Consider the following 229329-nt stretch of genomic DNA (forward strand, 5'->3'; position numbering starts at 1 on the left):
CTCTGGGTCTCAGCTCCATTGGCTTGGCTAAGCCAAGCCACCATCTGGGCCACTCCATCCACACTGCTACTTTTATGGCACTAGCTTGAGCTGAGCTAGTATGAGTCTGCCTAAGAACATAAGAATGGCCACATCAGTGGTCCATCCAGCCCTGTATCCAGTCTTCCAACAGCGCTCAATGCCAAAGGCTTCAGAGGGAATGAACAGAACAGGGCAATTATCAAGAAATTGATCCCCTGTCATCCAGTCCCAGCATCTGGCAGTCAGAGGCTTAGGGACACCCAGAGCATGGGTTGTGTACCAAACATCTTAGGTAACAGCCATTGCCTGGCCTCTATGAACTTATCCAATTCTTTTTGAAGACTTTTAGCCTTCACAACCCCTCCTTGGCAATGTGTTCCACAGGTTAACCAGGTCAACATGGACTGGGAATCACACCTTGCACCTGCAGTGTAGATAGGATTCTATTTTTATTGGTGAATATTGGTACATGTCAATTTCACCATACACACCCACCCACTCACCCCAAAGAAGAACGGTTTCCTTCACTAACCAGCTAAATGTACAGCAAGGCAAGGTAAAAAAAGGCTGCTTGCGAACTGATTTGAGTTGGTATATTCTGATACATTGTTAAATCACAAATTGTCAACCGTTACAAAGCTTTATGGTTTTGAATCTCAGCATCTACTGCCATTAAGTGATTGCCTGGCCCTCTCCCCCACTATGTGACACATAGATCTGAGGATTTCCTGCAACTGTGAAAGTTTAAACCTATACAAATCAGGGGGCAAAATGCTAAAATATCAACATCAATATTATCCACTGAAATTATAAAAATCCAAAGATTGAAATCTGCTACATCGGAGTCCAGATAGAGTGAGCATGTGTGCCTGTGTGTGTCACTATTTACTCTCTCTTGTGCCAACCTGTTCCCTTGGCTTTAGTCACATTCCTGGCCACACCTGCCCCCACTCTCCGCACCCTACGGGAGGCCATGTGCAGGGTGTGGACCCCTCTGGCTCCTGGCTGCACCCTCCTGCCAGAGCTGGGTGTAGGGCAGAAGCCAGCGTCACCTGCAGTCTCAGAGCCAAGAGTAACTCAGAGGAGTTACTCTTGGGGAGGAGGCGGCCTGGAGAGCGGAGGTCATCGAATCCCCATACAGAAGGCAGGCTCAGGCGTGATCTGAGGGGGAAAGGAATCCTGCCCTATCCAGGTCTCAGGCTCTGGGATGGTGCCTGCTGGCAGGTGGCAGTTCAGGGCAGCTGAGTAATGGAGACTGGCAGAGCCCCCCTGGATGGGCTGTTAGGCACAGGGCGCTGGAGATGCAGCGAGGAGACAGGACACAGTGCCGGACACCAGGGGGCATGGAGACTGAGCTCACTGAGATCAAAGCTGTGATTGTGGGGGACAGTGGCTGCGGAAAGACTTCCCTGCTCATGGTCTTCGCCAAGGGGGATTTCCCCAGGGTAAGAACCCCCCCTCAGCCAGAATGACCTGGGGAGCAATACCCCTGCCCTCACACTGCTCCACCTAGGGGACCCTGCCCCAGAGAAACCCCTCTCACTGCTTCCTTATGGGACCCTGTCCCTGCCTCAACCCCAGAGACATCCCCCTCCTCCCCTCACACTGCTTCTCCACGGGACGCTGCCCTAGACCCCCCCCCCTCCCCTCACATGGTTCCTCCCCCTGCATGGGACACAGACAGTGTCCCAGTCCAGATACACACAGCTTCCCCTGGGGGACCCCAACCCAGAGAGAACCCCCCTCACACTGCTCCCCACATGGAACCCTGAACCAGCCATGCTTGGCCCACCTGTTCATTTCCAAGGTAACCTCTGCCCTCACTGGGTCAAACCCCTGGTCCATAGAGCAGCCCCTCCTTGACACAAGCTCTCTGCCCCACACCCCCCTGCCAGGTGCTCTGAGTAAGCCCTCTGTGGACCAAAGCCAGGCAGGAACCTCTGGGAGTGGAAGGAAACTCCCCCCATCAGCGAACTATGGGAGCCCAGCTGGCCAAGGGAAGTGAAAGCGATTGCTCTGGGGAGAGTCCTGGCCTCATCACATTCTCCCTGCCCAGGGAACCTGCTCTGCTAAGGCCACCAGCAAACACCCTCCCCAAGGAGCCGGCAGGAGCTCACCCAGACAGGATCGTCCTGGCAGCCAGCAGTGGCTAGAGAGACCCAGCTCTGGGTCACCTCCAGCAATGAACTGGGGCATTTCCAGACTTCCCAGCTACATGCTGAGGTGCTGTAAGGCACTGGCTGCACACACAAGTTGTAGCTGTGCCATTCTGGCTGTACACATACAGACCATGCTGTATAACCCCCTAGTGGTGACAGAGTTACACTAACAAATTTATTTCGGCATGCTGTACTAGTCTAAGGTGCTCCTCGTTCTTTTTACTAGTACACCGATTCTCAAACTTCATTGCACTGCAAACCCCCCCCCCCCGACAACAAAAATTACTACAACATGACCCCAGGAGGGGGGACAGAAGCCTGAGCCCACCCAAGCCCCACCACCTGGCACAGCAAGCCTAACACCAGCCCTGGCGACCCCATTAAAACAGGGTCCTGACCCACAGTTTGAGAACTGCTGCACTAGTATAAACTCAGTAACCCCTTGGGGAAATGACCCCAAATTTTGCACATTAACTGTACCCACACCTCCATGCGCCACACAAAATGTCAAAGGAACTCAAGTAATGGGGAGGCTTTTCTAGCATTTCTAGAAGAGTTGAGCTTGAAACAGAAAGTTGGTCTAGTCTAGACCTTAACTAGCCCAGGCAGTTTGCTGAAGCATGCATACACCAGTACGGCCATCGGATCGATCACAGTGGTTTCGTAAATGGAGCCCAGTCAGGAGGACACAGAGCTACTTCAGGTTTCTTGGGTGAAAAATCAAAGGTGGTCTTAATCTTTCAGGGCAAATCCTATGGAATTTAGTGGGGCAGGAAACAAGGGGGCTCTGTAGGAATTCCTCTACAAACTTACTACAGAAAGCAATGGCGAATGAAACATTTTCTAAAGGCTTTTGTGACCTGTTTTATATAATTCTCTAGCAGGGGTATCATGCCCTATTCAATGCTATAAGGTGGTTCAAAAAGACGATATGAAAGGTTGTTGTAGCTGTATTGGTCCCAGGGTATTAGACACACAAGGCGGGTGAGGGAATCTCTTTTAAAGAGAAAATCTTCCAAGCTCACACAGAGCTCTTCTTTGGAGAATGCATTGGGGCACTCTATATTGGCTGAACTTCCACCTGAACAACTGCCCGCTGCTCACATCTCCCCACTAGCACCTTGGTGCTTGCTCTCAGGTTGCACTTCTCGCATGGTGGAGGGGCAGCTTGGAAGAAGCACAAAAAGCCAACACGTTCTCCTTCAAACCCACCTCTGCTGCATGGCCTGCAAATGATGCCAACCTCCAAGCAACTGGGGAGCTCTGGTCACTGTGGGTTCCACTCACCATGGCCATCTTACTGTGTTTGTGGCAGCCACCTGTCCTCTTTGACTTCATGCTTGGCATGTAAACCCTCTGGGGCTGGAACCACTGCCTTCTTCTACACATACAGGGCCAAGCACAATGGGGTGGCGTCTCTGGTAAGCAAATAGGTCTGGGAAACCATTTTTTCAGTGAATACTAAATTTGCCCACAAAATGTATTTTTTAGAGCACCAAAAATATTCACAAACTTGGGTCAAATTCAGTGACTAGTTTGACCCCCTCCAAAAAATTGGGGGCAAAAAGGTTTTTAATAAAAGAAAATGTCGCATTTCACTGTTTCGAAATGAAACATTTCATTTCAAATCAGTGTTTCATTTAGAAGTGTAGTCAGGTTTTTTAAAAATGAAAAAGGGTGAAACACACCCAAAAACAATCCAACATGAAACAATACACTAGGAGGGAAATGTCTCTGCTCAAATGAAACATTCATTTGATCCAAAATGAATTTTTTTTCTGGGGTGGGAGGGGGTCAGGGTTGGGGGTGGTTTTGTTTGTTTTTGGTTTGTGTTTCAGCGAGAAAAACCCCCCAAAAAATCCATTTTGGTTCAAACTGATTTTTTTTCCTTTCAGTTCAGCCCTGAACTGAACAATATTGGTTCAGCTCCACATGTAAATAAAACAATAAACCACAGGGAGACACACAGCACAAGCACCCTAGAAAATCACATGGGTGGGGAGGGGAGAAGAAAACACACTGTTGCAGTGAATGGATGGTACAGTCAGTGGTTAAGGGCCATCCTTGGGAGACCTCCATTCAAGTCCCTGCTCTTCCAAAGAGCTTCCTGTGTGACCTTGCTCTGCTCAGTGCCTCAATTTCCCCATCTCTACAACGGAGGTACTACTTCCTTACCTCACAGGGGTGTTGTGAGGATAAACACATTACAGATTGTGAGACACTCAGTTATTACGGTGTTGGAGGTCATGTGAGTACTTTAGATAGACTGATAGAGAAGCGTTTAAAGAGGAATGAACGCTAGCTCCCCGTGGGCCAGCCTGCTGAGCAGTAGTGATGGCTGTCTTTCTTTCCAGCACAGTGACTCTCCCCTCCTTTCTCCTCCTAGGTCTATGTCCCCACAGTGTTTGAGAAGTACTCTGCCTCTTTCCAGATTGGCGGCAAGCTGGTGCAAATCAATGTGTGGGACACAGTGGGTATGTATAGGTAGAGGATGGGGTGTACCAGGGGTACACAGGTCTTCCGGGGGGGTACATCAACTCATCTAGATATTTGTCTCATTTTACAACAGGCTACATAAAAAGCACTCTCTCAAGAAAGATCTTGGAGTCATTGTGGATAGTTGTCTGAAAACAACCACTCAATGTGCAGTGGCAGTCAAAAGTGCAAACAATGTTGGGAATCATTAAGAAAGGGATAGATAAGAGAAGATATCCTATTGCTTTTATACAAATCCATGGTATGCCCACATCTGCATATATTCATGCAGATGTGGTCACCCCATCTCAAAAAAAAAAAGATATATTGGACTTGGAAAAGGTTCAGAAAAGGGAAACAATGATTATGGGTATGGAACAGCTGCTGTGTGAGGAGAGGTTAATAAGACTGGGACTTTTCAGCTTGGAAAAGAGACAAATAAGGGGGGAGGGAGAGACACATGATAGAGGTCTATAATAGCATGACTGGTGTGGAGAAAGTAAATAAGGAAGTGTTATTCACTCCTTCTCATAGCATAAGAACTAGGGGTCACCAAATCATAGAATATCACGGTGGGAAGGGACCTCAGGAGGTGAATCCATGCTGACTGTTCCTATCACTTTCCTTTCCTCTAAGAGGTTCAGAATGGATTCCTTGAGGACCTGCTCCATGATTTTTCCAGGGACTGAGGTGAGGCTGACTGGCCTGTAGTTCCCAGGATCCTCCTTCTTCCCTTTTTTAAAGATGGGCACTACATTAGCCTTTTTCCAGTCGTCCAGGACTTCCCCCAATTGCCATGAGTTTTCAAAGATAATGGCCAATGGCTCTGCAATCACATCTGCCAACTCCTTTAGCACTCTCTGATGCAGTACAATCCGGCCCCATGGACTTGTGGTTGTCCAGCTTTCCTAAATAGTCCCGAACCTCTTCTTTCTCCACAGAGGGCTGGTCACCTCTTCCCCATGCTGTGCTGCCCAGTGCAGTAGTCTGGGAGCTGACATTGTTTGCGAAGACAGAGGCAAAAAAAGCATTGAGTACATTAGCTTTTTCCACATCCTCTGCCACTAGGTTGCCTCCCTCATTCAGTAAGGGGCCTACACTTTCCTTGACTTTCTTCTTTTTGCTAACATACCTGTAGAAACCCTTCTTGTTACTCTTAACATCCCTTGCCAGCTGCAACTCCAAGTGTTATTTGGCCTTCCTGATTTCACTCCTGCATGCCTGAGCACTATTTTTATATACTCCTCCCTGGTCATTTGTCCAATCTTCCACTTCTTGTAAGCTTCTTTTTTGTATTTAAGATCAGCAAGGATTTCACTGTTAAGCCAAGCTGGTCGCCTGCCATATTTACTATTCTTTCTACACATCGGGATGGTTTGTTCCTGTAACCTCAATAAGGATTCTTTAAAATACAGCCAGCTCTCCTGGACTCCTTTCCAATTATTCTCTCAGGGGATCCTGCCCATCAGTTCCTTGAGGGAGTCAAAGTCTGCTCTTTTGAAGTCCAGGGTCTGTATTCTGCTGCTCTCCTTTCTTCCTTGTGTCAGGATCCTGACCTTGCAGTGAACTGAAATTAATAAGCAGCAGGTTTAAAACAAAAGGAGCTATTTCTTCATACAACACAGAGTCAACCTGTGGAACTCTTTGCCAGAAGATGTTGTGAAGGCCAAGACTATAACAGCATTCAAAGAAGAACTAAATAAATTCAAGGAGGATAGGTCCATCAATGGCTATTAGCCAGGATGGGCAGGGATGGGGTCTCTAGCCTCTGTTTGCCAGAAGCTAGGAATGAGCGACAGGGAATGGCTCAATTGATGATTACCTGTTCTGTTCATTCCCTCTTGGGAACCTGGTACTGGCCACTGTTGGAAGACAGGATACTGGGCTAGATGGACCTTTGATCTGACCCACTATGGCCATTATGTTCACTAGCAAAGTCGGTACAAACTAAAATTTCATACAGACCATGACTTGTTTATACTGCTCTGTATACTATACACTAACATGTTCAGAATACAAATATAGTACTATTTATTTTATAATCTTATGGTAAAAATGAGAAAGTAAGCAATTTTCCACTAACAGTGTGTTGTGACACTTGTAGGTTTATGTTGGATTTTGTAAGCAAGTAATTTTAAGTGAGGTAAAACTTGGGATATGCAAGACAAATCAGACTCCTAAAAGGGGTACAGTAGTCAGGAAAGGTCACAGGGATAAGGCTTGGGGCATGGCTTGCTATGCAAATCGTAGTTGGAGCGTGATTGTGTACACTATACATGTGTGTTGGGGTGTGGCATATTATGCAAATCAGTGGGTGGCTTTTATTAGCATGCAAATTTGGGGTAGAAAAAGAGACACTTTCAAACAAGCCAATTTTTACCACAATGGTTTTTGAAAGAAAGTGACGTTTCTTACAAGTTTTTTTTTTTTAAAAAGCAGATTTTCCTCATGTTCAGGAAAAAAAATATATTTTTAGCCTTCCTTTTCTTAAAACATTTCCCTGGAAACAGAAGGGCCCCTTTCCCACAGGCCCACATCAGCACCCTGGGATCAAAGTTCTTTCTGGGTTCTGCTGTTGGCATCCTGAGCTCTATCCCCTACCTTGAACTTAAAGTGACACAGCCCAGGACTGCTGGCCCCCCATCCCTTCCAACAACAGGAGCCAGGCCTCAAATTCATAGAATCATAGAATATCAGGGTTGGAAGGGACCTCAGGAGGTCATCTAGTCCAACCCCCTGCTCAAAAGCAGGGCCCATCCCCAATTAAATCATCCCATCAGGGCTTTGTCAAGCCTGACCTTAAAAACTTCTAAGGAAGGAGATTCCACCACCTCCCTAGGCAACGCATTCCAGTGTTTCACCACCCTCCTAGTGAAAAAGTTTTTCCTAATATCCAACCTAAACCTCCCCCACTGCAACTTGAGACCATTACTCCTTGTCCTGTCCTCTTCTGCCACCGAGAATAGTCTAGAACCATCCTCTCTGGAACCACCTCTCAGGTAGTTGAAAGCAGCTATCAAATCCCCCCTCATTCTTCTCTTCCGCAGACTAAACAATCCCAGTTCCCTCAGCCTCTCCTCATAAGTCATGTGTTCCAGACCCCTAATCATTTTTGTTGCCCTTCGCTGGACTCTTTCCAATTTATCCACATCCTTCTTGTAGTGTGAGGCCCAAAACTGGACACAGTACTCCAGATGAGGCCTCACCAATGTCGAATAGAGGGGGACGATCACGTCCCTCGATCTGCTCGCTATGCCCCTACTTATACATCCCAAAATGCCATTGGCCTTCTTGGCAACAAGGGCACACTGCTGACTCATATCCAGCTTCTCATCCACTGTCACCCCTCGGTCCTTTTCTGCAGAACTGCTGCCTAGCCATTCAGTCCCTAGTCTGTAGCTGTGCATTGGGTTCTTCCATCCTAAGTGGAGGACCCTGCACTTATCCTTATTGAACCTCATCAGATTTCTTTTGGCCCAATCCTCCAATTTGTCTAGGTCCCTCTGTATCCTATCCCTGCCCTCCAGCGTATCTACCACTCCTCCCAGTTTAGTATCATCCGCAAATTTGCGGAGAGTGCAATCCACACCATCCTCCAGATCATTTATGAAGATATTGAACAAAACCGGCCCCAAGACTGACCCCTGTGGCACTCCACTTGACACCGGCTGCCAACTAGATATGGAGCCATTGATCACTACCCGTTGAGCCCGACAATCTAGCCAACTTTCTACCCACCTTATAGTGCATTCATCCAGCCCGTACTTCTTTAACTTGCTGACAAGAATACTGTGGGAGACAGTGTCAAAAGGTTTGCTAAAGTCAAGAAACAATACATCCACTGCTTTCCCTTCATCCACAGAACCAGTAATCTCATCATAGAAGGTGATTAGATTAGTCAGGCATGATCTTCCCTTGCTGAATCCACGCTGACTGTTCCTGATCACTTTCCTCTCATGTAAGTGCTTCAGGATTGATTCTTTGAGGACCTGCTCCATGATTTTTCTGGGGACTGAAGTGAGGCTGACTGGCCTGTAGTTCCCAGGATCCTCCTTCTTCCCTTTTTTAAAGATTGGCACTACATTAGCCTTTTTCCAGTCATCCGGGACTTCCCCCGTTCGCCACGAGTTTTCAAAGATAATGGCCAGTGGCTCTGCAATCACAGCCGCCAATTCCTTCAGCACTCTCGGATGCAACTCGTCCGGCCCCATGGACTTGTGCACGTCCAGCTTTTCTAAATAGTCCCTAACCACCTCTTTCTCCACAGAGGGCTGGCCATCTCTTCCCCATTTTGTGATGCCCAGTGCAGCAGTCTGGGAGCTGACCTTGTTAGTGAAGACAGAGGCAAAAAAAGCATTGAGTACATTAACTTTTTCCACATCCTCTGTCACTAGGTTGCCTCCCTCATTCAGTAAGGGGCCCACAATTTCCTTGGCTTTCTTCTTGTTGCCAACATACCTGAAGAAACCCTTCTTGTTACTCTTGACATCTCTGGCTAGCTGCAGCTCCAGGTGCTATTTGGCCCTCCTGATTTCATTCCTACATGCCCGAGCAATATTTTTATACTCTTCCCTGGTCATATGTCCAACCTTCCACTTCTTGTAAGCTTTTTTATGTTTAAGATCCGCTAGGATTTCACCGTTAAGCCAAGCTGGTCGCCTGCCATATTTACTATTCTTTCGACACATCGGGATGGTTTGTCCCTGTAACCTCAACAGGGATTCCTTGAAATACAGCCAGCTCTCCTGGACTCCTTTCCCCTTCATGTTAGTCCCCCAGGGGATCCTACCCATCCGTTCCCTGAGGGAGTCGAAGTTTGCTTTCCGGAAGTCCAGGGTCCGTATCCTGCTGCTTACCTTTCTTCCCTGTGTCAGGATCCTGAACTCAACCAACTCATGGTCACTGCCTCCCAGATTCCCATCCACTTTTGCTTCCCCCACTAATTCTTCCCGGTTTGTGAGCAGCAGGTCAAGAAAAGCTCCCCCACCAGTTGGCTCCTCTAGCACTTGCACCAGGAAATTGTCCCCTACGCTTTCCAAAAACTTCCTGGATTGTCTATGCACCGCTGTATTGCTCTCCCAGCAGATATCAGGAAAATTAAAGTCACCCATAAGAACCAGGGCGTGCGATCTAGTAGCTTCTGCGAGTTGCCAGAAGAAAGCCTCATCCACCTCATCCCCCTGGTCCGGTGGTCTACAGCAGACTCCCACCACTACATCACTCTTGTTGCTCACACTTCTAAACTTAATCCAGAGACACTCAGGTTTTTCTGCAGTTTCATACCGGAGCTCTGAGCAGTCATACTGCTCCCTTACATACAGTGCTACTCCCCCATCTTTTCTGCGCTGCCTGTCCTTCCTGAACAGTTTATATCCACCCACGACAGTACTCCAGTCATGTGAGTTATCCCACCAAGTCTCTGTTATTCCAATCACATCATAATTCCTTGACATCACCAGGACCTCCAGTTCTCCCTGCTTGTTTCCAAGGCTTTGTGCATTCGTATATAAGCACTTGAGATAACCTGCTGATTGCCCCTCATTCTCAGTATGAGGCAGGAGCCCTCCCCTCACAGACATTCCTGCCTGTGCTTCCTCCCGGTATCCCGCTTTCCCACTTACCTCAGGGCTTTGGTCTCCTTCCCCCGGTGAGCCTAGTTTAAAGCCCTCCTCACCAGGTTAGCCAGCCTGCTCGCAAAGATGCTCTTCCCTCTCTTCGTAAGATGGAGCCCGTCTCTGCCCAGCACTCCTCCTTCTTGGAAGACCATCCCATGGTCAAAGAATCCAAAGCCTTCTCTCCGACACCACCTGCGTAGCCATTCGTTGACTTCCACGATTCAATGGTCCCTACCCAGGCCTTTTCCTTCCACGGGGAGGATGGATGAGAACACCACTTGTGCCTCAAACTCCTTTATCCTTCTTCCCAGAGCCACGTAGTCCGCAGTGATCCGCTCAAGGTCATTCTTGGCAGTATCATTGGTGCCCACGTGGAGAAGCAGGAAGGGGTAGCGATCCGAGGGCTTGATGAGTCTCGGCAGTCTCTCCGTCACATCGCGAATCTTAGCCCCCGGCAAGCAGCAGACTTCTCGGTTTTCCCGGTCAGGGCGGCAGATAGATGACTCAGTCCCCTGAAGTAGAGAGTCCCCGACCACCACCACCCCCCTCCTTCTCTTGGGAGTGGTGGTCGTGGAACCCCCCATCTCAGGACAGTGCATCTCATGCCTTCCAACCAGCGGAGTCTCCTTCACATATGTGAGTGTGAGTGTGCATGCACATATGTATCAGCACACGTTAGTGTGTCAATATGTATGTGTGAGTGCACCAGTGGGTGGCTGAATACACACACATGGTTGGCTGTCCTTGGGGGCTGGATCCCCTCTCACATACAGAGGGTGGGGAGGGGTTGGGGACCCTGCACTTGAAGGGGAGGGGTACTTAGTGACCTCCATCTCCTCCTCACAGGGCAGGAAGATTACAACAGGCTCTGCCCCCTCTCCTACACAGGAGCCCATGTGATTCTCATGTGCTTCGACGTCACCAGTCCCAACAGCTTCAACAACATTCTCACAAAGGTAACAAAACTTCTATAGATCAAATGGAAGAGGCTGGGACTGGAGTAGCTGGAAGCTCCTGCCACAGCCAGTGCTGCTTCCCTGCTCCCTGCAGCACCCCCTTCTGGAGAGGCTGGGGCAGCCGGGAGCTCCCCCCACACAGCCACTGCTCCCACCCCGCTCCCTGCAGTGCCAGCCTGGGACTGGAGTAGTCGGGAGCTCCTGCACAGCCAACCCCAATTTCATGAGCATTCATGGCCTGCCATACAATTTCCATACCCAGATGTGGCCCTCAGGCCAAAAAGTTTGCCCACCACTGCTCTAGCTCTGTTCTGCTGGCCTCTATTGTGTTCCTTAGGGGTATGTCCCATTCTCTGATTTAATGGGGATGAACATGGGGCTCAGACCCTCCCCCAAAGCCTCTGAGGGCATGTGGGGTCTCCCACCCCAGTGCTCAGCCCCTGTCTCCATCTCTCTCCCTGCATAGTGGTACCCGGAGGTGAATCACTTCTGCAAGGGCATCCCCATCGTGCTGGTGGGCTGCAAGACTGACCTGAGGAAGGACAAGGTCCTTCTGAGGCAGCTCCACGAGGACCAGCTGGAGCCCATCACCTACCATAAGGTGACAAAGCCTCTCCCCACCTTGGCCAACACACGCCATCCTGAATCATCATTCTGGGATGAGGTTGTGGCAAGGCAGCGATTCAGTCAGCCGAAGCAGGGCATGTCCTGGGCCCTGCCAGAGACTCGAGGAAGCCCAGGAATGGTAGCTGGGGAGGTGATGCCCAATGGGAATGGATCCTGGAGGCCCCAGGCTGTACAATGGGCACAACATGCCTTCAGCAGGGACCCCAGGCCCTGCCCAGCCCTATGCCTTCTGTGGGTCTCACACCACTCCCCTGTTGCAGGCAGAGGCCATGGCCTGGGAGGTGCACGCTGTCACCTACCTTGAGTGCTCGGCCAAGTACCAAGAGAACATCACCGACAACTTCATGGAGGCCTTCCAGCGCTGCCTTGAGCACCATGCGGAAGGGCCAGCGCAAACGAAAATCCAAGAGAAGCTGCCTGCTCTCCTAGCCACCTCCATACTTCTCCTGGGGACACCCCAGTGTCCTGCACCCATCCCAGAGCCATCTCTGCCCTCCAGCATCTCCATGGGCATCGGGTCCCACGCAGCAGGGACTGACAGGGCAGATCTTGCCCTCCTCGCAGCATGCATCACCGGGGATGAATGATGCCACAGGAAGGGCAAATACCTCCCCCATAATCTGGCACAGAATGAGACCAGAGTGGAGAAGGAGCCATATTCCAGCTCACATGATTCACTCCCTCAGCTCTGTAACAGATCACAAGTTCATGTTCAATAGCCCTAATTCCTCCCAGATTTGCCTGGCACCATCTAGCAACTACCAGCCCACACAGCTCCTAATAGCATAGCCCGGCTCCTGCACGACTCCCACCACTGTGACCCACGGTGGCCCCATCCATGTCCACTGACCAATTCCCTGAACCCATCCACAAGACTCCACAGCCACAAGTCTCTGCAGGGCATAAGCCCGAGGAGGGACTGTGGTGTTGTCTTTGTTCTGTGTTTGTACAGCACCTCACAAAGTAAGGTCCTGGACCATGGCTGGGGCTCCTGGATGCTGCGATAATACTCCTAGTTAGTATTTATTATGTGTAACAGATGAGGCTGAGCAAAGGGCTGAGGGTGAGGCTCCCTCTCCTGTCTGGAAGATCTGAGTAAGGGAACACCCATCAAAGACCCCTTGGTGTGAGAACCCCTTGGGAAGAACCAACTAGACCACCCAGCATATTACCACAAAGCCAGGGCAGCATTGTTCCCTACAGGACCATTTCCCATTGTCTTGGCCAGTCACGTTCAATGCCATTGGGGCTCCCATCACCTCCCCCGGTGGCCAATCCCATGGCCTAAGTCATCCCACCTCCTGGACTATCTCCTCGCTCCCCTTGTCCCTCACTCAGGTTCCATCCTAGGACTCCAGTTATTCTCCTGTTTGAGAGACTAAGCTCCTTCCTCCTTGGGGGGTGGGTGGGTTAACCCATCAGAGATCCTGTGTCACCACTACCCTTCATTGCTCCATCCCTAAGTTAGCTAGATCCTCCTAAATCAGACACCTGAGCTTTTGTCTGAGCAGCTCCCAGTGTGCTGATCTCACTTTGGTGATGTGGTACCCAGAGCTCAGCACAACGGGACAGAACCCCAACTGGAGTAAATTGGCATCACTCCATTGACTCCAGTAGTGCTGCACCCATTTACACCAGCTGGGGATCTATGGACTCCAATGGAGTAATGCCAAATTTACACCAGCTAGGAATTTAGCAGCTCCAGCTGATTTGGACCAGCTAGGGATCTGGCCCATTGATTCCAATGGAGTTGGGTTGATTTACACCATTTGAGGATCTGGTTCTACTGACTCCAACAGAGCTACAACCAGTTTACACCCACTGGTTACCTGGCCTCCTTGATTCCAATGGAGTGATGCTGATCAGCCCCATGGGGCAGGGGGAGGCTGGCATACATACTAGTTGTAGGGAAAGGGATGAACCATCCCATTGGGGATTAACTGAGTTAACCACAAGAGTGACACAAAGGTCCCTTAGCAAAAGGTCCCCTGTTCTTTGCAAGTAACTCTTGCCTCAGACGTGGTAAACTCACTACATCAAACATATCTTGCCAGGCATTTATCCATAAACTGTAACATGGAAGGTAGCTACAGAAAGCTCGTGATTTATCAAGACGCCTAATCATTGCAAGTAGTTGTTACATGTAATAATTTAAGAAACATAACTATGTTGAAAGTATGCTTTATGGACTCAGAGTAGAAGATAGTCTCCCAGGGATAGTATGTCTGCTTGAATGGGTTATCACCAGGAGCTGTCATGCCTCCCTCATTAGCTGGTGATGTAATGCAAGGCTCAATTGTCTAGCCTTGCTCCAGCCCCAGATTATCAATAGAAAACTATCAGAGACCACTGCAAATATCTGAAAACACAGAGATAAAAGAGACAGTACAACGGACAAGGAGTCCCCTAGCTATGAAGGGACAAACGATTGTTTTGATATGTGACAAAGTGGGAATTTTCTGTAATATTTTATGAGCCCCTCTATGAGCCTCAGTTTCCCCTGTGTTGCATTGTTAGCCATTGGAGGGGTGGGAAGGACTGTTTGCTCTCAGGGCAGGCCACAACACACAAGTATGAATGTCACCCAACTGTCTGAGGCTGGATGGGTTTGCGAGTTGGTGTCAGTGCAATGGTGCCCCCTCTGGGCAGATTAGGGCATAACAGCTGAACTCAGCCTCGCAGGCAATGGCACTGGAACCCTTTTAACAGTGCAGGGGGGCTGAAAGCCAGCCCCCTTATTCCTGTCCACACCTCTCCCCCAGCTGGGACCAGGAGCAGTGCCATGTCTCTGGGACGGAGGGACCCACACAGGGATAAGGGGGCAAAGGCTGGGGTGGGCATAGTGCCAGTAGCAGAGACCCAGCCATGGGGCCAGCAGTTGGAACCCAAAGAGCAGAGCCCTGGGAGCAGGGGACCACATGCAGGGCCCCAGACATGGGGCCAACAGCTGGGACACAAGCCCCAGGCACAGAGCCAGAGAGTGGAGTCCCAGGCAGAGGGCCATGAGTGGGGCCTCGGGGCGGTAGCCCTAGGCACAGGCCAGCAGCCAGGAGCCAAGCTGGAGAGTGGAGGCCTGGGTGCAGGGCCAGTAGCCCTGCATAAAACCTAGGGGTGCTGCAGCACCCCACACCCCTATGATTAGGGGGTTAGCCACTCAAGTAGGTTCCAACTCAGGCCCCTCAAGCTAAGTAAGCTGGATCAGGATTCATCATCTCCAGCTGTATCCTCCACTCCTGCTTACCTCCCCCAGGTTCTGCAGGCTGTCTCCTTCTAAGGTGGTGTCCCTGAGCAGTTCTTCAGCAGCTTGCTGGGAAGAGTTCCCTCCTCCAGGCCTGCTTACTCCTCTAGGAACCACACCACCCCCTCCCAGTCCTTTTATCCTCCCAGCTGCGCTGAGGCAGCCAATCAACGAGGGCAGGCAGTGCCTGTGTTAACCGTTTAGTTGCTGGGCTAGAGTGGGGTACATATACTCCATTACAGGGTCCTTTTAAAAAAGAGTGGCCGAGACCAGCCCCATATAAATGGAAAGTCCAAAAAGACAATGGTAAACCCAGTCACCAGCACACTGATACCTAGCAACCAAGGACCCAGAGAGAGAAGGGTTTCCCCACCTCTCAGCAGGGAAGCTAAGCAAAAACACAGGCTGAAGAACAAAAGACTAAGAACTGAGGAGGTGGGGTGTTAAAGGTTGGCTTCTGGAGAAAGTCAGGGGCTGTCACCTGGGAATTGACCAAGAGGTCAGATGGACAGAGACAAAAACTAAACAATGGGGTTGTGATGTTCCCCAGGGTACAATCTGGCCTGTTGAACAGCTGTATCCCCCCAATTCTCCAACCTGGGGTGCCTTTTACACTGCTTTGCTGTGAGAGCAGCCACTCCCAGACTGCTCACTCACAACTCCAGGATGTAAATTACTCCCAGTTGAGTTATATGAGTGCTGTAAGCCAGCTGCTCCTGAATTATATTGCAGAGTGACACCAGAAAATTCTTAGTCCCAGACTTGTTCCCACAAATGTGCATCTTGTACTGCCCAACACCCTCCTGGACAATACAAGCTCATAGAAAGTTTGTCATTTCATTAATGGAAAATGATATGCACAAACTCCATTATCTCAAGTGGAGATTCCCAAACACTTCAATCCAAACACACACTGGTTCAGTGAAAATAAATTTATTAACTACAGAAAGATAGATTTTAAGTGATTACAAGTGATGAGGCATAAAAGTCAGAACTGGTTACAAAGAAATAAAAGGTAAAATGCAAACTAATACTTAACTTAATAAGCTAAGTGAATTTAAAGCAAAAAGGTTTCTCTCACCATATGCTTACAGCAGTCTGGGTGGATTTTTCAGCCAGGACCCTTCCCCTAGTTCAATGATGCTTCTTTTGTCTTTCAAACATTGTTGATGCCATGAGTACAGATGAGGGGAGAGGTGATTTGCGGCCTCTGTTCCTCATTTTTATATCTTTTCCTCCTCTCTGAGACTCCTCTCCAGCTGGGGTTCAGGAGACAGCCAGTCTGTTAACTAGGAGACAGCCAGGCTGTTCCACTGCCAAGATGTAAATTTCTCATTCACACTCTTCTTCCTGCCAAAGAATGGCCGTTTAACTCGGTGGTAGTCCATTTGATTTGTTGATACCTGGCTGAGGCATCAGTTTGCCTTTTGTCTATGAGGAACTGGTTTGAGCTGCTTCCCCAGCCTTGGAACATATCTTATATAGAAGAATTTTATAACTTACTTTAACAACGTTACATGTTTTACCATAACAATAATGTTCAGCGGATTATGAGTTTTCAAGCGATACCTCACAAGGCATACTTTGTACAAGATTTATCATAGTTTTGTAAAAGTGGTGGACATAAGAGTACAGTCTGTCACAGAGATTCACTACAGCTTGGCTGGGGCCATGGGTTAGCCAGAATGGACTTGGGTTGGGATTTAACCTTTCTTTCTCTGTGCTCACCTAAGACTTCCTATGCTGTATTGCAGCTGACTAATAAATCCAACTGTTTTCACAATGCTATGTGAATGTCACTGCAAATACTTGCAAAGGTGCATTAATGCCTGAAGAGTGGCCAAGTCCTACCAGGAGTCTGTCTCAGTTGGACCCACTGGACAGAGCTCACAGTGTGAAGCAGGAGAGCTGAAGCCTCAGAGATTCAGTCTCAGGAGGTCGTGAGGCTGTATGGCCTGCCCTGAAGGAAGAGTGAGACCCCTTGGCATATCAAAGGGCTTCCTCCAGGAGACTACCCCAAAGCTGAGGTTGTAGCACCGATCCTGTGGCTCCATGACACAGTATAACACAGAGTGGGGAGAGGCCCCTTGGATCCCTTCCTTGAGAATACATGTGGTGGAGCAGACTCTGTTCATGAATGTTGGGATCCTGGTTCCTGTGAAGCCAGCCAGCTCTGCAACAGACTAAACTTTGGGGCAGAAACCTACTTTATTAGCTAGGAAAGGGAACTATTAATTGTATCCCTAGTTTGCTTTTTTGATTTTTGTTTGGCCTTGTAACGAGTTGTTTCCAACACTCTCTCTTGTTTCTAGTTGAATCTTTATTAGTTCTGAAATAAACTTTCTTTGGTTTTATTGTAAGTGCTTACAAGTACTGTCTGTTATACACCAGGGGTGATTTAAGGTTACACTGGGGGTACCCTGCTACTTTGGGGGCAGAGGATCTGGGATTTCTGCGAGTAGCCAGTGTCAGGGGATGGATATTGCAGGGGAATGCTTCAAAGGGCTTCAGTGATTGAGGTGCACCTATTACTAACCTGCAGGGCAAAGACAGGGTTGGCATAGCCCAGAGGAGAGTGCTTGATTGGCTAACAGGCCAGTGGTGGTAGGCAGCTAACACCCAGCCACCATGGGCAGAGCTTCCTCTTGCAGAGGCAGGAAGTAACCAGATGACTCACAGTCCTGGGTACCCCAAGAACAGTCACAGAGGCAGCATCTGACCTTCACTGCCCCACCCCTCAAATCCCAAAGGGGCGGCATTTCACCATCACTGCCCACCCCCAACAGCTCACAGGGAGTGGAGTCTCACTGTATGTCCGGGCACATTGTGGCACCGCTGCATGGTGTGTCCCATGAGCCATCAGCTGCCACTACATGGAGAAGCCAGACATGTGGGAATGCTTTTTCCCTGGTAGTAGGGGACCGAGGCTTCACCCTCCTCTTCACTGGTGATGAGACAGGAAGCTCCCTGAGGAGCTTTCCCTGGGTCTCCCCCTGTTGCTCCCTCTGGTTCAGCTCCACCAATAGTGGCAAAAGTGGGAGCTCTGGTGTGGTGCAAGAACTGGCCTCTGCTGGCACTTTTAAGATCTGTACCTCATAGAGTGTGTCTACACTGCATAAAGAGGTGTATTGCTAATTCAGTTAGCTAACCCAGGTTACAATAGCACTGAAGACGTGGCAGTCATTGGAACCAAGGGGTACAGTGGATTCTCCGTCACTGGCAATTGTTAAATCAAGAATGGATCTTTTCCTGAAAGATCGATTCTAGTGCAGACAGGAATGATTACTAGGAAGTCCTATGACCTGTGTTACACAGGGGATCGGCCTGCATGATCACAAAGGGCCCTTCTGGCCTTGGAATCTATGAACTGAGCTTTTAACTTGGGTTAACGGTGCAAGTTAAAGCCTGCAGGGGAGCCTGAGGCTAAGCCAAGTTAAAAGCCAAGTTGCCGCATCTTCACTGCTATTTTCACCCAGGTTAAGATCAAACCTTTTTTAGCAGTACAGACATACCCATACTCTGAGCCAGGATAGATGATAATAAATGCTGCTGATTTGTCTCCCCAGCCTGAGCAGGATTGATACCATGTCCGAATCTGGATCAGATTTGCTTTCTTAGGGCTTCCTTTATTACTCAGATGCAAAACAAAGCTATTCCCTGCTCAGAGCAGGTTGCAGGAACTCAGAGACCTTTTGCTTGTGTCTCTTCTCCAGCCCCAGTTCCAGAAAGCCATTGGTTTCCCATAGTGCCCCTTCCCAATGTTGTATGATGAACCTGCTAAGCAGCAAACTACAGTTCCCATCCAACCCTGACCCCACTGCACATCCCCTTCCCCCGTCTAGACTGAGTATAATAATGACACTGGCTTTTAGAATCACTTCATCACTCTCACCTGGGAGATAGCTGATGGGTAACAGGTGAGGCTGGGCCCAGCTCCCCTTAATGGGCCAATCACCCTGTGAGAGGTCATTATTCCATCAGTGACCACCTGAGGACCTGTCCACATTGGGGGCTGCCATTGTTGCTGCCAGTCATAGAGCAGGACCAGTGGGAGGAGTTACAGGAAAACCTAGCCCCACAACCACCCTCCCCACAAAGCTAGGAGGTCCCGTACTCAGGAGCCATTTTATGCTCCCTGTGGCAATCCAAGCTCACTCACTCACTAGCTCAGCATTGGGGGCCCCGTGCCCCAAGGGGAGTCCCACCACCTAGCTCTGCCTCCCCCACACCCTGTGTGATCCCTGCCCCCAGTGACGATAGCACTAGAGCTCAGGGGCTGGGATGAGGTGACTTTGTGCTGCCCATATCCCTGATGCATAGGCTGCCTCACCCTCTGCCATTCCCACACAGAGCCTGGGTCCTGGGCATCCTGGATGTGCAGGATGTGCCCTGGGTCTGGCCCCCCTCAGAACTCCTCTGTGGCTCGCAGGGAGCTCTTTCCTGATGCCTCACAGAGCTCATGGTGGCTGGATCAATCTTGCGCTTAGCAGATGATCCAACCACTGGCCATAGAGATTCTCCCCACAGAGTAGGAGCAGGAGATATGCTGCACGTTCAGCAGGGTGATGGATGTTCTACCCCTCACAGCTGCTGCTCCCATGGGCAGCAGGATGCTGTGGGGAGTCAATCACCCTGGGCAATGGAACAACGGCCCCAGAGAACATTCCGGGGCAGCTGGCAGGAAGAGCTTCATGTGGCTGGGAGTTGGCTCTCAGGGCTCTTGCCACCCACCCTCCCGCCCCCGAGATCTAGCCTTAAAGTGCTGTTCTGCTCTATAGCCCTATTCTCTGTTGTGATCCAGCCCCTGTACGGCCAGGGACGTGGTGAAAGTGGGTGGAGACAGCCCCCAGGGAATAACCCACTGGCAGAGGGCCTCCCTGAGCAGCACAGAGCCAGCACAAGGTCTTGATACTGATCCCCCTGTTCACCTCTAGCATCTCAGCCCAGGGGGAGCTCCTATATTCCAGCTATTCTCTGCTTCCCATGGCCCGAACTGCCCCTTCCCTCCCATTTTAGTGCTCAGAGGAGAATTGGGGACATCGTGGCTTCGTGGGCTTCATTTATCGCAGCTCACTAGCTCAGAGACAAACTACATGCCAAATTTAGAAGCAAAATGAAGCTGCTTTCCCTAACCACCTACCAGCCCTACAGTCACTACCTGAGGTCCAGGAGGCTCCTTCCCTCTCAAGCAGCAGCCAGAATGAAGAGTTTGCAGTGGGCAGCAAGCAGGTTCATGGTTCTGCTAGCAGTGCTCAAGGCAGACAGCAATCCAGCTCTCTCTCCTGTCGCTGTGCTGGCTCTGCAGGGACAGCAGCAGGAAAGCAGTCAAACCTGGCTGTAACTAGCCCTGACTCCAATACCCATAGGGAACAGGTTGAGGGAGGAACAAGGGATCATTGCTACCTACACGCTGTGACTGTACTTGCTTCCTTCTTCTAGAGCAGTGTTATTATATGTAACTACAGTAGTGCCTAAAGGCTCCTGACCAAGATCTGGGCCCATTGTGCCAGGCACTGCACAGACCCCTGACTGACATCTGGGCCCATTGTTCCAGGCACTGCACAGAGCCCTGACTGACATCTAGGCCCCACTGCTCTGACCACTAAACTCCCCTTCCCTCCCAGAGCCAGGGCTAGAACCCAGAAGACCAGTCTCCAGCCCCTCGTGCTCTAACCCAACTAGATCTTACGCCCCACCCAGAGCTTGTAAAAATAAAACAACAAACCCAGGAGTCCTGACTTCCAGTCGCACAGTTTGAAGATTAAACAGACATTGCTCATTAATTAATAATAACTTGGTGCATCATAGTGGATAGCCCTGTCCTCCCCAATCAGAATGGAAACCAGTTGTTCCCAAACAGACTGATAGAGAAAACTGCATCTAAAGAGGAGAAAACTCACTATCAGGAGGAGCTACAAGATACAGTGAAAGGGCAACAGCTGCAGACTGGAAGGAAGATTTAGGGACTTGTGTTTTGCCGATAACCTAATGGTCCCTTCTGGCACTAAACTCCATGACTGTATGAATGCAGGTAGATACAATGCTATGGTTTGGCAGGATGGAGCTCAGAACAAGTTTGCAGTTTGGAAGTGGGAAATATTTCACTGTTATCAGTGTGTTCGGACAGGAAGTTGTCATTGCTGCCAGACCCCAGGTACCCCCATTCTTGCCATTCATAAAGGCAGCAGAGGGGGATTCACTATCCTTGCAGGCCAGGGGAGAAGTAGAGCAGAAATATCCAGCAATGCAGTTCCCACAATCCATAGATAGGAAGAACCACTCCTATTACTTTTCATATGGGTTTGTTTTCACTGGATTTTTGTACCTTAATTGCCAATTAACTAAAGGTACTGAGCCCATTTGTAGCTGCTAGTGTGAACACTCTCCACCCTTTTGTTCCAGGCTAAAAATGGTCAGGCCCAGATCATCAAAGGCATTTAGGGTCCTACCTTCTGTTGAAATTAATGTAAGTTGGGAGCATAGGCCCAGATTCACAAAGGGACTCAGGTCATGTCTACACTATGGGTGCTGTAGCGCCACAGTGTAGACACTTTCTACATCGACAGAAGGGGTTTTTCCAACCCTGTAGGAATTCCACCTCCCTAGGAGACAGGAGCTAGGAGGCTGGAAACATTCTTCTGTCCAGTAGTTGTGTATACATTGGGGATGAGGTTGGCATAGCGACAGTACTTAGGGGTGCAGATTTTTCACACCCCTGAGCACTGTAGTTATGTCAACCTAACTTTTAAGTGTGGACAGACACTTAGAAAATCACAGGAACAACGCTGTGATCCACAAAGCCCAAGTGGGGTGCCTAGGCTCTCCGTACGATGAATGGGGAGAAAAAAGTGCCTTAGAAAACAATCTACAAAAGCCACCATGCCAGGCCGGGAGCCACACTGGCAATAAGAAATACACATTCTCGCCTTCTAATCTCCAACACTGAAGCCTGTGGAGCGCCCCAGGATCTGTCCACCTCTTGATGCAGATTTACACCCTTCCACACAGAAGGGGGCTCTGACATTTGGTTCCACATCCCTAGCAGACTCCTTGGCTTGGGGTCTGCATAGCCATCAGGGAATCCAGGGGGCTTGGGGACTCAACCACCTGCTTCTTCCTTCCAAGTCAGTTCCCTGATACAGCTTGACCTAGGTGCAAACAAAATGTTACAAGGGCTGGAAAATATCAATGGCACAAAATTTAGGGGCTTTGAATTTCAGGGGCACTGTATCTTTGTATAACAACCCCAAATTTGGCTCACTTAGCCTACCCTGGAGCCCTATGAGGCTCGGGCATTTTCAAGACAATCTGAGCAAGCATGTGGATTTTAGGACACTTCGAAAAATCATATGTTAAACAGCGAGTTTAGCTAAAGCAGAGCAGTTGCTCTGTTATCTTAAAGACATCTTCAGGATACCTGCTCTTTTATAGCACTTTTCATCCATAGATCTCAAAGCACTTTACAAAGGAGGTCAACATCATCCCCCTTTCACAGATGGGGAAACTGAGGCCCAGAGAAACAGCACAATTTGCCCAAGGTCATCCAGCAGGCCAGTGACAGAGCTGGGAATAAAACTCAAGCCCCAGATCAATGCTCTGCTCATGGCCTCTCTGCACCAGTTACACATGATCATGTTTTCAAGGTTTATTTGCAACAGCTAGAAACTCTAGTTCTGTTATTTTTTCATGAGAGGTGAGATTCTGATGAACAAGAAAGCAGACTGGGAGACGTACTGGTTTCCTGTCCCAGCTCCAACCAGCCCTAGGCAAGGAGTGGGATGGAGAAACTATTCCTACATTGGTGCCTTCAGGGTGTGGGGTTGGAGACACCTGAGAGGGCAGAGGGGATGATACAGCATGACCTCCATGCCAGCATCTGGTGGAGAGATACTGTGTTTATCCCCAGAGCTCTAGGGAGAAAGGTCTCAGAGGCATTCTACTGTGTGTGCCTCCACAACTGTACAGGGAGCGGGTATCTGCACAGATTGTACTGTGAGCACCCCAGGTCTGTGTGGGGAGGGGTCTTGGAGGTGATATGCTGTATGTCCCCAGGCCTTTGTAGGGAGGGGTCTCAGAGCCACTTACGGTTCTGTGGGAATGGGTCTTTGGGATGGGTATACCCCATTTACCCTCAGAGATCTGTACAAATAGGTGACTGAAGGGTTATAGAGTAGCAGCAATGTTAGTCTGTACTTGCAAAAAGGAGGACTTGTGGCACCTTAGAGACACAAATTTATTTGAGCATAAGCTTTCGTGAGCTACAGCTCATTTCATCTGATGTCCCCAGGGCTGTGTAGGTCACACTGGGGAGCACCCAAGTTGTGTGGGGAGGTGTTTCGGGGGTCACATGGCTATGTGGGGAGCAATGGAGCCACACTGGGGGAGTCCCATAGCTATGTGGGGAGGGGTGGGGTTACACTGGGGAAGCCCCATGACTGTGGGGGGTCAGTCTGGGGTGCCCCAGAACTGTGGGAAGGCGTGGAGAGTAACACTAGGGAAGCCCCATGGCTGCGTAGGGCGTCACACTGGAGGTGCCCCTGGTCTGTGTGCAGAGGAGTGGGGAGCACACTGGGGGAGCCCCTAGCTCTAGTCCACACTCCCTCTGCTAAAAGAACAGGAGGACTTGTGGCACCTCAGAGACTAACCAATTTATCTGAGCATGAGCTTTCCTGAGCTACAGCTCACTTCATCCGATGTCACCCGCTGTGCATTTTCTGAGCCTTTTGGAGTTTGCTACTACGCATGCGAACGGGTTCCAGGGTGGATTAAGCTGATAGGCCGAAGACCGGTTTCAGAGTACCAGCCGTCTCAGTCTGTATTCGCGAAAAGAAAAGGAGGACTTGCGGCACCTTAGCGACTAACCAATTTATTTGAGCAGACCGCAGTTGGACTCGTGGCGCGGCTTTTGCGCATGCGCCAAAGGATGGTTGGGAGGTTGAGCCAAAGCGCCTGCGCCGGCGTTCTCGACAAGAGGACGTGAGGTTCGTGCGCGTGCGCCACATGGGAATGCCCGTCGCTCTCTGGGTGGCGGGGTAGGGAGGTCGCTGCGCGTGCGCGGCCAGTGGAGCCTGCTTGGAACGGGAGGGAGGAAGCCGCTTGGGAGGAGGTCGCGGCCGCGCAGGCGCAGTGTGGCGGCCGGGCCGATCCTGTGTGTGTGTGTATGTGAGAGTCTGACGGGTTCAAAATGGCGGCGGCTGCTCCTGTGTGAGGAGGGGAAGCGAGTCCGGGCGGGGGGTGGGGATGGCAGCGGGTTGCGAGCCCGCTGGCGCTGAGACAGAGCCGGGCAGGGCAGTGGGGCGCTGGGGTGAGAGCGGGGGGCTGGAGACTCTTGGCCTTGGGGTGCCGGGTCGGGGGGGGGAGGCGGCGGCTGGGGGGCGAGTTAGGGGTAAGGAGATGGGATTGGGGGCGAGTTAGGGGAGGGACACCCCCCGGAGTGACTCCCTCATAGCCCTAGGGCACCCCAAGTGCGAACTCCCTTGGGGTGAGTTTAGAGGGGGAGATTTGAGGTGGAGTGATTGAGGGGGTGGGGCAGGAGATTTGAGATGGGTGTGGGGTGAGTTAGAGGGTGGCGTGGGTGGAGATTGGAGGTGGGGTGACTGGGGGTGGGGCAGGGGGTTTGGGGTCGTGGGCTGGGGTGAGTTAGGGGGTGGGTGGAGATTTGCGGTGGGGTGATTTTGGAGGTGGGGGGGCTGGGGTGAGTTGATTTGGGGGTGGAGTGACTTTCCCCTTAGGGGCATTGCCTGTAACTGGCAGAGAGTCTGTTCACTGGGTGTGTGAGGGTTTATTTACGGGGGGATGTCTGTGTGGCTGCTCCCAGCCATGCTGAGAAGGGTGAGTGTTGCAGGCACCCTGAGACCGTCCTGACCCCCTTCTACGAGCAGAGCTGTTTTCCTGGGACTTGCCATCCCTTCTGGATACTAGGAGCCTCTGAGCACCCAAGATGAAGACAGCCATGCGTGGGATTTAATTTCTCCTCTCTTTATTTTTCTGAATCTTTTTTCATCACTAGAAAAGGACAAAGGAGAAGAAGAGACCTGGTGAGAGACTTGATTTTCTTCATATCCCCCTGTTTTTGCCAACAGTGATGAGTCTAGTGACCTCTCCAGTGCCCAGGGTCTCCCTCCTCCTCGACCCCTCTAACTTTATGTAACTCAGTGAACCATGCATTTTATTCTGGCTTCTTAGGAGCAGCCAGTCACTGGCATTATCTCTTCTTTGCCTTTCTCCTCAGAGATGAGCTGGGATTTGTATGTGGGGATTGTTTAATCTCTTTATTATATTGCACTGTTCATATTTGTTTCATGGTTTTAAAAAACATTTTTGAAGAAAGAGAGCAGGGCACTGGGTGGGGGTGGGGAAGAGGTTGGTTTTATCCCTGAGGCAGGGAGAAAGAGTTGATGGGATTTCTTTCCGTCTTGTCTTTTACTACTCTTAAATACAAAACTTTGTAAGGAGTTTTTCCCTGACTCCTGAAGAGGGAGAGTAGGTTAAGACTTCTTGTTATTGACAAGTTATCTGGTATCTGTGAAACTTTTGTTTTAATAAGATGTGCAATTTAAAGTGAGTTCTGTGTTACTGAAGGATGCTGGATTGACAGTTCCACAGAGATTGACATCCTGAATGTGTTCCCAGCACAGCCAAACCAAGGCAGTAGCCATGCTATCTCCTTGCACTGTCCCAACCAGCTGCCTCTCTGCCCAGGCCTAAGATCACTTCTAAGGATGAGGGGTGGAGAGTTAATTCTGTAGGCCAATATCTGAATCGGCCTTCTCTGATGAGACTGCTAGGGTTGGGGGCCTGTTATACCACAACTACGCTATGTAATTTACCATGTGTTGTGGCACTGTTATGATTTACTAATGCCCTCGTTATTATACCATAGCTTGTCTGTGCACATAAGAAAAAACTGTTTGACTGTTGCTCAAGCCATGTAAACTGTCCATAACAGCGGTTCTCAAACTGTGGGTTGGGACCCCAAAGTGGGTTGCAACCCCATTTTAATGGGGTCGCCAATGCTGCCTTAGACTTGTTGGGCCGAAGCCAGAGTTTGAGCCCCGTTGCTCAGGGCTGAAGTGAAGGTCCGAGGGCTTCTGCCCTGGGTAGCAGGGCTCAGGTTACAGGCCCCCTGGGCTTCAGCTTTGGCCCCCCTGCCCGGGCTGGTAGAGCTCGGGCTTTGGCCCATCCTGGGTGGTGGGGCTTGGGCGGGCTTAGGCTTCGGTCCTCTCTTCTGGTGTCATGCAGTAATCTTTGTCAGAAGGGGGTCGTGGTGCAAGGAAGTGTGAGAACTCCTGGTCTATAATAAACTTTAAGTCACTGGTGGTAGCAGTGGCAGAAGTGTTAATATAAACAGGGCACTGGCACTTTAACCATCGTGTTGTCTGATCTTGCTCATAATGGGTAGATATGACTTGATGGTGAAAACACGAGTTGCTGCTTGAGTTCTTTTTATGCTATCACTCCTATTGCTACCAACCATGGGAGATTTCCCCAAACAGCCTAGGAAAGACAAGGCCATAAAGTTTGGGCTCTTTAATTTAGTTATAATACAGCATTATCTTGTCCCCATAGAAAAGATCAAACAATATTATATCAGAGCACCTCCATGTGATAATAGCGCTACAGTGGGGCAAATTCTGAGCTGTCGAATCTGTCCACACTGGTCACACTTAGGGTGACTAGATAGCAAGTGTAAAAAATCAGGACAGTGGGTAGGGGGTAATAGGTGCCTATATAAGAGAGAGCCTCCAAAATTGGGACTCTCCCTATAAAATCAGGACATCTGGTCACTCTAGTCATGCTACCTGCAAGTATGTTGAACTACTGTTAGAAGAGTTTCTGCGGATTTTCCCTGACAAACATCCATGTGGATTTGTTGTTGTTGAAGGGTAGTGGGGGAGCTGCAGAGAACCACATTACAAACTATCAAGAGGAGGAGTCTACAGCATGATTTAGGAGACATGCTTCTCGGAGAGAGACATCTGAGTCTCTAAGAAAACCGTGCTACAACCCTGCTGCCACTGTATGTTTAAGTATACATTTGAAGCCAGCATGGTTCTGATCCCAAAGTGGAATGGCTTACTGATGACTCTAATGTGGAGGCATCTCCCTGAACTGAGAATACAAACTCACTTCACGTAGACCAGAAAATGGTAATGACTCCAGATTACTAGTCACCTGGAGCCAAGCTAGAACCCCAAGGAAGTAATGGAGAAAGGAGTACATAAGAATGGCCACGCTGGGTCAGACCAATGGTCCATTTATCCTTCTAAATGACAGTGGCCAGTGCCAGCTGCTTCAGAAGGAATGAACAGAGCAGAGCAAATTTCAAGTGATCCATTCTCTGTCATCCAGTTCCAGCTTCTGGAAGCTGGAGGTTTACGGATACTCGGAGTATGGGGTTGCGTCCCTGGCCATCTTGACTAATAGCCATCGATGGACCTAGCCTCCATGAACTTTTCTAATTCTTTTCTGAGCCCAGTTATACTACTTTCCTTCACAACATCCCCTTGCAATGAGTTCCACAGGTTGACCGTGTGTTGTGAGAAGAAATACTTCCTTTTGTTTTGAACCTGCTGCCTATTTCATCAGGTGACCCCTAGTTTTTGTTTTATGAAGGAGTAAATATTAGCTTTCTCCACACCATGATTTTATAGACCATGAATATATCCCCACTTTGTCGTCTCTTTTCTAAGATGAGCTGTGCTAGTCTTTTAATGTCTCCTTTTATGGAAGCTGTTCCATGCACCTAATAATTGTTGTTGCCCTTCTTTGTACTTTTTTTCCAGTTCTAATACAGTTTTTTGAGATGCAGTGACCAGAACTGCGTGCAGTATTTAAAGTGTGGGCATACCATGGAATTATATAGTGGCATGATATCATCTGTTTTATTATATATCCCTTTCGTAATAGTTCCTAATATATTAACTTTTTTTATTGCTGCTGCATATTGAGTGGGTGTTTTCAGAGAACTATCCATGATGACTCCAAGATCTTTCTAAAGTAGTAACAGCTAATTTATACCCCGTCATTTTGTATGTATAGTTGGGATTGTTTTCCAACGTTCATTAGTTTGCACTTATCAGCATTGAATTTCACTTCCCATTTTGTTGCCCAGTCACCCAGTTCAGTGAGATCCCTTTGTAACTCTTTTCAGGAGCTAGCCCATTGCTGTTCTGTGGCCTCTGTACATTGTATTGCGCAATGTTACAGTCACGAATGAAGAAATGAAGGCTTAAAGGAGAGTTTCTAATAACTGTGTGCAATCTTTCACTATTTCATTTTGGTTACTAAGGAGGAAGAGGAGGAAGACAGTAGCCCCGGAGTGTCCTTCTCACTCTCTTCAGAAGAGTCAGAGATGGAGCCTGAGGAAGAGAGGATCCGTTACAGCCAAAGATTGGTCAGTATTCACTTTTTACCCATCAAACTCTCACTGTTATTCTCTTTATTTGCCTTTCAACCCACAAAAAACACCCTGGCTTTATAGTGGGAGCAGGCTCATTACCACCCCATGTAGCAATGAGACTAGCATCTCCAGCTTATCCACTGAAACATATAACCACTTAGGTGGGCAGTCAATCAGATCATTTAATGCCTCCAATTCACATCATACAAGTGTGTCTTATTGTGGGGGAACGTTATAACCATGGTTGTTACCAGCCTAATACATGGCCCGGACGATTGGAAAAAGGCAAATATAGTGCCCATATTTTAAAAAGGGAAGAAAGAGAACCCGGGGAACAACAGCCCAGTTAGCCTCACTTCAGTCCCCAGCAAAATCATGGAGCAGGTCCTCAAGGAATCCATTTTGAAGCACTGGGAGGAGAGGAATGTGATCAGGAACAGTCAACATGGATTCACCAAGGGCAAGTCATGCCTGACCAACCTCATTGCCTTCTATGATGAGATAACTGGCTCTGTGGATATGGGGAAAGTGGTGGATATATCCTGACTTTAGCAAAGCTTTTGATACGGTCTCCCACAGTATTCTTGCCAGCAAGTTAAAAAAATATGGATTGGATGAATGGACTGTTAGAAAGCTGGCTAGATTGTCGGGCTCAACGGGTAGTGATCAATGGCTGTCTAGTTGGCAGCCAGTATCAGTTCCCCAGGGGTCAGTCCTGGGGCTGGTTTTGTTCAGCATCTTTATTAATGATCTGGATGATGGGATGAATTGTACCCTCAGCAAGTTCGCAGATGACACTAAGCTGCGGGAGAGGTAGATATGCTGGAGGGTAGGGATAGGGTCCAGAGTGACCTAGACAAATTGGAGGATTGGGCCACAGGAGATCTGATGAAGTTCAATAAGGACAAGTGCAGAGTTCTGCACTTAGGAAGGAAGAATCCCCTGCACCGCTACAGGCTGGGGACTGACTGGCTAAGCAGCAGTTCTTCAGAAAAGGACCTGGGGATAACAGTGGACGAGAAGCTGGATATGAGTCAGCAGTGTGCCCATGTTGCCAAGAAGGCCAACAGCATATTGGGCTGTATAAGTAGGAGCATTGCCAGCAGATCGAGGCAAGTGATCATTCCCCTCTATTCAGCACTCGTGAGGCCGCACCTGGAGTACTGTGTCCAGTTTTGGTCTCTTCACTACAGAAGGGATGTGGACAAATTGGAGAGAGTCCAGTGGAGGGCAACGAAAATGATTAGGGGGCTGGGGCACATGACTTCTGCAGAGAGGCTGAGGGAACTGGGGTTATTTAGTCTGCAGAAGAAAAGAGTGAATGAGGATTTGATAGCGGCCTTCAACTACCTGAAGGGGGGGTTTCAAAGAGGATGGAGCTCGGCTGTTCTCAGTGGTAGCAGATGACAGAACAAGGAGCAATGGTCTCAGGTTGCAGATATTAGGTCTAGGTTGGATATTTCCAATCACTATTTCACTAGGAGCATGGTGAAGCACTGGAATGGGTTCCCTAGGGAGGTGGTGGAATCTCCATCCTTAGAGGTTTTTAAGGCCTGGCTTGACAAAGCCCTGGCTGGGATGGTGCTGGTCCTGCTTTGAGCAGCGGGTTGGACTAGATGACCTCCTGAGGTTCCAACCCTAATATTCTATGATTCTATGACTATTTAAGCTTCAAAAATGGAAAAGTCACAGGTCAAAGAATATGCTTTCAGACATAAGAAACTGGTATAGTTGTTACTTGTGACAAAACAGGCATCTCTTAGTATTTGGGGCAGATGGGGAGAGGAGGAGTTGGGATACTGTGTAGCTTAAACTGGGGTGGCTTTCTGTTGGCATTACATTGGCCCAGATCTGACTTGAGTATACTTTTTAACCTGAGACTGTCAACATTTAAAACACTACAGTAGCACCACTATAGAGCTTCATTGTAGACACTGTACAACAACAGGAGGTGCTTCTCCTGTCACTTAGTTATCCACCTCCGTGAGTCGACAGAAGAATTCTTCTGTCAATTTAGCACTGTCTACACTGGGCTTAGGTTGGCATAGCTACAGCCCTGAAGACATAGCTATGCCGATGTACTTTTTCAGTGTAGACCAGCCCGAAGGAAATCGGCTTTTCGCTGAAGTTAGTTTGAACTGGTTGTGTGTGTCTGTCTTATTTTAGTATTCGCACTCCAGAGGCCAGATCTACACTAGGAAAGTAGGTCACTATAACTACATAGCTCAGAGGTGTGAAAACCCTTCACCCCTGAGCGACAGATAAATTGACCTAACTCCCAAGATAGAGAATGCTAAATTCATGGGAGAATTCTCCCATCAGCATAGCTCCCACCTCCTGTACGGGTGGAGTACCTACACTGACAGGAGAATCCCTTCCTTTGGTGTCGGTAGCATCTTCTCTGTAGTGCCACGGCAGCACAGCTGCAGCAATGCGTCTGCACTACTGCAGCATTTTAAGTTTAGACCTTCCCTTAGAGAGTCTGAGATTTTATTAATGGTGTCTGTGTCTGGAACAGAGTTCCCATTAAGAGAAAAGAAGAAAAGCTGGTGTTCTTTCATTCCCATTTCTTGGAGAAGTTGTGCTAAGCTGCATGGTCAGCTTGGTCTCTTTGCCCTAACCCTCAGGCTTTTGACTGCTGCAATTAAATCTTTATCCTTTAACTCTTCAAAATAAAATCAGTTGGCATGAAGTCTAGTGAAGTGGTGCACTGATCTCTAGGATTAGGTTTCCCAGAGAGGTCACTTTCCTTGTCATCTAGTCAGTTGCTACTTCTGTGCCTTAAGAGCCTGCGGAGAGCAAGCTGGAGAGTTGTAACTAGTGCTCACCTTGTAAGGGTGAGGTAGTAATTGTAATCTGTAGGGTAATTGGTTTCACTCCCACTATCCCACAGGGGATAGTGTTGGTTGCATCTTAAATTTTGTGGATATAATCTTCAGGCTAAACATCTGGTGCAGAAAACATCTTAGTGAAAGACAAATTCTTCATACTTCCAGCCCCTTATGGCTTCTGTGGGAAACTCTGAAGTAACTCCTACAGGTTTTATAGTTAAGTCATTGTTTGCCAGCCATGCCTGTTAAAAATGGCTGTAGTCATCAAACTTAAAATTACCAAGAACTTGGGGTTCTTTTACCTATAGTTGTAGTGTTGATGGTTTAGCGCCGATATGAGCTGAATAAACAGCAGTGTTGAAGTAAGTTCAGACCACAGGAGAAGGAGCATGGCTGGGGATTAGAGCAGAGGACAGAGTCATAGCTTGGTTCTCTATCTGGTTTTGTAGGTCTTCCTGTGGCCTTGGGTAAGTAAGTGTGGCAGAAACCTCAGTGAAAGTTTTGCCAGAAAAATCACACCCACAACCAACATAGCTAGGTGAGTAAAAACCCTAGAGTAGATGCAGCTATACCATCAAAATGGCTTATTCTGATAGCGTTAACTGATGTAAACAAAGAGTTATTTTGCCAGCATGAGCTTTCTCCACTGGAGGGGGTGGCTTGTATAGCTCTACTGGTATATCTGCACTGGCAAACCCTTTGTCTCATAGGGAGATCTGTCACATGGGGGTTATGACGTTTAATTTATTAACGTTTTGTAAATGTCTGCTGCTTTCTTTTCTGTAGTGACTTCGAATTTACCATGCAACCACTTTATTTGGACTTCACTGCCACCCCCTTCCTAATCTCCTCTGCTAAAAGTGATCAGTGGTTGAAGATCTGTTGGGGTTAACTCTGAAGTACCAGCATTAACTATTTAACATCTCGTTGAGATGAATGGGCTGGAAAAGTAATTCTCCTAGCCCAGGGGTTCTCAAACTGGGGGTTGCGACCCTTCAGGGGCTCATGAGGTGTCAGCCCCCTGCATGCCAGGGCTTTGGCTGTGAGCCATGTGTGGAGCTGACCGTCCGAGCCCTTCAGAGCTGGGTGGCCGGAGAGCAGCAGCTGCTGACCATGCACCCAGCTCTAAGGGCAGCACTGCTCAGCAGTAAAGGTAGCGTGGTATGGAGGGGAGGGGGAGTCACTTTTTTGGGCCAGTCATCACAGCCTGATATATTTTCAAAGGGGGTCCGAGCAAAAAAAAAAGTTTGAGAGCCCATGTACTAGGTAATGCATTGGGCTGTAGCAGAGTCAAGAAGGCTGCACTTCATCAGTTTACATTCTGTTTTTTTCTGTAAAGTTATCATGGCTGCAAAGAAGGCTAGAAACTCTTCTAAATGCAAGCTTTGATTCTGAGGAGTCCAAGAGCGTGTCTGCTACAGGGACACAGTTACAGTGCTGGAGCACCATAGTGTAAATGCTTCCTACATTGATGAAAGGGGTTTTTCCGTTGCTGTAGTTAATCCACATCTCCGGGATTCAGTACCTAGGTCGATGGAAGAACGCTTCTTTAATCTAGCTGTGTCTATAGTGTGAGTAGGTTGACCTAACTACATCACAGGGCAAACAATTTTTCACAGCCCTGAGTGGTGGGGGTAGGTCAAGATAACTACAGCGCACAGGACGCACAATTTTTCACAACCCTGAGCGGTGTAGGTAAGTCCCTCTAGTTTTTAGGTGTAGACCAGGCCTGAATGTATTTGAGTGAGCAGCATGACACCAATTGGATGTCAAGTCTATGGGTCAGGCATTTGACCACCGTGGAGACTGAACTTCCCGCTTAGCGCCTGCAAGGCTATGCTGGCAGGAATGGTAGTGTGAGTAGGAAGCATGAACTGCAGATGTTTAGGCTCTACCTATGCAGAATGAACTGAGAAATTCATTCTCCTGGGGCTGTCAATCCAATACTTTTCACACTCAGACACCACTTAATTCTGTTTTCATGCAGACATGTACAGATGGACATTGTAGTGAATACAAGAGTTAAGGCTTTCCGGTTAGTCATCTGGCCATTTTGAAGAGTCTGATTTGTCATACTGCATCAGAATACTGGTCCAACTAGTCGAGGATCATGTCTTCAGCAGCAACCAGTATCTGATGCTTCAGACGGAAATTAAAACCCTTTCCATATTGCACTTGGCCACTTGTAGAGTGCTGTACAAGAGGAAGATTCCTCTGACCATCTTACTGGCTGAAACATGATACTTTATCATCCTTGTATCACTATCTGAGTTCACAGAACCACAAAGGTGTTTAGTTATCATGTTGTGCCCACCCAGTGTTGTATTTGTCTCTGTGGTCCCTTCTGATAGTGAGTTCTACAGTCTATCCTGGAGAGAAATGGCTCTGTAGTTTGAAAAGTTACTGCCCCTTACTCTTGTGTTATGGAGCCAAGGTATTGTTAGTTCTGGAGATTCTTTTCCTGTCAGTGGAGCATCATTGGTTTCAGTGCACAAGAGCAAAATAATCCCAGCTTCCCAGATCTGTTTGGGTGGATTCAACCAGACTTTTAAATAGTATTGGTATAAAAAAGAATTTCTGTTCTGGCTAATGATTTATGGCAGTGAAAGGGGAATTCAGTCTTCAAGGCCTACTCAAACCTTGTCTTCTCTGATGTTAGTAAGAGCATGGAATGGTAATTGTGGGTAGTTTTAATAGCGTAAAAATGTTCCACTGGAAACATAAACATTGCCTTTCATATACTGTCAGTTGCCAAATAGTCATTGGTGGGAGCTATATGCAGTTGGCACTAGAGGGGTGGATTAGAACCAATGTGTGAAAGACTCCATATTTTAATCCCTTCAGCAATCCTTCAGGGACACCATGGGGGTGAGTGGTGGTGGTGAATATTTGAATCACAGGAATAAGAAATCTCAGCCTCTCGTTACTCAATGGAACTTAAAGCCTTATCCATATACACACGAATTAAGACTTGCAAGACCCTTGGGAGAGAAATTAGGGATTGTTTCACTCACCACTGAAATTGTTCCACAACTGTTCAGTAATGAAGTTTAAATTAGGAAATAAAGAGCAATAACATTGTATCTAGTCAAAGCAGTTTGACTAGAATGTAGAGCAATAAAGTGTCATTACCTTAGCTGGAAATTCTGCCCGCCACTGTGTCTTTTATGTTGTCAAGTCATCAGGGCAAAGGGTCTTTGTCTCAGACTATCTCTTTGTGTTTGTACATAATCAAACACGATGGGTGCCTTGATTGCTGATTGGGGCCTCTGGACCCTACTGCAATACTTATAATCTGAAAGGCTGCATCTCCCATGATGGCTGTTTTGTCATAGAAGAAAATGCCTCCTATAGAATGGCCGATACTGCTTTCCACCAACTCTCCTCCCACTGACCCTAGGTGTTCTTGGAGATCTCCCATTTAAGTACTGGCTTGGCCTGACCTCTGACTAGATCCACATATGAAATCTGCAGATGCTTTGTATGAGAGAAACTCTGTCCCCACCAGCACAAAGTGAGAGCTCTTCCATACGAAATGTGATCCTGCTTAGACATGTTTGATGTCCGCAGTATGAAAGCTTATGCTCAAATAAATTGGTTAGTCTCTAAGGTGCCACAAGTACTCCTTTTCTTTTTGCGAATACAGACTAACACGGCTGCTACTCTGAAATCAGTATCCCCCCCCCCAGGCACTAGTTCAGATATGCTTTACAGTGTGTGGAGTCATAGAATAAGGGAAGGTGCTCAACCACAGTTTCTGCCACTGACCTCCATTATGCTGTAGGAGGGATCATAGTCTGTGTTTTGGGGAAGCACTCAAGGCAGGGATGAGAGACGGACTTTTCTCTAGGAAAATGTCCTTTGCAGTAGAGTAAAACATACAAGTATAGTATGTTTTATACTTCCTGTTTTTTAGTAGCAGTGAAACTGGCCAGACCATTGTAACTCAGAATGCTATGCTGGGAGTTAGGAGCAGGGGAAAGGGCAAAATCAGTGCACCCCAAAGCACTGCAGCGGGGGTGGGGATGGGGGGGGGAGCAACAGAAATGGAAGAGTGGACACATCCCCATCCTCTACAGCAGGGGTTCTCAATCTTTTTCTTTCTGAGGCCTCTCAAACAAAAACTCCACAGCCCACCTGTGCCACAATAACTGGTTTTCTGCATATAAAAGCCAGAGCTGGTGTTAGGGGGTAGCAAGCAGGGCAACTGCCCAGGGCCACATGCCACAGGGGGCACTGCAAAGCTAAGCTGCTCAGGCTTCCGCTTCAGATGGCGGGGATCAGGGCCCCAGGCTTCAGTCCCTTTCTGCCCTGGGCCCAGAAAATCTTACACTGGTCCTGCTTGGCGGAGGCCCCTGAAACCTGCTTGTTGCCCCCCCAATAGGTCCCAGACCCCTTGTTGAGAACCACTGTTCTACAGCAATCATAGATATAGGGAATTAAGAGTGGGCAGGGTCTTCCACTCTAAGCCATCTGCAGCTTCTAAATTGATCATACCTAGGCTAGCATCAAAATATAAGCCCCAGTGGAAGGAAGCCAAGTAGCCCTTGGCTTCCTAGCAGTGGGGATGTTGGGGTGGTCATCAGAATGATTTCTCTGGCTTCTGTTGGCCTTAGGATCTCTTGTATTGGCCTGTACCAAGTAGTAATAGCTAACAATTGACTTTAGATCTCAAAGTGCTTTACAAAAGAGATCAGTGTCATGTGTGGTAGCACATTCTCTGCTCCTTGAAGTCTTTAAACCATGATTTGAGGACTTCAATAGCTCAGACATAGGTGGGAGGTTTTTTGCAGGAGTGGTGGGTGAAATTCTGTGGTCTGCGCTGTGCAGGAGGTCAGACTAGATGATCATAATGGTCCCTTCTGACCTAAATATCTATGAATCTAGTCCTGATCCCAGTTATTCAAGTGCTTGCAACTATGGCTGTGTGAGGTGGCAGGGTGGGGGTGGGAAGTGGCTTGGATTGCCAAATGCATGCAGCTGTGGATGCTTGGGCAGGTGAGAGGTGCCAAATATACTTGCATGTGAATCTGGATGGGTTACATTCACCCCATATTCGTATTCTAGGACTGCCTCCCAGTTTGGGAACAGATGCTCTGTGAGCACCTACTTTGACAGGCTATACTTTGTTAAATCACCTAAGAGGACCAACTAAAGTGGTTCTCCAGCACACTACGTGAACCTCGTGTGACTGAATGCTCTTCAGCTGTAACGTGATCATAGCTGCTAAACACACCTTACTTTCCTAGTCTAGACAGGACTTGTGAGACTAATCACTTCAACCAACTCACTCCTCCCCTTGGCCTCAAAAAATGGGTTTCAGGCTCACTTCACTAACAATGTGTGGGCAGCAAACTATCTTGTCTTGTAAAGACTCTGCTCATATTTAGCCCCAAACTTAGTTTTTGGACGTATTTTTAATGGAACCTAATTTCAGTAGAAATGATTACTTGGAATGCCCTGAAATGTCAGTGGAACAGTTACAGTATGTTAAAGCATTTCCCTGCAGTATTTGCATCCTAAACATTGCAGCCTTGTGCTAGCCCATGACAGAATCTGAAGGAAAAAAAAAGACTAAAATGTGACTCAGTTGTGTTCATTTTCTCTCAGCTAAGACGTGCAGAAAATAATGCTTTAAACAAACATTTAAAAGGCTGATTTGCTCTTTACTATTTAACAGAGCTGTTTTTAAAAACTGACTGTCCCTTTAACATGATTTGTAAGCTGCAGTGCTGACTGAGCTGAAGAGACGTAGATGAGCACTTTCAGTTGCCTGTCAGATACTAAACAAAGTTTGCAAGTAGCATCAGTGTTTCCTTTTAATGAGCATGAACAGGTTTTATGGGGTTATCCCTGCTGGAGGTGGTACTAACTCCTTAGGATACCTGTTCCTCCCCACTGGCTTTTTATTGTTCACTAATCCTTATTTGTTAGTCCCAACTCTGGGTATGCAGTTAAGCAGGTGGTCCTTTGGGACAGACACTTCATGTGATGGGGCAGTGGCACTGTGTTTAGAGGAAAAACAAAAGCTCTTACCTCAGTTTGAATTAGGTCATTGTCTGTGCAAACATTTGGGGGCAATTGCTCCCTACCATTGGGGAAAGCTGTTAACACTCCTGATGCACAGACCAGATTTGCTGATTCCAGGGAAGGAGAGGACAAGGATGAGCTTAGTGGAGGGCTCTAAATGGCTAGTATGAACTCTGAAAGTTAATTTAGTGGCCATTGTTGACCTTTCGGTTCATTGGCTTTCAGAATTATACAGTCATTGTTTTGTTAGGATTTAACTACAAATCCAATGATCATATGAAAATGCCCAGAGATATTCATCACTGTGAAAGAGAAGGAAGTTAAGGATCTGAGAGACCTGCCATAATCAGTGTTGTATATGCGCAATACTGAGCTCTGCTCTTATTTGTGGTCTCTAGTATATTAATACAGCACTATTAACCAGTTCTCCCTTCTAGCAGTATAAGAAATTCCATAGTAGGTCAGATCTTTGGTCTAGCTAATGTATTTAATATGTTTATTATGGAAGTGCCTATGGGCAACTCAGTGTAGGGACCCATTGTGCTAGGTATTGTGCATAGAAAGTAGCAGATGGCCCCTGCACTGAAGAGCTTACAATCTAAATGATGATGGGAGAAGGGGTATAACGCGCAAGCAGAGCGTGCAATGTAATGTCAGCAAATGGCAGGGTTTTTCCATGATTATTTTGGGGGTGGGTTTAACTAGAAGGGGGATCATTTCTGTTGATATGAGGCTCGGTTAAAGATATCCCAAAAAACTAACTCTGGGGCTAAAGAAAACAAAAGGCAGAAGGGGACAGGGCAGGAGAGAAGAGGATAAGAGGACACTGTGGAGGTGAAGCTGAGGGGAAGAGACTGTGAGGGAGCAGGAGTGGAAACGTTGGAGCAAACAGCCAATCAGCACAGGACAGAGAAAGTCCAGTCAAAACTGTAGACAGTTCTCTGAAAGTCCAAAGGTCACTGCTTTGGCTGCTTCTGCCCCTGCTGGCTGGAGTCTCTCCAGCCTCTGATATTTGCCCATTCTCAATACTTTAGAGAAGGAAGATGGGAATAGGAAACAGGCACCCTAATGCTAAATAGGTTTGAGGGAGAATGAGTTTGAATGGATCAAGAGAATCAGCTGGAGTCAAAAGGTGATGCACATAATGAACAAATGTGGACTTTTGTCGGCCTTTGGGGGGAGCATTCAGAGAATGGCACAAGTATTTGGAAATGGGATATGGAACTTTTTTCTCATGTCTTTCAGTTCCAACTTGGTAGTGTCTGAAAGTGGTTACCTCCCACAACTGTTCAATGGTCTGAGACATGAGTCAGTCTTAGTCCAGTTCCTTGTGAAGCAGTAGTTATATTGAGAGGAAAGATGGCTGGTTAAGGTACTGGTCTGCAACACCGGAGATCTAGTTCTGTTGATAACTTCTGCCAGCGACCTCTTGTTTGACTATAGGCAAGTTACTGAATTTCTTTGTACCTCAATCTTACCATCTGGAAAATGGGAATACTAATGGATTTGTCCTAAACACCTCTATATGAGGTACTCGCACAATGAGTGTGTCTATAAATGAAACCTAAAACTACCACCACAGTGGGGTTCCATCTCAGCAGAGATGCCAAGATCTAGATTGTCCTTAGGAACTGAGAGCTCCCTTCACCCTAGACATGCTCTGTCTGATTCATGGTAGAGGTGTAGTTGCAGGGTGGCATGTGTTCACTCATAAGCATGCTTTGATGCTTCCAAGTTTGTATCTGCTCTGTTGATGGAGGTTCCTAGTCTCCTACCTTGCTGTGGTGGGAAACCTAAACTCTCTGCTCAGGCTGACACCTCTTGTGGAAGCCAATGGGGGAAACACTTAAGCCATGTCTACATTAAGGCAATTCACATACTGTAATCAAATGAGGGTTTACTCTGGTGTGGCTTAATCCAGGGCATACAGAAAGCATAAAGGTAGGCTCATAGAAATTCCTTTAGGTTGGTGTCTACTCCAGATCTACCTTTTAGCTCTACCCCTGCAACTGTGAACAAGGAGACCTTTGAAAACAGTGGTGGAAAAGGGAGAGGTTCCATAGCAGCCCACAGGCTACCAGCACACATTGCTCATAGCACTTTTGTCAATACTTCAGTTGGCTCTGAGAAACTTGGATGAAACCTAGCATGTGACTTGATCATCAAGGAGAGAGGGAGTAATGTGTATAGGCAGCAGGAAAAGATTCTGAGTACACTTGATTGGATTTCTCTCACCTTCAGCTCTGAAGGCCTCTCTTAGAGAGGACTATACCTGTTCAAATTTTGTGCAGGTGTTCCCTAAAAGAGAACTGAATAAGCGCAGTGTTGGTACCTTTATGCTCTGCTTATCTCTGTTGCTGTAGAAACAGTACTTGCAGTAAACAGCGTGAGCTCTCTGTGTGGGGACTCTGAATCTTGGTGGAGACACCAGGAGCTTAACTAAAACAAACTGGATTGAAGTATGGAGTTGTGAAATGTGCTACAGGTTACAGTATGGTAGTAAATAACTGGTGTTGATCCTCCTTCACTCAGTTCTGTCAGACACAGGTTCTTTAAACTGAATAGAAGTTTTACGGAGAGGTGTCTTTCTTTGTTACACATCTGCACAAGTTGTGCACCGGGGAGGATGCAGAATTCAGGCTGTCTCTTCACTGCCAAAATAGGTAGTTATCAAGCTGTTAAAAAACAAACGTGTGTTAGCTATCCCACTATAAAATACTAATGGAGACGAGATGCAGGCAGTTTTTACTGTGACATAGTTAAGCAAGGTCAGTACTAACACTTCACCCAGCTGTATCACAATAAAAACTATCTGTGTCTTATCCCCACTAGGATTTTGCAGCAGGGTAGCTTACGCCCTTTTTTGGTGGTAAAGAGACAGCCAAAAGGGGTATGTCTACACTGCAATTAAACACCTGCAGCTGGCCCAGATCAGCTGACTTGGGCTCTTGAGGCTGTAAAATTTCAGTGTAGATGTCTAGGCTTGGGCTTGAGCCCTGGCTCTGGGGCCCTGGGAGAGGGGAGGGGGATCCCAGGGCTTGGGCTCAAGCCTAAGCATCTACACGGCAGTTTTACAGCCCCATAGCCCAAGTTCCATGAGCCTGAGTCAGCCGACATGGGCCAGTCATAGGTGTTTAATTGCTGTGTAGACATGCACAGTGTAATAAGTGCCTGTGGTTTTTACTGCTGCTGATCCTAAAGATTGGGTACAGACTGGAGAAATTGTACTGTTTTTACTCAACAGCCAGTCTCCTGAGGGTTTGGGAGAAGAGGAGGCAAGGTACAAGGTCCTAGGCATCAGATCAGGAAGCTGCTGAATTTAACTGTTGATTAGAATAAATCACAATATGCCCCACCTTCCTCTATTCTCATGCAATCCTACCTCCCTGCAGCTAGCTTCTGATGGATGTGCTTCTGGGTGTCAGGTACAGGAGCTAGCACTGGAAGGTTTTAGCAGCTATAAGTGGAGAGGAGAGGGCTGAGAAGTGTGTAGCTTGAGTATTTAACTACCATAACTTCTCTAGCATGTTTCACCTGAGTGTTTCCAAGTGCTTTATAAATGCTCACTAATCTGCTTAATACCTTGTGAAGTAACAAAGTGATGTATAGTGAATGCTTCACCTAAAGATAAAATGCAGCTACTTCTGGGATAGAACATGACAGCTACATGGTAACACAATGCATAAGGCAATGAGAGTGAGATTCTCATTCCACGTGGGGGGAATCTGAAGGGCTCCAACTGGCCATATTCATGTAATTTGAATTTGAAAAGGACACTGAGGTTAGTTCCCCTACTTAAGTTAAAAAGCACCATGGATGGGCCCTTGAAGCAGAAGTGGTAAGGGCCTTGGGATGTCTTGTCTAATAGATGGCATTGATTTGGAGGGAACGGCAACCTAAATTTTCCCATGCTGTTGACATCTTTCAGCAAATACTGTCCTGGTCCAGCCTTGTCTAGCTTGTGAGATTTGAGAGCATTGCAACTTAAAATTATCAAGGTGTCATGAGAGAGGACAGGCAGAGTAATTTAAGCTTACATATTTTTACTTCCCTTCTGGTTTATTTGGAGAGGTCTGTCTGTCCACTCTTAAGGTGCTTTGTCACCAGTATAGAATAAGAGCCAACATGCTATTGGTTGGGTCTAGTGGGTAGTGTGTATACTGGGGATACTCTGGGAGAGGGGAAGAGTACTGATGCTATAGCTTACTTGGACTCTTTCTGGTTGGGGTGTGATGGCGTGAAATGGATTGTGTTCCATCTACTACAGAAGAATGAAGAAGATTGAATCAAAGCGATGCCTTTAACATACACTGAGCAGTCAGAAGGATACTATATCCAAAACTTACACCACAGAGACTGAGGCTTTATCTACACTAGCATTGTTGTCGGCAAAACTTTTGTCAGTCAGGGGGTGTTGTTTTTCTGTAGTATAGACGTAGGGGAGGGATAGCTCAGTGGTTTGAGTATTGGCCTGCTAAACCCAGGGTTATGAGTTCAGTCTTGAGGGGACCATTTAGGGATCTGGGGATCTGCTTTGAGCAGGGGGTTGGACTAGAGGACTTTCTGAGGTCCCTTCCAACCCTGGTATTCTATGATTCTTAGGCTTTGTCTACACTACGCACCTTGTAGCGGCATGACTGTACCACTACAGCGGCGGTAGCTTTGTCAGTAGGTGAGCACGCCTGCCAACAAAGCACTGTTCACATTGGCACTTTTTGTTGGCAAAACTTTTGTTGCTTGGGGGTGTGTGTGTGTTTTTTTTCACACCACTGAATGCCAAAACTTTTGTTTCAGAGTAGCGGCCATGTTAGTCTGTATTGTTGTTCAGCTTCCATTGTAGACAAAGCCTCAGTGAGTCCTCGTCTAGCTCTGATAGCATCCATGCTGAATTTCTGTCTCAACTCCAGTATGCTGTCACTCGTTTTTTGGCAGTCTGGTTTCTCAGCCCTTGTTTGGTAGCACTGCCAATTAATATTTAACTACTGTGGTAGGCTGAGGCATATTGGTGGGGTATTATGGAATAAGCTTGTGTTACCTGTCCTGCTACTAGAGGACATCATCTCCAGGGCAGTCTTTCATGGTTCACTTAAACTTAAGCTGTCAAATGTAAGCAAAAGCAAAAAAACCTCACAGTAAAGGGAGCAGGTTCTAGTGAGTGAGTGACCTTATTTTCTTAGGCAGAATATTGTTTCTGAAGTGATAAGCCAATCAGGAACTGGGCGACATTATGGAAGAGGGTGTAAAGTACAATGTAACCAGCAGCTTGTGCAGAGGATGGCACTGCCACGTTCCTTGTTGGGAACAGCATTCCTGTGTCCGGGGCAGCTGCCAAGAACCTGTCTTTGACTTGGCCAAACTCATCATGGGTCCTAGAGTTAAACAGTGTTGCCCATCAGTACACATTGTGTAAACAGCTGCTGAAGTCTTCTTCAGCCTGTGGGTGTTGAAGAGCCTGACTGTATGCCCCTCTCACTGAATTGTCTAGCTACTCCTTGGCACTATCAACTATAAATCCCCCAGAAAACATACAAACCACACGCTCTCCTCCCCACTTACTCTGAACCTGTGCCAGCCCTGCTTGTGATAGGAATCCCTCCTGAAACTTTAAACCCTGGAAGGTCTCCAGGTTCTGACTAGATTCCTGCTAAATCATGAGCCTGGTACTTGAGGCTATCCTATTCTGGATAAACACCTAATATATGAAATGCTAGTTAGCTTGTATAGGGGCTTTGAAAGCATAAAGCAATAAGTAGTAATATTAGACCTTGGGGAAAAAATCTGCTGGATTAGTTCAAGGATTCTTCATGTGAAACCCACCAGTGTCAGGGTTAGTTTAATATGGCTTTCTCTCCAGAAACCCTTCTTTGGAGGATGGGTTGTGCTACTAAAATTAGCCACCTCTCTCTCCCAGTTTCAGGCTGCACTCCAGATTAAGGTCGGCATTCAGATCTATGCAGTAGTTGGCAGAGTGTATCTAGGGTCACTTGTATGGAGGGTTGCATGATTTTTTATGCTAAGGTTTGAAACCTTCAAGTTGGACAGTAGGTAACACAACACTGCTGTATTAATAAATTCCCTCAAGGTTCCAGCAGTTTTGGTTGAGCCAAATTGCCACGGGGAATCAGGATATTATTAACCTTACAACGCACAATTCAGCTGTGTAAGGTCCTTCACACACCCTTTTGCAGCAAGAGACGTAGTAGCACATGTCTTGCAGAATTGGGTGCAACTATTCCTACAGCTAAGGAAGGAGAAGATGAACAGAAATGGAGTTTAGGAAAAGCAGAGCTGAAATTATGAAAGCACTAATGCTGGAAAGAATAAAGAGTGTTTGGACCACTATACTGTCCTCCACCAAAGCTGGCAACACGATGTAGTGTTGGTTAGGCTCTAGCATGCAGGTGATTGTGATCAAGGAATAGTGGGTGGAGGTAAATTGTGGAGGAGCTGAGGGAAGGGTTAGAGATGGAGTAAAAATGGTCTTGTGGTTAAGGTTAACTAAGACTTGGGAGATCTGGGTTTAATTTTTGCACAAAAATTCTGTGGCATTTCAATCTTGAGCAAGTTGCTTAATCTCTGCCTCAGTTTCCTATTTTTATAGATAATACTACTTTGCCTCATCAGAGGGCTTGAGTTTAAATCTACAAATATTTAGGGGATGTATGGATGCCAAAGTACATTAGAAAGATCCAAATTTAGTTAGAGAGGTGAAAATGAAAAGAGGTGAACAGGGGTGTGCATGGCTAATGAGGATGTTTTTGAACAAAGAAACAGCTACTAGTTTTCATGCATGTTTACCTGTAAATATCATGTGAAGGTAGAGGTGTGATGTAGAGGTGTGGTGGGGTGTGTGTGTGTATGTGTAAAATAAATATATATATGTGTGTGTGTATGTGTGTGTGTGTAGTTTAGTTTTGATGGAGAGAGTTCAGAAAAGTATGCACACATGAATGAAAAATTCCTTTTGTGGAAAGGAGATATGAAGATTAGAGAAATGCAGATTGTGAGGGTGTATGGGGAAGGGAGAGAGTAGGGAAGTTCATGGAACAAGTTTGTGTAGAGTTTCAAACCAGGAGAGCAGTTCTCAGCTGAAAGCAGAAGATAAGCTAGGGAAGTGGGGGAGAGAGATGCATGTTGTGCTGCTGCTTCCTATGATGGAGAGAACTTGGGGGCAGCATTCTGGGCCCCCTGAAGTTTCAAAAGCAGAGATTTAGGAAGGTCATGGAGGAAATTGCAACAAATAAGGCAGGAAGCAACTAAAGCATTGTCGTGTTCACTGGCTTCATTCCTAAAACATGAGGTGGGTTGGGCAAGCTTGATCTGTTTTTAAATGTGACCTTGTATTTAAAAGAACACAATTCATAATTTGTTTCAAAATCTAGATTTTCAATTCTCTTCCATATTAGAGATGGGTCTGACTCTTGGAAGGCAGAAGTAGCCTGCAGAGGAGTGATGTGGGTATCAAAGGAAGTAGAGTCTGGAGAATTCCATTGTGCAGACAGGTATAAGCCTCAGCCATGCCATCCTTAAGGAGATTAGATGGGAGGTGGAAGGATCAGCGTGAGTAGGGAGAGCTGCAGAGTTGTATTATCTGTGTAGAAGTACGATCCATGCTTTTAATTTCTTTAGAGTATGTTACCTCTAGGAATAAATGGGGAAGGGACATGTAGAAGGTATCTAAGAGGTGATCACTGGCTTCTGAGTGTTGGGATGAATGGAAAATAATGTGTAATTGCCATTATTTATCCTCCTCTAACTGGTTCAGGCTTGGGCTCTTCTGCAGTGAGAGCTGCTTTGTTGGGCTTCAGTCCAGCCCCTCATTACATGAGTGCTCATTAGTATGAAGAACACTCAGATACTATTGTGCTAACATTACTGAAATACTTTTACAGCTATCCTCACTTGGTGCTGAGATCTGTTAAATGTCAAGGTAATGTGGCAGCCATAGGCAACATGCCTAACCAGTGAAGTTCTCTTGCTCCCTAGTCATTGAGAGCTCTTTGGTGTGTGGTTTCTACAATCTATACGTGTAGAATGTCTTAGATTTGGGGGCACCTTATGCAAAAATATGCACATGGGATCCTAAGCTGCCTGTTGTGAGTAATATTGTGGGATGGGAAGTGGAATAACTGACAACTTGGTGGGTGATGAGAGCAGGAATCTTGCCATTGCTGGAGAGGTGTGTGGTGTGAAGAAGTGAGTCATCTATGTAAGGCAGGGGGCTGGAGAGAGTTCAGTAGACATGGAGGGGAAGTGACAATAGGACATAATTTTATTGGCTGGGTGGATTTAGCTGGGTTGCTCAGTGTAAAAAGGTGATTAGAAGATTGGATTGAGGGGGTATGTCATGAGGGGTTCCTGAATTCCCTAGCTTTGCCCTTCTTATGCAATGGCTTCTAGCGTGCCTGTCCGCCATTGTACCATAAACATGCATCTTTGTCCCATTAAAAAATTGGCCTCCCTAGTAAATTGTGAGGATTCTGACCGCCAATGGAGTCAAATACTCCAAACAGCAGAGCACCGAATGCGTAGGAAAGTTTTATCTGATTCAAGATTTGGAGCATCCAGTCTCTGCTGTGCTCTGTTGTGCTCAAGCAAAGAAGTGGGCTGGCCAGGGTGGATTTGATTTAAATCACTAGTCAGGAAGACTCAATTTAATCATGGATTTCTACATAAAAGTGCATTCTTGTTGGTTATTCTAACCTTAATACATATTCTTCACAACTCAGAGATGTAGGTTTCATTTTTAGAACGTACACACTACATTTTTAAAGTGATTTATTTTGAAAACTTTTCAGATTAATTTTACAGCTATATCAGAAAAAGAGTAATTGGTTATTTCATTTATGAAAGGTAATTGAAGCGGATATTTATGAAGTCACTGGGAGGTGAACTATCTCCAATTCAACAGGTTAATCATTAATATTTGGAGGATTTTCTTGCCATGCTGTTTTAGGAGGAGAACATCACCAGACAGACATTTAATTTGTTTTAGTTAACTAAAACAACATTATGTATTCTGGATTTTTTTTTCTTCAACAGCAAACATATAATATTTTAACAAAATAAGCATATGAATTTTTGAATTTAAACCAAGTGTTTTTAAAATCACGTTTTTTTTTTAAATTAACTAAAATAGTTAAATATTTTTTTAAAAAATCAACATGAGAAACTTAAAATATTGGCTTCTGCAGCTAACTCAGTCGTCTTCACCTTTATTTTCCTGTTTGTTCATAATCTGGAAAAGGAAAAACAAGCTTTCCTGCTTTTTCAGGTCCCAAACAGTTTCTCAATTTGGAATGAATTAGTCCAAAAGAAGAAAATACTCTTTCTACACCGGCAGAAGAAGCTATTGCTGTTAAAAGTGAGATTATCACGTCAACAGTCTCTGAATCCAAGTGCTTAAGTGACTTCTACCAGTTCACTGGTGTGACTTTCTTTAAAGCATCAGTAAACATCCATTTCTTGAATGGTTCACCCTTTGCTCTGAAGTTTATTATAGTTAGCATTATGGAGGGATGATTGCTGGATGTCCATGTTATAGCCAACTCCTCTTCTTAGAATCATAGAATATCAGGGTTGGAAGGGACCTCAGGAGGTCATCTAGTCCAACCCCCTGCTCAAAGCAGGACCAATCCCCAATTAAATCATCCCAGCCAAGACCTTAAAAACTTCTAAGGAAGGAGATTCTACCACCTCCCTTCAGCAGTTAAGTTTGACTCTGGTACTGAGTATTGAGAATATCTGCAAGAAAATGATCTGGAGATAGTGCTTGTCCTATTCATTTTTTAATGCTTGTAATTTAACTCTGTCATTGCATATTTCTCTTTTTATGATCTCACTCAGTTCCTTCCAAATTTCAAGAGTGTCAGCAATAAAACCGCTGTTTCCCTGCATTTTGTTCAAGGCTACAGAAATAGGCTTCAAGGTACTCAGCATGTGTTCAACATTTCTCTTAAGCCCAATGGTGAGAACTTCGGTTGTGACAGTGCCCTCTATTTTTTTCATGATTTTGTTCACAAACTGTCATCAGATTAGGCCAGTTCTTGATATAGTGCTCAGAACATTTCACTACTTAGTTCCATCGCATGTATTATGGGTTCCTCAGACTTTTTTCAGAGCAGCTGCTGCAAAGTGGTTGTTATGGAAGTATTTTGCAATTTCAACATTAGCCTTTATTTCTGGAACACTGAAGTCTTTGACTTGGGGGTGCATCAAATGAGCACTGCAACCGTACGTTATTAGCTTGGGACTCTCGTCACACTCTTCTAAATTTCTTCTCATTTTGGATACATATGCAGCATTGTGTCTGACCAAGCTGCATACTAGACATTTTGAAATTGTTTTTAGTTTGTTATAGCTTTTACTGCTACTTCTTGTAAGTATTCTGCTGTGTGCGTTTCCTGATGTATCAATTGTTTCTGTAAGGAAGAGATTCCCTTCTTCTGTTGTCACACAAGCACATACAACAGGATCATTGTGGACATTGCTCCACCCATCAAGACTCAGGTTAACAATTTCACCCTCTAGACCTTTTGCACACTGCTCAATTTCTCTTTCGTACACTTTATCCAGCAATTTGTCTGTGACATCTGTTCTATTGGGTGGACTGTATCCTGGTCTTAATGACTGTACCATGTTAATGAAGTGTGGGTTCTCAATCATACGGAAAGGAGAGTTTGTTGCATAAACAAACTGGGCAATTTTTTCATCAATTACCTCTTTTTGTAATCTGCTGGTTTTTATCACAAACTCCCATCTTTTTTTTTTTTCTGGATGACAGATTTTTTTTTCTTTTTGCTCCAGGTTATAAACTGTGGCTATGTGACATACATGATGTGATTGAAATACTATCATTGGCAGGTAACTCTGAAACTATAGAAAACGATGGTGATCTTGAAGGTGGATAGTCTTCAGAATCCTGTATGTTGAGGATGGAGTCTCCTAAACAAAATAAGTCAATGCAGTTATTTAACTATTACCACCATATTGCTCATTTAGTATTACTCATTGCATTCACTGACACTAAGTACTACTTTAAAGGTGAAATTATAAAAGGAAGATCTGCCTATTTCAGCTATTTATTTTTTATCACAACTGCATCTAAAATGGTAGTACCATAGAGTAACAACTATATTTTTTGCTCAAACATGAGAATTCAAGAATAGTCCAGAAGGAAGGAAGACAGTCCTTAAGAAAGAAGTATGAAATAAAAAAGTTTACCAACCTGAAGATCTTGCATGTTCTGACATGTTCCTTTCATCATCTTCAATGCATCTTCCTCCTGAGAAGGAACACTTCTCAAGATGTTTCATTCAGGCAACCAGGCCTTGCATTTCTTTGTTGCACTGTTTGTATTTTGCACGCATGCATTTTGCACAGGTTGAGGAACTTCATTAAAATATTCCCAAACTGGGTCTCTTTTACCGCCTGCTGCCATTATAGGTTTTCCCTTCTGGTGAGAGATAGTATGGTAGATCTCAAATCAGTGAAGGCTACACTCAAAAGACCTCAAGGCTTCTGAAATATGCTGCGCAAACAGTTTCACTTTTGTTTCTACTGTCTGTCCCTCCCTTCTCACATTTATCTGCAGACTTCTTCTTCTCCTTGTCCAGATCTATTCTGCCCCCAACAATCTTCTATTCATTGAACTTTTTGAAACTTTGCACTTTCAGAGAGAGGTAAGGGATTGACTCTGTGTGCACAAATTTGCAGAGGGACAATAGGGCTTAGGTCTGTTGTTTCTCACCTCTCTCTATATTTATTTTAAAACACTTTTGCTGTTAACAAGCGTGTTATCTCCGGAGATCCAAATCCACAGTTTGAGAACTGCAAAACTAAGCATCTCTGATGGTATCTTCTAGACTGACCATTGAGTCCCATTGGGTAGATAGACAGATTAGCCTAAATAATCTATACAGAAACCCCTGGAACCTCAGAAGATTGGGTCCCTAATCCATGAACTACTGGAACACATTTACAAAACTTTTTTAAACATTAAATGAATATATTGTCTCATACTATAGAATTAGAATTTATAATCCCTATTCCATGATGAGATATCTTTGAGCTATAATGATCTTTATCTTTTTTTCTCAAAAAGCATTTTATCAAAAAAAAATCCAATTTAAATCCTTTTTTTTTTTTTTTTTTGGTTTTTAAAAAATCATTGATTTTTATCCACCCTGGGGCTGGCAAGCAATACACAGATGCCCACAGCAAAGGCAGCTGGGCCAAGAACTTCAGTTTAAAATGGAGAAATCTGCTGAGGTATATTCAAAAACAGATCAGGTCACAGCCTGATGTCTCCTTATTCACTGCCTGCCATATCTTGGTTTGGGGTGCAGGGTGTACAGTGCAGGCTGGTCCTGCAAATAAACAACATCTGGGCAGCCTCCTTCCCCTTGAAAAAGGGTCTGTTCAACTAATACTAAGTACATGCTAGAGCAGAGGTTTAACTATGGTGTTGGTCTGTCAGTATCTTGTGTACCTGCCTTTTCTTGCCCCTCCCACTTTTAAAATTGCCTTGCAATTATTAACTGTTGTCCAGTTATGTAAGTGTATAGTAATTATCTGGTTAGGCAGGCGAGGATCAGAATAGTATCAGGGTGAAAATAGTTTTTGCATAAAGGTCACTGCACAGAGTCTTCCAAGCTTACCAGGAACAAGTTGGAAGCTGACTAAGCAACAATTCCATTCTGCAGACCTGATCCAGGGGAGGGGGATCAATAAATATCCCAGATTGTCATCAGCTGAAAAAAATCCCAGAGGGAGAAGAGAAGACAATAACAAACTGTTTAGTTGCACGGAGGAATACTGCAAACTCTAGGAGAGAAGTCTGCTGTAAATAATTCAGTGCATCCAGTAAATATTACTGTGATAGATGCCTAAAAATAACTAAGATTCAGGTTGTATTTGAGGTAGTTCTGATTATCGCTGCAATTAATGACCATAGTTGTCTTAGCAGTCGGATTCTTTCCTTGCTCCCCCTCCACAAATGCACCTAAGTGTCTTCCTCTTCCTTACTCATGAGATGACAATGAAGTGAAAGTGCTGTGGTGTTGTCCTACTGTGTGCATGAGAGGCTTCTTGTAACTTGACAGTGAATAGCTGTTTGTATTGTGGTAGTGATTAGGAGTTCCAGTCATGGGTGAGGACCCCATTGTGCTAGATGTTGTACAAACCCGTAACAAACACTGTTCCTGCCTCAAAGAATTTACAGGCAAAGTAAATCTCAGGGTTTGTAAGATAATTTATGTTAACAAAATAGTAGAATTGGACTATGTACAATTCCAGTCTGTCAAAGAAAAACAATTATTTCCCTCAAACCATTTTGAAACAACTAGATCCCTTACTAGTTAAGTAAAAACAGGAGGGCTTTTCTGTGATCTACCTGGGAAGTGGCTGTGCCAGTGGTGAGGAGCTCCTGAAGAGTCTATATTGGTGTGAAAACAGGAGTGGGGGAAATTGCCTACTTGAAGAAAAATACTTTGTTCTGCTTCATTATCCTGGTAAATGGAGTCTGAGCCCTTTGTAGTTGACCCTGTTTGATAAGGTATAAACACTTAGACCTTGTCTAGATTAAGATTTAAAGGTGTGGTGGAGTTACTCAACTCAGTGTAATTAACACCTAAAACTCTAGTCAACACAAAGCAATTGTATTCTAGAATATACAAAACTGGTTGAGTTTAGGCTTTTTAATATCTTTAGCATAGTATGTAGCATGGTCTAAATACAGTTCTTGTAGCAGCATGACTACTTTAGTTGAGTGTGACTTTTTTATCAAAACAGTTATACAGGTCCAGCACCCTGGTGTGGATGCAGTTACATTAGTCTAAGGTACCTTTCTGTCAATATAACTTATTCCACTTTCTTCATGGGAATAAGCTGTACCAACATAAGCACCTTTGTAGTTGTACAACTGCATCTGCACTAGGGGTTATATCAGTTGAACTACACCAGTATAAAGTGTATAACTTGAGTGTGTTGACAACCTGTAAAATTTTATTATTTGACTATAGTTTTAGATCAAAGTAGGTAACTCGATCTAACATCACACCTTTTAAATCCTAGTCTGGACTAGACTTTAGTTCACACTATCTAAATCACGTTGGGTCAGCCAATATGCAGAAACACTAACTCAGGAATCTGTCCTTGCAACAAAGCCCGATGCCAACTCTGTCCACGTATTTATTCAAGTGACACCTTAGGACCTAATCACATTAGCCACGCCATCAGGGGCTCCTTCACCTTTACATCTACCAATGTGATATATGCCATCATGTGCCAGCAATGCCCCTCTGTCATGTACATTGGCCAAACCGGACAGTCTCTACGCAAAAGAATAAATGGACACAAATCTGACATCAGGAATCATAACATTCAGAAACCAGTAGGAGAACACTTCAACCTCTCTGGCCACTCAGTAACAGACTTAAAGGTGGCAATTTTGCAACAGAAAAGCTTCAAAAAACGGACTCCACTGAGAAACTGCTGAGCTTGAATTAATATGCAAACGAGATAACCTGGGTTTGAATAGAGACTGGGAGTGGCTGGGTCATTACACATATTGAATCTGTTTCCCCATGTTAAGTATTCTCACACCTTCTTATCAACTGTCTAAATGGGCCATCTTGATTATCACTACAAAAGTTTCTCCTGCTGATAATAGCTCATTTTAATTAATTAGCCTCTTACAGTTGGTATGGCTGCTTCCACCTTTTCATGTTCTCTGTGTGTGTATGTATATATATATACATACACAATCTTCTTACATAGATGTTCCATTCTATGCATCCGATGAAGTGGGCTGTAGCCCACAAAAGCTTATGCTCAGATAAATTTTTTAGTCTCTAAGGTGCCACAAGTACTCCTGTTCTTTTTGCGGATACAGACTATCTCAGCTGCTACTCTGAAACCTGATAAACTAAAGTCACTCACAACCCTGGATAACAGTCTGGGTCTGTCTTCCTTGGCTATGCCACATGGCCACCTGAACCTACATAAAGCCATTCACCCGGCTACATCTCCTTTGTCTGGAGCCTTGTCTCCTGTCGGTGTATATGCCAGACACAACATGAACTTCATTGTGACAAGAAAAGGAGTACTTGTGGCACCTTAGAGACTAACCAATTTATTTGAGCATTAGCTTTCGTGAAGCATCCGATGAAGTGAGCTGTAGCTCACGAAACTAATGCTCAAATAAATTGGTTAGTCTCTAAGGTGCCACAAGTACTCCTTTTCTTTTTGTGAATACAGACTAACACAGCTGTTACTCTGAAACCGTTCATCGTAACAATCCTTGTCCAGTGTCAAGGCTTCACTCACCAGGTGGACAACCCAGAACACTTGGGCATTGGAGTCCCTGTCCTAGTTCCCACACCTAATATGACAATAATCACGGATGCATCCTTCACAGACTGGGGAACCTGCATGGGCAGTCACACAGCACAAAGTACTTGGATACCTTTGGAGGCCATGATGTACATCAATCTCCTGAAACTAAGAGCAGTCAGACAGGCCTACAATGCATTCCTCCCATTCACATGATCCTGTCATGTCCGGATAATATCCGGCTACGTGACAGTCATCTTCTGTGTAAACAAAGGGGGAAAATCCCTCCCACTGTACATAGAGATCAGCAATTGATGGCACTGGTGTATCCAGAGCCACCTCAATTTCTTTGACATACCTCCCAGGCACTCAGAACTTGTTGGCAGACAACCTCATCAGGCATTTTGCCATGGATCATGAGTGGGAGTTGCAGAATTCATTATTGAACAATATATTCACTCAGTGTAGTACGCCATCTTGGACCTGTTCATGAACAAGAAGTTCACTTTGTATTATTTCAGAGCAGCATGGGGTCAGGACTCCAGGGGCAATGCTCTTCTACTGTACTGGACTAGCCACTTGAAGTATGCTTTTCCTTCCATCCCACTACAACCCCAGGTTCTATGGATGATTCGTCACCATGAAGAATGAGTCATTCTCCGTGCACCCTGTTGGCACAGACCATGCTGATTTCCAGACCTTCTACAAATGTCAACCTGTCAACCCACCCACATTCTGTCCTTATCAGACCTGCTAACTCAAGAGCTGTGGAATCAGACATCCCAACCCAAACTCTCTTCGCTCACAGCTAGGTCTGACTCCCATCCTAATATCAAGAGTGTTTTGTGTTCAATGGCCATTCAGACTCTTCTTAATTACAGCAGGGAAAACTACCAGAAAATTTTGTTTGCAATGTTGTAGCTGTGTTGGTCCTAGGGTGTTAGGGAGACAAGGTGGGTGAGATAATATCTTCTGTTGGACCAACTTCTGTTGCTTTTGAAGCTTTCTGAAAGCTTTTGAGCTACACGGAGCTATTCTTTAGGTCTGAGAAATGTACTCAGGTTTCCCAGATCTGAAGAAGAGCTCTATGTAGTTCAAAAACCTTCCTCTTTCACCAACAGAAATAGGTCCAATAGAAGATATTACTTCACCTACCTTTTCTCTCTGCCAGAAAATGTTTAGTCAAATTGAGGTGTTTCTTTACCTGTTGCAACAGAACCAGTTATCAAGGGCAGCAGGTATTCCTGCTATTTTAGACTACCTCCTCGCTCTCAAGATGTTGCGTCTTTTTATTAGGTCACTGCAGCTTCACCTAGCAACAATTAGTGTATTCCCTCCTTCAGTAGATGGTTATTCTACTTTTACTCATCCAGTAATAACCAGATTCATAGAATCATAGAATATCAGGGTTGGAAGGGACCCCAGAAGGTCATCTAGTCCAACCCCCTGCTCAAAGCAGGACCAATTCCCAGTTAAATCATCCCAGCCAGGGCTTTGTCAAGCCTGACCTTAAAAACCTCTAAGGAAGGAGATTCTGCCACCTCCCTAGGTAACGCATTCCAGTGTTTCACCACCCTCTTAGTGAAAAAGTTTTTCCTAATATCCAATCTAAACCTCCCCCACTGCAACTTGAGACCATTACTCCTCGTTCTGTCATCTGCTACCATTGAGAACAGTCTAGAGCCATCCTCTTTGGAACCCCCTTTCAGGTAGTTGAAAGCAGCTATCAAATCCCCCCTCATTCTTCTCTTCTGCAGGCTAAACAATCCCAGCTCCCTCAGCCTCTCCTCATAAGTCATGTGTTCCAGTCCCCTAATCATTTTTGTTGCCCTTCGCTGGACTCTCTCCAATTTATCCACATCCTTCTTGAAGTGTGGGGCCCAAAACTGGACACAGTACTCCAGATGAGGCCTCACCAATGTCGAATAGAGGGGAACGATCACGTCCCTCGATCTGCTCGCTATGCCCCTACTTATACATCCCAAAATGCCATTGGCCTTCTTGGCAACAAGGGCACACTGCTGACTCATATCCAGCTTCTTGTCCACTGTCACCCCTAGGTCCTTTTCCGCAGAACTGCTGCCTAGCCATTCGGTCCCTAGTCTGTAGCTGTGCATTGGGTTCTTCCGTCCCAAGTGCAGGACCCTGCACTTATCCTTATTGAACCTCATCAGATTTCTTTTGGCCCAATCCTCCAATTTGTCTGTCTTTCTGTATCCTATCCCTCCCCTCCAGCGTATCTACCACTCCTCCCAGTTTAGTATCATCCGCAAATTTGCTGAGAGTGCAATCCACACCATCCTCCAGATCATTTATGAAGATATTGAACAAAACTGGCCCCAGGACCGACCCTTCCTGAAGAGTGTAACTGCCTTCCACAAGTAGTGAAACCACTGCTATAGTGGAACCTCGATCTCGTACTTTCAAACCATTGCCCATGTGCTCCATGTCCCACCTGTCTCTGAAGGTCCACTTCTTGGTCACCATTTACATCAGCCAGGAGGGTGGGTGAGCTGGATCCCCTCGTGGCTGACCCGACATACACTGCATTACATAAAGAGAAGGAATCCATTTGCCTCCAACTGAAATTCATCTTGAAGGTAACTTCCGAGTTCCACATAAACAGTCAACTCACTGGTATCTTCCCTGAAGCCTCATGCCTCAAGTAAGGAGAAGAGATTTCATTCTCTCGGCGTCAGGTGAGCATTCGCATTCTACCTGCAGAGAACAAAACTGTTTAGAAAATCATCTGGCTTTTTTGTTGCTATGGGAGAGCGAGCAGTGGGACAAGTGATATCTGCTCAGAGACTAAGTTGGTTTCTGACTGTTCCTTTGCTATCAGTTGGGTCATCTCCCTCCCTTGGACCAAGTGATGGACCTTTCCACTAGAGCAGTAGTTTTCAACCTCTTTTCATTTGTGACCCCTAAAAAAAATTTTGAATGGAGGTGTGGACCACTTCGGAAATCTTAGACGTAGTCTGCAGAATCCCACTAGAGCACAGGCGACCTCAGTAGCAACTCTTCAGGAAGTGTCTATGCTGGACATTTGTACAGCAGCAACCTTGAATTTCATCCATGCTTTCACTAAGCATTGCACTTTGGTTCAAGCCTCTTCTCCTGACGCAGCCTTTGGAATGGCAGTGTTACAAACATCTATATGGCTGGCATCCTTGCACTCCCCTCCTCCTATTTTGAGTACTGCTTGCCAGCCACCCACACATGGAATAACTAGAGGGACCAGCACTCAAAGAAGAAATGGAGGTTATGTGCCTGTACCTGGAAGTTCTTTGAGGTGTGGTGTATTCTGCTACCCATCCTCCTTCCCCTCTGCTTCAGATCATCACTGGATTCACCATAGAGAAGGACCTGGAGAGGTGGTCAGTCTGCACCTTCCATTGTGCTCTCAGTGCTGAGCACGAGGAGATCCAGGGCACAGGTGTGAACCAACAGACGCTATTTGCTAGTTTTTTTCGGTCTCAGGTACGTGATGCGCGTGCATACCCACGTATAGAGTACAGATGGGGCCACAAATCTCAAAGAACTTGGTTACAAGTAACTTCCATTTATTTACTCACATGCAGCTCTTCTGTTGTACTGCAACGCTCCCTGCTATTCCAATCCTTTGCCGTCCTTGAGCAGAGGTTGCTAGTTATCTTGAATAGCTGTGCTTGTTGCTGCAGACTGCTTCAGAAACTAAACTTATGTAGCCAATCATGTCACTTGCAACCAAAGTTGAATTTCAGTCTCTGCCTCTTGAGGCAAAATACTCATGATCTGACTTGATATGCCTCAGGTCAAGTCCATTTTATTACCTACCTTTTGTATAGCTTCATCTTGGAAGCCCTGAAACGCCCTTCTTGTTTCTGGCATGGCAACCAGATTTTCCTTCTGTTGGGACTAGTTTGCAGGAATCCTGTTTCTCCCAACACAGATGCCCCTGTGCCTTTTTAATGTTTGTCAGTTTGTACCAGAAACTGCATCGGAAAAGTGGGATCTCTTTCCAAAGCATTTGAAGTGAGCATTTCAGTAATCTGGGACTAGTGATGTATCTGGAGTTGGGCAGAGTGCAAGCCCAATGCAGCCCACAGTCTGACACTGCAGTTTGCCTCCACCCTCCTGTTCTATATGTGGCTGTTGCCCATAAACTATCGAGCCTAGCATGCTGTTATGCTTCGACATGCTCATCTTCTGTTCAGATAGAGGATTGCACGCTGGGACTGGTAGTCTCTTCAGTCTTTGTATTTAAAGAGATACGGTTACTATAAAAATAGTGGACAGTATGTGTTACATGTAGGTAAAAAGTAATGCTGGGGGGAAGGCTGTTTTCTGAAAGGACATTTGACAGTACTTTTTGTGTAGTCCGCTTCCCTGTAGTCTATTAAGGGAGAAACCACAAACACAAAAATACCCTTAGTTAAACCTTCTCACACGCAGGTTCATTCCAACACAGTGGTAAAATCACCAGAAGCCGCTGAAGCATTGTTTGCTCCGTTTCCACTAGTGCAGCTGAACTGTTGTGACTGCCACAGGGAGCTATTTCTAGAATTCCCTACTATAGATAGGATCTCAATTTCTAATGTAACAACCAGAAGAGAACCTTTGGGTTTTCTTTAATATCATAAAGAAGGGGAAAACATCAAGCCTAACTGACTTGCTTGTTGGCACAAAGAACCTTTAAACATAACTGAAAGGCTTCCTTAACACCCTCACACTTTCTCTTCAACCTAGGGATTATTTTAAAATAGCACTACAGATCTCCAGTGTGGTCGCCCGACAAATAAAGCTGTCTCAATTTTTTCACTTTGTTTTGGGCTGGGTGTGCCCCAGTCAGTATCCTTAAAATCTACAGCTATGCAGCTTTCCTAGAAAGTGAGCAGAAATGAAACTTCCAGTGTCTGGACTGAGTTTTGGTTCTGTGGGGCTGCCAGACTATAGATACTTCCCTTGGCCTGCTTCACCCCTGCTATGTAGAGTGACTAACATTCTGGTTTTTCAGGAAAGTCCCAATTTTGTAAGAATCCTGGCAAATCATTCTCTCCCTTAGCTTATGCAAAGGCCGGGGGTAGGGGCAGAACTGTAAAAGAAATCCTTGGGGAGCAGGGAAAATGAGATGCTGTGCCAGTCCTGATTCAGTGGCAGGATCCAGACTTCCATTGTAGAGATGTATCATATGTGCATTGGAGGTGGGGAGGGTGTATGGTCTCAGAACTTGTTTCCAGTGATACGGTTACAGACTAGGATAATGCTTCACTTCTTGATCTGGGGCTTTCCTCTTTTTGACCCTCCCAGGGGACAAGAGCCAGATCCCAAGGGGTTAAAAGGAGCTGGTCTCTTTCACTCCCATCTTGCAGGAGGTGGCACGCTGCAAGTGTGCATCTTGCAATGAACACAATGTGGTAAGCCAGTCACTATTGCTTCTTCTGACTACTGTCAAATCCTAGCATTCCCTCCTGATGGGAGGCTTACTGCAGCTGGGAGGTGGGATCACAGGGCTTCTCACTTACAGGGGAGTTGCATTTCTAAACATTTTAAGACTTACGCAAAAAGCACAGCACTTTGCTGTGCAGTAGTGTAGCTCTGGCCTTATCTTCACTAAGGAGCTTTGTACCTGTTTTTTCAGCTGTGGTACAGCTGCACTGGTGCACAACTTCCTAAAGTACATTAGCTGCTAGTGTGGTCAAAAGATTTAGGCTTGAAGCAAACCTTTCCTGAATCAGCATACGGGCACTAATGTTTCTTGCCTCCTGAAATGCTACTGGTTACCAAGCCTTGAACTTAAGACCACAGATGTCATACCACTACAGCTCAAAATCCTGGACCAAAGTTGCATAGAATAGGACTCTTAATTGCTGTGTTTAACTGTTAGGCATGTGTGGATGACCAAAAAAAAAACCTTTAAGGCCGGAAGGGGCAATTATGATCGTCTAGTCTGATCTGTATAACATAGGCCTTAGATGCTCACCCAGTAACATCTGCATTAAGCTCATAGCTTCTGTTTGAAGTATAGCATATCTCTTAGAAAGATACCCGGCCTTTTAAAGATTTCAGGTGATCAAGAATCCAACAATGAGTTTGGGAATTTAGCCTATTGGTCTTGTCCTACAAATACATCTAGGTGTATTATTATTAAAAACAATAGCAGAACTACTGAGAGTATTCTTACTGGGGCTAATAATAAGTGCTATTCCCAGTGGCTAGTGTGCAAAATATGGCTCTGAAACTGCCACATTAAGATTATTCAATATGAAATCTTCATTTATAACTGTTAGTATTGAGACCCTAATTTGGCCATGTTTGTACACCGCTAACTATATAATAAAAATAGACTTCCTAAAGTCTTAATTTGTCCTAAGATGGCCTTAAATGTAAACTGGCTTTATCTTACTGTATTTTATTAAAATAAAAACAAACTTTTGTTGAATTAAGAATACTATTCATATTTGCAATCTGTTCTTGAAATGTGGCTTCTAAGACTGATGTTACCTTTCACTGGAGTTGAACGCTTAACCATCTACAAACTATGTAAACAAGTTTGAGAACAAAAAAAAGTTGTTGTAGAATATTTAGCTAGGTAATTTTTAAAACCATCATTCATAATTTGCATGTTGTTGCATGTCTTGCTGATAAGGTGGCTACAACCTTATTGTTCAAACTAATGTGTTGGCTTTCATGAAAGCGAAGCTCAGTTAATGAGGTGTTATCAGTGGGTAAATTTCTCTGGCCGGATGGTAGAAAATACTTTATACATTAATCCAGTGATTTTTGAAGATGTTGTTAGATCAAACTTGTAAATTACTTGCAAGTTGAGGTAGTCAAAATACAGTAAAAATGTTATCTGGCAGTTCATTTCTGATCTTCAGTAGGGTTGCCAGGTGTCCAGTTTGTGACCAGAATGACTGGTCGAAAAGGGACCCTGGCAGCTTTGGTCAGCACTGCCGACCGGGCCATTAAAAATCTGCATGGCTGTGTGGAAGTGACATGTCCCTGCCGCTCCTAGGCAGAGGAGCGGCCACAGGGACTCTTCGTGCTGCTCCTGCCCTGCCCTGAGCACTGGCTCCACAGCTCCCATTGGCAGGGAACCGCGACCAATGGGAGTTGTGGGGGTGACGCTTGTGGGTGGAGGCAGTGTGCAGAGCTGCCTGGCTGCGCCTCCCCTTAGGAGCAGCAGAGATAAGTCACTGCTTTCAGGGAGCTGCCTGAGGGGAGTGCCACTTGGATCTGGCACCCTGAAACCCCTCCCGCACCCAAACTCCCTCCCAGAGCCCGTGTCCCACACCCCCTCCTGCGCCCCAGCCCTGAGTCTCCTCCCGCACCCAAACTCACTCCCTTTTAGTTAACTGGAATTTTTGAGTTATTGCACCACCCATTCCCCCAACATGCTGGATAACAAAGCTTTTACTGTAATCCACTCTTAAACCACATCCTTTTGCATCATTTTAGCTAAATTGGTTTAAGAAGTGCACCTTAAGCTAAACCAGTGCAACTTTCTCCTGTGGATATGGCCTTAAGATTCCCCTTGTACCAAAGAGAATTGTCTAAATAGACAAGACTGAAGGGCGACAAGGATGAAAGATACAACCTACAGTGATCAGGGTGATGGTTGGCAAGTTAGTTGTAGCTTCTTTAAATGTTCTGGTTTTGTGTTTATGATCTGGCTTTATAATGCATCATGGGATCTGGGGAGAGTGAAGCTGGCAGCAGAGAGAGTGTGAAGGATGGGGAAAGAGGTCAAATCAAATGGCAAATTGAGTCCAGGATCTAAGCTAGTTATTCTGATTATCATCTCTATGTCCAGAGGTGGTAGTGCCTCCTGCTGGGGTATTTGTGTCTCTGGGATTTGCTCTTCCCATGCAAGTTACTGCTTTTACTCCCTCATTTCCCAGCTCACTTGGCTGGGGTGGAGAGTCAGATCTGAACCTGTAGAGAGGGCCCGTGGATGAGCCTCAACACCTGCCACCTATCCCACTTCCTTTGCTCCAAGTGCTGTAAACCTGCTTGCAGAGCACTGTGGTCTCAGAAGCATCTTTATACTGGTCTCCCCTATTCCCTGTCTGTTACTACTTTTTTGTGCCAACAAGGCCGAAGATTACACTAGGCATACAGAATGCAGGCACGTTTTAATCAATAACGTGGTAGGCGTGCTGGAATCTAAATGTACAAAAGACAAAATTCTGTTTCCCATCTCAAGACAAAATATTGATGAGTTGTAAAGCCCAGCTAATGTTCTTGGTGAAAATTGGGGGGCACTAGCCTCACTGCACATGAACCACTGTCCCATCCCTTCCTTGTGAGTTGAGGTGTGGTCAACACTTGAGGCCAGTGAAGATTCTAATCCCATCTGTCCCCCATCTTGCCTAAAGTGCGGGAGTTTATAGGCAGCGGGGGGAACAAATATGGAGTTACAGCTGCATGCTTTCTGGTAGTAGGGGCAGAGGTTGCTTAGCTGTTCTTGCTGTTGCATGGCCTGCATCCAGGGAACTGACCACAATAGCTGATTATTTTCCCTGAGCAAAAGGAACTGGGTAATAAATGTGTGCACCAGTTAGCCAGTGGTAGATATCCCAGAATAATACCGGAATGACATGTTGACATGCTAACATAGCTGTTCCCCCTTTCTGGGAGGGTGGGGTGCTCATTTCCAGTGTAATACCAGTCTGGTGACGTGAGGCCCTCTGAAAACACAGGCTAGATTTTTTTTTTATGAATCTGGAAAGTATCTTCAAGGTGTCTAATTTGGGGGTATTGTGACAGTTGGAAACGGAAGTCAGCTGGGTGCTTGGCACTGTCTACAGCTATTCTCATCCTCCTATTCGTTCTCTCCACAGCGTGGCACAATGAGGCGGCGCTATGAAGATGATGGCATCTCGGATGATGAAATTGAAGGAAAGAGGACATTTGACCTGGAGGAGAAACTCTCCACCAACAAATTCAATGCCAACTTCGTCCTCTTTATGGAAGGCAAAGGTCTGTGCCCCCTCTGCTGCCCACACCCATACTACTGCAAAGTTCCTAGAGAGAAACACTGGGGAAAAGTGTCCCTGTGAACAAACTGTCATTGTGTGTCCTCCACAGTCCTCACTCCTGTGCGAGGGAGAACCTCTTCTCTAGTAGGGCATATATATAATCTCTGGAAGGAGAGGAGCTCTTCCTCCCTCCCACCCCCTTCCCCCCGGTGTGCTCAAGGCCTTAGAGGACAAAACTCACTGCTGAGTTCTTTAGCTGCCAGTTGGATCAGTGGTGACCCAACTACTGGTATTTAAATCCAGAGATTTGCCTCTATTTTTATTTTCCAGTTGCTCCCTTCACCCCTTTTCCCCTTGCTGTTTTGATTCTTTCTCCTCTCTGAGCTGCTCTGCTTTCCTAGCACATGCATCAGAGTAAATATGGCTTTTTGGCCCTACCTCCACAAAAAAGTCCTCCTGTAGCTACTGTTAAGTGGCATGGAGTGGAACATGCTAAGTGAAGTCTCAGCTCTACCCCACACAGCTCTCTGGCTAATGAGCCAGCAGATGGGAGTCCAGTCCTAAGAATGGCTTTTTGAAGCTGCTCCCTAGCAAACCTCCACCTGAAACATACTGAGTAAGAGTAGAGCCAGGTCCCTAATTTTGCATACCCGGGTGGGGTGGGGTAAAGGGAGAGTTAGAGGGGCAAATATAAGCTTGCAAGTGACACCAATAATTAAGGCTACGTTATTGTCACAGAGGTCACGAAGTTGCAAACCATGACTTCCAGAGACCTCTGTGACATTTTCTGCTTCAGCCCTGGGAGCTGGCAGCCAGTGGGGCCCTGGTAGGGATCTGGCAACAGCCTCTTCAGGGTCCCCCTGCAGGGTTCCAGTGACGGGTGACAGCCTCCTCAGGATTCCAGTGACTGGGGACAGTCTTGCGGGGAGGTAGGGAGAGAACCCCACAGCTCCCAGCCACCCAGTGGCAGGGGAAACCATGGAGCTGCAGCAGCAAAAGTCACAGACAGGTCATGGCTTCCACAAATTTTTGTTTATTGCCCCTGACCTGTCCGTGAATTTTACTAAAAATCACCGAGACAAAATCTTAGCCTTAGGATCACCGGGGATCCTAGAAATCGGTTTGCCGTGGGAAAATGTTGGATTTGCATTTTTACAGAGAATCTTTAGTTTTTACATTTTGTGAAAAAATAAAAACATATATAGTGGAACTCCAATTATCCGGTCTAACTGGGACCGGGGCCAGATCGGATAATCAAATTCAGATAATCAGGAGAATGGGCGGGACTTGGGCTGTCAGCTTAAAAATTTTAAATATATCACTAAAAGCTTGTGTTCAACTGATACCTAAATATATTGTGGTTAAGGAAACTAAGTTCAGCATTTCATTTTAATCATGGAAGAACGTGGACTTTTGTGTGTTTTTTATCAGAGTTTTGGTGGGTTGTTAATCATGGAAAACTAGGATCCCTGATGCTCACTCAGCTCATGTGAGCTAGGCTCTAGATGCAGAGCCCTCAGGGGGAAGAAGTCTAACTGGTTTCTTTAAGGCCTCTTTTGCTTGACTGAGTTTGTTTGGAAAACGATAAACTCTATTTTCCTGTTTGTCTGACTCAGCTATAGGACCCCACATGCCCTGCCCTGCTTGTGCCTGTCTGGCTTGTGCTTATGGCAGGCTGCCTACAGCTGATTAGGATAGTGCCTGGAGATTAAATTCTGTAGGAGAGGGTGGCTAAACCCAGTTCTTCTTTCCACTCCTCATGCTACCTGCCCCTTCTGTGGTTAATATCCCCAGTATCTCTGTGGCTGGCAACCTCCCCTTAATACATCCCCTCTTCTCTCTCACCTCATGACAGACTTCAATGTTGAGTACATCCAGCGGGGTGGCCTGAGAGACCCTCTGATTTTCAAGAACTCCGATGGGCTTGGAATAAAGTAAGTGTTGAGGATAGGGAAGGATGGGTGACTCTAGCCTAGCTGGCTACTGACTGTACTAGAGAAATAACCTAGCAGTCTGACAGGGCCTTTCCATCTGAGGGTGGTCTTTCTATCCTAAGTTGTGTCTGTGGATGCTCTCCTAAAAGTGCCCAGTTCAGAATCTAGTCCCACTGTCCCCCACATGTCCAACTGTGGGAAAGCAGATTCTGGTAGCTGCCCCAGTGCGGTGTCCAACTTGTTTTTACCGTGCTTTTGACATACGTGCCCATTTTAACTGGGTGCCCATCTGGGGTGGTGGTTTTATTTGTATCATGCAGCGTCTAGGATCCCCAGTCGTGGGCCAGACTACGTTGTGCGAGGCACTGTATCAGCACAGAATGAAGACAGTTGCTTGGCTTATGAGCCCTGTCTGAGAGAGTATGAGTTGGGCGAGAGTTACAAGAATGGCTTAATCAGTGGAGTGAAGATGCTCTTGCCTGCCTGGCTTGCTAAAGGGAGAGGCCAGTCAATAGCTTAGGACCATTCAGGATATGATAACAAGCACACTATAGGTCTTGGGTTTCGCTCTCCCTTAGTGGGGCTCAAATGCCCTGCTCCGAGGTCTGGTAGGTTCCTTGGGCATGGCTCTTTCCTGACTTGGGTGGAGGGAATTACCCAGAGGTGAAAGTAAGCCGGTACGCCATACCAGACTGGCTTCCCCAGGCTGGCGCTTTAAAAGGCCTGGGGCTCCCTGCAGCGGCTGGAGCTCCTGGCCCTTTAAATCACTGCTGGAGCCCTGCTGCCGCTACCCCAGGGGCTCTGCCCTGGGCCCTTTAAAGCGCTGCCCAAGTCCCTCTGCCGGAGCCCCTGGGGTAGTGGCGGCAGGGCTCTGGCGATGCTTTAAAGGGCCCAGGGTTCCGGCTGCTGCAGTTTGACCTAGTTACGTTGCTCAGGGGTGTGAAAAAAATCACACCTCTAAGCACTGTAGTTAAGCCAACCTAACCCCTAGGTTAATGGCAAAATTCTTCTGTCAATCTAGCTGCTGCCTCTCTGGGAGACAGATTACGTACATTGCCTGGAAAACCCCTTGGGTTGCTATAGGAAGCATCTATGTGATGGTGGCATAGGTGGAGCTGTGCGGCTATAGTGTCCATAGTGTAGACATGCCCAGTGATTCTCAAGGATAGGCTGACCGTTTCCTAGAGCCGCTATACAAAGCATGTACTTGCTGGTGACAATTTCTCCTATTCCTAAGCTACCACTACTCCCCTTGTGACAGTTGTGCCCAGCATTTGCCTGTTGAGGCACCTGAGTGGATTTGTTTGCAGAAGAGTCTGTTTGCACACATTGGTTTGTGTGCTGCTATCATGTCTCTCTTGGCTGCCCTCAAAGAGGGAGGGGGAAGCATGTAGCGTTCTTTCGGGGAGCGGAGGGCAGTTGTGGAGGGATGGAGCCTTTGAGATGCCTATATGAAGCCAAGGGCTACAGGAGGGGGAGGGGCCTGTGGCAGAGACCCTAGTTTGTTTTAGTTAAGTGTCTGTCTTGCAGGATGCCAGATCCTGACTTCAGTGTGAATGACGTGCGACTGTATGTAGGTAAGTGTCTCTCCTGCTGCCTTGTGTCATGGTCGTAACTGTCCGTGGTGACTTTCAGAAGGGGTGGGGGGAGTAGTTCAGGCTGTTGAATCCATGAGCTACAACTTTATGGCTCCCTTAGCACATTGGTAGCTGAGCTCTAACAGCCCCTCCAGTCCAAATAATCAAGGATTTTTACTGCCTGAGAAGGAATCTAGTCTGTGACCAGAGTAGCTGAGCCATGGGCTTTGTTCAGAAAACTCTAAACAGCTTCTGGTTGTCCTGGCGTGGATGAGGACAAGGGCCTAGGTACACTCCTGCAGGAGAGGGATTGGCCTTACACATAGATGGGTGGGGCTAACAAGTTCATCCCTCAGAAAGGGGTTGTCCTCTTGTGCCCTGGCTTGTCTGTCCTTAGTGGGACCTTGTGCACAGCAGTGATGTCTGTTTTGCTCTGGCAGGGAGCCGGCGGATGGTGGATGTCATGGATGTGAACACGCAAAGGGACATTGAGATGTCCATGGCACAGTGGGCACGCTACTATGAGACCCCAGAGGAGGAGCGGGAGAAATTGTATAATGTCATCAGCTTGGAGTTCAGTCACACAAGGCTGGAGAACCTGGTGCAGAGACCTGCTACGGTCAGTAAAGTTATCGTCTTCTCCCCCTTTTCCTTTCATCTTGGTAAAGGTAGAGCACTGAGCCTGGCCCCTCCGTACTGAAGAAGAGAGCAGCCAGAGGCCTCCCTATAATACTTATGGGGTCAGACAGGGTTGCTGCTGCTTCTCCAACCCCAAAGAGCAGCTAGAGCAATATATAAGTTTTGAGTGCCTGCGCCATTGCAGACCTTGCTAAACTGGTGAGAAGTGCAGAAAGGAATGGGTAGGCTGGTCTGTCAGAGGAGGCCACAGTAATCCTATTTAAATCCTCAAGACAGTCATTGTGGAGGCAGAATTATTTAATGAGGCAGGTCGGGGACAAAGCCACAGTGAGGAGTGATGGCCTGCAGGTGAGAGAAATGTAAGCTGTTCCTAATGAGGACAAAAAGAAAAGGAGTACTTGTGGCCCCTTAGAGACTAACAAATTTATTTGAACAAAACCTTTTGTGAGCTATAGTTCTCTTCATCGGCTGCATTCTGATGAATGAGGACAGTTAACTAGACAGCGGAGTAACCTGCTCTGCTGGAAGGGGTTCAAGTACAGATACACGATAGAACACATCCAAGTCTGAATAAAGGGTAAATTTGGGCTAGTCCAAGTTTTAGTCCATGGACTGGGTCACTGACTCCCAACCTCATCCTGTTAAGCTGGTTCCACTGCCTGACAAGACTGTGGCTGTTTTCCAACCAGTGCCTGCTTCCGCGTTCAGTTGTGTGCACTGAATTGCTATGAAGTTTGGTAGAACCCCTTCCTGCATCTTGGGGGAAGCCTCAATCCCATTGTTAGTGAAAGCACAAGCAGCCAAATGGAAGGTGGGAATACCAGCAAAGCTGCAAAGTAATACTTTTGTTGCATGACATATGAAAATAACCCAGACAGGGCAGCATCCCCCGTGTTCAGATTATTTATGCTGTTCTTAAACCTTCCATGTGCTTCAGAATCTTGTGTTACAAATGCACATTGCTATGTAGAGGTTGCAGTGGGGAGCAGGGGAGCTGGAGATTTCTGCAGCTTGGGTAAAGGTGTTGGGGGGTGGGGGTGTCTTGAGAAGGTGTGGAAAAACAGTTGGGAATGTGAGAGAAGCACACAAGCAGGATGTTATTAATATGATGGAGTAGTGAATTTTGACAACTAAATTAACTCTTAAACCTAAGAACAAGGTCCCATTGAGATAAATGCGGAGTGGTTCATACCTCAGCTATTGTCAGGTTCTCTGCAGACTCGGACACTGCTGTATTATGTACCCTTCATTCACATTTGGAAGGTTTCCTACGCAACCATAAGAATTACTGCAGTTTGTTTAAATAAGTTAGATTTCAGAGCACAGTTCTGTGGCAAGGGTGATCTACACACTGGATTCTGCAGAGTTGTGAAATGCATGAAATCCTGGGTTCCAGTCCCAAGCCTGAAGTAGCAGTGCAGCAAAGTGGCTAGGAACTGTGACACCTGTTCATCCTTGTGACTGTGATCATACCTGGGAGGCAGTCTCGCTACAGCCATAGATAGTATTTCTACTTCAGTAGCCCTGTGTTTGTTACCTGGCCATTGCAGATGTCAGATTGGCCACAGGACCTCCTAGAAATACTCAAGCATGTGAAGATAGCCAGGGACCGTCTTACCGAGGCTTGGGCCTAATTCCTCTCTGGTTGCAGGTGGATTTGATCGACTGGGTCGACAACATGTGGCCAAGACACCTGAAGGAGAGTCAAACAGAGTCTACAAATGCCATTCTGGAGATGCAGTATCCCAAGGTGCAAAAGTAAGAGACCTCAGAAGCACATGTACCTAGCTCCTTCTCCTTCTGGTGAATCTAGGGGGTGAGGCAATCATTCAAGGAAAACTGAATGTGGCAGGCAGCCTGGTATTGAGGAGAGATGCGGGAGTCTGTGTCCCCAGGTACTGTTTGCATATACCATTAGAATAGCAGAGCTGTTAACTCCTCCAGCCTTTGGGCAGTTGCACAAGTTCCTCTTTTTGTTGCATTTGGTAAAACTTGCATGGCTTGTCATTCTAATACAGCATGTTGAATTGGACAAGTTGCCAAGTATTTACTGTCCTGCCATAGCAAGCAAGACTAGGCAATGACAGACTTCAGTGATCTTTTAGAATCCCAGAGCTTTTAGGAAGATGAGGAGGGAAGCTCTTCCTTCTCCTGCCTGGGCTAAAGCTCCTCCTGTGTATTTCATTTCTTGATGTAAATTAAGTCAACAGATTGCTGGCAATGGTAGGAATCACTGTAGGATTTATCCCAGAGGTGGGCAAACTCCGGCCCATGGGCCCGTCCTGCCTGGCCCTTGAGCTCCCAGTTGTGGAGGCTAGACCCTGGCCCCTCCCCTGCTGTGTCCCCCCACCGCAGCCTCAGCTCGCTGTGCTGCCAGCATTCTGGCCCACCGCTCCTGCTGAGCACTGTTCCTGCCGCTCTGAGCGGCATGGTAAGGGGGGGTTGGATAAGGGGCAGGGGGTTCCAGGCGGCAGTCGGGGGACAAGGAGTGGTTGGATGAGGTGGGGTGGTCAAAGGACGGGGAGCAGGGTGGGTTGGACAGGGGGTGGGGTCCCAGGGGGCAGTTAGGGGCAGGGGTCCCGGGAGGGGGTAGTCAGGGGACAAGGAGCTGTGGGGGCGGGTGGATGGATTAGGGGTTCTGGGGAGGGGGCAGGTAGGGGGCAGGCTGTTTGGGGGGCCCAGCCTTCCCTACCCAGCCCCCCATACAGTTTCGCAACCCCGATGTGACCCTTCAGCCAAAAAGTTTGCCGACCCCTGATTTAGCCTCAACTGCTGCTCTGTCTGCATTTCCCTGGAGCCTAACGCTACTATTTGTCCCTGTGTCCACCCACCCGTATCTTGTCCCTTGAGTATGCTACAGCTGTTGGGGTTTCACAAGTGGCCGCTTTAAAACAGAGGTATGTGCTACTCACTTCCATCCTGCTCATCTCTTCTTCCTGTCTCCGGCTAGGTACTGTCTGATGAGTGTTAAGGGCTGCTACACAGATTTCCACGTGGACTTTGGCGGCACCTCTGTTTGGTACCACATCCACCGAGGGGGAAAGGTATGAGAGCAGCCCCTGTGGGGACTGCTAAAGATGTTTTATGTTGGTCTTTAAAAAGCAACCAGGGTAGAGCTAAACTTACAAAGCCATGTGCTTCAGGGGAGATCTGATCTCTAAACTGGGATGCTGTTCCAGGCTGGGTGTGACATAATGATCGACGTTCGGGGACCAGCAGAAGAGACTATCTGGGGTTCCTAAAGACTAGCTGGAGTGCTTTCAAACCTGCAGCTGACTAAAGATCTTAAATTGCAAACAGGTACCCTTAAAGTAACACATGGGTTAAAAGTGTAAGGATCAGAGCTCAGGATGGGTGGTGATGGGTTTGAATATGAAACCCTTGAACTAGTATCCAACTCTGAGCTTCTCAGCTTTAGTTCATTTCTTATAACTGAACCCAACTCTGTCAAACTTCATCAAGCCTTGGATGGATTTGGATGCAAATTTCTGTGGCTCATCTCTGATTGGTTAGCATTAAGTCGCTCAACTTCGTATAATAGACTTCTCATGATTTACAGTTAAGGTTGTGGGATGTCTTTGAAAGCCTAATGTGACTTTCCACTGGTTTAGACTTCTGTGTAGTTCATATTTGTTGATTCTGTATTACAGTAGAACCTCAGAAGTTACAAACACCTTGGGAATGAAGGTTATCGTAACTCTGAAATGTTTGCAACTCTGTACAAAACGTTATGATCGTTTCTTCAAAAGTTTACAACTGAACATTGACTTAATACAGCTTTGAAACTTTACTATGCAAAAGAAGAATGTTGCTTTTAACCATCTTAATTTAAATAAAACAAGCACAGTTTCCTTACCTTGTCAAAAAAATGTTTTACTTTCCCTTTATTTTTTTAGTAGTTTACATTTAACACAATGCTATATTTGCTTTTTCTTGTCTCTGCTGCTGCCTGATTGCATACTTTCGATTCCAAATGAGATGTATGGCTGACTCGTCAGTTCGTAACTATGGCGTTCGTAACTCTGAGGTTCTATTGTACTGTCTTTATTAACGAGAATGTTACCTTTTTGTAACACTTAAAGGTACAAGGCAACACAATAATAATGAAACTACCCAAGCATAATCTTCAAGGTATACTGTAAAGCATAAACAAACTTCAGTGCATAACATTTTATATGCATAAACTCAATGTTGAAAAGCCTTCCTGGGCTATTGATATCTGAAAGACCATATAGGCATCACATGGACTCCTGCATATAAAACCACCTGGATTATTCAGGGGATTCTTCCATGTACAAACATCATTGTGTCTCATCCGATCCTCTGTGATGGAGTATAGACCAGGGGTCTTTGGTAAAATGCACAGAGCTCTGACCACATAAACACCAGTGTCTAGAGGAATTGTAGGTCTGAAACCCGAAACTTAAGATATCTTCTGATGAAATCAGATACACCTGAAAGAGAGCTGGATCCCCCCAGCTCCTGGAGTCTCTTGCATAATGTGTTGTAAGCAGCCACAGATTTGCTACATCTTCCTAGCATGATAGATCTCCTTGCCTACTCATCTTGCATAAAAAAGTGTTTTTAAATGTGTGGGGGTTTTTTTGTTTTTGTTTTTTTTTTGTCCTGAAACTGTACTTTGTCTTTGGCTTGATTCAGGCCTGGCCTTAACCCTTAACATGTGTTAGCTTCTTGTGCTGAATCCTTGTGGGTTCATGTAGGAATTGTCACACTGGGGCAGACCCAGGATCCATCTGGCCCAGTACCCTGCCTGATACGTTAAATACCATGTTGTCCTGTCTACACTAGGACTTAAAACATGAAATAACAAAAGTGTAAGGACTGGAAGGGACCTTGATAGGTCATCTAGTCAATGATTCTGCACTCAAGGCAGGACTAAATAATAACTAGACAGCTGTTTGTCAAACCTGTTCTTAAAAACCTCCAGTGACGGAGCTTCCAGAAGATTCCTAGGCAATTTTGTCCAGTGCTTAACTATCCTGACAGGAAGTATTTCCTAATGTGAAACCTAAACCTCCCTTGCTGCAATTTAAGCCCATTCTCTGAGGTTAATGAGAACAATTTTTCACCCTCCTCCTTGTAACAAAGTTTTATATACTTGAAAACTGTTATGATGGTCCCTCCTTCATCTTCTCTTCACCAGACTGACTAAACCCAGGTTTTTCAATCTTTCCTCATGATTACTAGATCTTTAATAGTTTTTGTTGCTCTCTTTGGGAATTACTCTAATTTATCCATCTTTCCTGAAATGTGGCACCCAGAACTGGACGTTCTGTTCCAGTTGAGGCCTTACCAGTGCAGAGTAGAGTAGAAGAATTGTTCCTTGTGTCTTGCTTACAACAGTCCCGCAAGAATGATGTTCTTTTGCCAGTATAGCTTACTACATTCAGGGAATTTGGCATAGGCCAAGGGTGGGCGAACTTCTTGGCCTGAGGGCCACATCAGGGAATAGAAATTGTATGGCGGGCCATGAATGTTCACAAAATTGGGGTTGGGGTGCAGGAGGGGGTGAGGGCTCTGGGGTGGGGCTGGGGATGAGTTTGGGGTGTAGGAGGGTGCTCTGGGCTGGGATTGAGGGGTTCGGATGGCGGGAGGGGGATCAGGGCTGGGGCAGGGGTGCAGGAAGGGGTACAGGTTCCGGCTGGTGGTGTGGGCTCTGGGGTGGGGCTGGGGATGAGAGGTTTTGGGTGCAGGAGGGTGCTCTGGAGTGGGATTGAGGGGTTTGGAGTATGAGAGGGGGGTCAGGGCTGGGGCGGGGGTTGTGGCGTGGGGAGAGTCTCAGGGGTGCAGGCTCAGAGCAGCGCTTACCTCAAGCGGCTCTCAGAAGCAGTGGCATGTCCCTTCTACAGCTCCTATGCAAAGGCATGCTGCTCCATCTGCAGCACCGCCCCTGCAGCTCCCATTGGAGCACTGGAGGGGGCCATTGGAGCACTTAGGAGCCAGAGTGGGACCATTCTGTGGCTTCCAGGAGCCTCATGGTGCAGCCCCCGACTCTGCACCCCAGCCGGAGCACCGGAGCAGGGCTAAGCCATGTGGTGCGGCTTGCGGGCCAGCTTAAAACCGCTCCAGGCCGTGGGCTGTAGTTTGCTCACCTTTTTTTTGCTGGTATAAGCGGTCTCTTCTGGGAATTTTTAATCCTTTCTAGTGTAGGCTAGGCCTCGGTGTCATGGATGCCAAAGATTTGTGATAGCTTTTTGTAAACACTATTTTAATTATGCACAACACTTTATGGAGTTTGACATGTACAGGAAGGGGAAGATCTTCTAACACCCAAGGCAGCTAAGGCATCCGTCTGCCACTGAAAGGTACACAACTTTCAGCTTGCTCTGTGTTAGAGGTGCACAAAAATCGGAGCCATTTTGGAAAAATTTCCCTGGAACCTAACGACTCCCCCCCATTTACATTAATTCTTAGGGGGAAATTGGATTCGCTTAACATAGTTTCGCATAAAGTAGCATTTTTCAGGAATATAACTACAATGTTAAGTGAGGAGTTACTGTATTTCCATACTGTAGGGTACACAGAGGCTAATAAGAGAATAATCTTAGACATTTTCAATAGTAGAACTGCACGTCTGAAAACGTTGCTATATATCGTGTGTGTTTAAGGATCTAGAATTTCCAGTGGGTTTTGTATTTCTTGTCTCTTTGGTTTGCCTGTAAGGTGATAAATTTCCACATACCCTGGATGATTGCAGTACTCAGTATGTCATTCTGACATTAAGTCTCTCTTGTTAGTTGCTGGTATTTCTAACAGAATATCTATTGATGGTTCTGTTAGAGCCATCCTTTATGGATCCTATTGTGGGTGGAAAGAGCTGGATGTATGATGCTTGAAAGGAATAATAGAAAAGGAGTGAAGAGGGTTTTGTCGACAACTGTTGAAGGATCTCTACCCAATGAACCTTGCAGATCTTCTGGCTGATCCCACCAACGCCCCAGAACCTGGAGCTCTACGAGAATTGGCTGCTGTCAGGGAAACAGGGGGACATCTTTCTTGGTGACAAAGTGTCAGACTGTCAACGAATTGAGCTCAAGCAGGGCTACACGTTCGTCATCCCCTCAGGTATAAGGGGCTGGGGGGGGAGAACCCTGGAAGTGTGCGTTTGTCCTTGTCTTTGAAAGGAATATGTTCTGTGCTAGGAGTCAGGAAGTCTGAGGCAGTGGGGGAAAGAATCTCTGGGGGACACGCCCATAAAATTCGGGCAGTTCAGAGCAGGATGATTTCTCCCTGAATTTCCTGGATAGCAAGCCTCTGTGAGAGAGGAAAATATGATACGCTTCTGTTCTCTCTAGCATCTTTCATACAAACTCCCATAATGGATCACCAAGTTAAATAGATACTAAATCTAAATAACAAAGCAGGGGTCAGTAATTAAGAGGCAGAGGAGAAAGATGTGTTCAGCTGAATATTTGAAATGAGCTGGACAAAGAGGCTCTTTCAGACGGCAGAAGTTGAAGAGAAGGTGCTTGGTGGGAACTATTGGAGGTGCAAAATGGAAGCTTGTCCTGATCGAGGAAGCAAGGTAGGGTAGTAGAGGAGAGGGTGTGTGGTTGGTTATAATAACTCCGTGGACATTCCTAAAATAAGGACAGTTTTGACCTGTGTCCTGTAACAAAAGGTGGGGGGAGGAGAGTGCATGTATTTAGGAAATGAGTAATGTGACTGCACTGCTTTGTGTGTGAGAAGGTGGCAGCAGCATCTGGCAGATGCTGGAATCTGGAGAGCTGGAAGCATCAAGATGGGAGTTGCAGGAGTGAAGGTCAGAGAATCTTGAGACTTTGAGGGCTAACTGTATAGTGACTTGTAGAACAAACATGTGGCAAAAGGGAGTTCATAGCCAAGGATGGTTCAAGGGCAAGGAACTGTGGAAGCATTTGGGAGCTCCAAACAGATGAGAAGGTAAATGAGAAGTGGCTTTTGAGGTTGGTCCATCTGTCCAAGAGAAACCCTTCTGTCCTTTGAGACGTTGGGACCTTCAGCTAAAGGGAGCTGAATCAAAGCTTCAGGCTGACTTTGCCAAGGCATGCAGAGGGTAAATAGAAAGGTGTCAAGAGTTCTTAAACATACTGCTGAGTACGATCCAAGTAAGTGTTAGAGAAGGTGAAGATGAGAACTCAGAGAGAAAAGGTAGACAAAGCAGAAAGATGAGTTGATCCTTGTGGAAATCTATAGATCTGAACACTTCTCTTTAAGACTCTTAATGATTTGAGTCGGGTATGCCTTGAAAATTAACAGTCAACTGGGCTGTGCTGGCAAATGGAATGGTCTACTGGAAATCAAAGCTTGTTTGAGCAAGAGAGCTTTCTCGAGCTGGTCCAAGGCTATGGAACTGCTACAGGATCTGCAGGCCACTATTCTGTCCCAAATGCTACGCACACACTAGCCTGCCTTCACTAATAAAAGCATATAAATTACCATATGCAGCTTCTTCCTTGGGCAAGGAATGGAGAATACCATGTCAGGATTTTTCAACTGTGCTCATAATGCCTAGCATCTAAGTTGCCTCAGAGGGCTCTTGTTGCAGTGAAATTTGTTGCTGAAATTTGCCACAGGCATGGTTTGTAAGAGGTGGTTGGAGAGATGAGGAAAGCTAACATCTCTTCAGTGAAAGCAAAGATTACAAATAAGTAGCAAGTGAGAGAGGTTTTTAAAGCAGAGAACAGATCGGAAAGATACCTGAATAAAAGAGCTGAATAAAAGTGTGGTAGGAGTATGGGGTGTTAGGGACAAATGTTGCAGAGGTGGCTTTTCTAAGAGATTGGATGATAGGAAGGTAGGGGGAAAGAAGGAGATGGTATCAGTGGGGCTGGAGGTAGATACTTCCCTGAACCATGGCTGCTGTAGCTTTGAAGGAAGTAAATTCCTCCCTGCTGGTTGTGGGAAGGCTTCAGCAAGGAGAGAGAGCTGTGAGAGTGAAGAGTACTAATGGTATGAAAGAGAGAGAATTACATGCACCTTTGGAAAGAATGGGAGGATCAGGAATTAGACCACTGTTTGGAAGGTGTCGCTACCGAGCATATCTGTGCATTCTAGACCTTCTGGTTTAGTAAACAGTGCATACTCCATCTCTTCTTTTTCTCAAGGCACTGACCTGTTTGACTTAGGGTCTATTATAGCTGGCTTGCATACAAAACAGAGAATTGCAAACTTTCACTGGAACAAATTGGTTAAAGGCAGCTATTGAGCTATCCAAGCCGAGGGAACCCATGACCAAGATCACATCCTACTGGAGAATCTAGTGTGATCAGAAACACTTCAATTTCTGGATGGGTGAGGTAGATTGCCTGCTATTTCTTTGAGACCACAAGTGTGCTAGGTTCCACGCAGATACAGACAGGCTCTGCCCCAAAGAGTTTAATGTGACTAACATACAAAGGAAGAAGTAGAAAAGGGAGAGAAGGTGCTGCTGGAGGTAAGGGAGTGAGTGACAGATGAGAATTTTCAGACATACATGAGTGGGAGTGGCTGGAGCAGCTAAGATTGGGATTAGCACTGCAAGGCACACACTGTCCACATCCTTCCAGGGGCTGGGATCAGCCAGCTGGATTCAGAGTTGGAGGGGTATTTTAAATTAATGTGGTCTGTGAGGATGCTTCAACCATGCATTTGTTAGACAGAGCTAGTCTATGAACTCTCCAGTTCATAGAATCATAGAAGATTAGGATTGGAAGAGACCATGGGAGGTCATCTAATCCAACCCCCTGCTCAAAGCAGGAACAACCCCAACTAAATCATCCCAGCCAGGGCTTTGTCAAGATGGGCCTTAAAAACTTCACCACTCCCCTTGGTAATCCATTCCAGTGCTTCACCACCCTCCTAGTGAAATAGTTTTTCCTAATATCCAAGTTAGACCTCCCCCACTGCAACTTGGGATCATCGCTTACTGTCTTACTCTGACAGGTTGGATCCATGCTGTGTATACTCCCACTGACACTTTGGTTTTCGGGGGCAATTTCCTGCACAGCTTCAACATCCCCATGCAGCTACGGATCTACAACATTGAAGACCGCACAAGGGTAAGGAACATAGGAGGGCCTGAAGGCGACCTCTGAATCAGAGACCCTCCCTCAGCACAAGGGAACAAATACAGGCTACCGAGCTTCCAAAAGGATCTGTCTCCAGCTTACTGTGTCTAAGAAAATGGGAAGACTGGCTGGTTTGGGGCTGGGGGAGGATGGGATATGGGGTATTAACTTCTAGGGCACTGGTTCTAATCCAGCTCCAGGTTGGGGAGAACCAGGGGGAGAAGGGAATTGGGTACAGTGAATCTGAGTGGGGCTCTCCAAGCCCTCCTTTGTAGGAAAAGGAAGATTACTTGTCACTGGAGTCGCCCAAATGTGGTGCTTCTGCATTTTCATTTTCCTTCCTCTGCTGCTTTGGAGTCTTATGCTAAGTTTTGACCAGCAGAGAGGGTTATTGTGGCCAAAGGCCTCTTGTGACCTTGAGTGAGAGTGCTTGGATCTGCAGGCTGATGCATCCCCACCAGTTAACTGCTGTGAACTGAGTTCAGGACTTGCCAAGTGTAGCACACAGCTCCTAACATGAAGCTGCAAAAGCACTACGCAGACTCTTATTGGCAATAGCCTTCCCTTCTCTTAAGCATCCTTCAGAACACGTTAGATTTTAGCTTGAGGTCAAAGTGTGGTACTCGCAGCTAAGGTGTTGTGTAGCGTGCTTGTCTTGCTACTATCTCTGCAACAATGGGGGAGGATTTGTTTGATGTTAAATGTAGCACAGATCTGTGACCCTAAACAAGAATAAAATGTTAATGGCCTGGGAGTGAGGTATGCCTGCACTGCCTGTGGGCAGTTTCCTGCAGTGAGATAAAATGTCAGGATGCTGAAAGCACTCCCTGTATATGCTGTTCCATGTACCTGCAATTCCCAACCCTCACAAGAGGCTCACTCTGGGACCAAGATAGCTATGCTTGGAGTGTTGTCACTGTGCTTTCCTTTTGAGTGTAGCTGATCTCTTCCCTTGGCTCTGTCTTGCCTCTTTCACCCCATGACAGGTCCCAAATAAGTTTCGCTACCCCTTCTACTATGAGATGTGTTGGTATGTGCTGGAACGCTATGTTTACTGCATCACCAGTCACTCCCACCTGACCAAGGACTTCCAGAAGGAATCGCTCAGCATGGGTAAGAGCAACTGCTTGGCCCCCATCTCCTCCTTGTCATACTGAAGGAGTTTCTTCCAGTTCCCTCACTGCCAATACAGCAGGGCAGGGGGGCATTCAGGAGGTTCACTTCCTTAAATTTCACACTTCCTGTCTTTCCTGTTAGTCATGTTTAAGGGAATCCGCAGGGAGAGGGCAAACAGGATCAATGAGTCAAAAGCTGCAGTTTGTCCTGGAGCTTTCCTTTACCCCCATGAAGTGCTAGGCTAGCCATCTCTGCTCGAAAGGGCTGCAGATAATCTAGCCCAAGTTGTCCCCCTGTACATGCCCAGTTAGTGATGTGCAGCCTCTAGTGAATGGCGAAGGGGCGATGCAGTCCCTGCTGCTATGTTCATGGGCCGGCTCCAGCTGATGATGGGGAAAATGTTTCCTGTGGCCTAGAACCTCGTGTGCTAGATTAAGTTGCTGTGTCTGTGGGTTTTTATATTGAGGGTTGCAGGGGCCTCTTGCAACATAGCAGGAGCCAGGAATCCAATAGAGGGTGATGTATGAGACCTTGCTCTCAAAAGGGATCCGAAAATCATTTGCAGGATGCCCTCTCATCACACCTGTAGCATTTCCAGGGCTAGAACTTCTACCCAAAGGGCTCCAGCAAAGGCAAAGCCCTGTGACTCCTCTTTCCCCTGCAAATTTCAGAACATTTTCTTTAGTAGCTTAAGATGGTCAGTTCAGGGCAGCCTGCTGCTCTCAAACTCCTGTTCTTCTACAGTGTGGCTCCATATCCATTTGATCAGCTTCCCCCAGCAGTGGAGTGTGGTGAAATAATGAACAGAGGTGGTGTTAATGGGACAGCTATAGGAGCAGCAGCATCCACAGCCCTTCTCCTCTCTCAGCCTTGGTGGGGAGGGGTGCTTTACATTTGGCACTCATTGGAAATCAGGCTACTCTTCTGTCACTCCCGCACAGTGGTCACTCTAGATCAGCCCCACTGGTGTATCCATTCAGTGTCTTGCTCTGTCCAGCTGCTTGTTTTCCTGGCTTTACATGCCGTTCTCTCTGGTGGTTGAGGGAGATGCCTTCCTGTCTCCTTCAGATGATTAGCCTGAAAACCCTCAATCTCCTGTAAGCAGTCCGCTTGGCAGGCCTGCTATTCTGCTCCTCTCATTCTCTCTCTCTCTCTCTCTAATCTTTCCCCTCACCCTCGTGGCAGATATGGAGTTGAGCTGCTTGGAGCCGGGGAACATGGATGAAGAGGACGATGCAGCAGGGAGGGACCCCAGGCGCCCAGTCACCAGACGATCAATTCTCACAAGCCCTGTAGCTAACGGTGCCAACCTAGACTATGATGATCTAAGCAGAGGCTGCAGGAGCCTGCCAGGCCTCAAGAGAACTCTGTCTATGGACTCCTCTGACTCCAGCCGGGGCTCCCACAATGGTCAGGCCTGGGATCCCCATGGCAGCAGTCCTTTCAAGTACAGGAAGGTGCATCTGACCCAGTTTGAACTGGAAGGTCTACGCTGCCTGGTGGACAAGCTGGAGTCGCTGCCTCTGCACAAGAAATGTGTCCCCACGGGCATAGAGGATGAGGACGCCCTCATTGCTGACGTTAAGGTATGTAGAAGCTGAGAACCTCTGCTTCACAGAGTCCCATATCCCTGCCTGCCATTGTCCGTATACAAAAGCAAGGAATGCCAGGATGCTCCTGGCTTGCTGGGGGCAGTGCAAGAGAGGCTCAGGGAGGAATTCCTCCTGCAGCTGATGAGCTTGTGCCTGAAACCATGAGGTCTGGCTACGTGATCTAAGCTGGCACATAGTTATCAATGGTTATAAAACTACATCTTCCATTACTGAGTCCACTCCGTCTTGGTGACTTTCTGGGAGAGGTGCCCCAAAAGTGTGCTATATCCCCCAAAGGCTCATTTAGTTCTAAATGTGCTACCTCTAACTTGGTGCCCCCCTTTTCCAATGGGGACTGATGGTTTTTACTCATATTTCAAAGATAAAATGCAGGTATTCAATCTACCAAATGATGTTTAGAGGGGATCTAGGCCCAAAGGGGAAAACTGAACCCAACCTAATTTTGATTCCTTTAGGGGTGTAGAGATGCCAGTGTGACTAACTATCTCTACCAAGGCAGTATTTTCTGGTGCCGTCATGGACACGAGTTCTGAAAATCATCTTAGGACCCATTTGGTTCATTTTCAGGTGACACTGCAAGATTGTTCATGGCACAATGTATTCTCCATACTAGCCTTAATCCTCCTTAGTGGTCATCAGAACAATCTCCTCCGTTCCTCACTGCCCATTACAGATGGACTTGGTTGTATTTTTGTTTGGTTGTTTGCCCAGGATATATGATCTCTTGCAGGTTTCGCTAGGTGGGTTATTATATGCATGTTTCTCCTTTTCACCCTGTATCCCACCATGCTGTGCAATAGGTAGGCCTATGAAGATGGTCACCATGAGCCAGGTCTCTTACCCTTGCATTACTGAAAGAAGAAGGGAATTCCAGCCCACCCTTTTCTGAAAATATCAGCTTTGAATCCTAAAACGAAGGTTAGAAGGCTGGGTTTCTGTCCCACCCTTCCTCATTGTCCACTCCTATGTTATGCTCTCTGTCCCTTCTGAAGCAGATAGAGACACAAACTTAGCCTTACCTCTCCACAGGTAGCACTGTCAGCCTTCTAGCCAAGCTTTGCCCATACTCCCACCATCAGCACAAGTATGATTCCCACCCATTCCTTCTGTACTAAATTTAGAAAAAACATGGTCCTTCCAGTTTGGGGAGATGAGCCAAGGCTGTGGTTTATGGTAGTTAGCTAGTGGAGAGGTGTCTGCATAGAAGAGTGTACCGTTGGATGGTTTAACTTTATTTTGCTTTTGTGGCTTTGTCATTTATGTTGTAGCAACCTTAACCGATACATAGTATAGTGTTGTGTGATATAAGAATTGTGAAAGCAGTGTGTCTGCACTCTTGACCTGAATAAGGGATTTGCTGTGTATCCTTACCATCTGAATATCAGGAGTGCTGCCTTTAGATCCTATCACAGATTGCACCAGTTGATGTTGCATCTTGTGAATTACATGGCATACCAGGCACATTCTAAATGTCAGTTAATGGACGCTCCAGAAGGAGTATAGGAACTTCTTGGCCACTTTTCTAGGTTTTTAAATCCACAAAACAACCTGGTCGATCATGCCTTGCAGATCAACAGAAAGGACTGCAGGTGAAAAGGAGTATTGACTGGCCAGAACATTCAATAGAACTCCTGAACCAATTGTGAAGTTCCACAGAGTTCCTACCTCTTGTGAAAGAACCTCTTTGAAATGCGCATATAAACTCACTCCATCATTTCAAGACTTTTTCTCCACAGCCACGAGGGTTAGAAACTTGTTCAAATGAAAGCTTTGATTCTGGAGCAACTACTTGTCATCAAAAATATTAATCAACAAACATCATGCTTTTTTTGCCTCTGTCTTTACTAACAAGGTCAGCTCCCAGACTGCTGTGCTGGGCATCACAACATGGGGAATAGATGGCCAGCCCTCTGTGGAGAAAGAGGTGGTTAGGGACTATTTAGAAAAGCTGGACGTGCACAAGTCCATGGGGCCGGACGAGTTGCATCCGAGAGTGCTAAAGGAATTGGCGGCTGTGATTGCAGAGCCATTGGCCATTATCTTTGAAAACTTGTGGCGAACGGGGGAAGTCCCGGATGACTGGAAAAAGGCTAATGTAGTGCCAATCTTTAAAAAAGGGAAGAAGGAGGATCCTGGGAACTACAGGCCAGTCAGCCTCACCTCAGTCCCCGGAAAAATCATGGAGCAGGTCCTCAAAGAATCAATCCTGAAGCACTTACATGAGAGGAAAGTGATCAGGAACAGTCAGCATGGATTCACCAAGGGAAGGTCATGCCTGACTAATCTAATCGCCTTCTATGATGAGATTACTGGTTCTGTGGATGAAGGGAAAGCAGTGGATGTATTGTATCTTGACTTTAGCAAAGCTTTTGACACGGTCTCCCACAGTATTCTTGTCAGCAAGTTAAAGTAGTATGGGCTGGATGAATGCACTATAAGGTGGGTAGAAAGTTGGCTAGATTGTCGGGCTCAACAGGTAGTGATCAATGGCTCCATGTCTAGTTGGCAGCCGGTGTCAAGTGGAGTGCCCCAGGGGTTGGTCCTGGGGCCGGTTTTGTTCAATATCTTCATAAATGATCTGGAGGATGGTGTGGATTGCACTCTCAGCAAATTTGCGGATGATACTAAACTGGGAGGAGTGGTAGATACTCTGGAGGGCAGGGATAGGATACAGAGGGACCTAGACAAATTGGAGGATTGGGCCAAAAGAAATCTGATGAGGTTCAATAAGGATAAGTGCAGGGTCCTCCACTTAGGATGGAAGAACCCAATGCACAGCTACAGACTAGGGACCGAATGGCTAGGCAGCAGTTCTGCGGAAAAGGACCTAGGGGTGATAGTGGACGAGAAGCTGGATATGAGTCAGCAGTGTGCCCTTGTTGCCAAGAAGGCCAATGGCATTTTGGGATGTATAAGTAGGGGCATAGCGAGCAGATCGAGGGACGTGATCGTTCCCCTCTGCTCAACATTGGTGAGGCCTCATCTGGAGTACTGTGTCCAGTTTTGGGCCCCACACTACAAGAAGGATGTGGATAAATTGGAAAGAGTCCAGCGAAGGGCAACAAAAATGATTAGGGGTCTGGAACACATGACTTATGAGGAGAGGCTGAGGGAACTGGGATTGTTTAATCTGCGGAAGAGAAGAATGAGGGGGGATTTGATAGCTGCTTTCAACTACCTGAGAGGTGGTTCCAGAGAGGATGGTTCTAGACTATTCTCAGTGGCAGAAGAGGACAGGACAAGGAGTAATGGTCTCAAGTTGCAGTGGGGGAGGTTTAGGTTGGATATTAGGAAAAACTTTTTCACTAGGAGGGTGGTGAAACACTGGAATGCGTTGCCTAGGGAGGTGGTGGAATCTCCTTCCCTAGAAGTTTTTAAGGTCAGGCTTGACAAAGCCCTGGCTGGGATGATTTAATTGGGGATGGGCCCTGCTTTTGAGCAGGGGGTTGGACTAGATGACCTCCTGAGGTCCCTTCCAACCCTGATATTCTATGATTCTATGATTCCAATATTTGCATATTAAACAGAGTTATCCAAGTCTCATTCATCCTTTATGCCATGTATTGAATTATGGAAGCATTGACAGCAGCTCCAAAGTTAAGGTTTGGTTCAATTTTGCTACATAAGGTAAAACCGCTTTGTTTTCCATAAAGAATGGAGCGTATCTCGTCCAAGTTCTCAGCACATAATCTGAGAGTGAAGATTTAATGTTGAGGATTCTACCAAATTGATCAAAAGATTTAATTATAATTTGTTAAAAATGGTCCCTTTAACTTTATTCAAGTCTCAAGCTTTTGGTAAAAATTTACTCGTTTAAGATTAAAAGATGATTTACCTTGTAGATTTTAAGTGCATCTAAGGGAAAGCTGACTTTAAAGTTTATTAGTTTGTTATTTTGATTTAACAATATTCATCTGAGCTGTTTTTTCCTCCATGATAGAATCATAGAATATCAGGGTTGGAAGGGACCTCAGGAGGTCATCTAGTCCAACCCCTTGCTCAAAAGCAGGACCCATCCCCAATTAAATCATCCCAGCCAGGGCTTTGTCAAGCCTGACCTTAAAAACTTAAAAAAATCCTCCAATTTGTCTAGGTCCCTCTGTATCCTATCCCTGCCCTCCAGCGTATCTACCACTCCTCCCAGTTTAGTATCATCCGCAAATTTGCTGAGAGTGCAATCCACACCATCCTCCAGATCATTTATGAAGATATTGAACAAAACCGGCCCCAGGACCAACCCCTGGGGAACTCCACTTGACACCGGCTGCCAACTAGACATGGAGCCATTGATCACTACCCATTGAGCCTGACAATCTAGCCAACTTTCTACCCACCTTATAGTGCATTCATCCAGCCCATACTACTTTAACTTGCTGACAAGAATACTGTGGGAGACCGTGTCAAAAGCTTTGCTAAAGTCAAGATACAATACATCCACTGCTTTCCCTTCATCCACAGAACCAGTAATCTCATCATAGAAGGCGATTAGATTAGTCAGGCATGACCTTCCCTTGGTGAATCCATGCTGACTGTTCCTGATCACTTTCCTCTCATGTAAGTGCTTCAGGATTGATTCTTTGAGGACCTGCTCCATGATTTTTCTGGGGACTGAGGTGAGGCTGACTGGCCTGTAGTTCCCAGGATCCTCCTTCCCTTTTTTAAAGATTGGCACTACATTAGCCTTTTTCCAGTCATCCGGGACTTCCCCCGTTCGCCACGAGTTTTCAAAGATAATGGCCAATAGCTCTGCAATCACAGCCGCCATTTCCTTTAGCACTCTCAGATGCAACTCGTCCGGCCCCATGGACTTGTGCACGTCCAGCTTTTCTAAATAGTCCCTAACCACCTCTTTCTCCACAGAGGGCTGACCATCTATTCCCCATGTTGTGATGCCCAGCGCAGCAGTCTGGGAGCTGACCTTGTTAGTGAAGACAGAGGCAAAAAAAGCATTGAGTACATTAGCTTTTTCCACATCCTCTGTCACTAGGTTGCCTCCCTCATTCATTAAGGGGCCTGAATACCCCTGAATACCTTCCCATTTCTCTGGTACCAGTACTGTGAGTCTTACCTGTTCGCTATTGGTTGGTTCAGTAACTCCCATATTCAGCATGGTTTGTATTTCTTCCTGCAGAACTGCAGCCATCTTTTCAGAAATACAGTGATACTATTGCTTTATCTGAGTGGAGTCTTACAGTGGTGATATGTTGTTCTGACTGGTCTTTCTGCTAGTAGTGCTTAGTCTTCCCTTGCAGTTCTTTGTTCTATGAGATGTGTTTCAAATGAGGTTCTTCCTGGTGTAACCCTAGCCTGTCTAGATCTTACATCTTCTCCATCCTCCACCCTTGTCTGGCTCATTGCTCTGCTCACAAAAAGTTAAGATCTGTTCTCACCACACTTGGCATTTGCCTGGGATAGCTGCCTGATAACAGCCTTGCTTTCTTCAAACTTGCATATTGTTCTTCCCACCCTGCAAGTAACTTACTCTGTTGCAACTAGGGGCAGCCCACAACATTTTGGCACCTGAGGCGGGGAGCTCAAATGATGCCCCCATGTCCCATCGCTTGGGCCAAAACTTTGAAAGGTCTCAATTCTGCCTTCTTCCTGTTCTTCTCCTCTCATGGTACTGCTCTGCTACCTACCCCAATAAAGGAGAACTAATAACTTAAAATGCCTTGTTCAAAAATTTTAAGTAATGCTTACATTTGCTTTCAGGCGTTTGAAAGTTAACTTTTCTTGTCTGCATAGTAAACACTGGCATTTTTATCTGTTTGAATAATCAAAGTGGTGCTTTCCGTGCCGCCTTGGTTGTAAAGATTGAACTGCTTCCTGAAGGTCCATAGTCTGGGCCAGCTCATGCTCTATTGAGATGGTTGCAAGGCCGACCAGCCTCTCCTGTGTCATTGTGGAGCGTAGATGTGTTTTTATTAACTTCAGCTTGGAGAAGCTGTGTTCTCCACTGGCAATTGTTACAGGAAGTGTTAGAAGTATGCGCAGAGCAACAAAAGCATTTAGAAAGAGGGTGTTCATCTTATTTGTGCACATATATTTCAGAATATTCTTTGGAGTTGATCCTGCTGAAATGTATCTTGAAAGGGCTTTCAGTTCATCACCCAAATCACTCGCATCAATATCGCACATGTCCTCATGTGTCAACACGGTCTCTAGTGCCCTGCATTGCTGGTGTAGGTCGTCTTCAGGTATAGTGAGGAGTTTTGAAATATCATACAACATCCCAAATATACTGCTGTGTTCCTTGAGCTACATGAAACGTTCTTCAACTGACTGTATTGCACAATCTAGCACCTGGTTAAAGAATTCAACTTTGAATTGTTGTTTGGGGTCTCTTATAGGATTATCCCATACCTCATAATCAAAATGTAGTCTTCTTCGGTGACTCCTGTATTCTTGAATGGGTGGGGAAAATAGCTTCAGTGTGAAGTTCCTCTGCCAACTTCTGTGCACTCTTCAGAATGTTTTGAAATCCCTCATCTGACCGGTAAGACTGTAGATATGACTTTGCTTTGTCCAGTTGTTCCATTGCTCCAGATATATCAAGGTCAACACCTTGGAGTCTCTTGCTTATGACATTTATTTCAAACAGTATGTCGTGCCACAACACAAAGCCACACAGAAATTTGAAGTTATGTATGTTTCTGGTGATTCCATTTCCCTCTGCCACTGTTCTCCCACAAACAGTTCCTGTCATAGCATTAGCCTCCATAATGGCAACTATGGCATCATCTACCTTCCCAATTTGGTGTTTGATAGGCTTTATTGCCTCCACTCGACTTTCCTGTTAGGGGCTTATTCCTTCACCCACTTACTTCCCTGGTCCTTCTCACATGAAGAGAGAGCAACAATACCCAAAGTCCAAAGGTGCAAACAATTCGATGTTCTTTGGGGTGAACTTCCAGCAAGCATGATTCTAGTTTCCTTCCTTAGTGTCCACCTTCCTAGCTCTGACACCACAGAGCCTTAGCTGTGTCCCTGTTCCCATTTCCCCCCCCCTTAGCAAAACATGATTCCAATTTCCCTAACCCCATTCCCTGTTCCCATTCCCCCCCCCCACACACACTCTTCCTGATTGACTGCAGACTGTATAGTAAAACTTGAGTTCTGCTTAGCTATACCTTAACCAATCATTTTACTGAAATTTAACTAACCAATCCTCACATATTGTAACATGATTATTTAGCCAATTATATCCCCATCACCTTAATTAGTTTACACCCAGCAAAATTAATTATACAGCAGATAGAAACAATCACAGAACCAGACAGAGACCATGCAAATAAGCAATAGGAAAGTGGGAACTATAATGACAAAACAATACAGAAGTGAGGATTTCACATCCCAGCTATTGATTAGTGAGTTCTTGTGAGACAGGATGCTATCAAACTAAGTTTCCTTTTACATTTTCTAGGCGCTTCCCTTTCTCTGGAGTTGATAGATCAGATCACCTTTCTAACAGCTCCAGATTGCCTTATTTCAGTGTGACTAGTTGGGAAAGTAAGGATGTGACCGCTTGCTTCCCAGCTTATGGCTGCCTCTGCTGCTTAGCCAAAGGCCTTAGCCTAAGAAAAGGGCCTCAGACTGTCACAGTGAGAAAAGGCCTTATACAGTCAGTGATTTTGATTCTCTCGTACCTCTATAACTATCTAAGTGATAAGAATACACCTAAATTCTTAGAATATAGGCCTTTACAGACAGGTCTGAATATCTATATCCTAACATTTCCCATCATGTGGCACTCAGTGGTTTCAGTATCAGAGAGGATGTTCCCAGATGTTGCTTCAAAATTTGCCATCGATGAGTTGATTCAGAGGAAAATACATATATGCTTTGAATTACATTTAAAAAATTCAGCAGCCTCAATAGAAGCCCCACTGACCACCAAGTTCAATGAATGAGAACTGCATGGGACAAAAAATGCTCAAGGGTTTAACTCTTGGATCTGCGTCTGCACTCCTATGTTCTTTCCTCTCATGTTGGCACCATTATCGTAGCCATGACTTCTCATGTCAGCTATCGCAATTCCCGTATCTTCCAGCTTTTTAAGAAGCACATTTGTCATACCAGCTCCTGTAGTATCAATGTCTATAAATTCTAGAGAATGCTCTCTGACAGTCACCACTGCAGGGACATTTTCACTGGGTTCTGTTACAAAACGCACCATTAAAGTAATTTGTTCCGTATGGCTGATGTCAGGTATGCAGTCCAGAATAACAGTAATATTTTGCCATCTTCAGATCTGCCACAATCTTCTGTTTGATTTTTGTTGCCAGTAACTGTATGGTCTCATTTTGAATTGTTTTTCCAAGGTAGTGGTGTGTGTACATTTCTTGGGTGGTGACTCTTCTTAGATGCTCCGGGAGTACAGCATCAAACTCGGCCATCAGCTCCACAATTTTAAGGAAGTTTCCATTGTTTGACACATACAGCTGAACTGAAGTGCCACACAGTGTTAGGTTTTTGATAGCAAGCATTCTCACAATGGCAATGAGCCTTTTCAGAGCATTTTGCCAGTAAAGAGACGCTGATGCAATCTTCTCTTGATGCTGATCATCTGTGGTGGCCTTTAACCTTAGTCTCATCTCAAGCTCTTTCCACCTATGGAATGCTCTCTGGTGATTTGCTGCCTTCTCATGGCATGCCAGATTTCTAGCCAGATTTTTCCAATCCTGTGTTCCTGTAGAACCCAATGTGGCTGGAACATTAGACTGGAAGAGTTTGTAACAATAACAGTATGCAGCATTCTGGGGTTTTGAGTACATAAGCCATGGCCCCTCCACTTTGTCACCATTGGGGATTTCATGCCAGTAATATGTTGGGATAAAAACTTCTATTTTCATTGTCTTTGGGGAACATGAAGTTTCTCACTTGCTGTGGCCCATGCAGTACAAGGAAGTCCCTCAGGCTACTGCTCAAGTGGGTCCACGGTCCTGGATCATCTAGGCTTAAGGAGCTAAACTCAGCAGCAGCTGTTTCTTGCGCCTCCACCACACTCTTCTCTGATCTGTGCTTTTCTTCAGGAATGTGAATGGTTGCATCCACTTGAGATGGAGATATGGATGCTGCAATAGCTGCCAGGTCACCTGCACTCTATCTGGAAGATCAGGCATCTCCTCACTACTCACATCCTCACTGGGGCCGGAAGGCTCACCGTGAACATTTGTGTTTATGTATCTCAGGAGAGCTCCTTCCTGCTTAGATAGAAAAGCTTCCTTTTGCTTTTTTTTCGAATGCTGTCCCAGAGGGATGTTTTCTTCTTTCACTCATGACTGCTGTTCTGTGCCAGCTATAGTGGCTCTCAACACTCAATTGAAGGGAACAAATAAAGCAAGCTGGTAGCAGGGCCTGAGTGAGGAAAGATATCAGTGTTTTAAGGGCCTACCTGGCTCGTACTACTTCAGTTGACTGCCTGTTCTCCTTAAGTGGGTTCAGGGAAGCAGCGTGAAACCGGAAGGTCCTTGAGAAGGTGGTGTTAATCAGTCCAGGCTCCTTGGGGTGCTAGAGAGGTACATAAGAGGCTCCTCCTCCTCCTCTCTCTCCCTGCAGCTCCTGCTACTTTCTGTTCCCTCTCACCTTTTCGCCTGCCTGCCTGTTATGTCTCTTGTGCCCTCCTTCCTCCAGCACAGCAGTGCTCCATCTCTGTGCATCTAGAGCAGAAAGAATACACATGCACCAGCAGCAGACACAATTTTCTACGCTCTGGGTCCTAGTGGAGCCGCCCCCCGTCCCCTACCCCCGCCCAGTCTGGCACCTGAGGCAGCCACCTGAGTTCGCTTCATGGTAAGGCCAGCCCTGGTTGCAACACTAATAAATAAAACCTTTTGTCCTGGTATTAGTAGGTTTTGCTTCCTCATTACGCTGGAAGTGGGGGCTTCCTTAAAATGTTCTTGTGCCAGCTTGCTCATTTGGAAGAGTCCGTCTCTCACCTGAAGGTCTTGACTTGCTTTATTTTCCAGGCTTAGCTACAGTTCCCAGGTTTCTTTAAGAATGTGTAGCAGTCCTCACATCTGTCAGACAGAATAGAACAAAGTAAAAGCTGTAGATACCTGAGGTATTTGCACATGAGCAGTCACCTATCCCAAACTGCCTATGTAGCATTTACAGGTTCCCACTGCATCTTTTTAAACCTTTCTCTAGGGCTGTCAACCAATGAACGCATTTCATAGAATCATAGAATATCAGGGTTGGAAGGGACCTCAGGAGGTCATCTAGTCCAACCCGCTGCTCAAAGCAGGACCAGCACCAACTAAACCATCCCAGCCAAGGCTTTGTCAAGCTGGGCCTTAAAAACCTCTAAGGATGGAGATTCCATCACCTCCCTAGGGAACTCATTCCAGTGCTTCACCACCCTCCTTGTGAAAGTTTTTTTCCTAATATCCAACCTAAACCTCCCCCACTGCAACTTGAGACAATTACTCCTTGTTCTGTCATCTGGTACCACTGAGAACAGTCTAGATCCATCCTCTTTGGAACCCCCTTTCAGGTTGTCAAGGTTCCTTCCCCACTCTGAACTCTAGGGTACAGATGTGGGGACCTGCATGAAAAACCCCCAAGCTTATTTTTACCAGCTTAGGTTAAAACTTCCCCGAGGTACAAACTATTTTACCTTTTGCCCTTGGACTTTATTGCTGCCACCACCTAGCGTCTAACAAATATATAACAGGGAAAGAGCCCACTTGGAAACTTCTTTCCCCCAAAAATCCTCCCCAAACCCTACACCCCCTTTCCTAGGGAAGGCTTGATAAAAATCCTCACCAATTTGCATAGATGAACACAGACCCAAATCCTTGGATCTTAAGAACAATGAAAAAACAATCAGGTTCTTAGAAGAAGAATTTTAATTGAAGAAAAAGTAAAACAATCACCTCTGTAAAATCAGGATGGTAAATACCTTACAGAATAATCAGATTCAAAACACAGAGAAATCCCTCTATGCAAAACCTTAAGTTACAAAAAGACACACAAACAGGAATATACATTCCATTCAGCACAGCTTATCAGCCATTTAAACAAAACCGAATCTAACACATATCTAGCTAGATTACTTACTAAGTTCTAAGACTCCATTCCTGTTCTGTCCCTGGCAAAAACATCACACAGACAGGGAGAACCTTTGTTTCTCCCCCCTGTCCAGCTTTGAAAGTACCTTGTGTCCTCATTGGTCATTTTGGTCAGCTGCCAGTGAGGTTATCCTAGCTTCTTAACCTTTTACAGGTGAAAGGGTTTTTCCTCTGGCCAGGAGGGATTTTAAAGGTGTTTACCCTTCCCTTTATATTTGACACAGGTAGTTGAAAGCAGCTATCAAATCCCCCCTCATTCTTCTCTTCTGCAGACTAAACAATCCCAGTTCCCTCAGCCTCTCCTCATAAGTCATGTGTTCCAGTCCCCTAATAATTTTTGTTGCCTTCTGCTGGACTCTCCAATTTTTCCCACATCCCTTCTGTAGTGAGGGGACCAAAACTGGACACACTACTCCAGGTGTGGCCTCACCAATGCCAAATAGATGGGAATAATCACTTCCCTCGATCTGTTGGCAATGCTCCTACTTATACAGCACAATATGCCATATGGCTTCTTGACAACAAGGGCACACTGCTGACTCATATCCAGATTCTAGTCCACTGTAATCTCCAGGTCCTTTTCTGAAGACCTGCTGCTTAGCCAGTCAGTCATCACCCTTGTTGCTCACACTTCTAAACTTTAATCCAGAGACTCTCAGGTTTTTCTGCAGTTTCATACCGGAGCTCTGAGCAGTCATACTGCACTCTTACTTACGGTGGAACTCCCCCACCTTTTCTGCCCTGCCTGTTCTTCCTGAACAATTTATATCCATCCATGACAGTACTCCAATCATGTGAGTTATCCCACCAAGTCTCTGTTATTCCAACCACATCATAATTCCTTGACTGTGCCAGGACTTCCAGTTCTCCCTGCTTGTTTCCCAGGCTTCTTGCATTTGTGTATAGGCACTTGCTGATCATCCTGCTTTCTCAGGATGAGGTACAAACTATGAGGCAGGAACCCTCTCCTCTTGCGCTCTCATGCTTCCTCCCTGTATCCTACTTCCCCACTTACCTCAGGGCTTTGGTCTCCTTCCCCCAGTGAACCTAGTTTAAAGCCCTCCTCACTAGGTTAGCCAGCCTGCTTGCGAAGATGCTCTTCCCTTTCTTCGTTAGATGGAGGCCGTCTCTGCCTAGCACTCCTCCTCTTTGGAACATCATCCCATGGTCAAAGAATCCAAAGCCTTCTCTCCGACACCACCTGTGTAGCCATTTGTTGACTTCCACGATTCGACAGTCTCTACCCCGGCCTTTTCCTTCCACAGGGAGGATGGATGAGAACACCACTTGTGCCGCAAACTCCTTTATCCTTCTTCCCAGGGCCACGTGGTCTGCAATGATCCACTCAAGGTCATTCTTGGCAGTATCATTGTTGTCCACGTGGAGAAGCAGGAAGGGGTAGCGATGCGAGGGTTGATGAGTTTCAGCAGTCTCTCCTTCACATCGTGAATCCTAGCTCCTGGCAAGCAGCAGACTTCTTGGTTTTCCCGGTCAGGGCGGCAGATAGATGATTCAATCCCCCCGAGGAGGGAGTCCCTGACTACCACCACCCGCCGCCGCCTCTTGGAAGCGGCAGTCATGGAACCTCCATCCCTAGGACAGTGCATCTCATGCCTTCCAATCGGTGGAGTCTCCTTCTGTTCCCTTCCCTCAGAGGTATCATCTAGTCAACTCTCCGCATTAGTACCTGTGGAGAGAACATGAAAACGGTTGTTTACCTGTATCTGCGTTGCTGGTATATGGACGCTCCCCTTTCTTCTTCTGGAGGTCACATGCTGCCAAATTTCTTCACCGTCCTTCTGTCCCTGCTGCGCAGCCTGCTCTGAATCTTCAGAATGTTGTGCCCATAGAAGCATATCCTGACATCTGTAAAGGAAATCTTCAGTTTCCCTTGTGCAACGCAGGGTTGATACTTGTTTCTCCAGACCTTGAACCTTCTCTTCCAATATGGAGACCAGCTTGTACTTTATACAGACAGTCGCTTCTGTCCTATGGAAGAAAGACAAACATGGCACATCCTGTGCAGATAACAGCTGAATGCTCACCATCCATATTACCTTCCTTCTAGGAGCTTCCACAGGTGCTGTAGTAACTACTCAGAGAAGCCTGCAAGATGAAAGCCTCAGTGGGCTCTCCCCAGGCAAACTCCCACTGTTCGCCGCTCTGCTGGTTCGTGACTGACTGGCTTTTTATAACGGTCAGGCCCACTCAGGGCTCACCTGGAACAAAGCACTCCCAATTCACACTTTTAACATTTTTATTTCCAATTGTCTGTAAAGTGGCTGCATAACCCTGGACATGACATTTCTGGTGTTTGCGGTGTGTCCTGGATAACAATTGAACGAATGTACTCACCACCTGCCGGCTTTTTAATATCTTCTTTGGGAAAGGCTTCTGGGTACGTAGTCATTAACAGCCACTAGATACTGGTTATCCAAATAACTGCATTCTAGGGGTCTTGCAGCATCCATCATTTTGTGAGGAAAGTGGCACCTCCTACAAGTGGAAATGTCACAAGATGTGTAATCACCTTTTTTTCTTAGTGAAGGCAACTTTCTGGAATTTCAGGCCAGGTTTGAATCCATTCCTCTACTTGTTGATACAAATCAGGCCAATAAAATCTCAGTGCTGTCCTGTCCTAGGTTTCTTTTTGTTGGTGCAGGGGGTCCTGCCTATGGAATTGTGTCAAACCATTAGGACCGTTCCTCTACAAGCTTTAGGGATTACTGGCATCTTCCTTTTATGGGCCACTCTGATACATACTTGTCTGTGGTCCCATCCTGAGACATAGTTTATACCTTCACTGATATCCCCCTGACTTCTGCACCACTTGGGAGTATAGAGGCTGAAGAGTGAGGTCTGACTGTAGAACATCAATACTGAGAGGGTTGTACCACATCCAGCTTCATCTTTCTCTTAACCTCGCCTCATTGTGCTCTACCCTTTTCTCCAAGGCTTTGTTTATTAGCTTTTCCTGGCTCCTCAGCAAACCTCTTGGTGTGATTCCAGGTCTTTCCTGGTGTGATTCCAGGTCTTTCCTTTCTTGTCCTGTGATTGAATCACTATGCAAGCTGTAATGGTTTCACTAAGAAGGCCTATGAGAACTGGAAAACCTTGTCCTCATACCCTATTGGAAGGGAGTGTTCCTACTTTAACTTGCATCATAAAACAGTGATGTGTACTTCAGGAGCTGCATAGATCCCTCAGTCCTCATACATACAACCTGAGCATGGTAGCTTGGTCCAGATCTCTTGCAAAGAACAAACTTCTCAGAACTCCCTTTATCCAGCAGCTCTCTTACCTCCTGACCATCATGCAAAGCCTTGGGCATCTTACTGGTGCATAGCTAATATCTGGTTCCTCTTGAGGTACATAACCTAAGCTGGCAATTGAGAGATTTTAACAGGGCAGCCATTAGTTTATGCCTCATCTGGTCTCAATAATAAATGAGGTTCCCTCCCCTCCCTCCACCTGCTTTATGATCTTAAAACCTACTTCACACACACCCATTTTTTCCAATCACCCTTGTCCCTCCGTCTTCCCACATATAATGCTCCCCAAAGTCTTAGTGGGGACCTGGTTTCTTAGTAGCGTAGCTGTTCAGTGGGCCATCAGAGAAATTGTTAGATCTACTACCTGCTCATTGGACTTAGATGGTTCATAAGCCCAAGTCTGGACCTCTTAGTAATTGCAGTAGTAAATGTTTATATTTTGGTAGTGCCCGGAGGCCCAACTGGGATTGGAACCCCATTAAGCTCGGTGCAGTACAAACACAGAGAGACTCCCTACCCTGAAGGGTGAACAATCTGAAGTTCCCATATCCAGGATCTCCTCTCTGGTCTGGCTGCCGCTAGTGTGTAGCTGAGCTAATCGTTCATTGCAGAGTCTGACTGCTGCCCAGAACTGCTCTGTCTCTTCACCAATCTATTTTCTGTTACCTCTGCAGTCACTAATTAAATCCTCCTTCATTGCATGATGGGCTGCTACTGCCTCCCCTTGCCTGCGGGGCCTGTAGTCCACTCCATCTGTCAGCCATCTGTCAGCCATGCAAGGGTGGTCACCATTCATTCAAAGCAGGATAGTTCTCCTGTACCCCAGTCTTCTCCCCCCTGCAATAAATCAGGATCATTTAGGTTCCTGCCTCACTATTCTCCCTCTAGGTTCTGAGTGTCTAGAGCTGCTCTCTCCTGTCTCTGTTCAAGAAGTGGCGAGGACTTCAGTTGCTGAAGCCCACATCTTTCAAAATTGCTAAACTAGACTTCTGGTCATTACATCCTCCCTTTTTCATACTGGAGCAAGGATAGCCATGGTTGGAGAAAAATTTAGGACATAGAGGATCCATGGCTGGAGGGAGCTGGCCATTGCTCGGTCCTGGAGACTGCCCAGAAGCATAAAATAGGCACCCTCTGCAGCAGAGGGGAGGTCACTGGCTACATGGAAAGTTGTTCCCATGCCACAGAGCAGAGTGAAACCTACAATGAAATCTGCAAAGGTTGTAGCTTGAAAGAGGTGTTTGGTCTGAAAAAGCAGCCACTCCTCATCTCTCCTGCTGTGAAAGGGAGGGTTAAACCTTCCCTATTAACCTGTAAAGTGCAGTAGACAACCACCCAAACTCTCAACCTTGATATATCAGGGTGTGATGAGAGGCGGTAGCTTCCTGCAGCACAAGATGAGTAAGAAGGCATATGTATTGAATATGTCAGAATCGTTTCTTCATACAGTCTCATTAGGTAACCTTTCCCATTGAGGGACAGGAATGCAGGGCATGTTTCACAGGAGGTGCATGTGATTGGTTGGTGAAACACCCAATGTACTCCATGATTTGCAGCCTTCTGGAGAATTGTGATCTAGCATCTCAGCTTTTTATTATACGAAGCTTCTAACCTTTATCCGTGCAGAGATGTCTTCCTGAGTCTGTGGACAGCCTGCAACAGTAGACCTGAGAGGGTCAGTTCACCATGGTGTTAATGCTGATGCCCCATATGGATGGCAGTTCAAACCACAGCCTTGTTAGCTACTGGATTATTTTAGCAGAAACATCCAGCTAATCTGTGCATCCCTGCCACATCCTTCTCAAACTGCTCCTCATGCCTCTTGGGTGCAAAAAAAAATTCAGCTGTCCCCTGCTCACCTGCCAGACTTTAAGCTTTCCCTGCTAGCTTCTACAAGAGTGAAGGTTCTGTGGTATATAATATATGAAACTGGGGGCAGCATAACACAATTTAATAGACCTTAATTAGTACCATTTTCCTTGTATATTTCATACTTTAATAACATCCTCCATTTTTAACTGAAGCTGTCCCACAATATATTATGTTGAGATTCACCAGTGATGGGAACGGGATGGGTGCACTGGGATATCTTGGGCATGGCTACACTGGAAACTTCGAAGCGCTGTCGCGGGAGTGCTCCCACAGCAGCACTTCGAAGTGCGAGTGTGACCACACACGAGCGCTGGGAGAGAGCTCTCCCAGTGCTCCTGGTAATCCACCTCCAGGAGGGGATGAGCTCAGAGCCTGTCTACACTTGTGCTTTAAAACACTCAGACTTGCTGCGCTCGGGGGGGGATTTTTCACACCCCTGAGCCAGCAACTTAGAGCGCTATAAAATGTACGTGTAGCCAAGCCCCTTGTGTAACTCAGGTAAACCCAGTATGGCTTTTTGAGGTAGCCACTAGAGGGGGACATATAAATTGGTTCGAGGCTGCAACTGCCTCTAAAAGTTAGCGGATGAGGTATGCATCTGAGGAAGTGAGCTGTAGCTCACGAAAGCTTATGCTCTAATAAATTGGTTAGTCTCTAAGGTGCCACAAGTCCTCCTTTTCTTTTAGCTGAAGTAGTGGAGGTTCATGGTTTTAGATCCCCAGGTTCCCAGGTTCAATGCCTGCAGACTCAGTTTGTGTTCAGTAGTCTGCAATGGACTCTGACCACCTCCTTTCTCATAGGAATATAATCGTCCCCCCATGCCCCTCAATGAGATGCTGTGTAGGGCCTGGGTGTCCGTTCAGAGGAAGCCCGTAAAACAGCCTGATTAAGAAAATGGGAAGGGGCTAGCCAGGGCGTGTAAGACAAGGACAAATGCAAGCCAGCCGCAGCGCACACAAGGGGTTAACGCTTTTCTGTTGCTCTTTAAAGTCAGCCACACTGCCGAAGCCCTCGGGGGTCTGGCCCTGGGTTCTCCGATTGCAGTGGTGAGGGGAGGGGACAGGGGAGGGGGGCTCTTCGGGCAGCCCTGTCTGCCAATCAGCGAGCCGCCAGCCGCTTGTCCCAGCCTCCTCTGACTCTGCAGCAGAACGGAGCTGTCCTCTGCGCGCTGTCTCGCTCGCTGGCTCTTTCTCTTCTGCCATCTTCCGCTGCAAAGCATTGCTGGGAGCCGCATGTGGGTGACGCAGCAGCATTGTCTGCAGGCACAGGAAGCTGCGGACGGGGTCTGGAAAGGAGCGAGTTTCTGCTGGGGCAGCTGCCTGGGTTCGGGGGGCGGCTCTTGGGAACATGTCTCCCGAAGAGCGGGGGGTTTGCTGATTTACACACTGTAAATCGGAAGGAGTGGAGCCAGGGAGAGCCCCGCAGCTCGTAGTGCACGGAACGAAACAAAGGGGCTCGGAAACTTCATTCCGCACAGCCTCGGCAGCTCCAGAGGGACGTGGCACGCAAGGTCAGGCAGCGAGGAGAGCTTTCTTGGGGGGATTAGATGGGAACCTCCGGGGGGGGGCACTTGGTTGCCGTCCACGTTTCCGCAGAACAATGCTATTGGCGTCCTTCTATGAGATCTGCCCTCTCGAAACAGCTCCCCGCTGGGGCTTGGGCTTTCCCCTCTTCTCTGACTGGGGTTGGCTTGTTTACGTGGGGTCCCTGCACCTTTTTGGGGGGAGGGCGTCCTGGGGTGGAAATCCCGTCGCCCGTTCCCTCTCTGGGAGTATTTTCCGCTTGTGCTAGCGATCCTCGAGGCGGGGTGTTTCAAGGCTGGAAGTTGGCGTTCTCCGTCCTGAGATGAGCACAGAGGGGACACGTTTAGGGTTCCCTGCCCCATACTGCCTTGTTTGGTTAGATGTTGGATCACGGTGTGCCCCCTCCCACTCAGAGCAGGGTGTTCTTGCCTGAACAGCCAGCCAGCCCACCCACCTCCTGGAGTACCTGGGGCAGGGGGGGGGTGCATTTTCCCCTCCCTGCTCTGATAGGCATTGAGGTGTGTGTGTCTAAGTGCCCCTGACCTTTCCTTTCAGTGTGTGCTCATGTAAAGGCTGGCTGAGGGAGGAAAGTCTGGTTGTGGACAGTATGCTATGCTGCTCTGGGAGTGGAGGCAGCCACTTCCGCCCGCGCCCACAGCCGCCTTAGAAGGGCGGGGAGTAACTGGAAAGCAGCCTTCCCCAGCAGAGGCTCCCTTTGGGGGACGTGCATCCCCTGGGGTGGATGTGAGCCCAGCCCATGCCCTGTTTCCTCCTGGCAGCAGGAAGCACTGCACTTGCTTGGCACATGGGAGTGCCAGCAGGAGGCTCCTGAAAACGTAGCCATAGCAACAGCCAAGTAAATAAAGCACATCTGCAACGGCAATGTGGGTGGGTGGGGTAGAGAGCAGAGGCCAGGCTTGGCACTGGTAGCCCAAGAGCCTTCCAGGGGATGCAGGTGCTTGTCGCTAACACCTGGCTGTAGGATGTCCTTGAGTTAAAGGCAGGAGGGCCAGCCCTGGGAACGTTCCCAGAAGCCTCGAAGCCGTGCCGCCTTTTGGAACTGTTCATTACTGTGAAATCCAAACTGGAAGGCAGAATGAGAAGACGCTTCTAGCTACCTGGCACCCAGCACAGGGCTGTGTGGTTTCCTTGTGAGAATGACTGCCTCCTACACCAGAGCAGGGGCTGGCTGTCCTGCACTCTGTTTGCTGCTTAGAGCGTTCAAATTACAGGGAAGCAACTCGGCTCCTCTGGAAAAGGGGCTGGGCTTCTGCTCCTCTACAAAAGAACTAGTCCCCACACAAGTGCACACTCCTCTCAGCATGGTCTGCCAGGGACTGCTGGGCTGAAACGGCTAGATAACTATCACTTGTGTAGCTCAGCTCAGCTAATGATGAACAGGTGTCTCTGCTGGGGGTGGAGTGGAGGACAACTCTTCCCCAGCCACTGCAGCAGTATGTGAAAGGAATGCTCTCTCCCTGGCATCTGGACAGATCCAGGCTGGCAGCAGTTTCTTGTTCCCTTGCTTATGTATCTGTGCTGCTGTTTGTCTCCTTCCTTTTCTCTTCCTGACTCTCCAATAGCTGCTGCTGGAAGAGCACGCGAACAGCGACCCAAAACTGGCACTTACAGGAGTCCCTATCATCCAGTGGCCCAAGAGAGACAAGGTAAGAGACGGGGCTGTACCATGGCCCAGCCAACTGCTGGCGGTTTTGGTTTCATCTGGCTTCTCACCTCCCTATTGCTTCTTCTGAGGAGAGATTCCAGTGGTGGAAGTGGAGAGCAGAGCCCTGGAACCTAACTGCCTAGTGACCCTCCATAGGGGAGGGGAGTCATGTTTCCAGCAGCCCTTCCCAGAGCTGCTTAAATGCAGGAATGTGGATGGGAGAAGGCAGCGAGATGCAGGATTCAAGAAAGTGGTGCTGTTATGTTCCCCACTTCAGGTGAAATGCAAAGTGCAGAAGTGAAAGATAAACACAAGCCCAAGTGCACTTCTGTGCACAAGAGTTGGCACCCACCGACAAGCACCTCTAAGCCAGTGAACTTTTCATAAGTGGCTATCTTGGAGCAGAGTGTGGTCCTCCCACAGATACGGCCTTTATCTAATGTCTGCTCTCTTAACAAGCCCACAGCAGGGCGAAGCAGGCAGCTTCCCCGCTCTCATGGAGATCAGTCCCTGCTATGCTCCTGCCTTCCTGCAAAGGAATGCTTCCCAGAGGTGGCAACTGGCTAGCGATCCAGAGTGACTGCCTCAGACTCTGCCCTCACATCCTATCCATGAATCTAAGTGTGTTGGTCTGAATACCAGTCATTCACATGCAAACGGGAGTCACCACTCTCCACCAGTTCCATCCATAGTTTGCCATCCAGTCGTGGAGCCGAAGTGATGCCATGTGATTTATTTGTCCAAACACTTGCCACTAGTGGTGAATAGTCACAGGAAAAACTTAGTGAAAGGTCCCATAGGCTGAAATGTCTGCCTAACCTATTCGGCGAATATATAGGAATAAGCAGTAAGGCCTAGATTTTAAAAGGTACATGGGAGTTAGGTACCTAAATACTTTAAAAAAAAAAAAATTGCCTGTGCATCCATAAGTCAGAATTTGTTCCCCAAAAGGGAGTGAGCATGCTGGATAATGGGCTCCCTCTGATAGAAATTACTGTGGTGGCAGTTGGCCAAGTAGTTTTTCTGCCTTCCTACCTCTCGACTTGGAGAAAGGGAGATACAATAAGCCCCCCACCGAGGCCTTTTGGCCAGGTGGGTCTGCAGCTTACCCCAAAACTGAGGATTAATTTATGCCCTATAGCTCTGTGAGGGTTGACAGTCTGTTCCTCTTGTTCTGGCTGCTCTCGCCATGAGCAGGAGAATTTGGGACTTGTACTGCTCCAAGAGGCAGCGTGTCAGTATTCAGGCGTGGACCAAAAAGTCTTGCTAAATCAAAAGACTGCTGACCAGCCCTAACAGGCTGAGCTTGGATCCCAGCTTCCCAGTGGTATAAAGCCCTGGCAGTTTGAGAATTTTCTGCAATTGTGTGAGAAGACTGTTGCAAAGGTGCTTAGCAGCTGGGCTGGTTATAAACAGTTTCAGATTTGGTGTACTTTCCCAGCCACTGGCCCTGGGTCAGAGGAAGCAAGTCTCACCAGGGGAAGACTGGAAGGAAGCGAGCCACTGTCTAAGGTCATAGTGAGATGTAGGGGCCCATTTGCAGCTCTAACTCGACTGGAAGAAGAGGTTGGGGCATGGGTTGGGAAAGAAGATAAGCACTGCAAACAGTCATTTCCCTTCCTTGGCTCATGGTATGCACCCGACTCTGGGGTGTAGCAGTCTAGTGGCTAGGGATCTAATCCTGCCTTCCCTTGGATACATTCGTTCTCAGCTCTGTAAAATGGGGAAAATGCTGACTGGGCTGAGTCTGTGCCGTCCTTTGAGATCCAAATGAAAGGTGCGAGACATGGGCTTGCTGAGATGCTCCTGCTGCTTGAATATGACAGAAAGCTGTGAGCCATGAACCTCCCAATCTTTGACCTCTCCTTTGTGCGTCTATTGCCAGCTAAAGCTCCAGGCCCGGCCGAAGGTGCGCCTGCCCACCATCCCCATCACCAAGCCTCACACCATGAAGCCAGCCCCACGCCCGGCACCTGTAAGGCCCACAGTGTCTCCGATAGTGTCAGGAGCACGACGGAGGCGGGTGCGGTGCCGTAAATGCAAGGCCTGCATGCAGGGCGAGTGCGGCATGTGCCACTACTGCAGGGACATGAAGAAGTTTGGGGGGCCTGGTCGCATGAAGCAGTCCTGCGTCCTCCGGCAATGCTTAGCGGTGAGTTCTGTGGCAAGTTACGTTGGGGGGAGAGCCGTGGCTGGCCACTTGTGGGCAAGGATGGCAGGGAATTTTGCTTGAGCCTTCCACTCTAAATCTGAATTTGACAGAGCAGAATTTGGGTCAACACAAGGGAGCTCCTGGAACTAACTAGCCATCCCCCAAGCTTGAGGGCACTTCCTCTGGTGTGTCTGTCTCCCTGGTTTCACTCTTGGCTTCCTTTGTAGCCCAGGCTGCCTCACTCGGTTACGTGCGCGCTTTGCGGGGAGGTGGATCAGAATGAGGATTCGCAGGACTTTGAGAAAAAGCTCATGGAATGCTGCATCTGCAACGAGATAGTTCACCCTGGCTGCCTGCAGGTGAGGTGGGCTCAGGGACATGGGTTCTGGGCCCACACTCGTGTTTGGGGAAGGAGGGGAGTGGCTGAAGGATGGTGCTTAACCACTTGATATCTCCCATCTACAGATGGATGGGGAAGGGCTGCTGAATGATGAATTGCCCAATTGCTGGGAGTGTCCAAAGTGCTACCAGGGTGACGAGTTGGAGAAGGGCCAGGTAAGAGGAGACCCACTCGCCTGGACAGCACCAGTGTGGGGAGAATGGGAGCACTTGGATTGCTCTCTAAACGTACACCTCACTCGGTTCTTCTCAGGTGGGGAGGTATGTGGGGAAAGGGGGAGCCCAGCTGGTTGTGGGGTGCTACTCACTCTGGACGCTGAGTTGCAGAAAGAATTGAGAAGGTTCTGTTGAGGTCGTCATGCCATGGAGCCAGGCATGTGTGCACGTATATGCATGGGCACATTGGGTCAACAGGAACTGATGCTCTTGAGGGCAGTGAATGCCACATCAGGCAGGTGGGCACTGGTGGAGCTGTGGCACCTCGGTGGGGCCAGGTGGCTTGTGGGCACTGGTGAAGCTGCATGTTGCTAACTTCCAGTGGAGCTGTTTCATAGCTCTTCCATGTCCACCCCCCACGACGTTCACAGAGAGCCTGTCAACAAGCAAACTCCAGCATCCTGCAGAAGAAACAACTCCTCAAAGGGCACTGGCGCCCAGACCCTGCCACCAAGCAGCGAGCAGACTATGTGCGGCGCCGGCTGGCCAAGTGGAGGCTGGCAGCGCTGCCTAGGCAGCAGAACTACAGTTACCAGCTCATACGTAGGACTGTGCCTGTTGCCTCAGAGAGCAGTGTCCCAGAAGAGGCAAGCAAGGTGGGGGACCCTCCTGCAGGGAGTGGGCCTGCAACTTGGGAGGAGATGAATGTGGCCAGCCTGGGTGCAGGGCTCAGCAGTGGGAAGGGCGCAGTTTCCCATTGGCCTCAAGGACATTGCAAAGCCTTGTGGCTTCATCCTTCCACCACCACTCCCTTAGGAAAAGGATCTCAGTGGGTACTTAGCCATCCTGAAAGTCAGGATGCTTGTTCAGATGGCCAGGTGTGGATTTAGGAGCTGATCATGTAACTCCTAAAAGCTGGTGCTGTTCCCAGACAGCCTCCAAATCTCTGCCCCTCCTGTCAGTGTGACTCCCAACAGTTTGAGTCCCCTGTGCCAGGTGGGTTTGCAAATGGTGAAGGGGCCACTGGCCTCACCCTGGAAACCAGTTGTGTGTGAGGCCTGGTGAACTTGCCATGGCCTGGATGCGAGGTTACTGGAAAGAAGATGACCGCAGCCTGGACAGTTGGCTTGAGCCCCTCTGCCCTTTATGTTATAACACCCTGCACTACCTACCCTGGTTACTACAGCTCAGTATTGGGAGAGCAGACCTGCCATATGGACAGTGTTGGGCAAGCTCTCCTTAGTCCCTCCTCCACATACTGGGCACTGCTGGCACGGACCCCACTATTCAAAGTGCCCAGAGAAAGGTGGTCTTGCCCAGGTGAGTGGGGCCCTGTATCAGCACAGTGATGGTGTGTTCCCGTAGGGTTTTGCCTGCTGTGCCATCAGGGGGTGCTGTCTGGGCCTGTACTGTTGATAGGTGAGGTGTTAACTCCCCTCTCTGGCCGCTTTGCAGAAGCGGAAGATGGAGGAGAGCGACGAGGACACAGTGCAGGCCAAAGTCTTGCGACCCCTGCGGAGCTGCGAGGAGCCCCTGACACCCCCACCGCACTCGCCCACCTCCATGCTGCAGCTGATCCATGACCCGGCATCACCGCGGGGTGTGGTGACGCGCTCATCCCCGGGGGCTGGTCCCAGTGACCACCACAGCGCGAGCCGGGATGAGCGCTTCAAGCGGCGGCAACTGCTGCGGCTCCAGGTCACGGAGCGCACTATGGTGCGGGAGAAGGAGAACAACCCTAGTGGCAAGAAGGAGCTGTCAGAGGTGGAGAAGGCCAAGCTGCATGGCTCCTACCTCACGGTCACACTGCAGAGGCCCGCCAAAGATCTGCACGGCACTTCCATTGTGCCCAAGCTGCAGGCCATCACCGCCTCCTCCACTAATCTGCGGCACTCTCCCCGCGTGGTAGTGCGCCACTGCCCGGCCAGGACGCCCCAGCGGGCTGGGGAGGAGGAGGCAGCAGACGAGGAGGAGGCAGCAGATGAGGAGGAGGAAGAGGAAAGCATGGAGGAGGGCGGGGCGGCCCGGCTGAATGGCAGAGGTGGCCGAGCGCAGGACGGCGAGGAGAGCTGGATGCAGCGCGAGGTGTGGATGTCCGTCTTCCGCTACCTCAGCCGCAGAGAGCTCTGCGAGTGTATGCGGGTGTGCAAGACTTGGTACAAATGGTAAGTGGGGCATGGTGCCACCCCCGCCCTCATCAAAGTCAGTGGACCCCCGCCAGCTGATTAGTACCAAATAGGAGATGACTAGAGCTGGGAGGGTTGTTTCAGGGTTAGTTGCAGCCCCATCACAGCTGGTGCGTATTGGGCCCCTGGCAGAGGTGCCGTGTCCCTCTGGCTCTTGGGTGAGGTATGTTGGTGCTGGAAGTTTGCCATGCTGCTATTTGTGCCATACCTGTTCTCCCTTCAAGAAATACACTTCTCTGAATGGCTCTATTGGGCCGTGGTCAGTCCCTCCATCAGAGAGCATTTCCTGAGTTCCAGTCCCCCACATCCTTGCTAGTGCCCACAGTGACCAGTCCTGCACTCTCCTTACCTTTCCTGTGGTTGACAGTGTCCTGTGTCCACCAGCCCTCTCCTGGTGGCTTTGCAGAACTGTCTCCAGGCTGTACAAACTGACTGTCTGTGGAAGGCGCTGGGGACTGTCTCTGAGCTCTGCACTGTTGCAGTGATCTCCCATGGGGTCCTGAGTATTTCTTACCCCCTCCAGTCCCCAGTCATGATGGGCACATCATGGATACCTGTTCCACCCAGGGGCCTTTTTCTCTCACCTCAGGCTACATGATGGTTCTCATCAAGACAATGGAGTTACCTGTAGCTTGTGTGAGGAGAGCTGGCCACTCAGGCAGAACATGCAGCCTCCTAGCTAGTGAGGTGGGAAGCAGGGACCCGTATTTCCCTAACCCCTCAGCGACTTCAGTGCCCATGAAGGCACAAGCACACTAGATCCTACAGGCCTGCAAGACCCTGTTAGCTGCTAGCCCAGCATGGTCTCTCTTCCAGGCATTCCCCGGTTCTTATTGTAACTAGCAGTGCTGAGATAACCAACTGCCCTGCTGCTGGTTCCCGGGGCAGCCTAACCCCTGTTCTGAGTGTGAGCTGCATGACTGGCATCTGAAATGTCTCCTCCAGCACAAGCTGGAGTGTGTCCAGAGACAGACTGGAGCTGAAGAGCCTGCAGAAGTCTGATTAGCACAGCAAGCCCCTGGGTCCTTTGGAGCATGTTACCACTGGAGTTCCTTCATTCCCTTGGCATCCAGCAGTCTGTATCAGGTGGGGCTATGGGCTCTTCCTGTCCAACCGGCATGTCTCTCTGCATCAGGTGCTGTGACAAGAGATTGTGGACAAAGATTGACTTGAGCAGGTGCAAGTCCATCACTCCCCAGGCCCTGAGTGGCATCATCAAGAGGCAGCCGGTCAGCCTCGACCTTAGCTGGACCAATATCTCCAAAAAACAGCTCACCTGGCTTGTCAACAGGCTGCCAGGTCAGTGGGCCTTGTGCTTGGGGTAGGGTGAGGGGGCTTTTCTCTTTTGCTTTGCCCTTGGCATTACAACCCACACGCTGAACTGCCCCTTGTCTGGTAGCCCCACCACCACTCTGAATAGCCAGCCAGCCTGTGGGTGCCATAGCCCTGTGCCCCTTGTGGATGTCAGAGGTAATCTAGGATTGTTGCCATGTTCATGTATCTTCAGGGTATCTCATGGTACCACCCACTCCCAGGAGTCCTTGTGGATCTTCCTGAGTCACACAGGGAAGCTGGCTCTAGCAGTAAGTTCCCTGTGTCCCCCAGTCCCCGGCATTGAAGAGGAGACCTCCCCATCCCTATTCTGCCAGAATGAAGTAGGAATTCGGTGTCTGTGTACATCCCATCCTGGCCTTCTCTCTCCCAGGGGTGGGCAAGAGGTGAAGTCATTGGAATGTGTTGGCGCGGGTGTGGACAAAGTGTCCTGTTGGTCTCCAATCAGAAAGGAAGCTACAGGGGTATCTTGGAGTTGGGGGCTCTCTTGACTCACTGGTTCCCCCTCTTCCCGGCAGGCCTGAAAGACCTCATCTTAGCAGGCTGTTCCTGGTCTGCAGTGTGTGCGCTCAGTACCTCCAGCTGCCCCCTTCTCAGGACCCTCGATCTTCGGTGGGCAGTAGGAATCAAGGACCCTCAGATCCGGGACTTGCTCACACCTCCCACAGACAAACCCAGTATGTTGGTTCCTGGGTCATACAAGGGTGGGCAATGTGGTTGCGCAAGGAAGGCCTGTGTTCAGGTGGGCAGGGGTTGTAGTTACCAAGAAGAATCTCCAGGGGGCAGTGTTCAGGGAATGGGGTGGGAGCTGTGGTTGCCATGGGATGGGGGTATTTCCTCAGGGATCTGTATTTCTGGGAGCGAGATGAGGGCTGTGGTCTCCAGGTAGTGTTGCAGGGTGATTGGGCTGCACTTATTTATTAGAAGTTCACATCTTGGTGCAGGTGATGAAGTGGGAGGTGCTGGCATGTAGCAGATGGCAATGCATCTAGGGGTGGCCGTGACATGATTGTTTCCCACGCACCTCGGCAGGTCAAGACAATCGCAGCAAACTCCGTAACATGACAGACTTCCGGCTAGCTGGTCTGGACATCACCGATGCCACCCTCCGGCTCATCATCCGCCATATGCCCCTGCTCTCACGACTCGACCTTAGTCACTGCAGCCACCTTACGGACCAGTCGGCCAACCTCCTAACGGCCGTGGGGTCTTCCACACGCAACTCGCTCACTGAGATCAACATGGCAGGTGCCTGCAACCTCTGCACCCTTCCACTGGCACCTTGTGTGGTGCCAGACAGTGCCACTGCTCTGCCTTCATTTACCCTCGCTTTGGATGGGTTCCATGCTGCTGGGGTACAGTGGCGGGATGGGGGTTAGTTTCCATGTTGGCTCAGTTGTGGCCTTTAGCACAGCCCTTCTCCAGAGGGATGAGTGAGCTGTGGGTCTTGGACAATACCTGGCAGCTAGGAATCTGCTCCCAAGGCCGAATGAAGGGGGTGAGCTTGTGTCTTCAGTGCCCCAGATGTTCCTCAGCATCTGCTGCAGGGTTGTCCTCTGAAATCAACACACTTTCCTTTTAAACACATTCAGTCGATAGCCCTTATGGCGAGTGGGGAAACGCGCAGACGGATGAAAATCTTCATTCCACGTGAGAGCAAGATCAAAACTGTTTCATAACTGAGACTCTCCGAGCTGCCCAGATGCCAGTCAGCCCTGCTTCCAGGCTCCCTGGCATATAGCCAGGACCCCCAGCTTGAGCTGGGGCTACAAGGGCTGTGCCAGGCTCCCAGTTCTGTGGCAGCTGACCCAGCAGGTGGGGGGGAAGCAGGCGAGATGGCTGGGAATCAGGCAGGCTTCCACTGTAAGAGTGGATGAAGTGAACACATCCCCATGGAACATTTTGATTTTGTGAAATCAGCCTTTTCTGACACACATTGTCTGACAATTTCCAGCCAGCTCTACATTCCAGACCCAAGGGTTCCCTTAGCTACTAGAACTCACCATCTTCCTCTTGAAAGTTGCAGGGTGAATGATAGAGACCCAGTCCATGGCAGGTGGAAAAGATTAAAATTTAGGGGATGCTTAGATGGAGTTTGTCATCAGATTAAATTCCCGTGGGGGTGCTGCTTTGGATATTCATGGGGCTATGGGGCAGGGGCAGATGTTAGCTGGGGGGGCGGGGGGGGGCTTGCTGTGCTGACTGGGATATTTGGGGGATATTGCTCTGGCTGGGATGTTAGTATAAACCTCAATGTATTTTTCCATTCCTCTAAACTACCCCATGTTCCCAGCTACCTGCCCTAGCCTTCTGCCAAACTTGTCCCAGCTTCCTATGGGGTGTGCAGGGCTATGCGTGGCATGGTGGGGTACTGCGTGCTCTGCTGTAACCCCTTCCTCCTCTTCTGCTCAGGTTGCAATAAGCTGACAGACCAGTCACTGCTGTACCTGCGGCGCATCTCCAACCTCACCCTGATCGACCTCCGAGGCTGCAAGCAGATTACCCGCAAGGCCTGCGAGCATTTCATCTCAGACCTGTCCATCAGCAGCCTCTACTGCCTGTCTGACGAGAAGCTGATCCAGAAAATCAGCTAGAGACCAACCCCAGGCAGACTGAGGAGAAGGAAAGATCCCACCCCATCCCTCTCGGAGAGGCGCTCCTCCTCCCCAGCCCTGTCCTGCTGTGAGGCCAACATCATGCACTCCTCCATCACCCACCTCCACAGGCAGGGCAGTGGCCAACCCCACTCCACTGGGTCTCCTCCTCCTCCTCTTCCTGGGACTTCAGCAGGGGAAGGGGGTCCTGCCAGGCTGACCCATAGCTGAGGAGGAATGGGCTGTGGCCAGGGGAGCTCGTTCTGGAGCCTGGCTGCTGTTAGTCTGAGGTTGTGCAGAGGTATCCACGCAGGGAAACGTGCCCCTCTTTTCTCCCTGCCTTGGCACCCCAAAACAGATTTCACTTCCTACTCAGCATGGGCAAGGGGAGTGTCCTCCCCCTGGAAAAGAGATTGGAGCTGGATGGTATGAAATGAGCGTGCCTGGTCTCTCCAGTAGCACCGTCACGTGTGGCTGTTGAACCTATGGCTTGTCATACTTGGCACACATGCCACAGCTCTGCCCCCTGAGCTTTTCCTCCTCTTGGCCTTGCCTCACTAAGGTGACTGGGGTTTGCCTCCTGCAGCTTGTATGTAGAGGGCAAGAGCCCCATGGCAATGGGTTCTCAAGGCTAGGTGTCTCCCATGGCTAGCCAAGCTTCCACTCCAGAGCAGCGCTAGCCTGCTCAGAGCACCATCTATCCACACCCCCATGAGGATGAGTGTCCAGCCCTTCTGGAAGGGCTGGGGGTGGGTGTCTGCAGAGGCCAGGTCCATCAGAGCTCAGGGAGGACTCAAAAGGTTTCCAGAGGGGTTTCTAGATTCTGCACAGGGTGGGCTACATGCTCTCCCCACCCCCTGGGACAGGCTAGTATCATTGAGAACTCTTGGGATGCTGCGACCAAGAGGAGAGGATCCTTCTCCATCTTGTCACCCAGCGTGTAGCTGTCGGCTCTTGACCTGGGAGATGTGGAGGGGGGCATGAAAGTCCCTGTCCCCCTACCCCTTTAGCTGCCACTTTTCCTTTGCAATGAATGGTCGGTCCAAAGAACCCTCTCTCTTGGGCAGCAGAGAGCTTTTTGCACTTTAAAAAGAAAGGTTGGAATCTTATTTTGGGTCATTTATTTCCCCTCCTCCCCAAAAGTGACTGGACGCTCCCCTGACTGACTGAGCTTGTCGATGTTTAATGCACAGTTTGCACTCTGCTCTCTTCCTGCCTCCCAAATCCTCTCCTTCTAAGCATACTGATAGCACAAAACCAGCCTGCCACGTGTTCCCCCAGCCCCTCTCCAGCCTTACAGGGGAAAAAGGAACTCTAAGCAGCAGGGAAAAGGGGGAGGGACGAGCGGTTGTGAAACCTCAAAGGAGAATCGACCAGATGCACCCTCACTGCTTCAAAAGCAATAAGGGAGGCAGAAGCAGCTGTCACCCCTCCAGCTCTCCCCACAGCCTGCCGGCTCCAAATTCTCTGGCACCAATGACTTCTGCTGCTGCAGTGTTGGCTGGGGGTGGGGGGTGTCTTTTTTGTTTAGATCCACTGAATCCACAGTGGAGGGCTCAGGTCCTGTGCTTCCCCTTCCCTTCCCCTCCCCTCCACTCCCCTCCGCCTCCATATCGTGAGCCTGCTTGCTTGCTGACTGGAACGTGCAAGTGTGATGAATTCCGCAGTGCCTCGGTACATGGGAGTTTTGCTACAATGGATTAAGAGTTTTGGGTGGGGGAGCCCACTTTATCACTGACCAAGGAGTGGAAGCTTTCTGCCATTTTGTTTTTGGTTACTCCTGTGGAAAACAGAAGAATCAAACTACTTTTTTTTTTTTTTTTTTTTTTTTTTTTAAGAAAAGCAGGGGAAGCTATACACAGGAGATATACGTGCATCTGACCTGGGGGACGCTCTGGGCCCGAGGATTTTTGGGCCGGCTTTTCATTTTCAGTTTGAAAAACAAAAGCATCTTAGCTACTGTCACATATGCATTCAGCGCTGAGCAACAGCGGACCAATGAGCCGGGGTGTCCATGGTAGGCAGGAGGAGGAGTCGAGCTGATTGGGTGGAGGGAAGTGGTCAGTCTTTTAACTTCGCTGTCCCACAGCCTTCTGAGACACAGCCTTCCACTAAGTCTGTGGCTTCAGAGACTTAAAAAATTAAAATAAAGGTGTGATACTCGTTCCTGTAGCTGGCCACCACCTTGGAGGGCAAGGGATGAAAATCCACAAAGGAAAGAAGAAAGAAAAATATATATATGAAATCACTTAGTGATTTAAAAAAAAACAACCCTGCTCCCTAAATAAAACTCCCTGAAGAAAGTCACTATTGGTTTAAAGGGTTTTGGTTGTGTTTTCGTGTTTTGTTTTTTTTCCCCCAGAGAAATATTGTAAATATATATTTTTTGTTGGCAATTTAGAGTCCATCTCCAACATTCGTGCTTTAAAATTAAATGTAAGCATTAAGGGTAAAAGAAAACAAGTCTTATGCTGTTTGGGTTGGGGGTTATTATTTGGGGGCAAAGGGAGGGGGAGCTAGTTGGAATTTTTTTGTTTTTATTTTCTCTTCTAAGCATTCTCCAATACTGGTTTTAGAGAGAATCTTTGCTCATAACCTATTACCACATGAACAGGAGAGACATTTGTGGGGGAGGGAGGGGAAGATACCAGCCTCTGAAGGGAAATATTTTGTTTCTTGGGGGTGGATTTTTGGAATAAAAGTTTAAAGAAAACACTGTCAGGTCTGCATGTTTTTTGTGTGGGAGTTGGACATCCCGAGAGAGGGAGGTGAACTCAAGTTGATGGTACCACTCAGTTTCCTAGTTTCACTTCCATCATCGTGTGACCCCTCCAGTGAGCAGAAGAGTATAACAATCCTACCAGGCAATTTATTGTGCATATTTAGCTCTTCCTATTTCAGTTAATGATGTTTCCCTTGTCAAACTCTTGCTAGTTCTCTGATTAGACAGTCTTCAGACCAATATTTTCTGTTGGAAAAAACGATGGTATAGAGATCCTGCAACTCTTCAGGCTCTTGTAAAGTAAAAGATGAAGCACCCGCTATGCATGTTCTGTTGGATGTCATCTTTTGACTCATGTAGGCCCCTCTAATGCCGTAAGTCCGTTGGGAGGCTCAGTACACTGTGTCCTTTCCCAGGCTCCTTCGTAGCTTTGGGTTTTACTGAAGAAAAGCCTTTCTGAAACTTGCTTGATGGGGTTTTTAGCAGGAGGTCAGACTAGATGACAACAGTGGTCCCTTCTGCCCTTAGATCTGTGACTGGACTTAAACCAGACCTAACTGTGTGGCCATACAATCATGTTAATACCTAAGTATTTGGAATGACTTTCAAATGACCTTGGAACAAAAAGTTGGGGTATACTGATGAGACACAGTTGGGAGGCATTGTCAATACAACAGAAGACTGCAATGTTGTACAGGAAGAAGTGGATGACCTTGAGGACTGGAGCAATAGAAATGGGATGAAATTTAATAGTACAAAGTTCAGGATCATGCACTTAGACACTAATGAAATTGCTATAAACTCAGGGCTTCTCCGTTGGAAATGGCTGAAGGAGAAAGGCCTAGGTGTATAGCTGATCGTGGAATGACTGAGCCAACTGTATGATGTGGCTGTGAAAAAGGAAAATGTGATTGTAGGATGAATCTGGAGAGGTATTTCCAGTAGAAAGAGGGAAGTATTAATACCACTTTAGGAGGCAGGGGTAAGCCTCTGGAATACTGCACCCAGATGTGGTCATGCAGGTTCAAGACCAATGAATTCAAACTGGGCCAGGTGCAGAGCAGTGCTGCTAGCATGATTAGGGGTGTGGCTTACAAGAGGAGACTGAAGAGCTTGGCTATTTCGCCCGACAAAACAAAGGTGGGGGAGTGGGATCTGATCGCTCTCTCTCTGAATACATCGGGGTTGTAAACACCAGTGAGGGAGAAGAGCTGTTGAAGCTAACGGCACAAAAGCAAATAGGGATAAACTGGCCATAAACAAAGTTAGGCTGGAAATTAGGAGCTTTGTAACCATCAGAGCAGTGAGATTCCAGGATGGCCTCCTCCTAGCGGGGATTGGGAAGAGGGGGGACAACTTGACTTATTTTTAAAATTGAGCTTGATCAATTTATGGATTATATAACAGGGCTGCCTGTGATTGCAGGGAACCAGAATTGATGACCTGGGGTGGCCCTTCCACTCCTGTGTCCTACACTCAACTGAAACCCAACTTTTCCCATCTGCTCCTTTCATTCAATCACTTTGGGGTTTGCATATAAAAAGCAAACAAGTGACTCTGATTCAGTGTCTGACTGCTGCTACTTGGTTCCGTGAGCTTGTCACAGATTTATTTCCATCCTCTTTAACATCTGTTTCATTCAAGCTTTCTGGCTAAGATCATGTCCAAACTTTCCTTCCAACCCTTTGTCTCCCTGTGCTCCTGACATCCTGAAAAACAAGCTTTTTTGCCTTAATCTTTCTTGCCTGGGCTAACTTGAAAACTAGCTTGAAATCTCACGGTCCATTGCACCCATCTGTATGTTAAGGCTGACTTGTCTAACAGCACAGTGGACCAAAACATGTTAGTGATGGCTACAGGCCTAGATTCCCTATATTTCCACCGCCCCCTTCAATGAGGGATTGAAAAATGAGAATTCACCAACCCATCCCAAAAACAACAAGGAGTCCGGTGGCACCTTAAAGACTAACAGATTTATTTGGGCATAAGCTTTCATGGGCTAGAACCCACTTCATCCCATTCCATCCCATCCCATTCACATTATGATCATTTATTGAGGTCTTACAACCCCAGTCATGGACCAGGACTCAGGGCGCTAGGTGCTGTACAAACACAACAAAAAGAAAGATGGTCCTTTCCCCAGAGTCTACAGTCTAACTCATCATTCGTACCAATGTACAGGGGATGGTTTTAGTAGTCTTCCTCCCTCCCCCTTTTTAATACCTGTTTTAACGTTGGAGTTCTAGATAGTGAATATCTAGCTGTACATGCTTTTCCAGACAGCTTCTGTCCCAAGGAGCTCTTGGCCAGTAGCATCTTCTCTTTGGAAGCTTCCAGTTCCATGTTCTGAATGCCAAGGCAAGCGCAGGCTGGCTGTATGACAGTAGTGCCTGGAGGGGCCCTGTTGCATGATGCGCTGCAGATACACACTGCAACAGTCCCTCCCCAAAGAGCTCAGTCAGAATAGGCAAAGCTGAGAGAGGGAAAGCAGGCCCAGCGATGGCAAGTGACAAAGGAATGCTTTTCAAAAGTCAATGGGATTTAGAGTATGAGGTACCTAAATCACCTTGGAAAAGGAGATAGGGTCCGGAGTCACTTGCCACTTCTGAAAACATTGCCTTTGGTCAGCGTCATCCGCTAGGGCAATATGTAGTGCCAATCCATGGGGTCATCTGCACTCTCGCTCTCTCAGTAACTTGAACTCTGCGTCTTGTTCCTTATTCTTTTTCAGGGGAAGTTGTCTGTGCCTTGGTCACGGTGACTCTTCATATTCCCCTGCCGCGGGCTCCGGATCACCCTCCTTAGAATCAAGTGTGCTAAATGCAAAGACACTCTTGTTGACTATTCGACTGCTGATTGCAACCTGGGAATAGAAACTGGGGAGTAAAAGGCCTATTGGGAATCCTGTGAAGCTATCTGAATGATAGAAATGGAGCTGTCCTTCCTGGCCCTGTGCAAACCAGTGGGGAAATAGGATTCTCTGCCTGTCTGGACACCTTGCTAGAAACACAGTTAGGAAGATGTGCATGAATTTGAAGAGAGGAGACAGCTGTAAACAACTCAGTGGGCACTAGCCACCTCTGAGCTAAAAATGGATCCACTTCATGAAACTGCCATTGCTCAGACCTTTCCCTGCAGAGACATTTACTCTGTCAATGGAGGTGTAACCCTTTTTCCACCCCATGGGTAAGGTATAGGTATAAGGAAATTGATCAGAGTGAAACTGATGGGCTTCCTGCATGGGAGCTGGTCTTTCCCAAAATGGACAGGTGATGGCAATGTAACCCTGGCAATGAGAAAAGGAGCTGGTGTGTAGATCCCTTTTGAGAACTGTTGCAACCCCACTCACTGATGAATGGGGGAACTTTTTCTGCCTAGCTAACAGCAAATGAAGGAGATAAACCCAGGAGCTCAGACAGGAACAGGCCACCCCTGCTGGGCTTCCGGCTTCTGCTAGTGGCCTGATTGCACACTGTGCAGCACAATTTCAGGCCATAGGAGACTCACCTATGGGGATGCCAGTTTTCTCTTGGATGCCATTTCCCCACCCCTACTACGTGGTCCCTTTGGAGGAGTGCGGGCTCTTCCCCATCCCCTTGCACCTGTGCCACAGCCCCTCGTGCTTCTGCTTTCCGCTGCTCAGAAACCCAAGCCATGTTCCTGCTCCCTGCCATGTCTTGCTGCCTGCACCCTTTCATGTGGCCTGTGCCCTGCTGGAGCTTCTCCCCTGGTGTCCTTCACTCATGCAACCTCCTCAGCTTCACATACTGCCAGGCTCTGCCCTGGTTCCTCCTTTTGATCCCTCCACCTGCAGAGCAGGGAAGGGTGGGAGGGAAAGTTTTTCCTTTCACTTTCTCTGCCCTGCAAAGTCAACTTAGCAGCCTGCACTGCTGTCCCACCCTGGCTGCCTTTAATTTCTCCTCTACCTTCCCTAGTTTGCCCCACAACCCAGTTCCTGACGGGTGTTCCTTTCCCCCTGCCCCCATTCCTGGGGTCTCTGCCTGCCACAGGAGTCTCCTATCACCTACCTTCTGGCTGAGATTTCCCCAAGTGACTCTTCTGGGTGCCCTTTTAAAGAAACTTGATTTGTGGGTGTTCAGCTGGGGGAAGAGGGATCTGAAATTAATCCCAGGCCCTTGAAAGTGTCTCAAATAGGTCACCCCAAGTCACCTTCAAACCTTTGGCCATCAACCCGATTCTAGCAATGGGGTCTTGGCAGGCCCAGCAGGAGATGAATCATGACCTGCCTTTCTATCCACAGAATGCACTGCTCTTTCCTTTGCGCTTTGCTTTGCCTTTAATGGAGCTGAGCCATTTAAGCCCAGATCTTTGAAGGGTTTTAGGCTGCTAACTTCCTCTGAAATGAATACGGTAAGTGCCTAAATACCTTTTAAGAAGCTGGGCCCTGGAGACCCTCTGAAACATGCACTGGCTTCGGAACAAAGAGTGAAGGGCTACAAAGGCAGATGAAGTCATTCAACGTGCTGCCCAGCTGTCCCCTGCCACTCAGGAGCCGTGCCTCAAAAAGTGGTGCAGGTGAGTTGGCCATAACAGACGATTATGAAGAGCGAAAGCCCCATCCTAGAAGTGACCTAAAGAATCAAAATGGCCAGACTCTCTGGATGGCAGAAAGCAACATGTCTGGTGCCAAGAATTCCCAGCAGGACTGGACAGCTCGAATTCCCAAGTGATGGAGCAATGCTGCAGCTTAAAGAGCAACCTGGAGACGACTGCAACAGTGATGATGATGGTAAAATTGCACTAGAGTCAAACCTGAGTTATTGGGGTCATTACAGGAGTAACCAGGTGCTGAGGGAGTTGGCTGATGTGATTGCAGATCCATTGGCCATTATCTTTGAAAATTTGTGGCAATTGGGGGAGGTCCCAGATGATTGGAAAAAGGCTAATATAGTGCCCATATTTTAAAAAGGGAAGAAAGAGAACCAGGGGAACTACAGACTCGCTTCAGTTCCTGGCAAAATCATGGAGCATGTCCTCAAGGAATCCATTTTGAAGCACTTGGAGGAGAGGAAAGTGATCAGGAACAGTCAACATGGGTTCACCAAGGGCAAGTTATGCCTGATCAACCTGATTGCCTTCTATGATAACTGGCTGTGTAGATATGGGGAAAGCGGTGGATGTGATATGTCTTGACTTTATCAAAAACTTTGCTAAGTCTCCCACAGTATTCTTGCCAGCAAGTTAAAGAAGTATGAACTATAAGGTGGATAGAAAACTAGCTAGATTGTCGAGCTCAACGGGTAGTGATCAACGGCTCAATGTCTAGTTGGCAGCCAGTATCAAGTGGAGTGCCCCAGAGGTTGGTCCTGGGGCCAGTTTTGTTCAACATCTTTATTAATGATCTGGATGATGGTATGAATTGCACCCTCAGCAAGTTTGAAGATGACACTAAGCTGGGGGGAAAGAGGTAGATATGCTGGAGGGTAGGGATAGGGTCCAGAGTGACCTAGACAAATTGGAGGATTGGGCCAAAAGAAATCTGATGAGGTTCAACAAGGACAAGTGCAGAGTCCTGCACTTAGGAAGGAAGAATCCCATGCACCGCTACAGGCTGGGGCCTGACTGGCTAAGCAGCAGTTCTTCAGAAAAGGACCTGGGGATTACAGTGGACTAGAATCTGGATATGAGTCAGCAGTGTGCCCTTGTTGCCGAGAAGCCATATGGCATATTGGGCTGTATAAGTAGGAGCATTGCCAGCAGATCGGGGGAAGCGATTATTCCCCTCTATTTGGCACTTGTGAGGCTACACCTGGAGTATTGTGTCCAGTTTTGGTCCCCCCCACTACAGAAGGGATGTGGGAAAAATTGGAGAGTCCAGCGGAGGGCAACAAAAATGATTAGGGGGCTGGGGCATATGACTTACGTGGAGAGGCTGAGGGAATTGGGCTTATTTAGTCTACAGAAGAGAAGAGTGAGGTGGGATTTGATAGCAGCCTTCAACTACCTGAAGGGGAGTTCCAAAGAGGATGGAGCTCAGCTGTTCTCAATGGTGGCAGATGACACAACAAGAAGCAATGGTCTCAAGTTGCAGTAGGGGAGGTCTAGGTTGGATATTAGGAAACACTATTTCACTAACAGGGTTGTGAAGCACTGGAATGGGTTCCCTAGGGAGGTGGTGGAATCTCCATCCTTAGAGGGTTTTTAAGGCCTGGCTTGACAAAGCCCTGGCTGGGATGATTTAGTTGGTGTTGGTCCTACTGTGAGCAGGGGATTGGACTAGATGACCTTCTGAGGTCTCTTCCAATCCTAATATTCTATGACTGTTTCTGACATGTGTTCTGCAGGATGTCACACTGGAAGATCTAATGGTCCCTTTTGGCCTTGAAATCTGAGACTAGAAGAGGAAATGTTCGAAGGGTGACAGGATTCCTTGAGGGTACTGAGTCCTCTGAGTAGAGGTAATCTGGACCTGGTGGAAGCCTTAAAACTGAACAGGCTCTTAGTGCCTTGGGAATCCCTCTCCCCTGAGAGTTAGAACTTGGCTTCAGGAGAAGATTGCAGCCTTTTAACGTACTGCATCAATTTAAACTAGGGCTAATCCCTGCAAGAAGAGGCTTTCCCTTTTGGTTTACCCAGGCTCCAATCAGCTTAGTTTACATCAATAAGGAACCAGTTTAAACTAATCTCCAATAAGCCATTCTTAAACTGAAAAGAACTGCTTTCCCCTAAAAGCTCCTGGTGATATCTGGCATGCCCTGGGCAGGTATAACCCCTCCAGCTAGGCTCATGCCCAGTTTGTTTCTGGTTTGGATACATCGCCTGTCCTTCTCAATGAAAACATCCACACCCCGAGTTTTGTTTCCTCGGTGCTGGATAAGATGCTATTATTGGTGGCTGGGTTCATGAAAATAATCCCACACTGAGCCACATCATCACACGTATTTGTGTTTATCATTCTGATCTACATCATGCAACGTCCCAGGCACCTGCCAATGGGTCTTGTTTGGAAAGGAAAATTAAACATTCCCACAGACACCATTCCTCCACCCTGCCAAGAATTTAAGCATACAAACAAGTTCTCTGTGTGCGGGTTTGTGCACAAATCCGGGTCCATTGCTGGGTCTCCTAGGTGCTACCACAATGCAGATAAAACGTGCTTAATTTTAAAGCAATGAGCTTCCACTGTCCTTAAAGTTAAGCAGGTGCTTAAGTGCCTTGTTGGATCAAGGCCATAAAGGTTGAGGTGGGTTAGTTCAGGGGAAGATTGCTGTCATAAATATAAAGGGAAGGGTAAACACCTTTAAATCCCTCCTGGCCAGAGGAAAAACCCTTTCACCTGTAAAGGGTTAAGAAGCTAAGATAACCTCGCTGGCACCTGACCAAAATGACCAATGAGGAGACAAGATACTTTCAAAGCTGGGGGTGGGGGAGAAACAAAGGGTGTGTGTCTGTGTGATGCTTTTGCCGGGACCAGAGCAGGAATGCAGGCCAGAACTCCTGTAAAGAGTTAGTAAGTGTTTAGATTCTGTTTTGTTTAAATGGCTGATAAAATAAGTTGTGCTGAATGGAATGTATATTCCTGTTTTTGTGTCTTTTTGTACCTTAAGGTTTTGCCTAGAGGGATTCTCTGTATTTTGAATCTGATTACCCTGTAAGGTATTTACCATCCTGATTTTACAGAGGTGATCTTTTACTTTTTTCTTCAATTAAAATTCTTCTTTTAAGAACCTGATTGTTCTTAAGATCCAAGCGTTTGTGTCTGCGTTCACCTATGCAAATTGGTGAGGATTTTTATCAAGCCTTCCCCAGGAAAGGGGGTGTAGTGCTTGGGGGGATATTTTGGGGGGGAGACTTTTCCAAGAGGGCACTTCCCCTGTTCTTTGTGTAACACCTTGGTGGTGGCAGCGTTTAACCTAAGCTGGTAAGAATAAGCTTAGTGGGTCTTTCATGCAGGTCCCCACATCTGTACCCTAGAGTTCAGAGTGGGGAAGGAACCTTGACAATTGCCCACCCTTGCTTCTAAGGAAACCCAGAGACGGCTGGCTGTGCTGGGCATACAACAAACATAGTTGCCCTTAGATGGAGGATTGGAGTCCAGCCATCAGGCTTTGCGAGCCTGCCCCAGACCCTCAGCCTGGTTCATGCATCGTCCTAGCAAACACTCAGCACCCATCAGATTCTTGAGGGTGCAACCTTATTGCCTTTGAGGGAATTGCACCATCTCTAAAACAGACCTTCTGCCTGGAGGTGTTATCCACCACCCCGAGGGCCATGGACGGGTGCATGTTTGCCTGCCAAGCTCTGGATCTTGCAGCAGACACATGATGTAGAGATGTGGTGTCTGGCATTATGCTACACCACTCGAAGCTGCCTGCTGTACCCGCGGTATGGGCCAAGTGGCCCATCTCCCTTTGGTGAAGGTTTGCATGGGGGCAGAGCAGATGATGATCTGGAGAAGGTAGAAGAGGGTAGGGCCTGGGGTCTTGGCCCCATTGAAGTCCATGGCAAAACTCCCCTTGATTTCTGTAAGAGTTACCCAGGTCCACAGCCCGTTTTCCAGCCAGAGGAGAAGGAACCCATCCTGGCAATCTTCTTGGTTCCAGAAACAAAACCCTCCTTCTGGCTCCTTTGCACCTTGAGCCAGCCCCATCCAGCCTCGTCTGCTGTACCAACTGTAGAGGAGACAGAGGGCAGGGAGAGATGCTTTGGCCTCCTGATTCTCCTGCTGGCTCATCCTTGGATCTGATGGGTTGTCCAGGAGCCCCATCCCACTCTGCATCCCCTGTCCTTCCTCTCCCTTTTGGAGGCTCTCCAGTCTTTTTCCTTGACGTGTGGGGCCTCTGCAGCCCACTGAGTTCAGTCTGGAGACCTGATCCAGATCAGTCTCATGCCCCCTCGCCTGCCCTTTCTCAGGGAATCCTCCCCTCACCCTGCTCAGAGCAGACCTGGGTTCCTAATTCAGGATGAGTGCTGGAGAGGAGATGCCAGCAGTCTGGAGGGGAAAGCTGCTCCGGAGAGAGACTCCTTCCTCCCAGCAGGTGACATTCGCACCTCCCCAGATTTTCAAGTCAGAAGGGACTGTGGAGACCTGACTTCCTGCATAACCCAGGCCAGACACCATCTTACAGGGATCTTTCCCCCCAGAGCCATAACTTCTGGTGGAGCCAGAGCATGTCCTTGAGCAAACTCCTAAACTTGCAAGGTTCCACATTCTGATTCTGGATTCCACACCCTAAAAGACACAGATTTTTGCAATCGCTCACCCAAAGCACCCTTCTTTCCATCCAGCAGTGATCCCAGTCCACATGTGTGTTCCCCAGGTGCCTAGTAGCGGTGACAGCATCCCCCTGATGCCAAGGAATACATGGGTGCCATACACAGATGAAACTTGTCCTGCGCCATCCTCCAGAAATGGGCTCCATCTGCATCAGCTCCCTCATCTGCCATTGTAAACCTCAGGGCTTGTATGCAGGAGATGAGGCTGTGTATGCAAAGGGCCAAGGAGGAGCATGGTCTTCAGGAGGGTCCTTGTCTGGCTGGTAGCTTTGGTAGGTCAACGGCTGGGAATGACTCTGCTGCTCCCACCTGCTGAAATGCCTTAGATTCAGCATCGAAGGGCCAGTGGCCAGTGCACCCGTGTGACTTAGCAGCCTGACTTTGACCAGGGTTTAGTCTTCTGGGTCACTTAAGCCAAGAGCCTCAAAGGGATTTAGGTGCCTAGCTCCCATTGATGGGAAACCAGCCAGAGAGGGGCACCTAAACACCTTTTGAGGCTCTGGGCTTTGTGCTTTGGCCAGTGCCCCCCAGAGCCCTGTTCTGCTTTCAATATCTGGCCCAATATCCTCTGGTTCCTGTTCTCTCGGGACCTCTAGCATTCAGCAGAAAGAACCAAGGTGCTTGGGGAACCTCAATACCCCAGCTCTGCCTGCTCAGGGGCAGGCGTGGGCCCTCAGGAAGTATCTGATGCTCACTGGGGCTGCAATCTCACGTGTGTGTGCATAAAGGCCACTGTCTGAAAGAAGCAGTGCAGCAGAGTTGGTGGCAAAGGACCCCTTTCTCCGAAATACCTGTGGGCCTGGACTCTGAAATTGGTCAGCATCCTCCCTTCTTAGTGTCCTGATCTAGGGAATCCCACTCCACCTTTAAAGGGAGACTTTTATTGAAACAGGTAATGACACAAACAGGCTCCCCCTAGCTCACATCCCAGCTTTGTCTCTTTTGTTTACCAGACACCCTGCCTGGGTGTCTCCACAGCACATGGAGACCTCTAGTGGCTAGATCATATATTGCAAGTAACTGTAGTACACCTAAGATATGGGAACTGCTGCTTTATCATGCAGCCACAGATTTTTTTTTTTTTCTGTTGCTTGGCACAGCACAGAAAATTGCATGTGCGCTCTGTGGGGAGCCGGACCAATGCTCTGAGACCCCTGGATCTGGTAATCTCCTGTGCAGAAGTCTGGGGATTTCCCTAGAAACTGCATGGAGGTTTGAAAAAGTAGATGCTTTAATAGAATTAAATGATTGACCCTGTGCCCTCAGCCCTCTGTCCCCCTTTCCCCACATTACCCACCCCATCTCCGCTGTTGGCCCATGTTTCATTGGATCTTGGATCTGGGTGATTTGACGCTGGCCCTGAACTTTATGTTCTGTCCATGCATCACTGCACCACAGAGGTGACTGGGATGACAGTTGGACTTGATAGTGTCCCGAGGTCCCTCTATGCCCAATGTGGCTAAGATTCTCCAGCCCATGCTGTGCAGGAGGGCAGCCTGGGAAGAACAATGGGCCTATGGGCCTGGCAGAGGCTGCTCTAGCTACAAGCAGACTGGGGGGGGGGGGCAGTCACCAGCTGGGACTCCAAGGAAGTGGCCCCCAGCCAAGCTCCTGGGAAGCACTTTCCAGCCAGACAGGGGGTGTGGGCTCGGGATGTGAGTGGGGGAAGCCAGGTGTGAGCTGAAAGTGTAAAGTGTGTGGGGGTGGGGGAAGGCAGGCTGGGATGAACTGGGAGTGCAACATGTGCGGGACAGGCTGGGGATGCAGAGGGGCTGGGTGGGGGCTAGAGGGGTGGAGTGATTAGACTAAGGATAGGGAGTGGGGGGGGGCAGGAAGGGGGCTTGGGGATTCACAGTGCAAGGGGATGGGATGGTGGTGCCGAGGGCAGAGTGGGAGTTGCGTGGGGCTGGGCTGGGAGGTGCAGTGTGTGTGTGTGGGGAGGGGGGGTGGGCAAGGTCTGGGCTACGGGTACAGAGTGTGGGAGCTAGGCTCAACTGGGGGCACAGAATGTAGGGGGCTGGAGGCATGGAGTGCAGGGGCTGCGATGAAGGTGCGAGGGGAACTGGGATGAGGGCTGCAGAGTATGGAGGGCTGGGTAGGGCAGTAGGTACTGAACGCAGGGGGGCTGGGCTGGGTGTGCAGTGTGCTGGGGGGTGGGGCAGTCTAGGCCAGCAGACCCCTGGGTGGGGGCTGGGCTCAGGGAGTGGGGGCTGAGATGCCCAGACCCCACCCCCATCCAGTAGGTAATAGCCCATTGTCCCCATATGAGGGGGATCAGCACCCCTAGCCCAGGTGGTTTTGTGGTGGGGGAGCCACACTGCCTGTTAGCCAGGACCCTGTGGTCTGGGAGCTACCCCTGCCAGTGCCCGGGTGTTGAACTGTTCCCATCTTGCAGGGTCCATCTCTGGGCCATGTGGCCCCTGCAGTCCTAGGCTGGGGCCTGCAACATCAGCCTCCAATCCAGTTGCATAGGGTTCCAGGGCAGGGGTGGCAGCAGCAGTGGGAGGTCCTGGGTGCCTGCCACAAATGCTAAAGGGGACAGCAGGCTGAAATTTTACTGACAGCGGCAGATTGTTTTGAGCAGCCCGAGTGGCCTGGATCTATAGACCATTGTGGAGCGGGGCAACTGGAATTTGGGTGTCTGGATGGAGGCGGGGGGGACTGCCAGATTTAGAGGTGGATTTTGGCTCCCGACCCCCAACTCTTGCAATTCCCCAAGGCCATGCTCTGGTAGGAGGCTCAAGCAGCAGCGGGGTGGCAGGCTGTGCTGCAGTGCCCCCCCTGTGACACACACCTGCCCCAGCGCATAGTGCCAGGCTGCACTCCTCACCCTGCCCTTTAGAGCAGTTGGTGGTAAAGTCACTGGACCCAGTTGATCATTGCAATGCCACAAGGATGGGAGCAGACACGAGCAAACATTACTGAACAAGAGCGGGCAAAGCTGGGCTAGCCCTTTAACACTTCAGGAAATATGCAGCCTATGGGGAAAATGCACCGATTCCCCTCTTGGTCGCCAGTCTGACTCCAGCTCAGCCCAGGGGTGATGGGGATAGCTGCTCAACACACCCAAGCTTCCATCACCAGCAGTAACTTGCCAAAGCCAAGAAGGAGCCCTCTGTTTTTGCCAGGAGAGTGTGCGGCATCTGTGCAAATGGAGACTCGGTTTGAAAATAAAAGCCCTAAAATTCTTACTCAGAGAGTAAGAAATGTGGTCCAAAAATGTGGGTGTCACAGGCAGCTAGATTCCACTGGGTAGCTGGATCAACTACCCCCACCAGTTACCAGCTGGTCCTGATCAGCTGGGTGACTTTTACAATGGCTGAGCCATGTGACCTTCCAGGAGAGACACAAAACCCCATGGAAGAGGAAACTGAGGGAGACAGCCCCACACTTGGCCAGCAGGGGGCACTATAAGGCAGGCACACACCCTGTTTTGGGATTTGATTGTCAAAATTATCCAAAGGGAAAAAAAACAAAAAACTAAAAAATAAAAATCAATTGGGAAATACTATCCCATGGCCTTGTGGGAGTTGTAGTTTGAATACCTTGTGCTCCCATTCTTCTCTATGAGCCAGACTCCCTGGTTGGACTACATCTCCCATGGTGCACCACAGTCCTGACTGATTGGAGAGGGGAGGCAGTGCATCATAGGAGTTCTTAGCCCTGGTGCATCACAGAATTATAGAATATCAGGGTTGGAAGGGACCTCAGGAGGTCATCTAGTCCAACCCCCTGCTCAAAGCAGGACCAATCCCCAATTAAATCATCCCAGCCAGGGCTTTGTCAAGCCTGACCTTAAAAACTTCTAAGGAAGGAGATTCTACCACCTCCCTAGGTAACGCATTCCAGTGTTTCACCACCCTCCTAGTGAAAAAGTTTTTCCTAATATCCAACCTAAACCTCCCCCACTGCAACTTGAGACCAGTACTCCTTGTCCTGTCCTCTTCTACCACTGAGAATAGTCTAGAACCATCCTCTCTGGAACCACCTCTCAGGTAGTTGAAAGCAGCTATCAAATCCCCCCTCATTCTTCTCTTCTGCAGACTAAACAATCCTAGTTCCCTCAGCCTCTCCTCATAAGTCATGTGTTCCAGTTCCCTAATGATTTTTGTTGCCCTCCGCTGGACTCTTTCCAATTTTTCTTGTAGTGTGGGGCCCAAAACTGGACACAGTACTCCAGATGAGGCCTCACCAATGTCGAATAGAGGGGAACGATCACATCCCTCGATCTGCTTGCTATGCCCCTACTTATACTTCCCAAAATGCCATTGGCCTTCTTGGCAACAAGGGCACACTGCTGACTCATATCCAGCTTCTCGTCCACTGTCACCCCTAGGTCCTTTTCCGCAGAACTGCTGCCTAGCCATTCGGTCCCTAGTCTGTAGCTGTGCATTGGGTTCTTCCGTCCTAAGTGCAGGACTCTGCACTTACCCTTATTGAACCTCATCAGATTTCTTTTGGCCCAATCCTCCAATTTGTCTAGGTCCCTCTGTATGCTATCCCTGCCCTCCAGCGTATCTACCGCTCCTCCTAGTTTAGTATCATCCGCAAATTTGCTGAGAGTACAATCCACACCATCTTCCAGATCATTTATGAAGATATTGAACAAAACCGGCCCCAGGACCGACCCCTGGGGCACTCCACTTGACACCGGCTGCCAACTAGACATGGAGCCATTGATCACTACCCGTTGAGCCCGACAATCTAGCCAACTTTCTACCCACCTTATAGTGCATTCATCCAGCCCATACTTCTTTAACTTGCTGACAAGAATACTGTGGGAGACCGTGTCAAAAGCTTTGCTAAAGTCAAGAAACAATACATCCACTGCTTTCCCTTCACCCACAGAACCAGTAATCTCATCATAGAAGGCGATTAGATTAGTCAAGCATGACCTTCCCTTGGTGAATCCATGCTGACTGTTCCTGATCACTTTCCTCTCATGTAAGTGCTTCAGAATTGATTCTTTGAGGACCTGCTCCATGATTTTTCTGGGGACTGAGGTGAGGCTGACTGGCCTGTAGTTCCCAGGATCCTCCTTCTTCCCTTTTTTAAAGATTGGCACTACATTAGCCTTTTTCCAGTCATCTGGGACTTCCCCCATTCGCCACGAGTTTTCAAAGATAATGGCCAATGGCTCTGCAATCACAGCCGCCAATTCCTTTAGCACTCTTGGATGCAACTCGTCCGGCCCCATGGACTTGTGCACGTCCAGCTTTTCTAAACAGTCCCTAACCACCTCTTTCTCCACAGAGGGCTGGCCATCTATTCCCCATGTTGTGATGTCCAGCGCAGCAGTCTGGGAGCTCACCTTGTTCGTGAAGACAGAGGCAAAAAAAGCATTGAGTACATTAGCTTTTTCCACATCCTCTGTCACTAGGTTGCCTCCTTCTTTCAGTAAGGGGCCCACACTTTCCTTGGCTTTCTTCTTGTTGCCAACATACCTGAAGAAACCCTTCTTGTTACTCTTGACATCTCTTGCTAGCTGCAGCTCCAGGTGCGATTTGGCCCTCCTGATTTCATTCCTACATGCCCGAGCAATATTTTTATACTCTTCCCTGGTCATATGTCCAACCTTCCACTTCTTGTAAGCTTCTTTTTTATGTTTAAGTTCTGCAAGGATTTCACCGTTAAGCCAAGCTGGTCGCCTGCCATATTTACTATTCTTTCGACTCATCGGGATGGTTTGTCCCTGTAACCTCAACAGGGATTCCTTGAAATACAGCCAGCTCTCCTGGACTCCTTTCCCCTTCATGTTCGTCCCCCAGGGGATCCTACCCATCCATTCCCTGAGGGAGTCAAAGTCTGCTTTCCTGAAGTCCATGGTCCGTATCCTGCTGCTTACCTTTCTTCCCTGTGTCAGGAGCCTGAACTCAACCAACTCATGGTCACTGCCTCCCAGATTCCCATCCACTTTTGCTTCCCCCACTAATTCTTCCCGGTTTGTGAGCAGCAGGTCAAGAAAAGCTCCCCCCACCAGTTGGCTCCTCTAGCACTTGCACCAGGAAATTGTCCCCTACGCTTTCCAAAAACTTCCTGGATTGTCTGTGCACCGCTGTAGTGCTCTCCCAGCAGATATCAGGAAAATTAAAGTCACCCATGAGAACAAGGGCGTGCGATCTAGTAGCTTCTGCGAGTTGCCGGAAGAAAGCCTCATCCACCTCATCCCCCTGGTCCGGTGGTCTATAGCAGACTCCCACCACTACATCACTCTTGTTGCTCACACTTCTAAACTTAATCCAGAGACACTCAGGTTTTTCTGCAGTTTCATACCGGAGCTCTGAGCAGTCATACTGCTCCCTTACATACAGTGCTACTCCCCCACCTTTTCTGCCCTGCCTGTCCTTCCTGAACAGTTTATAACCATCCATGACAGTACTCCAGTCATGTGAGTTATCCCACCAAGTCTCTGTTATTCCAATCACATCATAATTCCTTGACATCACCAGGACCTCCAGTTCTCCCTGCTTGTTTCCAAGGCTTTGTGCATTCGTATATAAGCACTTGAGATAACCTGCTGATCGCCCCTCATTCTCAGTATGAGGCAGGAGCCCTCCCCTCACAGACATTCCTGCCTGTGTTTCCTCCTGGTATCCTGCTTTCCCACTTACCTCAGGGCTTTGGTCTCCTTCCCCTGGTGAACCTAGTTTAAAGCCCTCCTCACTAGGTTAGCCGGCCTGCTCGCAAAGATGCTCTTCCCTCTCTTCGTAAGATGGAGCCCATCTCTGCCCAGCACTCCTCCTTCTCGGAAGACCATCCCATGGTCAAAGAATCCAAAGCCTTCTCTCCGACACCACCTGCGTAGCCATTCGTTGACTTCCACGATTTGATGGTCTCTACCCCGGCCTTTTCCTTCCACGGGGAGGATGGACGAGAACACCACTTGAGCCTCAAACTCCTTTATCCTTCTTCCCAGAGCCACGTACTCCGCAGTGATCCGCTCAAGGTCATTCTTGGCAGTATCATTGGTGCCCACATGGAGAAGCAAGAAGGGGTAGCGATCCGAGGGCTTGATGAATCTCGGCAGTCTCTCCGTCACATCGCGAATCTTAGCCCCTGGCAAGCAGCAGACTTCTCAGTTTTCCCGGTCAGGGCGGCAGATAGATGACTCAGTCCCCCGGAAGAGAGAGTCCCCGACCACCACCACCCCCCTCCTTCTTTTGGGAGTGGTGGTCGTGGAACCCCCAATCTCAGGACAGTGCATCTCATGCCTTCCAACCAGCGGAGTCTCCTTTTCCTTTCTCCCCCCAGACATATCATATGGTCCACTCTCCGCAATGGTACATGTGGAGAGAACATGAAAGTGGTTAGTTACCTGTGTCTGTGTTGCTGGAACCCAGACATTCCCCCTTCTTGAAGATGTTGTTTGTCCAGGGATCCCAGCCCATAGAGGAACATGAGGAAATGAGAAAACTGAATTACAACTCTCAGGAGGCATCATAGCAGCCTTTCAAAGTCAAAATATTTCTGTTTTCAGGCACTGGGTTTTTGGATGAAAAATCTAAATTTTCTGTGGAAAGCAGCAGACATGCTTCATTAAAAGCTTCATTTATTTGAAAATTAATTTGGCCACTGAAAAACATTTTTGATGGAAAACTTTCAACCAGCCCCAGTGAGATCCTCCCATTTGACACAAACCTCTGTGCTCAGTGGCATGAGATTCTTCTTTAAGCTGCAAAACAGAGGATGACACAGCATTGCCAATTCTTGCATATCTGATGTTTTCCATACAACCCCAGCTCCAGGAGTCATGGGATTTACCTGACAACTCCAGCTTTGTTCAAATGAAAGTTTCTGGAGTGGGGCAGAAACGCCCTGTGAATAGGGGTACAGAGGGGTAGCGGAGAGAATGAGGAGGGCTACAGAGACTGGAGCGTGGGTCGGTGGAGGGGCAGCTCGCTCCAGGCTGGGAAGGGTCATCCAGTAGTTCCTGCTGCCATTCCCATGACAATTCTTCAGTAGCTGGTACCCGCTGGGTCAATGCCTCCTGCCCCCGACTCAGTTTCAGGAGCCATGTCCTGTCCTGCACCTTGGCAACTGGTGCATATGTTTCCTGCACCTCCCCCAGGCTGGGTACCTCCTCATGATCTTATGCACTGGGGGGGCCAGCAGCTCCCACTTTCATCTCTGCCCCCTTGTGAGTGTGTGGAACATAGATGGGCCCTACTTTGCTCTCGCCCTGGTGAGATGTTGTGGGGGTGGAAACATAGATTTTCCACCCCCCCATATTTCCATTGTAGGGGCACTAATCCTGACACAAACACCGTACACCCCTGTCCCTGGCTCTGCCACCCCTGAAAGTTTCTGACCCTCCTGGCTGTGTGGAAAAGCTGGAAAATGTGACCCAAGTGCAGCTTAGCTAGAACTCAAATTAGAACCCAGGTTTTGTTATTTTTAAGGATCATGGTTTTACAAAGGCTGACTCATGAGTTTTGAACACTTGCGGTTAGCACCATGGATGATGTTAAAAAGCTTATCTTTACAAAGCAGAGCTACTAAGGGCTTGTCTACACCTAAAATGTTGCAACTGCGTCACTGCAGTGCTTCAATGATGATGCTACCTACATTGATGGGAGGGGTTCTCTGGTCAGCATCAGCACTCCACACCCCCCAGCGGTGGGAGCTAGATCGACAGGAGAATTCTCCTGTCAACCTAACGCTGTCTACACCAGGGGCTAGGTCGGTTTAACTGCATCACACAGGCGTGTGGATTTTGCACACCCCTGAGTGACACAGTTATACCGATCTAACTTCCTAATGCAGACCGGGCCTGAGGTCAGAAAGGGACATGGTGATCACCTAGTCTGACCTCTTGCGTAACATAGGCCACAGAACTTCCTGGAAGTAATTCCTGTTTGAACTAACGCAGAGAAAAACATCCCATTTTGATTTAAAAAATGCTGGTGATGAAGAATCCACCACAGCCCTCTGTAAGTTCTTCCAATGTGAACCATTACCCTCACTGTTAAACATTACACCTTACTTCCAGTCTGTATTTGTCTAGCTTCAACTCCTAGATAGTGTAGGTGAAGGCACCAATTGTCTCCTTGAACACTGTTTAGTACACCCTCTCCAGGATATGGGAGATAGGGGTTCAATTACTGCTTCTTCCTGATGTGGAGAATGGCTCTGCATGCCCTAACCAGGGGGCTGTGCATTAGTCTGGCTGATGTCTTGGGACAGAAGTGTCACCATTCTGCCAAGTGATGGGATGCTTTTCATCATTCACCCTGTTTGTTCTTTGCAGCTTGGCCTGTGAAACTAGGCTGGTCAATTTCATTATTTCCCTAGTCAATTTCACTTCCTGCTGCTCCTGCTGTTAAACCCACACCAGGGAGAGGTGAAATCAAAGCCAGGAATTTTAATTAATTTTTCGTAAAGGACAAAACCTAGTATTAACAAACACAGTCCAAACTTTTGTCTCACCTACCTGAGAGCCTCTGTTTGAACTGTGATCAGCATATATAATCTACACATTTTAATTCAATGGCCAGACACGTTCTGTATGTAAGAAGAAAATTGATATGGTTTAAAAGCCTGATATTTCCAAATAAAAAATTGACCAGCTGTGCCTTTATCCTTAGAGTGTAGCAATTTGGGAGGTAGATTCCAGCTTTCCATTTCACATGTGTACAACGCCTAGAACTATTTATTTGTTATCATAGTGGTGGCAGCTGTATATATTACAGATTCATAGATTTTTAAAGCCAGCAAAGACCACTGAGATCATCTAGTTTCACGTCCTGTATAACCCAGGCCAGAGCACTTCCCCCACTGCTTTCTGCATCAATCCCAGAACTGGTGCTTGAGCTAGATCTTTTGGAAAGATACCCCATCTCGGTTTAAAGACCTCAAGCAAGGGAGGAATCTACCATTTCCCTGGGTGAGTTGCTCTGGCCTCTCAAACAGAGCAGTGATTCTGGGCACTGTAAATTCACACAACTCTCACTCCTTGCCCCAATGTGCTTACAATCTCAGGGTATGAGCTCAGATAACAAGGGCACATGCCTTGAAGAAAGGGGGAGCATGGGCTGACAGACTTGATCAGTGTAGTAAGCCGTCCAGCTGCTCCCTAGCCAATTTTTTTGCAGGCATCACAGCCAAGGGGGACTCAAAGGAGGACAAAGTATAAGGGCTTTGCAGGTTTTTATGGGGCACTCCTCCCCAAAAAGGATGGATCCCTGCTCCTTTCTTGGGGGCCTCTAGATACTACTGTACGCTTTCCCCTGCTATCCCACAGGTGTGCAAGCTGATTGGCTTGTAGGTGCATGCAGGGGGCAGATAGGCACTTCAATTGCGCATGGGTGACACCTGACACACAGGCATGCTGGAACCTTGCTTCTACCAACCTGCCCCCATTGCATGCATTGCAATCACACGAGCCTAAAATGCAGGGTGTGTGTGTGTGAGAGAGAGAGAGACAGCGAGAGTGTGACCTGGTCTCTGTGGGAGGCGAAGGCCTCACACAAAACCTCCAGAGGGCAGCGTTCAATCTTTTGCCTCCCTTTTTCAGGGCACTGTTGCTTTAAGCTGCAGCCGGAGAGAGACCCAAGCTAGCCTGTGCTGTAGCCAGTGTGGCGGCCAGGCTAGGCTGGAGGAGGCATTGCGGAACCACTCGATCCTGCCTCTCTCGCTATTTTCATGACCTAGTGATCTGACATTTTATCGGATTGTATTTTTTGCGGTGGCTTTGGCACAGGTTTCTTTCTTCCCCTCTCCTGGTACCCCCTCGGCTAGCCCTGCCCGCCGCTTGCCCAGACACACAACTCAGGAAACAGAAGCAGTTGTCAAGGGGGTGGGAGATCAGCAAACCCGTAGCCGCATCCACGGCGAGGCAGGCCCGCCTCTCCTGCAAACACGCGCGGCGCCTCAGAGAGGAAGGGGAGCCGCTCGCAGAGGAGGCGAAGCTGATCAGAAATAAGGAAGAAGTGGAAGGGGCTGTCGCTGCAAGGCATCATGTGGATCTGTTGGTGAAAGGGGTGGGGGAACAACACCCCCCCTTCTTTCCCACCCCACCCCTCCGGCATCTAGAGGGGCAGAGAGGGGGCTCGGTCGGCAGCTGAGGCCGGAGACGCAAAAATTAATAATCTCTTAAGGTATTTAAAAAAAAGAGAAAAAAAAAAAAGGAAAGAAGAAGAGACAAGATTGACTGGCAAGATGGCCGACCTGGAAGCGGTGCTAGCGGATGTGAGCTACTTGATGGCTATGGAGAAAAGCAAATCCACCCCTGCAGCCCGGGCCAGCAAGAAGATCCTGTTACCTGAGCCCAGGTGAGCTGGGGGCAGGTGTGGGGCAGCCGGCTGTGCCTTGCTGGCCCTTTGGTTGGAGATGGACCTCTCCCCCAGCTCCCTGCAAGGTGTCTTCACCTAAGCAGAGTGGGCGCCCCAGGTTGGGCATGGGGAGGGTAGCAAAGTGGCATGGTTCTGTGAGTGTGTGTTGGGGGCAGCTGTGTGTTACTGGGGGAGGCTGGCACACTCTGCCCTGTTCAGGTTGTTTCTTCCTGATTGTTTCCCCCCTGTAGCCTGGATAGTTTCCCATTATTCTGTTTTCTTCCTGGCTCCTGTGTCTTGCTCTCCAGTACCAGGGAGATGGGAGAGGAGGGGCTGAGTTGACCTCCCCACCCCCTTTAAAACCCAGAGACCCTTCCCCACACCACCCCCTCCTCCTTTGTATCTGTCAGTTCCCAGTACCAGGGTTGGGATCTCCCTGTGCTTGGGAGGCTCTGAAAAACAGCCCCTTTGTGCCCAACACAATCCTGGCAAATCAGATGCACTGTACCTGCCATAGGCTGATCTACACAGCTGGCGACATGCAGGCATGCATCAGACACAACCGTGCGGTAGGGCTGCACTGGCGCCTGTCTAATGGTTGGGAGACACACGCAACGGGGTTTGAGATGCAATCTGTGCTAAGGAGCATCTGTGCCCAGCACCATACTTCCAGCCCCATGCCCAGTATCCATGCTTTTTAATGAGTTAGTGGCACTTAACCCGTGCCTGGGGGCCAGGGCAACTTGTGGCACAGCAGACATGTACAGCAGCATGCGTGGCACCTTTTTGGCCTTTGCTAATGCTGGGCATCAAGGGGGAATGGGGCAGAGAAAGTCATTGAAATGCAGCTGGCTCTGGGGTGGGAGGGAAAAGCTGCAGAGCGAAGGGCTGACCCCCTCTCCTATTGCATCCATGCCCCTATGGGGTCTGCAGTGCCTATGGTGGACAGACAGGGACACTTGGGTGTCGGAGGGGGTCATGTCAGAACTGGGCTAGGGCTTAGTGTATATAGCTGGGAAGGGAGGGAGCAGGGTTGGGTAGAGGGGAATGGATGAGTAAGGAGGAGGGTGGATGGATGGATGGGGGCAGAATCTGCCTCGCTGGGGCTGCTTTCCTGCTCTCATGGGCTGTTGATAGCACAGCACAAAGCTGGACCCATGGAGGCCCCCATCCCCACCAGTCCCTGCTCTTGAACCCCATCCCTTCCAGAAAAGAGCCCGGCCTTACGTGGGAACAGGGCTGCAGGGTGAGGGAGAGGGGAGCTCAGAGTCAGGGCTCCTCACTGAGGTATTCCCCCCTTCTCCCCCCGGCCACCCAGAGTAGAGGCTGTTGGCTCCAGCCCCCGAGCTCATCTCAGGCCCACAGCGCAATGGCAGACAAGCCCCAGGCTGGGCGGGGTGTGACTTGGCTTGAAGTGACACCTGTGAGTGGAGGGGAAGCCAGGGCAGCACGAGGCCTGGTACTACCTGGCAGTCACACAGGCCCAGGCCACTGGCATGGGGCTGTGGGTTTCCACCCTCGTGAGCGCATGTGTGAGAGCATCCATCCCCTGCCTGCTGAGCCCCCTCTGCTCCCATGGCCTGAGGGGAGCAGGCCCTAGGGCCAGCCAAGCTCCAGTCCCCTGTTTCCAGCTTCTCCACAGGGGCAGGTGCCCACCAGGATGGTAGGGAGACCCTTTTTAGCTAGGAGTCCCTAGAAGCACCGGGGACTTTCTGGACTCCAGATTTCTCTGTGCTGGGCCCATGGAGGGCAATGGCTGGATGGTGCCCCCTTCCCTGCTCCCCGGAGCCAGGCCTGTCTGACCCCAGACTCCTGCTTAACTGAAGATTCCCCCACCCCAACTACGCTGCTCCCCGTCACTGTGTGAGAGCAGGGTAGGCCTTGTGGGGACTGGGCCTGTGTGCTGGGGTTCAGCGGGGGCAGGGAGGGGCCAGGCCTGTGTCCTGGGGTGCAGTGGGGGTGGGGAGGGACTAGGCCTGTGTGCTGGGGGGCATGGGGAGCAGAGGCATTTTCCGTAGCTGTGATAAGATGTCTGGGATGGTAGCCTAGGGCCCCCACCCCGTCCTGGAGAGCGGTTACAGCTGGGCCTTACCCAGTTGCCCCCTCTGGGGAGGGCTATGGGCAGAGACTGCTGCTGAGTCTCGGTGCCGCAGGGAGCTGCTCCTTGCACTGCCCTACTCCTACGTGGCCCGTGAGATGGCCATCCCAGCGCTGCGTAGTGCCCTTGCTGTGGGGGATGGACCTGGGGGGGGGGGTGTTGGGGGCTGACCATCTTTGTGCATGGGGGAGCTTTAAGGGGTGCGGTGGGGAGGGGAATGGATCTCTGGGGGAGATGTAGTGGGGGAGGCATATCTCCTGTGTGGAGGTGACCTTGGGTTTGTAAAGTGGATGGGAGGCTGGATTAGGGGCTGGGGTCCCTCTCCCTTTGATCCCCACAATAACCTCGTCTGTGTTTTCCCTGGGAGCCTCTGGTGGCTCACACCTGGGCCAGCCCAGCCCTCATTCCCCCACATCCCACCAGCCAGGCCTGTGGGAAAGGCACTGCCAGCTGCTGCCTCGGGCCGGGACCCTGAGGGGATGGCACAGGGGGCCAGGGACTAGTAGGGGCATGAAGGGCAGGGCCTGGGGTTGGGGTCTGAAGGAAGGGGCATGCCGAGCCAGCTGTGACCCCATGGGGTCAGGAACTTGGTTGAGAGGGACATGCTGCCTTATGTCCGATCTGACTGTGGTGTGGAGAAGGGGGTGCAGGGGCTTCTGTGTCACACACACACACACACACACACACACCCCTAACCTGCTCCCCCACCCCTGTTGGGTTCGGGTTTACACTGGCCACAGAGGTGGGGACGGGAAGGGTCAAGCATGGGGGGAGGGATAGCTCAGTGGTTTGAGCATTGGCCTGCTAAACCCAGGGTTGTGAGTTCAATCCTTTGAGGGGGCCATTTAGGGATCTGGGGCAAAAATTGGGGATTGGTCCTGCTTTGAGCAGGGGGTTGGACTAGATGATCTCCTGAGGTCCCTTCCAACTCTGATATTCTATGATTCTAAGCCTCCTGGCCCCTAGGCACTCCTCCCCCGCCGTAGGGCCCAACCAGAGGAGTTCCTCTTTTTCGCCTGCCTCTACAGATTGATTTGGGGAGGCTAGAGAATAAAATCCTGGAGCCAGAGCCAATCAGGGAAACAGAACCCTGCGCCATGCCGGCATTGCCCACAGCAGCCATGGGCATGCAGCAAGGCACTGCCAGGTGCGTCTGGGTGGAGGTAGCAGGGGGTCATATGCTGGGGTTGAGGGACATGGACAGAGCTCAGAGAGGAGCCCAGAGCTGGGATAGCAGAGGGGCTGCAGGGTGGGATGGAGGGGCAGCGGCAGAGCTGTGGGGGGAGCCCAGGGCTGGGCTAGCCCAGGTCTCTGGGTCGGGATTGAGGGAAGATCTGCCAGGAGATTGGCAATGACTGTGAATGACAGATCAAGCCCAGAGCTCCTGCTGCAGGGAGGTATTGAAATATCTTGACAGAGCCAGTCTTTAAGGTTCGGACTGGGGCCAGAACTGAAATGTGGCTCCCAGGGACCCACCACCCCATCGTGCCAAGGCTGAGGCCCTCCTCCATCATCAAGGGAGCCTCTGCCCCCTGGCCCAGCTTTGAGGGAGGTCCCTCCCTTTTTCCCATTGGCCTGTGGGACTAAGGAGAGTTTTTGGTTCCAAGTTTTGGTGAATTCGCCCAAGATCCTGAGACCTGGGAGGCTGGAAAGATGAGAGGTCGAGTCCCTCTGGATGCCCAGTAAGAGGGCAAGGCCAGAGGGCAGAAGTGGAGTTGATTAGGGCTAATCAGTCCTGGGGCCAGGTTTCCATTCTCTTTGGTGACATCGAGAGCAGCCTCAGGGCTTCTCCAGTACCCCGTAGGGCCTTGACACCAGCTCTGGCCACACCCTCAAAAACCCCACAGGAGCAGGTGGGGCAGAGCTGCCTCAGTCCCAGCAGAGACCTCCCCCTCCCAGGCCAAAGGAGCCCTTGGCTGCCCCAGCACGAAAGACCTGGCCCGGGCAAGCACCTGGCCCTAGTTCTTTGGCCCATGGTCTGTTAAAGAATCAGAGCACTGCTGCCCTTGGCAGGGCCAGGAGAGGATGGCACCTTCATGGGCAGGGCTTCACTGGCCAGCAGAAAGGCCTGTAGCCATACGGGCATGTCCAGACCAGGGGCCCATCTAGCCTGGTATCCCGTCTCCGATAATGCTCACATCTGGCTGCTTCATGGGGAGGTGCAAGGAGCCTCCCAGTGGGCAGTTCTGGACCAGAGCTTTCACTTTTATCCCCTTTCCAGTAGCCACTAGGGAGCCCCAACTGCAGCCAGGGCCCTGCTGTGCCAAAAGCTGCACGGACATGTGTTGAGAGAGCCCCTGCTCCGAAGAGCTCAGTCTACATAGACCTGGCAGACCATGCCAGGGTTGTCATCCCCGTTGTACCAATGGGGAATTCAGGCACCGAGAGACGATGGTCACATGGAGTGTCTGCCATAGAGCCAGGAATAGGATCCCAGCCCACCCTACTGTAACCTCTAGACCCCAGTCCCCTCCCAGAGCTGGGAGAGAACCCAGGAGTCCTGGCTCCGAGCCCCCCCTGCTCTAATGATGAGACCTCCACACCCTTCCCAGAGAACCCAGGAGTCCTGAACAGCTCAAGTTCTTTTCTTTGCCCTGAAAACTGTCAGGCCCTATTTGTACAGATCCCAGAGGAGGATGTTGCAAACCCCCACCCCTCCCTGTGGGTGGGAATGGAGGCAGCAGCCTCTCTCCATCTCCCCATTATTCACCTGACTTGACTTTCCTGCTGGTCTGAGATGTTCCTTGTGCCACAAGGCCTGGTGTCTTCCTGCTCAGGTCTGCTGGGTGCCAGCTGCTGTCTTGCAATGGCATTCATGCCCCTTGGGGAGCTGCCTATGGATACCCTGGGCAGGTGGGATGTTCCCTAGGTTGAGATTTTGGCAGCCTGGTCAAGCATCATAGAAGCACCAGCTGGATCCCGGTGGGGCTAAAGGACTTGGGTGGGGCTTTTAAGACTTCAGGGCAGAGCTGCTGAGCCCCACAGGACTCCAGCCACTCTGACTGCCCCATGACAGAGGTCTCTGGCCCAAGCCCTGCAGGGACCGGCTGGACTGAAGGACATTACACAGCCTGCAGGCCTGGCTTGGCTGGGCTGGGCCTCGTGTTGAACTCAAGGAGCCCGTCTGGACTCAGTGGCCATGCCACTGAAAGAGGGAGTGGCTCAGGTGTTAAGCTGGGGGGCAGGAGACCTGCTTTCAATTCCTTCCTCCTCCCTGTGTGACCTTGGGCACATCACTCAGCCACTCTGTGCTTCAGTGTCTCCACCTGGAACATGAGGCTACGAGCACTTCCCTCCCTCCCAGGGACATTGGGAGGCTAAATCCATTAAAGATCACGAGGTTCTCACCTGGAGCAGCGTAGGGGCCAGATGAGCCTGAGACAGATGGAAAACAATGGAGTTACGCTGGAGACCTGGACCCAGTTCTGGCACTGCTCAAAAACAAACCATGATTGTTTCACGAACATAAATTGTTGTGCAAAAGTCAACATGGCTTCTGTAAAGGGAGATCATGTCTTACTAATCTATTAGAGTTCTTTGAGGGGGGTCAACAAACATGTGGACAAGGAGGATCTAGTGGACATAGTGTACTTAAATTTCCAGAAAGGTTTTGACAAGGTCCCTCACCAAAGGCTCTTACATAAATTAAGTTGTCATGGGATAAGAGGGAAGATAGTTTCATGGATTGAGAACTGGTTAAAAGACAGGGAACAAAGGGTAGGAATAAATGGTAAAATTTCAGAATGGGGAGGGGTAACTAGTGGTGTTCCCCAAGGCTCAGTCCTAGGACCAATCCTATTCAACTTATTCATAAATGATCTGGAGACAGGGGTAAGCAGTGAGGTGGCAAAGTTTGCAGATGATTCTAAACTGCTCAAGATAGTTAAGACCAAAGCAGACTGTAAAGAATGTCAAAAAGATCTCACAAAACTAAGTGATTGGGCAACAAAATGGTAAATGAAATTTAATGTGGATAAATGTAAAGTAATGCACATTGGAAAAAATAACCCCAACTATACATACAATATGATGGGGGCTAATTTAGCTACAACTAATCAGGAAAGAGATCTTGGAGTCATCGTGGATAGTTCTCTGAAGACGTCCATGCAGTGTGCAGCAGCACTCAAAAAAGCAAACGGGATGTTAAGAATCATTAAAAAAGGGATAGAGAATAAGATGGAGAATATCTTATTGCCCTTATATAAATCCATGGTACGCCCACATCTTGAATACTGTGTACAGATGTGTTCCCCCCATCTCAAAAAAGATACACTGGCATTAGAAAAGGTTCAAGAAAGGGCAACTAAAATGATTAGGGGTTTGGATTGGGTCCCATATGAGGAGAGATTAAAGAGGCAGGACTTTTCAGCTTGGAAAAGAGGAGACTAAGGGGGGATATGATAGAGGTCTATAAAATCATGAGTGATGTGGAGAAAGTGAAGAAGGAAAAGTTATTTACTTGTTCCCAGAATATAAGAACTAGGGGCCACCAAATGAAATTAATGGGCAGCAGGTTTAAAACAAATAAAAGGAAGTTCTTCACTGTGGAGGTTGTGAAGGCTAGGACTATAACAGGGTTTAAAGAGAACTGGATAAATTCATGGAGGTTAAGTCCATTAGTGGCTATGAGCCAGGATGGGTAAGGAATGGTGTCCCTAGCCTCTGTTTGTCAGAGAGTGGAGATGGATGGCAGGAGAGCGATCACTTGATCATTACCTGTTAGATTCACTCCCTCTGGGGCACTTGGCATTGGTCACTGTCGGTAGACAGGATACTGGGCTGGATGGACCTTTGGTCTGACCCAGTATGGCCGTTCTTATGATGTGGCCAGTTCGTGTGTCAGCGTCAAGAGGCAGCAGGGGCTAGTGAGTGGGGCTGGGTGACCTTGGGCCAGTCCCTTCCTGTCTCTGTGATTCAGTTTCTGTTCCTGGCCTTTGTCCTGTGTAGCTGGATTGGGAGATTCTAAGGGTAGAGGCTATTTCTTACAAGCGTGTACTGTGCCCGGTACAGTGGGGTGCTGATCTCAACTGGGGCCTTTGGATGGCTACCTAATGGATGTGCTAGTGAGTGACTAATGCTCCCCCATGGCTGTTGTTTAAACAAACAAACAAGGAAATTCCCACCCAAAAAACTTGGTGAAGCTGCAGCTGGAGGCAGCTACTGAAGGGAGGGAAGGGTCTTAAAGGGAGCTGGAATTTAACAAACTAATAAATATGGGAAAGTCAAGGAAGGTTCGGTTCAGGGGAAAAAGCATATATTAAAATCCACAATATGGGAATGCCTGAGGCTCCGGTGGGGAGATGCCTGTTCAGACACCCCCAGGCGTATAGATGCAGAATCCAAATGGGCCCAGGTGGTTTCTACTGGGGGAGAGAACAGGAGTGAGGGGTGGGTATCTCAATTAACCCCTTGTGTGCTGTGTGTCTCACCAGCATCCGCAGCGTCATGCAGAAATACCTGGAGGACCGGGGCGAAGTGACCTTTGACAAGATCTTTTCTCAGAAGATCGGTAAGTGGAGGGAGTGGGGGTGAAGTGCAGCAGGGGATGCACAGACGCACATGCAGATATACCTATGCACATCCCCCTCCCCCCCGCCCTTGGTATGACTGTGTGTCTGGGAGGGTTGGGATTGAGGGACAACAGCAGAGCTGTGGGAGGGAGCCCAGCGCTGGGCTAACAGGGGGCTGTGGGTTGGGATTGAGGGGCACCAATAAAGCTGGGGGGGCTCTGTGCTCACACCTGTCTCCAGGCCTGGCCGTGCTCCTCACTGAACAGCTCCAGCCCTGGGGGAGGCAAGAGACCGGCTGTGAACACGGGTGGAGGGTGTTGAAGCACAAGAGGAAATTCTCCTTCCTCTTTGTGTGGCTTGGGCAGCTCCCATCCCCGCGCCTCCTCCCCACCACCCAGGCCCAGATCCCTTTCCCGGGTCTCTGGCTGGGGCAGGGGGCATGGACTGGAATGGGGAGGCGCTTGGTGAGATTTTCCAGTTGGGGGAGAATCCCAGGGTGGGGGTTGGAGGGAAGGGTCAGGTGGTGACTCCAATCAGGTGGTGAGTTGGGAGAAGGGTGGGTTTGGGATCGGGGGGGTGGGGGTGGGTTTGCTGGGTGGGTAGAGGTGTGTGGCAGGAGTGGGGGTGGGGGGAGTGTCATGTTTTGGTGCGGGATGGGAGGAGGCTGGGGTTCCCCAGTGGGTTTGGAGTTTGGGTTGGGGGTTGGGTGGGCGTTAGGAATCCAGAGTCTTCCCAGTCACTTGGGGCTTCCTGGGAGTGGAGGGTACCTGGTGGATTGGGGTCTCTTGGGCAGTGGTGTCAGGATTGGGAGAGGGGAGGAGTCCCTGGTGGGCTGGGTTTGCGATGGGGATTGGAGTCAGGGGCTGGGGTCTCTGGTGGGTGGGGATCCCTGGGGGAAGGTCAGAGATGGGGATTACCAGGGGGCTTGGAGGTAGGGGCTTCTAAGGGGCTGGGGGCCCCCGTGGTCTCTGTCTGGGCCCTCTGGCTGGCGTGGTGGGACACTTCCCCTTTCTGTCATTGGTAGCTAACGGTCTCCAGCAGGAAGCCCCTGTCACTTCCTCCCCCGCCCACGCTTGTGTTTGTGGTTTCCGTGCCAATACGCCCCATGCTCCCCTGCCTCCTCCCCCGCGCTCCCCTGCCTGCTCCACACCACCTGGCCTTTTGCCCAACTAACCCTGTTAACTGCAGCCTATCCAGCAGGGTGGGAGCTGGCAGCACCTGGAGCCATTTAACCGCAGGGCCCCCGGGGGTAGGATTGAGCCATCCGGAGAGCCTTGTGGCCCAGCCTGGCTCTGGGGAGAGGCCTGCTGCTACTGTCACCCTCTCTGGTGGTGACTACAGTAGGGGTGCTGGGCAGAAATAGCCCACTGTTGCTACCACTGGTATAGACAGGAGCTGGGTTTGAGGGAGTCAGGAGGGATTGCATGACTTGGGTGCAGGGAATGGGACATGAGGCCTTTGCCCTCTAGAGGGCACTGGCTGCTATCCAGCCCCAGGAGGTTAGGGGCCAGGTTCAGGGCTCTGGGGCCCTGACTCTCTCCCTGTTTCCCAGGGTACCTGCTGTTCCGGGATTTCTGCCTGAATCAGGTGGAGGAGGCGAAGCCGCTGGTGGAGTTCTATGAAGAGGTGAGGCCCTGGGGGGCTGACCCCCATGCCATCGTAGACACACCGGAGTTTCCCTATCCCCACCCAGCAGGAAGGGGGAGGGGTAAATTCCCACCCTGTGGGTTGTTAGGGTGGCTGCTGGAAGGCTCCCCTGCCCTCTGGGATGTTGGGAGATCACAGCCATGGCTTTGCAGCCTGCCCCAGGGTGACACTGTGCCCCCTGTCCCCAGATTAAGAAATATGAGAAACTGGACTCGGAGGAGGATCGAGCCACCAAGAGCCGCCAGATTTTCGACCAGTACATCATGAAGGAGCTGCTGTCCTGCTCCCATGTGAGTGTGCCACCCCAGAGGGGACCCAGAAACCACCACAGACCTTGCACTGGGGGGGACCTGAAAAACTACCACAGACATTTCCTGGGGGGACTCCAGAAACCAGCACAGAACCTGCCCAGGGGGACCCCAGAAATCTCCAGAAACCCCACTCAGATGGGACCCTGAAACCATCACACCCCTTGCCTCAGAAGGGACCCCCAAGACCTCCAGGAGCTCTGCCTCATGGGTGACCCTGAAGCAGTCACAGACCCTGCCCCAGATAAGAACCCTGCACTGCTCCCCCGGCCCTCCCATCCTGGCCTGAGAGTTGGATTTCTCCTTGTTCACATAGTCCAGAGTCTCCCTTGGTGCCCCTGCCCTGCCCTGTAGGCTACCGTGGGATGGGGGTGGGGATAACCTAGACCCAGATCCACCCTGACCACCTGAGAAGGGGTGTGAGGACCACATAGGCTTTCATTGCTCCACTGCTTTCCCCATAGCCCTTCTCCAAGAGCGCCACAGAGCACGTGCAGAGCCGGCTCAGCAAGAAGCAGGTGCCACCAGACCTATTCCAGGTGTGTCTCCACCCCCCACCTTCTCCCTACTAACCCCACGGGGTCAGCCCCACGGGCCCCTCTAGGCCCGGATCCCCCCTGTGGTGCCGGTCCAACCCCACGGGCCCCTCTAGGCTAGTGTTGCACCAAATCAGTCCAATGAGTCCACCTAGCTCAATATTTCCTCCTCAGCTGCACCAGATCAGAGCAATGAGCCCCTCTAGCCCGGTCAACTGCCCCTTCCTGATGCTGTGTGGGAGGGGGTTGCTGTCGGGGAGGGTAAGGGGGGTGGGGCTGCCCTGGTGGCTGGGGAAGGGAGAGATACGAAGAAGCTCTGTCCCTCCCTCAATGCAGGGTGGGTGGGGTTGACAGTCCCCAAGAGAAGGGTTTCCCATCCCACTTGCCACTGGGGGAGGATGGGGGGAAGGAATTTCCTGGCATGGCCCATCCCACTGGGGGTGGGTGGGGTTCCCTGCTGACCCCTTCTCTTTCCCACCCTGATCCCCATGTCTCCCCCAGCCGTACATTGAGGAGATCTGCCAGAACCTGCATGGAGCCATCTTCCAGAAATTCATCGAGAGGTGAGAGGAGCCATCTGCTGTGGGGACTGGCTGGGGGCCTGGACCTGGGGGGATGTCTGTCGAGGGCTGGAGGTTCTCTTCCTGCAAGGACTTTGGCAGGCGGGGGATGGGGAGGTCTCTGCACAGGGCTGAGGGGGACTCTCTGGTTGCGGGGATGGGCAACCTCTCTTTGCAGGGGTCTCTCTGGGATGTGGTATGGGGTGTCTCTCTGCAGGGCTATGGGGGTCTCTCTGGGTGGTCTTGCTGCAGGGCTATAGGGGCAGGGATCTCTGCATGACTGGGGTGATGTAGTCTCTGCAGGCCCGTGGGGCGGGGGGGTCCTCTCTGTGGGGGCCTCTGTAGTTTTTTCACCTCTTTCTGCTTTGTTGTAGCGACAAATTCACCCGCTTCTGCCAGTGGAAGAACGTGGAGCTGAACATCCATGTGAGTGTCTCCCAGGGCATAAGAACATAAGCACTGCTACAGACTAGGGACCAAGTGGCTAGGCAGCAGTTCTGCAGAAAAGGACCTAGGTGTTACAGTGGACGAGAAGCTGGATATGAGTCATCAGTGTGCCCTTGTTGCCAAGAAGGCTATTAGCATTTGGGCTGTATAGGTAGGAGCATTGCCATCAGATCGAGGGACGTGATCATTCCCCTCTATTAGGCATTGATGAGGCCTCATCTGGAGTACTGTGTCCAGTTTTGGGCCCCACACTACAAGAAGGATGTGGAAAAATTGGAAAGAGTCCAGCGGAGGGCAACAAAAATGATTAGGGGACTGGAACACATGACTTATGAGGATAGGCTGAGGGAACTGGGATTGTTTAGTCTGCGGAAGAGAAGAATGAGGGGGGATTTGATAGCTGCTTTCAACTACCTGAAAGGGGGTTCCAAAGAGGATGGAGCTTGGCTGTTCTCAGTGGTGGCAGATGACAGAACAAGGAGTAATGGTCTCAAGTTGCAGTGGGGAAGGTTTAAGTTGGATATTAGGAAAAGCTTTTCCACTAGGAGGGTGGTGAAGCACTGAAATGGGTTACTAGGGAGGTGGTGGAATCTCCTTCTTTAGAGGTTTTTAAGGTCAGGCTTGACAAAGTCCTGGCGGGGATGATTTAGTTGGGGATTGGTCCTGCTTTGAGCAGGGGGTTGGACTAGATGACCTCCTGAGGTCCCTTCCAACCCTGATATTCTATGATATAAACGGCCACACTGGGTCAGACCAATGGTCCATCTAGCCCAGTATCATGTCTGCAGACAGTGGCCGGTGCCAGGTGCTTCAGAGGAAATGAACAGAACAGGGCAATTATCCAGTGAGCTATCCTCTGTCATCCAGTCCCATCTTCTGGCAAACAGAGGTTTAGGGACACCCAGAGCAGAGGTTGTGTCTCTGACCGTCTTGGCTAATAACCACTGATGAACCTCTACTGTTGGCTGTCACAACATCCCCTGGCAAAGAGTTCCATGTGCTGACTGTGTGTTGTGTAAAGCACTTCCTTATCTTTGTTTTAAACCTGCTGCCTAGTAATTTCACTGGGTGACCACTGGTTCTTGTGTTATATAAAGGGGTAAATTACGCTTCCTTATTCGCTTTCTCCACACCAGTCATTATTTAATAGGCCACCAGTATATCCCCCCTTAGTTGTCTCTTTTCTAAACTGAACAGTCCCAGTCATTTTAATCTCTTCTCATACGGAAGCTGTTTCAGACCCCTCATCATTTTTGTTGCCCTTCTCTGAACTTTTTCTAGTTCTAACATACAATTTTTGGATTGGGGCAACCAGAACTGCATGCATTATTCAAAGTGTGGGCACACCATGCATTTATAGAGTTGCAGGTTCTATCTGCGGGGAGCCTGGCCTGGGCAAGGGATGGGGCTGTAGTCCATCTTGGGGGGCTTGGCCTGGAAGGGTTGACAGTTTGTATTTTGGGGGTAGACTTGCACGGAACTGTATCCCATTTCCATGTGCCCCTTGCACGGCACAGCGACCCCCTACTGCCCGTACCCCACCTCGCAGCTCCCTATGGAGCCCCTGGGTCCCAACCTAACCCCACTGCGACCGAATCATCCCACCTCCTGGGGCTATGCTCATTGTGGGGGAGACTGTGGGGGGCAGTAGCTGTGGGCAAGGGGTCTCCTCAGCCCTGACTCACTGCGAGCTGGGGCTCCCTGGCTCGTATTGCGCGAGCCCCAACATTCAGATGCAGGTTGAGATCCAAGCCCCTCCCCCCCCCGCCCCTCCAGGGCTTAGAGGGAGCATGGCACAGAGAGGAGTTTTCCCCTCAGTTCTACAATGAACGTGCTTGTAGCGGTGGGAATGGCCAGGGAACAGGTGCTGTTGTTCCGATGAATGGTTGTCATTGTGCTGTGTACTGTGCATACATGCACACACAGAGAAAAGTTGGGCCTGCCCTCCCCCGAACATACAGTCCAGACGTAGGACGGATTATTCTCTCTGCTTTGTATCTGTGGAAACCGAGGCACAAACAGGGCCGGGGGGCAGGGGGAGTGACTTCCTCCACATCACCCAGGAAGTCAGTGGCAGAGCTGGGAACTGAATCCAGGAGTTCTAAATCTGAGGCCTTAACGCCAAGCCCAGCCTCTTGCTCCCTGCCTAGGCGTGGTGTGCCCTGAGAGCCCACACTGCACTGTGCGATGTGCCATGAGTTTGCAGCAGTACAATACAATTAATGTGTGGATTTCTCCCCACCCTCACCTGCTCTCCCATTGCCATGGGCCCAGCTGACCATGAACGACTTCAGCGTGCATCGGATCATCGGCCGCGGCGGCTTCGGAGAGGTGTACGGTTGCCGGAAAGCGGACACGGGCAAAATGTAATTAGCCAACACCGGGGGTGGGGCCCCCGGGGAGAAGAACTGTGAGGGATATTATAGCCAGGAGATGGAGGGGTATCTGCTGGGATTCTGGGGTATTATAGCTGGAAGGTGGAGGGATATCTGCTGGGAATCCGGGGGTGAGGGAGTGTGTGTGTATTATAGCCGGGAGGTGGAGGGGTATCTGCTGGAGGTTGGGGGCGGATATTATAGTTGGGAGGTGGACGAATATCTGTTGGGTTTTGGAGTGGGATATATCTGCTGGGATGGGGGGTGCTGGAGCTGAGAGACACCTGTGAGAGCGAGGGAGAGTTGTTGTGGTGCAAGGGAGGATACCAGTAGTGCTGGTGTTGCCCTGGCCGGCAGAGGGATCCCTTCAATGAGGAGGAGGGTACTGTGGAAGTAGGAGAGATGAACGGATACTTGTCATTACAGAGGATACCGGGGTGAGGGAATTTGCTGTGGGAGTGGAGGGATATCAGCAGGGATTATTTTCTCTCTCGGGGCAGGTATGCTATGAAATGTCTGGACAAGAAGCGCATTAAGATGAAGCAGGGGGAGACGCTGGCCCTAAATGAGCGCATCATGCTGTCTCTCGTCAGCACCGGGGTGAGGACAGCTCTCCACACACCATGCACTGCAGCCATGGGGCCTGCCTGGCTGGGCCAGCCTCGCCACAGGGCATACAAGGGGTGGTGGTGGGGTGTCAGAACAGGGCAAGCCTGATCTAAGGTAAAGGTGTCTGAGGACAGCAGTGGAGGCGGTTAGCACAGGGGAGGGCAGGAGTGAGTGTGTTCAGAGAATGGGGGATGCAGGCAAAGGGTGGGGAGCACATGGGGACAGGGAGCTTGAGGGGGCAACATGTAAGGGGTGGGAGCACACGTAGAGAGGATTGAAGAGGGGTGGGGGCAGCACGTGGGGTAATGTGGAGGTTGGTGGGGGGCAGCATGCAGGGGAGCATGCAGTGGGGTGGGGGCAGCACGTGGGGCAGTGTGGAGGGAGTGGGAATCTGTGGGAGGGCAGTGCAAGGGGGAATGTAGAGGGCAGCATGTGGGGGAGAAGGAGAGCCTGCGGTGGCACAGTTTGTGGGGTTCCCTTGATCGGTGGGTGACCCATCTCGACCTCTCACCCCAGGACTGCCCCTTCATCGTGTGTATGTCCTACGCCTTCCATACCCCTGACAAACTCAGCTTCATCCTGGACCTGATGAATGGTGAGAACCCCCTGCTATCCTTGGGGGATACCCCAGCCCCCACACTGCCCACCCCTTACAATTAATAATACACCCTATCTCAAGCTAGGCGCCACTATCCGGTGCTGCACATGCTTAGTGAGATAGTGCCTGTCCTGAAGAGCTTGCTGACCACACAGGCAAAGAGTGGGAGGGGAACCGGGGCACGGAGTGGGGATGTGATTTGCCCAAGGAACCAGTGGTAGGCCTGGGGATTGAACCCCAGAGTTCTAGCGCTCAGCCTGGTGTTCTAGCCACTAGGCCACACTGTGCATGGCCCACACTGTATTTCCTGTGGGGCAGGGCCTTGTGTTGACCAGGAAGTCGGCTGTCTCTCGTGCAGGGGGCGACTTGCATTACCACCTCTCTCAGCACGGGGTCTTTTCCGAGGCCGAGATGCGCTTCTACGCTGCCGAGATCATCCTGGGCCTGGAGCACATGCACAACCGCTTCGTGGTGTACCGGGACCTCAAGGTAGCCCCACCCCCTCCCACCACGGAGGGGTGTCTCCCACCCTCCCACACCAGGACCTCAAGGTAATCCCATCCCCTCCTGGAGCCCTGCCCTATCCCACCATGGGTGTCCCCTCTTCCCACACTGGGATCTCAAGGTAACCCCTCCTCCTCCCACCACGGGTGTCCATCCTCCCACACCGGAACCTCAGTGACACGCTGGCTGGCGTTGTTCACGACCTCAGGGCAGAGACCCATGGGGGTGGGGGTGTTCTATAATTATGTTTCACCAACCCCATAAACAACTGTGAACTCCTAAAGCACTATACCAGTCTTACCATGGAGTCACAGCCAGTCACCTTGGGCATGCCAGTCTATATTGCCGCCAGGCCAGCTGGACTTAGTGATGATTCGTTGCTATACACCAAAGCTCACAAAATATTCAGGTTGCTTCTAGTCCCGAGAGATCAGACACTTCCCCCAAGTCAATCTGTACCTCAGATCTCACACCAAAGACAACGCCTGTAGCCAGTCCTATAGTAAACAAACTAAGGATATATTAACTAGGAAAAAGAAATGAGCAAGTTACTTACAGATTAAAGCAGGCAAACATGTATACACCAATGAGTTGCAGTCTATGGTTCCAAAAGCTGACAGAGATGTAGTAATCTGTCAGCTCTGAATGTCTTTTAGGGCTAACCCAGGTTGATCCTGGGGATCTCTGCTTCTGTTTCCTGGCTCCAGTCCTGTGAGAGGCCAAACAGCAAAGAGATCAAAAATTTTCATGTCTTCTATCTTTATTTTCTTCTTCCAGAATTCAAGCTGATGGGACAAGCCTTTTGCACATAGCCTGTGCAGGGGCAAGTAGCAGTCTTTATATTGTGATGTCCCACAGTGGGCCATTTAGTTTTGATAGCCCTTCCTGATGGGCAACAGGGATAGCTCAGTGGTTTGAGCATTGGCCTGCTAAACCCAGGGTTGTGAGTTCAATCCTTGAGGGGGCCATTTAGGGATCTGGGGCAAAAATTGGGGATTGGTCCTGCTTTGAGCAGGGGGTTGGACTAGATGATCTCCTGAGGTCCCTTCCAACCCTTATATTCTATGACTTGTAGGTAATGCCTTTCATAGAGATTTAGCATTTTGCACTAGGCAAAGTTTTGTTCTTGTCTGGTGAGTGACATAGTTCAGAGCAAACATGTTAGAGCTCTATAGCAAACACTTAAGTTTCACCTAACAACGTGGGATACCGACATTATAAGTAGGGTTAATACATGTAGTAATGTACAAGCGTTTCATGAAATCTAAATACATTGTTGTAAGTCTGACACGTCTGACCCATACTGACACACAGGTGAGCTGGACAGGTTTCCAACAATGAATATATCTATGCTCGGCTGAGGCCCAAAGCCTTGGCAATAGCTGGCACCTGGTTTGCCAACATCACACCCTCCTCCTCCTCCTCCCACATCTGGACCTTAAGGTAAACTCACCCCTTCCACCACAGGGTTCCACCATGCCAGGGCCTCAGGGTAACCCTGTCTGCTCCCTCCTGGGGTTCCTACCTGCTCAGATCCCCTTGGGGGGTGGTGCTTGGAGATCTTGGGATGAGAGCAGAGCCCCCATTCCAGGACCCCACTTCCATGGGTAGTAAAGTTAAGGGGAGAAGGGCAGGAGTGAGGGACTGGCTTTGCCCAGCTCCCACCTGCTGGCTTCCCTCCCATTCACAGAGCATTTCAGATGCTGCACTTCACATGGGTATCGCCACCACCTGTGGTATAAATGTTTATGTGGAGCTTAGAATATCAGGGTTGGAAGGGACCTCAGGAGGTCATCTAGTCCAACCCCCTGCTCAAAGCAGGACAATCCCCGACTAAATCATCCCAGCCAGGGCTTTCTCAAGCCTGACCTTAAAAACTTCTAAGGAAGGAGATTCTACCACCTCCCTAGGCAACGCATTCCAGTGTTTCACCACTCTCCTAGTGAAAAAGTTTTTCCTAATATCCAACCTAAACCTCCCACACTGCAACTTGAGACCATTACTCCTTGTCCTGTCCTTTTCTACCACTGAGAATAGTCTAGAACCATCCTCTCTGGAACCACCTCTCAGGTAGTTGAAAGCAGCTATCAAATCCCCCCTCATTCTTCTTTTCTGCAGACTAAACAATCCCAGTTCCCTCAGCCTCTCCTCATAACTCATGTGTTCCAGACCCCTAATCATTTTTGTTGCCCTTCGCTGGACTCTCTCCAATTTATCCACATACTTCCCCTCCATCCCCACCCTGGGTCTCCCCATCCCATCACCCTGGCTCATGGGGCTGCTCTTCTCTCTCTGCAGCCAGCAAATATCCTGCTGGATGAGTTCGGTCACGTCAGGATCTCGGACCTGGGACTGGCTTGTGATTTCTCAAAGAAGAAGCCTCATGCCAGTGTGTGAGTGTCCAGGAGCTCCCTTCATAGTCAGTGCCCCCACCCTGCTCCCTACGAGTGCCCCCATCTGGGAGAGGCTGGGGCTAGAGTAGCCAGGAGCGCCTCCCAAAGCCAGTGCCCCCACTCTGCTCACCGTAGCGCCCCCTTCTGGGAGAGGCTGGGGCTGGAGTAGCTGGGAACGCCCTTCACAGCCAGTATTTCTGTCCCGCCCTCTACAGCGCCCCCTGCTGGGAGAGGCTGGGTGTGTAGTGGTTCTGTGATGGCTCTTTGACGCCCCCTGCAGGGAGAGTGGGGCACTGCAGCTCCTGGGCTGGCCATGGCTCTGTTGTACTCTGACCCCCTTCTCTATCTCTCTCTCCCCCCACAGTGGCACGCATGGGTACATGGCGCCGGAGGTGCTGCAGAAGGGTGTGGCTTATGACAGCAGTGCCGACTGGTTCTCTCTGGGCTGCATGCTCTTCAAGTTGCTGAGGGGGTGAGTGAGCAAGCAAGCTTGGGGGAGGGAGGGGGCGCATGTGGGACAGAGGCACCCGTGGGGCAGGGGTATGGCATGGGCAGCATCTAACCACCCTCTCCCCTCCCATCACAGGCACAGCCCCTTCCGGCAGCACAAGACCAAGGACAAGCATGAGATCGACCGCATGACCCTGACCATGGTGAGTGGGGGATCTCCGGTGGGGGGATCAGGCGCAGACAGGATCTCTGCTCTCCTCAGGGCTGCGCGGAGAGGGGCCCCGACCCATCTGTCGGTCCAGGCCAGGAACAGCCCTGCTTTTCAGCTCTGAGCCCATTGTACCTGCCGCCCGTCCCACTGGTCCTCAGCCAGGGCCCTGTCTAGCCCAGCCATACACACCCAACTCCATGGACCCGAGTCTGGCCCTGCCCTCCAGCCCCTGAGCAAAGTGGAGCTCCAGTGTGGCTGTGTGGATGAGACTGCCCCTGCAGGCTGGGATTGTGTGCGTGTACACAGCTGACCCGTGCTGGCTAGGTTTGGAACCGCAGTGTCCCTCCAGCCCCAAGAAGGGTCTGCCTAGCTCCCAGGGCTGGGGATTGGCTCCTCCCCATAAAATAATCCTATCCCCACCCCCACAGCCTGTAGAGTTGCCCGACTCCTTCTCGCCTCAACTGCGCTCCCTGCTGGAAGGGCTGCTCCAGAGAGACGTCAACCGGAGGCTGGGCTGCATGGGACATGGGTGAGTCTGTGACTGGGGAGCAGGGGGGTTATGCCACATCCTGGGGTGGCACTGGGACCCAGCAAGCATGTGGCAGGACCCAGCAAGCATGTGGCAGGAGCCAGCCCAGGAAGGATGGGTGCATTGGGCTACCATCCCCCAACTGGAAGAGATCCATCCTTCAGCCTGAGTGGTGCTGTTTGCATAGGACCTTCAGATATACAGTCACTGTGTTATTAGAACAGGTAGCTCTGGAGTTCCCCCTGCTGGTGTGGCAGCACCATCTCTCTCTGCCTATACCCCCATGCTCCAGTCCTGCCCCTGCTAGAATTGGACCCCTTGGCTCCAGCATAGGTTGCTGCATCCTTTGCCCCTCATGTGGGGGGCCAGAGGGACCCTAAGGCCAGCTCTGCTGATTCACCCCACCCCTGGTCTTCCTCCCCAGGGCACAAGAGGTGAAGGAGGATCCTTTCTTCCAGAGCCTGGACTGGCAGATGGTTTTCCTGCAGAAGGTAAGTGGGGTGGGTAGGGAGAGTAGCTGGGTAAGGAGAGGGACAGGGGCATGTGGCGGGTGCTGCTGTCCTGTCCCCCCAGATTCTCTAACGCCTCCCCTGACCCCGCAGTACCCACCGCCCCTGATCCCGCCACGTGGGGAGGTGAACGCGGCTGACGCCTTCGACATCGGGTCTTTCGATGAAGAGGACACAAAAGGGATCAAGGTACCAGAGGGACCTCACGGGGGTTAAAGGGCAGGGCAGGGCTGGGCCATGCAGGCTCCTCCCCCTCCCTGGTACAGGCTCCCATCCCCTCTCCCAGCACAAGCCCTGAGTTTGAGCATTCCCAGTGCAATGCGCAGGGACTCTGGTCATTAGGGCTTAGTGGGGCTCAGCTCCAACAGTAGCACAGGTGTACAGTGGGGCTGGGGTCCCTCAGGGCACAGTGCCAGCTGCTGCCATTGGAGAGCGCCCCTAATGTGGCTTGGGGGCTGCAGGACACCCAGCTGCCCCTGTGGGAATTCTGACACTGTAGGCAGCAGAGGGAGGAGGCCCTGAGTGGGGTTATGGCATCACACAGTCCCAGCAGCATGGGGAGTAGATCTCAGCTTAGGGGGATGGATCTGTGGGGGTGTCTCTGAGTGGGGGGGGAGGGAGGGGTGGGTCTCACCCCCCATCACCCCACCCAGGGTGTCTCTGAGCGGGTGAGTGGGAACCAGGGGTGGGTCTTGGTATGGGGGGTGTCTGGGAGTGGGTAGGAGGCATGGGTCACAGCCTGGAGTGGGACACACTCTCTCTCTGTGTGAGGGGTGTTTCTGAGTAAGGGGAAGGGGAGGAGAAGTGGGGTTCAGCCTGTGGGTGTCTGAGCTGGGAGAGGTTGCCTAAGCAGTGGGTGGGTGGGGCATGTTGGAGGATCTCAGGGAGGAGGGGACAGGGCTGAGGCTGGAGTCGCTTGGGGTTGGCAGCAGGAACTGGCTGGTGCTGGGATGGAGCTAGGAGGGGTCGCAGGGAAGCATATGCAGCATGCCCCACCTGAGTTTCCTCTAAGCTGTGTGGCTGCCTATTAAGCCCCATGTAGGGGCTCAGGGCTGTGGTGGGGAGGGCTGCCTCTCCCCCAGCATGGACCTGCCCTGGACTTGCTGAGGCTGGGGTAGAGGCGTCTAGCCCCAATCCAGCCCGGTACGGACCTGCCGCGGCTGGGGGAGAGGCGCCTCTCCCTCCACAGCCCAGATGCTGCTGCAGGGAGAGAGAGAGCTGAGGGGGGTCCTCTCTCCATGCTGTAGCCACCAGGCAGCCTGCACCCCAAACCCCTCAGCCCTGGCCCTTCACCTGTCTGTCCCCCCGTACCCCAATCCTCTGACCCAGCCCCACCACATGAGTTTTGTTATGTGCACCAATATTCATTCTGCACATGTGTGGGAAAAATTAGAGGGGGAACACTGCCCCCCACCCGGCCCTTTACTCTCTCTGGAGCCCCAGTTCCCAACTGTGGAGGGAGAGGAGGCCCCTTCACCTTGCCACCAGCCTCCCACCACCCAGCCCTTCCCCCAGAGAGCTTGATGCCAGGAGAGGGTGTGGGGGATACCCAGTCACCTGGGTTGGGGGAGCTCCCAGGTGCCCATGCACCTGCCGTCTTTCTGTCCGTTCCCAGCTGTTGGATAGCGACCAGGAGTTGTACCGCAACTTCCCGCTCACCATCTCGGAGCGCTGGCAGCAGGAGGTGACGGAGACGGTCTTCGACGCTGTCAATGCTGAGACTGACAAGCTGGAGGCCCGCAAGAAGGCCAAGAACAAGCAGCTGGGCCACGAGGAGGGTGAGTGGGGGGAGCCCCCTCCCCACGGTGCCCCCTGCTGGGAGATGCCTACTATAGCCGGCCCCCACTCCCCACAGTGACCTTGTTGGGAGATCCATCCTCCACCATGGCCTCCCCTGCTCTCTACAGTGTCCCCTGCAGGCACTTCCCTGTGTGTTGATGGCTGGCTGGTGCTGCGATCTGACTCTCTCTCTCTCTGTCTCTCCCCGGCACAGACTACGCCCTGGGCAAGGACTGCATCATGCACGGCTACATGTCTAAGATGGGCAACCCCTTCCTGACGCCATGGCAGCGGCGATACTTCTACCTGTTCCCCAACCGGCTGGAGTGGCGAGGGGAGGGCGAGTCCCCGGTAGGGAGCTGAGGGCAGGGCCTGGGGCATTGGGGAGGGGGATTCTTGGTGCGGGGGATGAGCCATGGTCTCTCTCTGACCCCCTGGCGCTCTGTCCTCTGCAGCAATCCCTGCTCACCATGGAGGAGATCCAATCCGTGGAGGACACTCAGATCAAGGAGCGCAAATGCATCCTCCTCAAGACTCGGGAGCACAGGCAGCTCATCCTGCAGTGTGATGTGAGTGTGCCCCAGCACCCCCCTCTACTGCACCAGGGCTGCTCGATGTGTCTGCTCCGCCCCCTCCCCCCTCCGGTTGTCTGCTCCCTAGGGCTGCTCCTTCCACATCTTAGGCTCCCCTGGTTAATAATGCATCCTTTTTGTGACCTCTGACCCCTCCGTGTTGCTCCTGTGGCTGACCCCACCCCTGACTGTGACCCCTGACCCCTCCGTGGTGCCCCCGGCCATCACCTCTGACCCCTCCATGGTGCTCCTGTGCTAACCCCACCTTGTCACCCGGCACAGAGCGACCCTGAGCTGGTGCAGTGGAAGAAGGAGCTGCGCGACGCCTACCACGAGGCCCAGCAGCTGCTGCAGCGGGTGCCCAAGATGAAGAACAAGCCGCGCTCGCCCATAGTGGAGCTCAGCAAGGTGCCGCTGCTGCAGCGCTCCAGTGCCAATGGCCTCTGACCCCCACGCCCCCCTTTTTCCCCCGGCTTTAATTTATTGGGTTGGGTTTTACTCGCACCCCCAGCGGAACCGTAACTGTTAATTTGCTGATCCTTGTGACTCCCGCCCTGCCCCCTACTGGAGGGGGTGGGGCATCTGGAGGGGGTGGGGCAGACTCCGCCCTCTCCCTATTTGGGGATGGTTCCTACATTCTGGATCCATTTCTCCCCTCCTTCCCATCTCAGCTCATGGGGCAGGGGCCATGCTGGCCCTGCCCCCAGCAGGATGCGGGGATCACAGGGAGGAACTTCCTCTTTGGCACTTAACTTCCTCCTTTCTCTCTCCATTATCAAATCGTTGCTGGTGCTGGAGAGCTCTGGGGGGGTGGGGGGGGCATGGCCCAGATCCCTGGCACACTGGAGGGCTCTGTCAGCGGGGGGGGGTTATGGCCCAGGGTATGCCCTTCCCAGCCTGTAGAATGCAGTGAGTATTGGCGAGTAGAGGACAGACCTTGCCTCCCGCCCCTTCTCCATGGGTTACCAGCTCTTACTGGAAGGGAATCCAGCCCCAGCAATGCTGTCCCATGGCTGAGGACCTACAGTGCCATCTGAGAGCCTTGGGGCTCAGGATTGGTCCTGCTTTGAGCAGGGGGTTGGACTAGATGACCTCCTGAGGACCCTTCCAACCCTGATATTCTATGATTGGCCAGGGACCCAAAGGGGTGGGGGCTGGGTGTGGGAGGAGCTTCACTGCCTGGCCAGGATCAGGCTGGGGTGGGAGGGGGGACCACCGATTCCAAGAGGAAGAGTTACATTAGGAATGAACAATGAATTATCTAATGGAGGCAAATACCTTCCCCCCACCGCACCCCTTCCCCCGGCAGCCTCTGTCCATGCCGACAGCCCCAGCCCTGGGCTCCTGCCCCCACTGTGCCAATGCCCCTCAGTTCTGACCCCACAGCCCCACCCTCCCCGCTATTGCATTGCTAGGATGCCTGCCTCCCAGGGTATTTATAATAAACTGTGCCAAAGAGCAAGATGCCAGTCCCTGCCCTGGCAGACACGGGCAACTCGTTTCACCCATGAGTGACGCCAAACCCAAACCCAGGTCTGTGCAGGCGGAGCTGCCCCCGTTGTGCCACGTCTCTGCCCTCCCAAGGAGACAGGCGCTTTGCTGGGCCCTAGCCTTAGGGGCACCTGGGCCTTGTGCCAAAGGAGAAGGAAGAGTTGCCTGATGCCAGTGCTGTCCGGCGGGCTGGGGTGGGGGCTGAGCTTTGTGGGGGGAGGGGGGCGGTTGTTGCTCAGCTAGCCGGAGGGCCAGTGCCAACACCAAGTGCTGTGTGTCTGAGTCCGAGGACAGCCAATGTAAATATGTCTGTGCCATGGAGCCCCTGTGCCCAGGGGTGCTGGCCCTGCTGCCCCCTCCCATCCATAGCCCCCTGTATTATTGCTCCAGCCAGCCCCCCAGCTCCTCTCCCCTCCCCCACTCAGTGTTATAACACCTCCCCCCCCCGGGGCAGGGGGCTCTTGGGGTGACTTAACCCTGGGTCCCTTTCCATCCCCTCCATGTCTGGGTAGGAGAGAGGGCAGGGTATGGGGGGAACATTTGGCAAGGAGACTGGGGGAGAGGTCTCCCTTCCCCTGTTCCCCCACATCTCCATGGTCTCCCAGCCCCCAACCGCATGCGAACCTGGCTGTACTGCATGCGCCCCCCTCCCCCGCCCCGTGTGATGAGTTCTGCCCGTTCTGCCAATGGCTCTTTTTTTCCCCCTTGGGGAGCGATTTCCTTGGGGGGGGGGAGGTTGCCCCTCCCCCCTCGCAGTGTCTGTAAATATTGGTTTCTGGACCGTCTCTTCTCGGGGTTAATTTTTTGGCCGAGTTTTGAATGTGATTTTAACGAGTGGAGAAGAAAAAAAGACAACTGAGTTTTATAATAAAAAAGTGAAAAAACAGGGCTCTGCCTGTGGCAGCCAGTCCATGGGACGGGCTGGGCTGGGGTGACTCAGAGCCAGTGTCCCCACCCCTTCTGGCAGCCTCCTAGACAGGGGTCACTTGGGATCCTGTTCCATGGGGGTGGTACACAATGGGGGGGCTCAGCTGGGAGACCCTGGGCCTTGGGGGGCAGCAAGAGTTGTTGGGGGATCCTGGGCCTTGGGGGGCAGCAAGAGTTGTTGGGGGATCCTGGGCCACAGGGTTGTACATGGATGGGGGTATATGCTAGGGGATCCTGTGCTTTCGATGCTGAGCCGCAGCTCCCCCAGCTCTGCCAATACATCCTCTCCCCCTGTCAGTTTCGGTTCCCCTCTGCTGGGCCTTGTGGCTGTATCAAAGCCACCCCCTCAAGGCAGCTGTTTCTGGGCTACAGGAGCAAACCCCTGCCTACCCAATGTGGGCCCTGCTCCTAGTCCTAGAAAAGGGTCCCTGGTCCTCGCAAAGAGCTCTGCGTTCCTGCTGGGAAGGCTCAAAGTCAGTGGGTCCCAGGGACAGTCCCTCTGTGCCCAGTATCCCTCCCCCAGCATCCCAGAGCCAGCTCCACCCTGGTTTTTAAACCCCTCAGTGGCTAATGAACTGGCAGTGAACTGTTCCCATGGCTCATGCCTGGCTGGAATGGGAACTGCAGGGCTGTGTGTCAGAGATCCTATGCTGCTCCCCACCACTGGAGATTCTCCCTGTTCTCCCCAGGCCTGTGTTCGGTTTCAGAAGCTGCTGGGCCCTTGTCCTGCCACTATTTCCTCCTGAGGGATTCGCTTCAAGGCAAACAGTGGCTCCAAGATGCTGAATGGGGGAGGGACGTTCCAGCTGAGAGGTGGATTTAACCAGCTGTAATAGAACAAGAAAACAACCAGGCAGTGTTATCCCCTTCTCCAGCGCTGGCAGTAGACAGGCAGGGCTGGCACTAGGAGGTGCTGTGCTGTGCTGAAGGGAGCAGGGTGGGGACTCAGTTGAGGGCATTTTGTCCCCTTGCAGTCAGTGCTGACCCCAAAGTACCTGCAGAGTGCCATGCTCTGGGGGAGGGGGGGTGTCTTTCTCATGCCTAACCAATCTGTGCCTTGTGCGCCTTGTGGTGGGTAAAGATCCCTGGCACGTTTGGGGAGAAGCAAGTTCATCATCCTGGCTTCCCGGCCAGCTTGACTGACTCCAGCCTGCCTCCCTGCATTCCTTCGTCGGCATTCCCCATGATTCACCATCACTGCCTTTCCTAACCTCTCATTATCCCTGCAGAACGTGGTGCCCTGTACCCCGTGGGGGGGCACCTCCCCAGATCCAGATGCCCTCGTGCCAAACCAGCTCTGCCTGCAAACAGGAAGCACAGATGGCAGCAGGGCTTGCATCACAGCAACTGACCCAGCCTCCCTAATATCCTCCAAGCTGGCCTCAAGCAGCCAGGATGCCCAGGGTAGCCAAGTCCCGGGCTTGCCGCGAATGCAGGACCCCAAATTGGGAGATGCCTCAGCAAGCTCCCAGGCTGAGGTGTATGGGTGGGAAGCAACCAGAGCAAAATGTAACCATTCCTGCTAGCCAGATTCTTGTGATGGGGGTTGCTCTGGTCTTTTAAACTGCCACTATGGCTCACCCCAGAGGTGACTGCATCTCATTGTTGGGTAATGCTTATAAATATGGCTGCTGCATCCCACCCCAGAGGTGGCTGCATCTCCATTTTGGGTATTATTTATATATATATATGGCTGCATCTTAGTGCCTGGTTTTAGTTATATATACAGCCACTGCATCCCACCCCAGGGATGGATACATCACAGTGCCTGGTATTACTTACATATAGAGCAGCTGCATCCCACTCCAGAGGCACCTGCATCTCAGCACCAGGTGAGGGATCCCAGTGTAAACAGCTACTGCACCATGCTCCAGAAGAAGCTGCATCTTAGTGCTGCTGGATTAAGCAATTCCACCCTCATGCTATGTAGCTGGTTAAAGAACTTTCTGGTCGGTTAAGATGAACAGTGCTGCAAAAAGGGGATGAGCCAATTTGAGGCTGATTTCACTGGAAACTACATTCCACCCATAGGGGCAGCGGTAAGGCTGCAGGTATTTATTTGCATGGTAGTAGCATAAGAGCCCAGCAGTGTAGCAGGACCCCTGTTGTGCTAGGTGCTGTACACACAGAACACAGTCCCTGCCTCAGAGAGCTGACAGTCACAGGGTACAGTGTTACAGCCAGTGGAGGTGGCAGATCTGTGCTAGCCCTAAACTAGCCGGGGTAGGGAAGAAAAGCCATAATGATATGGCGGTTTGGGCTAGCCACCCCAATACCAGCCTGTGCTGGAGCCTGAGTACAGGCTGCGGGTGCCAAGAGTCCTGCTATGGCCAAGACTCCATGCATCTGAAAAAGTGGGTTTTTTACCCACAAAAGCTTATGCCCAAATCAATCTGTTAGTCTTTAAGGTGCCACCAGACTCCTGGTTGTTTTTGTGGCTACAGACTAACATGGCTACCACTCTGATAAGAGTCCTGGCATTGCTAGTCCTGCCCACATGACAATTGCACCTCCACTTTGGAGTGTAGATGCATACTGTGTGCTTCCACAGTACAATAAGGTATTACTATCAGGGCCTTATCACAGGGGGCGGCTCAGGTGACCTATGGGGCAGGCAGGGCTAAGATGCCACAAGGGGGACAGTTAAGATGCAGGGGAGACAGGTGGCCCATGGAGGGGGGCAGTTAAAATGCAGGAGGCGGGCAGAGCTAAGGTGGCCTCAGTGGAAGGGAACAGGGATCAGATGCCCCAAAGGAGGGCAGTTAAGGTGCAGGGGGCTGGGCTAAAATGCCCCAACGGGGCCAGTTAATCTATGGCTGGGCAGGGCTGAGATGCCCCAAGGGGGTAGTTAGGGTGCAGCGGGGCAGGGCTGAGATGCCCCAAGGGGGGTAGTTGGGGTGCAGCGGGGCAGGGTTGAGACTCCCCCGCGGGCAGTAAGCTGGGGGGCAGGTGCGGGGCGGCCCCCCGGGGCGGTGTAGGGCTCGGGCGGAGCCGGGTCGGGGGCGCCAGGGCCCAGCGAGGCCGCCCGCCGCGCTCCGCCCAGCGACGCGCCGCGCTCCGCCCCGCCGCCCCCGGCCGCTGCAGCGATTCCGGGCCAGGCCCCGCGTCCGCCGCCCGGAGCCGCCAGCGCCGCGCAGGGCAGCCGCAGCCTCGGCCGGGCTGGGGACATGGTGACGGGATGGCCCGGGCCGGAGACGCCTTCCCGCTGCACCTGCTGGCCTGGCACAACCGGCACCAGGCGCTGGAGAGCGAGCTGCGCACTGGGCAGGTGCGGGACCCCCCGGGATTTTCCCCATCCCGCCGGGCACTCGCGGGACCCTCTCCGGTACCCCCCACCCCACCACGCGGGACCCTCTCTGGAACCCCCACCCCGCCGGGCACCCGCGGGAAGCTCCCTGGGACATCCCACCGGACCCCACTGGTACCCCTGGGGATCCCCCCGCTCTGCTGTGCACTCCTGGACCCCCCGGGATCCCCTCACCCCACCAGGCACCCCTAGAACCCCCCTGCTCCACTAGCCCTGGGATACCCCCCACTCTGCTGGGCACCCCTGGGACTCCCTACCCAGCTTTGCCCAGCACCCCTGGAACTCTCCCCAGGACTTATCCCACCCCACCAGGACCCCCCACATCCCTCCAAGCACTATGGGATCCCCTAAGCTCCCAGTATCCCCCTATCCCATTGTGACACCACCAGAACCCCTCACTCCAGCACCCACTACCCTACCAGGCACCCCTGGGCAACACATTGCGGGCACCCACACCCTGCTGGGTGAATCCCTATTCCTCCAACCCCCAACCCCACCCTGGACCCCCTTGCATTCTCCACCCCACCAGGCACCAGCCATTCCTTGACTCCCCAGCACTCTCCACCCCAGGACCTCCATCCCGCGAAGCACTCCCCATTCCACTGACCCCCGTCCCAGCAAGCACCCCGCCAGTCTGCTGGGTACTAGTCACCTGGCAACCCCTATACCCCCAGGACCCCCCATTCTGTTGGGACTCCGCAGAATCCCCCACTCCACTGGGCATCCCTACCCTGCTGCAGCCACCCCTGGGGAACCCCACCCATCAGGCACTTCTGGGACCCCCTAATCCCACCAGGAGCCCCACCCTACCAGGCACCCCTCAGGACCTCTCACCCCACCAGGCGCACTTGGAACTCCACACTGCTGGGACCCCAGGGCACCCCACCCCCTCATGGGTAGCCCCACCACAGGGACCCATTAACTCCTCCCAGGACCCTCACCCCACTGAGCACACCCCTCCCCTGGGGCTCCCTCCATGGGGACCCCTGGGACTTCCCCCACCCCATCAGGAACCCCCACCATAGGTACCCCGTAACCCACTTGGGATATCCCACTCTGGCGTGTGCACACACACACACCACTGAGCATCCCCTACTAACTCCTATTCCTACACTAGGTACCCCCCACCCCAAACCTCAATCCAGCATCCCACTAACCCTGCATCACCACTCCCCAGGTGTCCCCTAATCCCATATCCCCCCACTGGGTACCCCCTAAACCCGGGGACCCCCTAATCCCCATTCCTCTACCCAGGATCCCCACTCTCCATTTCTCCACTCTGGTACCCCAACCCAATACCCTCTCTACTCACCCCTCTGGGTAGCCCCCATCCTCCATCCTTTCATCTGGTACCCCACACCAGGACCTCTATCCTTTCCACTTTGGTACCCTCGCTAGTTACCCCTAATCCCCTCCTTCCGGTACCCCCCAGTACCCCCATCGAGGAGTCACCCCACATCCTCACCCCATTATCTGCACCAGGTACCCTCTTAATCCTACCCCTATCATTGCCCCATTATATACCCCGACCCTGGTACCCCTACCCTCCATTCCTCCACCTGACGCCTCTACCCAGCATCCATCCCACCAGGTACCCCCCACCCCAGGTTCCCCTGGTTCCTCTTTCCCTCCACCTGCCCCCTCCCTCTCCACCAGCATCACTCCAAATGGCACTAGGTACTGGAGAGCAAGCAGCACCTGGGCAGCCCCTGGCTCTTACTTCCCAATCAGCTCCCCCTGCCCCAATCCCTCTCACTAGGTCCCCACATTCCCCAACTGGTATCAGGCACTGGAGTGTGATCTGCTCACAGGGCAGGTGTGGGATCCACCCCAACCCAACCCATAGCCCAACCAGCACTGGGCTCTGGAGAGTGATCTCGGGGCATAAACCGACATCCCCTGCCCTCAGCACCCCCCATGACCCATATCTGCCTGCAGCCCACTACAACCACAGTGAGGAGCTTGACAAGAAGTTGGGAGGAGCCATAGGGGAAGGGGGCAGGACAAGGCACCCCAACGTCCCCTCACTGCCATGGGAGGGGCACCTCTGTGCATAAGTGAGGCTGAGGAGCTGGGCAGGAGAGTCCCCTTGTGGGGGAAGGGGGCAGGCAGGAATGGGACCCAGGAGTCCGGGATGGCAGTGGGGGTGTTCATCCATAGAGGCCCAACAGCTTCCAGCCCCAGCAGAGAGGCCAGAGCCCAGGATGGTGAATGGGACCCAGGCCTCCAGAACAGCAGTGGTACATTTGGGGCCCTAGCTTAGCCCATTGGGGAGTTGGGGGTGTACAGCTGTTGACCCTGCGGTTCCCGTTCAGCACGATATCGAGTTGATCGACCCACGGGGCCGCACGCCCCTGGAGCTGGCCGTGTCGCTGGGCAACCTTGAGTCGGCCCGGGTGCTGCTGCGGCACAACGCCAACGTGGGCAGGGAGAATGCCAATGGCTGGACAGGTACTGGCAGGGGGAGCACATGGAGCTGGGGGGGCAGATATGGGGAGTCGGGCGGCTCTGGTGCCAGCCCCTCTGCTGCATGGCTCCTGGCCTATGGCACGGAATTTCTCCCCCACCAGCTGCTGGAGGTCTCAGCTGGAGTCTTGGCCTCCCCTCTGCCATGCTCCTCGGGGCTGGTGCCCCTGAACCTGGCATTCAGACCTGGACTTTGCCAGCAAAGGGCCCTGTGTTGTGCCGTTGGGTACCTGGCTTTGCCTGCCCAGGGCAATGGGTTGGTGCTGGCCATGCCCGGGGGTGTGTGCAGGGAAGGGAGCTGGCTTGGATGCCAGTGTGCAGGGGGGACAGGCAGTGCCCTGCACCTGATGGCTCCGTGTTGCTCCCTCTCTACTCCCCCTCTCCTGCCATCCCGCCCCCAGTCCTGCAGGAGGCCGTCAGCACTGGGGACCCTGAGATGGTGCAGCTGGTGCTCCAATATCGTGACTACCAGCGTGCCACTAACCGCCTGGCTGGCATCCCCGAGCTGCTCAACAAACTGCGCAGGGTCAGTATGTGCGTGTGCCCCCAGCCAGCTTTGCCCTGGGGTACAGACACCCACCCGGGACCCCAGCCCCCTGGCACCCCCATTCTGGGGTACAGACACCTCCCCCAGGACCCCAGGCCCTTGGCACTCCTGCCGTGGGGTACAGACCACCCCGGGACCCCCGCTGTGGGGTACAGAGCCCCCGGGACCCCAGCCGCCTGCCAGCCCTGTCCTGGGGTACAGATACACACACCCTGGGAACCCAGCCCCCTTGCACCCCCGCCCTGGAGTACAAGCCCCCCCCGACCCCCACGGGACCCCAGCCTCCTGCCATCCTCACCCTGGAGAATAGACCTCCCCCAGAACCCCAGCCCCCTGGCACTGCTGCCCTGGGGTACAGATGCCCCCTCCCTGGGACCCCATTCCTCTGGCACCCTCGCCCTGCCAGCCCCTAGGTGCTCCCTGAAAGCTAAGCCATGGACACCCACAGTGCAATGGATCCTCCTGCTGCCCCTCTGGGGATGCATCTGGGATCCCCCAGGATCTTGGACAGGAGCACACCTCGGATCTCACCCAGCCCTGGGGATTTCCCAGTCTGAGATCTGTCCCCCAGGATCTCTGCTGGGATCCCCTCACTTCCCCTGGGATCCTGTTCTTACCCCCCACCCCCATCAGGTCAGGGAATTCCCCTCATCTCCAGATCCGGATCTCTCTTCCCCTGCCTCTCCCCGATCTGATCACTGCAGGGAATCCCCCTATGATCTCCCAGACCCCAATCTCTGCAGGGATTCCCCCCTCCCCGCAGACCCTGATCTCCCTCAACCTGATCTCATCCCTTTGCTGTCTCCTCTCTTCTAGGCCCCTGATTTCTACGTAGAGATGAAGTGGGAGTTCACCAGCTGGGGTGAGTCCATCCCTGGGGGCTCACAGCAGGACACCCCCAGTTGCCTTCCCCAGTGCCAGATACCAGGGCTATCCAGCTACATGGAGGGGGGAGACTAGAGCCCCTTGGTCATTGTGCCCACCCAGCCCCTATCCTGCCCTGATCTGCCAGCAGCTGGTGCCTTCCTTTCTGGGAGCGGAGCCCTAGGGTGGGGGTTTGGGGTGAGGGAGCAGTGCCTGGCAGTGTGAAGCCCAGCCCCATACTGAAGTTCCGGGTGGCTGGGAGGAGGAACTGCAGGCACGTGGACACAGACCCTCCCCAGCGGGGCGCAGGGCTGGGCTGTCAGCATGCAGGTGGGGCAGCTGCTTCCACTGCCACGCCCCTCCCCTGCTCACTCTCTGTCCCTCCCCCACAGTGCCCCTGGTCTCCAAGGTGTGCCCAAGCGACGTGTACCGGGTGTGGAAGCGTGGCGAGAGCCTGCGGGTTGACACCACCCTGCTGGGCTTTGAGCACATGACCTGGCAGCGCGGGCGGCGCAGCTATATCTTCAAGGGGGAAGGTCAGAGATGCCCCCAGCCTCCCCGGGTGGCAGGGCCCCCACCCCGTTCCTGTGCCCCTGGGGGAATTGGGCTCTGCTCCCTCTGGATGTCTGTGCAGGATGCACCTCCCCGATCTGGCTGAGTAGTAGAGCTGGGCCTCTTTCCACTCCCCCACATGAGGGGCTCCCAGAGATGGGACTGAGACCCCAGCTGGCCCAGCCCCAGGGAGGGGAATGGGGTCACCGCCAAAGGGAGTTGGTGCTCCATTGGGATATGGCTGCTGGGAAGGGCCAGGGAAGCAGTCCGCCTGCACCTAGAGTCCCAGAGGATCCTGGAGGGAGGCTGAGGCGACATCACCATGGCACCTCCAGCCCAGCCATGGGTGGTGTGCGGCTGTGGCACTGATATGTCCCTTCTCCCCCGGCCAGAGGAGGGCGCCGTGGTGATGGAGGTGGATCACGACAAGCAGGTGGTCTACACAGAGACGCTGTCGCTGGCCCTGCACGAGCCGGAGCTGATGCTGGCTGCCATGCAGCCCACCGAGGAGCATGTGGCCAGCCGGCTGACCTCGCCCATCGTCTCCACCCACCTCGACACCAAGAACATCGCCTTCGAGCGGTGAGCTGGGGAGTGGAGGCATGCGTGGGGGGTATTCATGCAGGCTGACCGCATGGGAGCGGGCCTCTGAGAGGGGAGCGAGTGTGGGAGGCAGGGTGCACGAGGACATCCATGAGGGAGGTGGGGGAGTACATGACTGGGGAGGGAGGCTAGTGAAGGAGGAGCATGCGAGTAGTGCACAGGTGGTGGGTGAGGTGGCTGTGCATGAGATGTGCTTGTGCTAGAGGCTGTGGACAGTGGGGGAGGGGGGATGGGCACGACTGACATTTGTGTGGTCGCAAATGGTGAGCGGGGCAGTGGATCCATGTGTGTGATGGGCCCTTGTACAACCATGTGTGCTAGTGAGCTGGGCAGGGGATCCACATGTGTGATGGGCTTTTGTACGACCGCATGTGCTAGTGAGCGGGGCAGGGGATCTGCATGTGTGATGGGCCCTTGTACGACCACGTGTGGTAGTGAGCTGGGCAGGGGATCCACATGTGTGACGGGCCCTTGTACGACCATGTGTCCTAGTGAGCGTGGGGTGGGGGGATAGTCTATGTGTGCGACAGGCCCTTAAACAACCATATTAGTGAGATAGGCAGGGGATCCTCATACAACTGCATGTGCTAGTGAGAGGGACAGAGGAATCCACATGTGCAACAGGCATTCAAGTGACCACATGTGCTAGTGAGTGGGATGGGGGTGTCTTCATGTACAACGGACCCTTGTACAACCATGTGTGCTAGTGAGAGAGGCAGGGGGTCCACATGTGCAATGGGCTCTCGTATGACCACATGTGCTAGTGAGCGAGGTGTAATCTGCATGTGTGATGGGCACTATAGTATGCGCTAGTGAATGGGATGGGGCAGGAGTCCACATGTGCAATGGGCTCTCGTATGACCACACGTGCTAGTGAGTGGGGAAGGGGGGGTCCGCATGTGCAACCGGCCCTTGTATGCAATGGTCCCTCATATGGCTGCATGTGTGAATGAGAGGGGTAGGGGGTCTGTATATGCAACAGGCCTTCATGTGACTGCATGTGCTAGTGAGTGGGGTGGGAGATCTGTGTGTGTGACAGGCACAACTGTGTGTGCTAGTGAGTGGGTCGGGGGGTCCGCATGTGCGATGGGCCCTCATTTGGGTGCGTGTCTGAATGAAGGGGCAGGCAGTCCGTATATGCAATAGGCCTTCATATGATTGTGTGTGCTAGTGAGCAGGGCAGGGGATCTGCGTGTGTGATGGACACAATTGTGTGTGCTAGTGAGTGGGACGGGGGGTCCGCATGTGCGATGGACCCTCATACAACTGCATGTACTAGTAGCAGGGTGGGGGAATGTGCATGTGACAGACCCTCATATGACTGCTCATGCTAGTGAGCAGGGTTGAGGGGTGACCAGGCCTTTCCTTGGGCATCTTGTCCTTCAGCACCATGCCTGCCCTTGGGGTTGGAGAGAAGAGCCAGGGCTGGGAGGTGCACGTGCCTGCAGCTCTTGTGCAGCAGCCCTACTCACACCTAGACACTGAAAGGAGGTGCCAGGGAGGAGCAGAGCTGGGCTTGAGCAGCTCCTGACTGGAGGGAGCCTGGGGGAGACGCAGCCAGGCATTGGGGCATATGGGGGAGGGGAGGGGTCTGTCTAGGGCAGGCTGAGGCAGAAGTGGAGGAACGCAGCATCTGACCCAGCCATTCCCATCTTGGCAGGAATAAGTCTGGGATCTGGGGCTGGCGCTCGGAGAAGATGGAAGTGATCAGTGGCTATGAAGCCAAGGTAAATCCCCATCCTGGGGGTGCAGGGGATGGGAACCTTAACTGGGAGGGGAAGACTGGGATGGGGTGGGACCCAGACCTCTGGGATGGCAGTGTGAAGTCCTTGCTTGTAGGGGCTTCACAGCTCACAGTTCCCCGAGGGAGGAGAGACTAGGATGGGGAATGGGACCCAGGTGTCTAGGAGCAGGAGGAGATGATTACCGATACGGGTCTCGTAGGACCGCATGTACTAGAGACACCAAACCAGCAAATGGGACTCAGGTGTCCAGGATGGCAGCACAAGGTGCTCACCCCTCTGGGGAGTAGCTCATGGGTGGGCCGGGGGGGCTGGGAAAACTGATTTGCGCCCCATGTCCTGGCAGGTTTACAGCGCCAGCAACGTGGAGCTCATCACTAAAACAAGAACCGAGCACCTATCGGACCAGGACAAGTCCCGCACCAAAGGTAACATGCTGTCCCTAGCCAACCAACCAGAACATGCAGTCTGCAATGACCCGCCCCCTTCCCCTCTGACACACCGACCCTGGACATCCAATCACAGTGCTAGATCCATACACATGAACAGCATAGGATTGCCAACTTGCTAATATTCAAAAGCTGGATACTCCAGCAGGAGTGCCGGAACCTCCCCTGCCCTGCCTCTTCCCCTGAGGGGCCCCCCCTACTCCTTCCCCCCCTTCATCCCTGTTGCTCGCTGCTTTTCCCCTCCCACTCCCCGGGTCAGGATGGGCTTGCCTGCGGAGCCAGGGCTGGGAGCTGCAGCTGCCCGATGAAGGCAGGAGGTGGCCGTGGCTGAGTGGGGTTGGAGCAGGTGATGACCCAATGCCTCTCCACCTCCCACACCCGAAGTAACTGGACATTGGGCGTCCAGTCAGTAGATCTGACCAGACACTGTCAGGTCCCCATTTCAGTCGGACTTTCCAGTCGAAAACCGGACATTTTGCCACCCTAGCACAGCACCCCTTCCCCTGTGACTGTCCACCCTGGCCCCAGCCCTCTGTTCAGACGGCCCCCTCCCACTCTGATATACCCACTCTGGACATCCAATCACAGCACCCCAACCCTCCCCCTCTGACATGCCGACCCACTGTGCCCTGTACTTCCCCTTTTGACAGACCTTCCAATCATAGCACCCACCTACAAGGGCCTGGCCCCATGCCCTGATCCTCCCGTTACAGTACCACACCCATCCTTCCCCTCCAGTCACTACCCCACAGACAACAGCCCGTCTCTCCACCTGTCCATCATGGCTCAGGCCCCACCCCCCGAGCACTTGTGTAAGCTGCCCATGCTGAGCATTCTGTATCCACACCCACATCAGATCTGATTGGCCCTAGCTGATTGGCCCTAGCCTGTACCCCAGGGCACAGAATGAGTGTGGTGGGTGTTTCCTCAGGGGTGGGGGAGGTGTGGGAGGGAATTCATACACTCTAGGGCGGTCTTTGAGTCTAACCTACTCCCACCCACCCCATAGGCTCCAAGACACCCTTCCAGTCCTTCCTGGGGATCGCCCAGCAGCATGCCTCCCACAACGGGGTGAGTGACGGGCCCCCCATCTGCTCTGGGAACTCGAGACACGCGTCTGGTGTGGCAGGGATCAGGGCAGAGGTGTCACGTTCCCAGCCACGAGGGTAGAATCTGGGGATGGGGCTGTTTGAGGGTTAGGGGTGGGGGGAATACAGCAAGCGAGGGGGAATTCAGCACAAGGGGCACAGCTAGAGAGCACGTGAATCGGGGATCTGATTCCCCCTCCTCATGCCTGCCCCCTCCAGGCCCCCGTGCTGCAGTCCGCCACCCTCACCAACCCCACGGCCATCACCCCGGAGGAGTACTTTGACCCCAGCTTCAACCTGGAGGCCCGCAACATTGGCCGCCCTATTGAGATGTCCAACAAAGTGCAGAGGTGAGGTGCAGGGTTGGGGTCTGGGATGACAGCAGAGTGGGAGAATGCGCTAGAGGAGCAGAAAGAGTCGCTCTGCACTCTCAGCCAGTGATACTGTGGGGCATGGAAAATCCACCCTAATTCTAGCTCCCCTCTGCCAGAGAATGGGATCCAGGTGTCTGGGATGGCAGGGCAGGTGTTCACCCCTAGAAGTTCCTGCAGCTCCCTGCCCCCAGAGTGAAGGAGAGGCCAGGACAAGGAATGGGACCCAGGTATCTGGGACAACAATGTTGAGTGCTTGCCCCTAAAGGGCGCCAGGCCTGGTCCCTTGCTCTGCGTAGCCAGTGCTGTGCAGGAAGAGGGGCTGGGGCAACTGGTTGTGATGCTCCCCCGGCCATGACAGGTTCAAGGCCACGCTGTGGCTATGTGAGGATCACCCCCTGTCACTGGTGGAGCAGGTGACGCCCATAATTGACCTCATGGCCATCAGCAATGCCCACTTCGCCAAGCTGCGTGATTTCATCACCCTCAAGCTGCCGCCTGGATTCCCTGTCAAAATCGGTGAGTGGGGCTTTTGGGGAAGGGGCGGGGCTGCAAACAGGGGAGGGGCAGTGGTGAGGGAGAGAAGGTAGCAGATCTGATGGGGAGTGGCCTGGCTGGATTTGGAGAGTAATAGAGGTGGGCAGGGGATGGATGGAGGGGAAGGAATGGCTAGTATCTGGGGAGTCTGAGGGGCACAGGGATGGCTGGAGATGTGGTGGGAATTGGGGGAAATGAGGGCCAATTGGGGGGGGGATGAGGGTTGGCAGGGGTCCCCCAGAGTAGGGGGGAGTTGGAGTGGAGTGGCAGGGATTGGGGGCAGGGGAGTTGGGAGGGGTGCAAGGACCATGGAGAAGGGTGACTGGCATGATGGGCAAGGAGTGGCAGGGATCATGATGGGGACAGGTGGCTGGGGGCCATGGGGAGCTGGGTTGGGGAGAATGGGGGAGCTGGAGAGGGGTGATTATGGGGCAGGGGAGGGGCAGCAGGGATCACGAGGGAGACTGGAGGATGGGGGAGCTGGGGGGGGTCTGAGGGGCAGAGGAGGTGTGGCAGGGATCATGAGGGGGAGGGGTGGCTGGGGTTGTGAGGAGCTGGACTGGGGTGGCTGGGGGAGGTGGGGAGCGGTGGCAGGGATCATGAGAGCAGTGGGGTCTGGGGGCCAGGGAGGATAGGGCAACTGGGGATGAGGGTCTGAGGGGCGGGGGAGGTGCGGCAGGGATCATGAGCAAGGAGGGGTGTCTGAGGGCTGTAGGGAGCTGGGCCGGAGGGGCTGGGGGCCGGAGAGGATGGGGGAGCTGGGGAGGGGCAGCAGGTATCCTGAGTGGGAGGGAGGCTGGGAGCCAGAGAGAGTGGGGGAGATGGGGAGGGGAGTCTGAGGGGCAGGGGAGGTGTGGCAGGGATCATGAGGGGGAGGCGTGGCTGGGGGCTGTAGGGAACTGGGCCGGGGGGCTGGGGAGGACAGGGGAGCTGGGGAGGGGTGGTTATGGGGCAAGGGAGGTGCAGCAGGGATCATGACAGGAAGGGGTGGCTGGGGGCCATGGGGAGCTGGGGTGGGGGGGCTGATGGGCGAGGGGCATGCCTGGGGGCTGTACCATCTGTTGCTCCCAGTGTCTCACGCTGTCATGTTCATACACACACACACACACACACACATACACACCAGAGATCCCCCTCTTCCATGTGCTCAATGCACGAATCACCTTCAGCAACCTGTGCGGGTGTGATGAGTCGTTGAGCTCCGTGCGGGTCTGCGGCCCTGCCCCCAGCTCGTCTCCAGGGGACGCCAGAGAGCCAGCTGCAGGGGCAGAGGCGCCCCCCAACCCCAAAGGTAGGGGAACCTGCAAGGGGCTGGGGAGCTGTGCACACCAGGCATCTCACTGCAAATTCCACAGTGACCCCAGTCTCCATGGGGTCGAGGGCCAAAGCAGTGTGTGTGTGGGATGGGTGTCTCTCTGGGCAGGGCAGACTCCTACGGGTGGAGCAGTGTGTCTGTGATCCCAGTAGGGTATGGGACCCCCCACTCTCACCCCTCCCCCTTTCCCCAGTATTCCCGTTCCCCTGCGAGGTGGACCCGGTGGTGTTCGAGGTGCCACAGGGCTACGCTATGCTGGGCGCTGGCCGCAACGAGCCCATGCGGGACGAGGATGACGACCTGCTGCAGTTTGCCATCCAGCAGAGCCTGCTCGATGCTGGCACTGAGACTGACCAGGTGAGATCCGGGCCGGGACTTTTCCCTCTCAGGGCACCAGCTCTAATCCGGCCTTAGGGTGGGGGGACTGATGGGCTTAGGGGGGGCAGGGAATGGGACATGGGGCCTCTCCCCACGTGGGGCACTGGCTCTGATTCGGCCCCAGGGTGAGGGGACTGGTGGGCTCAGAGGGGCAGCGAATGGGACGCGGGGCCTTTCTCCTCTAGGGGGCACTGGCTGGCTCAGGAGGACCTGGAATGGGGGACAGGGTCTTTCTTCTCCAGGGCATGCCAGCTCCCTACTTTTGTTCCTGTCCGGTTGATGTGGGGGAGCTGTCTGGCTGGTTCAGGGGTGTGGGATTTGGAGTCTCTGATTCAGCCAGGGAGGGGAATATTCCCGTGTTCTGATTGGTGCCCTGGACTGCAGGTGACTATCTGGGAGGCGCTGACCAACACGCGCCCAGGCTCCAACCCCCCTTCCTATGATGAGGAGTTGCAGCTGGAGCGGTAAGTGCTGGGGTGAGACAAGATTCATGCCAGGCCTCCATGGGCAGCAGGCCCCTACCTTCCATCCCTGGCCTCCCACATAGCCATTCTCTGGGCTGGCAGGGTGAGGCAGGGGCTGGTCAGTGTGGGTGGGGCTGTGAGGTGGTCGGAGGTGGGGCTGTGAGAGGCAGGTGTTGGTTGGTGGGGGGTGGGGCTGTGAGGGAGGGGCTAGTTGGTGGCGGCAGGGCTGTGTGGAAGTGGGTGGCAGGTGGGGCTGTGAGATGCAGGTGTTGGTGGGTGGGGACAGGGCTGTGACTGAGGGGCTGGTCGGCAGGTCCGTCCCTAGCTCTTCTGGTGTCTTATGCAGCCACAGGCGGAAGCGGGGCGGGGGAGGCTGTGTGGGCCCCACCCCAGGCCTCCACGGGATGGGGGAGGCTGGCCACTTCCTGCAGGAAGTGGAATGACCTGGCCCCAGCCTGCTCCGCTCCCCTGGCTTTCAGCCGTGCTGCCGGCGAGTGCTGGGGGGGGGTTCCCCCCAAGTCTGGGAGCCAGGGGAGCGGAGCAGGCTGGGGCTGGGTCACTCCACTTCCCGCAGTGGCCAGCCCCTGTCTCCCACAGAGGCCTGGGGCCCCACACAGCCCCCTCCCCCCGTGGAGGCCTAGTGCCAGCTCCCCCTGCTCCCGCCCGCGGAGGCCTGGGGCCCCAAGCTGTCGTCCTCCCCGGCTCCCGGATGCAATCTTCAGGGGAGTGAGGGCAGGACTGGGAGAGGCGGGGTGGAGCAGAGGCGGAGGCCCTGCACAAGAGCCGGAGCAGGGGCTGGAGGAGCACGTAGCTGCGCTGAGCACCAGGAAAGGGATGCAACTGTGAGGGAGAGGCTGGTCTTGGGAGGCAGGACTGTGAGGGCAGTTGCTGACACGCATCTCTCTCCCCCAGCGCCATCCAGGAGAGCATATTCCTGCAGTCGGGGCAGGGCCTGGCTGCAGCTGAGTCTGGTGGCGGAGGCAACGGCAACAACAGCATCGTCCCTCTTGAGGACAGCCTGGCACCTAGCACCAATGGCTCCTCCTCCTCGGCCCTGCCTCCCCCGGCCTACCCCAGCTTCGACGAACAGCTGCGCCTGGCCATGGAGCTGTCATCGCGGGAGCAGGAGGAGCAGGAGCGCCGGCGGCGTGAGGAGGATGAGGAGCTGCAGCGCATCCTCCAGCTCTCCCTGACGGAGAAGTAATGCCCCTCCTACCAGCAGGGGGCCCTGAACCCAGCCTCCCCCAAGACTCCCAGGGGCTCCCCAGTGCCCTGGCTTTGCTGTTGTATTTTTAACCTTGAGGGGGGTACCCGTCCCATTCCCCACCCCCTGTCTTGCAGGGGGCAGGACTGGACTTGACGAGACACCCTCTGCCTTTCCCAGGGCTCTTAGTCCCGCTGCCTCTTGGGTCTTATTTAATTTGACTCTTTTTTTTTTTTTATGGTTATTCTATTCCCCCTGCCTGGTGGAGGAAAGTTTTGTACAGCTAGGAGGAAACTGAAGAATGAGGGAACAGAGGAGAGGAGGAGCAACAGAGTGGCAGAGGCTAAGGAGAACCCTCAGCTATAGAGAAAGCAGTTTCCAACTGGACTCTTAATACATGTTGGTGGAGGTAGTGGGATTCTGAAACTGGGACACACTCACTCTGTCCTGTCAGCCCACGTGGGCAATAGAGGTGAGGGCAATGAACGGGTGGGGTTAGAGATGATGGGGCAGGGCCAGAAACCAGATGACTAGGGTGGGGATGCTACATTCATTGGAGCTGTGGGATGTGGCACTCAAATAGAAGCAGGGCCAATAATTTTCAGTCCTCTGTTTCACCTCCCGAACCCCTGTGTGTAGCTGCCATGTCCTCTCCTGCCTGTTTAATTTATTTTATTTATATCTCTGCAGCTCTAGAATGGGGAGGGCGAAGGGTGGGTTTTGTTTTTTTAACTCAACTCCAAAGGTTGGAAAGGGAACAGCTGCGTTGAACGGTGGCTCCTGGCACCCGCAGGTGATGGGTGCGGGCCTCTGTGCAGCAGGAACCATGAAATAAAAAGGAGAAACCAACCAACCCCCTGGCTCCAGCTCCCTTCATTCTGCATGTTGCACCCTTCGGCCTGGGCCTTTACTGGTGCATCAGCTGCCTGAGAGAGGGAATGGAGCCAGCATCCTGCTTGGAGCATTCCCTCCGCTCTGGAGTCCCTCTCTGGCCAGCTTCCCCCAATGCAGATGGGATCCCCAAGGGGGCACCGTGTCCTGCTGGCACTGGGAGGCCTTGCTGCTTATCTGGGGGCTTGGTTGCATCTTGCTTCTTTACAGGACAGAAACACCCAGGTGTGCTAGGCCTGGCTATGTGCCCACTGCTGTTCTGGGTGGGTTCTTGTGGTTTCTAAGACAGAGCACAGTGAGCGCTGCTCGAGGGTTCACATGCCAGTGGGCAAGGGAGCGATTTCTGCGCCTGGGAGTCTAGAGAAGGGGCCAAGTGGTTGCACTGGCTTTCATTAACTCCATTAATCCCTGAGCTGCAATTCAATGTCCACCCCCTAGTTTACCCCCTTCTTGTCACTCCCACCCCATTAGTAATGTCTTAGGAAGAAGAATTTCTGCTCTAAATTGTGTGCTCATCAGTTGGAAAGAACAGAGGAGAAAGACTTGCACATACGAGCGGATCACAGGATAACGATGAGCCACCAATGTGATATGGCCGTGCAAAAGGCAAATGGAATCCAAGGATGTGTCAGGTGAGGTATTTTCTGTACCGGTAGGGAAGCATTCGTGCTGTTGTACAAGGCACGGGTGAGACCTCATCTGGAGTAGTGTGCGCAATTCTGGGCACCTGCGTTCAAGAATTCAGAACTGGTGCAGAGAAAAGGGTCGCTAGGATGTATGACACAGGAGGTAACTGTCCCGCTCTACTTAGCTCTAGTGAGTCCACAGCTGGAGTCCTGTGTCCAGTTCTGGGTGCATGCTTTGGGAGGGATGTGGGCAAACTGGAGAGAGGCCAGAGGGGAGCAACAAAAATGGTCAGAGATTTTAAAAGGAGGAAAGGTTAAAAACAGCACGTTTAGTCTTGAGGGGAGAACCTGATAAGTCTTCAAATATGTAAGGATTGTTATAATGAGGCTGGGGATCAATTGTTCTGTGTGTCCACTGAAGGCAGGGTGAGAAGTAACGGGTTTAATCTGCAGCAAGGGAGATCTAGGTTAGATGGAAGGAAAAACTTTCTAACTCTAAGGGGAGTTCAGCTCTGGAACAGGTTACCAAGGGAGGTTGTGAAATCTCCATCATGAAGGTTTTTAAGAACAGGTGGGACAAACCCCTGTCTGGGAATGGTCTAGGTTTACTTGGTCCTGTCCCAGCCTCGGGGGCTGGACCTGATGACCTCTCATGGCACTTTCCAGCTCTACACTTCAATGGCTCTATGAGCAGGGGCCTGTTTGACAAGAAAAGACTTGGGAGAGTTTGGCTTGTTTAGCCCGGCAAAACAAAGCTGGAGTGGGGCTGTCTCTATAAGTACAGCAGGGAGGGAGACGAGCGATTTAAAATAAAGGACAATGTTGGCACAAGAATGGAGGGGGTGAAAGTGGCCAGGAATAAATAGGTTGGAAACTAGAAGGTTTCTATCCACTAGCGGAGTGAGGGGCTGGTTCACCTCCCACTAGGAGTAGTGGGGCAAACATCTGGCCTGGTTTTAAGGTGGATCTTGGTAAATATATGACCAGGATGATGGGGTTACATGGGAGAGCAGGGGACTGGATATGATCACCTAGATGGTCCCTACCAGTTCTGTGTCCCCATGGCAATGTTTCCCATCTCCCCATCAATTTTCCCTATTAGATCCCAAGAGTTGCTGTCAACATGGCCTTGAACTGGATCAATCAAAGCAACCCCACCCCCCACCCCAGGCAGCTGCTGCCTGGGAGGGAACAGGATGTTATGTCGCAGGGACAGATAGGTGCTGCCCTGGCCCATCCGGCTTCAAATTCCAAAGCACTGTGTTCCTGGGAAATGGGTTTGCTGGGGCTCCAAACCCTGTGCACCTGGGACATGCAGGCCTGGGGAATTGGGAGGGGCAAGTGCCTAGGACAGGAATAGCAGGTTCAGCGGCTACCAGGCATTGAGGTGTATTAACAGAGCGTGGGCTGGGGAGCCTGGGATAGCAGGGGGTGGTGGGGCAGAACAGAGGGGCCCCTGGCAGAGCTGTGGGGGGCAACCCAGGTGGGGTTGTGGGGCAGGACCCAGGGGCACTGGCAAAGCTGTGGGGGCCAAGTCAGGACTGGGAGAGCAGGCGGCTATGGGGCAGGACCCAGGGCGCTGGCAGAGCTGTGGGGTAGGGCCCAGGGCTGGGAGAGCAGGGGGCTGTGGGGCAGGACACAGGGGCACTGGCAGAGCTGTGGGGGTCAGTGCAGGACTGGGAGATCAGCGGCTACGGTGGGGATTGAGGGGCGCCACCCTGGGGAACGCTAGCAGGGGCTCAGCTCAGCCCACGCCGCCTTCTCGGCGGCCCCAGTCGCCCGGGGAAGCCCAGGGGCCGGGCTGCCCTTTAAGAGCCGCCCCCAGGGGAGGCGCCTGGCGCTGCAGCCTCCCGGCTCTTCCTGGTCCAGGCGGCGGCGGACGGCCGGGGGCGCCCGAAGTTTGTGGCAGGTGGGCCGGGGAGCGCATGGCGCTGGTCACCGTCCGCAGGTCCCCGGCCGGCAGCGGCCACAGCTCCCCCACCGGCCGCAAGGTGAGTGCGTGACCCAGACCAGCCGGGAGCGCTGCCCGGACTTCCCTAGGGACCCCTGCCAGCTGGACTCCCCGAGCCGGGCTCCCCCTTCCCTGATCCACTCCCGGGCCACCCAGCCCCTGCCCCAGCTGGGCTCCCCTTCCTCCCTTCCCATCTTCTCCGTGCCTCGGCGCTAGTTCCTGCGCCGGCTTTGGGGCTGTCTCTGCTCCCTGCCGAGCTCCATGACTGGGGAAAGGAGGGTTGTGGAATGGTTAGTGCTCTGCAGCGCTGCCTGTGGGGTGCGCCCGGCTGCCCCAGCCTCTCGCTGGCTGTGGGGTGCGCCCGGCTGCCCCAGCCCCAGCCTCTCGCTGGCTGTGGGGTGCGCCCGGCTGCCCCAGCCCCAGCCCCTCGCTGGCTGTGGGGTGCGCCCGGCTGCCCCAGCCCCAGCCTCTCGCTGCCTGTGGGGTGCGCCCGGCTGCCCCAGCCCCAGCCTCTCGCTGGCTGTGGGGTGCGCCCGGCTGCCCCAGCCCCAGCCTCTCGCTGGCTGTGGGGTGCGCCCGGCTGCCCCAGCCCCAGCCTCTCGCTGGCTGTGGGGTGCGCCCGGCTGCCCCAGCCCCAGCCTCTCGCTGCCTGTGGGGTGCGCCCGGCTGCCCCAGCCCCAGCCTCTCGCTGCCTGTGGGGTGCGCCCGGCTGCCCCAGCCCCAGCCTCTCGCTGGCTGTGGGGTGCGCCCGGCTGCCCCAGCCCCAGCCTCTCGCTGCCTGTGGGGTGCGCCCGGCTGCCCCAGCCCCAGCCTCTCGCTGGCTGTGGGGTGCGCCCGGCTGCCCCAGCCCCAGCCTCTCGCTGGCTGTGGGGTGCGCCCGGCTGCCCCAGCCCCAGCCTCTCGCTGGCTGTGGGGTGCGCCCGGCTGCCCCAGCCCCAGCCCCTCGCTGGCTGTGGGGTGTGTCTGGCTGCCCCAGCCCCAGCCTCTCGCTGGCTGTGGGGTGTGTCTGGCTGCCCCAGCCCCAGCCTCTCGCTGGCTGTGGGGTGCGCCCGGCTGCCCCAGCCCCAGCCCCTCGCTGGCTGTGGGGTGTGTCTGGCTGCCCCAGCCCCAGCCTCTCGCTGGCTGTGGGGTGTGTCTGGCTGCCCCAGCCCCAGCCTCTCGCTGGCTGTGGGGTGTGTCTGGCTGCCCCAGCCCCAGCCTCTCGCTGGCTGTGGGGTGCGCCCGGCTGCCCCAGCCCCAGCCTCTCGCTGGCTGTGGGGTGCGCCCGGCTGCCCCAGCCCCAGCCTCTCGCTGGCTGTGGGGTGCGCCCGGCTGCCCCAGCCCCAGCCTCTCGCTGGCTGTGGGGTGTGTCTGGCTGCCCCAGCCCCAGCCTCTCGCTGGCTGTGGGGTGCGCCCGGCTGCCCCAGCCCCAGCCCCTCGCTGGCTGTGGGGTGTGTCTGGCTGCCCCAGCCCCAGCCTCTCGCTGGCTGTGGGGTGTGTCTGGCTGCCCCAGCCCCAGCCTCTCGCTGGCTGTGGGGTGCGCCCGGCTGCCCCAGCCCCAGCCCCTCGCTGGCTGTGGGGTGTGTCTGGCTGCCCCAGCCCCAGCCTCTCGCTGGCTGTGGGGTGTGTCTGGCTGCCCCAGCCCCAGCCTCTCGCTGGCTGTGGGGTGCGCCCGGCTGCCCCAGCCCCAGCCTCTCGCTGGCTGTGGGGTGCGCCCGGCTGCCCCAGCCCCAGCCCCTCGCTGGCTGTGGGGTGTGTCTGGCTGCCCCAGCCCCAGCCTCTCGCTGGCTGTGGGGTGTGTCTGGCTGCCCCAGCCCCTCGCAGCAGGGAGCGCTGTAGTGCACGTGTCAAGAGGGCTGCCATCGCACATGGGTGCCTAGTGCCTGTGGCTGGCTCATTCCCCTTGCCTAGCCTGTGTTGCCCTGCGGTTTATCAGGCACCGGTACTGACTTGTCATTAAGTTTCACAAACGGACACTTCCTTAGGAGGCTGCTTCCCCTTCAGTTAGTGTCTTGCAGTCTGCAAAGTCACGCTGAGTGCACCGGGTTCCAGGGCCCCAGCGCCTGGGTTCACCCCCCAGTGCCCCTCCAGCAGGATCCACACCCCAGGCACTAGGGCTAGGATTCACACCCCCCCGTCCCCCTCCAGCAGGATCCACACCCCAGGCACTAGGGCTAGGATTCACCCCCCCCCGTCCCCCTCCAGCAGGATCCACACCCCAGGCACTAGGGCTAGGATTCACCCCCCCCCCCCGTCCCCTTCCAGCAAGATCCACACCCCAGGCACTAGCATTAGGATTCATACACCCAGCCCCCTTCCCCAAAGCAGGATCTATGCCCCCAAGCAGGATCTATGGCCAGGATTCGGACTCCCAGCTTCCCTTTGTACAGCCATCTCCTGGCTGCGTGGGCTTGTGAGCATCGTGTCTGGTTGCATGCACTCTGCTGGGAGTTGCCGCTCAGGAAGGGTTGGGATGCTGTTAATTTTATTTTCCACACTAAAAAATGTCAGAGGAAATTGTTGCTGGGCTGCTAGACCCGTTCCGGCTCCCAGGAGGGAACGAAAAGATCCTGATACACAGGCTGAGGCTATGGATGATGCCCGAAAGGGCTCATGGCCCAGTCGATGCTCCAAATAGGTGGGAGGTGTCAGGGTGATGCCTGCCCCGAATGTGGCCATTTCCCCGTTGCAGCCTGGCAGTGGGTGGCAAACCCCAGCCAAGGTTTTGGAACTCCAGCTTCCTGTGTTAGCAAATGACCTCAAGCGAGTGCCTTGCAGGCTGCAGGGATCTGCAGTAGCTCCAGGCTCCATTGGAGTAGAGGGCACAGGGTGCAGGAGTCCCTGACCCTGCTGCCAAGCCTGGCTCCTCTGGCACATCAGCCACACTCCCCTGCTGTCCCTTCAGCTCTCTGTGCCCACTCCTGGGAGGAGCAGGAGTCAGGTGACCCCTGCGGGCTGCCAGAGCTGAGCAGGAGTCCTCCTGCAGGATGCTTCTTGGACACGGGGGCACTGCACTGAGGGCAGGGGTTCTCTCCTTTCCCCTCTGCTAGGGCTGCTATCTCTGCTTTGTCCGCAGTTCCCCCTAGGCTGCCCCTTCCCCACCTACATGCCCCCAGGAGCTCTCCCTCATTGACTTTCCAGGCATCCCTGGCTCCGCTTGCTCTGTTGCTCTCATGGGGGGCTTGGCACACCCCACCCTCTGGAGAAATGCCTGGTACAGGGTGGATTAACCAGGCCTGTGTTTCAGACTCCCAGCACATGCGTGTGCCTGGCAACACTGCTGTTTTGTTTACAGCCTTCACGAAGTTTTTTTGCTGGGGAATTTCAAGAACGGGATACAGGGACTGTGATCCTCCCCTGACTCCAGCTTCTTGTTTTTAGGTCTGGGGCACTAAGGGTGACACAATACAAGGCCACCATCTCTGAACTGAGAGCTCTGCTGGCAGAGTGTGAGACTCCGTCGGCACCACTGGGCCCCTGGCAGGGTGATCAGTTGGCCGGCTTCTATTCAGACATCTGCAGGCACTAGCTGCTGCCCAGCACTGCTGCTCAGGAATCTCCCTGCGGCCCTGCAGTGTCAACTTGTTCCTGGGGGGCTTGAGGTGCCGCTCACACCCCAGAGGGCTGGAGGAGTTGCCCCATCCTCATTCCTTGCTCTGGACCTGCCCACCCTGTGCTGAAGTTTGGGAGATGGGACCACCTCATCTCTGGCCCTAGCTGAGTGCCATGGGGTCATAGCCCACATGCCCACCCCCTGCAGGGGAGCAAGTCCTGCACCCAACCTGGGGCTGATCTATCCGTCTGTGGTTCTTTTGCAGGATGAAGAGCTTTCCAGGAGGAGCCAGCTGCAGCGACGGTGAGGTGCCATCCCTATAACCTCCCCCCCCCCCCCAGCCAAAGGGGAGCTGGTTCCCAACCCCAGCCCCCCTCTACCTGCTCCCTGGTCACTGGCGGGAGATGAGAGGCAGGTAAGGGGGTCCCACCAGGGAGGAGCAATGACCATGCACCCTGCTGTTTGGAAGGAGGAAGTGATGCTGGGATTCCCATGCTGGGCCCTGCCTGTTGCATTTGAAGGTCTTGCCCTATAGTGACTGGATAGGAGAAGGGACTGTGCCCCATATTGGCCCCCCCAAGCATCCAGGCTGCTGAGCGGGTGGGTGTTCCTATCAATCACTCTTCACCTTGCTGACTTTTGAGTCCTGCCCCCATGAATCACCCCAGCCTTTGCATCTGCTCAGAGCTCCAGGGTGAAACTAACCTGCCCCTGGAGAGTTTTACCTCTGTCCCCTGCAGGCATCTGATCACCTGCTCTGAAATTGACCAGGGGCTTGTTAGTGGCCAAGCTCTGAACAGCTGCTGAGGCACAGGAGCCACCTGCCTGCAGACTCAGGCAGACGCCTCACATCTGGGCAGTTGTCTTCACAACCCTAAGGGTTACAACTCATTTCTTTTTCTCAGTGGAAGCTGGCGTGCCCAAATTTGACAGAGTAGGTCCCTCCCCTCCCCTGGGGCCGGCTTCCTTTGTAGGTGCAGGATGTTCCTCTGTCTCATGCCCATGTCCCCTCCCCATCTGCCCCCAGGCACAGCTTCGTCATGGTCAAAGGGGCCGCCCTGCTCCTGCAGGAAGAGGAGAAGCTGGAGACAGTGCAAGAAGCCCCGCCCTCCCCGGACCAAATGCAGAGCCAGCAGGAGCAGCACCTGCAGCTGATGATGGGGCTGCTGCGGCAAGAGGACGCCATCCACCTGGTGAGACGGGGCACAGCTGGCACAAGGTGGCTTCCAGGAGAGACCAGACCAGGGGGCAGAAACAATGGGACAGGGAGCGGAGATGGGTGATGGGGACAGTTGCCACATCAGATCATCAAATCGTTGGGTCCATCCAGCCCAGGATCAACACTTCCCTTCACCTCCCTCCTTGCCAGCTTGCCCCATATCAGCCCCATGGACCCATCCAGTTCAGCATCCCCCCACTGTGCCCCATATCAGCCACATGGGTCCATCCAGTCCAGCATCTCCCCACCATCACCCCTTACCCCAGATTAGCCCAATAGGCCGATCCAGCCCCACAGGCTTCAGTGCTGCAGGAGCAGCTATCTCTGTGTACCCACAATGCATTGCTCCCACCCCACCTCGTCCTGGCACTCCCATTCGGGGGGCCAAGGTCCCCAGCCAGTGCTCTGGGCGTGAGGGTGAGCACAGCTTGGAGCAGCCTAGTGGGTTTGATCCTGGTGTTCAAGGTGGAAGCAACAACAGGATGTATACTGTAGGTGGGGAGGGGAAGGGGCAGACTGCGCCCTCCATGCCTGTGTCTCCCTGCACTCCTACTGCCCCTCTCCTGAGCCCTGTTACTCACTGCCCTGCCCCCTCCCTTCTTCCCAGTCCCAGCTGCAGCTGCCCCTCCCCATCCTGACTGCACTGGCCCAGTTCCTGCAGCACCCCCCCCCACCCCCCGCATCCCACTCCCCACAGCCCTGTGTGCACAGACTCCCTCCCTGGCAGGCTGGCTCAGGGCTGAAGTCCATCCATTGCATGAGCATTATTCATTGTTTGCGATCCCAGGCCTGGTCCCTCCCCCCGCCCCGTCCCTGGCACTGGCCCAGCCTGACTGGAGAATTGTTAACCACTCAGGCACGTGGGCTGCTCCACTGACCGGCAGGGTACAGGATGTCATGCCAGGCTGGAAAGCGCAGGGCTGGGCTGGGCAAAGTAGGCTTCTCCCCCTCCCTGGTGTCACAGCACCCCTTGCTGTGGAGGACGGGGCTGGGCAAAGTAGGCTCCTCCCCCTCCCTGGTGTCACAGTACCCCTTGCTGGGGAGGACAGGGCTGGGCAGGGGAAGGTGGGGTGCTGTCTGTGTGCAGCATGGAGGTTGTTGGGGGAGGGGATCCCTGCCTGTGGAATTTCATTTCTGAGCAGCCAGTTCCCCATTTATGGCTGAAGGGCTCTTGCTCTCACCTCCTGGGCTGGCAGCCAGAGCCAGCTGCACAGTCCAGCCCAGGGGACTCTGCAGGGAGCTTCCCTTGCTTGTAAGGCTGAGTCATGCTGCCTATGCCCCCAGGGGCCCCCCAGCCCTGAGAGCTGTGTGTGGATTGCTGAGCCCCAGTCACACACTGACCCCCAGAGCAGAACAGAGACCCAGAGGTTCATCTCTTAACATCCCCCTTACAGAGCCCTGACACTGAGCTGGGAAACCACTGCCCAGCCCTGCCCTCTGCAGCAGGGGATGCTGGGAAATTGGGGAGAAGGAGGTGCCTTTACTGCCCAGTCCTGCCCTCCCCGAAGGGGGCGCTGGGTCACCACAGAGGGGGCAGAGCCTACTCTGCCTAGCCCCGCCTTCCACAGCAGGGGGCACTGTGACACAGAGGCAGGGGCATATCAGGGGCACCGGGAGGTCACATGAAGAGGCAGGTCTCAGTCTGTCTTTGGCTTCATCTCCAGGCTGTGCGACTGGAGTCAACCCGACCCCACCGGATCCGGTATCTGCTGCTCGTGTCGACGGAGGAGCTGGAGGGCAAGAGCGAGACAGTGCTTCTGGGTGTGGACTTCCCTGAAGAGGGGTGAGGAAATTGCGGGGGGTGCAGTGAGGAGCACGGAGGGATAGGGGATGCAAGGAGTGTGTTGGTGAGTGAGGCATGGGGAGGGGGAGCACAGAGGAGAGGGGAATTAGGGTGGGGGGGAGCAGGACTGAGGAGTGGGGCGTTCATGCCCCATGACCCACGGGGGGAGCCACCTGAGCTCTCAGCACCAGAGTGGTCAAACTCTTTGCTCTGCCCTTGGGCTGCCCCCCAGCACCAGAGCAGAACCCTGGAGAGGCACAGGGAGCTGGAGTCTGTGGGGTCCTTGTTCCAAGTCTTGTCCTTGTTCCAACCTCCCCCATACCCCAGTGGGGACCCCTACACTCACCCCCTAGCTATGCTGTGCGCTTTGACCCCTCTCTCTGCCCCTAGATCAGCCAAATGCACCCTGGGGATGGTGCTGCCCCTCTGGAGCGACACCCAGGTCTTCCTCGATGGTGATGGGTAAGAGATCTCAGTCGTCTGTGCTACCCCACTGGGGAGATCTCCTGTGCGGGGAGAGAGGGAAATTCTGCCTTGTGTGCAATCAGGACTGCGTTTCACCCCCCCACATGCCACACACAGTGCCCCCAGCGAAAGCCTGTCCTGCCCTCTGCTGGACGGAGATGGGAGTACAGGCTCCAGACTCATTGCCTGAACCACTGCCTGGCACACAGCTCCCCCTCCTCTCTCTGAACAGGGTCGTGGGACTCTGAGAGCCATGCCAGCTCCCACAGCAGCACCACCAGCCATGGCCCACGCGAGGTGCTCAAGGTCCCGTGTGCTCTGCTGGGGCAGCTGCATCTTAACCAGCCATCACCAGCCCAGTCAGCAGTGAGAAATTGTACCAAAATGTTTCCTAACGTAGGAAATGTTTATGGGCCACCCTTACATTTCAGAGTCAACATCATAAACTGATACACATTTGTACCTGTCCCAGCTGTTGCTCTGAGCTGCCTGCATACTCAGGCAGATGCCACTGGTGATCTAAGCAATAATAACAACACTTGGCTCCTATCTAGGGCTTTTCATCAGTAGATCTCAAAGCACTATACAAAGAAAGTCAGGAGCATTAGCACCATTTTACAGATGAGGAAACTGAGGCACAGAGGGGGAAGTGACTTGCCCAAGATCACCCAGCAGACCAGAATCCAAGCCAGAAATAGAACCCAGGTTTTCTGAGTCCTAGGCCAGTGCTCTACCCAGTAGCCTCACAGACCTCCTTAAACAGGAAGCATGTATTAAAGGAAATAGCCTTCTGTTCTTCAACTTGAGTCCCAGCTTTTACTCTTTTGTTTACCAGGGTCCTCCCAGTATTTGGAGCTCTTTAGTGCACACTGCGACCTCTGGTGGCTGTATGAAGTACTGCAAGGCCCAGATGTCATTTTTTCTAAAGGAAGCTGAGAGTCTGTGTGGGGATGGGCTTCTCAAATGGGCAGGGCTTGGTTTGTGGGGCAGAGGTTGGGAGAATACCAACACACTCTCCTCCCCCTGCAAATGGTGCTGCCGCTGCTGTATGGAGCAGAGAAAGCCCAGCTTGATTCTCAGATCCCAGATGCTGCAACCCACCCCACCTCTGCTCATGCATGTGATCTGGGTTCCAGGGAGCTGCTGGGCTTGCACTGCGCATTTACAGAGCCTCTCAGTCCAGCCCTGTGTGTGAAGGGTGAATGTCCTCCTCTCCTCCTGCATCCAGCCCCCTCTCCCTGCCCAACCCCCCTGTGAAATCCCTGCCTTGCTCTCTGTGTCTAGGGGCTTCAGTGTGACGTCCGGGGGGCAGACGCGCATCTTCAAACCCATCTCTGTGCAGACCATGTGGTGAGTGACCCCCACACTGCCTGTCAAGTGCAGCTGGTCGGAGCTTTGGGATTATGTGGGGGATGGAATATCACTGTGGCTGGGACCCACTAGAACAAGGGTTTAGGGACAGAGTGGGAGAGATGGGATTTGAGCTGGACTGTGAGCTTTCCATTTGTTCCGCCCATCAGACTTGGAAAACAGGGGATATCTGTGGGGATAGCCCCAGGGAGGAGGTGTCATGGCTGCAGAAAGTAGAGGGATACCTCTGGGGTTTCCTTTGGGGGAGCTGTCAGGGCCACTGGGGCAGAGGGATATCTATGGGGATTGTCCTGGGGTGGAGGTGTGGTGGCTGTGGGAGACAGAGGGATGTCTGTGGGGATTACCTTGGGGTGGAGGTGTGGTGGCAGGATATCTGTGGGAATTGCCCTGGGATGGAGATGTGGTGGCCACAGGAGTTGGAGGGGTATCTGTGGGGATCTCTTCCCCCTTATGTGTCCCTGTGCCGAAGCCCTGCAATCAATGGAACAGGATGTCAAGACTGATTCCCCACTCTGGCATTTCGAGTGCAGAAGGTGGGGGCCCGCAAGGATTCTAAAAATTAATACTGGCCACTCCAGGCTGGCATTGAACTCCCAAGGTCACGGTTTCTCTCTGACCTTGGATGGGTAGCCACCCAAGTGCAAAAACCTCTTTGGGACCCAGGAAGGCTCACTTGGGAATTCCCTCCTCTGGGATACCCTCAAGCCCTTTCACCCCCACCCCACACCAGGGAAAAGCTGAGAAAGAAAACAAAGGAAATCAGCTGTTGCCACCAGCTAATTAAACAACATCTGCACAAACCTCTTAGGGACACAAAAATCCAATCCTGTTCTTAAAAATGGTAAATTTTATTAAACCCCAAATGAAAGGAAATACATTTGGAACCCAAGCTTTTTGCTAGATCTTAAAAAAACAATTACAAAAATTAAGTATCAAGATAGCTCTCTTGAGGTTCAGCTTAAAGGTTACAAGCAAACAAAAGCATCTGGGGTTAGCACAAAGGAGTCCACAAGCCAATAAGAAATAAAATAAATAACCCTAATAGCGTCTTCCTAGACATTCGCTGATTATTACATATTTGGGGTTTCAGATAAGTAGGGTTGAGGTATGATTTGATGCTTTTTCATACCTGGTTTTAAAGCTGCATACAGCATTGCTGCTCTGCTCTTTTCCGGAGAACCACAACACAGACAAAGAGAAGTTATTTCCCTATTTTAAAAAGTTCTAGCCCTCCCATTGGCTCTTTTGGTCAGGTGCCCACTCCTTTCCTTTTACCTGTGGGCTTGTTAACTCTTTACAGGTAAAGCACAGAATCATAGAATATCAGGGTTGGAAGGGACCTCAGGAGGTCATCAAGTTCAACACCCTGCTCAAAGCAGGACCAATCCCCAACTAAATCATTCCAGCCAGGGCTTTGTCAAGCCTGACCTTAAAAAATATCTAAGGAAGGAGATTCCACGACCTCCCTAGGCAACGCATTCCAGTGTTTCACCACCCTCCTAGTAAAAAAGTTTTTCCTAATATCCAACCTAAACCTCCCCCACTGCAACTTGAGACCATTACTCCTTGTTCTGTGATCAGCTACCACTGAGAACAGCCTAGATCCATCCTCTCTGGAAACCCCTTTCAGGTAGTTGAAAGCAGCTATCAAATCCCCCCTCATTCTTCTCTTCCGCAGACTAAACAATCCCAGATCCCTCAGCCTCTCCTCATAAGTCACGTGTTCCAGTCTCCTAATAATTTTTGTTGCCCTCCGCTGGACTCTTTCCAATTTTTCCACATCCTTCTTGTAGTGCAGGGCCCAAAACTGGACACAGTACTCCAGATGAGGCCTCACCAGTGTCGAATAGAGTGGAACGATCACGTCCCTCGATCTGCTGGCAATGCCCCTACATATACATCCCAAAATGCCATTGGCCTTCTTGGCAACAACAGCACACTGTTGACTCATATCCAGCTTCTCGTACACTGTAACCCCTAGGTCCTTTTCTGCAGAACAGCTGCCAAGCCATTCGGTCCCTAGTCTGTAGGGGTGTATGGGATTCTTCCGTCCTAAGTGCAGGACTCTGCACTTGTCCTTGTTGAACCTTATCAGATTTCTTTTGGCCCAATCCTCTAATTTGTCTAGGGCCCTCTGTATCCTATCCCTACCCTCCAGCGTATCTACCTCTCCTCCCAGTTTAGTGTCATCTGCAAACTTGCTGAGGGTGCAATCCACACCATCTTCCAGATCATTTATGAAGATATTGAACAAAACCGGCCCCAGGACCGACCCTTGGGGCACTCCACTTGATACTGGCTGCCAACTAGACATGGAGCCATTGATCACTACCCGTTGAGCCCGACAATCTAGACAACTATCTATCCATCTTGTAGTCCATTCATCCAATCCATACTTCTTTAACTTGCTGGCAAGAATACTGTGGGAGACCGTGTCAAAAGCTTTGCTAAAGTCAAGGAACAACACGTCCACTGCTTTCCCCTCATCCACAGAGCCAGTTATCTCGTCATAGGAGGTAATTAGTTTAGCCAAGCATGACTTGTCCTTGGTGAATTCATGCTGACTGTTCCTGATCACTTTCCTCTCCTCTAAGTGCTTCAGAATTGATTCCTTGAGGACCTGCTCCATGATTTTTCCAGGGACTAAGGTGAGGCTGACTGGCCTGTAGTTCCCAGGATCATCCTCCTTCCCTTTTTTAAAGATGGGCACTACATTAGCCTTTTTCCAGTCGTCCGGGACTTCCCCGGATCGCCATGAGTTTTCAAAGATAATGGCCAATGGCTCTGCAATCACATCCTCCAACTCCTTTAGCACTCTCAGATGCAGCGCATCCGGCCCCATGGACTTGTGGTCATCCAGTTTTTCTAAATAGTCCCGAACCTCTTCTCTCTCCACAGGGGGCTGGTCACCTCCTCCCCATGCTGTGCTGCTCAGTGCAGTAGTCTGGGAGCTGACCTTGTTCGTGAAGACAGAGGCAAAAAAAGCATTAGCTTTTTCCACATCCTCTGCCACTAGGTTGCCTCTCTCATTCAGTAAGGGGCCCACACTTTCCTTGACTTCCTTCTTGTTGCTAACATACCTGAAGAAACCCTTCTTGTTACTCTTAACATCTCTTGCTAGCTTCAACTCCAGGTGTGATTTGGCCTTCCTGATTTCACTCCTGCATCCCCGAGCAATATTTTTATACTCTTCCCTGGTCATTTGTTCAATCTTCCACTTCTTGTAAGCTTCTTTTTTGTGTTCAAGATCAGCAAGGATTTCACTGTTAAGCCAAGCTGGTCGCCTGCCATATTTACTATTCTTTCTACACATCGGGATAGTTTGTCCCTGTAACCTCATTAAGGAATCTTTAAAATACAGGCAGCTCTCCTGGACTCCCTTGCCCCTTATGTTATATTCTCCCAGGGGATCCTGCCCATCATTTCCCTGAGGTGGTCAAAGTCTGCTTTTCTGAAGTCCAGGGTCCGTATTCTGCTGCTCTCCTTTCTTCCCTGTGTCAGGATCCTGAACTCGACCATCTCATGGTCACTGCCTCCCAGGTTCCCATCCACTTTATCTTCCCTACTAATTCTTCCCAGTTTGTGAGCAGCAGGTCAAGAAGAGCTCTGCCCCTAGTTGGTTCTTCCAGCACTTGCACCAGGAAATTGTCCCCTACCCTTTCCAAAAACTTCCTGGATTGTCTGTGCACCACTGTATTGCTCTCCCAGCAGATATCAGGGTGATTGAAGTCTCCCATGAGAACCAGGGCCTGCGATCTAGTAACTTCCGTGAGTTGCTGGAAAAAAGCTTCGTCCACCTCATCTCCCTGGTCTGGTGGTCTATAGCAGACTCCCACCACGACATCACCCTTGTTGCTCACACTTCTAAACTTAATCCAGAGACACTCAGGTTTTTCCGCAGTTTCATACTTGAGCTCTGAGCAGTCATACTGCTCTCTTACATACAGTGCCACTCCCCAACTTTTCTGCCCTGCCTGTCCTTCCTGAACAGCTTATATCCATCCATGACAGTACTCCAGTCATGTGAGTTATCCCGCCAAGTCTCTGTTATTCCAATCACATCATAATTCCTTGACTGTGCCAGGACTTCCAGTTCTCCCTGCTTGTTTCCCAGGCTTCTTTCATTTGTATATAGGCACTTGAGATAAGGGGGGGGTGGAGGGTGAGAAAACCTGGATTTGTGCTGGAAATGGCCCACCTGATGATCACTTTAGATAAGCTATTACCAGCAGGACAGTGGGGTGGGAGGAGGTATTTTTTCATATTCTCTGTGTATAAATAAAGTCTGCTGCAGTTTCCACGGCATGCATCCGATGAAGTGAGCTGTAGCTCACGAAAGCTCATGCTCAAATAAATTGGTTAGTCTCTAAGGTGCCACAAGTACTCCTTTTCTTTTTGAGATAACTCGGTGATCTTCCCTTTTTCTCAGCATGAGGCAGGACCTGCGTGCTCCTGCTCGTGATTCCTCTCGGTATCCCACTTACCTCAGGGCTTTGGTCTACTTCCCCCGGTGAACCTAGTTTAAAGCCCTCCTCACTAGGTTAGCCAGTCTGCTTGCGAAGATGCTCTTCCCTGTCTTCGTTAGGTGGAGCCCGTCTCTGGCTAGCAGTCCTCCTTCTTGGAACACCATCCCATGGTCAAAGAATCCAAAGCCTTCTCTCCGACACCACCTGCGTAGCCATTTGTTGACTTCCACGATTCGACAGTCTCTACCCAGGCCTTTTCCTTCCATGGGGAGGATGGACGAGAAGACCACTTGCGCCTCAAACTCCTTTATCCTTCTTCCCAGAGCCACGTAGTCTGCAGTGATCTGCTCAAGGTCATTCTTGGCAGTATCATTTGTGCCCACGTGGAGAAGCAGGAAGGGGTAGCAGCCCGAGGGCTTGATGAGTCTCGGCAGTCTCTCTGTCACATCGTGAATCCTAGCTCCTGGCAAGCAGCAGACTTCTCAGTTTTCCCGGTCAGGGTGGCAGATAGATGACTCAGTCGCCCTGAGGAGAGAGTCCCTGACTACCAACACCCACCTCTAAGCAAGTAGAGAATAGCTACAAACGGGGATTTTGCAGCTAACTGGCTGGCTGGGTGCCCACAAAAGGGAGCTCTCCCCCCTCTCATTTGTCTCACAGGGGCTGTGACAGTAAAGTAGTTCTAGTGCAGATGCCCCATTCCCAGGCACTAGCCAAGCAGCAGGGGAGCAGGTGGGGTCCCACATGGGGAGGACCCTCTCTCCTCCCAGTGGGCAGGGGTCTGTGCCTTGCGCTTGTTGTGTCTCCAATCTGATGTCTGTCTGCTCCCCTCCCCCAGGTCGGTGCTGCAGGTGCTGCACAAGGCATGCAATGAAGCTGTCCACAACAACCACTTCCCCGGGGGCAGCGCTCTGGGCTGGGCTGAGTGGTACCAGCGCACCATAGCCTCAGAGCAGAGCTGCATCAATGAGTGGCTGGCCATGTCCGACCTGGAGTCCGTGCGGCCCGACTCCCCTGCTCTCTTCTCTGACCAGTCAGTACCAGCGCTGTGGGCGGGGAGGGGTGGTATCGGCACAGGGTGGGAGGCCGGGGGGGCTCCCCCCACCAGCTTCATTCAGCGAGCCACAGATGTCCCCCTCTCCCTGGGGCAGTCCTCACCTTGGCAGCCAGCGGGGATCTGGACAAGGCAGGGCTCCACATAAGAGCCTCGAACGCTGGATGCTGATTGGCTGGAAAAGAGTTCTCACCCCCTTGCTGGAGCACCAGGTTTGAATCTTCCCTAGAGTGTGTGAATCGGTTGAATCTAAGCCAAACCCTAGTAGGCGGGTGGGGTCTGGGGGCAGAATCCGGGAGCCCTGTGGGCTTTGACACCCTACCTATTTCTGTGCCCCAGGCCAACAGAGCGTGAGCTTATGGAGCGGAAGATCCGGGCCAAACTGCGTGAGCTGATGGCCACGGCTGATCTGGAGAGCATCACCTCCAAGGAGGTGGGGTGCATGGGGAGGAGGGAGAGGTGGAGGAGTGGGTGGTGGAGGAAGGGGTTTGGGGTGGAAGATGGAGATGGGCATGCATTTTTGGGTAAAGATGGGCCTGGGAAGTGATTGGCTGCGGGAACGGGAAGGAAAGAGGGGCAGGATGTATGGGTTAGGGGGAAGTGGGAGTAACCAGCCAACCTTGCTTCCCGCCCTGGGGCCAGAGCGGGATCTTCCCTCTGATGCTCTGTTCCCCTTGCAGATCCGCACGGAGCTGGAGCGCCGCACTAGCTGCAGCCTGAAGGAGTACAAGGAGTTCATTGACAATGAGATGCTGCTCATCATGGCCCAGATGGATCGTCCCTCCAAGATCTTCGATCACCTGTACCTAGTGAGGAGCTGCCAGAGGCTGGGGAAAGCTCTGTCCTGGCCTCTTCCAGCAGGGGGCACTGCAGGGAGTGGAGCAGGAATGCAGGCTGTGGGGAGAGCTCCCACCTATTCCAGTTCTGGCCTCTCCCAGAAGGGGGCACTGTGGGAAGTGGGGCAGAAGCACTGGTTGTTAGGGGAGCTCCCAACTACTCCAGTTCCATCCTCTCCCAGCAGGAGGAGCTCTTGCAGTTACTCAGGGCTGGACGTAGCCCCCTGGGGGTTGGACTTTCCTTGAGAAAGCGCTAAGGGAGCGGCTGCAGTCGCTGCCCCGGATTTCCCCATTCGTCCATTCACCCTGCTGTCCCCCTCTCTGCCTGTCTCTAGGGCTCCGAGTGGAACGCAGCCAACTTGGAGGAGCTGCAGCGCAACAGGTGTGTGCTCCGGCCCTGGGGGAGGGTTGGGGGAAGATTCCTCACCTGGCCCGTGTTGACCCAGGGCATCTTTCCATTGCCCTGCAGTGGCCAGACAGTGTAGAGAGGTTAGTGAGTCTGCTGCTGCTCCTAGGGCAAGGTCTGTCCCCACAGCCATCCTGAAACACTGGAGCCCAGGTGCTGGGGGATGGGTGTCTTGGAGGGCCCCTGCCCCTGCCTGCCTATTGTTCTCCAGGATGCAAGGGGCTGTCTGAGCTGACTTTGAAACCTGCCTCCTGCACTGCCTCACTGCACTGCTGGTGCTCCTAGTGGGGGGGCAGGGCAGCTTGTCTCCAAGGCTGCCTGCTGGGATGGGCACTGGGAGTAGGGTGTTTCGGGGTGCGGTAGTACTGGGGAGCCCCCAGCACCTCCCTCACTCCTCCTCTGTGTCAGAATCAGCCACATCCTCAACGTGACCCGGGAAATCGATAACTTCTTCCCGGCACTTTTCACCTACCTGAATGTGCGGCTCTATGATGAAGAGGCTTCCCAGCTGCTGCCCTACTGGAAGGAGACATATCACTTCATCTCGGCTGTCCGGTAAGCGGGAGGCTTGCGGGGAGGAATCGCACATGTGCTGATAACCAGGCGAATCACCCCTCCCATCTCTGGGGAGCTGCTGCCTTGTCCGCTCCACGCACCCCAGCCTCTGTCACTGGAGCTAAATGAGATCCCCAAGATGGTAGTGGCAATTGGACCTTTGTCCTCTCTGTGCCTGCACTGTGGGCTGCAGCCTCTAGGTCAGGGGTGGGCAAACTTTTTGGCCTGAGGGCCACATCAGGTTTCTGAAATTGTATGGAGGGCCGGTTAGGGGAGGCTGTGCCTCCCCAAACAGCCAGGCATGGCCCAGCCCCCACGGGACTCCTGCCCCATCCAACTGCCCCTGTTCCCTGATGGTCCCCTGGACCCCTGCCCCATCCACCCCTCCTTCTCTCAGTCCCCTGACTGCCCCTGGACCCCCTGCTACCCCCCAGGACCCCTGCCCCATCCAACCACCTCTTCTCCCTGACCGCCCCTGGACCCCCCACCCCTAACTGCCACCCTCCACCCTATTCAACTGCCCCTCTCCTTCCTGAGTGCCCCCTCCCCGGGACCCCTGCCCTGCTCCCTGTCCCCTGACCACCCCCCCGGGACCCCTGCCCCCATTCAACCCCCCTGTTCCCCGCCCTCTGACTTTGCGGATGATACTAAACTGGGAGGAGTGGTAGATACGCTGGAGGGGAGGGATAGGATACAGAAGGACCTAGACAAATTGGAGGATTGGGCCAAAAGAAATCTGATGAGGTTCAATAAGGATAAGTGCAGGGTCCTGCACTTAGGACGGAAGAATCCAATGCACCGCTACAGACTAGGGGCCGAATGGCTAGGCAGCAGTTCTGCGGAAAAGGACCTAGGGGTGACAGTGGACGAGAAGCTGGATATGAGTCAGCAGTGTGCCCTTGTTGCCAAGAAGGCCAATGGCATTTTGGGATGTATAAGTAGGGGCATAGCGAGCAGATCGAGGGACGTGATCATTCCCCTCTATTCGACATTGGTGAGGCCTCATCTGGAGTACTGTGTCCAGTTTTGGGCCCCACACTACATGAAGGATGTGGATAAATTGGAGAGAGTCCAGCGAAGGGCAACAAAAATGATTAGGGGTCTAGAACACATGACTTATGAGGAGAGGCTGAGGGAGCTGGGATTGTTTAGTCTGCAGAAGAGAAGAATGAGGGGGGATTTGATAGCTGCTTTCAACTACCTAAAAGGGGGTTCCAAAGAGGATGGCTCTAGACTGTTCTCAATGGTAGCAGATGACAGAACGAGGAGTAATAGTCTCAAGTTGCAGTGGGGGAGGTTTAGATTGGATATTAGGAAAAACTTTTTCACTATGAGGGTGGTGAAACACTGGAATGCGTTACCTAGGGAGATGGTAGAACCTCCTTCCTTAGAGGTTTTTAAGGTCAGGCTTGACAAAGCCCTGGCTGGGATGATTTAACTGGGAATTGGTCCTGCTTCGAGCAGGGGGTTGGACTAGATGACCTACTGAGGTCCCTTCCAACCCTGATATTCTATGATTCTGCTGGGCCAGGAGCTCAGGAGCCGGGCAAGACGGTCCCGTGGACCGGATGTGGCTCGTGGGCCGTAGTTTGCCCACCTCTGCTCTAGGTGGCAACATAAACTGCCTCTTGCAGAGTCCATTACAAAAGGAGTGAGTGTGGGGGAGAGGTCCAAAGACATGCATGGGAACGATCATATGTAACTTGGGTCACGTGTGGGCACTGGAAAAGGAAGTGTGGAGGGCATCTCTGAGATAATCATCATAGCTTATCATTCCAAAACAGCAGCCATGACCTGGTGGTGTCTCTAATCTTAAACAGCTCCTCAGGAGGACAGATGTTGACGGGGGAAGCATTCAGATGTTTGCCTAGGCTCTTCACATTCACATCTGGGGCTGTTCCTCAGCTTCCACTTGATCGTATTGTCACCTGTCTCTGCCACCCCAGCTCTCACTCGATTTAGAGTACATCTGTGTGTGACAGAGCAGGAATTTTCTGTAGTATTTTTACGAGCCCTGTGTGTACCTCAGTTTCCCCTATACCTTGCATGGCGACCTGGTGTGGGGAGAAAAGTTTGCTCTCAGTGAAGGCTGAGACATGGTGCGTGTGTGTGTGTGTGTGTTCGTTCATATGGCCTAGCTGACAGAGCGGACTGAATGGGTTGTTAAAAAAGGGGGGGGGGGTAGCTCAGTGGTTTGAGCATTGGCCTGCTAAACCCAGATTTGTGAGTTCAATCCTTGAGGGGGCCATTTAGGGATCTGGGGCAAAAATTGGGGATTGGTCCTGCTTTGAGCAGGGGGTTGGACTAGATGACCTCCTGAGGTCCCTTCCAACCCTCCTATTCTAATACTAGCAGAGGCCAACTCATATCAATGGAACATCTGAGAAGACAATGGAAAGCCCACTCACCAGGACATTGACACCTAGCAACCAATGACCCCAGAGGGCTGAGGATTTCCCTGCCTCTCAGGAGGGAAGCTGAGCAGAGAGCCCCAGAGGTTCAGGCTCAGGTGGCAGGGAGGCCATATGGCCTGCCCTGTGAATCATAGAATATCAGGGTTGGAAGGGACCTCAGGAGGTCCTCTAGTCCAACCCCCTGTTCAAAACAGGACCAATCCGCAATTTTTGCCCCAGATCCCTAAATGGCCCCTCAAGAATTGAACTCATAACCCTGGGTTTAGCAGGCCAATGCTCAAACCACTGAGCTATCCCTTCCCCCAGAAGGAGACTGCTTCGGTGTCTGGCACCACAAAGGGGGTCCCCCAAGAGATTGTTCAAATTTGGGGGTGTTGCACTGCCCTTGGGGATCCGCAACGCAGGGTTTTCGTTCAAGGTCGTGCCTGGAGGGAGTGGTTGTGAAGGAATTTGGTTCTCCAAGTTCTTCTGCCTCTTTATTACTCTGGAGCTTGCCACAGAGGTATTTGGGGTAAAGGGTTTTCAGAGACAAAGCTCTTTCGGGACTTCAGCCTCATCGATGAAGAGAACTGGATAAATTCAAACTTTAAAAGAAAATTGGATAAATTCATGAAGGTTAAGCTATTAACCAGGATGGGTAAGGAATGGTGTCCCTAGCCTCTGTTTGTCAGAGGGTGGAGATGGATGGCAGGAGAGAGATCACTTGATCATTACCTGTTAGGTTCACTCCCTCTGGGGCACCTGGCATTGGCAATGTTGGTAGACAGGATCCTGGGCTGGATGGACCTTTGGTCTGACCCATATGGCCGTTCTTATGATGGTGGAATGTGTCCGTGCAGTGGGTATCTGGGATCATACACCTGTTTTGGTCTCTCCTTTCTACCTCACTGACGATGGTGTAGTCCCTGCAAGGCAGTATAGCTACAGTTTAAAAGTGCCTGTGATGATTCTGCGGGATTGATTGAGTTTCTGTAACAATTTTGTGTGCATAGCTCATGCTGGACCATATGGAGCACAGCACTCTGGAGCTAGTACCACAGGGCAAGACTGGTCAGTTGGTGTGCTTTGGGGTGAGCTCCCCTTTTATGTGGGCCAGTTTTTGGAGTACGCAATTCCTGGAGTTTCACTTTCTTTTTCAGTTTCTTGATGTGCTCTTTGAGTGCCACCGTTCTATCTGAGGGAAGGGAACAGAAGGAGACTCCACTGATTGGAAGGCATGAGATGCACTGTCCTAGGGTTGGGGGTTCAACGACCACCACTCCCAAGAGGCGGAGGCGGGTGGTGGTGGTCGGGGACTCTCTCATCAGGGGGACTGAGTCATCTATCTGCCGCCCCGACCGGGAAAACCGAGAAGTCTGCTGCTTGCCAGGAGCTAGGATTCACAATGTGACGGAGAGACTGCCGAGACTCATCAAGCCCTCTGATTGCTACCCCTTCCTGCTTCTCCACGTGGGCACCAATGATACTGCCAAGAATGACCTTGAGTGGATCACTGCGGACTACGTGGCTCTGGGAAGAAGGATAAAGGAGTTTGAGGCGCAAGTGGTCTTCTCGTCCATCCTCCCCGTGGAAGGAAAAGGCCTGGGTAGAGACTGTCAAATCGTGGAAGTCAACAAATGGCTACGCAGGTGGTGTCGGACAGAAGGCTTTGGATTCTTTGACCATGGGATGGTGTTCCAAGAAGGAGGAGTGCTGGGCAGAGACGGGCTCCACCTAACGAAGAGAGGGAAGAGCAGCTTCGCAAGCAGGCTGGCTAACCTAGTGAGGAGGGCTTTAAACTAGGTTCACTGGGGGAAGGAGACCAAAGCCCTGAGGTAAGTGGAGAAGCGGGATACTGGGAGGAAGCACGAGCAGGAGTGCGTGAGAGGGGAGGGCTTCTGCCTCATACTGAGAAAAAGGGACAATCAGCGGGTTATCTCAAGTGCCTATACACAAATGCAAGAAGCCTGGGAAACAAGCAGGGAGAACTGGAAGTCCTGGCACAGTCAAGGAATTATGATGTGATTGGAATAACAGAGACTTGGTGGGATAACTCACATAACTGGAGCACTGTCATGGATGGATATAAACTGTTCAGGAAGGAGAGGCAGGGCAGAAAAGGTGGGGGAGTGGCACTGTATGTAAGGGAGCAGTATGACTGCTCAGAGCTCCGCTATGAAACCGCGGAAAAACCTGAGTGTCTCTGGATTAAGTTTAGAAGTGTGAGCAACAAGGGTGATGTCGTGGTGGGAGTCTGGATCAGGGGGATGAGGTGGACAAGGCTTTCTTCTGGCAACTCTCAGAAGTTACTAGATCGCAGGCCCTGGTTCTCATGGGAGACTTCAATCACCCTGATATCTGCTGGGAGAGCAATACAGTGGTGCACAGACAATCCAGGAAGTTTTTGGAAAGTTTAGGGGACAATTTCCTGGTGCAAGTGCTGGAAGAACCAACTAGGGGCAGAGCTCTTCTTGACCTGCTGCTCACAAACTGGGAAGAATTAGTAGGGAAGATAAAGTGGATGGGAACCTGGGAGGCAGTGACCATGAGATGGTCGAGTTCAGGATCCTGACACAGGGAAGAAAGGAGAGCAGCAGAATACGGACCCTGGACTTCAGAAAAGCAGACTTTGACTCCCTCAGGGAACTGATGGGCAGGATCCCCTGGGAGAATAACATGAGGGGGAAAGTAGTCCAGCAGAGCTGGCTGTATTTTAAAGAATCCTTACTGAGGTTACAGTGACAAACCATCCACATGTGTAGAAAGAATAGTAAATATGGCAAGCGACCAGCTTGCTGATCTTAAACACAAAACACAAAAAAGAAGCTTACAAGAAGTGGAAGATTGGACAAATGACCAGGGAGGAGTATAAAAATATTGTTTGGGAATGCAGGAGTGAAATCAGGAAGACCAAATCACACCTGGAGTTGCAGCTAGCAAGAGATGTTAAGAGTAACACGAAGGGTTTCTTCAGGTATGTCAGCAACAAGAAGAAAGTCAAGGAAAATGTGGGCCCCTTACTGAATGAGGGAGGCAACCTAGTGGTAGAGGATATATAAAAAGCTAATGTACTCAATACTTTCTTTGCCTCTGTCTTCATGAACGAGGTCAGCTCTCAGACTACTGCACTGGGCAGCACAGTATGGGGAGGAGGTGATCAGCCCTCTGTGGAGAAAGAAGTGGTTCGGCACTATTTAGAAAAGCTGGACGACAACAAGTCCATGGGGCCAGATGCGCTGCATCCAAGAGTGCTAAAGGAGTTGGCGGATGTGATTGCGGAGCCATTGGCCAAAATCTTCGAAAACTCAGGGCGATCGTGGGAAGTCCCGGACGACTGGAAAAAGGCTAATGTAGTGCCCATCTTTAAAAAAGGGAAGGAGGAGGTTCCTGGGAACTACAGCCAGTCAGCCTCACCTCAGTCCCTGGAAAAATCATGGAGCAGGTCCTCAAGGAATCAATTCTGAAGCACTTAGAGGAGAGGAAAGTGATCAGGAACAGTCAGCATGGATTCACCAAGGGCAAGTCATGCCTGACTAATGTAATTGCCTTCTATGACAAGATAACTGGCTCTGTGGATGAGGGGAAAGCAGTGGACGTGTTGTTCCTTGACTTTAGCAAAGCTTTTGACACTGTCTCCCACAGTATTCTTGCCAGCAAGTTAAAGAAGTATGGATTGGATGAATGGACTACAAGATGGATAGAAAGTTGTCTAGATTGTCGGGCTCAACGGATAGTGATCAATGGCTCCATGTCTAGTTGGCAGCCAGTATCAAGTGGAGTGCCCCAAGGGTCAGTCCTGGGGCCGGTTTTGTTCAATATCTACATAAATGATCTGGAGGATGGTGTGGATTGCACCCTCAGCAAGTTTGCAGGTGACACTAAACTGGGAGGAGAGGTAGATACGCTGGAGGGTAGGGATAGGATACAGAGGGCCCTAGACAAATTAGAGGATTGGGCCAAAAGAAATCTGATAAGGTTCAACAAGGACAAGTGCAGAGTCCTGCACTTAGGACGGAAGGATCCCATGCACCACTACAGACTAGGGACCGAATGGCTAGGCAGCAGTTCTACAGAAAAGGACCTAGGGGTTACAGTGGACGAGAAGCTGGATATGAGTCAACAGTGTGCTGTTGTTGCCAAGAAGGCCAATGGAATTTTGGGATGTATAAGTAGGGGCATTGCCAGCAGATCGAGGGACGTGATCGTTCTCCTCTATTCGCCATTGGTGAGGCCTCATCTGGAGTACTGTGTCCAGTTTTGGGCCCCACAGTACAAGAAGGATGTGGAAAAATTGGAAAGAGTCCAGCAGAGGGCAACAAGAATGATTAGGGGACTGGAACACATGACTTATGAGGAGAGGCTGAGGGAACTGGGATTGTTTAGTCTGCAGAAGAGAAGAATGAGGGGGGATTTGATAGCTGCTTTCAACTACCTGAAAGGGGGTTCCAAAGAGGATGGATCTAGGCTGTTCTCAGTGGTAGCAGATGACAGAACAAGGAGTAATGGTCTCAAGTTGCAGTGGGGGAGGTTTAGGTTGGATATTAGGAAAAACTTTTTCACTATGAGGGTGGTGAAACACTGGAATGCGTTACCTAGGGAGGTGGTGGAATCTCCTTCCTTAGAAGTTTTAAGGTCAGGCTTGACAAAGCCCTGGCTGGGATGATTTAGTTGGGGATTGGTCCTGCTTTGAGCAGGGGGTTGGACTAGATGACCGCCTGAGGTCCCTTCCAACCCTGATATTCTATGATTCTAATGTGACCCTTAAGTACACTGGATATTCATAGAGCTCAAGGATTGTACCAGCCCACGATAGTTTTGCTTGGCCTGATGGTGTTTCAGGTAGAAGGCATAAGCTGGTGTCTTGGTAGGGCTGGCATTCAGGATCCATGTGTGATAGTACACTCAGGAAGCCAGTTAGAATGTCCTCCAATCTTTCCGACTGGGTAGTGATGCAAAGATCATCTGCCTAAATAAATCTTCACACATCGGGAATTCCAGCTGGTCATTTGTGTAGACATAAACCAGAAAGGGTGACGCCACGGAACCTTGGGGCAAGCCATTCCATTGAGAATGACATTGACTTTTCTGGCCATCCATCACAACAAAAAAAGTCACTTTTTGAGCAGGGAGGTGACTTGGGCCACCTTGCTACTTCAGTAGAAGCACACAATAGTTAACAGGGTTATAAGTAACTGACAGGTCAACAGCACAACTTCTCTTAATTTTACAGGCTTTGAAGACATTTTCGATGTATTGAGTTAGGTTTACAACTTGGCCACAGGCAGGAAGGTCCTGGGCATGGTCATCAGTCAACTGGCCTTCTACTGCTGGTGCTATTCCATCTGCTATTGTCTGTTCATATAGCTTGTAGGGCAGGGGTGGGCAAACTTTTTGGCCCAAGGGCCACATCTGGGAATAGAAATTGTATGGCGGGCCATGAATGCTCACAAAATTGGGGTTGTGTTGCGGGAGGGAGTGAGGGCTCAGGTTGGGGGTGTGGGCTTTGGGATGGGGCCAGAAATGAGGAGTTCAGGTTGTGGGAGGGGGCTCTGGGCTGGGGTGGGGCAGTGGGGTGCCGGGGTGGGTGAGGACTCTGGGGGTGTGGGCTCTGGGGTAGGGCTGAGGATGAAGAGTTTGGGGTGCAGGAGGGTGCTGTAGGCTGGGATCAAGGGGTTTGGAGGGGGATCAGGGCTGGGGTGGGGGATTGGAATCCCGGGGGGGGTGAGGACTCCGGTTGGGGGTGTGGGCTCTGGGGTGGGGCTGAGGATGAAGGGTTTGGGGTGCAGGAGGGTGCTCTGGGCTGGGATCAAGGGTTTCAGAGGGTGGGAGAGGGATCAGGGCTGGGGCAAGGGGTTGGGGCATGGGGAGAGGCTCAGGGGGGCAGGCTCCATGCGGCTTCCAGAAGGAGCAGCATGTCTCATCTCTGGCTCCCATGGGGAGGTGCAGCCAGGCGGCTTTTGCACGCTGCCCCGTCCAAAGGCGCTGCCCCTGCAGCTTCCATTGGCGCGCCGGAGGGGGCCATTGGAGCTGGAGCGTAGGAGCCGGAGCGGGGCCATGCTGCTGCTTCCAAGAGCTGCATGGAGTGGCCCCCGATCCTGCTTCCCGGCCAGAGTGGGGCAAGCCCCAGACCCTGCTTCCCAGCAGGAGCGCAATGGCCAACTTAAAACTGCTGGCGGGCTGTAGTTTGCCCACCCCTGTTGTAGGGTAAGCAGAATAAGGCTCTTGAGTGGTAATGTTACAGAGTTTAGGGTCTTTGTGGCTTGAGTAGTGCGACAGCTTTGGCCTGTCTTCACAGCGTGGGTACCTCCATGCAGGAATCAAAGAAGTCAAACAGCCACTTCTGTTCTCCCACCCTGAAGCAAGGGTACCAGAAAACGGGGGAGCAGGGGCCATGGCCCCATCACATTTTACCGGCTGTAAGGGTGAGTGATGGGGGCGGGGTCTTGGGGGGGAAGAGGTGGCACGAGGGCAGAGGCTCAGGAAGAAGGGGTAGTGTGGTGGGAAAGGGTTAAGAGTACATTTGATCTCCCAGAATCCAGCTGTCTCTCCATGTTCCAGCGTTTTTGTGGCTATGTCAGCTCCTGGTGTTGGAGCTGATCATTGTGGACTTTGCTGTCTCCTGCTTGACTTGTTCCATTCAGCACACAGCTGCGTGGGCGGGTTTACGGGTTGTGATGCTTCATGATATGACTGCAGCGGTGCACTTTGGTTGTAGTCCATAGGGGTCAGCTCGCGAATGGTGGCCTGTGCTTTTTTGCTTTCATGGCACAAGTTTGTTGCTAGAGGGATCCAGGTCAAACAGGTCTGAATATCTCCTTGAATTGCTGGTTTGTCTGTTCTGAAGCCCCAGTACAGATAGTGTCCGAAGTCCCTGGGACGCTTCCTGGCGGTACCCAGGATTGTGCAGCACCTAAACTACCACCTGCCCTTAGCATGAGAGAGCCTGGTCTGTGCCTGCCAGAAATCAGCTCCGTGACTCCACCAGCAACACAATCGCCCCACTCTCAGCCTGCACAGACACCGCTGTCCCTCTGCAGATGAGCAACAGGCACGCTTCAACCCCCAAGCATCCCCCTGGAGCATCCAGCCCCTGCTCCACTGGACACTCGCAGTATGTACCGATCCGTCGTTCGTTTGGGACCGTGCCCCGCAGCTTCCCACGTACATCGCAGCTCACTGCACTGCGATACATTTATAGGGAAAACAAGGTGAGGCAAAATACCTTGTTCGCTTCAGCAGGCTCAGTCCTTTTTAGCCTTGGACACTCGTGTCTCGGACAAGGTGAATCCTTACAGGTGGCACAGGGTCCTGCTACTCGTCTCCTCAGTCAGTCCCTTGTGCTGGTTTTCCTTCCCTTCTGGGGAGCGAGTGCAACCTCCCTACTGGGAAGGTCTGGTGTCTTGCTGCAAACAGCCTGCTGGCAGCTTCCCTGCTCCTCTCACTCCCTCACTCTCCCCCTCCTACCACCCAGGGGAGGGTTTAAAAAGGTCCCAAGTAGTTGGAGTCCGCTGACCCTAATTGGTTCCCTAGCAGCCCCTTTTCCAGCTGAACCTTATTGCCCCCTGGTTCTCTCTCCTCAGTGGATAGGGAGGGGCCTTTTAATCTCTTGGGACTAATTACTACCCCCCTTTTGTAGCTGTTTGTCCTGGGTTTACCATATATTCCGCCCCCCCCCCCGCTCAACACTACGGGTTTGGGCTGGCAAACAGGGCACTCTCGACAGGCCATCCACATTGTCATGTTGGATTCCAGACCTATGTTGTACTCTGAAGTGGAAGGGTTGAAGCAACAGGAACCATCTCGTCACTCTCGCATTTTTGTCTTTATTTTGGTGCATCCACTGCAGAGGAGCATGGTCCGTGACAAGGGTAAAGCTCCGTCCCAGTAAATAGTAGCAGAGGCTTTCTACAGCCCATTTTACTGCCAGGCATTCTTTTTCGACAACGGCGTATTTCCGTTCCCTAAGCAGGAGCTTCCTACTAAGGAAGAGGATGGGGTGTTCATCATCCCCGACCATTTGTGAAAGTACTGCCCTCAACTCTACATCAGAGGCCTCGGTTTGTAGGATAAACTCCTTCCCCCAGTCTGGGGCCACGAGTACGGGGTCAGTGCAGAGGGCCGTCCGTAGAACTGAAAAAGCGTCTTCAGCTGCGGTCGTCCATCTTACTATGTCTGGGCCCCGAGCTTTCGTTAGGTCCATTAATGGGCATGCCCTGGTGGCAAAGTGGGGAATGAACCATCTAGAGTACCCCACTAGTCCCAGAAATGCTCTGACCTGGTTTTTTCGGAGTGGTTGGGGCCACTTCTGTATAGCTTCTAACTTGTTGAGTTGGGGCCTCATCCACACCCCTCCCCACTATATACCTGAAGTATTTGGCTTCATCTAGCCTGAGTGAACATTTGGAGGGGTTTGCCGTCAGCCCCGCCTTCCTCAGGGTATCCAGCACTGCCTCCACCTTCTCCAAGTGTGTCTCCCAGTTGGTGCTATATATGATAACGTTGTCGGTTAGCTCATCTATCTAGGGTATAGGGTACGCATCAAACTGGGATACCTCCTTCAGCTTTCGGAAGTCGTTGCAGAACCTCACACTGCCATCCGGCTTAGGCACTGAAACCACTGGGCTTGACCATTGGCTATGAGAGTCTTCAATGACTCCAAAGGCCAGCATTTTCCTGACCACTGTCCTGATCTCCTCGCTTTTGGCCTCTGGGATCCGGTATGGCTTGACGTTCACCTTCACTCCAGGCTCTGTGAGGATGTGATGGTGAACCTCAGTAGTCCTGCCTGGCTTTTCTGAGAACACATCCTGGTTGCGTTTAATCAGGCTGATCACTTCAGATCGTTGCTCCGGAGTCAACTCCGGGGATATTCGCACTTGGTCGGGCTGGTCGCTTTTAGGGGATGGTGCCCCTAGCACAACCACATGCGCTTCTCTATCCTGCCATGGCTTCAGCAGGTTTATATGGTAGATCTGCTCCAGCTTCCGGCAACCCAGCTGTCAGACCTTATAGTCAACTTCTCCTATGGCTTCTATTCTCTCATATGGCCCCTGCCACCTGGCCAGGAGCTTGCTCTCTGCCGTGGGTATGAGCACCATTACCCGGTCTTCCACCTGGAACTTCCGGGTCATTGCTTGGCGATTGTAGTATGTCCATTGGGCCCCTTGAGCCTTCTCCAGGTCTTCGCACACAAGGGGGGCGACTTTGGCTATTAACACATGTTCAACGATGTTTCTCCCGGGGTTCGGCTGTTCTTCCCAGCCCTCTTTGGCCATGTCCAATATGCCCCTGCGGTGGCGACCATATAACAGCTCGAATGGGAAGAATCCAGTGGAAGCTTGGGGAACCTCCCATACAGCAAACAGCAAGTAAGGTAGCAGGGCGTCCCAGTTTTTCCCATCGTGACTAACCACTTTCTGTAGCATGTTCTTCAGTGTTCTATTGAAGAGTTCAACAAGACCATCGGTCTGGGGATGATAGACTGACGTCCTGAGGGTCCATATATGGAGTATTGTACATAGGTCCTTCATTAACTTAGACACGAAGGGGGTCCCTTGGTCCATCAGGATCTCTTTAGGTATCCCTACTCTGGAAAAAATCCGGACTAATTCTTTGGCTATGGTCTTGGACATGGTGTTCCGTAGGGGTACGGCCTCAGGATATCGGGTGGCATAATCTAGTACTACCAGAATGTACTGATGACCCCGGGCTGACTTCTCCAGTGGCCCTACTAGATCCATAGCTATTTGCTTGAATGGGATTTCAATAATTGGTAGAGGTACCAAAGGGGCCCTTAGGTGTGGTCGGGGCTCATGTAACTGACATTCCAGACAGGAGGTACAATATTGCCGGACCGCCGCATAGATGCCAGGCCAAAAAAACCTCTGCAGAATCTGATCAAGGGTCTTATCTACCCCTAGATGGCCCCCGAACAGATGGCTGTGGGCCAGATCCATCATGCCCCTCTGATGCTTCTGTGGGACCAAGAGTTGTTCTATGACTTGCTCTTGGACCTGGACTACTCTGTGTAGCAGATCACCCTTAATCACATAATATGGCCCTGGGCCCTTGACTCTCCCCTCGACGGGGACCCCATTTACCTCAACTACTTCTTTATGAATATTGCTTTATATTGGATCATTGGCCTGATCCTGACCAAAATTCCCGAGTGAGGTCCCCATTTGTCCAAACTCAGGGGGATCTACCTCTGTCTTCCCCTCGGGGAAAACCCCCAGGGAACTAGGTCCAGCTATTAGTTCGTTGACCTCCTGCCCTGCCCCGCTGTCCGTTGAGCCACCTCTTTCCTCTACAAGCATAGATTTCTGGTACTGGGTCAAGATCCTCGTTCCCCTCCTTTTATCCGCCTCCATTCCCTCTGAGTCTTCTGGGGCTTTCCCAGTGGGGAGAACAAATCCTGGCCAAATTCGTGGAAGGCTCGGGGGGCGTTATCTATCTGGGCCACCTCCTGGGTCCCGGGTTCATTATTTTCTTCCACCTTCTCCCCAGGGAGTAGGCTATCAAATCCCAGGAAGTCTCATCCAATAAGGACTGGGTAGGGGAGTTTCGGAACTGCTCCCACTGTCACCTTAGTGGGGTTTCCGAGAACTTCTACTTTTACGGGGATGGTTGGGTAGTAACTGACATCCCCATGCACACAGGATATTCCTGAGCGTTTGGCCCGGGATAGTTGGTCCTGCCCAACCAGCTTTCCTGAGATCAGCATGATTGCACTTCCCAAGTCTTCTAACGCGATGGTCTCTATACCATTCATCTTAACGGGTCTAGTGTATCTATGAGGGACCATCGCAACACCTACTAGACTTATTAGATCACATGGTCCCCCTATATCTCCCAGTTCGTATTTCATGGGCTCTTCTAGATTTGAGCATTGGGCAAAGATGTGCCCCAATTTGCCACATGCATAACATCGGTACTCTGCTCAGGGCAGCCCCCGATTTTTCGGGCTGCTGAGCTTTATCCATAGCTGTTTCTGTGGTCGTGTCGAAATAGGCCTTCTGGGGCTTCCCACACAGAAATGGAGCCAGGATACCTGCCCACAGTGCCATCCTCCCGACTATCGTCCTCCGTTGTCATCTTCTGTAAATAGTTGCTTGTCCGCAGCGGCTGGATCCCCTGGGGCCCATGCGTCAGCATGGTCAGGGCTTTTAACTGGTTCATTACTTCATTCAGGGTGGCTCGATCTTGAGCTGCCTGGTTCATCAGTAATTGGTTCGTCTCCTGTCCTGACTCTTGCTGGGCAGCCATCTGCACCCTGGTAGCCTCTTGTTGGGCCGCAGTGGCCTGTACCAACGCCTTCACTACATCCTCCATTTTGTGATTTACCCTGCCCTGAGATGGCTTGCCACAGAGCCTTACTCACTCACCACATCCCACTTCTGACACCATGTGTGGCAAAATACCTTGTTCGCCTCAGTAGGCTCAGTCCTTTTTAGCCTTGGAGACTCAGGTTTGGGGCAAGGCGAATCCTTACAGGTGGCACAGGGTCCTGCTACTCCTTTCCTCAGTCAGTCCCTTGTGCTTGTTTTCCTTCCCTTCTGGGGAGCGAGTGCAGCCTGCCTACTGGGAAAGTTTGGTGTCTTGCTGCAAACAGCCTGCTGGCAGCTTCCCTGCTCCTCTCACTCCCTCACTGTTCCCCTCCTTCCACCAGGAGAGGGTTTAAAAAGGTCCCAAGTAGTTGGAGCCAGCTGAACCTAATTGGTTCCCTAGCAACCCCTTTTCCAGCTGAACCTTATTGCCCAGTGGTTATCTCTCCTCAGTGGATAGGGAGGGGCCTTTTAATTCCCTGGGACTAATTACTAGTCCCCTTTTTTAGCTGTTTGTCCTGGGTTTACCACAAAGGATAAGGTTATTCATCAAAGAACGGAGATTGAAATAACAGCAAGTAGTTTAGAAGCACTGGAAGCAGCTGGTTACCTCTAAAACAAAATCATAACCTGCCTTCTAGAGCTTAGAAGCTGTCCTGTCTCATACAGGCTTAGCTTACCCAGAGTCATTTTCCCAGCTATTAACCAGGCCAGCTGTTGCCCTCCGTAAGACAAGCCACCCACAGCTTGTCCCCTAGGTGAAGGAATATAGATGTCTTTCTGCATTCTCCCCATATACCAGACTAATTCTTTGATCTTAGTCAGAACCTGGCCGCCTCCCTGCTGGGTGTTCCTTCCTGTGACATTGTGAGAGTTTGTTGCCCTCACGGTCTTGATTAGCTGGTGGCTTCGTACGCAGATTGATTTATATTGTAAGCCACGCACAACACCATGGTCAGTCAGGGAGAGAGAAGCGCCTCCATCTTCCTGAACAGAACCTGTTCCTTCCCTTCATAACTTACATACCTGACAGAACAAGGAGCACTGGTCTCAGGTTGCAGTGGGGGGAGATCTAGGTTGGATATTAGGAAAAACATTTCACTAGGAGGGTGGTGAAGCACTGAATGGGTTGCCTAGGGAGGTGGTGGAATCTCATTCCTGTGAGGTTTTTAAGGCCCAGCTTGACAAAGCCCTGGCTGGGATGATTTAGTTGCGGTTAGTTCTGCTTTGAGCAGAGGGGTGGACTAGATGACCTTCTGAAGTCTCTTCCAACCCTAATCTTCTATGATTCTACCTTAAGAATGCAGTGTCCTGTAGATACATTCACATGTCTCACCATGATTAGGGCAACTGGAACATTACTGGCTGTTGGCAGAGGCCTCACGTGCCTCCCTTCGGTGCACTATTATGTAGACGTTAGACCCAAGGGAATCCCTGTAAAAACCCTGTGCCCCCTTATGCCCTCTGCCAGTTGGCACCAAAGGGTCTCCATGTAGCAGTCCCCAGGGTTGTGCTCTGGGGCAGTCGTCAACACTGGGAGACAAATTCTCCCCAGCGCTCACACATTGGAGTGATACTACTAATGGACTTATCCACTTCCAAGTTAAAGCAGCTGTTCTGTAGGTGAATCTCAGCCAGTACTTAGCTTGCACCACAGCCTCTGTTGTCACTTGCGCGGCCTGTGCTGCAATCTTGGGCTTGCTGCTGTGAGTTCCCTTCAGGAGTTGTCTGCAGACAACTGGGGAAGGGGAGGTGAAGAAAGTGCATTGAGCCCCTTGCGCCTGCCTCACCAGCCCATATCCTGCAACAGGGCCCAGAACTCGCGGGTGTTGGTGCACTGCAAGATGGGTGTAAGCCGCTCAGCCTCCACGGTGATCGCCTACGCCATGAAGGAGTACGGCTGGTCGCTGGAGCGGGCCTACCGGCATGTTCAGGACCAGCGCCCCATCGTGCACCCCAACCCCAGCTTCATGAGGCAGCTGGAGTTCTACCAGGGCATCCTGGATGCCAGGTAACTGCAAGGAGGGGGAGAAGCCTTGCCCCCTAGCAGGGGTTCTGTGACATCAGGGAGGGGGAGGAGACTGCCCAGCCCTGCCTTCCCCAGCAGGGGGCACTGTGACATCCAGGTGGGGAGGAGCCTACACTGCCCAGTCTCGCCTTCCCCAGCAGGGGTTGCTGTGACAACCGCAGTGCCTCGTGTTCAGCTCAGTGTGTCTCTGCACAGCCGACACAGCAGCCTGTGGGAGCAGAAGGCAGGAGATAGCCAGTGGGAGGACACGGTGAATGGGAGTGACACTGGCAGCGACCAATCGGAGAGTGAGGGGAGCCTGTGCCGGGAGATGCTGAGTTTGGAGGAGGAGCCAGGGCAGCAGGAGGAGGAGCCAGTCACGACACCCCAGTATTATTTCCGGCCCCTGCGGGAGCCACCAGAGGAGCCAGCCCAGACCCAGGCCCCAGCAGGGGGCAAGGGGCCCTGGACCATGGTGCAGGAGGCAGAGGAGCCAGGGGGCTCAGACGACTCAGGGGCTGAGGAGGTCCGGGGGCACCTGGCCGTGCTGCAGGTGCCAGAGGTACCCAGGGCACCGCGTGACCGGCGCATCAACCTCTATGCAGTGATGAGGAGCATCAGTGAGATGGACAGCCCTGATGCCCCCACCCCGCTGGGGGGTGCTGCAGAGGGGGAGGTAAGTGGCACAGCCAGCAGGCATCATGGGGGAGGGAGGAAGCCCCAGGTGGTGAGATCCAGGGCTGTGGGAAGGTGACATGCAGCTGGAGGTGGGGCAGGAGAGGAGGATTGGGGCCCAGCAGAGAGAGCGCCTGGGTCTATCAGTGACCCGGGCATACCTGTTCTCTGATCGCTACCTCTCCTCTTTCCTGCAGGTGTTTGCTGCCTCAGGGCATGAGTCCCCTGTGGAGTGCCCCCACCCAGAACCTGCAGCCCCACCATCACCGCCACAGGACCAGGAGGAGCCGGGGGCATCAGCGCCAGGTTCCAAGGCCAAGCAGCACCCACCGCAGGCCCCAACAGACAAGACAGGCAAGCGACGGGGCCGACAGCGCAGCCGGCAGGTCCCTCGGAGCCATGCCCAGGCGTGCAAGCAGATCTCCTACCACCCGGTGCCAGGCAAGGTGCACAAAGCCTTGAAGCACGTGGAGGGCCCCAGCCCCAGAGCCACAGCCCCACACCGGGCTCGTGTCATGGAGCACCGCTACTCCGTGGCCCAGCTCATGGATGCTGCCCTGGTACTCAGCCGCACCAGAGAGTTTGAGGAGCGGCTGGAGGCTGCTGGCCGGGAAAGACCCACAAGGGAGGATCCTGCTAGGCCCCTGGCCCCATCACAGGAGCCCCAGCCTGGAGGAGGCGCTCTCCCCCCATCACGACCCAGAAAGATGGTGCGGCAAGCCAACGTGGACCTAGAGCCTGGCTCGGGGTGAGGCTCCACCCCCTTAGCCCCGCCTCTGGCTGTGGCTCTGCCCCCATATCCCAGGGTACTGCCATGGATGGTATTGGGGCCTAGCAGCTGCCCTGTGCTGTTTGGGGGCAGGGCATTTGATACCGGGGACCTCAGTGCAGATCACCCTTGGGGGGCAGGGCCTGAGTGCTGCGGCCAATGGAAGAGAGGGACTCTATGGTGAGGACAGCCCCTCCCCCAAATATGCATCGCTCCCATCCCCCCGCAGATCTGGAGGAAGGATGGAACATTCCCCTGTGGGGATTGCTCTGTCCGCCACTCATGCTGCACAGCCCCATGCTGCCCTGAGGCTCCTGCCCTGCAGTTGAGCAGGTATTACTGGGGGAGGATGGGGGGCATGATGCCCTGTGTTGTCCCTCCCCACTAGCCCTTTGCTTTTGTGCCATTGAGCACTGCTTTGGTCAGTTGGGTCAAAGGGTGCCAACCCCGTTACTGTGCCTGAGGAGAGAGGGGGTGAACCCCTCCTCCCTTTCCCAGCTCTACACACATGGACACCATACCATTTCGCTCTGTGCCAGCCTCACTCAGTCTGTGAATAAAGAGTTAATTCACTTTGCAGTTGGCTCTGGACTCCTCCCTTCCCTTCCCACGGGGGAAATCTGTTATAGAATGTCCAGGGAGATTGAAGTGTTCTCCTACTGGCTTTTGTATGTTACCGTTCCTGATGTCCGATTTGTGTCCATTTATTCTTTTACATAGGGGCTGTCTGGTTTGGCTAATGTACATGGCAGAGGGGCATTGCTGGCACATGATAGCATACATAACATTAGTAGATGTGCAGGTGAATGAGCCTCTGATGGTGTGGCTGATATAGTTGGGTCCTCTGATGGTGTCGCTCGAGTAGATATGGGGACAGTAGGCAACGAGGTTTACTACAGGGATTGGTTCCTGAGTTAGTGTTTCTGTGGTGTGTAGATTTAAAAGTAGCTATACTTGAACAAAAAAACTTCAGAAACAGACTTCAAAGAGAAACAACAGAACTAAAATTCATTTGCAAATTTAACACCATTAATTTGGGCTTGAATAGGGACTGGGAGTGGCTGGCTCATTACAAAAACAGCTTTGCCTCTCCTGGAATTGACACCACCTCATCTATTATTGGGAGTGGACTACATCCACCCTGATCGAATTGGCCCTTTCAACACTGGTTCTCCACTTGTGAGGTAACTCCCTTCTCTTCATGTGTCATTATATAATGCCTGCATCTGTAATTTTCATTCCATGCATCTGAAGAAGTGGCTTTTTACCCATGAAAGCTTATGCCCAAAAATAAATCTGTTAGTCTTTAAGGTCCCACCACACTCCTTGTTGGTTTTGTGGATACAGACTAACACGGCTACCCCCTGATACTAGGTGCTATAGTAATACAACAGAGAATATTTGTAGCATGTCAGACACACAAAATGCAGCAGGGCTTGTTATTAGAAATGCCAGCACTGCTCACTTCTTTGCTTTAATGATCTAGTGACTCACCCTTTCTATCCATTTCATTTTTTTTTAAATGTGTCTTATTTACCAATCCAAAAGGAAACAGGAAAAGATGTGTTTTTTTTTAAAAAAACCCCACCCACGCACATACCTGGGAAATGCCCAAAACAAAACACTTTGTTTCAAAAACCAGTTATGATCCTTGCTAAGTGTCGCCAATCTACTTCCTTCTCTTTTCATTTGCAAATATTTAAAAGCAAGGCAATTAATGGTTAAAGCCACACCTCACTCTGATGCTACGCATGCACTCCACATCAGCAGTCTCTCTAAGCATGAAGCAATGCATTTTTCAGTACAACCTTAATGTCTAATTAAGGTATTATTAAATATACATAGGCTTGGCCAGCCTTCTGTTTGTATTTTTTTTTGTAATTTTGATGGATAGTTGATGTTGATTTTAAGCATTTTTTCTATTTTTATTTATTTAAATTTTCACAGTTGTATAAAATTAGGGGTTTTAAGCATTTTTTTATTATTTGTATCTATTTACATTTTTATAGTGGTAGGAAATAATCAGGGGGTCAGACAATAATTCAAACATGTTAAAGTTTTATATACAAGGGAGATTTAGGTTAGATAGTAGGGAAAAGTTTTTGACTCCATGTTGTTTGCAGTGTTGTTGTAGCTGGGCTGGTCCCAGGAGCTTAAATTCACAACTTTGCTAGATGCTAAAAACAATGCATTTAATAAAGACTCTGGATTTATGGTTTAGTCCAACAGTCTGTAATCCACTAGCCCTCCCCACCACCCCTGCTTTTTGTCCTATGACTGGAGGGGTGTTAACAGGCCACGTCACCTTGAATGATCTCTTACAATATGTGGTAACTACTTATGCTAAACAATTGGTCTCACCTTGTATTTAGCTGTGACCCTCTGAGTAGCTCGAAAATTTGTCTCTTTCATGAACAGGAGTTGGTCCAATCAAATATATTACCTCACCCGCCTTGTCTTTCTAACTAGGTAATTCAGCTCTGGACTAGGCTTCCAAGTGAGGTTGTAGAATCCCCATCATCAGAGGTGTTCAAGAACAGAGGTGTTCAACAAACACCTGTCAGGGATGGTCTAGGTACACTTGGTCCTGCCTCAGCACTGGGGGCTGGACTTGATGACCTCTTGAGGTCCCTTCCAGCCCCACATTTCTATGATTCCATGAAAACAAAAATTGTCAATGTTACATGTTAAAATATATACACTAAATATCCTTAAATCAAACTCTAATCAGGTCTTAAAAGCAACATTTTTCTTACATGGCCTATCTATGAATTTTCATGATTATTGATGGAAATAGTTTTAGTTGGTTTTTGTGTGCATGGTGAAATAGACATTCACTGATAAAAACTTAATCTGTCTAAGCCTAAATATATGTTAGTTTCATTAATAACCTCAAAATATAAATTACAGGTCACCTGGAAATGAAATATAGGTGAATGATAGATGCTAAAGCCAGAAGGAAACCTTGTGATCATATAGTCTGACCTGCATAACACAGGTCATAGGGACTTCTCTAAATTAATGAATGAATCAGTTATAACAGAGGGACACATTAATTATACTGATTGACCATTCTCAGATGTGCACCAACTTATGTACAATATTTTTACCATAAATTGATAGAAATCAGATCTTCTTATAAAACTATATGTACAACATGATTCTTGGGACACAGCAAATGAGCGTATTGTACGAACAATCGATAAGGCTAATGACTGATCATCTGTCCCCATTGAACACATTGAGCAATATCATTTGCAGAGCCATTGGCCATTATCTATGAAAACTCGTGGTGATCAGGGGAGGTCCTGAACAGTTGGAAAAAGGCAAATATAATGACCATCTTTAAAAAAGGGAAGAAGGAGAATCCGGGGAACTACAGGTCAGCTTCACCTCAGTCCTTGAAAAAATCATGGAGCAGGTCCTCAAGGAATCCATTTTGAAGCACTTGGAAGAGAGGAAGGTGATCAGAAACCGTCAATATGGATTCACCAAGGGCAAGTCATGCCTGCCCAACTTGATTGCCTTCTATGATGAGATAACTGGCTGTGTGGATATGGAGAGAGCGGTGGACATGATATATCTTGACTTTAGCAAAGCTTTTGATATGGTCTCCCAAAGTATTCTTGCCAGTTAAAGAAGTATGGATTGGATGAATGTACTATAAGGTGGATAGAAAGCTAGCTTGATTGTCAGGCTCAACAGGTAGTGATCAATGGCTCGATGTCTAGTTGGCAGCCAGTATCAAATGGAGTGCCCTAGGGGTCGGTCCTAGGGCCAGTTTTGTTCAACGTCTTCATTAATGATTTGGATGATGGGATGGATTGCACCCTCAGCAAGTTTGCAGATGAAACTAAGCTTGGGGGAAGCAGTAGATACGCTGGAGGATAGGGATAGGGTCCAAAGTGACCTACACAAATTGGAGGATTTGGCCAAAGAAGTCTGATGAGGTTCAACAAGGACAAGTGCAGAGTCCTGCACTTAGGATGGAAGAATCCCATGCACTGCTACAGGATGGGGACCAACTGGCTAAGCAGCAGTTCTTCAGAAAAGGACCTGGGCATTACAGTGGATGAGAAGCTGGATATGAGTCAGCAGTGTACCCTTGTTGCCAAGAAGGCTAACGGCATATTGGGCTGCATTAGTAGAAGCATTGCCAGCAGATCGAGGGAAGTGATTATTCCCCTCTATTTGGTGCTGGTGAGGCCACATCTGGAATTTTGCATCCAGTTTTGCCCTCCCCCCCCCTCCCCCAAACTACAGAAGGGATGTGGACAAATTGGAGAGAGTCCACCGGAGGGAAACAAAAATGTTTAAGGGGCTGGGGCACATGACTTATGAGGAGAGGCTGAGGGAATTGGGCTTATTTAGTCTGCAGAAGAGAAGAGTGAGGTGGGATTTGATAGTAGCCTTCAACTACCTGAAGGGAGGTTCCAAAGAGGATGGAGCTTGGCTGTTCCCAGTGGTGGCAGATGACAGATCAAGAAGCAATGGTCTCAAGTTGCAGTGGGGGAAGTGTAGGCTGGATATTAGGAAAAACTGTTTCACTAGGAGGGTGGTGAAGCACTGGAATGGGTTACCTCAGGAGGTGGTGGAATCGCCATCCTGAGAGATTTTTAAGGCCCAACTTCACAAAGCCCTGGCTGGGATGATTTAGTTGGTGTTGGTCCTCCTTTGAGCAGGGGGGTTGGACTAGATGACCTCCTGAGGTCTCTTCCAACCCTAATATTCCATGATTCTACGATTTAGATACTGAGATAATTATGTGTTTGTGCAACAGGGTCCTGGTCCATGACTGGCAGGGCTCCTAGCTGCTACGTTAGTACAAGTAATAAATAACAATGCTGCATAGAAATTGTCAGCACTACGCGGGTCAGAGTGAAGGCTGTCATGATGAAATATGAATTTTGTTGCACTTAGTAAGAATTCTGTCTCTCAGAAAGCGACTGTAGGATTTAACGGGTGCTTGATGGTTTCCTAGCTTCGAAGCGCTGGTGCTTTCTAAACGAAGGGGTTGCTGTTTGCATTGTGGCCACATAGCAACATTAGCTGCTTTTGGAGATGAAGCACTCTTTGAATGGAACAGCCATTAGAGGAGCACAAGGAATACACTGGCCTTATAGGGTTGCCAGTTTTGGATGGATGTATTCCTGGAGGTTTCATCACATGACATCTTTAATTAATGATTAATTTTTAATTCCTGGTGACTCCAAGACAATCCTGGAGGGTTAGCAACCCGAACTGGTCTTGTGAATGTGATCATGATGCTGATTCAATAGAGTATATAACTGCTGGACACAGTTACTAATAGCAGAGTAACTCTTTATCTCCAAAACAACGAGGAGTCTGGTGGCACCTTAAAGACTAACAGATTTATTTGGGCATAAGATTTTGTGAGTAAAAAAACCCACTTCAGATGCAGGCATTATTATACTGGCACATTAAGAATACAAAGGGACAAAGCCCAAGATTTTGGTGCTGAAAGCCAAATATTTGACTCCCCACCCTGCCCCGCCCCACTTAGTTCCATAGCAAACCAAGGTTTAAATAATAGAGCTAGGCCAGGGTGGAAATTTCCCATCATAACTGTTCTTTGGTAGAAAATTGGGGTTTTTAATAAATGATTTTTTGTGAAAAATGTCTGCAGGAAATGTAGATTTTTCATGGCAAATCTGAGCCCCTAAGCCCCAAAATATTTCATTTCTGAAATGCAACCGTGATGCTCTGGGGAGTTTTAGGTCGGATGCCTCATGTCCCTGTTCTCCTGTACAGACAGGGTTCTCTAGCTTGACTACATTTCCCATGGTGCACTGTGGCTGCCATGTTGTGCCACCTCCTTTACCATGAGGTGCACCATGGGAGATGTAGGCTGGGCTTCCTTCTTGGACTACAACTCCCATGAGGCATGTCTGAACCAAAATATTGGCCATCTAACAAAGCTTTCCCCACCTGCACATTCCCCCTTACTCTTGTCTGCCCAGCCCAGCACCAGCAGGGGGTGTCATGGTGAGACCCCAGTTCCCTGTCCTCCCTGGCCACAGGGAGATTCACCCTATGTGGGGCAGGAACTGTGGTGCGTGGCTGAGCTTGCTCATTTTCATTGGGCTGGGGCAGGGGGTTGGGGTGTAGGAGAGGCTAAGGGCTCCAGCTGGGGGTGTAGGCTCCAGGGTGGGGTCAGAAATGAGTCATTCAGAGTGCAGGATGGGGCTCTGGACTGGGGCAAGGGATTGGGATGGGTGAGGAGGGTGCAGGCTACAGGCAGTGCTTACTTCAGGCAGCTCCCAGGAAGTGGTGACATGTCCCTCCAGCTCCTAGGCAGAGGCACAGCTGCCCTGACAAAGGCATCCAAATGTGAATGCCCTCTGCCCAAACAGCTGTGTTAGTAGCTGTAAACCAGCCCAACTTTTGCCAGTAAAGCTTTCTAGTGTGGACAAGACCTTAGTCATGCAATAATCTTTAGGGCCCAACTCCAATGGGAGGTAAGTGCCTAAGCACCATTGAGGATCTGGGCTTAGGTGCCTTCTGTATGACCCTCTCTTGCCAAAGACCTGCACTCAGCTGCCTGCCTCCCTTTTGTCTCCTTCAGGGCCTCTGCTCAATCTCCCAGGAGCAGGACCCATTTTGCAAGATCAACATTTAGCCCATCTCCAGATCACGGGTGTTTCCAGAACTCATAGATTCATAGATTCTGAGGCCTGGTCTACACTATATGGTTGGGTTGACGTAATCTGCCTTGCATCAACCTAGCTGAGGGAGTGTCTTCACTTAAATTTAGTTCCTGCCAATGTAAGTGCCTCTGTATGCCGATTTAGTAACACCACCGCACCTCCCCGAGTGGTATTGAGTCACGGTTGATGTAATTAGATTAATACAGTATCAACGTATGTTGACCGTTACTGTGTATGTGCACCACTGACACAAGGAGCCACATGTGCACATACACAAATGATTTAACTCCAGTGGCTGTATGCCATCATAAGCTAGGTTGACATAATTTTGTAGTGTCCAGAGAGGAACCACTGATCATCTGCTCTGGTCTGTGTTATACAATTTTCCCAAAACCATTCCTAGAGTAGATCTTTTAGAAAAGCATCCAATCTTGATTTAAAGCTTTCCAGCGATGGAGAATCCACCTCCACTCTTGGTAAATTGTTCCAGTGGTTAATTACTCTCACCACTAAAAATTGACATCTTATTTCCACTCAATGTATCTAGCTTCAGTTTCCATCACTAGATCAATCTAGCAGAGAGAGGTATAATATGAAGAGCCATTATTTGATCCCCATGTAGGTACTTACAGACAGTAATCAAGTCACCCCTTAACATTCTCTATATTAAGATAAATAGATTGAGCTCCTAGAGTCTGTCACTACAAGGCATGTTTTCTAAGTCTTTGATCATTCTCGTGGCTCTTCTCTGAGCCATCTCCAATTGATCAGCATCCTTCTTGAACTGTGAACACCAGAACGAGTCACAGTAATCGAGTAGTGGATGCACCAGTGCCAAATACAGAGGTAAAATAATCTCTCTATTTCTACTTAAGATTCCCCAGTTTACGCATCCCAGGATCACATAAGCTCTTTTGGCCACAGCACCACGCTGGGAGCTCATGTTCTGCTGATTATCCACCACAACCCTTAAATCACTTAGTATCACTATAGAGTCTAATGGTTCCTATTATGACCAAGCATGCATTGTTGTTATCGATTTGTATTTATTTGTATTAGTGTAGCACTTAGGAGAGCTAGTGTGACTGGAATTCTGGGGGAGCCAGCTGAGGTCACTCAATTAAGGTGAACTGCAAATAATGGGGCAGACAACTCCCAAAGCTGATGGATATTCCAATACTTAGATTTACCAAACCAGCACAAAACAGCTTCTGTAATACCTCACTGGTTACCCAGAAGTCCAAACAACACAGTTCCCTTAAAGTAACCCAGCCTCAGGCCTCCACTTAGTTACCCAAGTCAGATATGATGAGGATTAATGAAAATCTTATTCACCATAAAAAGAAAAAAGTTCTACCAATCCCAAAGGATCGGACACATCACCTGCCATGTTAATGAATATTCCAGATCTTACCTGAATACATGCTACAGCCAATTCTTATTAACTAAACTAAAATTTATTAAAAAAGAAAAGAGTATGGTTAAAAGAGCAGCATACATACAGACATGAATACAATTTTTGAGATTCAGATTCATAGTAGAGATTGTGAGCTTAGTAGTTGCAAAGAGTTTTTAGAATTTAGTCCATAGGTTATAATCCAATCATAGAATATCAGGGTTGGAAGGGACCTCAGAAGATCTAGTCCAACCCCCTGCTCTAAGCAGGAACAATCCCCAATTTTTGCCCCAGATCCCTAAATGGCCCCCTCAAGGACTGAACTCACAACCCTGGGTTTAGCAGGCCAATGCTCAAACCACTGAGCTATCCCTCCCCCCAATATCAAATTCATGGTGTTCCAGCTTAACTGGGACCTCAGTCTTACAACTCAAACTTCCCCTGATGAAGCTTAAGCAGATCTGAGATGACAGGATCAGGACCCAAGGGTCTTTTATACTAGTATCCACTTGACTATACAGTCCTGTGGAAACAATGGGCAATCAGGGCAACTTTGAAGTAGGTCTACTTCCTAAGCATCCCTGGTAATTATTCACACAGATTAACATAAGGCAATTGCCTGTTTTTCCACCATTTACAGATGATTGGCTATACATTTCAAAGAGAGATGAATACAGCTATATCCCATTGTTTACAGTTCATTTAAATGGTTCTTTTGCTCTCTGAATTAACAGAATACAACATAGACAGGGACTGCTGATTACATTGTTGACCACTACCAATATAGATGTAAATACAGAAAAACACAAACATTATCTCCCCATATGTCTTTAAGGGTTGAATTTGAGTCAGTGTACAGAAATGTTTGCTGCCTTTCCAATTTCAAAGTCCCATTCCATTAATTTATATTTAAAGTTTGTATAAGTTTGCCTGTTTTTTGCACATTGTTTTTCTGCACTGTTTTTGCACTCAGTACATTTCTGTTTATGGAGCATAAAATTATATTTGTTTTAGTTCATCACACATACTGCCGAATGCACAGTGCTACTCAAAACACATAGTTGTTGTAAATATACAGCAAGCACCACACAACTCATAGGTTTTGGAAAAGTCATATTTATAGATGTACAGCAAGCACTAGATAGTTTCTTCTGCTCCAGGGCCAGAGGACAGCCCAGCACAGAACACTACTTTGGCTGACAGTTAAAGGGCTCTTTCAAAGCCTCCCTCACCTGGCATGGCTCCATGTTGAATTCTTCTAATGGCCTTTGTATCTCGCTGTTTGAAGTCATCAGAGAGCTGCTCCACCACCACCCTTGATTCTGGCAGCAGCTTTTCCCCCTTTGCCTCACAGATAGTGTACAGGACACAATAGACAGCTATAACCATTGGAATATTTTTCTCATTGATATCCAATCTAGTGAGTAAACACCACCAGCATCCTTTCAATCTGCCAAAAGCACATTCAGCTGTTATTCTGCACCTACTGAGTCAATAGCTGAATTTTCCTTGGTGTTGTCAGTGTACAGCTTCTTGAACCAAGGGTACGCTGGGTCCCCCAGGATCACTATTGGCATTTCAGCATCACCAAAGGTAATCCACCAGCTGGGAAAGAAAGTCCCTGCTTACATCTTTCTGAACAGTCCTGTGTTCTTAAAGATGCAGACATCATGCACGTTCCCTGACCAGCCAACACCGATGTCCATGAAGTATCCCTGTTAATCCACCAATACTTGCAAAACCACAGAAAAGTTGATATATTCTGTTATTATACTCTGTGGTGAAGTGGTCTGGTGCCAAAATAGGGATATGCATGCTGTCTATTGCCCGACTGCAGTCTGGGAACCCCATTGCCGCAAATCCATCCACTGTGTCCTGCACATTGGTGAGAGGTGCAGTCAGGACCAGATTTAGGTGCAAGTGACCCAGGCGACTGTCTAGGCTTAGGGGGTGCCAGGCTTGGGATGCTGTTTTTGTTGTTAGTGACTGTGATGGCGTTCACTCACCACTGTGGTGGCTCCAGCTGGCTGTCCTGGGGATTAGCTCCTCTCGTGGTGCCTCGCTGCCATCACTTTTGTGACGCACCACTCCCAGAACTGCAGCAACCTCTTCAGTGACTCTGTGCTCCCCCCTTCCAGGGACAGTATCGCAGTCCCTCAGTCCAACCACTTCCTCAGTGGGAGTTGGGGCTGGGGGGACCCAGGCCCGCCCTCTACTCCAGGTTTCAGCCCAGGGACCCTGTAGATGGCCACCACTTGCTGTATCCCTTCCAACTCCTCCATAGGCCTCCCTGGGCCACTTCCCTGCAGCAGCCTCTTTGCCCTTCCCTCAGGGCCTCAGCCTGAAGATTCCTGCAGCCCACCAGGAGCTGCCTTTAGCTCCCTGGGTCTCTGCCTGCAGCACTGCTATGTCCAGGGTGCTTGCTGCCCTCCACCTGCAAGGTAGCCAGTCCTCCTCTCTTTTCAGGCTCCAGGGAGTGACTGAAGCTGCTCTGTACAGCAGCTCTTCTTATATGGGCCTGCCCAGCACTGATTGGCTACTCCTATAAACCCTTCTCTAATTGGCTGCCTCCTGAGCAGCCTCCCTAGGGCTCTATTAAGCCCCTATGGACCAGAGGCCCCATCACAGTGACAAAGGGAAAATAGAATGTTTGAAGTAAAATGTTTCAGGTATTCTGTATGTAGATTAATTTTTCACCAACCTCCTAGAATGTTTTGGACCTTTGTTGAATCTTGTGGAAGCTTTTAGAGTTTCTGAGAACTACATTTTCCTTGAACCTCCTTAAATGTTGTCAGCCATGCCCTTGTGGCTATATAAGGGGCAGAGCGTTGCCTGTCAGTCAATGAGATATAAGAATTAAGTGAAGTGAGAGCCCAGCTGCAAGATTGTGAACCTTGTTTTATTGTGTAAGTGTACTTGTGTTTTGACTTGAAGAATGTAAATAGCAATTAATAAAGGACATATTTAATGAGATGCCAGCACCTCATGTAACAGACCGTGGACCCAGTGGCGCAGCACCTCCTGCTGGTCATCTAGGAATTAGCTCTTTTCCAACCTCAGAGCACCCTCTGCTGGCCAGAGACCCGCTTGCCTCAGGTCCCATGTCCCTCCCAGGCCCCGGTGCCCCTTACCTTGGGGTGCTGCCCCACAACAGTCCCCACACTCTGGGTCTCCCCTCCCAAGGGAACCCCCAACCCTCTACACCCACCTTGTCTCAGTGGCTACTGCCAGTCATCATCATCTAGCCCCCTCTCACTGTGGCAGACTACAGTCTGTAAAGGCCGCTCATCATTGGCAAGGAGGTTGGACCAGCTGTCTCTACCTATTCCCAGGCTGTATCTCTGCAGCCCCAGTACCTCTGTAGGCCCTCAACAATGCCTTCAGCCTGGGGAGTTGCCAGGCTAGAGCTCCCAAGCACTGCTCCAGTTCAGGTACCCTCCTCTCAGGGTATGTCTACACTACGGAATAAGGTCGAATTTATAGAAGTCTTTTTTTTAGAAATCGGTTTTATATATTCGAGTGTGTGTGTCCCCACAGAAAATGCTCTAAGTGCATTAAGTGCAATAACTCGGCGGAGTGCTTCCACAGTACCGAGGCTAGAGTCGACTTCCGGAGCGTTGCACTATGGATAGCTATCCCACAGTTCCCGCAGTCTCCGCTGCCCATTGGAATTCTGGGTTGAGATCCCAATGCCTGATGGGGCTAAAACATTGTCGCGGGTGGTTCTGGGTACATATCGTCAGGCCCCCGTTCCCTCCCTCCCTCCGTGAAAGCAAGGGCAGACAATCGTTTCGCGCCTTTTTTCCTGAGTTACCTGTGCAGACGCCATACCACGGCAAGCATGGAGCCCGCTCAGGTAACCGTCACCCTATGTCTCCTGGGTGCTGGCAGACGCGGTACGGCATTGCTACACAGTAGCAGCAACCCCTTGCCTTGTGGCAGCAGACGGTACAGTATGACTGGTAGCTGTCATTGTCATGTCCGAGGTGCTCCTGGCCATGTCGGCTGGGAGCGCCTGGACAGACATGGGCGCAGGGACTACATTTGAAGTGACTTGACCAGGTCATTCTCTTTAGTCCTGCAGTCAATCCTATTGAACCGTCTTATGGTGAGCAGGCAGGCGATACGGATTGCTAGCAGTCGTACTGTACCATTTTCTGCCGGGCAGGCAAGAGATGGGGATGGCTAGCAGTCATACTGTACCATCTTCTGCCGGGCAGGCAAGAGATGAGGATGGCTAGCAGTCGTACTGTACCATCTTCTGCCGAGCAGCCATGAGATGTGGATGGCATGCAGTCCTTCTACACCGTCTGCTGCCAGCCAAAGATGTAAAAGATAGATGGAGTGGATCAAAACAAGAAACAGACCAGATTTGTTCTGTATTCATTTACTTCCCCCCCCCCCCCGTCTAGGGGACTCATTCTTCTAGGTCACACTGCAGTCACTCACGGAGAAAGTGCAGCGAGGTAAATCTAGCCATATATCAATCAGAGGCCAGGCTAACCTTCTTGTTCCAATAAGAACAATAACTTAGGTGCACCATTTCTTATTGGAACCCTCCGTGAAGTCCTGCCTGAAATACTCCTTGATGTAAAGACACCCGCTTTGTTGATTTTAGCTCCCTGAAGCCAACCCTGTAAGCCGTGTCCTCAGTCGCCCCTCCCTGCGTCAGAGCAACGGCAAACACTCGTGCATCTGAGAGTGCTGTCCAGAGCAGTCACGATGGAGCACTCTGATGGGGGCTAAAACATTGTCGCTGGTGGCTCTGGGTACGTATCGTCAGACCCCCGTTCCCTCCCTCCCTCCGTGAAAGCAAGGGCAGACAATCGTTTCGCGCCTTTTTTCCTGAGTTACCTGTGCAGACGCCATACCATGGCAAGCATGGAGCCCGCTCAGGTAACCGTCACCGTATGTCTCCTGGGTGCTGGCAGATCTGGCTATCTTAGCACCAGAGTACCAAGCCGCCGAGTACATAAACCGCAAGGGGTACTTTTCGATAGTGCTGCAAGCTCTGGTGGATCACAAGGGACGTTTCACCAACATCAACGTGGGATGGCCGGGAAAGGTACATGATGCTCGCATCTTCAGGAACTCTGGTCTGTTTCAAAAGCTGCAGGAAGGGACTTTCTTCCCAGACCAGAAAATAACTGTTGGGGATGTTGAAATGCCTATATGTATCCTTGGGGACCCAGCCTACCCCTTAATGCCATGGCTCATGAAGCCGTACACAGGCAGCCTGGACAGTAGTCAGGAGCTGTTCAACTACAGCTGAGCAAGTGCAGAATGGTGGTAGAATGTGCATTTGGACGTTTAAAGGCACGCTGGCGCAGTTTACTGACTCGCTTAGACCTCAGCGAAACCAATATTCCCACTGTTATTACTGCTTGCTGTGTGCTCCACAATATCTGTGAGAGTAAGGGGGAGACGTTTATGGCAGGGTGGGAGGTTGAGGCAAATGGCCTGGCTGCTGGTTACGCGCAGCCAGATACCAGGGCGGTTAGAAGAGCACAGGAGGGCGTAGTACGCATCAGAGAAGCTTTGAAAACCAGTTTATTGACTGGCCAGGCTATGGTGTGAAAGTTCTGTTTGTTTCTCCTTGATGAAACCCCCCACCCCTTGGTTCACTCTACTTCCCTGTAAGCTAACCACCTGCCCCTCCTCCCTTCAATCACCGCTTGCAGAGGCAATAAAGTCATTGTTGCTTCACATTCATGCATTCTTTATTCATTCATCACACAAATAGGGGGATGACTACCAAGGTAGCCCAGGAGGGGTGGTGGAGGAGGGAAGGAAAATGGCACACAGCACTTTAAGCACAGCACTTTAAAAGTTTGCAACTTTAAAATTTATTGAATGACAGCCTTCTTTTTTTTGGGCAATCCTCTGTGGTGGAGTGGCTGGTTGGCCGGAGGCCCCCCCTCCGCGTTCTTGGGCGTCTGGGTGTGGAGGCTATGGAACTTGGGGAGGCGGGCGGTTGGTTACACAGGGGCTGTAGTGGCAGTCTGTGCTGCAGCTGCCTTTGCTGCAGCTCAACCATGCACTGGAGCATACTGGTTTGGTCCTCCAGCAGCCTCAGCATTGAATCCTGCCTCCTCTCATCACGCTGCCGCCACATTTGAGCTTCAGCCCTCTCTTCAGCCTGCCACTTACTCTCTTCAGCCCGCCACCTCTCCTCCCGGTTATTTTGTGCTTTTCTGCACTCTGACATTATTTGCCTCCACGCATTTGTCTGTGTTCTGTCAGTGTGGGAGGACAGCATGAGCTCGGAGAACATTTCATCGCGAGTGCATTTTTTTTTTCTTTCTAAGCTTCACTAGCCTCTGGGAAGGAGAAGATCCTGTGATCATTGAAACACATGCAGCTGATGGAGAAAAAAAAAAAGGGACAGCGGTATTTAAAAAGACACATTTTATAAAACAGTGGCTACACTCTTTCAGGGTAAACCTTGCTGTTAACATTACATACATAGCACATGTGCTTTCGTTACAAGGTCGCATTTTGCCTCCCCCCACCGCGTGGCTATCCCCTCAACCTTCCCCCCTCCCTGTGGCCAACAGCGGGGAACATTTCTGTTTAGCCACAGGCAAACAGCCCAGCAGGAATGGGCTCCTCTGAGTGTCCCCTGAAGAAAAGCACTCTATTTCAACCAGGTGACCATGAATTATATCTCACTCTCCTGAGGATAACTCAGAGAGATAAAGAACGGATGTTGTTTGAATGCCAGCAAACATACACTGCAATGCTTTGTTCTACAATGATTCCCGAGTACGTGTTACTGGCCTGGAGTGGTAAAGTGTCCTACCATGAAGGACGCAATAAGGCTGCCCTCCCCAGAAACCTTTTGCAAAGGCTTTAGGAGTACATCTAGGAGAACCGCGAATGCCAGGGCAAAGTAATCCTTTCACATGCTTGCTTTTAAACCATGTATAGTATTTTAAAAGGTACACTCACCAGAGGTCCCTTCTCCACCTGCTGGGTCCAAGAGGCAGCCTTGGGTGGGTTCGGGGGGTACTGGCTCCAGGTCCAGGGTGAGAAACAGTTCCTGGCTGTCGGGAAAACCGGTTTCTCCGCTTGCTTGCTGTGAGCTATCTACAACCTCATCATCATCATCATCTTCTTCGTCCCCAAAACCTGCTTCCGTATTGCCTCCATCTCCATTGAAGGAGTCAAACAACACGGCTGGGGTAGTGGTGGCTGAACCCCCTAAAATGGCATGCAGCTCATCATAGAAGCGGCATGTTTGGGGCTCTGACCCGGAGCGGCCGTTCGCCTCTCTGGTTTTCTGGTAGGCTTGCCTCAGCTCCTTCAGTTTCACGTGGCACTGCTTTGTTATGGCCTCTGTCCTTCATGCCCTGGGAGATTTTGACAAAGGTTTTGGCATTTCGAAAACTGGAACGGAGTTCTGATAGCACGGATTCCTCTCCCCAAACAGTGATCAGATCCCGTACTTCCCGTTCGGTCCATGCTGGAGCTCTTTTGCGATTCTGGGACTCCATCATGGTCACCTGTGCTGATGAGCTCTGCATGGTCACCTGCAGCTTGCCACGCTGGCCAAACAGGAAATGAGATTCAAAAGTTCGCGGTTCTTTTCCTGTCTACCTGGCCAGTGCATCTGAGTTGAGAGTGCTGTCCAGAGCGGTCACAATGGAGCACTCTGGGATAGCTCCCGGAGGCCAATACCATCGAATTGTGTCCACAGTACCCCAAATTCGAGCCGGCAAGGCCGATTTAAGCGCTAATCCACTTGTCAGGGGTGGAGTAAGGAAATCGATTTTAAGAGCCCTTTAAGTCGAAATAAAGGGCTTCATCGTGTGGACGGGTGCAGGTTTACATCGATTTAATGCTGCTAAATTCGACCTAAAGTCCTAGTGTAGACCAGGGCTCAGGCAGCTAGATTCTTCTCACTCCAGGGCTAGAGTGAGACTCTGCTCACTCCTAGCCCTCTTATCGCGGCCAGCTGGGCCCTGATTGAGCAGGCCACACCTTTGGTCAGCTACTCCCTCAGCTGCTCTCACTCCTTATCCCAGCCACAGCCCTCTCCAGGGCTGCTTTCAACCCCTGTTCTTCAGGAATGGGGCAGCTACCCCACTGCAGGGAGAGGTCAGTCTGCTTGGGCTGCCCTGCTGGCTGGGCCTCCTCTCTGGCTGCTGCTGGCTGGAACCCTCTCCTTCCCTGGGCTGTTGCTGCTTCTGCTGGCTGGAGTCTCCCGCACTCCCCCAGCTGCGTTTGGCTGGTGGGGCCTTTCCCTGCTGTCCTCCCCAGCCTCCCTGTGTTAGTTTGCCTCTCCCACCCTGCACCCTGCCCCTCCCACTACTTGCTTTGACCCTTCGGGAGTTCCCCTTCTGTTAGTTTGTCTCTCCCGCCCCAGCCCTTCTGTGTTTGCTACCTGCCCCGCCCCAAACTTTAAATTTTAGTTTGGTTGCCTGCCCCACCCTTCCCGTTGTAGTTCCCATTTGTGATTTGCCTAGCTTTCCCTTTTTCCCACTGTCCTCCCTTGCTCCCTCTGGTTCAGTTCCTTATCCCTGTATGCCCATGCCCCCTCCATAAGCACTTGTGCCCCTTTCAGTTGCCCCCCCACCCACTGTTCACAGCCTTCCTAATAGAATTGTAATCCCTCCCCTTCCCAGTGCAGCCGGAGGAGCCAGTATCCCTGTCCCATAACTGTGCCCCCACCCCCTTTTTTGCCCCTGCCGGCACCCTCCTCCCCTGCCTGCAGCCTAGCAGGGAGGAGTGGTTGCTTTTTCCCTTTCCCCTGCCCTTGGGATGCCCTCCTCTCCTGCCTACAGCTCAGCAGGGAGGAGTGGGTGGTCTCTCCCCTCCCACAGGACCCTCCTTCCCTACTTACAGTTTAGCAGGAAGGTGTGGTTACTTGTTCCCTTGCTCCCCCTTCCCCATTCCATCTCCTGCAGTGCCCCCCCTTCCCTGAATAGAGTTTAGCAGGGAGGAGTAGTCGCCCACTCCCCACCCCATCCCCCCACCCCTCCTGTTAGCGCTCTCCTCCCCTGCGTGTTGCCTAGCGGGAAGGAGTGGCTGCCCATCGCCCCAACCCCATATTAAGGTCTCCTCCTGTCTTTTGCCATCATGGAGGAGGACCCTGCCCCTGCTGACATCGTGGTTGCCCCCTTGCCACCACCCCTGCCTGCTCCTCGGCCACCACTAGCCCAGACTCCGCTGCTGCCATGACCGCCCCTTCCACTGGCAAAAAGGGCCAGGGGAATAAAAAGGGCAAAGGCCCTGCCTGGAAAACAGAATCTCCCGCCAGCAGGGCTGTCCTTCCTGCCATGGCTCTGACACCTGCCGCGGCCCCTCCTTCCCTAGCCATTCCCTCCACCAGCTCTGGGGGCACTCCATCCCTAGCGCCCAGAGCATATGCCCAGGTGGCCACCACCCTGCCACGCACCACCGTGCCATCTGCCCCAACTGCCATCTCCAGTAACATCTCTGGCGGCCGGTCCCTTCCCCTCGCTGACCAGGAGGCAAGGCGTCTGCTGCCTCCTGGTGCCCACCTTGCCCCACGTCAAAACATACATGTGGGCGCTGGCGAGGTTGGTGGGGCCCACGGCCAGCATGGCGGCCTCCAAGATGTATGATAAAGTTGTGTTCTTCCTAGCATTGGAGGCCACCGCTCAGGAGGCGGTAGAGAAGGGCCTGGCAATGGGGGGGCGTATTCGTCCCCCTAGAACACCTGGAGGACTTGGGCATACGGGTGGTATTGACCTCCATCTCACCCTTCCTGCCCAACACTGCCCTGTTGCCTGTCCTGTCCACCCTGGGGAAATCCATCTCCGTCATCAGCCCTCTCCCACTGGGCTGCAAGGACCCTGCCCTCCGTCATGTCCTGTCTTTTCTCCGGCAGGTGCAGGTTCAAGTGCCACTGGTGACGCGTGGCGCTTGAGGGGTCCTTCCTGGTGCCCAATACCGGGTCCATTATTCAACGGGGGAGGCCCGGTGCTTCCTCTACTGGGCGATGGGGCATGTCTGGAGGTACTGCCCTCTGGCCTGGCTGGAGGGACGCCCGGGACCCCCGAGATGCAGGAGGGCACCGGCACAGTCACCGCCAGCAATCCTGTCAGCCTGGCTGCCGCTGCCTATCCTCCCGTGCCCCAGAACCCTTGCCCCCTGGCCCTGCCCACCAGCCCTCCACCTCCACCTTGGAGGGCTCGGTGCTCGTCCAGGGGAAGCATGGCGCCCGCAAATCGCGGGCATGATCCCTCCCCTCCGACGAAGAGGGAGAGGAGGCCCCCTGAAAGATGCTGCGGGCGGCTGACGTCACTACGTCTTCCACTGCACCCCTGGAAGGAGCCCAGCAGGAGAGTTTGCCATGGAAGCCATGGCAGCGGACGGAGACGCCACTGCCTCCCTTGCTGAGTCCCCCCCGAGGATGCCTCTGCGGAAGTTCCCAAAGCCTCTACACCACCTGTGCCCCCTGCTGCCGCCAATACTGGGGCAATCGTTGCCCCTGTGACTGGCGGGAGGTCGCCGGAGCCGCGGGGACTGAATTCACCTCAATATTTGACGAGATTGGGGCCCTGGGTCTGACCCCGGTCACCCAGGGGGAGGATGACCCTCTGCCAGCGGGCCTCGATCTGGGAGGCGGCTTACTCCCTCCGCCCCCTCCTCCCCCCTGCCCCTTACCCCCAACTGTTGTCCCCGCTCTGGTGCTTGGGGCGCCCCTGGCCCTTTCTTTCTTCCTTCCCGGCCGTGGATGGCACCTTGTCCAAGGCCGCCGAGCCCCTCGGGGCAACAGCTGAGGCTGAGTGGCCAGGCCTTAGGCCTGTGGGCGCACCCTCCACCGCCCAGACAGAGCGGTTGGCCTCCCCTTCGGAGGGGTGCCCCCACTGTAGATCCCATCGTACCTGGCGCCGTGGCTGCAGGTAATGCTCTTGTCATGATGCCCGTGCCTGGCATCGGAGAAGGCCCACCTTCTGCCCCGACCCTTTAGTCCATAACCCTGGCCGAGAGAAGCCGCACCCTGGCAGCTCGGCTGCCGAGGATCATGAACCCACCTCTGTCCCCGCTCCTGCCCCTATCCCTGCTCCTAATCCTGCTCCAGCCCCCTCTCCTGCCCCAGCCCCAATATCAGTCCTTGTCACTGCTCCCACCCCTTGTTCTGCCCTAGTCCCCGTTCCTGACTTTGATCCAGTTCCTGCCCCTCTCCCGTCCCAGCCCCCACATCGGTCCCTGCCCCTGCTCCCACTCCTTATCCTGACTCAGTCTCTGCTCCTGCCCCTGATCCTTTTTTGCCCCCCTCTCCCGTCCCAACCCCAGGCTCAGCCCCTGCTCCTGCTCCCGCCTCTTCTCCTGCCCTAGCCGTTGTTCCTGCTCCCACCCCTCCTTCTGCCCAACTCTGAGTCCACGTGCTGGCTTTGCCGGGCTTGGGCCACTGCAGCAGCTTGGCAGGGAGGAGCCACCTTCCACAGGCACCGGAGACCCAGAGTGTCCTGCTTGTGGCCGCAGCGAGCCCCAGCCATGGAGGAGCTGGCGTGGCGCAGGGGGGCAGCAGCCCTGCAAAGGCAGCAGCGCCGCTAGTGGGAAGCAGCCACTCCCCCTGCCCCTCCTGCCCAGGCTGTGGCCCGGCACCCCCTCTGGGGGCTCCTGCAGGCTGCAGCGGACACATGCGGGCACCGGCCCCCATGCGCTCTCCCCTCCCCTTGGGTTACCATATTTCAACGATCAAAAAAGAGGACAGGGGAGAGCCCCGCCCCTATTCACTCCCTTGCACTTCCCACCCCATGACTGTGCATCTCATGCCTTCCAGTCGGCGGAGTCTCCTTCTGCTCCCTTCCCTCAGAGAGCAGAAGGAGACTCCGCTGACTGGAAGGCATGAGATGCACTGTCCTAGGGTTGGGGGTTCCACGACCGCCGCTCCCAAGAGAAGGAGGCGGGTGTTGGTGGTCGGGGACTCTTTCCTCAGTGGGACTGAGTCATCTATCTGCCGCCCCGACCGGGAAAACCGAGAAGTCTGCTGCTTGCCAGGAGCTAAGATTCGTGATGTGACGGAGAGACTGCCGAGACACATCAAGCCCTCGGATCGCTACCCCTTCCTGCTTCTCCACGTGGGCACCAATGATACTGCCAAGAATGACCTTGAGTGGATCACTGCAGACTACGTGTCTCTGGGAAGAAGGAAAAAGGAGTTTGAGGAGCTAGTGGTCTTCTCGTCCATCCTCTCCGTGGAAGGAAAAGTCCTGGGTAGAGACTGTCAAATCGTGGAAGTCAACGAATGGCTACGCAGGTAGTGTCGGAGAGAAGGCTTTGGATTCTTTGACCATGGGATGGTGTTTCAAGGAGGAGTGCTAAGCAGAGACGGGCTCCACCTAACAAAGAGAGGGAAGAGCAGCTTCGCAAGCAGGCTGGCTAACCTAGTGAGGAGGGCTTTAAACTAGGTTCACCAGGGGAAGGAGACCAAAGCCCTGAGGTAAGTGGGGAAGTGGGATACCAGGTGGAACAACGAGCAGGAGCGCGTGAGAGGGGAGGGCTCCTGCCTCATACTGAGAAAGAGGGGCAATCAGCGGGTTCTCTCAAGTGCCTATACACAAATGCACGAAGCCTGGGAAACAAGCAGGGAGAATTGGAAGTCCTGGCACAGTCAAGGAATTATGATGTGATTGGAATAACAGAGACTTGGTGGGATAACTCACATGACTGGAGTACTGTCATGGATGGATATAAGCTGTTCAGGAAGGACAGGCAGGGCAGAAAAGGTGGGGGAGTTGCACTGTATGTAAGAGAGCAGTATGACTGCTCAGAGCTCAAATATGAAACTGCAGAAAAACCTGAGTGTCTCTGGATTAAGTTTAGAAGTGTGAGCAACAAGGGTGATGTCGTGGTGGGAGTCTGCTATAGACCACCAGACCAGGGGGATGAGGTGGACGAGGCTTTTTTCCAGCAACTCACGGAAGTTACTAGATCGCAGGCCCTGGTTCTCATGGGAGACTTCAATCACCCTGATATCTGTTGGGAGAGCAATACAGCGGTGCACAGACAATCCAGGAAGGTTTTGGAAAATGTAGGGGACAATTTTCTGGTGCAAGTGCTGGAGGAACCAACTAGGGGCAGAGCTCTTCTTCACCTGCTGCTCACAAACCGGGAAGAATTAGTAGGGGAAGCTAAAGTGGATGGGAACCTGGGAGGCAGTGACCATGAGATGGTCGAGTTCAAGATCCTGACACAAGGAAGAAAGGAAAGCAGCAGAATACGGACCCTGGACTTCAGAAAAGCAGACTTTGACTCCCTCAGGGAACTGATGGGCAAGATCCCCTGGGAGAATAACATGAGGGGGAAAGGAGTCCAGGAGAGCTGGCTGTATTTTAAAGATTCCTTAATGAGGTTACAGGGACAAACCATCCCGATGTGTAGAAAGAATAGTAAATATGGCAGGCAACCAGCTTGGCTTAACAGTGAAATCCTTGCTGATCTCAAATACAAAAAAGAAGCATACAAGAAGTGGAAGATTGGACAAATGACCAGGTATGAGTATAAAAATATTGTTCGGGGATGCAGGAGTGAAATCAGGAAGGCCAAATCACACCTGGAGTTGCAGCTAGCAAGAGATGTTAAGAGTAACAAGAAGGGTTTCTTCAGGTATGTTAGCAACAAGAAGAAAGTCAAGGAAGAAGAAAGTGTGGGCCCCTTACTGAAAGAAGGAGGCAACCTAGTGACAGAGGATGTGGAAAAAGCTAATGTACTCAATGCTTTTTTTGCCTCTGTCTTCACAAACAAGGTCAGCTCCCAGACTGCTGCACTGGGCAGCACAGCATGGGGAGGAGGTGACCAGACCTCTGTGGAGAAAGAAGTGGTTCGGGACTATTTAGAAAAGCTGGATGTGCACAAGTCCATGGGGCCAGATGTGCTGCATCCGAGAGTGCTAAAGGAGTTGGCGGATGTGATTGCAGAGCCATTGGCCATTATCTTTGAAAACTCATGGCGATCGGGGGAACTCCCGGACGACTGGAAAAAGGGTAATGTAGTGCCCATCTTTAAAAAAGGGAAGAAGGAGGATCCTGGGAACTACAGGTCAGTCAGCCTCACCTCAGTCCCTGGAAAAATCATGGAGCAGGTCCTCAAGGAATCAATTCTGAAGCACTTAGAGGAGAGGAAAGTGATCAGGAACAGTCAGCATGGATTCACCAAGGGCAAGTCATGCTTGACTAATCTAATTGCCTTCTATGACGAGATAACTGGCTCTGTGGATGAAGGGAAAGCAGTAGAGGTGTTGTTCCTTGACTTTAGCAAAGCTTTTGACATGGTCTCCCACAGTATTCTTGCCAGCAAGTTAAAGAAGTATGGGCTGGATGAATGGACTATAAGGTGGATAGAAAGCTGGCTAGATTGTCGGGCTCAACGGGTAGTGATCAATGGCTCCATGACTCGTTGGCGGCCGGTATCAAGTGGAGTGCCCCAGGGGTCGGTCCTGGGGCCGGTTTTGTTCAATATCTTCATAAATGATCTGGAGGATGGTGTGGATTGCACCCTCAGCAAGTTTGCAGATGACAATAAACTGAGAGGAGAGGTAGATACGCTGGAGGGTAGGGATAGGATACAGAGGGACCTAGACAAATTGGAGGATTGGGCTAAAAGAAATCTGATGAGGTTCAACAAGGACAAGTGCAGAGTCCTGCACTTAGGACGGAAGAATCCCATGCACCGCTACAGACTAGGGACTGAATGGCTCATCAGCAGTTCTGCAGAAAAGGACCTAGGGGTTACAGTGGATGAGAAGCTGGATATGAGTCAACAGTGTGCCTTTGTTGCCAAGAAGGCTAATGGCACTTTGGGATGTATAAGTAGGGGCACTGCCAGCAGATCAAGGGACGTGATCATTCCCCTGTATTCGACACTGGTGAGGCCTCATCTGGAGTACTGTGTCCAGTTTTGGGCCCCACACTACAAGAAGGATGTGGAAAAATTGGAAAGAGTCCAGCGGAGGGCAACAAAAATGATTAGGGGACTGGAACACATGACTCATGA

At 51.0% G+C, this 229329-nt stretch overlaps 5 protein-coding genes across 11 annotated transcripts; all 5 read left to right on the plus strand.

Moving 5' to 3' along the window:
• Window positions 1–1364: 1364 nt before the first annotated feature.
• RHOD (ras homolog family member D) lies at window positions 1365–12282 on the plus strand (the record flags this gene model as incomplete). Its single annotated transcript, XM_084632212.1, is given in 6 exon segments — window positions 1365–1466; window positions 4567–4654; window positions 11117–11226; window positions 11693–11827; window positions 12114–12206; window positions 12208–12282. Coding segments are annotated over 6 exon segments (603 nt in total).
• Window positions 12283–24232: 11950 nt separating this feature from the next.
• On the plus strand, window positions 24233–108628 carry KDM2A (lysine demethylase 2A). Of its 2 annotated transcripts, XM_084631075.1 has the most exons (22): window positions 24233–24295; window positions 25101–25128; window positions 28383–28487; window positions 61513–61651; window positions 63506–63584; window positions 65115–65161; window positions 65602–65780; window positions 67452–67558; window positions 68751–68844; window positions 72733–72886; window positions 75725–75840; window positions 76836–76962; window positions 78151–78551; window positions 97901–97984; window positions 99869–100135; window positions 100363–100494; window positions 100601–100690; window positions 102146–102855; window positions 104012–104175; window positions 104727–104885; window positions 105241–105456; window positions 106621–108628. In XM_084631075.1, exons 1-22 carry the CDS (start codon window positions 24276–24278, stop codon window positions 106800–106802), a joined length of 3600 nt encoding a protein of 1199 aa, XP_084487201.1. In that variant the 5' UTR covers window positions 24233–24275; the 3' UTR covers window positions 106803–108628. The 2 variants fall into 2 exon arrangements, with proteins under 2 accessions (XP_084487201.1, XP_084487202.1); XM_084631076.1 differs by lacking the exons at window positions 24233–24295; window positions 25101–25128; window positions 28383–28487 and adding an exon at window positions 58025–58083.
• A 20574-nt stretch (window positions 108629–129202) lies between these two features.
• Window positions 129203–152477, plus strand: GRK2 (G protein-coupled receptor kinase 2). The gene is made up of 21 exons (XM_084630392.1): window positions 129203–130031; window positions 137562–137638; window positions 139192–139265; window positions 139475–139576; window positions 140059–140133; window positions 140632–140693; window positions 141065–141116; window positions 143412–143503; window positions 144013–144112; window positions 144638–144716; window positions 145078–145208; window positions 147522–147616; window positions 147981–148088; window positions 148203–148269; window positions 148706–148806; window positions 149231–149297; window positions 149409–149504; window positions 150931–151093; window positions 151309–151445; window positions 151550–151663; window positions 151949–152477. Exons 1-21 carry the CDS (start codon window positions 129919–129921, stop codon window positions 152111–152113), a joined length of 2070 nt encoding a protein of 689 aa, XP_084486518.1. The 5' UTR covers window positions 129203–129918; the 3' UTR covers window positions 152114–152477.
• Window positions 152478–157150: 4673 nt separating this feature from the next.
• Window positions 157151–170824, plus strand: ANKRD13D (ankyrin repeat domain 13D). 2 transcript variants are annotated; one of them, XM_084631623.1, is made up of 15 exons: window positions 157152–157352; window positions 159707–159842; window positions 160259–160383; window positions 161221–161266; window positions 161661–161804; window positions 162213–162402; window positions 164084–164150; window positions 164512–164593; window positions 165624–165685; window positions 165922–166052; window positions 166435–166592; window positions 167737–167901; window positions 168119–168282; window positions 168688–168767; window positions 169680–170824. In XM_084631623.1, the coding sequence occupies exons 1-15, from the start codon at window positions 157263–157265 to the stop codon at window positions 169969–169971; spliced, it is 1932 nt and encodes a 643-aa protein (XP_084487749.1). In that variant the 5' UTR covers window positions 157152–157262; the 3' UTR covers window positions 169972–170824. The 2 variants fall into 2 exon arrangements, with proteins under 2 accessions (XP_084487750.1, XP_084487749.1); XM_084631624.1 differs by lacking the exon at window positions 161661–161804 and having other exon boundaries at window positions 157151–157352.
• A 166-nt stretch (window positions 170825–170990) lies between these two features.
• On the plus strand, window positions 170991–206872 carry SSH3 (slingshot protein phosphatase 3). 5 transcript variants are annotated; one of them, XM_084631618.1, is made up of 14 exons: window positions 170991–171494; window positions 177237–177274; window positions 177999–178164; window positions 179855–179973; window positions 180364–180435; window positions 181723–181788; window positions 187114–187308; window positions 187669–187762; window positions 188010–188138; window positions 188501–188547; window positions 188980–189126; window positions 204654–204854; window positions 205068–205527; window positions 205724–206872. In XM_084631618.1, the coding sequence occupies exons 1-14, from the start codon at window positions 171486–171488 to the stop codon at window positions 206276–206278; spliced, it is 2298 nt and encodes a 765-aa protein (XP_084487744.1). In that variant the 5' UTR covers window positions 170991–171485; the 3' UTR covers window positions 206279–206872. The 5 variants fall into 5 exon arrangements, with proteins under 5 accessions (XP_084487744.1, XP_084487743.1, XP_084487746.1 ...); XM_084631617.1 differs by lacking the exon at window positions 170991–171494 and adding an exon at window positions 173326–173479; XM_084631620.1 differs by lacking the exons at window positions 170991–171494; window positions 204654–204854 and adding an exon at window positions 173326–173479.
• The last annotated feature ends 22457 nt before the right edge of the window (window positions 206873–229329 follow it).

This window comes from Lepidochelys olivacea (genome assembly GCF_965140295.1).
Source record: "Lepidochelys olivacea isolate rLepOli2 genome assembly, chromosome: 6".
NCBI classification, from domain to species: Eukaryota; Metazoa; Chordata; order Testudines; family Cheloniidae; genus Lepidochelys; species Lepidochelys olivacea.

Coding starts and splice junctions, on each gene's coding strand:
- GRK2 (XM_084630392.1), top strand. CDS start 129,919: ATGGCCGACCTGGAAGCGGTGCTAGCGGATGTGAGCTACTTGATGGCT. Junction 140,134..140,631: donor TGCCACCAGACCTATTCCAG/GTGTGTCTCCAC, acceptor TGTCTCCCCCAG/CCGTACATTGAGGAGATCTG. Junction 144,113..144,637: donor TGTCTCTCGTCAGCACCGGG/GTGAGGACAGCT, acceptor CTCTCACCCCAG/GACTGCCCCTTCATCGTGTG.
- SSH3 (XM_084631617.1), top strand. CDS start 173,414: ATGGCGCTGGTCACCGTCCGCAGGTCCCCGGCCGGCAGCGGCCACAGC. Junction 177,275..177,998: donor AGGAGCCAGCTGCAGCGACG/GTGAGGTGCCAT, acceptor ATCTGCCCCCAG/GCACAGCTTCGTCATGGTCA. Junction 181,789..187,113: donor ATCTCTGTGCAGACCATGTG/GTGAGTGACCCC, acceptor CCCCTCCCCCAG/GTCGGTGCTGCAGGTGCTGC.
- KDM2A (XM_084631075.1), top strand. CDS start 24,276: ATGGCGGCGGCTGCTCCTGT. Junction 72,887..75,724: donor CACGTTCGTCATCCCCTCAG/GTATAAGGGGCT, acceptor TTACTCTGACAG/GTTGGATCCATGCTGTGTAT. Junction 100,691..102,145: donor ACGAGTTGGAGAAGGGCCAG/GTAAGAGGAGAC, acceptor GCCGCTTTGCAG/AAGCGGAAGATGGAGGAGAG.
- ANKRD13D (XM_084631623.1), top strand. CDS start 157,263: ATGGCCCGGGCCGGAGACGCCTTCCCGCTGCACCTGCTGGCCTGGCAC. Junction 161,805..162,212: donor CTATATCTTCAAGGGGGAAG/GTCAGAGATGCC, acceptor TCCCCCGGCCAG/AGGAGGGCGCCGTGGTGATG. Junction 162,403..164,083: donor AAGAACATCGCCTTCGAGCG/GTGAGCTGGGGA, acceptor CCATCTTGGCAG/GAATAAGTCTGGGATCTGGG.